A 260,916-nucleotide genomic window follows, 5' to 3' on the forward strand; every position below is an offset into this window, starting at 1 on the left:
TCTCCAGCTGTGTGATCCTGGGCCTCAGTCTCCTCATCTATACAGTCATATCTCATTGTACTGCACTTTGCAGATACTGCATTTTTTACAACTGAAGGTTTGTGGCAACCCTGTGACAAGCAAGTCTATCAGCGCCATTTTTCCAACAGCATTTGCTCACTTTGTGTCTCTGTGTCACATTTTGGTAATTCTTGCAACATTTCAAGCTTTCTCATTATTATTATATTTGTTACGGCGATCTTTAATTAGAGATCTTTGATGTTACTACTCTCATTGTTTTGGGTGCATGAACTGTACCCATATGAGAAGGTGAATTTAATCGATTGTTAACAAAGGATTTAGAATATTACATAAATCTAGGCATCGAAGCAGCAGCAGGATTTGAGAAGGTTGACGCCAATTTTGAAAGAAGTTCTGCTTGTAGGTAAATGCTCTCAAACAGCATTACATGCTACAGAGAAATTGTTCGTGACAGGAAGAGTCAATCAATGCAGCAAGCTTCATTGTTTGTCTTAATTTAAGAAACGTCCACAGCCACTCCAACCTTTAGCAACCACCACCCTGAAAAGTCAGCAGCCATCAGCATCAAGGCAAGACCCTCCACTAGCAAAAAAGATTATGAATCACTGAAGTTTCAAATGATGGGTACCATTTTTTAGCAATAAAGTATTTTTTAAGATATGTACATCGGTTTCTTAGACATACTGCTATTGCACACTTAATAGACTACAGCATAGTATAAACATAATTTTTACATAGTGGGAAGCCAAAAAATTTGTGTGGCTTGCTTTATTGCAGTCGTCTGGAAGCAAACCCATATCTCTAGGTAAAATGGGGGTATCTACAAAGTGGGGAAGTAAATAATAACTACCTCATGGGGTTGTTTTGAGGATTAAATAATACCTGTAAAATGCTTAGAACAGTGCCTGATGAATAGTCAGTAAATGTAAGATATTTATCTACAATCCCTTCCTCCACAATTCCACCAGTTCCCACACTTACATCCATCACCTCTCAATATCAGTATCAACCATGACCACCTCATCAGCTAGAATTCCCAAACATGTGGACGTCTATCCCTCCCCTCTCTCTGAAGAACCAGCCTGAATATCCAGTTGAGTCCTGGGCCACCCAAACTCAAGGTACCCAAATCTGGACTTTTCTTTCCCACATCTGCTCATTTTCTCAATAGCACCACCTTTCTCTCAACCAGCCAGCTTGGAAACTTTGTCTGTTGTATTGTTCTAGCTGGTATACCCAGAATATAATAGTGCCCAATAAGTATACACTGAATCAGTAGTCTTTCTGCCACCTTCTCCCTTCAGTCATCCCCAGGCCCCAATGCCAAAGTTAGGCTCCTAAGGCATAATTCCTTTCCTACCCATCCATCTACAAAGTATCTGAAATTAATTCAATCTTCTCCTAACTTTCAATTTTATAGCTTTGCACACAAAAACTTTTTAAAAGCCCAGAAGTCAACCAAGTTTGAATTAAACACAATTTCCCAAATAGGTTCCAAGCTTTCCTGCCATCATCCCTTTGTTCATACTGTTCCCTGCTCTTAAATATCTTTCTCCAATGTCAAATTACTGCCCTTGCTTTAAGATGCATCTCAGATGCAGTCTGCCCCATAAAGCCTTCCCTAATTCTACCAGCAGGACATACTCCCTTCTGCCTCCAAACTCCTAAAACCTCTGAACTTCTCCTAACGAACTTCCCATACCCTGCATTCTAGTATGGTCATTTCTCTAAATCTTGAATCTTCCTTGCCAAATTGAGAGGTCACATAGTGTATAGAACGGAGTCAAATCTGCTTCATACTTTGGGAAGTTTTTCAACTTCTTTGAGCACCAATTTCCTCATCTGTGGGATAGGGAGAATAAACCATCATGAAGACATAAAAAAACTGGTATTTACAAATATTATTAATGAGGGATAATATTTTCCCATTATAAGTGGAAAACTACCACAATTGGGTAAAATATATATATGTACTAAGAACACTGAAATGAAATAGGTAAAATGTTAACAGCTCTTATGTTCAAGTGGCGGGGTTGCACATGATTTTAATTTTGTTCTATAATTGTTTATTTTCAATATTTCTACAACTAGCTTGTATTCATTCCTCTTGTAACTGACTTATCAAAGAAACATTTATAAAATGCCTTCAGAAACTACATTATGGCCTGATGAAACAGAAAGATGAAGAAAAATGACAGTTTATAAGAGGAAAACAGTTTTAATTACTTGGGTAATATCATTCATAAAAGGGGGAAAAGTCTTTTATGTCTTCAAAATGCATTAAATTTCAGCCATTATGTGACTGGAAAAAGCTCAAGTAGAATAAAGAACCTTAGAAATCACTTGCCAAAAATATTTGCCATCATAATTGGTTAGGACATTGTCACAGCTCCTGAATTTTGGGTTTTCTGAGCCCTGCATGTGATCTACCATTGGGAGAGAGCAACACAAACACAGAGGCCATTGCATCAAACCTGTGATCAAGAATTTATGTCTGGCTTAAATCAAAGAGTCCACAAGAAAGATCTGAAGCTGTAAAATTCCATGTTATAGTCAGCAGCCTAAGCGATATTTGAAAACTTTTTTCAACTGCAAACTTGACGTGTCCAAATTTAAATTTACTATCTTTTTTTCAAAGCCTGATCCTCTTCCGGGGCTTAAAAGTGTGGTTTTGGAGTCCTATTGGACCACAGATTCAATGTCAACTTCGCCACTTACTGGAAAAGCAACTTTGGAAAGTTTTTTAATTTCTCTGAGCCTCACTTTCCTTATTTGTTTAAAAGAGGATAATTATATTTCCCCTACAAGTTGTTGACAGGGATAAATTTTTTAAAAGATGCATTTAAGTCACCTAGCACAGCACCTGGCACAAATAAGGACTCAAAAATGGTAACAACATTTTTCAGTAAATAATCATCATCTACCCAGCCTCCCAGGCTAAAGGCAAAAAAGACATTACAACCATTCTGTCCCTTGTAGGTATCATAGGCACGAAGTTGTGCCAATTCCACCCCTGAAATATCTCAGGAATCTAACACCTACTACCTCGCCATGTTCAGTGCTACATACATTTCTCACCTCTTGCTCAAATATGCATATACTGAAATCAGTGATAACTCCTGACTCCTGCTCCCACAGTGCCCCATGCTGACACTGAAGTCCTCTTTTCCCAAAGAAAAAATGTGACATCATTCCCCTGCTTAAGATGCCCTGGCCCCCTATTGCACCCAGGATCAAGCCCAAGCTTAATAAGATGGCATGTAACACCCTTTTCACAATCCCTCTGCCTTAGTGTATCTCTCCAGCTTCTCCTTATGCCAGTTTCCCAAGATTCACACATGTTCACCCTGAGCTAGCACCATGCTAATCATTGTCTAAAAATTACCTCTGTCCTCATCACACTCCCAGGGATGGCCTTCCACTTCTCTTCCCTTAACAAACTCATGCTGAGCCTTCAAGAACTTGCTCCAAATATCACCTTTTCTGTGAAGCCTTTCTCTGAGGCAGAGTTAGTTCCTCCCTCCTTTTTACCCTAGCAGCATTTTTTTTATCCCTGTTATTATCCTGCATTTTAATTTTCTGTTTTTCATGTCTGTCTTCTCAACTCAGTGGTGAATTACTTGAAAGCAGGCGCCATATGTATTTATCCCCACGTTTCCAGTGCTTGGCATCTATTGAACGTGCAATATATGTCTTTGGATAGATACATTTTAATTAAAACTGGGAACTGAGGCTTTACTAAAACTGGAAACTGAGGCCTGATAAATGTAACTCAGACTGTTTCACTAGCAAATGTTCCCGACCAAGGTGATCTCAAAATTTTGTGAAACACTCTACTTTCATGTGAAACCACAGTAAATGTTCAAAGTACCATGTCATTAGCAAAAGAAAAAAGTGAAAGAAAAAAGTGAAAGTCTCTATAGAGTTGAATAGACTTTCTCAAGGAAAAAATTCAGGAAAAGAATGGAAGGTCCTTTATTACTACCATATATTAAGTGCTTACTGCATGGAAGTCCCTGTAACACACTAGGTCTTGTTCTGCTAATGGCTCTGCAAAGTTGGTACAATTGTCCTCATCGTGCACATGAGGAAATTGGGCCTCACAGATGAAGTTCCTCCAAGTCCCACAACTTGTAAATGACAGAGCAGAGATTTGAACCCTGGTCTGTGAGAACCCAAAACCTGTACTGTGCTGCTATGTCATGCTGCCCTTCTCATAGGTGACCAAGCCAATGACCCTCACACCATTCCACGCTCTCCCAGCCAACCCCATGGGAAGTTAGGGAGAAAATGGGAGGGGGAAAAACAGAGAGAATGTGAACAAAGGAGAGTGAAGGATGGGAAGAAAAGGAGAGGGATCGCCTCTTAGAAAATGTATTTAGAATATCTATATATTTTTAAAGCTGCAATGAGATTTCTTTCTACTAAATACAATCTAAAATCTATGCAAAAGAAGAAAAATCTATGAAACTTAAAATCAAAATGTTAGTCCTTGTTAAAGAAAAATTAAAACAAACAGGCTTCTTCAAGAAATTCATGGAAAAGACTCTGACAAGTACAGGTTTCTGGTAACTGACTGTACTGCTGAACTGAATGAATAAGCATTTTCAGAACTCTAATGAAAAACTGATGAACTCATAAAAGTGCTAACAAAAGATCAAGATGAAAAAAAAAAATTAATTACATGGGACTGAGTGAACTGATGAGGATGAGTATAATTTTTGTGACTTTCTGTCTGAATTAAAAAAAAAAAAATCCCACAAGGACTCAGAGGCAAAGAATATACAAATCAATTTTCACTGCAAAGTAAAGGAGCTGTTACAGTGGAGGATTACTGGACTGAATGTCAATATTATGACATAGTATGAGTGTGTTTCATGTTTGGTAATTGCAATCATTGTTGCTTTTGTTGTGGTCATCCATGTACAATGCTTGGTGTCAGTCTATTTATCGCTTGTAAAAATAAAATACAGTGTGTGTGTGTGAAAAAAAATAAAAAATAAAAAAAATTAAAAAAAACCAAACAAACAGGCTTATTTTATTAATCCACAAACCTAACAACACTCAACAAAAAGCTTCTGTAAATTTTAATTGCAGCAATCTGGACAATGTTTTATTATGACTCATTGGCTTGAGCCACAATGTTTGCGCAATATATTTTGCCCTGCTTTATGAGACTGCACTTGCAGTGAAATGCTACTATGCATACTCAATGAAAATACACCAGACTTATCAAAATAAAGCATTTGGGGAAATAGCGTGCTCTGTGTTTGTTTACTGTCCTTTATAAATCCTGCACGTCCATGGAATAAAAGCCATAAATTTGTTCTTCTAAGTGAACTGTACAATTCCTTCCCCTTACTTTTACTATTACTATCTGCTCAACACCTCTGGTTTTTCTTTCCTGAAATATGCTTATCAGTGGTTATTTATTCTCTAGTGTTTGAGACAGAGCTCGTTGCTAACATATAGAATGGTTTCTACTAGCTACTCTACAGATATGTCCCCAGAAGAAGAGACAGGAAGTTCTGCCCTGTACTCTGCAAAGGAGAATGTGTCCAATGATGGCCGCTCACTCACCTGAGCTGACCACTTCCTTTCTCCTCTCTCTAGGTTGTGCTTTCGAAGGTACTTCCCTCTCTTTCCTCATCCAACAAGTTCTAACGCTCCTTTTTTCTGTCTTTCTTCTGAAAATTGTTTACGAGATGAATATTCCAAAGTTTGCTGATGTTTATAGGTTCATAATCCCTTTGCCAAAAATGTCAAGGTCACAGATGCTGCAAATGCAGAATTTTGGAGGATTTGAAAAATAGCCTATATTGGGAATGATATCCCATATATTATATAAAACCCCCAGTGGAGTCTGAGGAAGCACCCTGCAATCAAACACATCAACATTTCTGTGGCAAACTGAGCGAATATTAACACGAAACGAGAAAAAGACTATAAACTGATTCATGTCCGTTCAGTTCACATTGTGCCACCAAGTTTGTTTCAGAAACTTTTCCTTTTTCAGAGCTCTTAGGATTTCAGAATTGCAGTTGAGAGACTGTAGATTGAATATACTCTAGCAACGGGCCTTGGGAGAACCATCCCTGCCAATGGGAACCTGTTAGCCTCTCATCATTTTGGAGCAAGGTGTGTAGTCTGTCTGAACCCTGACATTTAAATATGAGCATGTGGACACGATAGATGGTCAAAAATCCTAAAAAAGTGTAGTTCTAAAGAAACCGTTAAAAGATCCACCAAAATGGGCATATGGAAGAGTCTGTCTGGATACTAAGGTGATATTTGGCAGAATTTTTAAAACATGGGAATGAGCAGGAAGATCATTTAAAGTGTTTTACTATTTTTTTTCTCATTAATCTTATTCTTAGTTTGAAAAGAAAACCTCTCCCTGGTTTACATGTGAATTTGATTGGACACATGTTCCCAGGAAGCAGGCTGCATACCAGTAGAATCATGTTCATTATCATACATGAAATAAAACAAGGAGATCAAAATGAGCTAAAGAATTAATAATATCATGTACCACTGTCCTTTCTCTTAGCATGTTGTGAACATGTGGATATATTTAAAGGTTTCCTTTGTGTTGGATAATATCAAAGACAGATCCGATTGATATTATATGATAAGCTATTTCAAAGTAATGAATTAGCTGAACTAATGCTTTCTTGCTAAATAAATAATTCTGAAAGAAAATAGATCTTTATTCTTAAATCCTCCTCCTTTCGCAATTAATTAGACTTTGTTAGTAAAAGGAAGTTAAGAAATTCAGCATAAGCCTGATTATATCATGAATGTAAAATGAGCAGGGCACATAATGGGCTCTATACTCTTTCAAACAAGTTAAATAAGTCCGTAATGGCCCACCAGTTGTGTAAACACTATTTCACTATACTTGTAAAAGAACTATTGACTTACCTGTTAACTTAAATTATCCTGGCATGCTTCAACTAAGCTTATTAGTAATTCATGCGGTGTACACAAATGTTTTTAGTTGTGGACTTTTATCAAAGATTAAAGAATTAGGAAAGCATCCGTTTAGCAAGCCCAGAAACACAAACTAGACTGTACTTTACCAGAACTGATTTTAGGAACTTGCAAAGAGTCTAAGAAGTAAAAAGGGATTTCAATCCTGGCATGAGATATTCCCATTACACACCAGCTCATTAGCAGTCAGATACCTTTCAAAACCATAAATAATATGAACATCTCACCCAGACATAATACCAAATGAATCTACTTTAGCCTACTAACCTTACTATCACATGTAAGGGGTGGAGTTGTTTTGCTCTGACATCTCACCGCTATGTATTCCTGTGGGTAACTGGTTGTCGAAAGAAACTAGAAATATATATACTTAAGGGGGAAAACGTTGAATATATACTTGTCCTTTCTGTCACAGGAAAAAACCACCATTCTCTGCTCCAAATGGTTCCACTGCAGTCCAAAAAGACTACACTTTTTTTTTCTTTACCAAAATATGTGAATTTCTTTCTCAGTAAAACAATAGTAAACCCAAGATACTATCCAGTTTAACTCTCTGTATGTCTAGAATTCCCAAGGGATTTAGGAAAGGGTAAAGAACTTAAAGTCAAAAGACTCAGGTTAGAATTTGGTTGCATCACTGACTTGTTAGTCACCATTAGGAAAATGACTTGCATTTCTCATCCTTAAATTTGGGGTAAGAATAATGCTGACCTCATAAGGTTGGTATGAGGTGAGGACTGAGTGCGAACATGTAAATGTATAAAGAGCTGAGTCAATGCTTATGGTCCTTATCATGCAATTTGATAACTTGATCTTATAAATTAAATGTTATTTGCCATAAAACAGAGAGACCACTACTCAGAGCCCTTAGTAGAGCTTTCTTTCTTTTCTTTTTCTTTGTAGTGCACAAGGAATCTGGTTTGCTGTATTTTCTTATTAGCTAAGATAAAGTAATTAGCATATATGCATTCAGACAATAAAATCACTATTAGAAGAACCATTCTTATTTTCAACCCATATGATTTTCTATGTTTTAAGGTCTACAAGACCTTGAATTTCATCAGGTCTCACTCACGTATTCATGCTTCCTGGACTTGCAGGTTTTTACTGAGCATCCTTGATTGCAAGTGATCACAGATAAATCCTTACTCATTACCTTAAGCAACAGGACAAAACAAAATTGATTGTTCACCCAGTTGGGAAGTGATGGAGTAGAAACAGCTTTAGATCCAGATGTTTAAAAGAGGACCTTAGGATTTTGCTTTTCTCCTCACTAATGCTTATGTTCAGTTCCTGGTGAGCTCTCTCCACAAGGGAGAATGACAGTTCCCTTGAGCTCCAGGTTTCCTTGTCCTTAGAACTCATGAAGCCAGAAAAGAGCCTCTCACCCCAGAGTCCATGACAATCCCCCAGATGGATTCCGATTGCTCTGCTTGGGTCATATACTTACCCCAGGGGCAGGAAAGTGGGGCTACATGATTGACAGCTCTACCAGAGTCACCTAAGGTTTGGGAGGTAGTTTCCCAAAGGAAAAGTGTGGAGTGCTCTTACCAAAAAGAAAGAGGAGAAATGTTGGGCATGTGAAAAAACAAAAAATAAGTAACAGATGTTCATTACACCGGGCTTCATCCAGCATAGCTGTCTTTCTTCCTTGTAATTGAATCAGAAATCCCTCTGCTTTACATGAATTTGTTAACAAGCTTCAATTCCTGAACAGAAGAGGAAAGGCACTAACACAGGTTGAAAATTTACTCTGCTCTAAGCCAAGTTCCAGAGATTTTCACATTTAGAACTACCTAGGTAAATAATAATCCTCCTTTACAGAGACTTAGATAGGCTCATTCTGTGCTTCTGATCAAATGCCTAAAACTGTCAAAACCTAGATTCAAATCCAGTTCTGCCTGATTCATTCCACAACCAAAGTGCTATGCTCTTTTTGGAACCCTGAAATCATAGAAACTGTTGACAAAAGCCCTCAGTAAGATGATGGACACAACCATATTTGGATGCCTGTGTTGATAAATCAGTCAGTCAATAAATATTTGTTAAGTTTCCACTACCATGAGTCCATTGTATGAGTCCTACAGGTAAAGACAAGTGGCTCCAAAAGCTATCACAATAAAGTTGGGAAAACAAAACACATCAGCATTCAAGAAAACTTCAGGGCTCAATTATGTGGTATTTATAACATACACTTTCAGTGAGATTCCTGGGATTCCTGTGCAGAGTCTGTGCTCCTCTTAGATTGCAAGCTCCATGAAGAGAGGTAACTTGCCTCCCTAGGTCACTGCTGTATCATGATTGTAGCTATTCTACAAAGATTTGTTGCCTGATGATTAATTAGACTATAGTTACAGGAGGTTTTACAGAAAGAGTAAGTCTTGAACTGCTTACTTACAAAATAAGTAATCTGGGGATAGGTTTTTTAAAAAGGGAAGGAAAATAGGTAATCAGTAGGCATTCTATAAATGTAGAAGGAATGGCTGGGAGAAGCAAGAATAACGTGAGAATAAGCAAAGGGATGGTAATGGATGTGATGTGCAAAGGGACAAGTGAAGGACCAGGACAGAATTAGGCACTGCACTGATATCCAGAAATCAGGGTTAACTCACAGTTTTCAGCAGCCACTGTCAAATTTTCCAAAATCTCTGGGCTGCAGGATCTTTATTTGCAAAATGAAGAGAATGGAGTATATAAAGCTTAGCCACTTTCTCCTTCCATCCAGTCCAAAGAATCACAAGCTTGCTAATGATGGGATTCTCCATAGAAAGGGACATGTTCAGAATACCGATTTAGGTCCAGGAATCTATATATTTTTTAAAGTTCCACAGGTGGTTAGCCAGCTTTGGGGATCACTTCTTAAATGAAGGAGAGTAAATACACACAAAGAAAAAAATCTTCCCAACTGTAAAATTCAGAAATTTATATGGGAAACTCAGCAGGATGGAAGAAGATTAAGAGAGGCCTTAAAAGCCATAAGGGTTCTCCACCTTCATGAAGCAAGGAGACATTGTGCCTGGAGTGAAAACTGTACATTTTTGTGAGTTGAAGTGGCAGGCTTGGGCCTTAACTTCTTTCAGCCACTCACTCAGGTCTGCAGACGTCGACTTGCTCCTCACCGAGGCCTTTTCTCCAAGAAAGCCCTGAGTCCTTTTCCTCCTTTCTCCTGCGGGTTCCCTGCAGGACACTTTTGAAGAGTGTGAGAACACGCATTTTGCACTGGCAACGGTTCTCACACCTGGGTGGGACTGCACTTACTTAGAAAACCCTGGGACACTTAGGATGAAAAGGCCGCCGAACAAAAGCAAACACCCATCTATCTGTCTGTCCCGCATTGCTTTACTAAAGGTGACTGACTTCCAGAGGATCCTAAATCACTTTAAAAAAACAGTCACTTCGACTTCTTACCCCGTGGATTAGACAGAATTGGAGTGCTTGCTCACGAGCTGTATTTACTTAGCGATTAGCCCAGCGTTTCGATTTTAGGGCAAAAGCGAGCCAGACAGGGCGGCTTGAGGTAAGGATCAAAAAGGCCACCCATCCTTCGCCTGGGGACGCCTGGTTCCTTACCCTGTTAGTGTAACTGTTTTTCTGGATTGAATTGTAGTCTTTTTTTTTTTTTTTCTAAGCACTCCATGTAGTCCCTCCATTATTTGAAGTGTTCTTAGAGGAAGCGTGCCGCATCCCTCGGCCCCTGCGCGTCTGTCTGCGTCCGTCTGAAGCAGGTCCCTTTCGGCTCTCTGACCTGGGTCGCCAGGACGCGGGAGGGAGTGGGGGTGGGGATGGGGTTCCTCTGCCCCTCCTGCGGTGCTGAGCGCCGGAATCTGCGCCCCGGAGGCAAAGCCCGAGCGCTGAGAACTCGCCTGCACCTCGCGCCGCCAGCCGCCTCCAAGCCGCGGAGTCGGGAAAGGAGGGAGGGGGTCGGAGGAGGGAAAGTGGGGCCAGGCGGGGGGTGCCTGGGAAGCCGGGCTGCGCTGACGTCACTGGGCGCGCGATTCGGGCCGGAGCGCTTTAAAAAACGAGCGTGCGAGCGGAGATGCTGCTGCACACCGAGCAGGCCGCCTGCAGCAGCAGCGCGCACGGCCCCCGCAGCGGCTGCAGCCAGGGCCGCTCCCGAGGCCCGCGTGGCGGCAGGGGCACGGCCGGGCCCCGCAGCGCTTCTCCTCGGCGCCCCCGCCGGGGGTCAGGAGCGCGGCGCCCCGCGCTGTAGGCGCCCGCGGAGCCGCAGAAGCCCGCCGAGCTGCGCCTGGCGCGCCACCTTCCGCCGCAAGCCCGACGCTGCCCTCCCGCCGCGCCCCGCTCGCGGCCCCCTGCCCGGGCACCATGGACATCTCCTCGGCCGGCTTGCTCCTGGCCTTGCCCGTCCTGCTCCAGCTGGCGGCCGGGGGCGGCTCGCCGAGGCCGGGCGCGCTGCTGCGGGGGTGCCCCGCGCACTGTCAGTGCGAGCCGGACGGCAGGATGCTGCTCAGGGTGGACTGCTCCGACCTGGGGCTTTCGGAGCTGCCCTCCAACCTCAGTGTCTTCACCTCCTACCTGTAAGTGCGCCTTCACTCCGCTCCGGAAAGGGGGCAGAGGGAGGAAAGGAGGCGGGCCCTAGGCCAGGCTGGGGGCTCCTCGGCTCCCGCCTGCTCTGGAGGGGGCGGGCGAGTTTGCAAAGGGCGTCTTGGCCAGGCGTGTTTGGGCCCCTGGGAAATGCACGTGTCTCGGGGTAGCACGCCCGCACTTTCTGGGCCCGCAGAGAAGCGCCTTCAAGTGCAACCCGGGAAAGCGCTGGTGCGCTGCAGCTTTGCGGTCCAGCTCTAGGCAGGTCGCCGCGCGAATTCCTCCGACTGGAGGCATTTGCCTGCAGTGTGGACATTTGTGCCCCTGAGCCTGGAACCCAAGGGCAGGCTGCCCAGTTGGTCCCTGCCCCAACCTCCCCTCCTTGTCCTGTCGCGTTCCACGAAGAGATGGGCTGTAAAAATTTCCCCAAAGGAGAACTCCAACTCGTCCAGCTCCAAAGGAATTTACTCTGCATCCCTTGCACAGTCGCGTGATGTAACCTTTTTCTTTTCTTTTCTTTCTTCTCTCCCACCCCCCCCCCTTTTTTTTTTTAAATGAAGTGATTATAATGTGGCAACCACAAGCCCGATAAGAGCTGCCAGAACGTTATCTTTACCTTTGGCTGCCCGAGCCGGCCTTTGAAGTGCCCGCGGCCACGGTGTAATCTTTAACCATCTCCTCCTCCGGGGGAGGAAAGGGAAGTGGGCTGAAGGCGGCGGGGCGGGTAAACAGCGGCGCAGACACCCAAGTGGAGACCTGAAGCTCTCTGTCATCCCTCGGGGATCCTCCCAGCCCGTCATCCCCCCACCACAGACTCCAAACCCCAACTGCGGAGACGAGGCAGCGGCTCATTTCATAATCTTGTCTCTGGAAAATCCAGGCCCGGAGGGTAACAGGTGGTTGGGTGGATGAGGTGACCCAGGAGGAACCCGATTCTTGGGAACCAAGTCGACAACTCTCCATCGCCCTGGGGAGAATTTGGGGCTCGCTTCCTTCGCGCAGAGAGACCAGGGGTCGGGACCACTCGGGAAAAGGGGCACTCGTGGCCACAAGGTTACCTGTTTAGGTTTGAACTCGAGGCACTGCGGTGAGCCCACCCCAAACCCTGGCAATCCCAGTTTCGGCTTCTCTGATGTACCTTGGCAGGAGCGAGTTGGGATGTTTGTGAACTCGGTCTTTCCTCTGTTTAGTTGTTTTCTGGAGGGAAGAAACATGAAGAGGCTTGCACAACGCTTTACACTAGATAGTGATTCTTTTTCTAGAGACAGAGTGAGGAAGAAAAAAAATTCTTTTTTACTTGCTTTGATTTTGCGTTGAAAGGGAGGGATTATCCTGCTATATTTTAGTGTTAGTAGATGGCAGTCCCTTCCTCACCTACCATAAAACTATTTTGGCTGCTTTCCCGATCTGAAAAGTTTATAAAATTAATCTATTTCCCCACCAGGTTTCCCTTCAGTGGCACTTAATTGCATGGTGTAGTGATATTTTTACAGTGATGGAAATCTGCTCCCCTAAGTGATCATTCTCTAAGAAGTCACATTTCCTCCTCCTAAACAGCTATCTGTACTACGAAACTGTCTGTACTATTCATCTGCAGTCTCTGGGTTTAACTGCTAAACTCAGTGTTTCAAGAATCACGTATTCTCCTGTATCGTGAATTTCTGAGAGTGGTTGGCAGTTGCACTTAAGAGCCTAGAACTATTCTTCCCCATCACCCTGAAGAAACTGGCCATATACAAGGGAGTTGTGCAATCCCCCCAAACATTTACCTATTTAAATAATACACTTGTTAGAAGACTTGTTTAAGGATACAGAAAATAAATGTCACGACTTTTTTTCTCTCACTCATTTGTTAGGCTTCTGTTACTAAAAGTTGGCATAAAATACTGCTTCAAATCATTTCCCACATACCTCAAATGCAGTTGACTGCATCCTCCATGCGCTGGGGAGATCTGACTGCCACTGTTCCCTATCTATCATTATGGATAACCCCTTGGAGTTAAGATACCATTAGGAAGTTAATTGTCAGCTTTTTCTCGTGCTAGTTGATGACAGCCTGTGTCCTGGCCTAAGGGGAAATTTTCTCATTGTCCTATAAAATATTAAACTCAGAGTGTCTGTGAAAAGCGTCACAGTGAAATGTCAAATACTTGCATCTAATGGTTAACATTTCAGGGAATATGAGTGCTAAATGTAGAAATCAGTCCTGAAGTAAATAACCAAACTGATGTTCTTCGTGATGGGCAATTTCAGAATTGATCTCCTTATAGAGTACAAAATGCCAGAGGCCATCGGATGCCCTGCCTTGGTGGGTTGAAGGGTTTGAGGTTGGGGGGTTTGTTTTGACAACCTCAGGAACTCTGTGCCGACATTAAGGGTAGATGGTGCCCTCTTTTGGTTACACCTAGAATTAAGTGACCATTTCTCCTTCACTTGTGCACTCACAACCTGAAAGAGAAATCTTTATTTACTCATATTTGAATAAATAAGCTTGTGTTTTACTGGTTGTATTATTTTAAGAGATAACTTCTTTTTGCTCTTAAATGGGAACACGAAGTTACAGCCCCGCTCCACTGGGGCCCAGTGGTAATTAAGCTTTGATGAGAAAGTTGCAGTGTGCAAAGACTGATGTGGGTGAAAGACCAGACTACTATCTTTTATTGTTTGTAATAAGTTACCACCACTTCTTTGAGTGAAACTGTTATCTCTTAATCTTCCTCCTCTCCCCAGAAAAGAACAAGCATTTCATTTTCTTCAGATTGATGGTGGCAAGTTCCAGCTGTACACGTTTGGCAAATAGATTTGCCACAATCTGATAACTGGCTAGTCCAACTCGTAGGTAAAGAAAGTTTCTTCAATCTCTTCATAGAAGGTTAGAGCTGCTTATGTACAGCTTTAGAATCTTTCTTCCCCAGAAAAGCTTAGTCTTAAGCCAGTCCAAACATTAATATTAACTCTCTTTTCTTACTGAACTGCATTCTCCAGTGGATCTGTAATTGGACCACTGAACATGCATGGTATAAACACTGGAAATTTTCAATCTTAATCTTTCTCTCTCTCTCTCTCTCTCCCTCTCTCTCTCTGTCTCTCTGTCTCTCTGTTTCTCTCTTCCATTGATTATGGGCTCTGATTTTACAACAGGGGCTGATAAAGCTCACTCAGCAGAAAACAAGGAACACACCAAGGTTAAGACATAAAAGCAGACAATAGTTATTTCCAAAGTTTAGTACATCTCAACCTAGCAGTAGTGATCTGTCAGAAATAAAGTAGTGCTAGCATCTAATCTTATTATAGGTAAGTTATTTTAATGCATCAAATGTGGACATTTTTGCTAATAGGGTCTTAAAAGTAAGCTCCCTATACTACTTTGATGTATCTTTCATCCAGTTAGTGTGGCATCCAAATAGAAAACTAAATCCTAATGAACATCTTAATATAGTAAATATACTTTTCTTTATTGATCTAGAACAGCCATTTTATTTTTAAACGAAAACTGAGTTTTTCCCTGCTCTTGCTTAAAGACATGAACATTTCATCCACAGGCAAATTTATGTCACATAAACTAAAGGAACCAAGAGAAAGATTTTTTTTTTTTAATTTTATGTGGTTTGGTTACTTTTTCATATGTAACTTTGTAACAGAATTTAATTTTACACATAACTGGTAAAACTAGTTTTAATTTAAAAAACCAATCAAAAATCTCAATTATAACTAATTAAGGATGCCCTGGTGTCATACATGTGTTCTAAGCATTTAAGATACGGTTTCAAAATTAAAGAAACTTTTCAGAATCTTCCTTGAAAATTATTTAATATATTTCTACTTCCCTTCAAGCAAAGAAAACTATTTTAAATGAAGGAAAATTTTGTACTTTAGAGATGGTTACAAAAGCCTTAATTGTTACAGCAGTCTTAAAATTCAGGTCAGTTGCAAAATTCATAGTTTGCTCTACAACCTACTTGCAAAATTCGTTAAAAATATAATGATATCAGTGACTTTTCTGCGTTTTAATGAAGTTCTTTCTTTTTCTTCAGGATGCCCGGGTTTTCTTAGTAGTGTTTTTGTTATGGGGCAATTATTGAAACTAATTGACTGAGTTAGTCTGAGTGATTTCTTTTTTAAGTAGTGGCTCTGATTCAAACAATTTTGTGGTGTAGATTTAGAATAAATATTTTACTGAATATGTTCAACATGTGCATGGCAGAGTTTTTGTGACAATAATGAATTTTTACATATAGTAAGCATGATCCTCAATCAGATCTTCGATCTTTTTTCCCTTTACACATTTTCTTCGAAGTAAAGGCGGAGTTCTGATCTGCAGTGAAAGGTGGCAGTCACCAATGAGTTAGAAGATTGGAATAAAAAAATACCCTTTGTAATTAAATAAAATTATATTTTAATAATGAAACCATTCCCACTTGGATGTGCTTTAAAAAGTTCAGAAACACAAAATTAGTCTATAATTTCTCAAAGTCAAGTTTTTAACTGAACTGTTCGTTTTTAATTTCCAAAACATGTAACTGTCAAAAGCATAGACATAATAACCAAGTAAACAATTAACTATCATAAAATTAAAGACATTGCGGAATATTTATAGTTTTACAACTGATACCTAATATCTACTTACCTTAATAAAGCATTTTTTATATTTCTTCTATTGAATGTATACATTTAAGTCATTTTAGCTATAAATTTAAGTATGTTTCCAATTAAACCAAATCATATGCCATAATACAGAAATGAAAAACAGTAGTGAGTGCTGCATTGAGCAATTTTGTGAAGTAATTCTTCTGGTTTTGTTCAGTTATTTATATAAATTTAGAATAATGCTAAATGGCACATTTCCTTGTAAACACTCACAAGTGGATATTTCTGGTAAATTGAATTCTTCATGAGAAGGCAGATTCCTTCCTATGAGCTTCAACCTCCTCACTCCTGGTGCAGTGTTTTCCTTTATACAGTCTCATTTTGTAGTAGAAAAGTGAATCATACTGGCATTAGCGCCACAACTGATATATTACTTACCAAGCTGATAATTTAGTCCTATTGCTATTTTTGATGTATCTTAGGATTTCATTTGTTAAACTACCCATGAGTTCCAACCTACTACAACTCTTTTATTCCCAGATCTGTCAGCTTCGATATACAGTTTTATTCAGTCATTATAGACGCCAACTACATGCTCAGTTTCACCCATGGAACTCCTTAGCTATGGGAAAAGGAGACATTGCATAGGCTGTGTGGTGGAATTTTTTATAAAAATTTTCATAATTCAAAATTAATTTGGTTCTCCATAGGTGACATGGTAGGAAGCAGGCTCATTCTTGAAATCTCTGGTGTTTTCTCCCACCTCTTCAAGTTAATTTTTTTTTTTTTTTACACTGGTTGAGCCCAGTGGAAAGGCCTTATTTGAAAGTGGTAGGTAAAAGAACGTTGATCATTTGATTTCACAATATGGAATAATGTTATCTAGTAGTAATGCTAAAAGACGGTTAACAGGGTGTTCAAATTAGTAGGTTAACTTTTTTTTTCCTTTTTTTAATTAAAAAATCTTTAATTTTAATTGAGATATAATTGATGTATAACATTAGTGTCAGGTGTACACATAAAGATACAATATTTGTATCGAAAATGATAGCCACGATAAGTCTAGTCAACATCCATTAACCACACATTGGGTTAACTATTTTTAAAATGCTTCGTAAGCAGGAGCCCTTCCTCATACCCTCATTCTCAATGTTTAAATCTGGGATTGGAAAAGCTGGAATTTACTTGAAAAGTATGCAAAAGAACCAACCATTGTCCATGAAACCATCTTCCTTAAAATCAGATGGAATAATTCTCCAGGAGGTAATGATGGGCTGTCTTTCCTTCAGGGTTTATCTTCCTCACTAGACTGTGAGCTCCGCCAGGCTAGGAAATTTTCTACTTTATTTCCCAAGTGCCCACACCAGTGCCTGGCACTTAAGAGATGTTCAGTAAATACTTGTAATGTTGAATTGAATAGAATTGGCTGAACCAGCTGCTGAAATCCCAGTGGCTAAAAGAGCCCAGAGAAAGACAGATGAGAACTACTTGTCTGCAAGTAAGAAAACAACACAAGGCTACTGGTATCCCACAATTATGGCTCAGCCCCTTTGGAAATACAATTAAATTGTATTTTGCTTAAATGATGCCATGAGTTGTTTAACAAACACACCAGAATTTACTTGTCTAAATTACTTTATTATTGTAATGACACTAATTATAACAGCTGACGTTTATACTCTTCTTCCTGAGTGCCAGGCATTATGCTACTACTTTACTCAATCCCACATCCCACAACAACCTTTTGACACAGGTACTATTATCATCCCTATCTTGGGGGCCCGTTAGCTTATTGCAAGGCTATTTCCATTGCTCAAAACGTTTGGGGGGCCTCTTTGAAATTATCTTCAGGGTCAGTTTACCAGAAACACAAGAAAACGAGCCTTCTAATGTTTAGCTATGCCTCATAGTAATTGTAATTGGTGCTGAAATACTTCTTCTTAGGAACACAGTTTATGAAGCCCTAATACCACAAATATTTCTTCAAGGAATCCTGGGAAATGCAGTTTTTAGTTTTCAGTAAAATGAGAATAATATTATATAGCTTAGGGCCTATCTTTTAAGATTAGTAGATACCTTTTCATATATCCATTTTCTTACTACCACAAAAACTATTTCTCTTGTTTCGAAGTCGAAGATAAATTGTGGTAGTGCCCAAGTATTATAAAGAGTGATCAGTTGACTAATAACTTCCAAGTTAAAAATGAAACTTCTTTTTTTTTCTATGACCAGATCTATGTGTCAAAGTAGCTGAATTCTTTGGAACTATTTGTCAATTCAAAGAGACATGAACTTTCTTAATAGGCCAATTTTATTTAAGTTTGTATTTACCTTTAAAACTGATGAGATAAGATGAATTGACACATCATTTATTTGATTCAGAATGGAGAATTATTTCAAAGTTTTATCTACTTATCGATCACTCTGTAAGCTCTGCACGGTTTAACAATTAAGCCAGTGATACAGACTTCTGTGTAAATAAGAAATCTGGATAAGTCAGAGAAAAGTCCCTTCCTTCAAACAAAGAAGAACTTTTCCTGAACTATCCATTTAGTTTCTTCAGTCCTTCAGTTCATTTGCTGCTGTAAACCTATGTGTTAATCATTTATTGTATTACAAAGTCGACATGAAAAACCAATAGCTGACCAATTAATTATAAAGCATATTCAATGTAAAGAGCACCTCCTCAAGGAAGAACTGATGTTTAGAAAATTTAGGTTACATTGGGATATAATCTCTAAAAGCTCTTACAACAGTACACTCAACTGTAGTTTTCTGTGAACATTAATAATTTAAAATTATAGCAGATACAAACTATTCAATACTATATACAAAATAGATAAACAACGAGGTCCTACTGTATAACACAGGGAATTATATTCAGTATCTTGTAATAAACCATAATGGAAAAGAATATGAAAAGGAATATATATGTAAAAAAATTATTCAGCAATCCCTAATTTTCAAGTGTCTCATTTTTAACATATGCACATTTTTTCCATGTTCATTTTGCCCTTCTTGGCTTCAGAAGGAGTTTGATTTCATCTTCCAACAAAGACTGTGATGGTCAAGGGGAAAGAAAGCCATCTCATGCACACACTAACACACACACAGCCACACACCGATAAGAAACAGTTTCCTTTGTGCCGCTTGCTCAGTGGAAATGAAACAAAACATTGACATGGCATGGCAGCAGAGAGCCAACCCTTTTAAGGGGAGACACCGAGGAGCTGGCTGTGAAGGCACCTTCAGTTAGCTTCAGAAGCTGAAATGCAGAAGACAATTGTTCTGGCAATGGGAGCCCAACTCCAGCTGGGAACGCGTGCACCGAGCTGACCTTCCTCGTCAGCCTGCCAGCTGAGATTAAGCTTTCCTCAAGTGGTCCCTTGTTAGCCCAGCCTTTTCCCCAGTGTTGCTCATCTTTCACAACTGGAAGCCAAGTGTTTCAAACTGTTACTCAATTTTGCAGCCAAATTCCTTTATTTCCTCCTTCCACCTCCTTTTCTGCCTCTCTCTCTCTGTCTCTGTCTGTCTGTCTCTCCGTCTGTCTGTCTCTCTCTCCCTCTCTCTCTCTCTCTCTCTCACACACACACACACACACACACAGTGATGACTAACCTTACATGCACGCCTTCCTTTCCAAAGTCCACACTAAGAAGAGAATCTAAGAATTTTTATGTTTCGCTACAAAACTAGTAAACGCTCTTGTGCTCCTTTTTCTGCTTGAAACCTTGATTAAGTAGAACAGGGACCTCTGCAAAAGATGTCTCTTTGCAAAAATAACCTTCCTTTGATCAAAAAAGCCACAGAAGTGTACTTCTCGGGAAAGTAGAAAACCACACATGATCTCAAGTGGAAAAAATATAAAGAATTTGCTGAATTTTTAACCTTAGCACGTAACAAAGATATTATTTTAAAGTTGGTTGGTTAATGTGGGCTGTGTTAGAACTTTCATTGTATTGTGTTTGGGTTTACCCAATGTTTTTTTTTTTTTAAACATCTTTATTGAAGTATAATTGCCTTACAATGGTGTGTTAGCTTCTGCTTTATAACAAAGTGAATCAGTTATACATATACAATATGTTCCCATTTCTCTTCCCTCTTGCATCTCCCTCCCTCCCACCCTCCCCATCCCACCCCTCTAGGTGGTCACAAAGCACCGAGCTGATCTCCCTGTGCTATGCGGCTGCTTCCCACTAGTTATCTATTTTACATTTGGTAGTGTATATATGTCCATGACACTTTCTTACCCTGTCACATCTCACCCCACCCCCTCCCCATATCCTCAAGTCCATTCTCTAGTAGGTCTGTGTCTTTATTCCCGTCATGAAGAACCTAGTGGCAAGACGGGAATAAAGACCCAATGTTATTTTAATGAGCTTATTGGTTCGACACACAAAATACCACATGGCGCTGGACGTTTTTAGGTTATAAGTTTTCTTGTGAGGCACTTATTTGAAGGAACTCTGTTACATAATCAATTGGTCTTTAAATCTGTCAGCACAAAAATAACCTTTTACTTTTTGTATACATATACGGTGAAGATTATTTGATTATAAAAATTTCCATGGAAGGAGCTACATTCCTTAATCATCTATTATGTGTATGTATTAAGATGTTCACAGTAAACATTTATTTCACAATGTTCATTGAATGAATCTACAGAATGAGTTTGGAGTCTTCTAGTAAAGACTGAAATAAGAAATCTTCCTCTTTATTTTCTCTTCATACTTCTTGTCCTGAAGGGACCCTTAGCAGACCTGCTTGCATTTAGCCATAGTTGTACTCTATAATTAGTAGTGTTGTCTGCCCAATAGAGTAAAGCCTAGGAAAATATGGCAAGAGAGATGGAAAGGGTGTGTGGAAATCTGCCACCTAAGAAATAGCACAGGCAGAACAGAGAGACGGTGAGACCTCTGCAAGGCATTCAGCCCCGGTTGGTACGTTTCTCCTGTGTCTCTCCTTATCCTTCTCCATCCCTCTCTTCCAGATAGTATCAGAGGAGGACCGGAAGAATGCATTTTCCTTATCTCAGACACTCTACCCCCCAGGGTTTCAATCTACAAGACGAAGGGAAGTTTAGAAAGAAGAGTCTTGGGGATTAAAGTTATCAACTCTTAAGCGCACTGAAATCGGGGTCTTGGATTTTAACGTGGGGAAGCCACCATCCCTGTGGTGGGAGACCTGAACTCACTGAAGCCCCCATCCCCCAGCAGCTGTTATTCTCCGGGGCTCAGTGCAGCGGAGTACAGGAGGAAGTTCAAGATCTTTTTTCATTGAGTCTTCAAGCTCAGCAGCAAAAGGAAATCCTAGTTAAACCAGATTCTCCCAGGGTGTAAGCCTATCTCATTTGAAGATCTCAGAAGTTTTAGCAGCATGATTAACTGGGAGCAAGGGTCCACCTTCCATCTTACAGCTGCTGGCTTGAGCATAAAGTCCACTGCCCCAGGGTCTTGTAATCGTGAGAAGTGTTAGGTGGATATGGTCTGGTCCTGAATGACTATTACAGAGTAATTTGAAGCCCCCTTTGCCTTAGCTGTAGAAACTCCTCAGAACACAATTAATTGTATAATGGGAAGAGAAAGGCTAATTTTGGTAGATTTATGTTAATTACAGTAAAACCAATTCAGAGCTCGCACTAATAGCTAACTACATTTAGAGTAAGCTCTACTGTAAAGAACGAAAAGGATAATCTTTTATCCACAAATTACCAGAATGACTAAGCTGTATACCTGAGGTCACATTACACAGTGCAAAACTGAAATTTAATCATGATTGCTAGAGCATTACCCTAATTGCGCAAATAAGCGGAATTAAAATCACTTAGATGGGTTGCAGAGGTTTTTGATGAGTCAAAAGCTATGTCTACCCACAGGCTTTAGAATAGAAAAGACCTTGGAGATGACCTAATCCAACACCTTCATTTTCACAGATGATGAAATTCATGCTTGTAAGAGGTAAACAACATACCCAAAAATCACATAACTGGCAAGGATGGAATTGGAACCCAAGTCGCCCAAAAACCCCAGTTGAATGCTCCTTCTTTCCACCTTTTTGCTCCAGTGCCAGATACTCAAGTGAATTCTAAAACTCCCAGTTACTTTTCTAGATGTTACCAAGTATCCTGTTGCTTATGCATATTATATGTTCATATCTAGGTATGTGCCTGAATCTCAACCTGGTAAGATTTTGGCCCACTGTAGATACAGATAAAGTGTCTCTGTATCACCTAAAAAATCTGTAAGGCAGAAAGAAGCAATCAGTTTTAGTTTGAGGAATAAATAGTTAACTTCCCAAATTTCAGTTCATAGTCTTTAGACATGTCTTTACTGTAATTTAAATTTCACTTGGGACTTTAATTTGACCAAATTCAGGTAGCCTTCTTGTCTCTTGTCTCTGTTCCCTTTCTCCCCTAGCACTGAAATTGCATTAATTCTGGCTCTCCTCCCTTTTTGCCTGGATAACTGTGGCAGTCTCCTATATTGGTTTGCATAGACCCCCAAGACACACACACTCCCTGCCACCCCACGAGTTTGTCCAAGATGAAATTCTGCTCACGTCTCCCGTACATTCAGTCCTTCAGTGGTTTCCTGTGGCTTTCACGGTAGAGTTTAACTCCTTAGTTTAACCCACAAAATCAACTTGTCTTGCCTCATCCCTCACTCGCAAACCCTGTTGCCAATCCCTCCTCCCCAACCCCCCACGTTCTCTCCTCTCCAGCCATATCAAACCACATCCTGCAGTTTCCATGTCTCAGGCCTCCCCAGGTGTTCACATGTGTTGGTCTCTGCTTGGAATGCCTTTCTTCTTTTTCATCTTTCCAACTTCTGTGAGTTTTTCCATACTCAGTTCAAACATCACCTCCTCCAGAAAGCTTTCTGTGACCCACCATTTTCGAAACCTGTCTGATGCTCCCACATCGTCCTGAGCCCAGACTGTCCCAGCACTCACCACCTGTGATCACCATGTATATGTATGATCAGAGAGTGATGTATAACAGAGAGTGTATAACAGAGAGTGAGATAAGCTGATAGAATATATAACAGAGAGTGAGATAAGCTGATAGACTCTCCGGTATAATCTTATAATGTGGTGACCAAGAGGCCCTTCCCTCTGAACTTGGCAGACGGCATTGTTTGTAAACTCCCCTTGAATTGTAGATTTTCTTGGACCAAAGAAGAAAGGAGTCTCACTGGATTAGAACACAGAATCCCTAGGTATCAGTCATGGTTTTCATTTTCTGTACTTTATGATGCTTTGCTATCTTGGGACCTTGCTTACCCAGGAGGGACTGCCTCGCCCAGGGCTATCCCTGGAGATAGCAATGACTCCCCCTGCAAGTGCGCCTTTCAAGTGCAAACCAAGCAACCCAAAGCCCACACCCCCAACCTCCTTCTTTATCAGGCTCTTGCAGGACTCTTACACGCTAGGTCAATATTTCCTGCCCTAATCACCCCAGGGCCAGGTACCAGATAACTCGGGGCAACACCTACACCCCGAGCCTGATGACATTATTCAAACTAGCCAATTCTAAGTCTGCTTGTCCTGCCCATTCCTTCCCATGGAAACCACAGTAAAGGCTCTTGCCCCTGCTTTCTTCCCTCTCCTTCTTCTACCCACCAAGTGGTCCTGCATGGCTGGATGTGCCCCCCTGCTTTTGGCAACTGTGAATGACAAACCATCTTTTCACTAGCAGTCATCTTGTGCTCTATAGGCAATACTATACCTGAATAACTTTAACACCTACATCTTCAAACACCCTTTGCCCCTGCACGCCTGTGCCTGGGCAACTTCAAAAGCCATTATGGCCGGGGTGCACTTAAGGGACAGTCAACACCATTTTCCCTCTCTAGGGGACACTCCCTGTTCCCCTAAACTCTACGTAAGACTCGCACATCATCCACGCCTAAGATACAAGGTGCCACCAAGTGTATAACAGAGAGTGAGATAAGCTGATAGAATCTCCGGTATAATCTTATAATGTGGTGACCAAGAGGCCCTTCCCTCTGAACTTGGCAGACTGCATTGTTTGTAAACTCCCAAAACAGAAAAAAAAAAAAAAATCAAAACGTGCTTTTTAACACTTTTACCCCTAATTTCTCATTTGAGTCTCATAAAATAGTTATGAGTAGCCCTACTTTAGAAATGAGAACATCTTTTGACAAAGCTCACAGCCCTGTCTTGAATAACCTTAGCAAGTTACACCGCATCTCAGTTTTCTCATCAGTAAAATGGCAATAATAATGACATTTACCTCACTGGATTGTTGTGAAGATTGGTAAGATAACGTATGTAAAGAACTTTGCATAGTACCTCATATGTGGAGCATGCATGAAATGTTAAATGTTATTGGTTTTGTCGGCCATGGTGTTACAGTTGTTATAACACTAAACCCATGTTTTTCAAATACACAGTGTTGCCTCCTGTTGTTATCCCCCCAAAACAGTTAAATCAATTGCCCTAAAATTTTACAAGTGTAAATGCAATTTTCGTTAAACAAGATTTTTTAATGTTAAAAATGAGGGGAGAACAAGATGCCTACTAGGTACAAGAGTAGGGGAAGGAAGAAGGGGAAGTTTGAAGTGAGTAAGGCATCACCCAGTACCTGTTCAAGTAAAAAAAAATTTAGCCTTCATCTCTGATCCTCAGTACCAAACAGATAAAAGATTCTGTGTATTGAATGAAGTACCACATTCTCACGTGTGTGTATAGCGTTGTGTAGACGCTGCACACATCTCCAGGGTAGCTGACACTGAGTGAAGGCTTTGTCACAGATTGTGGGCTGGTGGCCCAATGCTAGGGGTACACTCCTCGGACATGATTTCATGAATGGCCCACCATTTGTGGTCCTGGGCTTGAATTGTTTTTATCCTCTCATTTTTCATCTTACCCGTCCCCACAATTTTTCCTGAGTATGTGGCGAAAATTCAGTTTGGTAACTTCTTGGGCTCTTAGAAGCTTCCGTCTCAGCAGTTGACTTGCTATAGCAGCAGGCGAGAAATGATGGATTTAGGGGGACTAAGAGGGAGATAGGGAACCCAACCTTTCCTCAGAGCCAAAGATGCACTCAGGGAAAGGAACACAATTTCAACAAAATAAAAATGTGGTGTTTTTTTAATATTAACCACTGAAAAAATAATTATACTCTAAGGAAAAAAAACTGATTTAAGGAATAGGCTATGTCTATCTGAAAATACATTCAAAAGAGTTGAACTTTCATGAGGAATTTCAGTAGCTGTTTTCAGTACATAAGCAGTTGGTTCTACGCAATTACAGGAAGGATGTTTGTAGTTAGTGATGACAACGAGGCTAAAATTATTTCCTGGGGAATCGTAGATACCAGCGACTTGAATCTGGGAGTGGGGGAGGGATTCAAAGTTAAATAGGAGGTCAGAGTACCACCCGGCTTATATTTAAGCAGGAGGCCTCTGGAATTAGGTCCAGTGGATCCCCAGCAGAGAGGGGAGATGGGTGGGTGGTTATTGGACTGGACAGTCTTTTAACTCTGCTGGATAAGCCCGTGTCACCATCTCTACAGATTCTCGGCACCCCTCTGCAGAAGAAGCAAGCTGCTTTACCCATGACCAACAAAATCAAGAGAGCGGGTCTGAAAAGGACAAGGGAAATCTCCCCCATAGGAACACTTTTCTCTCTTACTAAATGTGAAAAGATGATTCTGGAATTCTCAAGTGCCTACTGAATTACTAAAGTAGGAAGCTGATCTATTTTGCAACCCTAAAGCCAGAATTAAAGAAACTTTCAGACAGACATTATGTGTTATCCAGCAGCACAGACTGGTGAAATGGGATCTATCAGCCTGGCTTTAGAAAGCAGTCTAAATAATCACTAAACCAAGGGGGATCGAAGGCAGCAAAAGTTGAACAACTTCAGATGAAGAGTCAGAAGGGTCTGTCTCTCAGGCAAAGCAAAGTTCTTTAGGTGGAAGGGGAGTAAGAGGAAAGTGACTGTCCCGAGGAGACTGTGACGCATAAGGAAGGGATTTCAAAAGTGTCAAGAGAGACTCAAAGGTGAGGTGAACTGAAGGATCGAAAGAAGAGTAAGGCTAGAGGACAAGCTGTCAAGTGTGACACAGACCCTGGCTACTGTCTCTGCTGTGGGGTTGGCTCACCCAAAGGATACAGTTCAGTCCTTCAAAGATCTACACACACACACACACACACACACACACACACACACAGGCACATCTCTGCATTTACACAATGGAAACTCCTTTCGGAAACAACCTCAAAATCCCGAAATACATGTATCTACTCTATCTACAAGGCAACTGGCACACTGCTAGGAGCTGGGAAATCATTACTATTATGGTGCAGCAAAACCAAAGACAACCAATACATGCAAAGGAGCAGTGCCCTAGGTTAGAAGTCTAGATCCACGGTTGTCAAGCTTGTCAGCATCTCAGCTCCATTTGAGACCTAATGTGAACCATCTCCAGGCCCAGATCACACACCAAACCAACTAAATCAGAAACTCTGGGGGAAGAAGCTAGGCATCAGAATGATTTTTCACTCCCCAGGGCAAATGCAGTGTGCAGTCAAGTTTTGAGAACCCCTGAACTAGGTCTAGCTACCCCCACTAATATCAGCCGTAGACTCTCCATAAGATGCAGAGCCTCCCTGCCTCAATTTCACATCTGTAAAGTAAGAGAGGTGAGCACATGCTCTGAGATAGCTCCTAAATCGTTCATTCTATGAATCCATCAGCTTGACATGTGTGGGTATTGTCCTAGGGCAGGTGTGGCAGGATTGTAGAAAATGGGAGGTTTCCACACACCCACAGTCAAACCCATTTTGTGCAGCAATTCTGGGAGCATTGTTTACCCTCCTGCAGTGAGCGTTACTTAAAATGACTTTATTTGTTTTACAGTTTAGAGGGCCTCTGTAGGTAGCCTCAGGAGCCCATTCATTTCATTAACATTAAGTCAACAAGCAGACCTTCTTTCTGCCTCTCTCAAGCAGGATTAATGGATTTTGGCATGATTTGTGCATCTAGCAGCAAAACCTCGTGCTGAGAAAGCTAGCAGGCTTGACTAATTCCCAGCAGTGCTAACTTCATAAACTTACTTTAAGCTTTTAACTTTGACTGAAGATTAAAGGTAATGACTTCACGCTGTTACATTTGAGTGCATGATACTCAAGACGCATTCAAGAAACTATACAAAATGACAAACTATTTGATAAATTAACATTATATATGTTTGCATGTGTGTGTATATGTATAAATATATGGTTTATATGCTTATGAAAATGCTCAATTTTGTGATGTAAAAAATGGGTCCTGTAAAACACTGAGATTCGCCTAATAAGTAATCATTACACTAAATATGGTATTGGCAGATGCATATGTAAAGTGTAAGCATGAGAACCTATAGTCTGAATATTGTAAATACGCTAATAGGAGGCCCAGTGTTGTGTGAAGCTGTAACATGATGGACTGTTGAATATGAATAATTTTCTAAGAAGCAAAATGATTCTACTCTCTGAGACCAGTTAACACCTATAAAGAATCCTCCATGCGACCATGCTTACCCTTTTTTCTTCCAGACAGTCTTAAATTAGATTCAAAATTCAGAGAAGTCTGCATGAAGAAGAGAGAGAAAAGGGAAAAATACAATATTTCCAGCCCATCTGACAAGACTACATAAAAAGCTTTTGATCAAAGGGTCTTAAGTACACTTTACTGGTGTGACAAACAACATTTTTATCCCTTTATTAGATTTATTTTCTTCTGAAAACTGCAGTGACCAGGGTATGGTTTGTGAAAGAAAGCTGGCAGGGTTGTGTTCTTTGATTCCTAATTAACACCTTCAGTCTCAAAAGAGAACCAACAGAAATACCATAAAATGTTGCAGCTGCATTGTGATTCCGCTTGGTTGGTTTGCTAAAAGTCGGCTGGGCATTGGCAGCTGCAATAAAGAGAAAGCTCAATGGATGTTTTGTATTGTGCCCACTGAAGTGAAAGAAGGCAACCATTTTAATTTTCAAATGGGCAGCTGCAGAGGGAGGTTTAAATGGAGCTAAATACAAGATTTACTGTTAATTTATAGTAAATAAACAAAGAAAATAAAACCTAACTTTCAAGTTTTTATGGTCACATAGAAATTTTAGTGAGAAATTATGAAGGACAATAATTTGGGAGCCTTTTAGCTACTGATTGGAGGAATTTGGCAGCAAGGAATCACATTCATTATTAAAATCAAAATAGGCTTTTGGAAAGAGCTGAGTAAGCCAAAGCTTTAGAAATTGACATTTCCACTTTGAGAGGTAAAGGTCTATCTTTCCTGTCTTTGGTAATATAACTCCCTCATCCCACTTTATTGAAACCCTAAAATTCATTCAGATCAGAATTGAGTAAGATTCCCTACACACACAGCCCCACCTCACTTTTTTTAAGAGCATGGAATTGAATTTTGCCTTGAGTAGGGGAATAAAGAAGGCATTTAACTCTGGTCAGATAAATCTCACTCACATTCAAAAATGCAATTAAGGAAATATGTAAATCTAGATGTTTCATCAAATGCTAGCTAAGGGGTGACTAGTTCTTTTCGAACACAATGACTGAACTAAAGAACTTTAGTGTGTGTGTAAGAACCATTGTCCAAGCTGCAGTCCCTGTTGGAAACAGAGTCCGGCCTGGCCGTGGGAAATACCTACATATTTGACACAGGCCTTATTTCTGAGAGAAAGGGGATGGGAGAGAAAGTATGGCGATTTTACTGTTGCATTCTAATCAGCCATGATCTGCCTAATTTGCTTTGATCAGGAAGATAAACTAATTTTTCTATGGGCTGGATAAAAGTAATTAGCAAGCCAGAGCTTTCATGTTATTTCAAAAGAGCTAAAGTAAAGAGGATCAGAAATTGTAATGGTGGGAGCTAAATACATCTTTTCGGCTCATCTGAGAGCATTGTTAGTTCAAAACAGAATACTGACACAGAAGAGGAGCTCCAGCTAAAGATAGTTTCCTGGGCTGCACAGCCATTGTAAATCCTGGGACCTACAATGCTATGTAACTAAACAGAATTACAAAGGGTGACTTATAATTGGTATCTGTCATATAGCCCTGTCCTTTTGTGAGGAGACCTTTACCTTCGTGTGAAAAGGTACGATTATTGCCTCGTCCTAAAAACACTGTTGGTTTTTCCAAAAGCTCTGCATTTAAGTTGTTTAAGTGGTTGGAGTAGTTGGATGTGTTCTTTTGAATCCTAAAGCACTACTCCTCTAAAGCACACAGGCACAGCCAGCTTGGGATTCTACAATCTTAGATATACTAGAGTGAGATCTGAGATCAAACTGAAAAAGCTAATCAGGAACCTGACTCCCCAGATGCTTAAATTTCACAGGCTGGTTCACCGGTTTGTGTGCCAGTTACCAACTTCACTAATGCCACGTCCTCCTCTCCTGTTTTTTTCCTAAACACCCAAACACATGTAGTTATTAGATGAGAAGGAAAGATTTTGGAATATAGGATTTTGTTTCTTTAAAAAAATCCACTATTTAGTGTACCTTTTTTTCTTGTTGATATGACCTTTGCATTACTACCTTTTCCAAGCTGTTGTACTAGATATGGTATCTGTAACCCTACTGTAAACTTAATTGCTTTTTTGACTACTAATCTCTTTTGCTAGGGTTCTTAGTTACCAAAGTGTGCATTTCATGTCAGACTCATTGTGTCTTATAAAATAAGTAGATCTTTTAAAAGGATCTCTCCGTGAGGTTGGAGCTCACCAAGTTTCAAAGTTATATAGAAACTATTGTTGCAGAATACGGTAATTCCAAAGGAAACTAGAAAATAAGAGCGCTATTCTACCTTGTTTTTAAAATTACTCAAAATCATTTGATTTACTTTTTCTCATATCTTCCCCTTAGTTTGGACAACTACAGTCAACAAACATTTTAACTCTTAGAAGCTCTTAGTAATAGAAGTGTTTAAAAATGCAAATAAGTCTGTTTTCACTTTGTGGCTAAGTATCATAAGGTCTAGAAAAGATGCCAACTATAAGGACCAAGAAGTCAATCTATGGCTGTGGAGGAGATCTTAATAGTGTTCAACTTCAGGTTCTCCACATTCATTCATCCATTCACAAAATTTATGTTCATCGATTGCCTATTTTGTGCTAGATGATAAGAGTATTGCAGTGCCCAAGATGGACACAATCCCTGCCTTTGCAGAGGAAACAGACATTAAGAAAATGCTTATTTAAATGTATATTATTAAGATTATGAAATAGCTCTGATGGAGAATGCGAGTGCGTGAAAAGAGAACCTGCCGGTCTTGGTGGTCAGAGAAGATTTCCATTAGAAAGTGACATTTAATCTGAGACTTGGAGGACGAGTTGGAGTTGGCCAGAAGAAAGAGACGGAAAGACCATTCTAGACAGACTTTCCTGTTTAAGTCTGAGCACTGGCTGAGTTCTTCTCTATGCCTTCTGCAACTGTAACATAAAGTATGATGCCAAGGACCAGTAAGTACCTTGTACTTCGGGAGGTCTTAACAGAGTTACTCCTAGGGGGCAGGATCCTCCTGTGAGATCTGACCTATCATTACTAGGAACCCTCTCCTAGGAATATATTACAAGGAGCTGTATGGCAAGGGGCTCTACAGATGTACTCTGGTTTCATAAGTATACTTTCTGCTTTACTAGCGTTTAGTTTACTGGGCGTACAAATTCATTTTCAGTCCTGCTGAAACACAATTATGCACTCATTTATTTGCACCCCTAATAATAACCTGAAGAGAGGAGGTGGTAACATGTTGAATGTTACCAATATATGTGTTGTATACAGGTGGTAAACTGTATGTTTTTCCTGGATTCAATGGGAAGCCAAGAAGTAGAAGGCAAGATTTGCCCTCTGTCCTTCTCTCATTTGCAGTAAACTCTTCCAATTGTTGTTCACAAGGGGGAACTGGTCAGACCTAAGCGTGCACATTTATTCGTTCTTTCAATTATCCATCTAACATTTACTGGGCACTTACTGTCAGGCAGTTCTAGACTAAGCCTAAGAAACAGAGATGAATTAGGGAGCAGCCTCCGCTCGCTGGAGTTTACAATTTGCTTGAGGAAGACAGACGGTAAACCAAAGCAGTAGAGTAGTTAAGAGCCTCATTCTGGGGTCAGGGGCTCTTTGTTGGAATCCTGGCACTGCCGCTTATGACCTTGAGCAAATCATTCAACTCGTGCGGCTTCAGTTTCCTCATCTGTGAAACAGAACATTTCTCCTAGGGTTGTTCATGAGGGTTATTATTTGCAGAGCACTTAGAACAGTGCCTGGCAGGTAGTAAATACAAGGTAAGGTTAGTTATCAATAAATATTACAGAAGTCAGTATAAAGTCCCATGGAAACAGAGAGAAGGAAACCACTCATTCCACCCGGAGTTGAAAATACTTCCCAGAGAGGGTCATGTTTGCCCTGCCCTTAAGGGATGGGGAGGATTTTACCACAAGGATGGGGCACGTCCTTCAGAATGTGGGAACCCCATCAGCAGAGGCACAGGAGTGGGAAAGCCCACGGAAGGAAATTTTCCGGTTTGCTGGACGTGAGGCAACAGCAGCTGGGAGTGAGAAGAGCTTTGAAGAGAGAGAGAGTACAGAAAGTATCTGAGTGGCCCCAAGAAGTCGCAAGAAGGGACTGCGTTTAGCATAGAGAAACTTGGTAAAGTACAGTTCTAATCATGACTGATGTCTGCCAAATAAAGTCTTGGGTCTACACATGCCTGGGCCCTCCACAGGAGACCAACCCTCTAAGGCCTGGGGTTGTGATCTTGCCCTACAATTGATTAATCATATGACTGAGGGCTACCCTTTACCCTTTCTGATCTGTGTGTCATCTGCTAAATGAGAAAATCCATCCAGTGTCCATTTGAGTGCAAATATTACCCTGGCTTAACTTTATGTATAGCCCGGAATGCTTGACTTGCAAATTAATGCCCCCATCCATGCACAGGCATTGCAAGTCCACAGCCCCGTGGAAAAGTAGAAGTGAAATAAGACTGGGACTTTCTCCACACCAGCTTCTTTTCTCAGGAGTCATCCTCCTCCCTTACACAGTGGCTTTCATTCCAAGCTGCCTTAGACTCCACTTCATTTCCAAAAGAAGGTTAATTTTCTTCCTTCTCCACATCTTTTCCCACCCTCTGAAATAAGAATAGAGGAATGAATGATTTCTGGATGGCGCTCTCAACTCTGCTGTATCTTGAAACTCAATCCCACCCACTCCTGAGGCCATTGTTGCCTCTGCTGAAAACAGGATGATGACAGATCTGCCCCAGGAACTGCTCCTTATCAATTCTCATTTGGGGGCTGTAATCTCAACTCATGCAGCTTTTCTGGCCGTGAGCACTGCAGCTGGAATCCACAGTTTAGCTTTATCTAGACCTCCAGGCTTCTGGTGACCTATGAGTCCTCTGCACCCCACCTCCCTCTCCCTCATGTCTCAGAAGGCACATGTCCTGTCTCTTTTCCAAAGCTACCCCCAACTTGGATTTCCCTCTTATCTCCTGGGACCCATGGGTTATTTATTGAGCAGACATTTATTGAGAGTGTGCCATGCAAGGTGCTTTGGAAGGACACAAAGATAAAGACGATATCAGGTCATTTTCTTCTGGAAGCTTGAAATCGAAAAGGTTGGTCTTATTCCATACTATATTAAATTTGGTAACCTGGCATGTTACCCCATAGGATTTCCACTGAAAGGTAGTTATTATGATGGCATCCTCTATTGCTCCCTACATAGGCTATTTATCGTCATGTTCCGCACAGCCTAGCACAGTGCCTGGCACCTATACGTGTTATATAAATATTTTCTATGGGTGGAATGAGGGGTTCCTCCCTCTGCTCTGCTATTTCCTCAAATTATTTTCCCTTCTTTCTGCTTCCTCTCACTGCCAGAATTCTTGAATGAGGAGGCTATATTCACTGCCACCATTTCATTACCACCCACTCACCCTTTCATTCCTTTTGAAATCAGCCTGCTACCCCCACCATTCAACTGAAATCACCCTCTTAGACACCACCACAGACCTCCTACTGCCAGATCCAAATGGTCTTTTCTCAGCCCTCCATCTTCCCAACCACCCTGCTGGAGTCGACTCTGCCAACCATCCCCTCCTCCCTCCCTCAGCGGGGTAAGTCCTCCACAGTTCCAGCCTCCGAATGCGCACACATTTTGGAATCCGCCAGGCCTGGGTTTGGCCACAGTCCAAAGCTCAGTTTCCTTATCTGTGAAACGGGGCTAATAAAGCCTATTATCTATGTCTGGCCCACACACGGACAGCCTCTTAATTGTTCTCCTTACTTCCTCTCATCTCACACATGCACTGCTGCCAAATTCATCTTCCTAAACTTCCCCGTTCAGAAAGCTCCAGCCACACCCAGAGACTGGAAAGCTCCAATTCCATCGCCCCACACACAAGGTCTCCACGACCAGCTCAAATCATGCCCAGCTGTGCTCCAACAACAGCAGGGACCCTGCAGGACCAAGCAGCTGGAGAGGGTTCCCTGGTGTCAGATTGGCCTCCTTCTAGTTGTCATTTAATTTAATATTTCTTTGTCGCTGGTGTCTTCATTAGCAAATTGAGACATTAGATTAATTTAAAGCTAAAGCTCCTCTTAGCTCTATAATTCTATGATTTTAACTTTTCGGCCTTAATTTTCCACACTTTCCCATCATTTCCAGGCAAATTGGACCAGACCCCGTTTTCCTAACTTGCTCCTTTGCTTTCCTGCCTCTGTACCTCTGTTCATACCACTCTCTCTGGCTGGACTGGCTGTTTTTCCATCTCCATGTGTGAAAATCCTTCCTTCAGGTTCTTCTTAAGCGCCATGTCCAGTTCCACGGCCAGGAGTAATTGTCCCGCACTATGGATGCCAGTCATTCTCTTTTATGATGCATTCATGTTAAGTCCCGTTTGGACCGCTGCAGTTTTCTCCTCACACTTTCCCCTGCCCCACCGGCTCACCTTTGCACTTTGGCTAATCCTCTTCCTCTTGCCAGCTTTGGCTGTGCCACGCCTTACTTTAAAGATCCACCTTGCCTTAACATTGTCCAGTGCCTCAAACCCAACATCTTTAGCCAAGGCTTCAAAACACTTCACTAAAATGTCCCAGATAACTTTAATTCTCTCATCTGTCAACCACTCTTCAGGGCAAACTTAAGCCAATGTAGCTGAGGTCGTATGTGGAGGCCAACGTGCTGTAAGGGGCTTGAATTTTTAATATTAATTGTGTCATGGACTAGGATTATGCATTTACAAATTAGTATAAAATCAGCAAATAAACAAAATTGTACTTAAAAAGACATCAACTGTGGTGATATTTTATTAAAAATCCGGTCACAGTATTATGGTGGTAGCGCACTTAATTTAGCCAGTTTACAACAGATGAGATAAAATTCCATAAATATTTGAATGCGTTTATACTCTAGTTCAATAGTTCATAACTGGGGCAAAAATTAGAATCACTCATGGAGATTTTTTTAAGTCCACATTCCTGGTACCACCCCAGAGACTGTGATTTGGTAGATCTGGAAATGAACCTGGGCATCTTTTTTGAACAGTGCCACAGGTGATCAAAATCACTGGATCAGACAACTCCAGGAATTGTGCAGTGCACAGCTGCACAGCGCTAGGCAGCAACCTAGAGTAGTTTTTTTTTTTTTTCCTTTTAAAAATTGTTTCACGTAGGAGGATCTGCCATTACATTTTGTGTGTGTGTGTGTGTGGCTGTGTTGGGTCTTCGCCTCTGTGCAAGGGCTCTCTCTAATTGCGGCGAGCGGGGGCCACTCCTCATCGCGGTGCGCGGGCCCCTCACTGTTGCGGCCTCTCCCGTTGCAGAGCACAAGCTCCAGATGCGCAGGCTCAGTAGCTATGGCTCACAGGCCTAGTTGCTCCGAGGCATGTGGGATCTTCCCAGACCAGGGCTCGAACCCGTGTCCCCTGCATTGGCAGGCAGATTCTTAACCACTGCGCCACCAGGGAAGGGAAGCCCCTACCTAGCGTAGTTCTGACTGCATATTCTCTTAGCCTCAGTCAAGAGTTTTATCCGGACTTTAACATCAAAAACATTTAGGTTAAGGGGCTTCCCTGGTGGCGCAGTGGTTAGGAATCCGCCTGCCAATGCAGGGGACACGGGTTCGTGCCCTGGGCCGGGAAGATCCCACATGCCGCGCAGCGGCTAGGCCCGTGAGCCACAACTACTGAGCCTGCGCGTCTGGAGCCTGTGCTCCGCAACGGGAGAGGCCGCGACAGTGAGAGGCCCGCGCACCGCGACGAAGAGTGGCCCCCGCTTGCCACAACTAGAGAAAGCCCTCGCACAGAAACGAAGACCCAACACAGCCAAAAATAAATAAATAAATAAATAAATTTATAAAAAATATATATATATTAAAAAAAAAAAATTTAGGTTAGGGATAAATTAGGAGTTTGGGATTAACAGATACACACTACTATATATAAAATAGATAAACAACGAGGACCTACTGTATAGCACAGGAAACCGTATTCAATATCTCGTAATAACCTATAATGGAAAAGAATATGAAAAAGAATATACATATATATTGCACACACACACACACCATTGTAAATCAACTATACTTCAACTAAAAGAAATAGAGAAAAAAATTTCGGTTAGGATCTTAGCTTTGTCACTTAGATGTGTGCCTGAGCAAATTACTTTATCTCAAAACCTCAGTTTCTACATCTGTATACAATGCTGGTAGTCACTCTAGAGGAAGATAAAAATAGACTGAGTCAACAAAGCACTCAGTCCAGCACCTAACTTATGGAAAGCAGTCAATAAATGTCAACTGTGATGATGACAATGATGATTTTTATGTCTCTCTCTTCAAATCTCTAATTGGCTGAGTAGCTTCAAGACTAATTCACATAGTACTCAAGGAACTATTAACACAAGTTAATTGATTACTCAACTTGAAAAGATTACTATCTTTCTTACATTATTATTTCTCTTAGGTTATTAGAATACATTTTAGCATATATGAATTGTATTTTGTGTATGTAATATACGCGCGTGTGTGTGTGCATGTATATGTGTGTGTGTATGTGTGTAATCTCCAGTATATCATGTAACCATATAAAATTTTGGGCCTTGTCTGGCTTTTAAGCCAAAAGCGTTTGGAGGCCTTTGCTGGCATAGGTAAAAACAAAGCACTGTGTCAGAGGTTACTTGATGGCCCTTTGATGTGTGAATCTTTGGCCAAAGTGATATAGAAGACTCTGCCAGAATATATTACTATATAGAGGACTTAAATACTAGTTTTAAAAAGATTATTCATATCATGGTTTTGTGTCAAAATATCTTATTTTGCTTCACATTTACAATTGTAATTAAATATTATTTGCATTATGATTAGTTTAATGTCTGTTTCCATGACAAATATCTCAGTGTCAGACTCTAGAAAGACAGGAACTATGTCTGCGTTGTTTACTGTAGAATCCTGTGAGCCTAGCACAGTACCTGCCACATAGAAAGTGCCAGTACGGACTTGTTGAGTGAGAGGAAGAAAGGAAGATGGGAGAAAGGGAGAGGTGAATCTATATACTCCCGCATAGAGTGGTTATTACAGAACCAGGAGCAGTGCACAGAATAAACTTTGAACTGCTTGTGAAGTACAAAAAAGACTAAGACAACCTCAACCCACCAAAGTTTACAGTCTAGCTAGGGGCATCTGACATATTCAGAAATATGTAACATCCAGTACTCTTAATAAATGTTTTAGGAAGAAGATGATGAATGTCCAGAAGGGTTAACATAAATAGAGGAGAGATAGGACTCCAGAGTGAAAGAGACAGAAAAACGAACAACCAAATTAAGAAAAATCAGAATTACATCACATAAGCTACAATTATAGCCGTCAAGTAGACGGGCAGGAAATTGTCCTAAGTCCTATTAAAGTGAGTTTCAACAGGCTAGACAGCGTAAGGATATGTATGTTGTTTAAGTACATTCAATATCATAATTGTTTTGATTTATTCTAGTAGTGATATTTAATTTGAAATTCTCTGAGCATGAAAAATTGGCATGAGTTTTGGTTTCTGTATTTTTTGGCTGCACTGTGTCTTCTTTACTGCGTGCGGGCTTTCTCTAGTTGTGGCGAGCGAGGGCTACTCTTCATTGTGGTATGCGGGTTTCTCATTGCAATGGCTTCTCTTGTTGCAGAGCACAGGCTCTAAGGGCGTGGGCTTCAGTAGATGTGGCACTCGGGCTTCAGTAGTGTGGCTCATGGGCTTCAGTAGTTGTGGCTCACGGGCTTCAGTAGTTGTGGCTCGTGGGCTCTAGAGCGCAGGCTCAGTAGTTGTGGCGCACAGGCTTAGTTGCTCCGCAGCATGCGGGATCTTCCCAGACCAGGGCTCGAACCCGTGTCCCCCGCATTGGCAGGCGGATTCTTAACCACTGCGCCACCAGGGAAGCCCGGCATGAGACTTTTATGTTCAGAAAACAGGAGTGTAGGATAGAAAAGAAAAGACTTCCTGGGAAGCAGGCTCAGAGTTGGAGATTTGAGTACAGAAGGTTTCCTGGGGCATGCCCTCGGGATCACACCTGTAGGGAGAGAGGGAAGTGAAGGAGGCAGGATTGGGCAGAGGAAGAAGCTGAACTGGGATGAGGTTGCAGCAAAGTCCTCAGCCAAGCCTCCAGGGAACTCTACCATTGGGGTGGCCCTTCTGAAGTGTCCCTTCTTGCCTCACACTGACCAGTTATCAGATGTAGGTTTCTCCCTTCCACACCCTCCCCGCCCCCCCATCCCCCCACCCAGACTGTGACCTTGAGCAAGGAGGCTCACTTTAATTGCTCAGCAGGGCGACTCCGCTGGAGCTCTAGCTGGCTGGAGGAGCAACTCAGTCCTGAAGGGGGGCATCTGAGAGGCATACCATAACATCCCCTACAACTGGTCCAGAAAGATTTAGTCTGGAAGAGGGAGGGAACCAGCCAGAGTGCCATGCTTCTTAGGAAAGTAATCAGAGTTGACTTGCCACAGTGGGGCAGTGCCACTCTGAGAGTGACCAGACCTCAACAGGATCTTGGAAATTATTTCAGACTTTAATTCTCCTCCTCCTTCTCCATTTTCTTTCTCTTCTCTTCCACAGATTCCTTTAACTTTCTAGCGAGTTCCTTTCCTGTCTTAATCACATGTATTTATGTTTGTGCGTTTCTCCTGTCCCAAAGAATGTTTATGCTCTTTGGCTTTTCTCCACCTGTCTTTTAAACAAAACTCTGTCTCCTAGGATTCCTCGGAGAGTTACAAAAGAGTCTCAAAATACTACCAGACTCGCCCAACTTCATCTCCCAACCAGCTGCATAAACTTCCTCTCTTCCTACATTTATATTCTCCTGGTCCATTGGGTAAGCCTCCCGCCACTTAACACCTGACAAAAGTATGTTTCTCAGTTCCTCTATTAGAAACTTACCTCGGAAACCCCTTTTCAGGTAACGTAAACTGATTAACTGAAAATGAGAAAACAAGCAGTCTCTGATAATCCACAGCACAGAGGTTATCAAATGGCCACTTCCTAACCTCTCAGAAAAATCTAAATAAAAATAATTCAGTGAAACAACAGCAGCAAAGATGTTTTGTTGGTCTTCAACTCTGAACTCTTGAAAGGCAGTAATTACACCTGTTCCGTGGTCCTTTTCATCGCACAATGTCTAGCACACTGTTAGAACTCAATAGAATGAGATAATTTTTTATCCAACACTGCACCTGGGAACACTGGCAGGCTGCCACCAACTAGATGGCTAGTGTACTTGAGTCATTCCTGCGCCTTTATGTAGAAGTAGAAAGTCATGAATTACAGCACCTAGACAGGCTGCTAAGGATTATCCATTGAACAGAACAGTTTTTTGTTTGTATTTTTTTAATGAGAACAAAATATACTGGTATAATCCTTCTGTATGAATCAAGAGGAGAATTGAAGGAACAAGGAGGATTATGAAATTATGTTACTTCTGTATCATCAACCCTGAAAGGGCTTAACATTCGTTTATTTCATTTTAACAATGTTTTTCTTTTATGAAATAGAGTTTTAAAAAGTTTAAGTGTTCTTACTAAGCTTGCAGTAACTCAGGGCTTCTTGATCGGTAAAATATTAGATGGTGTGGAATTGAGGGTATCATGCAAAGAAAAATCATCTTGCACTGACACCTTTAAAGTAAAAGGGAAGATGTAGAACCTGCTGTATAAAAAAATAAATAAAATTAAATTAAAACAAAAATGAAAAAATAAAGTAAAAAGGGAAGATGATGAAGAAATGGAAAGTAAATGTAGCAGATTAAAATTTTAAATCATCCATTTGTTTGGGGGATAAAAAGAAAGTAATACAAAAGATGTTCTGCATCTATGATTCTTCATCATGATACTATTTTGCATTTGGGTTACCTGCCAAGGAAAAACAAAATAGATTCTACATATGATTAATAGTTTCCTCTCTCTGCCCTGACCTTTTATGGGTAATATCTGAGGAAGATCTGGCAAATTATAAGGAATTGAAAAATTAAAAGACTTTCTTGGGTATCTAAGATCTGGTTGTCATTTTCAGATTTTCCAAATTTAAGGAAACTGAGGAGATAGGAACATAACTATGGCTCTTTGGGGAGCTATTATTTAGTGAAATTGGAAATACGTCCTCCTTGGAATTAAGGAGAATGCAACTGAGTTTAACATTGCAGTGAATCTTGAGTGATAATGAGAGTTACCAAAATAGTTATTTGAGGCAGGGTCTGAATACTTGGAGGATGAGGAAAGAGAAAAGGAAAATAATGTAGGCCAGATATTTTTTTAACCAAAATAGCCACCATTTATGATGTGCCAGACTGCCCATATGTTATCTTAATTACTCTTGATATTAAACCAGTGAGATTTGTTATTTCTGTTCCATAAGTAAAGAAATCAAAATAGTTAAAGAATTTTCTGAGGTCACAAGCCTAATAAATAGTGGAGAGAGGGAACTTGAAAAGAGGCCTGTATGATTCCAAAGCCTATGCTTTCCCCAGGACTCCAAGAAGAATTTCCAAATATGAATTTTGCCTTAGTAAGATCATCTGTGATGAAGATTTTAACTTGCTTTCAGAAGGCTGAAGTTTTAATTAACAAAAGTTGCTTTAAAAGGTGGTGAAGGTAATTGAATATTTGAGAGGGAATTGTTCAAGGTTTCACTGGTGTGGCAGTACCTTTGGAGTGAATTTGGCCTGAAGAAATGGTGGCACAATAAATGCCAGGGGACTCAGTACGGAAGAATCTGTACACTGCCCATTTGCTGTCATTTTTAACATCTGCATCAGGAATGGCTAGTTGTCATTTCAACTGTGTCTCCAATTATCGTGATCTTTCCTGAGGTAATCAAAGTGGTTTTGTTTGTTTGTTTGCCAGTTAATGGTGCTGTTTCCTAAGGAGAGTGTTATCTGCATGTAACTTCAGTGTAATTAGTAATATCAAAAAATATTTGGAATGACGATAGAGATCAAAGCTGATATTTTCTGTTGGACCTGAAAGAATAGACCTGCCACTAATTTGGCAGGTTGCGTGAAAATGATGTGGACAGAAATTTTAGTTGCCATAATTCTGAATATTGTGCCTCTAAACTACTTATTCTGTTCATGCCATTTCCACGACAATGCTGTAAGTTCTAGAGATGAACCTCAGGTGAAATCCCTAATTAGGTGTACTTTAACCTCATGAAAATCCAAAGAAGTATTTTATTGTTTAAACTTGTATAGCACCACTGCATCCAAAGATCTCCCAGAGCCTTATCTGAATTCTTATTAATTCTCACAGTATTCCTATAAAACTGAGATACTTGTAAAAATATTATATAGACTAAGGGACATTATGTAATAGTAATGTGTGATAAGCAGATTAATTTTCACTAACATTATTAGTTTTTTAAAATGATAATCAAATATTGTTCATGCTTTAGCCTTCATCTATTTTAATTTGTTTCTATGTTTGCTTGCCAGAAGCTGTGCTATAAATGATGAACTGGTAAGTAAGGCAGTACTGAGACAGGTACATGAAGTTTGAGCAGGACCACGGGTGCACGTGGAAAAAAGAACAAAACGTTGTCTGTTTTAAATAGTAACAATTGTAAAGTTGTCAGTCTAAGGCTCCTATTTGAACTGATTGCACTTGATAAAAAATAACAAGCTGTGATAAACAGAAGGGCAAGATTTCAGTAATTCACTAAAGAATGTCTCTACTCAAAGCTTTGTGGCAAAAACGTCTTGTTTGGGGCACAATTGCAGAGTTGCAATAACAACGCATGAATACCCCGGAGAAATGACTATGTACCCAAGGTGAATGCTGAAGCCTTCCGTCCTGAATGAGCCTTTTAATCAAGGCATTATCTAGGCTCTGAAAAAGTCTTCAGTGGTCCCACCTAAAGATTAATGGGAAAAGCCGAAACTGAGTTGGCCTATTTGCAGAAACAATTTTAAAGATTTACTGATGGTTGACAAATGCCATTTAAGCTTTCAAAGCCAGCCATATGCTTTTGAAAAGGATTTAAAGGAAATCCTCCCACTATAGAAGACGACTTTGAAGGATCTCTGTGGTAGCCTCTGGTTTTTAGGTGTGTGGACATGCCGTTGAGTTTTCTCTTTCCTGCCTTTTTTTTTCTACATCTTTGCTGAATTCCTACATGTGGCCCAGAAAAAGAAGACAGTAAGCCTTCCTCTAATATATTCCTGTGTTCAGAAGATACCTATATATATATATTTTTGCCAGTGAGCATTAGACAAACTCTTACCAGGCAATTGTTCATATAGAGTCTCTTTCTCAATTACCTTTCTACTAATATAGGGCTGCGAATAGCACCCCAGTATTGAAAGTTTAGTGCAACATCGTTCAAATACACAATTAAAGGTTTTGAAAGGTGTTTAGATTTTTTTTTTTTTTAGTTTTTATGTCAATATATAGATTACTTTAGACTTCTAGAATGTCACAGACACATACATATTACAAATCAGATTTTAACGAATATGGGCATCATTGTTTTTCCACCTTCATTCTTCTGTGCATCTTGTCATCGGTTTTATGGCCCAGGTAAAATTTATTCAGCCGAAAGAGTAACCCATTGCCAAGGAGATTATATTCAAAACGTTTCTCTATAGGGTACATAGTCATTTCTCCAGGGTATTCATGCGTAAAAACCTGCGTGCAATTTTAAAGTATTAGCCAGTCACAGTGTGGATGAGAACTGGCCCCACTTTATACTTTGTCCTCCTTCTTGTACTCACTTCAGTGAGATTTTGAGGCGATTTCACAGGCAGGAAGGCTCCTCCTATCTTTTGACGGATCCCCGGAGAGCTGGATGAGTCACTTTAGGGCGGGGTGCGGCCTGGCAGACTCCGGTCGGTCGCTCTGGTGCTGCCCGGGGCGCCAGCGGGTTCAGGAGCAACACGCTCTGGCCTTGTTTGCCCATTTCCCCAGGTCGCTGACAGTGATCTGACAGAAGGCGACACTGACACAAAGAAGCTGAGAGGAGCAGGAGATGGGGGTGAGGTCAAAGCGGAGAAACAGAAACTCCAGTGAAGTAGAAGCTGAAAGGATAAACACATGAAGGCTTAGAGCCGGTTTGTTGGCTCACTTCAGTGGGCCACACCCGCCCCCAGCCCAGGGAGAAATGCTGCCACTTGACTGCCTTGGCAACAATTAAAGGCCGGGTGCCGTGAAGGATGGGTTTGGACACAGGAGCCTCCAACCCCTCCCTGCAATAGCTAGAAAACCTAGTAGTCTGCATCCTGCTCTTTCTTTTAGAAGCTGGAACCTAATAAAGGCTCACCCATAACCAAGGTAGCATCGCAGGACACACATGCCAGCTTTTCTTCCCTGGACTCTTGGAATGGCCCCCTCTGAGCTGACCGTCCTCCAGTTCATTCTGTAGGCCACCACCAGAGCAATCTTTCCAGAAATGTCATCTTAATGCCGTAAGTGTTTCTGCCAAAAATCCTCCAGTGACTTCCCAGGGGCATCCATACCACCAGCAGCACCTGAGTAGTGGTACTTGGTCTCATCATATAGTGGGAGAGTTACTCCCTTTTCATTCCCTTTCAGCCCTTCTGGCTTCATCAACAAGAAAGTCTCAATGAGGGCTAGTTTGTCTTCAACTCCTCTCTTACACCCACTAAACTCCCTTCTTATCACAGGGAAGACAGGCTTCAGGCTTAGCTTGACTTGGCAAATCTAACTAAGAATCTATCTAGGATTTAATAACATCATTTGGTTTTCACTGTGTATACTTTAACAATGTCCTTTTTATTAAATTTACCTAGGTAATCTGAGTCAATATCTATACATCTATAGGTACATCTCTATATACATATATATATATACACAATATATAGATATATAAAAGAGTATTCGAAAAAATAAAATAATAGTTCAGTTACTGCCCTTATATGGCAAAATAATGCCTGCGTAGTTCGGGAGAAACACAGAGTTAGTTATGAAATAAAGCCCAAACTCCTTGTATGACCTATAAGTCCTACTACAGTCTTACTCCCACCCCTATTTCCAGGCGGGCTTAGCTCCCTCCGCAGCCTTATGTGCGCCTAGTAACAAACCATAATAAGCATGTGTAGTATACATACGCTGGGCTTCCTGTAGAGCGTGTGCTGTCCCTGTTGCCTAGATGGTCTTCCACGCTCTTCTCCACCTAGATAATCGCTACTCACCCCTCAAGACTCAGCACTAGGCCACCCTCCAGGAAGGCTTCCTGCACCATGATCTCACCCACCCTGCCTGTACTCCCCTTGGCTGAACAGGTCCCTTCCACTGAGTCCCACAGCATCTTGGTTACATCTTCATTAAAACACTTACCACTTCTGTAACTCTTTAATTATTTATCTCTCCTCCTATTCTATAAACCCCATGAGGACAGCAATTTTGTTTCAGTCCCTGACATACCCATCTGGAATAAAATATTTGTTTAATAAATGTTTTATGAATTAACAAATTCTTTTTACCTGGAAGGCAAACAAGCAGAATATCTAATAACCAAAACTTTAATAATAGTACAGTAAACAATTTCTAAATAATGGAGCCTACCTTAACTGGTAAGAATGTGGGCTTTACCAAAAATTAGGAACAACCCAAATGTCCATCAACTGATGGATGGGTAAATACAATGTGGTATATCCATACAATGGAACATTATTCAACAATAAACAGGAATGAAGTAGTGATAAATGATATAGCATGAATAAACCTTGCGTATGATTCCATTTATAGGAAATGTCCAGAATAGGCAAGTCTATAGAGACAGAAAGTAGAATGGTTATTGACTGCTAGTGGATATAGAATTTCTTTTCTAGGTGAGGAAAATGTTCTAAAATTAGATTTTGGTGATGATTGCACAACTCTCTGGATATAATAAAACTCACTGAATTGTGTATTTTAGATGGGAGAATTGTATGGTATTATATCTCAACGCAGTTGTGGGTGTTTTTAAGTGAGATCTCTAAATCAGATTGCCTAGCTTTGAATCCTTCACAATTTACCAGCTAGTGATCACGGGCAAGGTATTTAGTTTCTCTGTAACCCAGTCTCTTTTCTATCAACAGTGCGTACCACAAAAGATCATTGTGAAGACTGCATATGCCTAGCTCAGTGTCTGTGAAATAGTAGCACTCAATAAATATTAGCTACCATTATTTTTTTAAAGGAAATTTATGTATTTATTTATTTATTTTTTGGCCACGCCACACGCGGGATCTTAGTTCCCTGATCAGGGATTGAACCCGTGCCCCCTGCAGTGGAAGCGCAGAGTCTTAACTACTGGACCACCAGGGAAGTCCATAGCTACCATTATTGCTAAAGGATTACATAGTGGATTCTGAATCAGGGGGGAAAATATGACATATGTTAACGTACTTGTAATATTAACTGTCTTAGTTCTTTCACAAATGGTGATATGCCTATAACATATATAATATTCTTGGTTGATAAGCCATCCTATGTATATTATGAACAATTCATAATAAAATGCATGCATATACACACATTATGTTGCAGTTTAATCCACAGAACAACCCTATGAGATAACTGTCATTATTCCCATTTTATAGACAAAGAAAGGGATACAGAGAGAGGGTAAGTTGCTTTTTTTTAAAATTTTTATTAGAGTATAGTTGATTTACAATGTTTTGTTGGTCTCAGGTGTACAGCAAAGTGAATCAGTTATACATATACATATATCCACTCTTTCTTCGATTCTTTTCCCATATAGGACATTACAGAGTATTGAGTAGAGTTCCCTGTGCTATACAGTAGGTCCTTATTAGTTATCTATTTTATATATAGTAGTGTGTATATGTCAATCCCAATCTTCCAATTTGCCTCTCCCCCCTTACCCCCTGGTAGCCATAAGTTTGTTTTCTACATCTGTGACTCTCTGTTTTGTAGATAAGTTCATTTGTACCCTTTTTGTAGATTCCACTTATAAGCGATATCATATGATATTTGTCTTTCTCTGTCTGACTTACTTCGCTCAGTATGACAATCTCTAGGTCCATCCATGTTGCTGCAAATGGCATTATTTTGTTCTTTTTTATGGCTGAGGGTAACTTGCTTATAAGTGGCAGAATGGAAGGCATCTGACCCCCAGGTCAGTGCCCTTTCTGGTACGCCAGGTTCTCCTGCAAGTGTGCCCACATATACATACCCCACAAGTAGGGTAATGGGCCATAGACAGAACTGCCTGAATGGATATGACAGGCTCCACAATGCTTTCCTTATTTAAACACATCTCCCACATCAAACTGCCACAACAAGCCCTCCTGTCTTGTCTGAGATTTTACAATAAGAAATATTCTTTTGAAATGGAAAATAGGCAGAGCTTTTGTCTCAAGAATGCTGCTAAACAAATATAACCTGAGAAAGGATAGGCCTGGGGGGTCTGTACCACACAGGCGAGATCCTTGTCTCTCAACACCAGCATTATGACACTATTAAGAATACTGGCTAAACGAGTGCTTATAACATCTGACTTCAATCATTGTAGTCAGTAGCAAAAAATGTGTTACACATGGCATATGCATACCGCAGCATGAGTTGATTGTATGAAGCACATCCTATGATCAAAAAGGACAATGCAAAACTAATCTTAAGTGGATAGCAGAATTCACTTGGAACATCTGGGAGCAAACTTTATGACTTCGGGTTAAATTCTCTCTCTCACTGAGTATTCAATGAATCCATTGGTCGAGGCTTCAGCCCAAATATACTATATTATAAATAATTCATATGTGAGCATAATCATATTTTAGTATTTAATTCTCACTAAATCGCTGCTTTCAAAGAGATTAACAATCCAGGTGGGAAAATTTTAACAGTGTCCATGTCTTACTGCATTCCCAGCACTCTTCATGGGCCTGGCACATGAAAGGTTCTCAGTAAATGTTGGTTGAGTCAATAAATGAATGCATGAGTGAATGAATTATGACTTGCGGGGAAATTACATAATGTGTTTATAAATTAACATTTATTCAACACTTTTTAAAAATGTTCATTATTAATTTGTTGAATGATAAATGAATGAACTTTAAATGAATTAATATGACAAGCTGAGACCGAAAAGTCAATAAGGTTTCCGTTAATTTCCACTGTCCTGTCTAATTCACTTTTAAATGTTTTTAAGATATGATTAAAAAGAAGAGTAAATTTAGGATAATAACCTAAGTCACCCTTAGTTTTCAGAGTATGATGATTATTCACTTTATCAGATTACTGGTGTTATTGTATGCAACAAATGAATTATAAAATAGTTATGTATGTCTTCAGACCCCAAAGTGATACACTTTGTGTTCATCTGCACCCATTAAAGAATCAGAGTCATACCAGCCAGATGAATAAGGCCTCCCTTTCCCAGAGGTCAGCCTTCTAGCAACTTCAGCCTCTTAAAACAGAGCCAAGAAATGTAATTGGACTCTGAGTGTCAAATATTACTGTATAAATCCCATACACTAAAGCCTCTTTTAAAAAGGAGCCTTTGACTCTCTTTCATATCCTGTTTGTTTTCTTTTACATATAATCTTGATAAGCTTGATTATTTAGCTTCTGAATGCATGCTGAGTATAAATTACAATTACATAAAAGCTAAACACCAAGACATTTTCCGCTTTTCACTGGTAACTGCAAGATTTATCAACTGATAATCCAATCAATAGCAGAAAGTAGACCCCCAAATTGGCCCAAATTAGACCCCCAAAATAAAACCAACCTATCTGCCATCATTTGGTATCCAGACAAGGAATCCTACAGACCTCACTCAATAGTCAAAAGATATTCCAGCGCAGGTACTGCCATTAAGATGGCAACCATGAATATCAAGAAAAATTTTAATTCTTCTTAAGAAGGCATTACAGAATTTTAAAAATTTAAGATTTATATGTGAAATTTTAACATTTAAAAAAGTTAGGCATTTTAAAGGGTATGATTCAATTTAGGTGGGAAACTCACATCTATGAAATATATATTCTAAAACACATCCAGTAAGTGGGGAGAAATTGCTCGTTTTTGCATTGAAGGCTTATAAATGAGTGGTTTACTTCCAAGATCTTTTAAAGTAGTGAATTAATAAAAATATTACAAAGCAACATATGTTAATACACTCTAGATTATGTCCTTGACTATGCTCAGTTCTACATGACAATGTGTGGAAAAATCAATTTACTTAACTTTAAGCTTTTCTTTTAGATGATGTTAAAACTATAAACAATGTGGCAACTGACCATCTACAAGAATAAGGCTGATAAAGAGTGAATTATATAATACTTGAACTTGGAAAAGGAGGAAAAATACATCATAGCATAGAATTACTTTAAAGCTTTAATGTTGGCCAAGGGAGATTAAATTGCCTTTGGGGTGTGCAGATGCAGAAGATTCCGTTGGTGTGATTTTCAAAGCAAAGACAGATGATATTAGGAAATAAAGCATGAGGGCTTCTGCTTTAATCTGTCCACATTAATGTTTTGATCTATGACTAATTGGAATTGCAATTAAGGTTCAGGAAGATTCTTACAGCCTGTCTGAGGCTAGCAGACATGTAAGGCTTTTAAAAATACATCTAGGAAGATTTCTTGACCACAAAAGAAAGAAAGTGTGAAGAATTGTTCTAATTGAAGCCTGTTAGTGTGTCTAATTCAAAATTAATATGGAATATGCACAAAAAAATGACAAAATATTCAATGCTCGCTCTCAAGAAATAGAGAAAATATACTACACCATCTGCGAAAACAAAACATCACTCCCCTTTTAAAGTCTTTAAATAAAAGAAAAAGAACTACCACCCAAGAGAACTACTAAATCCAAAGATGATGTCATTTCTCTGCTTAAAATCCTGCAGTGGCTCTCAGAGTCTCCAGGATACTCTGAGCTTCTCAACATGACATAGGCGGCCAGCTTGGTCTGGTTCTGGCCCTTGACGCTTTTCAGGTCTTATGTTGAGTCATGTTGCAACACAAGCACTTCCACTCAACTATGCCAGCCTATTTGTAATTTCTGGAGAGCAGCCCGCTGTCTTATGCCCTGGTGCTTGCGTGCATGCTGTCCTCCCTGAGAACGCTCTTCCCTCTCACACCTCCCCTTATCCCAGCCAATACATCTCTCTAAGACTCAGTGTAAGTGTAGGATACCTCTTAGGACTGTGATAGTAGAAACGTAATTACCTGTTTAATGTAAGCAAAAAGAAAGTTCTTTGAGAGTTTGGTGAAGGAAGAGATTAATTCCCAACCAGTTAGGATCTGGGAGGGATTTTATGGGGAGATTGGTCTTAGATTCATAGGACTATGAAACTTTTATTACCATTTTTATTTTACTTAAAAAAAAAAGGCTTTTATTCTATACATCTCATGTCCCCCTTGGTCATTTTACTCCTACCTTGGGACTTTGAGAGTTAGCTTGAAGATGCTTATAGGATAGAAGAAGATCACCAATATGTTGATGATTGAAACATAGGATTCCTCTATTGAGGAAGGTTGTTTTCTTTGAGCAGTCAGATGGGACTCACATGTTAATGAGGGAAGAATAGGACACTGTCCAGCCACCCAGATCAGTAGGTGGACAGCAAAGTTACACAAACCCACCCATTGGAACTCCAACCACTCCCTCTGAACACCCACCTTACCTTACTATTCTTCTAACACTAAAAGAAGCTACTGAAACCTCATCTCCTTCAAGAAGCCCTCCCAACTAATGGAAAGTGTGTTGACAGCTTTCTGGACAGGCAGTAATTAAAGACATGTTCTTTAGAGGCATACAGGCTTTTAAGTGGGATCACTCTGGGAAGGTTACTTCACTTGGGCTCAAGCTGTATCTACCCTGGGATTCAAGAATAACTGAGGAGGGGTTTATTTACATGCAGGACCCAAGACCCTTGTAGGAAGGATGTAAAAGGAGCTGTGCCCACCTGCAAAAGTCAAGAGCAGTGGCATCAGCAGTGGTGGTGGCATTGGTGATGATGGTACCCATAGCGCCCTGGATACTTTTTAGTCTCAGGTAGAAAATGCCTGGGTTGAGCATCTGGAGCCCAGCTGACTGATCATGGACAGCATTTTCACACATCACCATAGCAAGTCAGGGCAGAAGAAGGGGTAAACATAGATACCACGCTGTGGTCAAAAGAACTAGTTCTTGTCATCGCAGCCAAGACTGGAACTTCCAGAATGATTTGGGAAGAAAATGTGTTGGGGACTAAAGTTCCTTAGTATGACTAGGAGAAAAGCCATGTATATCATGACTATTTTTAATCAGGCTGTTATGGATTGGAAAAGTAAAACATTATACCTAAAACAAGTAATATTTGAATAATTGGTATGTGGTTTCAGCTTAAGAAAAATGTCAGAAACACAAAGCAGATTAAACAGACGTTTATCTCAGTGCCAGAAAAGTAATTTAAAAAGCATAAACCTACAAAAACGAAGAGAACAGGAGAGAAAATTATAATAGGCAGGATGTGTTAACAAATTCGTGAAATGACTTAGCAGAGAAATGGCATGGACTAAGTCAAGAAGCAAGCCAATTCTTGTGTAAAATCCTAGAAAAGGGTTCTTTTGAAGGTCAAGGATTATTGAAAATAGGGAGATTCATTGAAAAGTTTAATAATAAGCAGCTAAACATCTCCTTAGCTCACACAGTCAGACAACTGTCTCCTCACCATCCAAACTCCCACCACAAACAATAACCCTGATAGAAGACTGGAAAGTTACAGCCTGAAGAGTGTGACCCTTGAGACATTCTGGACTATGAGATGCAAATGGTTGCCTCTGAGAAGTGGGAATCAGGGATGGAAAGGGCCACAGGGGCCTGGTGAATTTGTGTTTGTGTTTGTTTTTTCATTATAAGGCTTGTAGTTGTTTTATATATATATATGTATGTAGGTAGGTACAAATGTGTGTGTGTGTGTGTATAATCACTTTGACCTAAAATAAAATTTAAATTTAATTATAATTTAAAGAAGTAAAATAAAAGAATAAAAAGTTTCATATTCATGAAAACACATTTAAAACTACACACTATTGTATTAATTCTTAAAATCCTTATCTTGTTACTGATCATTTATTCCACAGGCAGCCCTGGGGATTTTTCTTTTTAATCATGGCCTCCTTTCATGACACTGAACTGCCAGGGACCTAGTAAGTAGGCCTGCCACACACAGTCACACAAGCTGTGTATGCCCCAACTCCAGGGCAACTGGAGTTGGCAGTGTGACAACTAATGGTAAGTTTCCATGAGTGTTAGAACTCTACTTCTTACTGTTTAATTTGCAGTGAGATTTGTAAACTCACTCGCTCGTGGTTCGTACAATTCCTTACCTGTGTTGCTCTTTTAGCTTCATCATCAATACGCAATCATTGAGTTCCCACATCTGACTCAGTTCCCTTAACAAGATTCATTGTAAAAATACAAGCACAGATTTTACCTTTTTAAGGTTTCCCTGTTTTTTTCTCTTCCATTTTTTTCTCAGTTAATAACTGTACATTTGATATAGCTTACACTGACATTTTGAATTTCTGATTGTATATGTAGTCAGACTTGGTCTAAAAGGCTCTAAATGTTACACTTACTTTTACATTTTCTCAAGCTTTGCAACTCATTAACCAATAACAATGAATGATTACACCTTTGGTTGTTTTCAAAAGTTCATCAGTGACTTATTGGCTCTTGAGGCACTTAGAAGCATATAAATGAATGTTCCATGGCAGTAGTTAAGGAAAGGCAGACAATGGCTTTTTATGACAGCAATACTTTGGAAGGTAGATAGATAAGCCAAGTTATTGGTAGCTAAAATTAAGTCTTATGTATTTCTCAAATTAATTCAGCCCTTGATCTTTTCCTTGTTGAGTGTCTGAACTTTGAAAGTCTCTCTTCTCTAATTGTTGACTCTGCTCCCTCTACTGGAATCTTGGTTAAATTAAATGGAAAAACAGTTTATCTGAAAGTGAATAGTGTCTCTTTAGAGTTGGTCTATCAGCCCCAGATTGAAATGAAGACAAACATTAAGCTAGGATATTATTCCCATAGCGTAATTGAAAAGTTCCACTGCAACACGGAGAAACTTTTGTCTCTCATCTTTCTAATGCAAGTCAGTGTTTAGGAACACCTTAGTAAAGGAATGTTTAAATCAAACTCTTGGTTAGTTTAATTTAATTCAAATATTGTAGCATTCTGGCTTTTTGGGGAATTACATTTCTGTTTTTACTAATTTGTTTTGAGTTTTAAATGCCTTAACGCATTGCAAAAATAACAAGAGTTCATTAAGTATATGGTAGGCACTTCAAAGGATCTCAGAATACGTTTTATAAACATTGAATTCACATTCGCCATACCGCTGAGGTAAGAACAGTAAAGACTGTTCCGTTTAATGGGAGAAAAAAATTCATTTTAGAGAAAAGTGTATGTGTCTATGCAGGCTCATAAACTGTTCAAAAGCAAAATAGGTATAGAATGTATGCCCTCTCTATTTGATTTTGAAATACAATCATGTTTCTACATCTTTCATATTCAACCAGAAACTAACTCAAAAATTAGTGAGATTTATTGGGTTTCTTTTTCTTTTTTTAATCTATTTTTCATCAATACCTTTTTGATAAATAGATTAGCACTTATAGTAGAGTTATTTTTTTAAAGTACACTTTAGCCAGCTGTCTAAAGGAAAAACAAGGTAGAGTATTCTTTAATCTGCATGCTATGCTATCCTCTTGAGACTCAAAACATCCTTAGTAAAAATAATCCTCCTAGAAATAAAAAAGGAAGGGAATAATGCCAGAGAATGTGACAGGCATTCAGCTCATCAGTCACTCAACAAGCGTGTTTATTGATTGTCAACCATGTGCCAGACACTGCGCTAAAAGCTGGTGATTTAGCAGCCCCCTGCCCTCATGGCATTCAAGAAAGGAGGACAGGAAAGTAAATACACTACCAAATGTAAAATAGATAGCTAGTGGGAAGCAGCCACATAGCTCAGGGAGATCAGCTCGGTGCTTTGTGACCACCTAGAAGGGTGGGATAGGGAGGGTGGGAGGGAGACGCAAGAGGGAGGAGATATGGGGATATATGTGTATGTATAGCTGATTCACTTTGTTATAAAGTAGAAACTAACACATCATTGTAAAGCAATTATACTCCAATAAAGATGTTTAAAAAAATAAAAATAAAAAATAAAGATGTGACCAAAAACTATTCGTAAGGGAAAAGAATGATGGTGGGAGGTGGTGGGGTGGGTGGGAGGGGAGTAGAGGGAGGCAGGAAGAAGAGCAAGGCGATACGGGAAAGGACCTATTCCAGATTAGAAGGTCAAGAAGACTTATCTGAAAAAGCCATATTTAAGAACAAAGAAGAACAGCCTTTGGAAGGGAGGATGAGGTGCAGATGAGTGTCATGGGCCTGGGTCAACACATGGAGAAGACCTGAGAAGGGAAAGCACTCGGGGTCTAGGAGGAACCACCCAGTGGCAGGTATAACCTGAGTTGGTGAGTGAGGGGACGGTGAGTCGGGATGAGGATGAGGAGACCTTCTTAAGAAAGTGAATATCCAGAGATTCCTGCCCAGTTTAATACTGTTGATGGTGTAAGGGAGTAGTCAAACTATTCTCAGAAGACACTTCATAACCAGTTCTGATAATTTGGAACTGGCTGTCTTAGAGCCAACCAGCCAGGGCACTTTGAACGAGACCTTTCTTAAAGTGGGTCTTTTTTTTTTTTTTAAACGGGACCTTTCTGACCAAGTGGTTCACAGACTAGACCTTTCTTGTCCTCCTGGTAGATTTTTTGACTCAAGACTGTAGGGCTCAGACAATGAGCCCGTGCATCAGATCCTTCAGTACTTTGGTGAAAGTCTCCCGGGCTAGTAGGTTTTCTGTCTGAAAGAGTGGAATCCTGTTTCCAGTGAGACAGTTTAATGACCTCATCCTTTTTTAATTTCTCATCTGCCAGTTGTGTGTTGTGGTTGGCTTTCAGACGCAGATGGCCGGACACAGCTTCTGCTCTTACTGACTCAGAACTTTATCCATTTGTATCAGAGCTTGGATGCTAGTGCTAGTGGTGATGTCACCACTACCTGCTTAGGAGACAATGAAACCAATCTTGGATGCTGTTTCTACTAGGTGTGCTGTCTGAGAGAGGAGAAATAGCCTGGGTCTTGGGTCTAAGGTCTTGGCTTCAAAGATAAGCAGCTTATGGTAGGCAGGTTCTCAAATTTCACATCCAGCTATACTGTTGTCCTTTTAAGTATCATCTGCACCCAGCTGGGATTCACAGCAGACCATCTGGGCTACCTCAGGGTCCCCACTCATGCACTGGGCTCAGTTGAGTTTGATGGAATGTCCTCTGCTGGCCTCACATCCACAGTATGTTGGCATGGAACTTAAGCTCTGCTTGTTCTGAGGTTTCACTTCCATTTGTTTCATTGGCACAGAATGGACCTCTTAGCTGGCCCCCAAAAGGTAATATCTTTACTGGTATTTTGGGTCACTCTAGAACCTTTCTTCACATTGTTTTTTACAGGACCCATGACTGATTAGCCTCTGTCTTCTACTGTAGAAGGAGTTAGGGGTAAAAAGATCTTTGTGGTAAATAAAAATGTCAAGGTGAACTTGAAACCAAAGATACTGTTACTTACAGAAAAAGGCGCACTCAGTAAACTCAAATATAAAATAATTTTTTATTAACGGTTATGGTAAATTTATATTGTACACAAATAGACTGTTTTGAATGGTTCTTAAAAATTATAAGGGAAATGCACATACAGTACAAAAATTTTATAATTGCCATACTTCTGTTTGGGGACTGGGAAATGTATTTTTACATTGTTTATAGCCAATCATTTTTGTATTTAATAATTTTAAATCCTGTGGGTCTTTTATATCTCTCTCACTGTCCAATTCTGTAGTCTTCTTTTTAAATAAACCCACTTTATTGTTCACACACACACCAAAAATGCCATGCTAAGGCATTTGGATTTAACCTAAGAGCAAACAGGAATCCACTGGGGGAATTTCAGGCCATGCCAGGGAATTAGCTAGTTCTGTTTAGAAGGGCTACGTTTGGCTGCCATGTGGAGCGTCTGCAGAGGATCCAGGAGTAGAAGCAGGAAGAGAAAGAGCACTTAGGAATGAAGACTGAGTGGGACACAGGCGGGCAGATGTGACTACGAGGAGATGACAGCTGCTTCCTCAGGATGGAGCCTTGTGCCAGGCACTTGACATGCAGTTTCTCTAGTCTGTGTGACTCCAACAAAGCCTGGGCACAGAAAGCCACAGGATAAGATGCTCCAAATCCCTTCCCTTGAACACAAGGTTCACAGGAAATATATCTTGTGTCCATCTAAAGGGTAAAACCTCAGGACACCTTGGGAGAATAAAAGGCAATCTGGTGTGACTGGAATATAGACTGTTTGGAAGAGTTTAGAGGGAGGTAAACCTAATCCAGTGGATCCGGACTGGACCATGGAGACTTCAGCCAACAACCAGTAAAGCCCTTTCAAGTGCCAGATGCTGAGCTAAGGGCATGCACCTACATTATCTCATTTAATCCTCAGCATGGCAGCATGAAATAGGTGTTACAGTACCTACTAGGAAGTTAAGACCAGAAAAGCATAAAACTGACAATAAGCAAGTTGGTAGCAGAACCATCTTTTGAGACCCCGACCTCTTTTTCAAAACTGTAACCCATTTTGCTATCCTCATACCACAGCTAGAGTACAACATGGGATCCATTTTGCAGATGATGGGCAACAAGTAAAGGCCTTTTGAACCCATGGGATGAGGTAGGATGATGGGTCAGATCTGCCTTTTTTAATAATAACTCAGAGCCTTTGTGTGTGCTTCAGGATATTAGAAGGAATGTGGATGGGAGAGAAAGATTTCGTCCTGTTGGCATGGAAGGGTCCCAGGGTCACACCATGTTAACTGCAAGATATTTCAGTGTCTTACTTATTGCACAGGGCAGGGAAAACAATGGGCATTTCTGACTGGGTGAAATAAAATAGATCTAGCTCCTTTCATGAAAGCTTTTGGAAGATTTTCTTTGAAATATTGCCTTGGGGGTCTTTTCTGGGTAATTATTATGGAAACATTCGGTGCAGCCACAGCTCCAGAATTGTTTAAAAGACTCAATGACACAGCCTCAGAGTCACTCCTTGGGTTATACATGAACCATATCTTATAGTCTTTGGCTCTGCTCTTTGTTTTATATTTTCGTTGTTCAATAATAAAGTAACGAAATTTTCTGCTGTAAGGAATTTATGATGTGAAAGAGGAGTAGGGAGGGAAGGTTTTTCTAAATTCCCTCTTTCAAAGAAAAAAGGTCATTGGAAACTTACTTTTCCTGTCATCACAAAAGGCAAAATTAATAGCTTTTTCTTGTGTGTAATTCATGTGTACTGGTTAACTGATTCTCAACCAGGGGCAATTTGACCTTAGGGGACATTTCTTTGGCAGTGTCTGTGCATTCGTTTCCTAGGGCTGCCGTAACAAAGTACCACAGGCTGTGGCTCAAAAAACAGCAATTTATTTTCTCATGGTTCTGGAGGCTGGAAGTCCCAAGACCCAGGTGTCGGCATGGTTGGTTTCTTCTGAGGCCTCTCTCCTTGGCTTGTTGATGGCCATCTTCTCCCTGTGTCTTCACATGGTCTTCCCTCTGTATCTGTCTATGTCCAAATTTCCTCTTCTGATAGTAACACCAGTCATATCAGAATAGGGTCCACCCTAATGACCTCCTTTTAACTCAGTTACCTCTTTAAAATCCCTATTTCCAAATGCAATCGCATTCTGAGTTACTGAGGGTTAGGACTTCAACATAAAAATTTGGGGGGAGGGGAGAATATAATTTAGCCCATAACAGTCAAGTTCTTGGTTGTCACCACTGGGGGAGGGGTGCTCCTGGTATCTAGCGGGTAGAGCCAGGGATGCTACTACGTCCCCCTACTACAAAGTATTATCCAGCCCCAAATGTCAGTAGAGTCAAGACTGAGAAACCCTGTTCTAGTTCCAAAGCCAGTTGCTTGATTTTGTTTTCAAGCATAAAGAAAATCAATATATTCCTCAAGTGAACATTAGTATTGTGAATTATAGTACAGTCTTAGTTTGGGCTCTGCAAGTATTCATGTTGCAATACCTCATACCAAGACAAATTTGTGGGCATGAAAGAGCTTTGTCAACTGTACAGTTCTAGACAAATACATGGAGTTATTGTTGAAAGAAAAATGAGACACAATATAAAATATTAGCTCCTTTATCCTTCAGGAAAAAAATGAAGATAATTCCAGGTGGACTGGGAAGGAGGGAAGAATGAAGGTAGAGAGGACCATTAAGGTCCCATTGAAATTGCTTGACCTCCCCCCACCAGATGAGTGTGAAACCCAGAGTTATGACTGGAATTCTGAGATCTGGGGATGGAAGAGAGATGGACCAGGGGCTACAGACCAGGAAGCCAAGAAGGACCCAAAAGATGGTGTCCAAAGGCTAAGTGGAAGCAGAGTCGGTAGTACAGAGAGGTCTGAATGGTCACTCCAAAAGTGCTGGCCAAGAGGTAAAAGCAGCCAGAAATGCCACCAACCTGTGACCAGGTTCAGAAAAGTGAGGAGCAAACTTTCCCTGAGCTATCTCCTTACATGCGTGGTAATTCTTAAGAGTGAGAAAGGTGATACAAGTATTAGGACCAGAACTTAAGCTATGGCAGCCAAAAATGGAAATGAGAACTTGGATTCTAGTATATAGTGTAGCTGAAAAGGGCTGATCCCAAAAGCTTTGGAGTCAGACAGATCAGGTTCAGACGCTGGCTCTGCCACTTACTGCCAGTGTCATCTTGGGAAAGCTAAAGTTCTGTGTGTCCCTGTTTCTTCATCTATAAAATGGGTTGTTATCTGAAGATTCATTGGACTGTGTGTGTGTATGTGTCAGATAAATGTTAGTTATTATTCCAGAAACATTTCAGCAATATAATCAATAGGATTAATGACCATTTGGTCGATGAATGATAGGATGACGTAAAAAAAAACAATAAACCTGAGGTTTCCAGCTTGGTTGCTTAAGAGAACAGTGATGCATTACTCAAGATGAGGAAACACAAGGAGAAAAGCTGGTCTGGGAAAAAGAGAGAAAACAATGAGTCCAATTTGAAATGTGTTGGGCTGTAGGTGACTGGTCAGTTAACCACATGGAGAAGTCCAAATATAAAGCTGTTAGAAATAAAGAAAGATCTGTAGTGCAGGTGCAAGTTCAAGTCTAGAAATTGTTCACAGAGAATAGAGAGAAGTAGAAAAGATAGAACCTTAGTGTATTCTTAGATTCTTAAACTTTTCCGATGATTTTTGATGATTATTCCATCCTTTAGAACATACAAAGCTCTACACTATCTTGTGGGAGGTGCAGGGAAATTGGTTCCAAATTGGGTGGGAAGCTTTTGGAATATCTAGAACTATTACACTAGATGAATAAAGATCTATGTGTTTGATGATAATGATGATTTTAGTTCTTAAATCTGCTTTCCCACATCATTGCCAGCTTTGTTGAGTCTGCCTCCCATGAGTAATTTGCTACCATGGATTTCAAAACCAAACCAAACAAACAACAAGATTGCCCAAATAAAGAATACTTCCTTTCTGATTGGGACCTCTTCCTCTGAGAAAAGTACATAAACGTTCACGACTGTCTCTGTGGGCTTCTTATTCTGACTGTTCAAAAAAGGTTTGGTTTGCTATTGCTCTTTTTTCCTTTGTTCATTTGTTTTGTTTTATTTTGTTGTCTGCTTGCTTATTTTTCTATTTTGGGGTGTGTTCTGAGTACATGAGGTTTTTAGATAAGTGATCTCCTCACAAAAACTGTATCCATCTCTTCTCTTGTTATTGACAGAGCTTTGAGGCTCTGTCTTTTCAAAGCTTCCATTAAAAATTAATATTAATAAAGCAAAGGGACCAGTAGAACATAAGCCTACTGTCTCTAAACATTTTAAAAATTATCCTGTAACTTTTTTTTCAGGATAACCATAAATGTCAGTAAGCTAACATTTCTCTGCTCTTCATACATCTGTATAGGTAAGAGTTTTAATTTGTCAAAACATAAAAGAGATTCTATTTTATAATAATAATGATAGCAAATATGTAGTGCTTATAACGTGCCAGATACTGTTTTAAGTACTTTACATATATTAACTCAATTATTTCTCACAACAGTTCTATAAAGCAGATACTATTATTAAGTCCATTTCACAGATTAGGTAACTGAGGCACAGAGATACTAAATAACTTGCTCAAGGTTACTCAGTTCAGAAATAGCAAAGCCAGGACTTGAACTAAGGCAAAATAGCTCCAGAATACATGCTCCTAACTATTACACCTCAACTATCTCAAAGAACAACTTTGAAACCTCAGAAAGAATAATACTATTAGAAGAGACGTAAGGAGATTATTAGCTTTTTCTTTACATATCAATGTATAGCTTCACTTTTTACAACAAGTAAGTTTTAATTTGAAGGTCATCAAATAAAATATTCTTCTGGCACTTCACGAAAAAGGGTATCCTGCTGGTCAAAGTCATATGAAAAGGCACTCAACTCTCTTAGACATGAGGGGAATGCAAATTAAAACCATAGTGAGATACCATTGTGCATACATTTAGCCAAAACAACTAAGATTTCAAGAAAAATAATACGAATTTTGGCTATAACAAATGGAAACCAGTGGAATTCTAACACACTACCGGTGGGAGTATGAATCAATATAGCCACTTTAGCAAACTATTTGGCAGGATTTATTAAAGCTGAACATACAATACGTATATACCTAGACCCAGCCATTCCACTCCTAGATATATACCCAACAGACATGCACTTATATATACATTCAACGAAAGGCATATTTAAGAATGTTGATAGCAGCATCATTCATAATAGCCCCAAACTGAAAAGAACTCAAATGTTCAATAGTTCAGCAGATAAATAAATTGTAGTATAACAACAAAATGAGACACATATTGCATTGAGAAGGAATTAACTATTGCTATGTGCAACACATGGATAAATCTCATAAATGAGGGAAAGAAGCTAGAAAAAGACAAAAAGCTATTCTCTGTACTACTAAGTGAAAGAAGCCAATCTGAAAAGGCTACATACTGTATGAGTCTAACTATATGACATTCTGGAAAATGCAAAACTATGGAGACAGTAAAAAGATCAGTGATTGCGCGGGCCAGGGGTGGAGGGAGGAACAGACGGAGCGCAGAGGATTTTTAGGGCTGTGAAAATACTCTCTATGATACTATAATGGTGGATATATGTCATTATACATTTGTCCAAACCTATAGAATGTACAACACCAAGAATGAACCCTAATGTAAACTACAGACCTTGGGTGATTATGGTGTATCAGTAGGTTCATCAGTTATAACAAATGTACCACTCTGGTGGGGAATGATGATAAGGCGGGAGACTATACATGTGGGGAGGGGGAAGGGGTATATAGGGAATATCTGTACTTTCCTCTCAATTTTGCTGTGAACCTAAAAATGCTCTTAAAAATAGTCTTAAAAACTGCTCTTTATGATTCCATTTATAGAAAGATCAAAATCAAGCAAAATTAATATAAATGTTAGAAGTCAGCAGACTGGTTCCTTTTGGGGGTAGGAGTGAGTTAAGGAGCTTCTGAGATGGTAGCAGTGATTTGTGCTGGTTTACAAGGGTGAGTTCACATTGTGAAAATTCAGTGGGTTGGACAGTTAGTATTTATTCCTTTTCCCATATATGTTATACTGCAGTAAAAAGTATTTTTCAAAGATACATTGTTTTGGAGTTAAAAGCAATAACATGAGAAAAGTATCCGGACATACATTATTCATACTGTCATAAAATGCTACTCAAGCCTGCACCTTTCCTTTTGAAGTTCACAGGAGGGCTTATCTCTTGAAATGTATTTAAAAAGTGATCAATTAAAAAGTGCTGGAATGTCTCCATCCTGGCTCCATTGTTAACAAAGGTGTCTGGGAAAAAGCTAAATGCTATTGGATCTCCCAAGACAAATTTAACATGATTGTACTTGGAAGAAATAGGAATTGCATGGTGCTGCTAAAGAAGAAAATATTTGTCTTCAACTGTGGCGGAGATTAAAGAACCTTTGTTGTTGTTGCTTTCTTTGTTTAATAATCACACTATAAAGAATGGCCTCTCTGTTCACTGATTCACGTATCAAGTCTCAAATAGAGACAGTATGGCCGGATTTTAAGATGGTGGACTAAATACTTACTGCAGTCATGCCTCTCCCACAAGAAATCCATAGAAATGATAAGAAAGGTAGATATTTTTGCAGGAGAGTAGGAGAAAAGGAAAAGTAGAAGGAAAGAAGAAGAGGGAAAATTGGGAGCTTGGGACTGACATATACACACTACTATATATAAAATAGATAACTAATAAGGCCCTACTGTATAGCACAGGGAACTCTACTCAATACTCTGTAATGACCTATATGGGAAAAGAATCTTAAAAAGAGTGGATATATTTATATGTATAACTGGTTCACTTTGCTGTACACCTGAAACTAACACAACACTGTAAATCAACTACACTCCAGTAAAAATGTTTTAAAAAAGAAGAAGAAGGGGGAAGGAGGAAGAGGAATAAAAAGAAGGAGGAAGAACAGGAGGGGGGATAGGGAGGAGCGGAAGGGTAGAAGGAGTGGGGGAGGGGAGGGAGGAGAAGCATCAGCATGAATGCACTTGACCATGGGGGTAGAAGGGGACTTTCAATGGAGGAGAATCTCTAAGGAATCCCTAGGGCAGAAAACAAATAGGATTGACTGAAAAGAGAAACCACAACCCTAATTGTGAGCAAAAGTCATTGTGGAAGGTGGGCACAACACAAAGTGTGTTTTGTTCCCAAAAGTGTTTTATACCAGAAGGATTACATGCCTCACAGTTAGGATTATGTAGCCATTTGATGAGAAACCTGATTTTTTTAAATGGATTGGGTAAGATCATCTGCTCACTCATAGGACAGAGGCAGTAGAAGAGGGTTCAATTCAACATTCACTGAGTATCTTCTATATGCAAACATGCGGCTAGACACTAGGAGTACTATGATGAAAAAGTGGCCCCTGGTCATGAGGAATACAGCCTACTGCAGGAGACAGACACATGAACACATCATTTCAATATGATGTCATTAAATGTACGGGGTGATACAGGAGGACAGAGAGCACATCACTTATGCAAATGTGATAAGGCTTCCTGGAGGAGATGTCACCCACCCAACCTGAGTCTTGAAGGATGAATTAGAATCAATATGCCAGAGTGACAAAGGGTTGGTGTGCTACCCAGTGGAGCTTGTATGCAATACTTACAAATGGGGATTTCATCTGGAAGGTGATAGGAATTGAAAAGTTTTAAGTAGGGTGGCTAATTCTGCATTTTTGGATAGATCACTCTAGTTGCCATTCAGAGGGTGGGCCTCAAAGGATAAGAAGCAGGAAGCTTCTGGAAGCAGGCAGCCACAGAGTTGGGAGGCAGTTTCAGATGACTGGGTCAGAGATAGTGAGGGCAGAGTTAGGAGAGAGAAAAAGGGATAGACAGAGAGGATAAAAAAAAAAAATAGGAAGACTTGAATAGTATCTAAGATATGGGCTTTTTGACAGGAAGATGGTGGTGACATTAACTAGAAACTGGCCCCACAGAAAAAGAAACGAGTTCGGAATAAAAAATAATTATTTCCATTTTAGACACAGTGCATTCCTGCAAGATTGGTAAATGGACATATCCAGAAGGAAATAAGATAAATGATTCTGAAGGAGAAACATTAAGACTAGGAATATGGCTTTGGGGGGTAATGGGCATCTAAGTGATACTTAAACCCATGAGAGTAAGTAACAGTCACCAAGAAGAAAGGGCAGAGATTGCAGAGCACTAGGCCAAGGGTAGAGCTCCAGAGAATACTGCCATATAAGGGGTAGATAGAAGACGATCCCACAAAGAGTCTATAGAAAGTTGGGAAAGAATCCTGAGAGAATGATGCCTTGGAAACTATAAAGTATAGAGCTTCCAGAAAGAGAGAGTCTGGTGTAGGAGAGAGGTCCAGTAAGTCATGTGTTCATTAGATTTGACAACATGGAGGTCATTGTTTCTATGGCAAGAGCAGTTTCATTGGAGTGTAGGGATGGAAGCCTGTGTGTTGTGGGTTGAGAAGGGAATAGGAGGTGGAGACTACAACTGGAGACTAGAATCAACCCCAAAGGGAATGAGAAAGATTAGGTAGCAGGTAGAGGAAGACATGAGATCGAAAGATCTGGTTTTTTGTTTGTTTTACTCTTGGAAAAGACTTGATTACATTTATACATTGAAAGGGAAGAGAAAGAAATAGAAGATGCAGGAAATAGAAGGAATTGTTCATGAAATCATGTGCTGTAGCATCCTGGGGGTGTGGAGATGGGACCCACGAGCAAGAGGAAACTGTGGGTATCTTAAGCAAGGGACAAAAGAGAACAAAAATTTGGCCTATGTCGTGTTTGATCTAAAGAATCCCAGTTAGTTATTCCCACGAAGTCAGAGGGAAGGTGCCCATGATGGGAGTGGCTGTCCATTGAGAGGTCTGAGGCAAGCGGTGAAGGTTGGCAGCAGTCCCTGCAGGAGTAAACTGAGCCATAACAAATAACAGGACTGTGCAGCAGTGTAGAGAGCCCACAAAGACCATGAATTTATAGTAACTAATCTGCACATTTGTGAGTTTTTCTTTTCTAGTGGCACTCAGTCCACTGAGATAGTAAAAGAGAAGACGAATTACGGTTTTCTCCCAGAGCTGGGGTTTTGCCAGTAGAGGGAAACAAAAGACAGTTCAGGGTGATGGTGAGATAGTGATCCAGGAGATCATTGTATGATCTTAGGCTAAGACAAGGCTTTGATCCTGGAAATATCCAAGGACTAGAGGTGGAAATAGAGAACAACTAAGCTGGAAAGAGAAGAGTTTGTGTCTGAAACACGGGGGTCTGTTAAGCACCGGAGTAGTCATTTGGAAATAGAGAGGATAATGCATTCTAGGGAAAGAGAATCACATGGGTAAAGACAGATGCAAAGAGGAACAGAAAGAATTTCAGTGTAACTGGAACACATGTTGCAGAGAGGAAGGTGGCGTAAGATCAAGGTGGAAACATGCTTTAGGCCAGGTTGTGAAGAGCCTACGAAGGTAGGGACATTGGTTCCTCTAAGAGCCCTGAAGTCCGCCCAAGTTCTCAGACAGGGGAGTCCAAGCTGGGTATGGTTGTGCAGGCTGTGCCTGGCACCGGAGCGCTCCATGGGGGGCTGAACTCCAAGCCAAGCTCTCTTTGCCAACCCACTCACTCTGCTCCCTGGCTGCTTCTGCAGAAGGCAAATGACCTTTTCTTTAATTTACCACCCTCCCCTCCCAGAGGGGAAGCGCTTCTCCAAGTCATCCGAGGGGATGCCTTTCTTATTGGCTAGCAATGTCTCTGAGTGGAGTGACATGATCGGATGGACTTTTCAGGGTGACCTCTCTGGCCATGGTGTAGAAGATGACCTAGAATGAGGAGGCACAGTAAACAGGAGAGTAGAACAGTTATCAACAGAGCAGGGACCTGACCAAAAGTAGCAGCCAAGAAGGAAGAAGTGAGGCCAGATCCAGAAGCAAGCTTTGCAGCAGAATTAACACTGGGTGCCTTAGGGACATAGGGACAGCAGGAAAGGGAAAAGTTGAAGATGACTCAGATTTCTTCTCCACTGTGTTCCTAGACCTGACCACAATTAATGCTCAATTAATATTTTGTCATATGAAGAAAAAAAATAAGAGAGTTGCAAGCAACAAAGACACTTTCAAGAGAATGATACTATCTGCTTGGGTGGAACTCTCTACCCAGAGGAAACAATATCTTTAGTTAGCTTCCTAAATTTTGAGTGAGTTGTAGAACTCAGAGCACCCATCTAGAAATTTAGAAAGAGTTATTCCTAAGCGCTGTTCACAGCCTTGGGTGAACATCCAAATAACCTGAGAAGTTTTTTAAAATCCCAGTGCCTATACTGGACCAACTGACTCAGAAACTCTGGGGATGGGACCCAGGCATCTATATTTTTTAAAGCTCCTGCAATGATTCCAATAGATAGTCAGCTGCTCCCATGGAACTTTGCAAATCCTATTCCAGATTTCTAGATGTGGTCATTAACACAGTGTAGACAAGAGCTGGGTCAGAGACAGGGAAGAATGGTTTAACATATTTGACCATCTTGTCACAATGAATCCTCCATTTCTGATGAAATCCTTTTACCTAGTGACCAGTTCTTCAAAATTACTTTCAACATCTTGGCAAAAGATGAAAAAAATTAAAGAAATGCATTACATTGCTTCACTGATTTTAGGAAACTGAACCATGGGCCAAATGTGGTGCAAAATAGGGACTTTTTTTAAATGATAGTTTAAAAAGTAAGTAATGCACAGATTTGGAAACTATTTTAAGATCCCTTCATTCTGCTAAGGTTGTATGTGTTCCAGGGGTCAGAAAGACCAAATGCTATAGAAGAAAAAATTGAAAAGTTTAAAAAATAATTTAAGAGTGAGAATGAGGATGTTTTTGTACAGAGTGGAAAATTTGTTGGAAAAAAGGAAAAGCCAAAAACCTAGGGCAAGTAGGGCTCTAGGCTCCAGCCCAGGGGCTTTCCTGCTGAATTCTGCACTGTGACTTGGAGACCTCTCACCTCCGTGAACCTCATTTTCTTCCGTCTTAAGTGGGCGTCCTCGCCCTGCTGAGGGCCAGTCCTCTCTAGCAGCCAAGCATTCTCATTCTATCATGTTTTACTCAAAGTTGAACTGGCTAAAACTAATTTTAAGTCTTGCCCTTCTTGACACGAAGGCAAGAACAGCATTGCTCAGCAAAAGGCATGGTCTGAGGACCCCTCCCAGGCCAGGGTTATTTTTCACTAATCCACAACAGATAAGGATTTGAGAGTAAAAGGATTTGAGAGTAAAGGTTTAGAAACTTTCACAGAAATTGAACAATCTGTCAAGTCACGTAACAAAATATTGAGGCTTGTATTTTGTATATCGTTGTGTTATTTCACTTTTCTATTAATTAATTTTATAAAAATATAAGTCCACGGCAAAGTAGAACTTTTTTTTTCATTGGTCTTTTACCATGGACAGCTTGGGAAGCACTGAGCTAGACCCGTGTTACATTTGAACGTCAATGCAAAAGGTGCACACAGAAGAGGAAAGGTGAATGCGACTAATTTTTACCTTACCCACTTCGGATTCATGTTTTAAAAGTCTATTTCATTTTACTTTAGATTGTTATTATTAAGTTATTTTGTGCCATAGGTTTATCTGCATTGTTAGCAGCTCTTTAAAAGAAAACCGCCTTCACAACACTGTAAATTAACAATACTTCAATTAAAAAAAAAAAAAAGAAAAAGAAAGTAAACAGTCTATATTAGAAAACAAGTCGTAAAGGGTCGGTTTAGCAATACAGCCGTCCCTCGGTGTGACTGGGGGATTGGTCCCAGGAGCCCCCGCGGATACCAAAGGCTGAGGATGCTCAAGTCCCTTATATAAAATGGTGTCGTTCAATGAATACAGTCAGCTTTCTGAATCTGGGACGCGAAACCCACGGTTATGGAAGGCCGAATGTACGAGCTCATTTTCTGGGAGGAACCACAATGTCAGGCAACAGGGAGAAGTGATTAATTTCCTGTTGGGAAAGGGAGGTACTCTCCTTTTCAAGAAGCAAATTAAGGCTCTCCCTCCTGACTGGAAACAGCTATCATAGGGTATGAAACTATTAATGTAGGAGCACCCTTGTTTAAATACGAGGAAGCCTGAACAGGGAGGTTCACTTTCCCAAGATCGTGCAGCTAGTACCTGGGGAGGCCAGGATTCAAACCCAAGACACTGTACACTAACAATGCCTGCACCCTTTCTGCTGCTCCAGCATAAAAATGCTCCAGGGGGAACCCTGAGAGTGAATGCTGATGTAAGCTTCACTTCTGAAATAGGGTAATAAATAGTAAAATAATGCGCAGTGCTTATGAATCTCCTTAAACGTAAATTTCCTTGTTCTATTTAGAGCTTTCTGCAATAGACAAGATCGGTGTTTGTCCCAGACTGATCTGCATATCACACAGGGAAATACGAGAGGAGAGGAATGTCAGTGCTATCCACACCAGCTGTCTTGAGACTGGTTTGATCTAAGTTACTAATAAACATGCTCCAGAAGCAAACCACCCGGTCCTTTTAGGAAATAAGTGAGATATCAGTTAAAAGTAAGTGAATATGCCTTATAAATGTCAAGTCTTTGCAGAGATTATATAGTCACTGTAAGGAATCCAGAGACTGTATTGTGTAGTTTAATATATGCCTGTTCAGTGAACTAAACAACCTTGCTGCTTCAGAGAAATATCTGCGCAGGGAACTAAAATTGGGAATCAATTATCTGGCTCTCGTAGCTAAACAGTGCCAGGAAAAAAAAATCAGGTTTTGAATATATGGACAATACAAATTTTTTTAGTCTATATTTTTAGCATTGTTTAGTTTTAGCTTGAGAATATAGCATTTTACTCAGCTACATCATTGTCTACCAACAATGATATTTAAATTAATAATTAAAATTAATAAATACTAAAATTAATAACTCTGGGGGGTTTGCCATACTCTAAAACATTTAGCAAAATATTTTATCTTCCCTGTACATGCTCGTGACTTTTTAAAGGCACAGAGTGAATGATCCCTTAGTTCTTGGCACCACTGATTAAAAGTTAATATTTGATAAAGGTATCAAGCTATCAATACTGAAATCTGCTGGTTAGGTGCAATGGTTGTGGCCACTTCAATAACAAGAATAATCCAGATTTCTTTAAAAGCTCCTGGGTGACACTACTTGGCATATACACTGAGAAAACCATAATTCAAAAAGAGTCATGTACCACAAGTTTCATCGCAGCTCTATTTACAATAGCCAGGACGTGGAAGCAACCTAAGTGTCCATCGACAGATAAATGGATAAAGAAGATGTGGCACATATATACAATGGAATATTACTCAGTCATAAAAAGAAATGAAATTGAGCTATGTGTAGAGGTGGACGGACCTAGAGTCTGTCATACAGAGTGAAGTAAGTCAGAAAGAGAAAAACAAATACCGTATGATAACACATATATATGGAATCTAAAAAAAAAAAAGTTCTGAAGAACCTAGGGGCAGGACAGGAATAAAGACGCAGACATAGAGAATGGACTTGAGGACATGGGAAGGGGAAGGGTAAGCTGGGACTGACTAAGTGAGAGAGTGGCATGGACATATATACACTACCAAATGTAAAATAGATAGCTAGTGGGAAGCAGCTGCATAGCACAGGGAGATCAGCTCGGTGCTTTGTGACCACCTAGAGCGGTGGGATAGGGAGGGTGGGAGGGAGACGCAAGAGGGAGGGGATATGGGGATATATGTATATGTATAGCTGATTCACTTTGTTATACAGCGGAAACTAACACAAGAATGTAAAGCAATTATACTCCAATAAAGATGTTAAAAAAATAAAATAAAAGCTCCTGGGTGAAATTGGCATAGGTGGTCAAAAGACACAAATTTCCAGTTATGCGAGAAATAAGTCCTGGGGATGCAATGTACAGCATAGTGACTGCAGTTATAATACAATATTGTATATTTGAAAGTTGCTAAAGAGAGTAAATATTAAAAATTCTCATCACAAGAAAACAAATTTTGTAACTCTGTGGTGATGAATGTCAACTAAACTTACTGTGGTAATCATTTCACAATATATACATATATCATTATGTTGTACAGCTAAAGCTAATGCCATGTTATATGTCAAGTGAATCATTTTTTAAAAATAATAAATAAAAATAAGCTCCTTATCTTATCTCAACATAAATTTTAAGTATGCAGACCCGCTCTGAGATTATAATGGCATTAGTTCTGAGTCTTCGCGTTTGAGCACATCATTTTTTAAGTCAACCTTCAGCTGACTGTTATGTGGTCTTAGTTGGTCTTGAGTAGACTCTGCCTATCAGTTGGTCTTTTGGCCTCTGAGATGCAGACAGCATATACCAGTGATGCTGTAGGATTATGTGGGAGACAGTAAAGAAATAGAAAAGTAAAAACAATAAAATCTAATTACACGGAGTTTCGCTTAAAACAAAAATTGATTGAGTTGTGCCCAAAGTGGCTTGTTGTTTCCTGTGCCAGGAACTACTGTGCAGGCCCAGCAGGAAGTGTGCTACAGAGCAGGATCGCATTACACCCTTGTTTTATGGTTCATTTCACTTATTTAATGCAATCCGAGAACCTGCAAAAGGAACATGTTCGAAGGAGGGAATAGGCTTTTTGTCTTGTTTTGTTTTGTTTTTTTAAGTTTCTTTGAATCAAAACATTTGTTTTTACAAGGTGCTTATAGTCCCAGAGAAACAGGACTTCCAGAGTTGCATGGTGAAGACATTTCTCTTTGCCACAAAATTTAAAGCAGGACCCGACGTTGAGTTATGTCTAGGGTGGTTGAGTTATGTCTGTTCCCTTTGCTGGTCTACTCTGGTCATTTTAAACATGAAGAATTACAACTGTGCCCATGAATGGTCTAGATCATTTTGAATTCCATATCAGCTCCTCCTAGGGTCTCTGATTTGATTGAGAGCCCATGATGTTGAGGGGGGGGCATGGGAGGAAAGGAATATATTTAACGTGCAAAAGAGCGATTCATTTGTCAAGCAACAGAACGAGTTCCTTTGGCTGTATTGCTTGCAAATGTGTGAACTGAACAGCTGGACTGCCTTGTGGTGGCAGACGCCGCTCCTCACACACTGCCTCTCTTCCTCTCCAGAGACCTGAGTATGAACAACATCAGTCAGCTTCCCCCGAATCCTCTGCACGGTCTCCGCTTCCTGGAGGAGCTGTAAGTATCAGCGGAGTCGTGCCGCATCCAGTCAACGCTGGACACGTTCTTGTATTTGTCTCTCGTCCTTACTGTGGGAACAAGATAAAACAAGGCAGGAAAGCTGTCAGCACCAACGATTTGGGCACATGAGGAAACACTTAGCTGGGAGGGGAAAAGCAAGAATCGGTTAGGATTCTGGAAATCAACTTATAAAAGGGTTTACCATGAAGCTACAACTTTCTAAGGTGCGGCTGAGCCAAACAAATTAAAAGTTTAAAACAAAAGCTGTTTAAAAGAGCTGGATAGCTCTTTGGAAATAGTTAAGCAGCAGGATATTAGAAGTTTGAATACTGGTTCATGTTTATTAAAATTGCAAGTAAAGCCATAATCAAAACCAAAAATTGCCTCTTGGTTTGGCTTATGACAGGGAGAATTGAGTCCTCATTTCATAGCACCAAAACCTCTTGTCTTAATCACTTTTAATTACTGTTTTCCTACTTTTAAATTGAGCTTCCATGAAGGCTTGAACCGAAAACCATGAAATCCACAGAGGACTTAAAACTGGTCTCTCCCAAACTCACTGTAAAAAACTAAAATTCAATTTTTTTAAAAAGGAGGAAGCTAAAATTAGCTAATGATACACAGAGGAATCCTGATTAAGTCTGGTAATCACTTTCCAGAAGATGAAAAAGAACTCTATAAACCAAAATCTGCATTTAAAAATTCATTTGATCCTCTTAACTCTTTCGAGGGACGGGGACTTAGGGGAGGGATGCACCGTCGTCATAGTCTTCATGAAGAAGGTTTGGCACCATCAGCTAAATCAATCCTCTGACTGTTGGTTAAAGGAATTGTTTAGACAATGACCTCTTTTGAAAGTACCCCTTTATAATTCCTAGAGTCAGGGTCCAATCTGGGGAGTAATTTAAATTGTTGATGCACTGCACGATCCACCTTGGGAGGTGAAAAGAACCATCCATCACAACCAAATTACACTACGTTGATCATTTTTTTTCAAGAGGATAATATTCTCAACTTTCTCCCCTTTAGAGTTGGATCTATATTTATTTTTGATGGCGTTAGCTTTCTCACAAATGTTCTTATTTTACTACTGAAATCAGCTGAACATGCCCAGATTGTTATCATGGAGTATGGTAAAAAAAAGCTTAGATTACTAGATTACACAGCAAGTTTTTATTATTCAAAAAATGGATTTTCACTTTGGGTTGTCCAGGCTCCTCTTTTTCCTCTTCTCTTTTCTCTCTGGCCATTTCTCTTGCTAAAAAATTAACCCTCATCAGGACTGGGACCATGTCTGTCCTAGTCTTGGCTGGTATGTAATGAATAATCAATACATTTTTGATGAATGAATGAATCAACTAATGAGAAAGCAAAACATGTAAAAGGAGCTTCTTATACTTGTTCACCACCTTAGAAAAAAGTAACAGATTTAGTTGACATTAGCCAATATGTTTAGATTATTTTTAGTAAATTTCAAACATCAGCATTTTTTTCTTGTTTACATTCTTCTCATCTGCCCTCTCTCACCATAATTAATATACAATACTTAGTCCTGTTTACCCCCATATTTCTAAAATATGCATTCCCAGTGCTTTTCTCTTTAATTTCCTTATAATATGCAATGGCAAAAGGCTTCCATTCTCCTTCAACATACACCTCAGCTTTAGACCACAAACCAAATCAATAAATAATTCACTTCCCCAAGGATTTTGTTTAATAGAGTTCCTCCCTTGGTGACCCAATTCATTCAGAATAACTCCTCTTTCTTCATGAGGTGAATGTTAATTTTCATCCAAGACCAGTTCTTCAAAAGATAATCGAGAGAAAAAACAGAGGAAAGAAGGGGAGGGAACTACCATTTGAAAAGCCTATTTTTACAAATTACCTTATTTTTATGCCTCTGGACACTCCATCAAGTATCTTGACCATGGAATCATAGAATTTCAGAAGTAGATGGGACCCTTTAAAGACTATTCGTTCCATTTTCTCCTTCTGTTCTGAAATTCCCTCTGCTGAGCTGGCCAACTTGCTGAATTTAAAAGCAAGACCACTTTCCCATATATAATTCTGTGCTGCATCTAACTGATGTTTTGAAGGCATCATTATTCATTTAGTGGCAAAAGGGGATAATATTTATAGAACCTGGAAAAATGATCAACTCTGCTTGGTCTGTTCCTTTCTTCCCAAGGCTAAATTTAGGGTGTTGTGGGTTTAAACACACACACCCATTTAGCAGAGCATTTTGATCATGCCTTTGTTATGTGCTGATTGTTTCCATTAGACTCAGCTATGTTTAAGTCTGTATTCTCTTCTGGAGTATAAGATCTTTGAAATAATAATATAATTATAATGACAACAGTAATAGCTTACTCTGTGACAGGCACTGTTCAAAATGTTTTGCACACATTATCCCACTGAATCCTCTTAACAACCCCATAAAAGTAGATATTATTATTATTCTCACTTCAAGATTATAAAAAAAATTAAAAGTACAGAGAAAACAAGGAACTTACCCAAGATAATGGAGTACATAAGTGTCAGAACTAAGATTCAAATTCACTTTCAAAGCCATACTCAGAAAGCAGAAGGAGGCTTTGGAATTGTACTTCATTCATCTGTGCTTTTCTTTTCCCCGATAGTACCTAGTATAGTGGTTTGCACAGCTGAACACTTTAAACTCTTGTTAAACTGAGCTTTGTAATGATAGGTGTGTTCATCTGTCTGTGTCTGGGAATATGTGAGGGAGTGAAAAAGAGAGAGTGAGACAGAAAGCAAGAAAGAGCTGTCTACCCAGCAGGGAGAGATTGGATATTCAGGTTATTCATTCACTACCCTCATATATATTGGCTCTGAGAAAAGTATCATCATAATTTTCAGGTGCAGAATTTCACCAATTTCACATTACTCAACAGGAACAAAACCTTAGTTATCATTTTTACATATGCATAAATATACTTAAGTAGCATGTTTTATATAGTATTCTATTGGGTTGGCCAAAAAGTTCATCCGGGTTTTTCCATAAGATATTATAATAAATAAATAACCTAATAATAAATAAATGAACTAATAGATGACCATTCATACAGCTAGAAACAGACATTTAGATATCTGTTATTGTGTGTATTACATCTGTTATTGTATCTGTTGCTGTTGTGTGTGTATCTTTTGTTATGACAAACTGTTAAAATGTTAAACTGTTCTGAAAGTATTCTTTTGTTCAGTTTACTCAGCTCATCTCTATGCTTTATTCTTTATCCATTCATTCAGAACCTGCTACTGATATTCTCAATGATATTAATAAAATTCCCACCACAAAACTCAATTTTTAAAAAACACTATTAATGAAGCCAAGTTACCACTCTTCCCCTTAGCTCTAATTGCCCAATTATCATCTCCCTAGTTTAAACCATCTATGTCATAAGCTGTGCAGACAGTCATGATTCATCTCTCATCCATCACTGGTGCCGTATTTCAAAATCCTCTAAGAATCAATAAAGCCCTAGAGGTATCACTAATGTATTTTTTAAATATATTGTAACCCTGGAGAAAGTGACTATGTGAAGCAAATATTTAAGAAGAATTAAAGCCATCACGATTAATGGTCTTCTTCTCTTCCTCCTGACATTCTGGAACACTTACTACCTGTGTCACATGTCTTGGTACGTTCAGGTCTTGTGTGTTATTTGTTATTTATGTTTTATGACTCCGCAAGGTGACCAGGCATGCACAGGCCAAACGCCCTGCTGGTGCAACGTGATAGCACAAGGAAGAGAGAGAGCCTTTTTCCTAAAAAAAAAAAAAAAAAATCTGAGTGTGGTTAGGCTGTGTGCTGTGTAGAGAGGAGAACACAGTACCTAGAAGCAGAAGCAGAAGCAAGCCCAGGACTCCTGTCCTGACTCTGCCACTTACTAGCTGATAATCCACTTGACCTCCCTGGGCCTCAGGGCATGATGGTGAAAGCCGCCCTTGCCTGTTTTGAGATTCTGAGGATCAAATGAAATGATGATGAAAGAACTTTGGTAAACTATAATTTACATATTGAGTTGTGTTAGCGAAATGAAAACACTTTCAAGAGGATTCTCACTTCCTTCTTTCCTGTTTCATGAGCTTGATTTTGGAGTAATCCCAGGGATCCAGGATTTGTGAAGGAAAAACTGTTTCCAGCCATGAGGTTGAACGGATATAGGCAACCAGTGCAGGTAGTTTTTACCAAGTTTGAACATCCTGAGCAATAATTGCATTTCTCGCCAACAATCTCTCTCCCAGTTCTGTTTCTCAGTTCTACTAAGGACTTCATGTTGATGTTTGCTATTTGGACAAATAATAAATCCTACATTTGGTCCATCAGAGTGTGGTTCAGATGTTAGGAACTAAAAGATCGTGCCTAATGCTGACATGTACAAGTTCCTTTAAACTTAGATTGGTAGCTTGATTAAACCAGAGGGAAAAATGAATTGTTACCATTTTAAACAGTCTAAGTTAAAGGCCTTTGTTTCCCAGTACTATCTTAAAATCTTCCCAGATTCTAATGCTATTGGAATCAAATACTCGATTTACGAAGGAAACCTGAGATGCTCTAGGGAGGTTTGTTTTTAAGTTACTATTGTTCCCTGGAACTGTTTGCTCATATTATGGTTGGCCTTAAAGAATCTCTATATAAATAGTAGATATCTATTATTTCAGATGAAATTAGTAATGAGAAATACCACCAAACTTCCTGAAAGTACAGTCTATGCTTGTTACTTCTACTTCCTCACCATGTTGCTAAAAACAGTGAGAGCTGTCCTGCCTGTCTTTTGAGATTTTTGTCTGAGGATCAAATGAATTGATGATGAAAGAACTTTGGTAAACTCTAATTCACCTATTGGATTGTGTTAGTGAAATGAAAACACCTTCTTGCCCATAAATAATCTCCCTGACCCTTGGCCTTGTCAGAGTGCTCTGTCTCTCCTTTTCATAGATCTGGTAATTGATTATAAATGCTGCCTCTTTACCTTTAAAATCTGTATTAAAATTTTTTAAAGAATTAATTTAAAGTATAAGAAAAGAAAAAATGCTGCCTCTTTGAAACTTTTTTTTCTCTAGTGTTATTTTATGTTCTCTTCCAAATGTCTATTCATACAGCTGGATATAGAGATTTAGATATCTGTCCTTGTGTATGTATGTGTATCTACATATATGTGTGTATGTATATATATGTGTGTGTATCTACATATATGTGTGTGTATATATATATGTATATGTATATATGTGTGTGTATGTGCATGTGTTTGTGTGTGCATGTGTGTATATATTATATATATATATATATATATACACACACACACACACATATAATATATACAATTGTAATGGCGATTAGGGCACTGTTCTTAAAGTGCCCTACCTCTCTGCCTCCTCTTCTTTTTCTCCTTAGCCTTCTTTTCTCCTCTACCGCTAACTCCTGTAACGTATAGACATTCCCTAGATTGCCTCCTTTCTCAGTTCTCTTCAGTTATTCATTCAACGTGTATTTATTTAGCCAGTGGGGACATAAGAATGAAAATGACTTGCTACGTTTCATTCATTCAGTCAACAAGTCCCCACTCCAGGGGAACTTACAATCTAGAGGGGGAGACAGATGATAAGCAAGGAAACAAACACAGATGATATTTGCTGATTATGACAAGGGTGATAAAGAACACAAACATGGTTAAGTAGAGAATAAATAACAAGGGATGACAAGGAGGGAAAGTGTCTCAAAGAAGCTGACATCTGAACTGAGATCAGGAGGATGAGGGGCAGTTGGGGGTCTGCAGAGCTAGGGTAGAGTGTATCTGGTAGGGGAATAGTGTGAGCAGAGGCCCTTAGGTAGGAAAGAAAGTGATATGTTTGTGGATCTGAAAGAAGATCAGGGTGGCCAGAGCAGAGTGAGAGGGAGGGGAGGTGACAGGGGATGGGGCTGCAGAGAAAGGCAGAGGCCAGATCATGCAGGAACCATCAGGCTATGTATAGAATTCAAATAAGAGCAATGGGAAGCCGTGGAGGATTGTATGCAGCTAGTGCAATAAATAGGGCTTATGATTTATAAAGATTTCTCTGATTTTTGTATGCAAAATAGATTGGGGTATTACGGAAGCAGAGAGACCTGTTAGGAGGCTACAAACTCATTAGGAGACAACTACCGTTGTCTGGGAAAGAAAGTCAAGATTTGAACTACCTCTGTTGTGTAGATGACCCCCAAATCCATATTTCTAGTTGAGATCTCTTTTGTCTTTGACTGCTAGACCAGTGGTTCTCAAAGTGTGGTCCCTGAACCAGCAGCACTGGCAACACACATGAGCTTGTGAGAAATGCAAACCCCAACCCATGTGCCCCACCCCAACCTAATGAATCAGAAACTCTGAGCTCAGGACACTCCTTTAACAAGCTCTCCTGGTGATTCTGATGCATGATGAAGTTTAAGGGCTGCTACTCCAGGCCAGTTGTTCTCGAATTTTAGTGACATCAGAATCGCCTACAGTGCTTGTGAAACCTCCCATTGCTGGACCCCGCCACAGAGTTTCTTCAGCAGGTTGAAGGTGGAAGGGGAGGATGTCAAGAATTTGCATTTATAACAAATTCTCTGGTGATACCAATACTGCAAATCTAGGGACCACACTGAGAATCCTCCACCTACCCCACCAATACTTTAAAACTCAGCAAGTGCAGAACCAGATTCATTCATGAACACACACACCATCCTCCACAACAAGATTTTTCTCCTGCCTTTGCTTCTCACCATCAACATTCTTATTATCCAAACTTATGATCACTGTGTCTGTCACTGCTTTTGCATCTGTCATTCTTTCTCACCTCCTGTATCAGCCAGTTTCCAAGTCTTAAAGCTCATAATTCCGCATTGTCTTTCCCATTTGTTCACTCTGTTTCATCACCACCTAGTTCAGGTTCTTACTGTCTCCTCTGGATAACTGTTCAAATTTGTTGACTAATCACCTCTCCTGATTCTCCCAATAATTAACAATTGAATCATTGTCTCCAGGGATGGAGACCATGAAGGTCTCTAGGTGATCTTATCAGTATGAAACCGTGAGGACTATTTCAGAGTTTCCCACCTTGCATAGGCATTAGAATCACCCAGAAAATTTTTAAAACTACTAATTACCTCAGCCTATTTCCAGAGATTCTGATTTAATGGGTCTCAGTGGAGACCCAGACATCATTCTTTTAAAGCTCTACTGGGGGCTGAGACCCACTGGGATATATGGAAGCTTTACAGCAGAGGAAGAGAGTCAGGCACTCATCGCTGACTGGATCTAGGGACTGAAAGGAAGTCTGAAGGTGCAAGATGACTCTGAGTAAGGTTATAACATTAGGTGCTAGGAGACAGGTGAGGCACTGTCAATAGAAACAGGGAATTCAAGGGGAATAACTGATATTTTGGAGGCAAGAGGATGTCTGGTTCTGGGTTTACTAAGTGCAAGGTGCCAGCAGGACATCCAAATGGGAATGTCACTAACAAAGTTGGAATGTGAGTCTGGAGTGTGATGATTCTGTTCTAGAGATAATGATTGGAAAGTTGTTTACAAAGAGGTGATTGCGGAAGGTGCTGGAGCAGATGAGGACTTTGAGAGAGGGTAGAGGCTCTGTTTCCCAGTATGGGTCTCTACCCATATTAAAATCACCTGGGCCGCTTATTAAAATGCAGACTCCTGAGTCGTTTCCCCCAGAAACTCTAAGTCACTAAACCTGAGTTGGGGCCTGCCTGGGGATCTGAATTTTTGATGACTCCTAAGGCAATGGCAATGCACACTAAACTTTGAGTGCCACTAGATAAAGGAAAAAACGACAGGTGTGAGGACAGAAACTTGAAGAACATCTGTGTTTGGAGGATGAGCATTAAAAGAGGGGCGAACACAGAGAAAGACAAATATCATATAGTATCACTTATATGTGGAACCTTAAAAAACGATACAAACGAACTTATATACAAAACAGAAATAGACTCACAGACATAGAAAACAAACTTGTGGTTACCACAGGGGAAAGGGGGGAGAGGGATAAATTAGGAGTTTGGGATTAACAGATACACACTACTATATATAAAATAGATAACCAATAAGGACCTACTGTATAGCACAGGGAACTATAGTCAATATTTTGTAATAACCTATAAGGGAAAAGAACCTGAAAAGAATGTATATGTGATATATATGCATGTATACGTATAACTGAATCACTTTGCTATACATCTGAAACTAACACAATATTGTAAATCAACTATACTCCAAAAAAAAAAGAGGGGCTAGAAAGAAGAGAGGGAAACAACCAGCCATAGTCATGAGAGCAGAAAGATTGTACAGGATCCAGAAGGCAATGGGAGGATTTTGAATAAGAGGCAGTGAGCAGGGCTTCCATGATGGCACAGTGGTTAAGGATCCACCTGCCAATGCAGGGGACACGGGTTCAAGCCCTGGTCTGGGAAGATCCCACATGCCGTGGAGCAACTAAGCCCGTGCACTGCAACTACTGAGCCTGCGCTCTAGGGCCCGCAAACCACACTACTGAGCCCACGTGCCACAACTACTGAAGCCTGCGCGCCTAGAGCCTGCACACCGCAACGAAGAGTAGCCCCCGCTCGCCGCAACTAGAGAAAGCCCACGTGCAGCAACAAAGACCCAATGCAGCCAAAAATAAAAATAAATAAATAAATAAAAATTTAAAAATAAAAAGTAGATTGTAAAATAATATTAAAAAAAAAAAAAAAAAAAGAGGCAGTGAGCAACGGTTTTCTTATGGCCGGTACCTCAAGTGATGCAGACATTTGCGTCCTTGGGTTTTTCCTGTTTCAGATTGGTTGCTCCTGATCAACCCAAGCTCCAAACCAACCTACTTTTGACCAAAGTTATGTTTAAAACCTCAAATATTGGAGCCCAAATGCTATGGTTGAACCAAATTCTCTTGTGTAAACTTTTCTACGTAAGCATGAGCAAATAGGCCCAGTTTCCTTGTAGAAGGGGAATGAATAATCATGTCACTTGTTTAATGTGATTTTTAAAATAACTAGATAACACAATGTATATAAAGTACTTCACATTGTGCCTAGAACTTGTAAGTTGTTTTACAAAAAGTACATACTATTTTTGTGACCCAAAGGACTGTACATGGCATATTGAAAGTGCTCAAATAAATTGCTGAGTTTAAATTTGATGCATAATGAAGAAGAAATATTCTTCAGCTGTTTCTGACCTGTTTATGTATTGGCTAGCCAGCGATCTTGCAATAGTTAAGCCAGACCTGAAGCAACTCTAGCACTATGGCCAACTGTCTTTGGAAACAAGATCAAATGATCCATCAATACATATTAATTCAGCTCCCTGCTCTAGGCAGGCAATAAGATTCTTGACCGTAGGAGCCTATAATCAAATCAAGTAGACTACATATAAAATGGTAGAAAATGAACCTTTATAGACAGCATTGTATAGAATATAACCTAGAGGAAAGTTGACTGTGGACTGAGGTAATTAGGAGTACTTCACAAAGGAGTTGAAAATTGAACTTCATTAGTCTGTGGTTGAAGAAACCATAGGGCCGTATAACCACTAAAGGATCTCCCTGTTGACGTGAAGAGTTCACTTATTCAGGCCAGTGGTCTTAGCCCTTAAACATTGAAATCTGATGTTTTTGATCTTATGTAATAACGAAAACAAAATGGGCAGTTCATAAATACACAGTTTAAGAAGGAATGATTTGGGGCTGGATTTGACCAATTAGATATGCTTAACTTATTGGGGGAGAAAGGGTGTTTTAAAATCGCAATTTCTTGCTTATTAAGAAAGACACTTTTTTCTACACTGAAAAGATCTGTGGATTGTCATAATCCTTGTATTCAAGCCTGCTGAATAGGCTTCAGCAAACCTTACCAAAGATGAATGTCACAGGGTTAAACGCTAAGTATCTGGGCCCTTCCAACTAGCACAGGCATCTTATGAAAGAAAACCTACCATGGTGAACTTAGTCAGTTACAGTGATGATGCATTACTGCCAGTAGAGGCAAGATTAAGAGGTTACATTAGACTATGAGTTTCAACCTATTTGTGTCTAACACTTCAGTGACCCAGACTCTTGGCTCCCGTATGCAGGAACCCAGAGCCAAGCTTTAGTCAATTGAATTGAATTATGAATAGTCAATCTGAATGGACTAGTATATTTGCTCTCATCACTTTGTCTTTTGAAAGTCACTAATTACAATATTAGTGTGGTTTATGCTAACTTTATTTTAGGAGAATTTTTCTTCAAGTGGGAACATTTTGACGTTTCAGAAATTTGATGTTTAAGTGATAGTTTAACTACAATTATTCAGGTAATTATAAATCAGAAGAGTGAAAAGAAATTCAGAAATAGGAACAGAGCCACTGAAATTAATATTGGAAACCACGAGACAGAAAATAGTACCAGAAAACTGGAAACAGGCAGATCTTAAGAATGGGAAAAAGGGGAAAACTACTACCGTTAAGCCTGATGTTAGCCCTTACCAAATTTCTGGTACAGATTAATTTAACATGTATAGAATGCGTGCCCTCTAGATCTCATGTACTTTGTAAAAGTTGGAAAGTAAAGCGGTAATTACTAGAAGCCAGCATGAAATTGCTTAGTAGTCTGAAATGTCTTCTTTTAAATCATAGGGACTGTCATATTCAAGTTCATTTTGCTCTGATTATTTAAGTAGCACCGCGGTTAGATAGCTTCCATGCTCCATAAGGAAGGGCTAGATTACACTTACATGAAATCAGGAAAGAGATGATGTTTCTCATTTTACATAAAGCTTTTCTGAACTTTGGTGTCTGTATCTTCAAAATATGGGCATACTAACCTCTGATCTACCTCCTGATATAAAGTATGAGAAAGTGATTTTAAAATGGTGGTGACATGTAAAAAAGAAATCTTAATAAACAAGAAGAAAAAGATGGGTGGAGGGAGGATAAGGGAGAAAAGAATGAAGGTAAGGAGGAAATGCACGTGTAACGAAAACAATTGTAGGGCAGAAAAAGACTTTAGTGGAAGAACCCTATCATTTTTTAAAAGTAAGTGAAATAAGGGAATTCCCTGGCAGTCCAGAGTTAGGACTCAGCACCTTCACTGTGGTGGCCCGGGTTCAATCCCTGGTTGGGGAACTAAGATCCCGCAAGCCGCACAGCATGGCCAAAAATAATAATAATAAGTGAAATAAGGTCCAGAGAAGTTAAATGACTTGTGTGAAGTCTTGCAAGTTAATAGTGAGAAAAAAGTAAGCCAAAAAGGGAAAGGAAAAAAAAAACTAAGAGTTAAAAGACAAATGGGTTCTTGGAAGACATGACCTGGAAAGCCTATTAAAACTCACCAGGCCCTTTCACTTACCTCTGAAAATACTACTCACCCAAGGGGAGCGATGTTGGACCGTGGTTCCCTGCACAGTAATCTTCCCGAGGGTCCCAATCAGAGAACAGGGTCGAGTACCTCTTCCACTCTCAGTGCTCATCCCATTTTGTTCACTCACCTCTTTCCCTCCAGACCAATGTCCAGAGAGGAGAAATCAGGGCCCACACCTGAGTGCTTTGCTCTCATCCTGCCATTTTACAAAACGAAGCTACCAAAAACAAACAAAAAATACCTTGGATTCCTTTAGAGATTCAAATTACTGTAGAGATTCAAAGAAACATACATTCTCAAAAATATTTCAGTTGGTTGTTACAACACCCAAACCTCTGCTTATTTGATTTATCTGAAGAGGAATGTGTCTACTGTAACTTACTGATTTTTTTTTTTTTTTTTTTTTTACTTTTTATGGCAGTTAAGTCAGTAAAACTAGCAATGATAGGACAATTTGAGTCTTCTATATGAAGAAGTATCTTTAAGGATAAAAAAAATTTTATATGATATAAAAAGATATAAAAGTTTTTCCTATTAAGTTGTATCTTATTATAGAAATGAAGATGATGAAAGAGACATTTCTGTGAAATAATTTTAGAAACAGAGAGAAAAACAAAAAACAAAACCTTCCAGCCAAATGGTATGTGGGTCTCAAGGGTTGGAACATAGTTGCCCAGAGATTTGTTAGTTCAAATCTTCACAGGAAAGATTTGTGTGCAGTTCTCACTATTTGTGTACTCATTTATATAAAAGTCATTTTTCCCTATGGTTTATATGTATTTAATTTTTTAACTGCTAAAACCATCCCACATGGTAAAGAAATGAGGGGAAGGATGCAATAATTTCCTTAAATTGTGGTTTTGGACAATGAGATATATCTTCCACCAGCACAACAAATAACTAATAGCCCATCATAAATTCCTTTGTTTTAAGACAAATTCCCCTGGTAACACAGGTCAGTGGTTATACAGATTAGTTCTGAATATAGTCTGCGGCTCTGAAAGTCCTTGACCAGAAAAGAAAAACAATTCATGTGAAGTGAGCTATGATTCAGGAAATGTGACAGAAAGGTATTTACTCTAACAATAATTTAAACTAATAAAATAAATAAATAGAACGTTTTTACTTTCTCCTTTTCATTTCCAAAGTCAATAACTCAGAAACCATCAAGCTACTCGATCACATAGCAGCAGTAAGAGTCGGTAAGCCTGCATTTTCAGGCTAGGTTCTAGAACTCAAAAAATGTACTGTTGAAGTCATGACTATGAACAGGATAGTTAAGGACATTTTGGCTGAAATAACAGTTCCTGGTCAGTTTAGTCTGATCAGTTAAGCCACCTGTGATCGTCAACCAAGTCTGAGTCTGTCTTAATTCAATAAGCAACTGTTTTATAGCACGGTCCTATGCAAACCATGTCCTTCAGTTTACGTATAGTACTTTGGATAACTAATCAAATGCACGTGGGTTATATAGAATATAACCATAAATATGAAATGTTGGCTACCTACGTTTCACCTTGACACAAATGGTTTGCCAGGTGGGATTTTTCTTTCTTCTCCACCATATTCCACCACTTACCTTCTCCACCACAACTGTGTTACACCAGCGGCTCCTGTTTGAACTGCTCCAGTCACCTCCTGTGCTTCCACTTTTGCCCCCAAAGTCTATTCCCCCTTTAAAAGGGTCCTGTCAGGGACTTCCCTGGTGGCACAGTGGTTAAGAATCCGCCTGCCAACTCAGGGGACACAGGTTTGAGCCCTGGTCCGGGAAGATCCCACATGCCGCAGAGCACCGAAGCTTGTGCGCCACAACTACTGAGCCCACGAGCCACAACTACTGAAGCCAGCATGCCTAGACCCCGTGCTCCACAACAAGAGAAGCCACTGCAATGAGAAGCCCACGCACCACAACGAAGAGTAGCCCCTGCTCACCGCAACTAAAGAAAGCCCACGCACAGCAATGAAGACGCAACGCAGCCAAAAATAAATAAATGAATAGATAAATAAATAAATTTTTTTGAAAAACAAAAGGGTCCTGTCAGAAGGACCCTTTTAAAACACAGAACTGATCACATCACTCCCCTGCTCAAAGTCCCTACTGTGGTCTCCAGAGCCCTGTGTGGAGTGACTCTGGACACTGCTCCAAGCTCACCTGCTGTCACTCTCCCCTTGGTCATTCCACTCCAGCCATGTTGGTCTTCTTGCAGTTTCTGGACCACGCCAGGCACACTCCCCCCTCAGGACTTTTGTACCACTGTTCCTTTCACATAGGTCCCTGCATGGCTCAGTCCTCTGCTGAAATGCCCTCTCAGCAGAGAGGTTTCCCCCACCATCAACCGTCGTACCTGTAAATAATAGCCCATTGCCCTCACAACCACCGCCCATGGCTCCCTCTCTATTCCCTTGCCTACTTTTTGTATAAAAAAAAATTTTTAAAGGACAGTTTTATTTTTTTAATTTTTTAAAATATTGGAGTATAGCTGATTTACAATGTTGTGTTAGTTTCAGGTGTACAGCAAAATGATTCAGTTATACATATACGTATATCCATTCTCTTTCAGATTCTTTTCCCCTATAGGTTATTACAGAATATTGAGTAGAGTTCCCTGTGCTATACAGTAGATCCGTGTTGGTTATCTATTTTATATATAGTAGTGTGTATGTGTTAATCCCAAATTCCTCATTTATCCCTCCCCCCCCACCTTTCCCCTTTGGTAACCATAAGTCTGTTTTCTATGTCTGTGAGTCTGTTTCTGTTTTGAACAGTATGGAGTTTCCTTAAAAAACTAAAAATAGAACTACCATATGATCCAGCAATTCTACTCCTTGGCATATATCCGGAGAAAACCATAATTCGAAAAGATACATGCACCCCAGTGTTCATTGCAGCACTATATACAGTAGCCAAGACATGAAAACAACCTAAATGTCCATCAACAGATGAACGGATAGAGAGTTTTATATACATAGTGTAAGCTATTAAGTGATTTATTGTAAAATAGGTAATTTATTATATTTCTTCTTAGGCCCTTCTTTTGCCAGCTTTTTGATTAGAGATTTAAAGAAATTTTTTGCAAAATATAACAAAACAAGGTTCTTTAGAGTTGCTTTTGGCATTCGTGGTCTGCACATAATTGTATTGCATTTTTAACAACTAAATGAATTCCACATGAAGAGAGCTATGCTTACTCTCTCTCCTCTCCCTTGAAACCCGCAGACGTCTTGCCGGAAACGCTTTGACATACATTCCCAAGGGAGCATTTGCTGGCCTTTACAGTCTTAAAGTTCTGTAAGTAAACCGGGTATTGTTTGTTATAATTCTGATTTTAGTGTCAAGTGGATGCTAATTAACTTGTAAAGATTGAGTTCCTCCAATAAACTATTTAGAGTCATGGGATAATTCATCTAAATTCCAGTCTGCCTTCCTTGATACCATAGAAACATGTGATACCTGGCTGGATTTGTGGGTGAAAAAACTTCATCTCTCCTTTTCTAACCTTAATGTCAAAACTTTGTTTGCCCCTAAATAACCAACTTATCAACTCAAACTTGTGAAAGCATATTTCCCTTTCCTTTTGTGCTATGAAGTTGGGGGGAGTTTTCTGAGTCATTTTGATTCAAGTGAATAAATCACTATTATGCTGACATAATGAGATCACAGCCTCAAACCATTTGCAGAATTTGTTTCCTTGTGATGCACTGAATAAGGATCAGGTAAAAAAAAAAAATCAAGTTTATGTTCCACTTGTGAATAGATGTAGAAAAGCCTAGTGCATAGTAGATACAATGAGTAGTTGTTTAATTGAGAAATGTTAATTCATTGAGACTTGTAAAAAATGGGCTTTCTTACTATTTAATGTCCAACTTCCTAATTTTCTATCAGAAAACTCATTATTACTGATACCTCCTTCTTCTAGTACCCATTGTTTAATTTTCTTTCAGTTTATTCTTTGTAGAAAAGAAAGGGACCTTGGTAGAGAAAATAGATAACACAAGTTGAAATTCATACCAGGAAAGTTTTATCTCAGGGAGAACAACCTGATTTTATCTCCTTTGAGATAAAAGTTATAAACTCTAAAAAGGCATTTGATGTATTTCTGCTTAATAGAAATTGCATTTCATTGACCTGAGGGATACATAGGCTATTTTAAAAAGCAATTTTATTTAAATTTAATGTTTTGTTAAAAGGTAAATTCAAAAGCAGAACTGTTATTTGGTCTTGGTCTACTTAGGTGATTGGGTTTGATCTCCCTACCCTTGAGTTATTTTTACTATTAGGTAGCAATATTTTTAAGTTGTCATACTTCCAAATCCTAATGTTAATCCATTATGTGGTGAAATTCTAGGCGGTAGCACCAGTTCTAATGTGCCTATATTTCCACGAATCCAGCAAAATATTTGGAACCATTCAAAATGCATCACGTAAATCAAGTTTAGATGAGACACCTAAGATGTTTTCCCTGTGTCGAGATAGGTACCACTGAGTATTTTGGAAACTTGTTAAATAAATTATATTGGAATGAATTATTTTAATTCACTGGACAAAATGTATATTGGATATACTGAACTAGACTGTGTGTGTGTGTGTGTGCACGTGCACATGTATGCACACACACCACTCAAAGTGGCATTGAACAAATTATTGCTGGAAAGACAAAGATCAATAAGTATGGCCATGCCCTAGAAGAGCTTATAATCTAGTGGTAGATTGTGGGATCAAGAGAATGTGACCAAGACAGATGAACAGATCACTCTGATTCTGTGGAACTACAGAGGTTGGGAAGAACTTTGTCCAGTCTGATGGTTCAAATTCGACTTCCTAGGAGAGATGTTTCTCCAAAGAGTTGACCTAGAAGCCAAACCTTGAACCAACCATCCACATAAGGTAGCCGACTGAGGGGACACTATACATAGAGACACAGAGGCAGGAGGAACCTGGGATGAACAGACAGCCCTACGCAGGTGGTACTTGAGCGTGCAGGAGAAGGTGGAGATTATCTGGAGAAGAGCCTGGAGAGAGAGAAAAGGTCCTGGTCACCGGGATCCTGTATGTCATGTCAAAAAAGCATAGACATTATTATGTCCTAAGCATGATGAGAAGCCAAGAAAAAGGTGTAAGCAACAAAACGACACTTTCAGACTGCACTTCAGCTGGATCATTATCAATGTGAGGGGGATTAAAAAGGAGCAAGAGCCCTGCCAGGAGTAGTATTCACTCTTCTCTTTATTTTCCTGACTTAAAGACTAGTATTCAAAGAGCAAATCCAATTGTCAAATATTTGGAAAGTATTTAGTGTTAGAGCAATGCTTCTCAACCATGGTCATCACACCTGCCACAGAATGTTCTGGAAATTTGTGGAGGCATCTTTGGTTTTCCAGGTGATTGGCATGTAGTAACTTGTCCTGTGATAAGCTGCTCAGCCCAGCATAAAGAATCCCCCTGCATCCCTCTTGACTTCTGACTGTCCCTCCACACCAAACTTCAATCAATAATACTTTCATACATAATCATACTGAAAGGTTTTACATGAAGTTCTGCATAAGCCTAATAATCTGTACAGGAAAAATTAAATGGTATAAATATAGTCTCTCAAAATCACTGACTAGTTAACGCAGATTGTGCATCCTGTGATTTCTACCCACATATTTATTTGAAAATGATATTAGTGCAGTAGAAGAATTCCCTCAGAAACCACAAAACAAATTAAAGCTATGTAACTGTGAAGTTGTAAAATGTCTTCTTAAAAATAACTATCATTAAATTAGCAGAGAAACATGAAACACAGGGCTCTCATTGAATCTCATTAACAAAGTCTGCTTTATAAATATTTCGTATATGGTCTTTTAAAATGTTGGGAGCACAATCATACAAAATCTGTGCTGAGATAACTATATAATGATTTATTTATTTGGGGGTAGCCTGTTGCATTTTTAATATTACTCTTCCACTATCCGGCAGGGTCTACCACCCAACTTCTATGCATGTGGTATCATGACTATTTCTTTTTCCAGTTTAGCCTCAATTCCCTGTTACCTATGGCAGGATGTGCTCCCGAGGGCCTCTTGAAGTACTGGAGAACAGATGATCACCTCAGCATGCAATGGAACTTTAAGATAGGATGGATGTTCTCTGTGGTATTTCAGTCCTATCTCGTAAAAGAGAGAGAATTATTTTGACATCACTCTTATCTATAAGGAACACTCATTTGTGAGAATGTAACACTTTCTTATTTTCTCCACTGCAACATCTATAATATGTCTTGGTATGTTATCTTCGTTTTAATAAAAGTTATTTCCTTCTTTCCCATAAAACATTACATAAAATAAGTATAATCTGTTATATGTCTTAACTGTAGATCTTATTCTAGTATCCATTTAGACCTCTACTCTCATTTCCCTGTTCTTGCACAGAATAACTTCTGATAATGTTACTTTTCTCATTATTCATGAAAAGTGGAGGCAAACGTCTGACTCTTTCATAGAAATACCTCCTAGGATAGTCATATCTGAGCATCACATATATAATAATGCATATATCCCTTTATTATAAATTACTTTTATTTCTCCTTTGTCATACAGTTAGGGCAGTACACTATGTTGATTTTTTTTCTTTAAAATGGTGTGTGTAAATGGCTACATTTTTATGAATTTTATCTTAATATAATGGATGAAGCATTACAAAATATTTGGTATTAAAGGGAGAATTGGGTCCAATAGGGTTGAGAACCACAGTGCTAGAGGTAAAATGCTGAACAAGACAGGCCTGGTCCTACCATTGTGGAAAGTGACTCAAATGTTTTATAAAGTGCAAAAGTCATTGGAAGAAAGAAATAACTGACTATCCTGTAGCATGGTGAGAAAGATAATATACAAGTAATATTCATCTGGGACCCTGATCATATAAGGAGGGTAAGAAAGGCATCTGGTAAAAGAAGAGAAAGATAAGAGTAATCCAGTCCTAGAAGATGGGAAATGAAGACAGCAACAGCCCTCCTTGGTGAGGACGGTTTTATATCAGAAATCTTGTTACTGTGAGCTCTGGAAGATCACTAAAATTTAAGATGATTATCCCTGTAAATACTGGCCTTCATAAAAATTAGTTACTGGCTTAGTGTTGCAAAATACCCAGTCCCATGGAATTCTGAACCAGGCTATCCTCAACTAAGGTTCATTTTCTTGTGTAGGCCATTCAGTCGAGGAATGGCTTATCCTCTTGCCACCAACACCAGAACCAAAGCCACATGGAGGTGTTGGATTAAACTAACCATAGGAAAGTCACAACTAAAATTCTCTCCTTCCCAGAAAAGAGCCTGGATAGCTACTTGATATCTAAACACAGGACAAGTAGGCAGAGGAAATACCTAAGGATCAAGCCATTGTTACAGAGTCCTCTTTCAATGTATAATTTCCTCTCACCTGCTTCACTGTACCTGTACTTGACCTTATTTAGTCCTGTTGGCCAAAAAAAAAAAAGACAACCAAAAAAATGTATTGTTAAAGTAGCTTGGGGACACTGTATGTAATTGTGAATATTTTACAGTTTTAAAGCTCCTCAGGGAAAGAAATTAAGAAAATATGAAGTCATCCTTTGCCTCTAGAGATAGTGTTTCATTTTCTTTTCTCACCCATATGTGAATGATAAAAATGAAGTTGTAAGTGCCTAACCCATATCCAGTTCGTGGTACACTCTGCTTGTATTTGCTGCATTGAATAAAGGATTATTTATAAAAGAAATCTGCAACCATGTTGTGAATGCTCGGTTTTAATTGCACTCCATAGTGCTATAAATCCTTTCATTGTTTTGTTTCCTACTGGAATATCTTAAACAAAAACAGAATTTTCTAATTAGCTCACTGGAGACCTATAAGGTTATAATGGAGATAATTTGCTCTTGTTTTGTCACTTGAAAGTAATTAAAAGTTCTTTATTTAAGGAGAGATCAGGACTTAAGTGATTTTCTTTAATTATATTTTTGGTATTTAACTGGTAGAAGTGGTTGAAAATTAAATTGCTGGGAGGTAGCTCAGGGGTAGCTTTAAAAGGTATCATTAGTAAAGCTTGTTTAAGTTCCATTTTCTGAAGGTAGATATATAGAACTACTGAGAAACTTTGCAACTATTCAATGAAGAAAAGCCATTTAAATATGTCTTATCCTCTACTCCAGTTTTCCAATATTCTAGAAAGACCACGTTATAAGAGTTTCACTGTCTGGTTAGCAAAGCATAGGAGGACAATTCGATACACACTTTGAGCCAGTAATAATATTACCTACAAAGTTTACACATCAATTAAGTCTATTATCTGTATCTTATCATTTAAATTTATCACACAATTAGTGAGTGACTGAAAACATTTCTGTCAAGTTAAAATTATATCGTATATTAAAACTGCTTGGAAAGGTATAAAATAACATATAAACGTAAACTCTTAATATTTAGGTAAATTATGCAAAATACGGCATTCAAGCTACAATTTTCCCAATTACCTAACCAGTAATTGAAGTGTGAAGTCTCTCTAAATCTTGACTTCGTTCATAAGGAACTAATATATTTTGAGACGTTTGATTTATGAAATGTTAATTGAATCCAAGTTTAAAATAATGAAATTACTTGTTTAAAACTGTTGGATTACAAGTGACAGAATTATGATCCTTAGAAAACAGAATCTCAGCCATGGTGGGAAGAGCATAAATTTTATGATCTCCAAATATTTTTCACGTCTTATCTGATATGAGCTCATATTTGCATCTATGAAAGTATAATAAATGCCCTCATATTGTAATCTGCAAACAACTTATCAATCAGATGATATTATTCTATTCCCATCACACAGATAAAAGACCAACGGTCAGGAAGGGTAAATGGTTTGCTTGCCGAGACTCAAAACTTAGACCTTATCTCCAATCTCAATGTAGCCTCAAGTTCAGGTGAAAATATTCTTAGAAATACTTAGCAGAGCATAGGGTGGTTCTCAGTGTGTGGTGCCTTCCCCAGCACACCAAGATCACCTGAGAGTTTGTTAAAAATGCAAATTCTCTGGCCCCTACCCAGATCTACTGAACCAGGAACTTTGAGGGTGGAACCCAGCAAACAGTGTTCTAACAAGCCTTCAGTGAATTCTGATGACCCCTAAAGTTTGAGAACCACTGGCATAGAGATTTTTTTTTTTTTTTTTTTTTTTAACTCTGGGGGTGGCGTCCAGAAGTCTGTATTTTACAATCTTTTTTTTTTTTTTTAATTAATTTATTTATTTATTTATGGCTATGTTGGGTCTTTGTTTCTGCGCGAGGGCCTTCTCCAGTTGCGGCGAGCGGGGGGCCACTCCTCATCGCCGTGCGCGGGCCTCTCACTGTCGCGGCCTCTCCCGCTGCGGAGCACAGGCTCCAGACGCGCAGGCTCAGCAGTTGTGGCTCACGGGCCCAGTCGCTCCGCGGCATGTGGGATCCTCCCAGACCAGGGCCCGAACCCGCGTCCCCCGCACCGGCAGGCAGACTCCCAACCACTGCGCCACCAGGGAAGCCCCGAGATTTTTTTTTTTTTGGCCGATTTTATTCTCTCATTAATTAAAATGTCACTATATCATTAGTTTTGAGAAGAAGACTTATCAATTTATACAGAAAGGGCCAACCTTTATTGAATGCTTACCAGGCAGCAGGTATTGTTCTATGTACTTTCGCTCATTAGATCATCACAATAAGCCCTGGGGGTGGATATTATTACTGATCACTGAGATGTGGAGAGATTGAATGATTTCCCTGAGGCCACGGGGCTACTGGCAGGGAAGAGGTAGTCAGATCCGAGAACCCATGCTCTTAATCATACTGTGAAAGGCGTACAACCTGAGAATTTGTCCGATTATTCCTCAAGAGAATGCTGCAAGGGGCAGTGGAAAGTACATCAAGCTTTGGAGTCAGACATACCTGGCGTTGAATCCCAGGTAGTCATCTAATGAAAAGAGACTTCAATTGTGGAGATGAGAAAACCAGGCAAATTGTTTCTGAAAATCCAAGTATAAATTTGTGACCTAATAAGTAGAAATATTTCTTTAAAATGTCTTTTAAAAATGCTTTCCTAAAATAGTTTCCTGCCTCTGGCTTACATAGACCATGAAATACTGGCTGGGGGTTGGGGGGAGTGGCTGTGAAATTATTGCGCTATAAACATTTATGAATGAGGTAGCAAAATATAAGAAATCTAGTGGGAATTTTTCCATATTATTTCCCACTAACAATGATATATTTTATTTCACTGTTGCCAGGTGTCTCCATTCTATAGTCCCCATGTTCTGATCAGAACTGTTGAACCTAGGTGGGCAAAAGTGCAATTGTTCACAAGAAGCATTAATTTATATCAAAATATGATCATGCACAAGAAGGGAGAAGATCTTTAATATCCTCCTACTCTTATCCTTATTTCCATTTTGTCTAATCTAATTGTCATCACAGTGATCCTTTTAAAACATAAATAAGATCACATCATTCCCCCCCACTTAAACCCTTCAACAAGAGTTTATCACCACATTTAAAATAAAGCCTGCAAGTCCTTCATGAGATGTCCTTAGGTTGTCTCCCAATCTCTTGCTCTCAGTTACTCCTCCTCAGTCACAGTGACCCTTTGCTCCTCCTTTAACAAGTCAAGCAAGCTCCGGCCTCAGGGCCTTTGCACTTGCTCTTCCCTCTTCCTCAGTAACTTTCCAGATGTTCCCATGTTTTGTTCCATGACGCCATTCTGGTCTCTACTCAAATATCACCTCCTAAGAGAGATCTTCTCTGACCACCTTCAGAATAAAATTCGCACCCCTTGTTACCATCTATCCCAAATCCATGTTTTGTTTTCTGGTCATAGTACCTATCACTTGTCTCAAGTTACATACTCATTTGTTAATTTTAAATTATCTGTCACTCCTCACAGGCCAAGGTTGTGCCTGATGCTCAGCTGTTTCCCTGACACCTAGAGCAGTGCCTGACACTGCTATGCCAGTTATTGTTAATTATTGCTGTCTTTAACAGTTTTTTTTCATTTGTTTCAATGCGCAGTATGCTGCAGAATAATCACCTAAGACAGGTACCCACAGAAGCTCTACAGAATTTGCGAAGCCTTCAATCACTGTAAGTATAGTTGAAATTCCAACATGTTCTCAGGATCAGTTTGGGAAGGAGCATTGAAATGTCCAAATGACCATTTTAGTAAGTTCCTTGGCTGGGGACCGTACCTAAATAAGTTGCCAGTGAGAGTTTCCATTAGAGCAACTATTCTTTGCATCCTCATTAAACAATATGTATGAGAGAGACCAGTGTTGGGGTTTGAGGTTTCAGGGCAGAGACTTAATCAGAAAACATGCAATGAAAAGCCCCTTGTATATGTTGGTATCACAGGACAAAAATCCAGGATCTTGTCCTATACCCCCCTATACAGTATTTTAGCTCCTGAATTCAAATCAGGAATAATACTTTCTCCTTTTATCTAGAAAAATGAGAGTCAAAATCTAGACCTCTTGGCATCTTCAGTTTCTTCTGTTTTTAGATTATCTGAGCTGCCCTGTAATGCAATTTTGCTGAGTCAAATAAAGGCTTAATTTTTTGAGTTCTGTATGCACACCAGGGGTCCTCAATTCAGGAAGCTAAGATCTAATGGCATCTCTTAAAGTCATACTGGGCAGGTCTACTAACCAGGAGTTCCTCACCGCCACACACAGACGTACAAACATATTCACAAACAGTCCCACAGATATACACACACATACCTCAGATTCACACACCACACACAGCAGTGGTGTTGGTGTTCCTTACTCTGAATCCACAACTTTTCCATCAGGAGTTTCCACCCTCCTCTGATTTAAAACCTCTGAATGAATAAAAATTAGTTATTCCTCACACAAAGAACTTTCTTACCAGCTAGATGTTTTGGAGCTTGGGTTGTAAACAGTGGTTCACAGTGAGTATTTGGCAACACTATGCCATGAGTTCTTGATCAGTATCTGCATCTCATCAGAATGTATGTGTATTGGAAATGTTGCATGATTTCCAATATCCACATGTGTGATATATGTTTTCATCTTACTTACACTGGAGGTCCTCATCTGTCAAACAAAATACTGGTTTCTGGTCTAGAATGATGAGGGAGATAAATGCATAAAAAAGGCAAATAAATATTGCAGACTCGAGTTGAACATCATTGTAAAGAATACATCGGTTAACAATTACACACAGTTTGCTTAATGTCTTTTACTGAGGTGATACAAGAGAAGGAGGAACGTGAGATCTGGAGATGCTACTTTCTTCCTTTGATCTTTTTTCTTCTTTTTAATGAAAGCAAATCTGTGCTTGAGACCATTTTAAGCTTTTTATTCCAGTCGAACAAAGTGACTTCCTAGGTTCTCACCAGCCTAGAGATAAACAAGCCCACAAGAGCCCCTTTGTGGCAGGGGACGGGTCTGCTGCATTTTCAGGAGCTCCGTAATGACATCACAGTATCAGTCCCCCTTTGTGGCACAAGCCTTTTCCTGAAGGAAAGAACCAGCCAGAGCAGCAAAACACTCTGGAGTTGGGTTGTCTGTGTCAGGGCACGGGGTCTAATGGCTGAATTGAAAAACGAGATAATAGCAGTGGCCAATAGGATCTTTAAACAGCTGTGAGGCAGGCGGAAGATAGAAGGATAAGAGTTTGTAACCAAAAGCCACTATCAGCTGAAAGAAGATCACAAACAGAACACCCACAGAAGTGAACCCTTTGAGAAAGTGAAAACCATGAATCTTTTGTTCGCTCGAACTGGGTGGTGCCTCTCTGATCAAGGTGTTCAGATTTAGTTTCTTACCGTCTAGATATTTACTGTTCACCAGGTGTCTCTTGCATTTGGTGTCTGATTCACAAAAACAATGACTTTTGAAACCTTATAAATATGTGTTCCCTGTGAAAAAGCCAAGGGTTAACTTTCTAGCAGGATGCTTATCGCATCCAAACTGAGGCATCGAGATAGATCTTCAGCCCCCAGTGCACACTGGATTGTATCGGCCAGTTATGTAATGTTTGTCCAGGGTCCCTTTGCCCAGAGCACGGCAGACCATGTGAGGTGCTGAGTGTTGGCAGTGTGTGCAGCTATGACACTTTGTCTCACTTACATTTTTTGTGCTACTTTGATACAAGCATTAAGATATGACTCAAAAAAGCATACACTTAACCACCAACCACACAGAAACTGTATTGTACCAACCAAAGGAGTCCCCTACCCACTTTGGAGGTTTGGGCTACTGTGAGCCCTTTTAAAGTTTTACTGTTGTCCCAGATGCAAAGTGTTTAATAGTATTTCTCCCGCTTCCTTCAAGCAGTTCCAAAAATAAAAACAGTTTTGAGTCTAATGGTCATTGCAAACGTGCATTCCTTATCCATTCATTTTGCATGCGTACTTCAGCCTCCGTGCTGCTTTCATATCAATACAAATAACAAAGAGGGTGAAACCTGTCTCATCCATGACACCTGGGAGGCTTCCGTTCAGCTACCTATCCAGCTCTTCTTGGACTACAGTCAACCCTTAGACCTCCACTTAGCCCTTTTTCTAATGGTTCCTCTTTTCTCTTTCTTGAATTCACTCTATTTTTCTCCACTTTATTCTTTTCCTTGTATTATTCATTCACTCTCTAAGAAGCACTCTGCATTCCCCAGGGGCTGGGAGCGCATCACCCATGTGCATGCCTGGCTTTGCAACTTCTAAAGCAGGGCTTCTCAATTCCGGCTGCAAAGAAGAATCATCTGGAGAGTCCGGAAGCCTAGGCTGCACCCCAGACCAATGAAAATCAGAACCTCTGAGTAGGAGACCCAAACATCAGTGTTTTCTAACTGGTTTAATGATATAGATAAGCGCTTCTTAAATGAAGATTGGGAAAATGAGTGTCCTAAGATGATTTGCAAATATCCTCCTGAACTCTTTTCAAACTTGAAATAATAACAAAGTCCATATTTTGCATTCCAGTACAAAATAATATGAAATGAAAGTAATGGGCCTTTTATTCCCATTTGTCATTCCCAACAAAAAGTTGCCTTGTTTGTGCTTAATTGAAATAGCTCACATCTACCTATTAGTTCTCCTGACCATCTGGGGCAGATAAAGTTAGGAGGCCGCATGCTGTATTATCCTGCTATTCGCATGTGTCCATGGACCGACAACATGAGCACCTCCCGAGACCTGCAGAACCTTGGGCCCCATCTCTGTGTAGCTTGATCAAAAGCTTCATTTTAACAAAATCCTCAGGGGATTTATATACATGGTGCATTTGAGAATTAAAATTTTTAGTGTCTATGACATGAACAAAGCAGTCTACAAACCAAAAATGGTCGAGAACTACTGAAATAGATCATGGGTATACTTTGCCCCACCCATACAGACTTGGCTTCATTGAATAAACTTTAAGAAACTTGATTTATATTGAAATTGGTAACCTTGCTCTGAGGAAGAAACAAATTGTACTTATATTTCAAGGGACGTAATTTTCATTGATTCCATGTAAACAGCAAATATTTTGCTTTGTTCATAATGAAAACGCATAGGTACATTTGTGTTCTTTGAACTCTCTGCTGATGCTTACAAACTGCTCAGCTAAAGAATAAGAGGGCTTGTCCGCGTGCCAGAGCCCAGTAGCCCGGAGCCTGCCCCTGTACAATATGTACGTTAGGTTTCTGACAAGGCAATGACAGCCCAGACACCAGTTGGCCTTTTGTAATGTAATCAAATATAACTTAATTTCCTTTCTGTTTTTTGGAAAGGAATGGGAAATGTAATCAGAATTCACAGTGAATTGGATTTCACCAAAAAACTTTTGGCATTATAGTCATTTGAGGACTAGGATCAGATTACAGTGATTTGATGGAAACTCAAAACTTAACCCGCCCATAACCTCACACCTTTGTATTAATAGTTAAGAAATCGATCTATGAAAAAACATCGTTGCTTCACTTGTTGATTGTCATTAATGATGTTCAAGCACCTCACTGTCATTAGTGGAAGTTCAAGGTGATCAAAGAGAACGACACATTCATGTTTGTCCAGTTAACCAGGATATGACTTAATACATGTTGATTTTCATGCCAAGTCTGCACTAGCGAAACTAATTGTGGAAAATGCACAATCACAAAAATAATGAGTTGGTAAATAGAAAATGAAGGGAGAATTAGACATGTCTTTAGCATTCTCTCTATTCTCCAATTAGCTAATAATCTTCTTTAGAGTACAAGACATTATTTTAAAAGCCGAGAAGAATATATAACTCCTGCCTGGAACAAGATCTGCCTGAGCATCTTATTGTGACATCAGCTTAAGAGCTACAGACATACCCCCTCCTTGGACCCTGTGAAATGTCAATAACTTCACCTCAACTCTTCATAGTAGGGTTTTGCTACTAATAATCCAAAAAGAGAATAAGCAGGAGGAGGAGGTGGGGAGGAAGAGGCAGTGCCGAGCAGAAAGTAAGGCAAGCCTGGAACCAGCAGCAGTTCTCCACTATTAATGTCCAGGAGCCTATTGGGTTTCAGACCCAGGATAAAGAGTGGGAAGGAAGTAACAGAAGACAAGGAGCAGAAGAAAAGAAAGCAAAGGGAGGTAACCGAGAGGATAAGATTAAAAGATCAAAAGGGCTAAAAAAAACAAGGCAATGGTTTTAGTATGAGTGACATAATTCCTTCCACTAAAATAGTGTCCAGAAAGAGAAATTTTAAGTTTATATAACAAAAATACACCATGGTCTTGGTGTATTTTTTTTTTTCACAGAAGTGCCATCATATTAGGTACGTCTAGGGGTAGAGGCGCACTGAGAAGTTCTAGAGGCCAAAGCTTTTGTCTGTTGCACTCTTCGGAGTTCATTTCACACACCATGTGCAAACCAGCACTCAGTGAATTGTTCTGAGGAGGAGTTTTGCCTTGTCCCCCTCCCCCCATTTAAACATTAGGAGAAAGTTATTTTCAAAGGCGAAAAAGCCCTTTTTCCACAAGAAGAGAGAACTCAAATTGGAGCACAGTCTTCAGAATCCGATGAAAAAGAAATGTGAATACTTTAAGCAAGACCCAGGCGTGAAATATTGTGACATCAGGTTATCTGCCCGTGCTATGATAAATCACAGACATGACAGTCATATCAGATAGATAACCCAAAGAGAACATGGATGGTATGGAATGAGAAGTAAAATGAACTTTTTTTAGTCTTGTAGTGTGAAATAAAGGTTAACTTTGGAAAGTAGGTTGAACTCGGGAGAAGCTAAAAGAATGACGGCTATGGGAAGGCACATTGTGAACGGGGCAAAGTGTTTCCCCCTCTTCAGGATAGATGGGGTCTCGATGACTTGTGAAAAGGCACATAAAGAAACAGTAAAGAGGCTTCCCCGGTGGCGCAGTGGTTGAGAATCCGCCTGCCAATGCAGGGGACACGGGTTCGATCCCTGGTCCGGGAAGATCCCACATGCTGCGGAGCCGCTAAGCCCGCGAGCCACAACTACTGAAGCCCGCACACCTAGAGCCCCTGCTCCGCAACTAGAGAAAGCCTGCGCGCAGCAACAAAGACCCAACACAGCCAAAAATAAATAAATAAATAAATTTATTTTTTTTAAAAAAAGCAGCAAAGTATAGGAACAAGACAAGGACAAAATCAAAAACACCCACGGTTATAAAAGCAGGAGCCGTCGATATTTATTGAAACTCTTACCTGCATCACCTCACTTCACCCTCGAAGAAACCTCATGAGGTGGGAGCCAAGATTTTCCCTTCCTTAGTGATGAGGAAGGAGAAAACTCAGGTTAATTGACCTTCTCAAGGTCATTTGGCTTTAATAGAGTCAGGCTAGAGGTAAGTCTGGGATAAAAATTCTGGTCTTTCTGGCTCCAAAATCTGCCAATTTTACCACTACACTATCGTGCTTCCCTGAGCGAATCCACTACAGAGAATGGGCATGCAACAGAATGCGCTAATGTGAGGGGTAGGAGCCTGACAGAAACAAAAGTGCCTCTAGGTATATGATTATGGAGGTTTACAAAAAGGAGGAAAAGCAGTAATGCTTCAGGACAGAAATAAAGAAATTGAGGAAGGGAAGAGAACAATATTTATTCATGTGTGGACCAGTCAGACTTTTTTAGTGTTTCCCTATGCATTTGGTTGTCTATTCCCTCATTACCTGGGAGATGGAACTTGTCTCCACTTTCCTGATGAGGAAACTATAGGTGAGAAAAGGGTATCTTGTTCATATTGCAAAGGTAAGAGTTGATTAGACAAAGAGAAGAGAGAAGAACTTTCCAGACAAAGGGAACTACATGTGCAAAACCTTGTAGTGATGGTGGGGGGAGAGGGGAGCTGGTACATCAAGGATCAGAAGCAAGATCAGTGTGGCCAAAGCAGGAAGCATGAGGCGGGAAAAGTGCAAGAAGAGCCTAGTGAGGCAGGTGGGGTCCAGACCCCTTGAAAGTTCTTTGGGACATGTCACGAATTTTAGTCTTTATTGTAAAAGCAGTGAGAATCCACTGGAAGATTTTGAATAGGAAAGGGCATGATTGGATCTGTGTTACTGAAATGGTCTAGGAGAGAAAGGAGAACTTTGTCAGGATGGGGGCAGCGGAGATGGAGAAAGGGAAATGGATTTGAGAAATTTTTAGATGAAATTAGCAGTATTTGGTAATGAATTGGCTACAAAGAATGAAGGAGAAAGAGGTGTGGAGGATGATTGTAAGTTCCTGGTTTATATAATCACATATTTACTGAAGCCCATCACTGAGATAAGAAACGCTGGTAGAGCATGACATTTGGGGAGATAATGAGTTTGGTCTTGAACATTTTCAAAACCAAATGTCTTGTTTAAGGAAGAACAACTCAGTAGAGATGTCACATAGGCAGCCTGAAATCCAGATCTAGATCTCAAAGAAAAGTGAAACTTAGGTTAGGTCCTTCTACCATGCATTTCCTGTTACCTAACACTTCATTGTAATGATTTGACTGACTCCCCTTTAGAAAACATGCTCTATAAACCATGTCTGCCTGGTTTACTGCTAGATCTCCAGCACCAGGTACTGTACCTGCAAAGAAAGCACCCAAGAAATACTTGTTGAACTGAACCAAAGCATCAAACTCTAAATGATGTTCTAAACAGCTGCTCAAGATCAGCTAATCTCCCCCGCTTTGATTGTAGCCTGCATTCACTGATCTCCCTGGCTCCCAACTCTTATCTCTGTACCCTGGTTTTTCCTCCCTGCCCTCCCTGATCTGAGAGTTGGGTCCCAGTGTTTCCTTGAGGGATTTTGAAGTTGATCTGTCTACAAGATTTAGCTTTCCCATTGGCTTAGCTGAGGACTCCCCACTTCAAGAATAGGGTTGAGAGAGGAGCCATAATATTGTCTCAGGCTGATGAGGTTCAGATTAGGCAGGAGTGAGAGGATGTTCCTGAACACAAGGCTCAGAGGTACTGTGGGAAGAAGCTACAAAAGGGACTTGACTGGGACACAGAAATAAGAGAAAAGTTTAGCTAGATAAGGTGGATGAGCTTTGAATATAAGAATGGAAAATTTGGATTTGAAAGGAATGGTAACGTGGGAGAACTGTGGATTCCCAACGGGCACGACATAGAGCCCAGTTGTAGGGAGACTCGTCTGGCAGCAGCCTGCAGGATTAATTGAAGAGATAAGAGATCAAAAGCAGTGATGTTGCAGTGATGCAGGTGTGAAGCAGGTGTGAAGACATAAGAGACTTAATAGGCAGTGGAAGTCGACACTCTTGGAGATGAAGATAAATGGAGAGACCTTGGTGAATGTTAGTCTGGACAGCAATGGAAGATGCAAAAATGACTCCCGGATTTCAAACCCTGGTGGTAGCTGGGAGACTAACGGTGCTCCTGACAAAAAGGAGGTCTTTGTTTTCTATGGAGAAAAATGAAGCTAAAGAAGTCAAGGCTCAGGCTTCCCTGGTGGCGCAGTGGTTAAGAATCCGCCTGCCAATGCAGGGGACACGGGTTCGAGCCCTGGTCCAGGAAGATCCCACATGCCGCGGAGCAACTAAGCCTGTGTGCCACAACTACTGAGCCTGTACTCTAGAGCCCGTGAGCCACAACTACTGAGCCCATGTGCCACAACTACTGAAGCCCGGGCGCCTAGAGCCCGTGCTACACAACAAGACAAGCCACTGCAATGAGAAGCCCGAACACCGCAACGAAGAGTAGCCCCGCTCGCCGCAACTAGAGAAAGCCCGCACGCAGCAACAAAGACCCAGTGCAGCCAAAAATAAATAAATAAATAAATAAAATTTTAAAAAAAAGAAGTCAATGCTCATGTTACTTTGGCTGTAGATCATCTCCCTGTTAAAAAATTCACAGCCATGGTGACCTCTGAGAAACCGAGCAACTCCATGTAAATTGACTTTAAAATATATTTCTCATTGGAGTCTTGTACTTCCCAGTGATGCCAGAGATGCAGAGGTTTGGTTCTATTAGACACTTCATCCGGCTACTAGTCGAGCCAGCTGACTAGTCTCTAAATTTTTTTTTTTTTTGTAGCTAAATATATTTTTTAATCCTGAAAAAACTCCTGGTAATCATCCGAGAGAAAGAATAAATGATATGACTATTAGTTCTGACAGGAGCATATCTGACCCTTCCCAAGAAAAGTTATAATTAGAACTCCAGGGTTTGTTTTTTGGTGAAAGAAATTGACCTCAATCACCATTAGTGGATTTGTCCATCTGTAGGTAATTACAGAAACTGGAGTTGGGACTAGTCTCTAAGTTCCTACACTTCAATGAACCTATAGAGTTTCTCTCTCCCCAAGCTGCAAAGATGGAAAAAACTTTTTTACCTTTTCAGAGATAAGTCTAAAGCAATAATTTTTCTTCCTGGTTTACATTAAGTTTACCAGTAAATAAGATGGAGAATAGAAAGATGGAAGAAGAAATTCCCATATAAGCAATCATGGTGTTTATATGAATTCATATGCTTAGTATCTTCCTAGGTTATAGATGGGAAATTTCATTAGAAGGTGGAATCCCACATTGTCATGATTTCATAAATATTATAAAACAATACTAACAATAAAAATGACTCATATTATTAGAAGAATTCATATAAATCAACACGAATTCAATCTGTAAGAGTTCATACAGATAAAATTCTATCCCGATAGTATTATTATAATGATCTGACAAATTCAATTCCAATGATCCACTGGTTTCAGTGCAATAAAGTTCAGTAAAATTTCACCATAACAAAGACTTTAGGGAATTGGTCAAATTGTGTTATATACAGGCTTGGAACTACATGCTTTTCATTTCATAGTAAAAGTTAGATAATAATGGAAACTGCTTTCATTTCTTAAAATTTTATAAATGAACTAAATCACTGTGCTCGTTTGACTCTTCAGGAATTGTTCAAAATGGTCTCATAAAATGTACAAATGTGTGTAGAAGAGAGTTGATCATTTGTTTAAAACTTATGAAGAAAAATGCTCACCCAAATATAAAATAGCTGTGTCAAATGCTGTGCTTCATAGTTCTGTTTATTGTAAGAGTCCCCATAAGCTGTATTACACCTGCAGCTGCAGCATTCTTCACACCTTTGCCTTTTTTTTTTCTCGAGTCATCCATGTTAATAATTGACAATATTACAGTCATCTCAGATGGGAATTAGCCAATATCAATGGGTTATCTTTTGACTAACGCTTTCTTCCTTGTAGTTAATGGCTCATCAAAGACATTCTCAAACAAAGATACAAGTTTGTGTGATACATCGGCAAGGTAGCATATACAAGATATATGTAAAGGGCTATTTTCTGGAGAAACAATAGCAAGAATGACCTCGCAGATTCTCTAATCCCTACCATAATGCCATCTATAAAGCAAAAATTCCTTTCAGGAGTGTGGAGCAGATTGGCAAAATGTTTCTTTGAAGAGAGAAAATTTGTAAAATTAAGCTTTTGTGCATGAAAATATTCGGGAAAAACTTCAGAGAGAGAAGTTAAGAAAATAAGCACTTTTTTTTTGCCATTGCCTGACATAAAAAATTGATTTTTTTTTTTTTTTTTTTTTGCCTGTTACGTTCCAGCTTTTCCTCACGTAAGATACACTGATATTACAGAACTGTATTCACAGTGAACATGCAGTTCTGTTTTATCTTTATTTTGTATACTACTGGGTAACGTTCATCCCTGCATGGTTCCCTCCACCCAGTTGCCCAGAACACTGAGCCACCATAGCTTCTTTGTCTTCCCTTCTGGTCACATCTAGCAAATCACCATGTTTGGTCAGACCCACTTATTTAACATCCTTCATACCAGGCCTTCCTCCACATTCCCATACTTCTTTAAAGCACTCCTCCTTTCTCACCCTGATGACTGCAACTGCCTCGATCACTTCCTGCCCCCCCCAGCCCCTCTTGCACACAGCTATCAGAGTGACCTTTCCACAGCACATCCATTATTAGGATGTTCACTCTGGAGACAACACGACACCCCCCCATCCCAGAGAAATAGTTTTATGCAGATCTTGAAGATCACTTGGGGGAAGGTGAGACGTTTCTCCTAGGTTTAGTAATCCAGAAGCTTTCTGGGAGTGAAGTTATTCAGACTCCACAAACGCTTACCTTGGATACGCAAGGTTGTTGAGGCCTGTCAGGGTGAAGTGGATTGTCCTGACCAGGTGCCAGTGGTGAGGAGAGACAACCCAGAGTCCCTGAGAAACAGCCCCCTTGGCCCAGCAGGTTGTGAGGTAGAATCCCTTTTGGCAATGGTAGAGCCCTCCGACCTCCAGGCTTCCCGCCAGAGAAGGAGTTTCAACATATGCCCAAAAGGCATGACGAATCCATTTCTCATCCCTTGTGGTCCTCTAAGGGACACTGCAGAGGCTCATAGTTAATAAAAATTCTGTTCTTGCACTAGATGATATCATATTTTTCCTCAGCCATTTTTGCCTTTGGGGACTTTTTTTTTTTTTTTTTTTTTTAATTTATTTATGGCTGTGTTGGGTCTTCGTTTCTGTGCGAGGGCTTTCTGCAGTTGCGGCAAGCGGGGGCCACTCTTCATCGCGATGCGCGGGCCTCTCACTGTCGCGGCCTCTCTTGTTGCGGAGCACAGGCTCCAGATGCGCAAGCTCAGTAATTGTGGCTCACGGGCCCAGCTGCTCCGCGGCATGTGGGATCTTCCCAGACCAGGGCTCGAACCCGTGTCCCCTGCATTAGCAGGCAGATTCTCAACCACTGTGCCACCAGGGAAGCCCCTTTGGGGACTTTTTGGACCTTTGCTGGAGAAACACAAAAGATGTGTGCATCTCCTTTTCTCTGTGAAGGAAGCCTTCCTATAACACCAGTCAAAACCTGCAGTGCTGGACATATGTTTGTTTGTTTGTATTAATTTTTTTTGGCTGTGTTGGGTCTTCGTTTCTGTGCGAGGGCTTTCTCTAGTTGTGGCAAGCAGGGGCCACTCTTCATCACGATGCGCGGGCCTCTCACTATCGCGGCCTCTCTTGTTGCGGAGCACAGGCTCCAGATGCGCAGGCTCAGTAGTTGTGGCTCATGGGCCCAGTTGCTCCGCAGCATATGGGATCTTCCCAGACCAGGGCTCGAACCCCTGTCCCCTGCATTGGCAGGCAGATTCTCAATCACTGCGCCACCAGGGAAGCCCCGGACATATGTATTAAGGATGTACAGTGAGTACAAAATCAGCCATCCTGTCAGTCCATATGACCAAAAAAAAAAAAAAAATGGCAATCTCCGATAGAGAGATTTGAAATTACAAAGGATTAAGATGCTTCAGAGCAAACAAAAGAAACTTCAGGGCAGGGGGAATGATACTACTTCCTAAATGTGAAGATTTTTCTCCAGTAATAAGCCTATCATTTGTAGAGTGCTTTACTGTTTGCAAAACCCTTCTGCACATATTTTTCTCATTTAATTCCCATAGCAATTGTGTGACATGTTGTGATTCTGCTTTACAGATATGAAAATTGACCCTCAGAGAAATTAATCAGAATGCCCCTAATCTCAGAATTTAATAAGTGACAGAGTCTTGACTTAAATTTGTGTCTTAATTCTCCTAACTCAGTGCACTTTCCAGTTTACCATATGCTCATTATGTAGGTGGTTGCATGTGACATAGGAAGTAGGGTAACATTTTATTTTATCTATCATTTTCTGTAAGTTATAAGTAACATACAGAGCATAAAATGGGTGCTATTTCCCATATAGTGATTACTTTTCAGATTGCATTTCAAGATCATAATTAAGAGGTTTGTTTGTCCAGAAGAAGGTGAGGCCACTCCCTTTGTTAAAGTGTTCCATTTTGCTACACCTAACTGCACCGCAGGCTTTATGCTGCCTCTGCCCCATTATTGATGGATACTTAAATGCCAAGATCACTGCTAGGAACTTTCTCTGAGAATGTGCCATCTATCACATGTCACCACTTCTTCTTTGCCTTCAGAGTGAAGATGTACTCTTCAGTAATGTATCAGGAACACAACTATTTGCCCTTTGTGATACTGAGATATAGATAGACAGATAGGTATAGATATAGATACATACACACACACACGTACGTGTAATGATAATACTGAAGGCTGAAAAGTAAGGGTGTCTAATCGCAGACACCTCTTCATCATTTCTGTTATGAGGGATGAAAGAAGTAGTCTGCATGTCTCAGAAGTGAAATTCACTGACAAGCTGGCACTCATTTTAACCAACTTTTGACTAAGGGAAAATTTTAATTGACTTCTTTTTTTCTGACTGGTTTCTATGGTCAAAAGACAAAAATGCAAACTGTTAACCCACTTCAAGCAGTAATAATTTAAAAATCATTAAGGTGCTTTATAGTTTACAAAGTCTTGTTGTATTATTTTCTTTAGTAAGATAGAGTTACCCCCAATTTACAGATGTGAAAGCTGAAGTCTGTTGACTTGGCCATGGTCATACAGCTGCTCTCTGACTTGGACCCAAAATTTCTCATCCCAAACCTCTGCACTGATTCACAGATTCTGAGCTGACTGCTCACACACACACACAAACACACACCTTTGTGACTTGCAGGAAATAGAAATGAAAACCAAAAAACCCTTAAAAAGTGGAGCCATATAATGTAGTTATACTTGTTGCACCTGATAATATTATAGAACCACATTTCTACGTGTGTTTTCATGTACTGTGTTCTCGTGTTTTACTTACACTTCAGTGCTTAACGATTGCATTTTCAAGCATATGAATAGAAAACGCCCAGCTGCCCCACCAGACCAGGCTGACATAACATGAGCTTTCTGTTTACTCACTGAATAGGCACAACTCGTGCCCTGCCAGCTGCTTTGTCCACAGTCTTAACCTTGCTCTGTAAGAACCACCTGTATGAGTGGCTGGATGATGAATTCTATACTCTGGTTTGCCTTGGGATCTTCTGTTAAGATTGACTCAGATAATATCTCTGAGCGTGAACAATATACCACTTTCTGAAATAGGTTTGGACCACTGCAGCCAGGTGGACACGGATTTCAAAACACCTCATTGAGAAGGAATATCATTTGTGGGGAGCTTCTTGGATGAAGAAACTGTTGAGAAAGAGAAACGTTTAATGCTGCACTCAGGATACCTGAGTACTGGGTCAGGGTGTATTAGTATTTGGAGTATTAGGACTGTGAAGAATTGCCCTGTCCTACTCATTTTAGATAGCAAATTGCTCTAAGATCACGGCGTAGAAGCCAGATTGCATCCTTTTTACTGGAGGTGGGAGATGATTCATAAAAGACATCTATCCAGAGAAATGGACTTTTTAACATTGGAAACTGATACCAGGGTCACTTCAAGATCCAGCAGAAACTTTGGTAGTAACTTAAACAGCGAAGAAGACAAGCCTGCGACTCAATGCAGAGAAAGCCTTTTCTGTACATGTAACCTGATGGCTACACTGAACCTGAATGTCAGTCCTTTTCAGGACTTAGAAGCACTTGTAGTTTCAGTGCATAAGCAACTAGCAGTCATCAGTATGTCAACTAAAACTCAGAAATTCATATTATTTAAATAAAATCTTCATGCTTTAATCAGTGCAGTCATTAAGGAGAGTTTACATATGTGCTTTACTCTTAGTCAAACAAAAACAAGCACCACCTCATGCCCCGATGACATTATACCTTATTTGAACATGGGCCGAGCATGTTGTTGCTGGAATACGGGGAAGAGACGGTGTTGAGTTCGTCTAAACCTTTGCAGTTCCATTTGTAGACAGAACCTTGAGATATTTGGAAGCTGCGTTTCTGCTGCCTGCAATGATAGTTGTTCTACTGGAAATTTAATTGTGAGTGGGCTGTGACACCGGACTTGTTTGTTCCAAGTGACCTTATCTCAGTATCAAAACCTGGCCCAGGGCCTTGAGGGCATCCCTCCCCATTCAGTCAGGAGAAGCAGGAGCCAGAGCATGAGTGGAGTGACACGTGTAACCAAAAGTGAGGAAGCCGCTTTCCATTGAGATTAGCTCCCTACCACAGAGAACTCCCTCTATTTCTAAACTGTTTAAATTTGGTCTGCAGGGGATTATTTTGTGATCCTGGTGTGTTTCCTGCATCTGTTTAGTCTTAAGAGCTTCCTAAAACATTTTTCAAAATCCACTCGTGATTTTCTAATCCTTCCTAATACATGTGCTGCTTAAAATGCAGCTCTTCTCTTTCTTTAATCCTAGCTTTGAAAATGCAAACAAATGTGTGAGCCTTGAGAACAGACTGGAAAAAATGAATGAGGGCTGTTGGATGCATAGCTGAATGTCGATGGTTCTGTTTTTCATGCACCTTACAGGAAATTTCAATTTGTGTCTGTCTGGTCCCTTCAATACGAAAAGTTAAGGCATTGTCATTACAGGCATTGTTTATGTTGGATTAGGGTGAAATAAATGTATTGCACTCCCTCTGCTGGCTCTGAAGCTGCAACAGCTTATTAACTAGACCTATTTTTAGATGTATTTCCCCATTTTTAAAAAAAATGATGTGTAGAAAAAGCAAGCAAAAACTGGGAAAGCTGTTAATGTTATTATTCATTTAAAATGTCAAGAAAAACAAACATCTGCTCAATGCCTTTGGTTCGGATGAGCAAGAAAGCCTGCAGGTTTAGGCTTTTCAGCACAATAGTAAGAAAAAGGGGGGGGCACCTCCCTTCTCCCTGAGGCATGCCTCTGACAGCCTTGTAAAAATTACTTCGTCCCTTTCAAATACTGAAATAATCTTTTCCCAGAGCTAGTCAATAAGTATGTTTTGTATGTTCGAAAGAGTCCAGGAAAGTAACAGCATTTGTTTGTCTTGGGGTGGGAAGGAGGAGAGAAGGTGTCTTTCTCCTGGTGTCAGAAAGGGAAGCTAAAAGATCACGCTGAAACGTTATACCCCAGGGGAGGCCACTTCCTTGCTGGAAAGCATGTTACCCACAAGGCTGGAAGAGAATCACGGCACCGTGGAATTTTACAGCAGTGGTTCTACTCATGAGTGAGAAGAGGCTACCGGGAGAGCAGAATGCTCCAGATGTCAGGGGGTCCTGAGGGCCCCGAGCCCTGTCTCACTCCTATTAATCAGCATATTGAGGTTTTCCTGCAAGGCGCATCTTGTGCCTGGGCTTCTCTCTCTTCTTCTGTTCTTGCTTGCTCTCTTCCCCAGGCGTCTGGATGCCAACCACATCAGCTCCGTGCCCCCCAGCTGTTTCAGTGGCCTGTATTCTCTGAGGCACCTGTGGCTGGATGACAACGCTCTGACAGAAATCCCTGTCCAGGCTTTGAGGAGTTTATCAGCACTGCAGGCCATGACCTTGGCCCTGAACAAAATACACCACATACCAGACTACGCCTTTAGAAACCTCTCCAGCTTGGTGGTTCTGTAAGTTTTATTGATTTTTTTCCTCTCTCTTTTAACAGTTTCTAAATTCACTGTAACACCTTGTAATTCACTGTAAGACCTTGACCTTAAACAGATAGCCCTTCAGACTTTGAATAGGGACATTTTAAGGGAGGGAAAACCCCCCAAAATGACTCATAAATGTTCTAATGGTGTAAAAGAACTAAACAGCATTTATCGAGCACCTGCCAAGGGCCAAGCACTGCTAGGCATTCAAAGATAACAAAATATGACCTCTGTCTTAGGGAAGCCATTGTGTATTGTACAGGTAATCACCACACTGTATGGTTAGTCCTGTGACCGAAGTTAATAAAAAAATCCCTTATTTCTGATAATAATTTATAATGCAGGTCAAATTGAAATATGCCCTTCTTATTATTTAATAAGAACTTCTTGAACCCCTTCCAAGGGAACAGAAGCAAGGAATGAACCCTTGACAGCCAGCTATGCATTTGTATGGCTTTTTTCCTTTGAGGTCCAGATTTCACTATTTCAAGTAAATCAAAAAGATTCTCAAGTAATAGTTTGAAAAATAATCAGTTCAAGAGTGTAGAAGGATGCCCCACGTGTATAACATAATAGTCAATCAATCCTGATATAGGACAACAGTAGCTGCCTGACAGCCTCTAAGAGCAGTTCGCATGGTGACTTCGTGGAAGGCGTCTTCTGCACTATTTCTGGCTTTGCTCCATGCCCCCCACCAGCCCTTCACTGTCTTCAATCATTCCACTTTTCCTGATGACACGTCAGTCTCTTGCCCTGCAGTATATACGCCTTTGAGGGCTGGCCAGCATCTCATCCATCTTTTTAGGCTCCCCTCAACCCTCTTTCCTCATGTGTTGCATGTAAAAGATCCTCAATAAATGTCACAAAGATCTCACATGAAACCAACATATATTTATTAGAATGAAAACCTTAGTCTGAAAGGATAGGACATGTGGGGTGATAGTAACAAATTTCTATACTGAATTTCACATACAAAGGTGATGCTTCTATCCCACCAGAAGCTGGGTAGGTGCTTCAATTTTTCCCTCCACTAGAGGGAATGGATTTACAGAGATCCAGCTATTCTTTTTCCCCCTGTCCTTAAGCCCATTTTCCAAAAACCCCTTTGGGACTTGGTCCGGTTTTCAGTTATGCACACAGCTGTTCTCACTGGCCCTGACCTAACCGACTTAACCATTGAGCCAAAGATGATAATTAGAGCCATTTATACTATGTCAAGATAACTACTCTCCTTGGGCAGCCAAAAAATCTGATCCCCATTGTCTGTGGCTGAGATTGTTGTTTCCTCTTAACCTGTAGCCCCACCCTGGGAATGTAGCCATGATAAGCTATCAGCTTTAATGGAAAATGTGCTTAGTACACCTAGGACCTTCCTTCCATCCTCCATTTGTCAGTGTTGGTCAGAATCTCTATTTAGTATCCTACATCCCAAAGCCATACTGAACAACCTGAATTTACTTTTATCAGTCTCGTTGCTCACTCCGTGATTATTATACACTCCATGCTATCTCAAACCCAAAAGGTAAAACTGTGACTGCCTATTAAATTCTGGGGTATGGGATCATCTGTGGTAAGAGTGAATGGGGCAGATAGCCTTTAAAACAAACAAAAACGTTAAACAAAGCATTTCTTATATATAATCAGTGCATTATTTAGCATAAGTTTCTTTGGATTTCAGCAATCAAAATGTTGTGCCTAAGTTTCCATGTGCAGTGTGCCTTCATGACTGTCAGTAATGTTCTCCTGCAGGCATCTCCATAACAATAGAATCCACTCCCTGGGAAAGAAATGCTTTGATGGGCTCCACAGCCTGGAGACTTTGTGAGTTGACCTTTTATTTGTTTCCCTTTTTTCAGTGTTTTCATGACTATTCTGAAGGAATCAAAATAGCCTTAAAGTCAGACTTGCTATTTGGTTTGGTTAATTGCCTGAGCTTTAAACAGATATTTACAGTGGCTTCATCTTACCCACACGCACACACCCTACAGAGCTGAACAATAAAACTGAGATTTTATTTTAATCTATCAAGAGTGATAAATTAGTTAGAATCATTATAAGCTAAATGAGATGTCCTCTACTGAGCAGTGACTGTTTGCTTAGGAATGTGTACTCTGTCAAGGATCAGTTCCGTATTGTCACTCGGGCTCACTATTCATGAGTCTGGTCCAACCCCCCGAATGAGAGGATGCAGAGTAGCACACGCCAAACTCTGTCCAATCCAAAAGGAACAGGCTTCTCATTAGCAAATGGTGAAGGTTCCTGCTGAAGCAACTCAAAAGTCTAAAAAGTAGTAACAGTAGTACATTTATTGAGTGTATCTCTAACCAATACTGTACTGAGCGCTCAGCATATGTTGTTTCAGTCACTCCTACAAGCATCCCATGAGAGCAGGTGCTACCATACCATTCTAGGCTCCAGTAAGGTTAAGTTACTTTATCAACATGACATAGCCAGTCAACAGCATAACTGGGATTTGCTTCCTTCTCTAGTTTGACTCCAAAATCCATGCTTACCACTATACCCTACTTCCAAAGAGTGGGTCAAAACCTCAGCTCTGAGTTGCTATCTGTAATAAAAATACATAGAGTCCAGCCAGCTGACCACCCGGAGCCACGGCGAGAACAGTTCTTACGGGCCTCCCCAGGGCTGAGCTGCTTCCTAGGGGAGGGGCCGCTCTTCATCGCCCTGTTGAGTAAGAGGCCTAACGAGGGTGCCGTGACAGGCAGTGGGGACACTGTGTGTGCTGGGAGAGGAAGTGGTTCCAGCTGCGCCCTCCTCACCTCCATGTTTTTAACACTCAAGTGTCATAAGCCACACAGCGCCGCTGAATCTACAACCCTGGCTCTGACCAGGACTGCAGAAGGACGTGACCAAAGACCACACCTCCTATGGCTTTGGAGCCCTTGTTCATTTGCATACAGAGCTTAGCACTTTGTACCTGGTCAATTTAGCTTCTAACCAGATGTGGGTCCACTCATTTCCTGCGGGACCTAACAGCTGTCCTTCCAGGGTTACTTAAGTCACTCTGTGCTTCCTCTTAGAAAGGAGGAATCAGCCTCATAAGGAGATGCCAAAGGTGAACTTGTCCAGGCAGGACTTTGAGGTCAACTTAAAGGCACAGGCAAGCTGTTCCCATCAGCGGCTTGGAAAAATTAGAACGTCTCCCTTATTTACACCAAGGCTGGGCTGGGGAATATTAGCAATGGATAGCACCTTCCAGTCCTTTTCAACACAATGGGAACAAAAAAACAAGATGGGCTTTGATAGGTATTTCCATAAATAGTCTTCCCCACCCCCCCTACCCCAGAGCTTGAGGTAAGGACCCAGGATTGCAAATTCATGCAATACATGCATTCAGGGCAAATTCATGTGAGTCTCAATGTCCCCTCTTCCCTCGCCTTGCCCAGGGCTACAGAGGCTCAGTAGATTGGTTATCCCCAACCTCTTCCTTTCCCTCACTAGAAATCTAAGTAATTTATAACGACCCAATCCTCGTTTAATCAAAACAGAGCATCTGGAGAGATTTACAAACAGGAAGAAAATTTATGTCCACAAAAGACACAAGTTTCCTGCCTGCTGTATAGCTTAAGGATGGTTTGTGCCAGACAAGTAGGAATCTTGATTCATGTTTAACTTGGTCAAATTATCTCTCTCTTAAAATTAAATAGCAATTCTTCCCCACAGAGGAAGATCTAACCACATCTGATTGCCTGACCAAAAGGTTTTTCTGCGTCATCTGGGAAATCTGCCGTTCCCAGAGACAAGGAGGCAATTACTTTTTCATATGGAGATGTAGATAAATGGTGGAGTTAAGTCTATAAAGCGCTTGTGAGTAATGGAACTGAAAAGCCATTTGTGTCATAACAGATAGAGAAACGAATGATTTGAGATTGTTCGGCCATTCCTTCTCTATGCTGGAAGGATGATAGAGAGCTTTGCCTCACAGACCAAGGAAAACGTCACCCTTCGGATCTGAATCTTTATTTGTGACCGTGTGGAAATTCTAGACCTGAGGTCCTTCCTGAGAGTGCCCTGTACCACATAAGCCCCTCCAAAAGCAGGCTATCATCCTGGACCTCAGGCTGGGAGAAAGACAGGAACTGTACCGGAGTCAGGAACAAAGCCACTCTCCTAGATGTCCTCTCAGGAGAGACTCTGAAAAGCAGTGGGACAAAGTCAGAGAATGGAGGACGGGACCGGAAAGTGGGTGTGGTTCAGGAGCCCCGAGGAGGGCACAGACTAGCTGGCAGCTTGGTCAGCCGGGTTCGGGTGAAGAGCTACAGTGGCCAGCCGCCAACACCTGGCCAAGTGTCCCTCCCGCTTGGACATTCACACTGCTGTATGTCCCCTCCCTTCTTTTAATGCCCAGTGCCATTGAGCCGTGACTCTTTGAAATTTCTCATGACCGGTCTAAGGACCATTTTAATGCAGATTCTTGTGGAATGATGGTGGTCAGCCAACCAACAAAATCTCTCTTCATCAAGAAAAGGAATGAGAATTGTTATCAATGATACTGGTCCATGGGAAAAACATGTTAACGTTCCTTGTAAATGTAATTTATATGAATTTTAAGTGAAAAACTGAACATATTATTTACTTATTTTCAGAGATCTAAATTATAATAATCTTGATGAATTCCCCACTGCAATCAGGACACTGTCCAACCTTAAAGAACTGTAAGTAGGACAAATTTAGTGGGAGAACTATTCTTTGTGAATTTATATTAGAATATGTTTGACTATTGCACCTAATACGACTTACTAGAAAAATTTAAAAGGTCATGTAAATAATGATTAACTACATCCAAAATATATTTTAATTTGCTTCTATCACCAACAAGCGGCAGATAATCTTTTCTTAATTTATAATGGATTTCTCTAATATATATATATTCGAAAAAAAGGATACATATTTCTTTAAGCCATACTCTTTTCCTAAGCCACATTTTCCCAACATTTATATACGTTATAGGTTTGTAGAGAACTCTATCGGAATTCAGTTATTTGCTGAGCATTTCGAAAGACAAACTTTCCTAGGTTGCATAGGACTGGATGAACACAATATATGTGCCTAGTATAGTGCTAGATGCCTTCATATACATTATTTCATATTTTTTAATGTTTCATAAATCTTATTTAATTTTTAAAGAAACCCACTATTTTACTACAGTAAAGCGAACTCTCAGCTATTAGGTTGCATATATTGTCTTTTATATATTATAATTTAATTACTTTTCTTTGTACCTAAAATATGAATAACCTATGTAATGTTCTAACACTTGGAAAGGAAAATAAACACAGAGCCTATTCTCTTGGCAAAGAGAAATAAGACACACAGCTAAAGGAGGTAGACAGCAGGGCTTGTTTATAAGAAAAAGCCTCTATGTGGTTCTGCCTCAGGAAGCCCCACACGGGGCTTAGCTGGGAAGTCATCATTGTCCGGGTCAGGCAGCCCCAGGACTGCCGTTCACCTCATTCAGCCACAGACCCACATAGACCAAAGACCATTGACTCTGCCCCTCTGCCAGTCAGACAACATTAGCACCGACAGAAGAGAATCAATTTGTTATTACAGACTCACTGGGCTGGGACACCTTTCTTCAGCTCAGGAAATTTTGTCCTCATAAGGAGATTACTTAAATCTCTACTTGACTGCAGCTTAAGTCAATTTTCTCTTCTCCTGGCTTCAAATGGGGTGAGGAGGAGTGATCATAATCCTCTCTCCAAAGATGGTTTCCTCGGTCTCAAGTTGTTATACCATGATGCTCTATTGGATATTAACAGATGGATTTTCTTCTTATAGCATTAGGTTGTAAGTTTCCATAAAGCACAGTTATTATTTTCAGATTCTTTATTCCTCTTTCAAGATGACAGCTTGTGATATCTTTTTCTCCTAGAGAGTAAGTGAGGGCACAAACATTTCAAAATGCATAGAGGAATTTAACCTTATCCTCTAGTTACTAAAATTGCTGATTATTGCCACAGGTTTGGTGAGGGGACTATTAAATGATTTTACCCCACAGGTTATTTTCTATAAATTATCTTTTCCTCTCTTTCTAGAGGATTTCATAGCAACAATATCAAGTCGATACCTGAGAAAGCCTTTGTAGGCAACCCTTCTCTTATTACAATGTAAGTAGCCATAGTTCTTTTCGATTTTTCTATCCTGCAATAGAGCATGCATTGCACTTTTAAACATAATACAATAAATGTTCTATATTTGCCCAAGTTTTGTCTCGGTCACTGTAGTGTATATGGAGATGTTTTGCTAAGTTTTAGCCAAATGCTGAAGCAATATTAGAGATTCTTTTTCTTAGGACCTACAATGTGCATTGCCTTATGCTTGGTATCTTCAAATGCCTTGTCTCACTTCACAATAATCTTACGAAATGCTTTTTTGCTTATCTCTATTTTCTAAGGAATAAAACTGATTTTTAGAGCATCAATGTCAAGGTCACCTAGTCATTCAGAACTTGAACCCAAGTATACTAAAAACATAAATTATTATGTTAAATGTTCTCACCCCCAAAAAGATAATATGTGATAAATAGTAAATTATCTAGGTTGGGGGAATCCATTCACAGTGTATACGTATATCAAATCACCACACTGTAAGCTTTAAATGTATGATTTTGTATGTCAGTTATACCTCAATAAAGCTGAAATATAAATACATACATACATACATTATTATATATGATAGAGGTCCTTTACTGCAAGGAGGGGGAGATGAAGAGACTACTCTTTTATGCTAAGTCTCTATACCCATTCATTTTCGAGTCCAAACACTGAGTTACATTTATACAAACTAGGATGCAATTCTAGAAAGGTTCATATGTTCTAGAAAGGTGTATATGAGGATTTATATGCCATAATGGCATAAGATAGAGTTACAACTTCAAAGTAGGATTAATTCTATGTCTATGTTTCATGTTCAGCACAAACAGAAAATTGATCCTGTGTAGGTACATATAGGAAGGTGAAAATATGCAAGTAATAGGCTGGCTCTTAATTAAAAGACAACTGGCAGGTTTGGGACATAGTATTGGACTAAGGTCATGGGTGAGGGGTCTGAAATATGGAGGAGGAGAGTAAGGACGACTTCTGAAAAGGACTCTAGGGCACTTCTTGGCAGATTTTCGGCATCCTGTGCCAACTTGATTGAGAGGCTTTCTGGAGCCGTGTAGCATTTGTCACAAATGAGCTGGAATCCCAATTAGCCCTGACAACTGAGAAAAAAAAATACCATTCATCATTTCTGAAACGTTCTGACAGTATGTTGGCAAACTAAGGGGGTTAAAGTTTGTTGCCAGTAAACATTAGCTCTCATTAGAGAGAATTTACATACTGAGAAGTTGGCAGATTGCATTGCCTTTCTTTGCCCCTTTTTTCCTTGAAGCCACAGGACTGGTTTTCTTAATCACCCTTTTGATATGTTAATACCCCTTGAAGAGGACTAACAGCCCCCAATATTTATTAGCACTTCTCTCCACTCTTTGCTGGCCTTGACTGTTTTCTCCCGGAAGCTCTTCTCTCCTTGCTTCTGCCTCCATGTCTATCTCTGTCACTACCACCCCGGCCCATACTCCCCCTGACTCAGATTTCTTTGCTTTCCTTGTCCATTGGCTACCCAGGCCTCATTTCTACCTCTGTAGTCCCCATCCTATCCATAACTTCTTTCCATCCCCTCTGCCACCAGTCCCCTCTGCTAGCCATTGCCTCTAGATTTCTACCAGTCTAAGGCTCACCCCCCTGCCTCTGCCACTAGCAGAGCGCTCGCCCTGGAAGCACAGCGTCCATGTTGTCATTCTCGTGCTGTGAGACATACAGTCAGGCTTGTCTGTGTACATTAAACGCCAACTCCTTTCCCTGACAGTCTCAGCTTTCCACATGGCCCAAGCCAACCCTCCTGAGCCATTCCTCAATTACCCTACGCCATAACCCAGACCAACTGAGCTACATTCATAGAGCAAATCCCTTCCTTTATTTCCTTTGCTCCTATGATTCCATCCCCTCACTATGCTTGTCGAAATTCTGTTTTCCAGCGTCTATTTCAAATGGCATTTTCATGAAGTTTTTCTTGACCTCATGAGAGAACTCCCTCCTGAGAACCGTATAGCTCTGCCTTTGTGTTTGTGATACTTATGCCTTATGTACATAAGCATGTGTATTCATAGCTACCCATTGTACTTACATGCATGCAGGTATATGAGCATAATTACATACAAACAAGCATATAGTGTAGATAAGGGATAATGTAATATTCTGAGGACAACTCCATTTTTAAATCGTAAGATGTATAGTCCTCCTATAATGGAAGAGAATGTAAAAAAAGAATATATGTGTATATATATATGCCTGAACCACTTTGCTGTACACCTGAAACTAACACGACATTGTAAATCAACTATATTTCAATAAAAATATTCTAGAAAAAGATTTATAATAAAAAGATGTACAAGACAAGACAAACAAAAAAGACCTATAGTCCAGCTCTAGCCCTTTCTCTTACCAGTTGTCTAATCGAAGGGAAAAGAAGAAGTCAGAGGGTGGAAGTGCGGAAGGGGATTTGGGCATGTTGAGTGACAGCTATATCCCAGGTCCTGTGCCAGATGTTACAGGTGCATTAGCTCTTTTAATGTGTACACAAACCCTACTACTAAGTATTATTACATTAGTTTAACAGATTAGAAAGTTGAAGCTCTGGGAGATAATGAACTTACCAAAGTACCTGAGCCTCAGCTTCTTCTTCCAAAAATGAGGGAAGTAGTACCTAAGTGTCTATGCCATGGATCTTATAAAGTTGGCAGGTGGATTAATTGAGCTCTAGATGTGAAAATGCTTTGTCAACCAGAGAGTCATATCCCCTTATTTATTTGTTTTATCCCAACTGATTCCAAGCTTCTTTAGGGCAGGGACACCTTATCATTCTTATTCACATCCCCAGCATCTAGCATAATGCCAGGCACATAGTAGATAGCCAATGACAGCCTCCTTAATAAATCAGTCTTTAAATGCAAGCAGTACCTACCCTCATGCTTTGAGCATAAGAGACACCAATAAATATTTGTTGAATTTAATTGAACTGGAAGGATGTCTCAGCTAAGAACTGTTTGTGGGACTCCATTGACCAGGCAGTTCAAATACCATTACATTGAAAACATCTGTAAAACAAAATATTTTTGAAGTTCTAATAATGTCTTACCTTTTAGAGCAATCATTGATTTTTTAAAATCTAATGTTACAAAAACCCAGAGTAGCAAATTTCCTCTCAAATAATTTGAAGGATCCTTTGTGTGTGTGTCATAAGATTTGACCGAGGATATGACCCTCATGTAACTATATAGAACTTCATCTTTCTTTAGCTAATGATATAACTGCCAGCACCTTGAACTATCTTTTGCCACTCAATGGATAGTCCACAGATACTGGAGGCAGAGGAAGAGCTTTAAGTATAACTATAGTCAGTTCACTTGCTTTTCTCCATAGGAACTGACATTCATATCTGCCTTGCTGTCAGAAATTTTCAATTTTATGTAGTATGGATTTCTCACCAAATGTCTCATAATATGAATGAAAATACTTTTGAGGTTTACCTGAAACCAAGTAATCAAAATTACATAAGTACATTGAAGGCATTTGTTGAAATTCTGAACAGGTATTCATTTGTCATTCAAGTTTTATACTAAGACGTTGGTCTTTGGATTTTTTCAGACATTTCTATGACAACCCTATCCAGGTTGTTGGGAGATCTGCTTTTCAACATTTACCTGAACTAAGAACACTGTAAGTGTTTATTTCTCTTACAGATCATTTTCCCTTTGCAAGGTTGCTGTGAAGACCAAATGAACATTTCAAGTGCTTTGAAATGGCCATAAAAATGACCCCTTCCTAGAATCCTCTCCCAGTAATACTCATGTACTCCTCCTTCTAGGACTTTGAATGGCGCCTCACAAATAACTGAATTTCCTGATTTAACTGGTACCGCGAGCCTGGAGAGTCTGTAAGTACTTGAGTAGGCTCCTGACTTTGCCCAGAACTTGCACTACCCTTCAAGCCTGACCAGTCTTAACATCAGTGAATCAAAATATGTCACTGTGTGATGCTTAAATACAAGAATGATATCTGGTTTGTGTTTCAACAGGACTTTAACTGGAGCACAGATCTCATCTCTTCCTCAAACTGTCTGCGATCAGTTACCGAATCTCCAAGCGCTGTGCGTGTCAGTAAAGCAATAATGTTGTGTATACGGGGGTGAAATGACATACATTATTTCAATAATCCTTTAAAAGAGGAGAAAGTTCTTTCCTTGCAGATTTTCAGGAGGTCAGGCCTCCTTTGCCTGCTTGGGGCCAGGGAAGTGGCTCTTGGATGTGACCCTGGTAATAAATGGCAACGTACCCCTTGTTTCCAAGTCTCAAACAGTCTCCCATTAGAGTTTCAACTAGCACACATTTCCCTTCAGAAAATGGATATGAACAAGCCAAAATAACTTCATTGCCCTCAGCCCCAAATCCTCTGCAGAGCAAGAAAAAAAAAGAAAATCGTGGATCAAAAACCCAATATGGATGCCAAAATAAAATTATCAGACCCACACAGACCTTGATAAAGGCAACCAAACATTCTTCCGGTATAGTTTCAGGTGCCATGTTCTAATGTTTCGTCTAATGGCTAAACAGCTTGCATATGTTATTTCTGTTGACTTGGGGCTTTTTTCCTCTGCCCTTCCCACATTTTACAAAAAGTAGTTTGTAGGAATTGGAAGAGCCTTGTTCTGACCATCCATGTTCAACCTCCCCCCTCAACGCCCTGTGATCATCTTCTCAAGCACTGCTGGGATGTAGTGAAAGCACCCTTAGTCTCTCGCACGGCTCTGTTCTCACGTGGCAGACTTCTGCGGCAGTCGAACACCTGTGATTCCACCACAAGCTTTCCGGCGTAGCATAACTACAAGCAGCTCTACAAATGTTAAGTGGAAGAATGGGAACGTTTTTCAGTGATTCTGCCTTCCCCTATCCCCAGCCCACTACGTCACTTTCAGGCCGCAGTTGCTCAGTGATAGGAGTTGCAATAAACCCCATAACAGCCTTAAAGTCAGTCATTCACGTATAAAGGAAGGGGATCAAGAGCAAGTCTCCTCTTCTTCACCTCATATCTCCCTAGAAGGTATAGATACAGGTGAGGAAAGAGAGAATTAGGGAAGTAAAGTACATCTGTCAAAATCACACTGCAAGAAAGTAGCAGAGTTCGAATTCAAATGCAGATGGTTTGATTGAATAAGTGGGAGAACAAGCATGGACACCAGGTGGTGGAAATCGCAGGAGCCATCTTTGAACTCTGCCCACCACACCCAGAATAAGTATAACCATCCTCATTTCTTCAGGAAGCTGGCCCAGTAACATGACCAGGATTTCACATACTGTAACTAATAAGTAGGGAGCCAGTATTTAAATCGCATCTGTCTCCAGTATGTCACACAGCGAATGGTAAACCACCCGGGTCTAAAGCTGCATACACGGAAGCTGACTGGCAAACTGATTAAGAGCAAAAGCTCTGGGGTCTATTTTTCTGGTTCAAATCCGGCCTCTATGCTATCACAGTATCTTGAGCGAGTTATTTATCCCTTCCGGGGCTCCATTTCCCAACCTATAAAATAAGAGATGTAGCCACTTCCTTCAGGGGATCGTCATGAGGATTCAGTAAGTTACTACACGTCAAACACTTATACCAGCACCTGGAGCACTGTAAACTCTTGGACCATGTTAGCTCTTATCATTGTCTTTCCCGCTTCCTTTACACCATTATTCTTTCCTGGAGTAGAAACCTAGAAAGGCCTGAAAGATGGCAACTACATTAATGGCAGTATCCGGCCATTTTCAAAGCACGTCAACCTGTAGTGTTGATTTGTTCTTCACAACAACCCTGCAAGATCAGCAAAGCAAGTATCTTCTCATTTAAGAAGAGAATTGAAAAAGACATCAATGCTTCGTCCAGCATATCAACGAAGTAGAATTAAAGTTGAGAGTAGAACCCCGGGTCGTGACCTTTACTCCACTCTGCTTTATGTTCTGGAAGTACAGGTCTGAGTGCTCTCTTCCTTTGGCTGCGTCATCCACTGAGTAGCTGTTACATGAGGCGATGTCACTGTACATGAGTGATTTTGCCTCCAAGTTGCTTCTTCTCCATGGGAATGACTTGACTGTGTGTGGCTTTCCCCACTTACTAGCTGGTGATCTTAGTCTTTGCTTTGTATGGGAATCAACACAAATGTCTCCTTCATAAGGTGACCACAAGGATTAAATGAAATAATTCAGGTCAAGCTGTAAACATAGTGTCTATATAAAAGAAGTGCTTGATCAATGTTAGCCATGAAAATCATTAGGTAATAGGTAGGAAGGTGGTGACACTGTGTCTTTATGTAGAAGAAGGTTTCATGTACCCTCTACTAAGAACTACACAGGAAGAATTGTTCCCCTTGCTGTCTGTGGAAATGAGTGAACCAAATTATCAGCTTTGATAATATGTGTGTCCATTTGATCACATTCACTACTTTCCAAAAATACACACCATATTGTTAATCAGCTGTATTTGTGCATAGGTGTGGGGCATTTTTGTTTTGTTTTGGTTTGGTTTGGTTTGGTCTTTCAAATCTCTAGGGTAAACTACAAATTTGTGTTTGCACACAGCTTTATCTGAATTATTCATGTGTAGTAAATTGAACTGTATTTCTACTTAAGTTCTATTTATTCAATAAATGTAAGATAAAGTGATCAATTTCAAAAATAAAGTAATTTAAAATCCTCTCAGAAAACAATATGAATTTTTCAGTTGCATAGTGGTGATCTGGTTTTAAGAATTAGAATCAGGCATGAAAGTGAGTTAGTTGATTAGCTGATAACTTTTAAAACATGAGGCAAAATTTTATATATATCTGTCACTTTATCTACCAGCTTTCTTTTTTTAAGCTTTCTGCAAATTACCATGGCTTGTTTTAGATTAGTTATATTATACTATAAATATGCCCAGATGTTTTTGTTATTCTGTAATTTGTTGAGTTTTGGCTGAAGACTTTCTTAGATTCTTTTTTCCCCCCTTGTAATGATTGATTTCAAAGTTAGTGCTATGTTTTGAATTGTTGTTGGGATTCTTTTTCCGTTGATTAGAAAAGAACCAACAGTGATTCTCTTAGCTGCAGAGATATAGCAGCTCTTAGAAACAGAGGCACAATTACTTAATTTAATTTGTACTCATTTCTGTAAGATAATAGCTAGAACATTGTAGATCATCACTAACAAAACATAAATAAATTCATTAAGTAAATTATTTAAATCAATTAAAGAAGTATAACAGTTACATTTCAGTTGACATCTGAATCTACTGCTTAATCTAATAATGCCTATGACTACCTGCTGCACATCAGGGCTGGGGAAAAGTTCATAGTCTGCCTTTGGGAGCTAGATCACCGTGGAGGGGAAAAGAGAGCAAAGCATGTTTCCTTACAATTAATATGTAACAGATTTTCCCTTTTGTACCTTCTGTTTTTCAGAGATCTATCTTATAACCTGCTAGAAGATTTACCCAGTTTTTCAGTCTGCCAAAAGCTTCAGAAAATGTATGTCTGTAAGAGTCTCTAAGTCACCTAGCGAAAACCAAGAGCCAAAACTCACATTTCCAGGGGTCATTGGTTTGCTTACCCTGTGGTTCACTGGGGAGACATGTGATGCTTTCCCTTCTTACACACAGGAGCTGTGACTGTATAGGATGTCTGTAAAGTTGGGAGACATAGACGATATTATTTTACCATGCATTATACTATAAGTAAAGCATTTATTATGTTTTGGTTTTTTTTCCCTAACCTGGTATAGTAATGAACTGGGTTTATTTGAGCTTTGGAATGCTTTTTAACTTACACATCCAATGAGTGGCATTATTTTTGTTTTGTTTTGTTTTTTTCCTGAACACAAGTGAAGCTCATTTGCATGGCATTATGTTTTAATATGGGGGTACTTGAGTTTGTTGGTATGTTTGCTTCACAATAGTAACCTTCACGGGAATTCCCTGGTGGTCCAGTGGTTAGGACTTGGCACTTTCACTGCGGGGGCCCAGGTTTGATCCCTCGTCTGGGAACTAAGATCCGGCAAGCCGTGCGTGTGGCCAAAAAAAAAAAAAAATTTCTATTCTAAACCACAATAGTAACCTTCAGAAGAGGTCCATATTAGTCATATTTCAGGTGCCATTGATGCTACTTATGTATGAAACATTTTAGAATTCCTCTCTTAAAATTGCCTTCTCCATAAAACATCAGCCTTGTTGGTTTATAGTCATGCTTTGGTTTTGGTCAAAACAATATTAACCATCTATCCTTTTCCGCTTAATTTTTCTCCGAATGCCTTTGGGCAAGGAAGGGAGGAGGAAAAAATCCACTTTGAAAGGTAAAGACTTGACACTCCTGAAGACCCTCCAGGAATATAAGAAAGGCTCAGAAGGCAGAGAGAGGCATCCTCAAGGTGTATGATGTTGGCATTTGGAATATAGCTTCAGATTCACCCAAAGGGAATAGCTGCTTTGAAAGAGAGGCAATACTTGTTTATGTGGATAAATTGCAAGTGTTCTTTTTTATTTTTTTATTTATTTTTTTTTTTTTAGTCTTTTTTTTTTTTTTTAGTTTTTATTTATTTATTTATGGCTGTGGTGGGTCTTCGTTTCTGTGCGAGGGCTTTCTCTAGTTGTGGCAAGTGGGGGCCACCCTTCATCACGGTGCGCGGGCCTCTCATTACCGCGGCCTCCCTTGTTGCGGAGCACAGGCTCCAGACGCGCAGGCTCAGTAATTGTGGCTCACGGGCCTAGTTGCTCCGCGGCATGTGGGATCTTCCCAGACCAGGGCTCAAACCCGTGTCCCCTGCATTGGCAGGCAGATTCTCAACCACTGCGCCACCAGGGAAGCCCAGTGTTCTTTTTTAAACAAAGAGAAATTTTTCTCAATGTCACTGGGTAGCCGTAGTTCATGTGTTCCTGTGACTGAGGGCAGGTAACCCCTCTGTAAAAGTTCTCTGAAGACTAATCTTTGAAACCGGTGGCTCCGAAATGAATCTTTGGAACCTGTCATTTCAGAGACCTGCGACATAATGAAATGTGTGAGATTCGAGCCAACACCTTCCAGCAGTTGTTTAGCCTCCGCTCTCTGTGAGTACTGTCTCTCAGCAGCTTCCCCAACGTCGAGCACTTTTTATCTCTTTCGGGTCTTCCCCTAATATCTTCTTTTCACTGTATACTTGTATTGTTGGGCCTTTGTGCACGTATGTGCTAGGAGAAGGCAAATATTTTGCTCATGATCATTTCCAGGAACAGGTTCAAAAGCAGTAAACTTGCCATCTGCTCTCTGCCAGTCAGCAGACATGAAACTCTGATAAAGAGGAAGGAGGCCAAGCTATTGAACAGCCTACAAAATGTGTTTCTGTTCCTAGCCGGGAATCGGCAGAGATTGTTCTGCCTGCAAAACTGGGGCGACCACACAGTTCTTCCTGCCTGGTTTTCTTTCCTGGTTAAACAGTTTTTCAATGTGAGTCTCTCTAAGTGCTTAAGAATCACCTGGAGGTGACTGTAAAAAATGCAGAGTCCAGGTCTCACATGCCTCATGAGTTAGACCCTCTGGAGTAGGGCCTGAGAATCGGTATTTTAACAAGTACACTAAGGTTTAAGCACAACTGTCCCGGAAAATGCTTCTGTTGTTCAGACGACTAAGATTTGGAAATATTAAATTCCATTTTATGATTGCAAATACCATATATTTGAAATATATTATATATATTAATATATTATATATAAATGTATAATATATTAATATATACTATAATAGATTATTATATATATTAATACATATTGAAAATACCATAAATACTGCTCCACTCTGGTGTGCTTTGCACATTCTCTGCTACAGGACTCAACACTCAGCACTGCCATCAGGTAGACCACACACTACCTGAAAATACCATATATTAACCATAAGTTTAAAAAAACCGGTAACAGATTTTTTGTGCGTGACAGATTTTTTTCCATCCCGAAACTGGATTTCAGTGTAATTTTGGTGAACGATGACAATAGGTAATGTTTAAACTGCAGGATGTTGTTAAAAACCCTTTCTTTCCTAAAGTTTTTCTTAACATTTAAGAGACTATACCTTCATAAAATAATACTATTCCTCAAAACATTTTAAATTCACCTTGGAGAATCACTTTCTCCCAAAAATTCACTGTGAAAACCATCTTGCTCTGAATTTAATTGTGTTGCCCTTTCCTTACGTTTGGTCTAAAATCGGCTTGTGAAGTTCCTTAACTTTTTTAAATAAATGTGAAACAAAGATATTGTACATTACCTACTTTTATTACCTGCCTTATTCACCAGGTTGGAGTTCTGGCTGTTTCCAAAAGTTAGTTCTTTTTCAAATATATCAAAGGTTGATATATTTGATAACACTGTGTTGTACAATTGAAATTTGCTAAGAGAGTAGAACTGAAATATTCTTCACCAAAGACCCATGGAATCACTCTCCTAGATCACTGTCATCACCCTCTTTACCGGACTTTCCACCATCAGTCTTTACCCATTCATCTCATTCTCCAAAGAGAATCTTTCTTAAGTAGAAATTGAATCATGTTACTTCCCTGCTTCAAAAATCTTCTGTTATTCCCCTATTGTCTTCAATACCAAAACCAAACTTCCAAACACCATGCTTCAGAATCTGATTCCAACCCCCTGGAACACCTTCATCTCTCACCCACCAGTTCCCAGTCCCTTGACACATGGACCATTGTTTCTCCTGGTCCTGTCGCCCACTGGATTCCTCCCCACTCTTAACTTGCCCCTGTCCATCCCATAAGAACAAGATCTCCTGTCTCTGAGCCCTCTCCACTCTGATGTGCTTTGCACTTTCTCTGCTACAGGACTCAACACTCAGCACCGCCAACAGGTACACCACGCCCTACCTGAAAATGACGAGACTTTTTTCATCTTCTTATCCCCAGCATCTAGTGCAGATGGCAGGGCTTGCAACCCTCACTGGACATGTATTTGATGAGCAGCTCAACAGAAGACAGTCTCCTACTCAATTCCCATTTGTGGCTTTCCCACTCCTTCCATGCCATTCCTTCCCCTTGTTAGCTGGAATTTTCTTTTGTTCTGCGATCGATGAAAGGAGCAAACTAAAAAGCCTTCCAGTTTCCCCCAGTTCGGGGCCTTTCAAATGAGAATGTAAATGTTCTGTGAATACCATTTATCCTAGGTAACTCAGGGGGCCCAACACCATGAATAAATTACTTACCTGTGCTAGAGAAAAGTTGACGGGGATCACTTTCAGTTTCCTCAAATGTCTACACTTTAGTTCCCTTATGAGTTATGCATTTTAAAAATACAAATTTTAAGTTCATTGCTCTTTTTTTAAAATGTGGAAGTTCTTATTCCTGTAAAATTATCTACATTTCATTACATATATGTCTGTGGAGGGAAGGGGTGAGTGAATTTTATTTCTCAATAAATTGTAGATTTTGTTATCAAAGGCTTTTGTTTCCAACATATGCTAGCCCCTCTCTTCTTCATTTTCCAGTTAAGAATTAAATGTCCATTCTCTTTACTGGGAATTTTTTTGACAGTATCTCTGTGTTTCTCTTAAGGCCTGACACACATGGACAATGTACACAAATTTTTGTTGAGTTTCATTACATATCCGGGGGCATTTTACAACTTAAAATTTACTTGCCTGTCAGAGGAAGAGCCTCAGAAGTTCCTGTCTCTTCCAACTCCCTGACCCCCACTCATCTTAGAAATGCCCTAATAAAATTTTACAACCATGTTAAAGTCAACTTTTTAGCAAGAAGAGAGTAAAGTCTAAAATATCCACCTGAAGGATTTTCCTGGATTGATTTAAACAAGGTTGCTTCAAAATTCTCTCTTTCATCATTTTATACTATTAATATCTGCATCTGAAAGATGATTTGATGAGTTAATTGCTCCTGTCCTGAATGGAAATTACATTTTGTTAGAAGAATGAATATATACGGTAAAACTTCACGAAGTCTTCTTTTATATAATCCTCTCACTTGCCTTTTTTTTTTTTTTTTTTTTAATAGGAATTTAGCTTGGAACAAAATTGCCAGTATTCACCCCAATGCATTTTCCACTTTGCCATCTCTAAGAAAGCTGTGAGTATTTCATGACTTGTTTATGGCATGTCTTTTAATAATTGGGCCCCATCTGATTAATCAAAAATGTTGCTTTTGCTGAAAAAGCCTGCAGTGCACAGAATGCCCAGCCCTCAGTGTCTCCTGCACTGGAGCTGGATCACACCAGAAAGAAGCACCCCACTTCCCACCCCCGCCCCTCCAAGGCCATGTGCGTCCTTACGTGCATAAATGATGATCTGGGTGACAGCTGGTTCTGGTTACTGAGGTGAACTTTTCCATTTTTGCTGAGCCATCAGGTGGAATGGACTAAGACATCAGTTCAGTTCTAAAGGTCTTTCGTTTTCCAGTCTGCCATCTTGACTAACAGAAGATCTTCCTGTCCATTTTTTCCCTCCCTTTCCACCTCTTGCTCCTTCCTCTCCCCCTCTCCCGTGTCTCAGAGAGAAAGAAGGAATTGGTCAGACAGAAGTTATGGTGAGAAGGAAGAAAATAATCCCCCAACAATGTTTTCCCCCTCACCCCTAACTTGATCTAGTCAGCACTACTTTTCAAACTACATGTAGCACCCTCCACTTGATTTTCGATGTCCCCATCTGGCAAAATTAAGCTGAATGTAGAAATTACAATTTGGGTGTGATTAAAACATTTTTCCTCCTGCAATTCTGATTGTAAATAGAAGAGTTGTCAGGAGCTGAAACCAAAATGGTTCCTTTTACCATTAAGAGGAAGGACCCTGCTTAGAAGTTTTTATGGAACAGTTTAATCATCTTTAGGTTGCTTTCTTAACATAATCGTTTTATGCTAACACAGACTACAAGCCAATTGTTGTTTGATGTTTTGCAGGGACCTATCATCCAACCGCCTGTCGTCTTTTCCCGTAACTGGGTTACATGGTTTAACTCACTTAAAATTAACAGGAAATCATGCCTTACAGAGCTTGATATCATCTGAAAACTTTCCAGAACTCAAGTGAGTTTGTCATGAAAACTAATAAGATACATTTGTGGTCATGTGAAACAATAGACGTGTTATAGTGGTTTTCAAAATGTATGGGACTCTTTTGAATTGCATTTCATGCCTTCAAGTCCCCCACCCCTGGGGCATTGTTAGGACAAGCCCTGGAGTGGGAGAGAGTGTCTTCCTGACCGCACTTCCTTCCTTCTTCAAAGATGCCTCCTGGAACCACAGAGTTCATGGGAAGAGTTTGAAAACCAGGGATCCATGAGATACAAACTAGGACATGTAATTAAATAACATCATAACATAATTGTACTCCTGTTGACATGTTTAAATTCGTCTTGCTTATGTATATGTTCTAATAAAATGTACTAAATTAATATTTGTTTGAGGAAGTAATGCTCTTTAAAACCTGTTACACTTATTAGCGATAAAGTCCCTTGAAAGATTTTATATATATATATGTATAGACACGTATATATTTTCTATATATATATTAAACCACAGTACTTTTTACATACTTTAAAACCATAACCCCAAAAGAGAGTTTAGAAAATAAAAGAGAGGAAAAAATGTCTACAAATACCCTTAAACAAAGTTTTATGTTATTTCCTTCCAGATTTTGTTTCCAATGTATTTTTAATTGTTAGAATCACAGTACGTATACAAACTTACATCAAGTTTTTGTCACTTTACGTTATGTCATACCATAAGCACTTTTTAATGGTGTTACAATTTTCCTAACAGTCATTTTTTAATGTTTTTATTATGGAAATTTTCAAACACAAAAGTAGAGAAAATAATATATCCATCACTCAACCTCAGCAACTGTCAACATTTCATGGCAATAATTTTTAATAACTCCATTGTTATGAATAGCACTGTAATCAACATCTTTATGCACATAGTTAATATTTTAGATTATTAATTAAGGCTAAAATCCACAGGCAGAATTATTGAGTGAAAGATAAGCACTGTATTTAACAATCTATTTCTTTAAGTGTGTGTTTTTGTTTGGTTTTGTTCATTCAAAGGGTTATAGAGATGCCTTATGCATATCAGTGCTGTGCATTTGGAGTATGTGAGAATGTCTATAAAATTTCTAATCAATGGACTAAAGGCGACAACAGCAGTGCAGATGACCTTCATAAGAAAGATGCTGGAATGTTTCAAGTTCAAGGTAAGAGCTGCTATGTCACTGTGATGAAATTGTGTCTGAACGGGGCTTGAAAAGTCATCGAGCAGATCATCTGAACTCCAAACAGTCCCTAGGTAATCACCCCAGCAAGTTGAGAATCAATCCCACTTTTTAAAGATTCTTAGAGAAAGAGAAAACTCCTTTAGGATTCATTCTAAAAAGTCATCTTTTCTCTAAGGGATTTCTTAATACTTATATTTACAATTAGATCCCTTTTAGCACATATTGTCCTCAGGGGTAAATATTAAAATTGATTATCAATATTTTCATAAACTTTTATGAGGGCCTTATCCCTGTGGATAACTTTTTCAAACATGCTTCTGCACTTTTTTCTCCAGAAAATACAATCTATTTTTATTCTTAAACCCCAGTGGGGAGTGGAGGATATAGACATTTTAGATGCCTCCATATTTCAGCAGAAGGGCTTAGGAATCCAACTTCTTATCCAACTAATCCTAAAACATTCTCCCCACCTACCCCCCACAAGGCTAGCTGTCAGGAAAGTGAAATGAGATAATGTCTGTAAAGCACTTGGCTTTCCTTGAAGCAAGACCTGACTTAAATAGACAACAATGTACCTCAAACCACACCTGTGGTAACGAGGCAGCGCTCTGGGCAGTCCCCAATTTCCTTTCCCTGCCAACCTTGCAAGTTTGCACAGAGTCTAAATAGACTGGCTTTTCTTCCTTTGGGTCTTAATGAGTTGGTGATTCCCAAGCAAGTATGAGTCAGTCTGTCTGCACATTATCTTAACTTTTCTTCCTGCACACAGATCTGATTAAGGAGCCGATATTATAGCCTTTGGCTTTTTTATTTTAGGCTGCAGCATATGTCTTGCTCTTGTTCTTGCTTTCATTTTTGCTTTTTCTGCCTCACCCACCCTAATTTCTACTATATTTATTCACACCCCCCCCCAAAAAAAATAAACAATTAGAGTGTCTACTGTGTGCCAGGCACTGTGTTCTGTGCCCTAGAGGCACACAATGAACAAGAGAGACAAGGTTCTTCGTGGAGTTTATTTTCAAGGACAATGATTCGCAACCCTGGTCCATATATTGTAATCACACAGAAGCTTTTAAAAAACACTGGTGCCCAAACCTCACACCAGACCAATTAAATCAGTAAGTGTGTTAGATCACAAAACTCCTGTTTCATGGATAGCTAGTCCAAGCACCAAGCAGTTACCTGATTTGTCCTCTGTTAAGCAGAATTCCCCAGAAAGATAGAAACTTACTAATTCTCCCTCTTGTACTCAGAGAACACAGCTCAGAACATTTGCACTATAGCCATCTAAGTGTTAGAAAATTGGATAAAGTGGTTCTTCCACTGAATGGAGAGGCCCACGCTCTCTCTCTAATTTAGGTCAGTGCAATTTGGGGCCATTGTGAGCTCCAGGGAACAAGAACAGAATGAGAGAGCTTCGACATATGACAGGGAGTCCAGGGTTACTATCCCTTGCCCCCAGTTCTGCTGAAATAGTGTCATATAGTAGCTTGAGTAGAACATCCCAAAGCAATTTTATAATAGACTTGCAAGAAAGCCCAGGGAAAAGTGGGATGTCTGACTCTCAGTTCCCTTTGTGACATTTCACGTCTCCAGGGCAATCCAGGACTCTCCTCCCTGGAAGTTGGTCCCTGAAAAGAGAGACAGAACTAATCATTCCAGAACTTCTCATTCCTGCAGATGAGCGTGATCTTGAAGATTTCCTGCTTGATTTTGAGGAAGACCTGAAAGCCCTTCATTCGGTGCACTGCTCACCTTCCCCAGGTGAGAAAGGCATCAGAACTGCTCAGCAGCAGTACTCACCCTTAACTCTGAGGCCATCAGGGACATTTGGCTACACTTCAAGGCAAAATCTGTGCCACCTTTGCATCTCATCAATATCCCACCCCATGGGGACCTTTAAAATACAAATGTTCATTCCCTGGAGTTGGTCTCCATTCTTAAATAGGATTTTTGTAGGAGACTTTTGATTCAGATTAATGGAAATTAAAGAACCAATCTTATAGTTAGAAGTATATGTAATTTTTAAAATAATATTAGCAATTTAGTCTGGTATGCAACAGTCTTGCTTCATGTAATCACTGATTTTTGACCGTGATTTCTTGTAAGTCTTCTCTAAATAGCTATTTGGTTAAAGCAAATGATAGTTTTAGAGATAAGTAAACACTATATGTATTATTCACTTAATTGTTTGTCCCATTCCCTGAAATAGGATAGACCAGTTGAAAAAAAAAAGACAGCTGGGGAAGGTTGATATTTTATTTTCAACAATTTGATGGTTCCTTGCTCCTAAACGTCAAATGTCAATCTAAACCTAAGACAACATTCTCATGAAATGCACCTTCATACTTCCTCTTCTAACATCACTATTTCCCTAGGATTCTCCTTCCCTGTTTACAGAACCTTTTTTGAAGCATTCTGGACAAATATCGTAAAAAGCCCAGGAGGGACTTCCCTGGTGGTCCAGTGGTTAAGACCTCACCTTCCAATGCAGGGGGGTGCGGGTTCAATCCCTGGTCGGGGAGAAAAGATCCCACATGCCTCCAGACCAAAAAAACAAAACATAAAAAAAACAGAAGCAATATTGTAACAAATTCAATAAAGACTTTAAATATGGTCCACATCAAAAAAAAAAAAAACTTTATTTAAAAAAAACAAAAAACAAAACAGAGATCTGACTTGTTACCTGGCCCTCACACTGCTGTATTTGGGCGACCTGAATCCAGTGATTTAAACTCCCTGGCTCCATTTCTCTGGGCATAGCTTGAAAATCTGGGCACCCGGTATACTAACCTTTACATTAAATAGTGGTTTAATAAAGTGGAGTGTGCCATAAGGGAACTGTGTGTTACCATGGCTGTTACTGGTCTCTATCTCTTGGTGTCCTAATACGAGAAACAAAGAGGTAATTTGGCAAAAGTTGTGAACCCTAATTTGATACCCAGCCTTTTTCTTCCTTGGACTTCTAGGCCCTTTCAAACTCTGCGAATACCTGTTCGGTAGCTGGCTGATCCGCATTGGAGTGTGGACCATAGCAGTTTTGGCACTGACGTGTAATGCCCTGGTGACATCAACCGTGTTCAGAGCCCCTCTGTACATTTCCTCCGTAAAACTGTTAATTGGGTTAATAGCCGTGGTGAACATGCTCACGGGGGTCTCCAGTGCTGTGCTGGCTGGCGTGGATGCCTTTACTTTCGGCAGCTTTGCGCAGCACGGTGCGTGGTGGGAGCAGGGGGTCGGCTGCCAGGTCGTCGGGTTTTTGTCCATTTTTGCTTCGGAATCCTCGGTTTTCCTGCTTACCCTGGCAGCCCTGGAGCGTGGGTTCTCTGTGAAATGCTCTGCGAAATTCGAAACGAAAACTCCTTTTTCCAGTCTGAAAGCAATCGTTGTGCTCTGCGCCGTGCTGGCCGTGACCATCGCCGCGGTTCCCCTGCTGGGCGGCAGCGAGTACAGCGCCTCCCCGCTCTGCCTGCCGCTGCCCTTTGGGGAGCCCAGCACCACAGGCTACATGGTGGCCCTCGTCTTGCTCAATTCCCTTTGCTTCCTCGTGATGACCATTGCCTACACCAAGCTCTACTGCACTTTAGAAAAGGGAGACCTGGAGAATATTTGGGACTGTTCTATGGTGAAGCACATTGCTTTGTTGCTCTTCACCAACTGTATCCTTTACTGCCCGGTGGCTTTCTTGTCTTTCTCCTCTTTACTGAACCTCACATTCATCAGCCCTGAAGTAATTAAGTTTATCCTTCTGGTGATTGTCCCCCTTCCTGCATGTCTCAATCCCCTCCTCTACATCCTCTTCAATCCCCATTTTAAGGAGGATCTGGGGAGCCTGGGAAAGCAAACCCACTTCTGGACAAGAGCAAAACACACAAGCCTGATGTCTATTAACTCTGATGATGTCGAGAAACAGTCCTGTGACTCAACCCAGGCCTTGGTAACCTTCACCAGTGCCAGCAGAGCCTATGACCTGCCTTCCAATTCTGGGTCACCACCAGCTTATCCGATGACCGAAAGCTGTCATCTTTCATCTGTGGCATTTGTCCCATGTCTCTAGTTAAAATGTGAGAGAAAGTTTTCAAAAATTGAAAACCCAAAAATGTGAGGTTGAGTATATCAGAGCAGTAACTAAAAAGAGCTGAGTTGAAACTTGATTTAGAAAAAAAAAATAACCTCTCAGTGTCAAAAAGCTGATAATTATTGATACAAGAGAGTGAAAAATAAGTCTAAATGCTGCTTATATAACTCGTTCAGCTATATAACTCAGTCACACTATTCAGGTAAGCCTAAAATATATATAAATATTTTAAAAACAGATTGAAATGTTCAAAAAATTCTCCATGATTTCAACTGAATTCTTTTTCAACTCACTTGCTTGCGAAAGGGGTTTTAAACCAGAAAACCCCTTCATGTGTGGTCGGAGGTATTAGGAAAATACGAGTTTTTAAATGGCCTACATTACTAAATAATGGTTGTGACCAATAGGATTTCATTTTAATGACCATGTGGAGATGTTTTAGTACTGCTTCACCTTTCCTCAGAAAGGATCCTTCCAGGTCACCAATACCCCTGTGAATGGATAACATAAGGCACTATTAATTCATTCATAGTCACATCATTTTTAGAGATGCTAGATTTTATGTATCAGCACTAGATGGTTCCACCCTCAGTGGAATAAAACTGCTTACAAATATTTTGAAAGGAAAATGAACTTAAATTCATAAATTGCCATGAAGGCAATGACGTACAGATGAGGTTCTCTTGTCTAATTCATTTTTAACTCCTTGGTGTCCAGAGGTTCGAAGAAAACTCCATTGCCGGCAATGGACATACGCAGAAAAGACGGTAAGCAACCTGGGATTATTTTCCCCCTGGGTGAGTGCACGTTTTTCACAGGAGGTTTTATCACTTGATTCAAACTGATGTGCATCATAAGGTAACAATCAAATGGAGACACAGCATAAACTAAATCCACTGGCATAACTTCTTACATGTATCTCTAGTAGCTTTAGCAACGATGTCTGAAACCGCTTTTGACTCAACAGAAAGTTGGTAATATATTATCCTGTTTATTTAGCTTGGTTTTAGCTATGTTGTCTTTGGATCAACCCACCTGATGTCAAGAACATGACTTCTCTGCTTATTCCATATTTAATACATGTGTTAGGTATTGTACAAGGCAAAATTATTAAATACTAAAGGTCAAAGGATTAATTCATAATTTCTATTATACTACATTAGCTTCAATACATTCAAACCAAAAGACTGTTAGGTAGATTTATTTTTATATAAGCATGTTTATTTTGATCAGATGTTTTAACTTGGAATTGAGAAAAATACATTTATGAGATGTTTTATAAGATGTGTAAATATAGAACTGTATTTATTACTACAGTAAAGATTCAGTAATACTAAGGACCATGATAATAAACCATGTACAGTGGCATATTCTTCCATATATATTGTGTTTCTCTGCCCATTTTCTTTAAATTCATTAACTGTATGTAATATATGTAAATGTATATAGTACTTGTAAATAGACTCCAAACTTGCTTTTCTATTAGGTACAAAATAAAAGAAATTTGTAATAAAATGTGTGACTATAAAACAAAATATTTTCAAGTGTTTTATTGAGCCCATAGGCAAATACATGGTCACCTAAATGTTTTTGAGTTTTGAGGTTTAAATACATCTGCTATCTAAGTATTTGCACTTCAGTATTTTAAGTATTTTGGACTTGTCTTAAGAAGTAAATCTTTCACAAGAACAAATCAAAATATCTTTACCAACTCCTAGATTGTTTTAACTATGACTGATAAGCCATTTTTGTCATGACAAATGACTTGGTGAAGTTCATTTTCCCCAGTGATAGTTTGGACTTCATAGCCAGAATCTACTTCTTTTGCAATGTAAAAAGAAAAAAACACAATTAGAAAGAAATGTATAAATAACAAATCAACCCTAAAATCATTCAACATGAACATGAGTTTTCCATAAATTTTTCCTTTAAAGAAAACATATTTTATGACCATGTCAAGGCCAAAAGATAAATACATGTGATTCTCGGGGCACAAAGAAATACACTATTCCCCTTTAGTTCTCATCCCCCAAAACATAAGAAATGAAATGATTTTTCTAAACACCTAGTGCCAGACCCTCCCAGCTTCGATGATGATTCCTGCTCTGCCCATACAAATTGTAAAATGAAACCATCAGGTAGTAGTTGGAGCCTCAGCATTATTGCTAAGACGAACCCATATCGACTGAGCACCTCCAGGGTACCTGGCACTGAGCTTCCCACCCATCTATCAGATATCATCACATGCTTCAACCTAACCTACTTAACAGGCATCCAGTGGGATCCTACTATGCAGTCTACACTTTGTTTGTCTCCAGCTGAAACAAGGGCCATGCATGACATAATCTCACTGCTCTTAACCTCATACCTCTTAGCACAGGCAGCTGATACGGAAGTTGCCTCAGAAGCGGTGGATCTCAGTCTCTCTTCTCCACATACTTGCTCTTGGGTGCCCAAAGTTAGGAACGTCCCGGAAGCCCACCCTTCCCTTTCTCTCCCACTCAAGAAAATGCAAGTCAGTGGTGTGACTTTTTTAAAGGAACAAAACCCCCACTCTGACTTATTTCTTTAAAAATCCACGAACTCTATTACTTTATTAGCAAAACCTAGTTATAATACACCTCACACCAAACACTGCTCTGTGAAGTATCTGATAAATGCTCTCCGCTATAATACACTAAATCAGAATGACTGGAATCACATCCAAATAAATAAATCCACAGTGGACGGAGAAGATATAATAAACTGTTGACAGGCTGAACAACAGCGAAAACAAAAACAAAACAAAAGAACACAAACTGGTGGGCTAGCCTAGAGTAAATGGTTAACAACTTTATGATTTCAAAACGGATTCATTCATTCAGCAGGTATCATGTGCTTACTATATGCAGTGTTCTATGCACGGGGATAATAAAATATGGTCTGGAGTTTACATTTCAGTAGAGCAGAGATAGACAATGAGCAAATATAAACAAGGAAATATATGACAGGAACATGAATGAAGGAAATGAAGCTGAACAGCATGACAGGAGTGACTGGCAAGTTACTTTAGATGCAGAGCCCAAGGAAACTCTGTCTGGAAAGATACATCTTAAAGATCTTGGGCTTCCCTGGTAGCGCAGTGGTTAAGAATCCGCCTGCCAGTGCAGGGGACATGGGTTCAAGCACTGGTCCGGGAAGATCCCACATGCCACGTAGCAACTAAGCCCGTGCGCCACAACTACTGAGCCTGCGCTCTAGAGCCCGTGAGCCACGACTACTGAAGCCCATGCACCAGAGCCCGTGCTCCGCAACAATAGAAGCCACCGCAATGAGACGCCTGTGCACCGCAACAAAGAGTAGCCCCTGCTCGCTGCAACTAGAGAAAGCCCGCGCACAGCAACGAAAACCCAATGCAGCCAAAAATAAAATAAATAAATTAAAAAAAAACAAAACGGAACAAAAAAACTTAAAGATCTTACTCAAAAGAGGAGCTACCTTTGCTTTAGCGTTCAACAATTTACATCAATAAAACTCATTATTTTCAGCTCCTCTATTCATATGGCATCTACTACAAACTGTTTTGAATGACACTTTAATATAAAAATATATTAGGTGGTTGTTATTGCACATAACTTTTTCTCACAACTGCTACTGGAGAAAATCATTCTTACATGAAATAGAAAACATCTTTTCATTTTGTTTTGGCCAAAAGTAGAAAGGCCAGGTAGTAAAAGGTAGTAAAATTCACAACACCTTTTTCATTTTGAACCAGAAAACTCTAACATTTGAAAAAATAACAATGTCTTGCTTTCCTTATTAATCTTATCATTGCATTTAGTTCAGGGGCCCATTGGTCAACAAGAGAATAAGCCCTAGATAAATAAATGGGGCTCCTTGTGATGACATAAGCTCCATTCTTGCTCTTCAGCATTTGGAAATTTTATTTTACAGTTTAACTATGTAGTTAAGAGGGTCTATGTTCTTCCAATTCACTGAACACTGACAACTTTCTCTCTCAGGACAGAGGCCCTAAAATACACTAAGGTTATGGGAGGTTTTCCTTGCAAGTGAAGCGGTCAGGGGCTCTGTCACGACACCCCCATTTCAGTATCCTCCTTACGGACATTTCTTAAGATGTTGAACTCAGATTCTACACTGATTCATTCATTTCAGACACAAGTCCCAGCATGTTTGACCCTTGCAGCCTATTGAGGAGGATGATAACAAAGCTTTAGCCTGTCTGGGTTCAGGAACAGGTAGAACACACATGTTATGAGCTGGAGAAGCATTGTGGAATGTTGTTCCTAACTCTAGCCACATTAGGACATCACTTCCCATTCTAGTTAGGATATATTAAGTGGGAACCTTAAAAACATGCTACTCCATGAGGACAGTGAATCTAATGATATGGGCTGGGGAAATGATAGTTCTTCAAGGAATAACTGAAAAAAATGAGAATGTTTCACCCAGAGAAAAAGCTAAAGGAAGTCATTTGAAATATTTGAATAATTGAAATTTATGAAGTGCTTTCTTTCATAGCAGGCCAAAGAGTAAAATGATTAAGTCCAGGAATTTGCTACCAGACAGAACTGTGTTCAAATTCTAGTCCTATGACTCTGTAGTAGTTGGGCAAGTTATTTAATTTTTCCCAGTCTCAACTTTCTCTTCAGTAAAATGGGAATAATACCACCAGCCTCATAGGATTACGAGTATTAATAACTCAGTGTATAAAGTTCTCATTAGTACCTAGAACATAGTAAATATTTAATAAATGGTTACTGTTACTTTCCCAACAACCCTATGACACGAACAAAGTAAGACTTGCCATTTTGCAGTTGAAGAAACAGTGAGTCAGAGTATTTAAGTCACTCCCTAAGGTCAAAGATGAGGACCTAGTATTAAAACTTGCATTTTTAGTTAATAGCACTTGAAAGGCAGTCATAGAGTAAGCTGAACTACTCTTTCAGAGAACAAGAACCAATTGGTGAATAATTCAGGGAGACAGAGTTGGGTTTAATCTAAGTAAGATTCATTTGTCAGATGTCTTGGATACCAAAGAAAATCAATTATATTGAAGGAGAAATTAAATCAAATAATGGCTAACTTTTCAATTCTCAATGTTTTAGCTGAATTCTTGTGTTAGTCTTCTTAGAAGGTGTGATATTGTGATTTATAATAAGAAATATATAGTCGGTCTTGTTCCCCATTCCTGGCACAGAGCTCCTAAAACTCTTGGAATTTCCTAAGCGAGAAGAGCCCTGAAGGTGTCTTTTGTTATGTTAATGAGGTGGCTTTGGGGAAGTCCCTACTAATCTAACGGTGGGGGCCAGTTGCTGTGGGAACCAACCCTGTGATTAGAGGGTTGGAACTTTCAGTCCCACCCCCACCCCACCCCCAGTCACCCCCTTACCCTGTCCCCAACCTCCTGGGAAGGGAGAGAGGCTAGAGACTGAGTTCAATCACCAATGGCCAGTGATTTAATCAATCAGCCTGTGTAATGAAGCGTCCATAAAAATCCAAAAGGGTAGGGTTCAGAGAGCTTCCAGGTTGGTGAACATGTGGAGATCTGGCGAGAGGGTCTGGAGAGGGCATGCAAGCTCAGAGCCCTTTCCACATACCTTGCCCTATGCATCTCTTCCACCTGGCTGTTTCTGAGTTATATCCTTTTATAAGAAACCAGTCATCTAGTAAGTAAAATGTTTCTCTGGGTTCTGTTAGTCACTCTAGCAAATGTATTGAACTCCAGGAGAGGGTCTTTGGAACATTCCACCCACAGCCAATTTGTCAGAAGCACAGGTAACAACCTGCATATGTACCACATCTTCTTTATCCATTCATTTGTTGATGGGCTCTTAGATTGTCTCCATATCTTGGCTATTGTAATTAATGCTACAGTGAACATAAGGGTGTATATATCTTTTCAAATCAGTGGTTTTGTTTTCTTTGAATAAATACCCAGAAGTGGAACTGCTGGATTATATAGTAGTTCTATTTTTAATATTTTGAGGAACTTTCACAGTGGCTGCACCAATTTACATTCCCACTAACAGCGCATGAGGGTTCCCTTTTGTCCACATCCTCGCCAACACTTATTTCTTGTTTATTCTAAAGGTGTGAGGTGATATCTCATTGTGGTTTTAATTTGCGTCTCCCTGATGATTAGTGATGTTGATGATCAGTGATGTATTCAGAGTTTTTCCTCTGAATACCTCTGTAACGAAGAAGAAAAATTAAAAAAAAATTTTTTTTTTTTTTTTGGCTATGCCGCACGGTATGCAGGATCTTAGATCCTTGGTCGAACCCGCACCCCTTGCAGGGGAAACACAAAGTCTTAACCACTGGACTGCCAGGGAAGTCCCTAAATATTTTTTATATAGGAACTGGAGGTATCTATCCCAGCCAAAATTCCATGGACATGGGCAACAATAGCTCTTCTATACAATTTTTTTCAGTTTTAATAGTTTATATAGACAATGGGATGTAAAGTGGGCTGGGTTCATCATATGCCTGGTTCCGTGTGAGAGGTTGCATAAAGAAAGATGCACAGAGCTGATCAAGAAGCATATGGCATCACCTGAAGCAGAATCTGCAGGCCTGTTGATAAGAGGAGTTGCAAAATTTTCCCAACATCTGGTTATATTCATCATTCATTGTGGCCAAACTTTGATGTAGGAAGGTTAGTATGCGGGCAAGTATGGCCTGTTTAGAGGAGTCGGTTTGACTATTTTCAAGTAAAACATCCCTTCCCCACTTTTGATGCAATTATGAATGAAAGAACTGCTGAGTGTTCTGCATCCAATTTTTTGGAATATAAAGGCAATCTCAAGTGAATAGGTGTTCTTTGCTTCCATATTCCCCTCTTTTCCCCACCAATTAGGACTAAAATCCATTTCTGCTTGGATCAGTAGCTCTTGAAGTTTAAATATGGGTATGAGATCTGCAAGCCATCCATTGTTTCAGTACCCTCCTCTCCATAGAGACTGAAGACACTCCCAGCTATACAAGCTGCACCTGGAGTGCCAGGCTCCAAGATGGCCTATCAATGACCTCCACCTGCTGATATTCACACCCTTGTGTAATCCCCTACCATATTGTACCAAGGTTGGTCTGTGAGACCAACACATGGCAAAAGTGATGGTGTGTCATTTCCATTGTTAGATTATAAAAGGCTGCAACTTCCATTTTTAGTGCCCCCTCTCTCTTTCCGCCTGTCTCTGTCTCTCTCCCCTGGCGCACTCGCTCTGGGAAAGCCAGCTGCCATCCCATGAAGCCACTCATGCAGTCTATGGAGACATACATGTGGTGAGAAACTGAGGCCTGCAAACAACTATGTGAGCAAGCTTGAAAGTAGATCCTTCAGCCCTAGTTAAGCCTCAGATGACTGACTGCAGCCCCTGTCAATAGCTTGATACAGCTTCATAAGAAATTCTGAGCCAAACCACCCAGCTAAGCCACTCCTGGATTCCTGACCCACAGAGACAGTGATAGAAGAGTTTGTTGCTTTAGGCTGCTTAGTTTTGGGGTAATGTGTTATACAGCAATACATAACTAATCCAACTCTCCTTTATTCACAATAAACAAGGAGCTACCATTCACTAAAATTTCAAGACCACTTAAAGATTTAAAACTTGGGGAGCCAGAATTACTCCTTAGCATCAGTTTTAGTGGAAAGAACACTGATAGGATGTAGATCAATGGTTAGTGCTACGTTTCTGTGCCTGGTAGGCACACACCTCAAATGAGACAGAGCCTGAAGAAAATTATGCGACGTGCAGCCACTGTATTCCCAACATTTAGATGTTCCAGTGATTTGGGACCACATTCCTGCATTCTTTTGTATTTCAAACAATGAAATCCATGCATTTTTCTCTAGCCTTGACCAGTGCTTCCCAAATTTTAATGTGCGTAAAATCATACAGGGATCTTATCAAAACGTAGACCCCAGTTCAGTAGGTCTGGAGTGGGGCCTGAGATTCTGCATGTCTATCAAGCTTCCAGATGTTCCTGATGCTGTAGATCTAGAATCACACTGAGGAGAAAAGGCCTAGATCATTGTAATCTCTTTAGTACACTTCCCACAGTAGGGAATTTCCAACTTTTTAAAAAGCCATAGTTTCCTTTCATCTCTTTGCTAGTGCTATCCCCATCTGTCGGCACCATTTTGTTTCCAAACCTTCAGTGGAACTTTATTTGCCAAATACAGGTCCAAACTAGCTTGATATTTTTATATATATATCTCATAACTTACTTGATTACTCCACTTTCATCCCAACTTGTTCTTCAGGTCTTAATTACTCTCGGGAATTGAAAGTAATTAGACCCCCCGACCACAAGCCTTCTCTAGTTATACTGAAATGCTGCCCTAACCCACATTTCTGAGGCTTCTTCCCTCAAACTGCTTCTATAATCTCACATCTGCTATGGAAGGCTAACGCTATTGAGTATTTAGTGTTCCAGACACTGGCCTAAGCCCTTAACCTGTATGATCATATTATCCTCACAACCCCAAATAAGATATATAAATGCTAGTTTTAACCTCCTCTTACACAAGAAATGTTGGCTTAGAGGGGTGAACTTTCCCAAGTATGTAGCCAGGCGTTGAACGCAAATTAAAGAGACCTTACGCATTATTGCGATAGTTGTCTCTGAATTTTCAGTCTTCTCCTCTCAGCTCCACCCCCTACATATCTAAATATGCAACTTTCTCGCTTTCCATTCTTCCATACCTCTCGACAAGTTACTACTTAAGTTGCTTAATTCGTGTAGCTCTAATAACATACTCCATCTTCTGCCTTTAGTGTCTTAATCAGTGATGCAACTTAATGATCTTCAGACATAGGTCCACAAATGTTACCTGATTTTGGTTAACTGACTGTGTTGTCAGAAGACAACTCTACCGAATCTCAGAAGCTCAATTTTAAAAAAAAGGTATGTGGGGCAGGTGGAGGTAGTGATGAGCATAAAAAATTTTAAATACCTGAAAAATCTAGGGGTATCTGATTTCAGACACAGTGAATCCTGCTAGCACCAGAATATCTCTTTCTCCATCTCAGTTCCGCGTTCCTCCTGGACCTCATTCCCAATGGGCTTTCACATTGCTTCTGAAGTAGTTCCAGGCTTACGTTCTACTAGTTTAGTAACAACAACAACAACAACAGAGAGCCTCCTTCTCAATAATTCCCCCAAAGGCCCCAGGATTGCTTCTCAGTGAACCAACTTAAGTCACTTTAGAGGTTGTAGGTTTCCAACTAAGGGCATGCACTCAGAAGTCACCTTCCCAGGTTTGTCATTTACTGTGTCTCAGTTGAGTTACTTAACCTCTTGTGACTCAGTTTATCATCTATCAAATGGGGATTTTAACAATATCTCATTGGGCTGACATAAGAATTTAAGTAAGTTAATCAACCTCAAGACTTAGAACAGTGTCTGATATAGACTAAGGCCTCAACTAAGTGTTAGTTATTAAATGCCCATCCCTGAACCTACTTTAATCATCTAAGTCTGGGAAATGTGCTTTCTGTTTTCTTATTCCACAAACTAAAGATTTATAGAGTAGGATTATAAAACTGGAAGGGATTTTAGTGGTTCACCATTAGTTTTATTTAGAGATCAGAACTAGGTTCAAGCCACTAACCTCATTCTATAGTCTGTTTACTCTAATTTGATGGTATGGGAGAGATGTTTAGCTGTCCCCAAATATGTATTCTATGCTTCATCCTTGAATTTTTGCTGTCCGCATAGCCACCTAAATAAAGACTACATTCCCGAGCCCCCCTTGCAGTGGCCAAATGTCTGAAGAACGGGACAAAAGTAGATATGGTTATATTTAACTTCTATGAAGTACTCTTAAGAGAGGAGGTTTGTCTTTCTCCTTCTTTTTCCTTCCTGCTAAACGGAATGTGAACAAAAGGCCTGGGACCGGAAAAGCCTTCTTGAACCATCAGGACCACCACACTGCTGTGTGCAATTCAGAGAAAGGCCCACCCTCCCCACAGAACTTGGGGTCCAGGTGGTCCCTTTTTGTGAATTATTAGAAAAAGACCCTCCTTCCTCCAGACCGACTCAACCAGTGCCCTAGGATGCTTGATAAGCTAGCTGATCATGGGCTTTGACCATGTGCAGGACATGACAAGCAGAACCATATGTGGCAGCTCTCTTGGGAATGGTGATCACACAAGACAGCAACAAGACAGAAGGTGCCTAGGCCCTCTGTCACCAAGGAGTGCCACATTGCCTGGATTTTTACTTAAGAAACTTTTCTTCCTTCCTTCCTTCCTCCCTCTCTCCCTTCTTGCCACATCGCCTGGATTTTTACTTGAGAAATTTTCTTCCTTCCTTCCTTTTCTCTTCCTTCCTCCCTTCCTTTCTTTCCTCATTTCTTTCTTCCTTCCTCTTTATCTTTTTTCTTTCTTTTTTGTATTTATAGCCAATTTAAAATTTTATTTTTATTTTTTTGCATAATTTTATTATTTTTTTAATAGTTGATTTACAATGCTGTGTTAGTTTCAGGTGTACAGCACAGTGATTCAGTTAAATATCTATACATATACATATTCTTTTTCAGATTCTTTTCCCTTATAGGTTATTAACAAAATACTGAGTACAGTTCCCTATATTATACAGTAGGTCCTTGTTGGTTATCTAAGCCACTGCTATTTTCATTCGCCAGTCCTAACACAGGAGGCTCATTTACAATATACTGGAAGCCCTGGATTTTACTCTTTTACTCTTGGCTATTTCTACTCAGACTCTCCTCTCCCACCCCCCGCTAGATCACATTGCTTTTATTCCGTACTGCATTAATCAGTCACCAAAAGTCAATGCTGCCAATTACCTCCTGCTTTACGTTCTGTGATTTTTATCTCTTTCCACCACTGGGACCAGAGCTCCCACCAGATTTGGCCTCATTACAATAAAAAGTAAAATCATAGTTAAAAATAAGGCAATTCTCTACTCTTAAGATTATGTTCCTGGAGGGCTGTCTTCCAGCTTGGGGATCATGCAAACTTTATGCAATTTCTCTTGCCTGATTAGGTCATTTTATTACTTCTGCCTGGAAGCATAAGTAAGCTTAAACTGGTCAATACTGCCATGCCCTTCATAAGCAATTCCAATAAAAAGTATGGAAGGTGGCTTGGATTACTGGCTACTCTTTGCACTTACAGAACAATGAATGCTCTTTGTAGACCCATCAGCAAGCGAACACTGAGTCCCGAATTGAGGAGTGGTCTTTACCCTCCATTACACCAGAAAAAGAGCCCACTCAACATGCTGCGAATCCTCAGAATTGAAAAATAGAGTCTTCATATTGACCCCTCTGACTTAAAGTTAAGACCATCTGCTAATGGTTGTCTTACCTGTTATTTTAGGCAATAACACCAGGAATGAACCACTGAATTTAGATGGCAGTGATCTCTGTTGTGTTTTTTAATTAGACAGCAATTAACTCATGCTTGACTATTGGTAGAGTCATATGGTCCAACTGATGGCAATGAAGTTATGTCCAAAAAAAGCAAATTGTTATTTTATAGCATCTCTTTGACCTCAAAATTTTGGAAAATGATCCCAAACTCAAAATATTATTTTTTTTAAAGATAATTTCTATTATATGATCTCTCAACACCCCTGAGGTAAGTACTCATATTTCCATATTTTGTATATGTAGAAACAGACAAGAAGCAATGAAATGTCCTGTCATGATTACACAGCTAATGGGAGCTAAATCTAGTATCCAGATCTTTTAGATATGCTTTTTTCATTACTCACAATGGTTCACACTCCTCTCTTTCTTTGTAGCTCCATTTCAACCAGCATAAAGTGCCAAATATATCCACAGGCAGTCTCATCATTTCGACTGTAGGATGTGCCAAGCTGAGTGTCTGTTTTGGCCTTGGCAGATGTCCTGATTACCTCCATTAATGCAAACAGCTCACCAACTCTCTATCACCCTTCCTAATTGGTTCAGCTCCCTCAGGCTGCTGGCTGTTATCCTCTTTCATAAGTCTTGCATCACTAGGTAAGAACATTTGCAAGATTTAATTTGCTTGACAGACCAAACAACATTGTAAACCCACCTTTTGATTTTGGCTGAATTGATATTCAATCTTGAAGCTTTAAAATGACCAAGTAAAGGACAAATGCAGTATATTCTCTTTTAGAACAGCTGTGCAAATAGCTTTCATGTTTGGATTCAGGCTTTTACTTAATTCATTGAAGATGCCCTTGAAGAATCATATTTGGTTCTGTTTTGGGTGGGCTCCAAAACTTACTAAAAAGCTTTGCATAAAAGCAAAATATTCATAATTCTATGTGGTAGCTGTGATACAACAGACTCATATTCTTAACAGTCTATTCACTGTCTTCTATGCAGTTGTGTCTTTAAACTGGAGGAAAAAATTCAGACCCACCAGCACTCGCCATAAAGTCACATCACTTAAGACCAATCAAATTGGCCTTGAATATTTCAGATCTTCTGCTTTCTTGTTGAAAACAGGAAGCATATATTCTTTCTAAGTTCATGCAAAACTTTTTGCTCCCCAAGTGAATTATTTTATTCCTGGCGTTACTGAGTTCCACGTCAATTGAAACATTTTTGGAATTGCGCTAAAATATGTCATTTGGAAAAATCAGTTTAAAGTACTGAAGACTGGGCCATCTCCACGTAGTTCTTCTATATAAATAGAAAAATAACCATGATTCCTAACAGAGTCACAGAATATACCTTATAGCCTTGGCTGGGAATGAAACAGGGCTCTGCAAGTTGCAGCAGATACCAGTAAATGTTCAAAGTAGCATTTTATTCATATATTACCCAAAGTTAGGGAAAAAAGAAAGGAAAAAACTAGCAGCAGCAGTTGTAACTCCAATTTGACTTTCTATGTCAAGGCTTTTTAAATTGGGCCTGATAAGATTGACTCCTACTCAATCATGCTCATATGGATTTAGAAGCACAATATGCCTCAAGAGGTCTCTCTTCTGGACCCATGTGGCTGCTATGGAGTTTCACATGTCTTACATGTCATCATGTCTAACAAATTGTCAGTTGTGCATGAATTAGCACAAAGCCAGAGAAGCTTTTTAGAAGGTTTTTAGGAGAGGAGCTTCAAGATGGCGGAAGGGTAAGATGTCAAGATCACCCTCCTCCCCACAAATACATTAGAAGGTTCTTAAAAATCCACAGGTTTTTAAACAGTGCAAACCATCCTACAACATTTAGGTGTTAAGTACCACATAATTTTTGAAAATAGTATTACCTGCCTCAAGTTTTCATCCTTCTATTTTATGACTTAGCCAATAATCCACTTCTATCCGGGAAGACTTTCCCAACCTCCAACCCCAAATTTGGAGCCCCCTTGGAAATGCTTCCTTGGCATATACTCTGCTGTTCTGTTAGACAAAGGGACCTCTATTCATCCTTGTGTTGAGAGTGTCTTAGCACAGTGCTCAAATTCCTTCTGGAATGAAAAAATGCCCGACTCTCCATTGTGGGGCCTCTGAAAACATGTTGTTGGGTCCCTCTTGTCAAGATCACTGAATGAAAAGTGGAGACAAATTCAATAGCCGTTTCACCATCTACGAAAGACAGACACAGCTTTCTATTATCTACCTCAAAGATGTCAGAGAGAAAATAATGAAAAGCTCTTTGCACATTTAATGCAGATATCTCAATCAAGTAGTACTCAAAAAGTATCACCTAACGATTACTGAGGAAGGCTATGTGAGTGGTGGTGGAAGATGGGAATGAGAGTAGGGTGGGGCCACACACCCTTAGGTGGCTGTTCACTGGCCCCTGAAACAGTGAGCACACAACTGAAGAACACCTGCAGAAAGTGAGGGCATTTTTTGGTGGTATATGGAATAGAGCCCTAAAAGAATTTCTTTTAATTAAAAAAAAAAAACCTCTTTTTCAGCTCAGCTCTATGACCTACATTAAAAAGTACCATGACTTGGAAAGAGAGAGACCCAATTGTGAAATTGTGAAGGACAAAAAAGAATATAAAAAATGCTCCTTAGAAGCCTACCTTTTCTTGAAAAGCTCTTGTTCCAAAATGCTCTGTATGATGACTGTTAATTTGTACTGAGGGGCAATGATACATTTGCAGGCATAATCCCCAAACCTGCAAGGCCACTAAAATCGTATTTCCCCATTCTTCCCTCGCACTAATGTTAACAGAGAGATATGAAAGCAGACTTAAGGAAATTATGACCTATCTGTGAAAACATGACAGCTTTAAGCAAGAATATTGGTCCTGCTTTGTATTATAGCCACATGTTCCTACTTTTTCAACAACCTTGAAAAATAAATATTTAAACTCCGATCTTCAATAAAGTCCCTCTACTTTTGTTGTCAGCTTTTGCTTGTCTGCTTAGTGCCTTTAGTTCTTAGATGTTGCACCTGGAGATTCTTGCTTGCTTTATGATGTAGGTTTATATGCCCTTTAATTGAAAGCAAACCGCCTTAGATAAGCCAGTGACAACAATGTTACAAGGTCCACTTTCCGTTAAAAGGCAAATAGAAATATTAGGCTGTTCTCTAAAATGAAGAAAAACACATAAAAATACACCGCAATCTGCCACACCACTTCCTTTATTGGAGATAAAACCCCATAGCCTAAAATGCCTCTTTTGTGTTTTTCCCCCCCTGACAGGAGTGGGAGAGTGTAAGGAACTGCAGTTCTCAATGACTAACCTTTTCTCACTGTATAACATTTCTTTGCCCAAAGAAAGACTTTAGTCATAATGTTAAGTATTATATTCATGTTACTACAATAACTATCAACTTTCACCCCAAGTTTTGTTTAATCTTCTAATTATTACTTGTTCAAAGCACTTCATTAAAAAGAAAGTAAAAGTGAATATGGAAGGATGACAGGAACATATACCTCACTCGTAAGCAGTGTTTGCTATTCTTTTGTGGAGGTTAAAGTGAGTCTGTAAAATGACAGGAAGAAAAAGTGACATTATCTTTAAGGCAATATAATTTCTATAAGATAGCTTCATGATTTTAAGTAGCAATACGACAACTGATCAAAAAGGAAACAGCTGGTTAACATATGCTAAGGCCTCTGCCTGCATGACTGTGAGCGTGTGAACTGGGACCTCTAGAGTTGTTACAATGTACAGCCTGCATGGCTGGATCTTGCAGTTGCATTCTTTTTTTTAAAAAGAGACAAATGTTACTGCTGATGGAACTGTTACTGCAACAAATGGTAGGTTTTAGAATTTACAGAAGTTCAAAATTCAGCAGTCTCCAAAAAACTACTGAGACATTTCAATTAATACCAAAAATATTACACTATGGGGAGACAGACTGGAAATATTTTTCCAAGCACCTAACAGTGGTTTTCAAATAATCAGGGAAGGAAAAGCTTTCAAGGTTGAATAGTTAAATGCATACAATGGAGGAATACCCCTCTGGGATTACTATCTTCCACCCAAGTTTCTTTGGTTTTAGATAAAAACCATACAGCCTCTTTTTGGTTTAATGAAAGACCCTAGACAAATGGGTTCTGTTCCTGACCTCACCAAACAGCACTTACTAGCCAAATATGCAGTGTCTGGTAGGCACATTAGTAGAGTATCAAAACATGGCTTTATTTTAACTAAGCATTATAAAAATGTACAGATGTACAAATTTGCCTAGTATTTCATGGGGCTGTTGCTCTGCCTTCAACAATTAGATTGCATTGTAGCTGTTAAGACCAGATTTGTGGCAGTGTGTGTGTCATTAACAATTTTTCTACCAAGCGCAAATAACCCACTACAGACTGAAAACAAAACAAAACAAAGCAAAACAAAAACAAAGTCACCTTTACATTTGGTCATATTGATATTCAACGTAAGACCACATGTCACTAAGCAAATCCTTCAAACTACAGTTGGGAGATACTTTCTAAACACCGTGGTCTTAAGAACAAGGAATTTAATGGTAGTGCAAGCCTATCTGTTCATCGTCCTCAAAATAGAACAGGACCCATCTTCTCGTGAATTTTAAAAGACACTGGAATGTTTTTATGGGAAAGCAGGTTCAAAATAAGAAGTACTGATAAAGTTATAGTGAATATACATATCTCCTACTTCAACCCTTTCCCACCGGAATGTGAAAAGTGAATAAAGACAGCAACATTTTTCAAAAAGTTAACTTATATTAAAAATATTTTTATAAACAATTTTAATACTACAAAGTAGTATTGCAATACAAAGCAGTTCAAATATTAACTGTTCTTTAAACTGTTAAACTTTATTATAAATTAAAATTTCTTTACAAAAAAAATTGCACATAATATTTGACCACTCTTAGGTTCTGATGCACTGGCATTTGCAATAGTTTCTTTAATCTTCAAGTTAAACAGTCTCGGCAAGGAGTCCAGAACGTAGAAAGGGCAATAAACAACCCTGTTAGAGCATTCAAGTGCAACTAGCAGACTTGTGGCCATGGCAGTTACACTTTCCTTAAGATGGACTGCTTAAGTTTTAAATCCTGAAATGAAGAATCTCAAAAGGTTTAAAGAGGAAAAACTAAAAGGGACTGCCGGCTTTTTACTGTAAACACAGCCCTGGAAATTAAATCCCAAACAAGAATCTCTCAGGCATCAGAGAGTGTCAAGTGAATCAGGAATAGCACAACATAAAGGAAGGGGGAAAAGTAAAAAATAAAAACAAAAACAAAGCAAAATGAAAATAAATGTCAGTCACTTTGAGGAACTATACTTACGTACATGATGTTATGAGAATCTGGCAGGGCCTAGAAGCAGGCCAAACAGGAAGTTCATTTATCCAAGCGAAGAGGGTCATGTTCATTGCTTCCGGTTTTGAGGATAGGATATTGTAGGGGACTTGATATGATCAGTAATGCTTGTCTGCCTTACACAGACCTTAGCCAGGGATCAGCCTAATCTTGAAGGATCATTCAAATAATATTTGGCAATTATTATAAGGACTTAGAACTGACTGCACCCAGTGTTCAGTGATTCTTGCTTTCTGTTTTGTAACTGTTTAAATTTAAGAGCTCATTTAGGCTGACTCCAATCTCTTGGCACTTGGAAACTAGTTTTCTCAGGTTATCAGTTTTACCTCCTTCTGATGCTTCAAACAAGAGTTGCTGTAAAAGACAGGGAAGCACAGAAGTAAGACTTAGCTAGATTTTGAGCATTACCACATCAATGGATATGGCACATGCAGAAAATTTATAGGAAAACTTCAAGATGAAATAAAAGATAAAAAGCATTACATCTTTCCACAGTGATGCACAAAGAGGTAACTTCTGTAAGGCTCTCTGATATAAACGGTGGACCTATAAGATAGATATATATACAATTCCATCAGGAAATGTGGTGGAAAACACCTTCATAATCCTAACTATTTGAATGGTACTGCATAATATAATAACATTCAAGACAACATGGTTATGCTGGATTTTGGAGTTTCCAAACATTTAGAGTTCTTAGGATGTTAACTTCTACGCTTTAATCCTTTTAAATTGAGAAGTCAACAAAAAGGGCAGAATAGCTATTAAAAAAAAAAAAAAAAGCAACCCATCTGATAGTCAATCATGGCTTACCTCTCTTTGTCCCTTTAGAACAATCTCAGCAGCAATGGCTCTAAGAAAAAAAAAAGGAATATAGAAAAGGGAAAAGAAAAATTTATATATCTTTGAACAAAATGAGATACTACCACTGGCAGAATACTGACTGTGGGAATCTGAGTACAAAACTTCCTGAAAGTAACAGGCTAAATTTCCAAGGAGGGTAACCTATAGTGAAAAGAAAAATTCAACAATTTTTATCAACTTTACAATAATAAAGCAGACCAGTGTTTTGAACATAAATAACGTTCATGAAAAATACTCATAATTACTAGTAAAAAAAAAAAAAATACTTGGCACTAACAGCTTTAAAAGAAAGAAGACATCAGATTATAATAGGGGGAAAACCCCGCATTTCAAAAGAGATAGTCTTAATATGTGTATAGCAGATCTGTTTGTTTGATAACAGTATTGTTATCTATATGTTCTCCTTCAAGGAAGATTAAAACTATCCATTTTGCTTTTAGAGGCAATTGTTAATGAGCACTCCTTCACTCTTGGTATAAAACCTCAGCAAGTGCCAAAAACAAATCTAAATTAGAAGAGAGATCTCTCCGGGGGGAAAAAAATAGATGTCATTTCAGATTTACCTGTCTGGAGCAAACCTTATAAATAAAAGCAATAGCTATAAAAACATGTACATGATTGTTGCATTACATTTTCCAGGTGGCCAGGCATGTTGGGATATTATATGTAAACATCTTGGCTTGAAGTTTCAGAATCTGAACATTGCTTTCTTCCCATTCATGTTGAAGTAGCCTGTAAAGTACATTCAGGAAAATGAACAAAAGCATTGCAAGTATAGGGAACTCCAAATGAGCTCTACGAGCAGAATGTTTGATGAAGCATAATATTTGGTCAGTTAAATTCTATCAAGGCTATTCAGCAAGTATTTGTAGAATGCCTCTTACAAAAATTACCCTGGGAAAGAAACATGCAAACTAGCAAAAGGTCCAGTCAAGACCCATACCATCTTCAACAAACTAAAATAAGGCTGATGTATTCCTATAGGATACTAAAGCATTCTCTCCAAACTACACTCCACATTCTCCCTCCCCGTAAATTTTCTAAAATCATGAATTGATATATTAGTGCAATTTCTTGGTATTTTTCTTTCTTTATTAAACACAGTATACTTAATTGTGAATGTTTCTTGAGCTAAAATGTAATAAGTATGGTGACTAATTATTAAGTTCTCTATTCTGAAAAAAAAAGGACAAGGATGACCTTAAGGAAATAAGAAGTATCAAAAGTGGAACTTTACCAACAAAACCAACAATTAAACTACCTATATTCCAAAATGCCTATCACTATAGAAACTACTCAAAACATCAGCACATTTTCTATTTCACATGTTTTATCAAAGGTGATGTTTTATAATACAAATTTCTATAATTAACTTTGGCAGATTAGCATGCTTACTAAGAATTTTTATTATAAAACACTATGGCGGGCTTCCCTAGTGGCGCAGTGGTTGAGAATCTGCCTGCCAATGCAGGGGACACGGGTTCGAGCCCTGGTCTGGGAAGATCCCACATGCCGCGGAGCAACTAGGCCCGTGAGCCACAATTACTGAGCCTGCGCGTCTGGAGCCTGTGCTCCGCAACAAGAGAGGCCGTGACAGTGAGAGGCCCGCGCACCGCGATGAAGAGTGGCCCCCACTTGCCGCAACTAGAGAAAGCCCTCGCACAGAAACGAAGACCCAACACAGCCAAAATAAATAAATAAATAAATAAAATTTAAAAAAAAAAAACACTATGGCGTTATTTTGTTACTCTTATCAGTCTTAGGCCTTTGTTTTTCAATCTCTTATATCATTTTCCTACAGACATGCTAAGTGGAATGTAAATGCTCTAGAACACAAAGGAATATTTGATAACTATTTTAGGTACCTTATAATCCATAAAACAAGCTTAGAAACATGAGACACAACTGATGCAGTGGAAATGACAGCACAAGTAGAAGCCAAAGCTTTAGTATGCAGTGTACCTTTTTGAATCAAAAAGCACAATTCCTGAGGCTTGAAATGGGTTTTACTCTATCAGAGCAGAAAAACTACAAAAAAATGCTCTAAAAAAATCTTCTAATTGAATGTATGAAATCCCTGGATAAGTGTTTCTCAAATGTGGTTTGAGGGCTCTAGCTCAGGAATCTGCATTTTAAATAACCATCCCATGAGATTCTGATGCATGCTAATATTTGAGAATGACTAAGAAGTCATAGTAGGACTTCCCTGGTGGCGCCTGCCAATGCAGGGGAAACGGGTTCGAGCCCTGGTCCGGGAAGATCCCACATGCCGCGGAGCAACTAAGCCCATGCACCACAGCTACTGAGCCTGCACTCTAGAGTCCGCGAGGCACAACTACTGAGCCCGCGTGCCACAACTACTAAAGCCCGCGCGCCTAGAGCCCATGCTCTGCAACAAGAGAAGCCACCGCAATGAGAAGCCCGCACACCGCAAGGAAGCGTAGCCCCCGATCGCCGCAGCTAGAGAAACCCCACGCACAACAATGACGACCCAATGCAGCCAAGAATAAATAAAAAATAAAATAAGTTAATTAAAAAAAAAAGTCATAGTAACCAAAATATACATGGGTGGCTGCTTATCTCTTTAACACTTAAAAAAAAACCTCTTAAGTAATACTCCCTTGCTGCATAAAACATGCTTTGTGCTTATAATGCATGTACTACGGACAAATGGTTATGTGCTTAGGGGACACAGGTGAACTTTACTTGAATTATATGCCTCCTTATAATCTGCAGTTTTCTGAAGTGACCAGATCTCCACACTGACTTTTACATGAATAGTTACATATTGCTTAACAACTCTGAAATTAAAGTGGAAATGAGGCAATAGCCAAAGAGCAGACTATTAGCAAGTTTTCAAGAATAATTTTATATGAAGAGCCTATACAATTGAGCTGAGAATTTTATTTTTTCTTACCTCAGTGCAAGTCCAGAATTAGACGGCATAATTGAGCAAAACCGTTCCAAGGTTTTGGAATGCTGGATCTTTGGAATACAGCTCAAATAAAAGAAAATAACCTGTGAAGGTTGGGGAGGTGGGGAAAGGAATACAACAAAATGTGAAATCCAGTTACCTATGTGTTTTAATGAGAAAACCAAAATGGTCTTTAAGACATGAATGTATAAATTATAACAATGTATGATGCTGTGAGTTACAGTTCCTACCATTAATTATATTAGTGACTTTCCAAATATGAATTAGGAAATATGGTCTAGTGATGACAGCCATGGACTGAGAACACTGACAAGAAGCCAGGAGTCCGGGTTTTCATTCCTGAGTCTACATTTACTTGCTGTATAGCTGGGCAAGTCATAGGGCTAATAATACCTGCCACATCTTGCTCATGGAATGCCCGTGTGTAAATGACTTAATGTCCATAAAGTGGTTTGAGATCCTGGGATAAAGAATGGCATAGAAGTACAAAGCATAATAATTGGTTATCCCGGTAACAACAAAACCACCCCACCAAAAAAATAAATAAATAAAACACAGAGATGTTTTAGTCTATACTGAGCTTTAGTAGGAGCTTTTAGCTTACACGCACTGAATAAAAGGGGTCTCTGAAAATAAACCAATTTTTTAAAAACCCTTTGCTTCACTGCCTATAAGAAGATGACCTTATAAATATATCAATATCCAGACTCCACTCTTAAAATTCCAAACAGCATCTGATTTCAGCTTTCTTATGTCCTATGTATAGCTATATCTGCTTGACAAAATACTGATAAAAAGAGCAGCTACAACACGTAAGCACATTCTTACTTATTTTGAAGTTATGGAATTTTTCATTCAGTAGAATTTCCAATTACTCAAGCAAAACATTACTGACATTATCACAATTACTTCTTTTGATCTCTCTTCTTTAATACGTATTAAACCTTAACATCTCTTCACTTTTGCTTCAATGTTAAATTTTCTTAAATAGAAGATAATCAATATGCACATTTTATCTTAACTGAACTTTAAAGGGCTCTGTGCCTAGATTTTGAAGAGATAAATAGAAAACATGGTCAAGAACAACAGTAAATGCTAGTAAAGTGGTCCTAGGAAAATCTCTCGATATTAAACAGGAGTTTTGCTATCATTTAAGTCCCCTACTTTTGTATAAATATCTAAAGAAAATAAGCTTTAAATTCTTACCCTATTATGAAATTCATAGTTGGACCAGTAATCAGCACTGCTAAAAGGAATGGGGTATCGGGCAGGGACTGTAACCAAACATCTATTCACTAAATCAGTAAAAAATCTGAATTCCTGGACTTTGTTTCTGGATCCAGCAGCTCTATTATTGGCAAAGACAAGATAACTGCCAAAAGAAAAACATCATAATTTAGAATAATTAAGCCAGTAATTCTCTAACAAGAAAGCTCATCACCCCTTCCCCAACCATACCCCCTTATTTCAAATCCCATTCTTACTAAGAGGAATTAAACTTACTCCATCCAAATCTTCTGCACTATATCAGACTTCATGGCCACCCCTAACGCTGCCTCATATGCCTCCACTGTCTCTTTAATACTTGATTGAAGAGGATGACAAAGGCTGTTTAAAAAAAATGAAGGAAAACATTGTATGTCTACAGCTCAATTCAATCAGGTAAAGGAATGACAAAGTATAAACATTACAGATATTACTACAATAGAATCCTTCTTTTGATCTTTCTTTTTTTAATAACGTATAAACCTTAGCATCCCTTAAATTTTGCTTCAATGACTTTAGCAACAGGTTAATTTTAACACAGTGTAATTCAGTAATAAATAACAAATGCAAGCCTAGTATGCAACATTTCTCTCCACAGTAGATAATGTCTCACCAGTATATCAGCCACAAATAAGGAACTTGGTGGTTAAACATTTCATCATCAAAATTTCCTTTACATAAACGGGCTGGAATATCAAGTGGTCCTGGGATATTTAAGAGATGCCTGAGGAAAAAAATCATGTTTGAAATTATGCCTATGTACACATGGATTACTAATGCTTTTTTTAAAAAAAATCCTGTTTCAACTAAAACTTCCTTGAAATATTTTTATACGGTAATGAGACTTTATTTTCATGTGTATACCACACCACTTTGGTCACATCTCCAGCATCATATATTTATTATCTTATACCTACTTGAATAACTCCTCTTCTAAAATGAATTTTTAAAATTTTATAGCCCAAATTAAACAAACCACCATAATCATCTAATGAAACCTAATTAAAAACAGAGAAGAACAAATGAGACTGCCAAGTATCTAAAATTTTCCCACAAAATCTGTACTTTCTTGAAAAAAAAAAAATTCTTTGAGTTATAAAACTTGATATCTGAAAACAATTTCTCCCTCACATACACACATACACACAAATACCACTCTACATTTAATTTTAGACATGATATAAAAGCATATTCTATAACATATTGGCCCATAAGGCACTTGTCAAAAAGAGGTATATGATCAAGTAAGATTGAGAAATACCGCAAATTAAAGCCCCCTCTTAAAAAGCCACAACACATATTAGGATATTAAAGGCTCTAAGAAGCCAATCAGTAAAAAAATCTATTTTACTTTGGTAATTCAGGTTTCCCCCCAATATATTTGAATCTGTGTGTATAACATTACCAGCATCTTCAGGAACAATGTTTTTAAAGGAAATACGTTGATTTCGACAATGACAACCTAGCATAACTGTTCACAGTGAATTTAGCAATTATTTCAAGGAACTAAGTTTTAATGGATTAGAGAGGCTGTATGGCGGCTGGGGTGGGGGAGGTCGTGTGCTGGGGGCCGTAAGAAAGGGAAGAAATGGTACTTCTAGAAGTCAGATTATCATCCCGACTTGGCCGTAACTAGCTGTATTACCATGAGTTAGTCACTTAACTTCTAAGAATATTGACTTTTCTCAACTGAAAACTGCAGTAAGTAAGAAGAGATAACTTAAAATCTAATCTATGTAAGACTATCCCTACGCCAACTTCAGTAAGGTGAATGAAATCCCCAAGTTAACTTTTATGGTTATCTACTAATCTTCAAATTGATTTGAAACACAGGAAAATTACCCCATCTAGATCTTTCTGTCTGTCTTTATACTAAATTTTACACATAAAATTTTCCAGTATAAAATTTATACTAAATGTTATATAGAAAGACAAATGACAGACTCTAATTCTAAATAAAGATTACAGTTCTACATACTTTGTTTTACAATTTCTACTCATGAAATAAAAAAGTATTTTGAACTTATTAAGAGCACTGACTTCTATTAATAAGCTTCGGCTCTTTTATAAATTTAAAAAATTTCTATCAATACCAAGTAAGTATGGCAATGCTGAAAACTCTCTCACTTACTGCCATTCTCTTAATATTTGACTCAAAAGATTTCCTAAGTTAATAGAAATGCACACTCTGTAAATAAGGACTTCAAACTGTCTAAATAAACTAAGCACAGGATACCTTTTCCTCATAATTCTTGGTGAATTATGAATTACAACTTTACACAAAAAAATTAATAAAGCAAGATGACTTAGCAAATAATCAGAAGATTATTTGGAGGTAGCCCACTTTCACATTTTTATTGCCACTTATTTATTCTGCTTCATTAAGCTGACATCAAGAAGATCTGAAGATCTTTGACCATGGCACAAACTGGCAGCATCTTCTTCAAAGCTAAAACAATTACCTCCATGCTGAAGGGAAGATCAGAACCAGCAAGTCTTTAAAAGTCTGGTTCAGCCTTGAATTTATCCTGTGCTTAAGGCTGAGATGCTAAAGCAATCTAATTTAAACAGGGAGAAAGTCAGCATGGGGAAGCTAAACAATCTCTAAATTTCTCACACAATAGTTAAATTTTTCTCTATTAATTTGCATTTCAAATTATTCTTTTGGAATTAATTATAAGATGTTAATCTATATGTAGCAAAACAGAAAGACTTTCAGGAAGAGTACTAAAATCACTATGTCAATAAACTGGCTACCTACCATAAGAGGACAGATGTAAAGACTCAAGTCTGGTAAAGAATGGTGACCCCAAATTTTTTGCCAAAACTCAAATAAAACTGCATGGTCACAAAATATTCTAGGGTGGATAGACCACTGACTTAACAAAATGTGGGTTATTTTTGAAAATATTTTTTTATATAACACTGCTATACTGTGGGTGGGTGCAGGGAGGGAGCACCTAAGAAAAGAAAAATATATGCAAGCATTAGACTTGCATATATAAATCCAAGACTCTATCTTCACTTAGTATTTTCCACAAGAATATTTTTTTAGGAGATATCCAGCTTAGACCTTTCTTCTCTCAGTTCTTCCTAACATACAATAAAAAAGTATGTCATGACAAATATTTTCCTTTTGATGCTGTTTTACTTAGGATCAGCAAACTACACCTATCTTCATAAATAAACTTTTATTGGAACACAGCCATGCCTATTCATTTATATATTGTCTATGGCTGCTTTCTTGCTACAAAAGCAAGGTTGACTAGTAATGACAGGCCATATGGCTTGCAAGCCTAAAATATTTACTATCTGGCCCTTAAGGAAAAATGTTCGCTGATCCCTACAGAGAGATGAGGAGGAAGAAGGAAAGAGAACTTTAAAAGCCTCCAAAAAAACCCCACTCTTTACGATCTTCTGTGGCCTCTTATTGTTGTTAGAACAAGAACTCACAGGGAAGCAAATAAAGGTAGTAAATACAGAACTCTATATAAGCTACTGAGAAAGTGATGGTTGAGAAAAGAATTCTCCAAAGTTTCTTAACAACCTTTCAGAAGTTAAAGCGGTTCTCTTTAGAATTTTTTTTTTAAAAAGGCATATTATTTACATCCACTTTAAAATCACCAATCCAATAAATTAAAACTCATTTTTTTGAAAATCACTGAGATTGTCTCAGGATAATTTGTTGCTACAGTATTAATTGCTAAAATTAGCAATGACAGTAATTAAAAGCATGGATCACCATGGTGTTAACATAAATTTAGTGTTCTTAATCCAAAGAATGCAAAACATTTTACATCTTGTGTCCATTTTTATTAAATTCTACTGCCCTTATATCAGTTCTGTAAGAGGGTATTCCAGTGTCTTAAAAAAAAAAAAAATCAGTCTAAAATATAATCAATCCACCAAGAAATTGGTAATCTTTCCACTGAGCTACACTATTTCTCATTCCTCTACAAATCAAGAGTTCTACAAACTTACCGAAACAGATCCAAGTTACTATACTTCTCAAACCCAGGTTTAAAGAAGGATGCGATAAATTTCCGCAAAAATGGAAGAAGATTATCTCCTCGATTCTATTTTTAAAAGAGAGAGGAGGGATACACATTAGGCTTACAATGTTTAATTAAAACCTTTCAAGGGAGGAAAAGCCCCCCTGCCCCCCCAACCACTGGTTAGATTAGGTTTTTTTGAGTAGGTGGAGGTAGAGATGACTTTTGTATTCTGATCTCCAAATTGAACTAAACATTAAACAGTTTAACACCCAATATACCACAAGCTCAACTTTCACTCACCAATTTCACCAATTAGCCATTAAGCTCTATTTACATGTTTGGCACTGTGCTAGGTGTTGGGAGTAGGGGAGCTCTAAATCAGAATAAGACATGGTCCCTGCCCTCTAGGAGTTCTTAGAATAGTATATAAAGTAGCTGTAAGCAAAATTACAATGTAATGTAATTAAGTGCAACGGTAGAACTATGCATGAGGTATTATGGCAGAAAGAGAAGGAATACCTAACAGTATTGCAAAGGGCAAAAGGATCAGTAAAAGCATCCTGGAGAGGCTGATGCCTGAAACATCTTAAAGGATGAATAAACGTGAAACATAAAAATATCATATTTAAGAATTATGAAAAAAAAAAGAATTGAGTCTTTTTTTTTACCTGCGAGATGAAGAATTTGCACGTATGATAAAAAACCTCTGCATTCTGAAGATTTTTTTCAAATGCAGTAAGCCACACTGCCCTAGCTTTGTCATGCTGATTTGTTTCCAAATATAAAGCAACGAGGGATTCCAACAACTGGCAGTTCATGGGACATGATTCCAATAAATATTTACAAAGCTTCACTGCAGCCTCATACCTTCACAAGAAAAACACACATTTAAACACATGAAAAAATCAATTTTTAACATGAGGTTAACTGCTTGTCAATTAAGTTTTACCTCCCAAGAAGCTGGTGCAGAACAATCATGTTTGTGTAAAGTGGAACACAAGCCTCTACTCTTTCCTCAACAGTAAGGCTCTCATCTGTGCAAGCTTTCACCGCATCTATCCAAAAACACCACAATAACATGAATCAAACATAAAATGAATTATGTGACTGTGTTATTTAAACTCTAAGGTAGCCTATTCTTTTGTTTGACTATATCTTATTCACTTTTACTAAACTCCTGGTTTTCACCCAGAGCAGGTATTTCAGATATCTCCAAACTCCTAAAATTGAATCTTTCACCCTCACTTTCCTGTTAAGAATAAAACACCCAATATGAGCTCTTGCATCTTTGCATTTATACTAAATTCCTGAAAAATTATGTCAAAGAAATTAAAGAATGAATTATCTTTTCATCTTTCTCCGACCCACTTCAAGAGGCCTTGCTCTGCTGATCTACAGCCATTTAAACGTCTCCTCCTAAACTAGATCTTTTCCTTACTCCTTCAAAACACTTTTCCCTTTGTAAAGAGTCCTTTAATCGATGTTGCTACTTCTTAGAGAAAAGTCCTCCACTGTTTCACTTCGCACAACTGTCACCATTTCTTCCTTGCCCAAGGTGGTACGACTTCCCAGAACTGCTGAGTTTAAAAATGAATGCCATTCTGAAACAGCACTTTTGAAGTTCACTTATAAGGAGCCTATCTAAATAAATATATCTCTACATTCATTTTATCTGATTAGCAATTGATAATGTTCTTCCTCTTCTTTTTAATTTCTTCTTGCCTCTGCTTCCAAGAGATTGTTTATATTTTCTCTTGGTCTCATTCACTGACTCAATTCTCCCTTTTACCCCTTACTGCTATACTTTAAAATCTCCATTTCCTCAAAGAAAGTATCTCATAGCTTCAGCTGGTGAATAACTTACTGGGAGTGCACATTAAAAACTGTAAAGCACTAATACAATAATTTCTATGTTGATAACTTTCAAATCCATTTCTCTATCCATAACTGTCCATTTAAGGTGCACTTCCTTATTTCCTTCTGCCAACAAGCATTTCCACTTGGGTGACCAATTATCATTCACAAATACCACTCCTACTACCAAAATCAGTCTTTCCAATTCACCAGTTTTCTATTAGTACCCTTTCCTTTTCCTGGTCTCAAAACCCTGATATCACCTTTGACTACTTTTTCTCTTCTTCCCTGACATTTAATCTGTCCCTAATCTCTATATGGTAACTTAAAATGTCTCCAATAAATACTCTTTCCCAGGTTACTTTTTTTAATGCCTCACTTATGGCTGTCAGCTTCTGGTTGGTTTTCCTACCTTTGGTATCATTTCTCTCCAGCATATTCTTTCTTTCTTAAAGAACCTCTATTGCCATCAAGCCTACCAGACTTAAAAGTTCTTGAAAATCTGGTATCATTTCCACTTATCAAGCTGAATTCCTACTGTTCTCCAGCACAAAAAGTCTCACTTTGATAAGGAGTCTCCCTTCTTCTAATTTCCCTTTAAATCCATTGCACCAACTCCTATCTACTTGTTGCTTTTTGGTTACTTAGCTCCTCTAATAGGAATGTCCTTTTACTTCCTTTCTTCCCTAGTTTATTCAATGAACATTTACTAAGCGCTCAGTACACTGCCAGACATTATAGGCCCTTGAGAAATATAAAAATAAGACAAGAGTCCCATCTTTGAGGAGGAGGCCCACCATGTCAGTCACATTATAGGCAAGCTTCAAAGTCCAGCTCCAAGTCCTAATTCATCTATGAAGACATACTTGATCATGCCAACCTGCAATAATCTCTTCCCTTCAGGTTTATGGCCTGTACCATGTAATTCTCTAAATCACAGATCCCAGTCTCTTCTCTAAGCACAGAATTTAGACTATATACTAATAGACAGTTATGCGGCCTCATATGTTCATTAATTATGTCAGATGTATAGATTTTATCTTCTGACTAGGCTATATACTTCTTATTAGAAGGGAACAGGCTTTATATCTTATATATGTTCCAAAGCAGATACCTCGGTTAGTACATAGAGGAATCAAACTCACTGATTGATGGAGAAAATATTAATTACTTGAAAAAATAAGATATTATCTTTTAACTTTCATCTTGATAGATTGCTTTACAAAAATATACCTGGTTCTATGATTCAATCAACTCATTAAACCTATGTAAATACGCTATACTATGTACATATTTAGCTGATATCCTTTGCCATAATCAGAAAAACGTGGCTTTCATAGATGCCAATGCCCATCTTATCTGATTCAATCCTTAATTTTTTAAGCATTTACATAATAAAGTGTAAAACCACAACTTGCAATACATAAATTTGTTTCATTTAATTTCAAAGAATCATAATAAGCAATAAGTTGATGTTCTAAATAATTTATAAACATTTATACTTACCTTCAAATACTGCTAACAACATCTCAGGATTAGTCTTTATATCTTGAACTGCTTGCCACGGCATTACAAATGGTTCTATATTAACAATTCTTGAAGGATTGGCATTAGACGGATCATAAAATTTTGAAGGGAGAACGTTGAATTCAATAAGATGTATGTAGGCCAGCCATGCCAAACATCGATCACTTGCTTTAAGGTATTCAGCTACTATTCCATCATTAGCCAATTTCAATGCATTCTAGGTAAAATGGAAAAATAATCTGAAGGTGTTTTTAAAAATATTCCTAATAAGATTCAACTGTGAAGGCAAAGAAGATTAAAAGTGTTTTGTTTCTTTGGCATGGTTCTTAAATACCTAAGTCAAAATTCTGATACTCACCAATTTTTTTAATGGAAAAACTCTTTAGAGATATCAATACCAGATTAACATAATTTTTACTATGCTAAGGTTTATGACATAATTAATGAAAAGGTTAAATTTATTTGTACATTTTAAGTATCTTGATATACAAAATCTAGTAAGATAAAGAGAAAAGAGTAAAATAAACAAAAAACCTCACCACACCCATATAGAAGATTTTCACTATGGACTAATTTTTTCCCCTTTTGGTCTGAATATTGAAGTTTATTCTGGTGGGTACTCAGCAAATATTATTTTCATTTAAACCTCATAAACACTCTAAATAAGGTATTATCCCTACTAAATAAGCAAAGGAGGAAACAGCTGTAAACTTACCCAAATTCACACAACTTACCAGTAAGTGGCAAACAAAAGATTCAAATCTAAAGCCTGTGTCCTTATCTTTCAACAATGCTACCTGTACTGTTTTAAACCTTTAAAAAATTCTCTACAGAATGTCATTAAATGCTATAATAAATGTTTACCTGTAAAACTGCAAGTGCACTTTGGCATCTTCCAGTAAATATGTGTAGCTGAACTCTAAACAAAAGAGCCTCTAAAAGCTGAAAGGACAGAATATCTGATGGTTCCCGCTTGGCTGCTCCCATCAGGAACTCCACCATTCTCTCACATACGTAATCCTTTTCTTCAAAGGTGCTTTCTAGGTGCAGAAACTGCCCAAAGGGATTTCATATGATTACTCCTGCTTCATAAAACTACAGATTTTTCACATTTCATTAAGAAACTATCACATATTAAAAATTCAATTTCTATAAAAAGGATAATTGCAAATATGTATAAACCCATCGTACAGTACTATAACCTAGATTTCCCCTTCTACCACAAGTTGGAAAGTGGAATCAGATGAAAACTAAAACAATACAGATATACTCTCAGAATTATCACTAAAGCAATTTCACATCTCCTTTCCTTGAATCAATAAATGGCAGCAAGACCATGATGGATCTCCAAAAGCTCACATGTTTATGATCACATACAATCTGAATTGCTCAGGTGTGTGACTGTATAAAAATTTTGAGAATAGCATTCATATAAGAAATATGTGACAAAATAATTAAAAGATTTAATCTTTTAAAGAAATTAAGAGGTCCTTTAAAGAAAAAACAACTTAAGGAAAAACATTACACCCTATAATTTGTGGTGATCAATAGCATTAACTTTGGTACAAGGCTGCAGGTTAAAAGTCAAGCATTTTTCATTATCTAAATCTACTCAGTGAATTAGGAGAGTAAGAAAGTGGCAAGTTCATTCATTAAGAGATACCATGTTATCCAAATCTATCTGTTTTGAATTTCAGTTAGCAAGTAAATGACAGATCTGGTAGTAACAGTTTATATGAAAGTTTATCTGAATCTAATAATTCCTGAGTTCAGCTGGTAAAAGTTCACATATTAATGAATATTTATTTTATAAGTGAATTAATCATAATTTTAAGTTTAAGCCTGGGTAAGAAACACCCCATTTTCTCAGAGAATGAGGAAAAAACCCACTTTTTCACCAAATCTTTTAAACTTAGCAAGGTTTGATATTAGTATGATTTACAGATAAAGTTTTCTCCGTAAGTAACGAGGGCATATAATAAAAAGACCAAATTATTTCCTGGCTTTCATGAAAATGTTATATAAGCATAAAAAAATTTTTTTTAAATTATTTTCAGGTGCTTAGCAAAAAATTCATTTAACTTTGCCCAAACCAAAACTGCTTAAGAATAGGTTAGTGTAAAATGTTTTAAAATGTTTATGTTTCCTCACTACCAATAAAGTAAACAACAACAACAAAAATCACCTCTTCACTAAATACTGTCTTGTTTAGTCTAAATTAATCCTGACCCAGAGAAGTGGTTTTGAGGTTACTGGACAGTGAAAGTAAGGTTATTATTATATCTGTATGCAGACAAAACATATGATCTATTAACCTACACATCAATATTTAAGATGGCCTAAAGAATTATTGATAACACACACAAACACACACACAACTTTATCTTTTCTACTCACAGTCCAAAAACTTTGATAATCAGGAGCATATTCAACAGCTGTTTCACACATTTCCTGCACCTCCTCCTTGGTTCCTCTTTTTGAGAACAATCTGAGGTAATGACACCAAATTTCTGGATTGTCTTTGTTGCTTTCCAAAGCTCGAGCCAGAACATTTAAAGCGGAATCCAAGGACTCAGAACATAGCCTACATGTTTGAAAGAAAAAGCAGGACCATTTCTTTTAACACTTGAAAATACTTTTTAAATCAGTCTAGTTCTAATAAGTCAACTTTTTAATTCCATTTTCTATTAGAACCTACCAAGAAGCTAGAATCACCAATGACAAAGGGAGGTAGATTAAGATTTTAAATCACATCCATCCAGAACAGGTCCCGATTTCCCACTGACCCAACAATTCCCTTTTAAGTGGACGTTCAGTGCGCATTTACCAGATAAAAACACAGTGTTATAAAACCACTAGATTATCAACTTCAAGTGTGCTTTATGTCCATATTCAGCAATACCTTTTATGATTTACACTGGTCTGGGAATGGGAAAAGTTAAACAATTCTCCCTCAAGGCCAGCTACTACCAGCACAAAATAATCAAAGCTTTCAATATAATAGTTCTTTTCAACAGTCAAGGGCTTGCTATCTCTTGGAGAAGAAAACTTGTCTCTCATGATCCTATTCATAAAATAATGTACAGTTTTTTGGCTTTCACTCAGTAAATGAGTCAGAAGAGAAAACACTGTAACTTATCCTATTAACATGAAAATGACACACAAGGCAAGTTAAATAAGCACCATATTCAGGTATGTGTGATGTATTAGCATTCTGCAGTGCTACCTTAAAAAAGTTTTTATACCAAGTTTTAAGACAGAGCAGCCTGTTTAAAAAAAAGAAAACCTTACTATTGTAATTCTAAAATTACAGTAATAAATATTACTCCTGGTAATACGAGATTATTCCTGGCAATCCTATCAACAAGTAGGAGTCAAAAAACACAATTATGTAATAGGAGCTGTCATTTTTGAGGTAAATCACTATTTATCTTATTTGAATACACGTAATATAACACCACACACAGAAAAAAGTCAATTCACCAGAATTCAGAGGTTCTTAGACAAGCTTTAAATCTCCAAATTAAAATTAACATAAAATTTAACCTATTCCACTGTGACTTTATCACAATTTTATTGAGACCATGACTATCTGACTTTTTAAAAAACCCAATGATTAATTCTTGGACGTTTGGTAGTGTATATATGTCCATGCCACTCTCTTACCCTGTCACATCTCACCCCACCCCCTCCCCATATCCTCAAGTCCATTCTCTAGTAGGTCTGTGTCTTTATTCCCGTCTTACCCCTAGGTTCTTCATGACCTTTTTTTTTTTTTCTTCTTAGATTCCATATATATGTGTTAGCATACGGTATTTGTTTTTCTCTTTCTGACTGACTTCACTCTGTATGACAGACTCTAGGTCCATCCACCTCACTACTTCTAATAGCTTTTAAACAATTAAGTGCTTTTGGCTTTGTCAAAAAACAAAGACTCCATTGATAGTAGCAAGGAAACCTGATTACCAGAGATAATTTTTTTACTTCAAACATAAAAATATAAATGTGCAACAGTTTACACAAAGATAGAAGGGGACGTACCCCTCATTTTGATTCAAGTACTTGTATGCAAGCTTGAGCCAAAGTTGTACATGAGAAGGATTTTCAAGTACACTTGCTTCTAAATTAGCAATGTCATCAGTCTCATTTGTAAAGTATCTGACATCATCTGGAGTGACAACTGTATCCAAAGCTGGAACATTTATTCGGTTCTCTGGCTGGAAGGCTATAAGAAAAAGCACTATTAGCTTCACAATTTCTCTAAATCCACAAACCCAAGAAAAAATGATTGGCCTTATCTTTAAAATAATCTAAAAATCTAAAGCTCATAGCTTTAAGGTAGAGCAATCATATAGTTTATTGTCCAAACCAGGACACTTCTAAGAGTAAAAAGGGATGTTAATAAAAATTACACCAGGATGACAGGTATAAACTGACTTATTCCATATTCCACTACATCTAAATTAGAGAAAAAGTATTAATGTAAATAAGTACAGGAGAGCATATTTGCTAATCCACAAAGAGTAGGCAATTAAATTATGCAAACTTGAGAATATAATGTAAGATGTACTCGACAATAAGGCACTCATTTATACATTACTTTGTTCACTCATTTAATTCATTCATTCTGTGCGCCTACTGCATGTCAGAAAACACAGACTCAAAGATACAACAAAATAGAACTCCTGCTCTCGAGAAGGACACAGGCCAGGCAGTAGTTCTCAAATGGGAGCAGCACTGCTCCCCTCTCCCCACTCAAGTAATATTTAAAGCTGTCACATTTACTAAAGGGTGATCCATGCATTTACTGGGCAGGGGTCATGAAAACAAAACATCCTGCAATATAAGGCACAGTCTTGCCCAAGGAAGAACTAATTGCCTTAAATGCCAAGCAGCATCACTTTTTTAAAAACAGAAACTTTTAAAAGGCTAGTAGATTACACCAAAAGATTAGCAAAGTGTTAGCAAAGTGTAACACCACAATTTAACGATTCTGGATCTTAAATTACTTCTTACCATACTTAATAGGTCCTGTAGACTGTTCCTCATCACTACTGAAATTATTCTCTGAAATAGGTTTTCTCCAAAACTTTGGCTTCCACTTTCTTTTATCTTTGTAGGTTGTAAATGGAGGTGCTAAAGTAGACAGGAGAAGACTGCTGGTTAACAGAACTAGTCTTTTATAGTTTTGAAGGATACCCAAGTAGTACTCAAAAAGAGCTAAATTTATTCTATCATGTTATGCAGACATGATATATATATATTTTTACATAATGCCAAAAAATTTGTTCTCATAAACTCTAAGGTCCTTTTGTGCGAGAGAAAGATACATATACTCACTATGGCCTTTACTTTCATTGATATTGCTCACAAGGAGAACAGCCATCTGGTCCATTGACATTCGATCTTTGTTTACTCCAAAAAGTTTCTCAACATATTTTTCTGAAATTAGAGCAATGATATCTTCATAAGAAGTATAAAAAACATGGATTACAGAGATGAGGCTAATTAAAGAGTATGAAGTAAAGAATAGTTTAAAAATTAAAGGTACTAGTCAAAAACACCTATGGCCTTCTAAAGGGCAGGGTCTACATTATCTTAACTACTACAGCAAATCCTACCATATCATGCACCCCAATTTGGACTGAAAAAAAGTATTTCCTAAAACAACCTAAGCAAGTGAAAATTAAAGTCCCTAATTAGGAATGACTAAATAGATTCAGTGATGTTACAATCACTCTGAGTTGTGATAATACTGAATTTAACAAACACTAATTCCCCTACTTCGAAAAGACTGGTAGGTTAAGGTTTAATATTTGGCACTAAATCTGGGGAAAAGCTTAACAACATTTATTCACAATGTCTGGCAGTAATCTATGCTTTCTACAGTGTCAAAGTGTATAAAGTCCTTTTTTATTTCATTGTAGAATCTGAAACTATAGTCACCTCAACTTCTAATCCCCCTCTATTTTTGAAAATAGTAAATAAAAATAGGGTCTATTTTTAAATCATTGGTAATATTTCTATACTATGTTAACATATTCTTCTAAATAAAGTGAAATATTTAGATGAGCTCCGTCAAAAGAACTGTCTGCAATAATGGAAATGTCTTACACCTGCACTGTCTTACTGGTAAGCACTTACCAATACTGAGCTCAATAGTGCCTACTGAGCACCTGAAATGTGGCTAGTGTGACTGAGGAAGCAAATTTTTACTTTAATTAACTTAGATTTAAATAGCAACACATGGCTAGTGACTACTGTACTGGACAGAGCAGATCTAGATAAAGTGTCATAGATGAATGTATTGAATTATTATGGCTATTTAAAGATGTCAACAACGGAATATAAAACTTTTAAATTGCCTAAATTCAATTTTCACTTGGGAAACAAGAGGTCTTTAAAACCTGCTGCAGCAGCAATTTCTTCATCAGTGCTTGTCTCTGAACAACCAATCAAAGACAGATTATATGACAGAATGTCCTGGAATAGCTGTTTTCGGCTAAGCGTACAGTCTTGTGTATGCTGCCTAAAATAAAATAACAACACAGAAAAGATAATCATGTATATATCAAAGCTACATAACCAAGACTGCCTTTTAAATTATAAAATGTTAACAAATAAAACCTACTCACCATTGACAATCATCATCATTACATGTTCCTGTTAAATCAAAACGGCAGAAACACTGATCTGGTTCGATCATATTACTATACGATACTGAGCTTAGGGGAAGTTTTTCCTTGGTTCGATAGTATGGACTGAATCTAAGAAGAGAGGTAGAGAGGCACATTACAATGCTCCATAAACATTCCTCAGAAATTTTTAAATTTTTTCATTTTTTCTTTCTCAATTAAAGTTTCTATACCTTGAGCTTACTATTTATCTAATTACTTAATACCAAAATTAACTCTAGAAAACAACCAGAATATCAAGTCATAGGGACAAACTACTTTTATACCCAGACATAAAATATCTCAAATAGAAAACAAAGAACAAAAATATCCTGTATTCTAAACGTAGTGTTTTCCTACCACATAATAAAATGCTGTATAACGCTGGTACTTCTTCCACACATCACCAGCCAACCAAAAACCTAGAGAAAAAGTCTATACTACCTAGTAGGTGTTTTACGATTTTATGATTAAATCATACCAATTTAATAGTCTCACAGCTTCTGAAGAGTCTTTAAAAAAAAAAAGAGACAACCTCCCAAAGTTAATCATCTGAAAATGTCAAATCAATTTTATGAAAGCTAGCCAATGCATTCCTTAGAGTTAACAATAAAATTAAAAAGCAAAAATTTTAAATTCTCATAAGACTCCAGTTATTTTTCCTAAAATTCTTAACAGATATAGTAATTCAGAATTCTCCACAATTTCACCAGTAGCCAGAAATTAGGATTTGATAAGAATCAGTAAACCTAAGTGTGAGTTAAATCTTACTTCCTGTTTGGTTCAAGTATGACAACAAGGCACTTAAATTTTTATATTCCCTAAAAGGACAAGTTCATTTCTGAGCAGCCATGATTCAATTTTTTTTCATGGTCATCACACATTCAAGATTAAGATATCACTAAGAACGAGGAGCAATCCTGAACCTCAAGTTTACTGAATCTTTCTTCTATACCTGTAAGACTTAAAAACTAGAAGGGGACTATGGTAGGGTCTAAACGGACATGGCTTCACTTCTGTTGTTTTACTCTGTCCTGTCACGAAATCCACATCCACAGAAATCTCCTGCAAAAGAAAAGAGAAATTTCATAAGGTAATAAAGGCTAGGGTGAATTCTAGATTTTATAAAGAATATGAAATGTTCAGTTACCTGACCATGCAAAACCTTGTCTGTAATGCCTGTGGTAGTTTTTAAAATCAGTTGTTTTAAGCTATCAGCTTTTGAATATAATTTCTGCAATTCACCAATTTTTAACCCTAGAAAAAGTTCTGGTTTTTCTACTGTATTCTTAGTAGGTTTGTTTATACATTCTTTGTTAGGTGTATCAGTGTGCTTAAGGTTAGGTTTAGTAAAAGAATTGGATTCTAAGAAGGATCTTCTTCTTTCTCTGTTTGACCCAGACAAAATCTCATCATCAACATCATTTTCCTCAGTGTCCAGACTTAATTTATCTTGAGTCAGATCGTGAAGTGAGGGTTGAGGCAAAGAAAATTCAGGTTCCTCTTCCACAAGTGGACCAATATTTTGCTGTTCCTTTGCTTTAAGGGCCCTGGCTTCTTTTAGTTTCTGAATTTTCAGGGCATATTCATATTCTAGCTTTTGCAATCGTCTTTTTTCCATAGCAATTAGTTCTGCTGAATGCTTTCTTGGACTTGATATTGGAGAATTGTCCAGTCTCATCATTTTGTTAGGCTGGGGGGAAAAATGATATCAATATTTTATACTGCTATGACTTTATAAACAATTTTTGGTAAGATTAATTGTGCTATCCCTACAATACAATGCCAACATTATAAAACTAAGTCAATAACGAGAATAAAACAGTTTTACAAAGGCCTCCAACAGATTTGCTAGTTAATCTATGAGGTACAAAAAACAAACAAAAAAAGTCAAAATAAATTAAAAAATGAGTTTCCAAATATGTGGGTGCCATTTAAAAACAAAACTTTAATCTTATTCTCTTTGAATCTGCAGGGAAAAGCTTGAACTTTTTATGCATCTCTTACCCTCAAAAGAATAATTAAAACCTTCTCCTTTTCAAACATTAAATATTTCTACAAACAACTTACTCCAAGGCGATCTTGTTCCAGTTTACGTTTTCCTATTTCTTTACTAGCCACTGCTTTTGCACGAGCAAGTTCTTCTCCATACTTCAGAGTCAAAGCTTTCTTAACTGTAACACGTTGTTGAACTTTGTGAATCTGAAATATAGGGTAATTCTGAAAATGTAAATCTTAGGAGAGGAAATACCTTCTTAAACATAATTTCTTTAGGGTATTCAACTGAAAATTTAAAATATGCTAATATTACGTCTCAATGGAGAACAATGTATAGGTTACACATTTTGATGGCTTTGGTTTATGGTTTTATTAAAAATTTGGCCCATAAAAATGTGTAGTAAACATGGGACTACAATATTTGAATTTAAGAAAAGAACATTACTTGTTCCTGAAGCTTCTTCAAAAACATTCTGTTGACACTGAGAATTTTCTCTGTTGCCTGAAGCTGCTCTGTAAGTTTTGTAATTTTTGTTTCAGCATTTCGAACAGATTCTTTCTTCTTAGCTTCTTGCTGTACTAGATTCTTTAAAACAGATTCATCTTTCATCAAGAGAATCCTAATTGGGAAATAACAAAAGTCTTATGAACATTTTTCTAAACTAGCGGACTGACACCATCAGAAGAAAAAACTTACAAAGTAATAGCTCATTTTTAAAAATATGTTTATGCTACACAGAGGTGAATATTTAGAAGAATAAAATAAGTATTCAGATAGACACTGTTAAATTTTATGAAAGCAAATATGGGTTGGTCGTTTTTTTTTTTGGCGGCACCATGCAGCTTGTGGGATCTTAGTTCCCCGACCAGATACTGAATCCAGGCCCTCAGCAATGAAAGCGCAGAGTCCTAACGACTGGACCACCAGAGAATTCCCTGGGCCTGATCTTTAAAAAAAAAACAAAAAACATGCGTCTGAGTAATGTGAATTACAGTTGAAAAGCTGTTAATAGTAAACTTCAATGTAGCCCTAAATAACTCCTGAAAAATGAGGACTTAAGAGGGCTTCCCAGGTGGCACAGTAGTTAAGAATCCGCCTGCCAATGCAGGGGTCACAGGTTCAAGCTCTGGTCTGGGAAGATCCCAAAGGCCATGGAGCAACCAAGCCCGTGCACCACAACTACTGAGCCTGCGCTATAGAGCCCACGAGCCACAACTACTGAAGCCCGTGCGCCACAACTACTGAAGCCCACACGCCACAACTACTGAAGCCCACATGCCACAATGAAGAGTAGCCCCGCTCACCACAACTAAAGAAAGCCCACGTGCAGCAACGAAGACCCAACACCCAAAAAAAAAAAAATTAAAAACATAAAAAATAAAAAAAACCCTCAAATAAAAAAAGAAAAATGAGGACTTAAGACAGAAAATCGCTATGTTTAGTTTCATTTATAATGCTCCTAATAAACACACAAATAAACATCTAATAAACATAATCAAGCACATTTAATTAATTTACAAACCTCTAACTCATTTTATCTAAAGCAAAGCAAAGGAGAGAAAAAGAAGTCTAATTTTTAAACAATAGACAGATGTAAAGTCTGGAACTGAGAAGTAAAAATCAGGACAAAAAGACAAATTTACAGATACAGATTTTCATCTTTTCAACTACTGAATATTATGATTAAAAAAAAAATGAAGCATCTTTCCCAGAAAGATACCATATTTCAAACAGTCACAACACATGACATCTAGAATGAATCATAAAAACAGAGAATATGTGATAAAGAGAATGGGGAATATAAAGACAAAGAATTTTTAAAAATCTTTTCATTTGTTATAAAAGTTATTAAAGAAATGGAATCTATACGAATTTATTTTACTTTCTTTTAAAACATACACAGTACCATTTCTTGTTGATAATTTTGGAGATTTATGGTCATGACAATATTTCATCTGTGAGTAACATTTTTCAGATTTCTAATATCAGGGTACATCTTAATGTTACTGCATATCATAGTTTTTGTAATAACACAATATTTGACCATGTGTCTTACTGAACAGACTAAGTAATGACTATTTCCAACAATCAAGTCTACCAATTTTAACAATAAAATATGCTTCCAATAAAGGTCTTTAAAAAACATGCCAGAGGTTTTAAGCAGTACATAAATCTGAAGGGGAAAACTTTCTTTTGAAGTCTTGATATTTTTATTTAAGCATTAATACTATTACTTCACGTAGATGTACAATTCAACAAAATGATAGCCTTCTCTAGGCTTATCAAGTATGAAAGAATTAGTAATCACACAGTATACTTATTATTGACGTACACCACAAAAATACATCCCTCTAATATAGGAACACTTAGATACATGCAGTATTTAATCAGATAATGAGACTCACCTATGTTTTTTAAGTTTTGCTTCTGCATCTGTAACCTGCTTAGTAACCACTGCTATCCTGCCAATCCCATCAATTTCTACATCAGAGTTTGCTGGGGATGATGAACTTGTCTTCAGCTGATCTGATTTAATCAAACGCTGTTTCTCACGACTAAAATAATCAATAAAGATTAATAAATTACACCAAAAAATAAACTGAAATTAGTTTTTAAAAATGTATTCTATTTCATAAAATACAAATATTAACTAAGTGACTAACATATTGACTAATAACAATGATGACCAACATGCATGACCCAAGTTGGCATTCAAAGCTGATAGTGTAGTTCTCCTTTGTAACAGCTTTTATCTGTTTCTAAGCTGTTTATACCTCGGTGCATCACTGCCTTCAAGTTTATAGATGAACATCTGGCTCCCCCTCCTGTGCAAGTTCTAAAAATATTAACTCTTCATCTTGGATAAAAATCAACATCTTCATTTCCCAATGCCAATAAACTGTATACAGATTAAGCACCGAAAACAGCACACACCTTTAAAGCTAATTACATAAAATGCCACTTACTTGGCAATCTCTTCCTTTAACAATCTATATTCAATCTTCTTTTCTTCAGGCAAAGCTTCAGGTGTTCGCATGGGATCATTTTCTTTTTCAGATTTTGGAGGTACTTTCGGTTTTGAAGCTTGCTAGAAAACATTTGAAGTCAACCAGATCAAAAGCTTTTATAATCCTACACTAAGATCTGTATTTTACATTATCCAGTGCACATTTATATATTTAGAAATAAATAAATATCTTCATCATTATTTTCTATTCCATTTAAAAAAACACAATGCTGGTCGTTAACCACCAAATTAATTGTACAATCCCAGTAAGCAGTCAAGACTTATGGTTTGAAAATAATTGAACTATTTCATATCTAAGCAACTGTTGCAATTAGGAATAGGGATAAAAGTTGTATTTAGGTGATACACTTTAATAAAAAAAACTATTTTCTGGTAATATAACAAAATTCCAAAACAATAAATTTCCTTAGTACAGAGGACAATTACCCACACAATTTTACTATTTTGAAAAAAGGGACAGTCAACTGGAAACAAAAATAAAAGGGTTTTTTTAATAGTTAAATCTCTCTAAATTTATACACGCTTCATTATATAAACTCCTAATAATACAAATACTTAAAATATTTCTGTAATTCGATATATTAAAAATCTAAACCTCTAAGGTCTAATTTCCAGGAAAAACAAACAAACTTTAATGATTGTCAATAAATCTTCTTTTCATCTTTCATTACTGCACTTACCTCGGCAGTTCGTCTTGCTTCTTTAATCATGGACTCCAATCCACCGAAAACACTATTGGTTGACTTGGATGCCTCTCCCTCAGATTCACTATCATCGGAATCATTTAGGGTTACAACCACTGATTTATGCTTTGGAAGCTGCAAAGACAATATATTTGTTATTCCTGATAACAAAAGTATCTCTATCCTTTTCTTGGCTCTACCACAATTAGCTTCATGACCTTGAACAAGTCACTTTATCTGCATGAATTTAAATTCATAAAAATAATGGGTTCCAAGCAGACAGTCTATGGTTCCTCCTGTTTATATTGTATTAATTGACTTACTTTGTCCCACTCCACAGATACTGGTTATATCCAAAAACATAAAAATATTCTATTGATTATATTCTCAGTCTCTCTAGATACTACTATCATCATTTTCTTCATTAAGTCTTATTTTCTCCAACTTTCTATAAAGAACCATAATGCAGTCTAAATTAAGCTTTTAAAGCCAAAGAAAAAATTAATAATTCTACATTATTATTAACAAAACTTTTTGGCTTTTGTGCTTATATATGGAGGATAAGTTTACCGAACAGAGGCAAGATTTCAACTTGGCTTTGCTCCTTTTATTTTACTTTAAAGCCATTAGAAAACAAGGTAGAAATAAATTGTCATTTCAATCTCCTTAATAAACATTGAAAAACATCGTAAGTTCTTCCATTATAGTATAGTCATTAATTGAAAAATTATGAGCAAAGATGGGAGAAACAAAAAATAGATATAATTTGCTAAAACTGACTAGACAGAAAATCTAAATGGACCAACTTATATGGAACAAAAACTGAGGAAATGGCAAAAAATACCACTCTGAGGAAAATAATGCTTCCCCAAAAATATTATCATGAACTCTACCAGTTTTCAAGTGAAGAAGCTGCTCCCATTTCACTATTAATAAACAAAAAATAATACATACATGTTTGTATATAATAAACTAGGAGTTAGGGAATAGGACAGCAAAACTGCAGACAAATTTCTCACAAGCTGTTTAAATAACAATAAGAGTAATTATTTTGTTTGTTTTTACCGAGATCACAGTTCGTGGAAGACGAGGTCCTCTGTGAAACTTTGGGTTCTGTATCCTAGGCTGAGATACTGTATTAATACTGACTATGGATAGATTGCTTCTTGGCACAGGCTGTGAACTGTTCAGAACTGGAGGTGAAGGCGGGTCACTATTACTGGATGTTTCCTAAAGAAGAAAGAGACAGATATGAAGCAATTTTAAATGAAAAGAAATTTCTGTCACCTTTAAAGGTCTTGAGCAAAGTAGTATCAGACTTATCCCCACTTTACTGAAAAGCCCAATGAATCCCAAACTAGCAGAGAAAAGTAGGGCTACCTAAAACTAAGCTCAATAGCACCACCTAGAGGTTCAGGTACCTAAATTACCTCTGGCTTGAAAGCTCTTTTATTCGCTAGAGATTTAAGTAGCTCTTCTCGAAGCAGCATTTCTTCCTCTTCTTCCTCATCTGCAAAAGGTGGTTTTGGAGGCTGTTCTGGATCTTCAGGTGGAAGAGGTGGTAAAGGTGGTAGAGGAGGTAGAGGTTCAAGAGAAACACACAAGCCTTCCACATAAGGCTGGCTCAAAGGTGGTATTGACTAGTTGTTTTTAAAAAAGAATAAATAATAATTACTATGCAAATTTTACCCATTCCAAGTGTTTATCTTTAGAGTAACATTAAATTAGACAAAGGTAAACAGGTTATTACTGTAAGCATAAGTGAACTAAGAATACTGGAAATCTCAAAACTAACCAAATCCAATATTCAGCCATGAAAAAGTATGATTTTTACAAAAAAATAAAAATCAACAATATTTGAAACATTTAATTTATAAACTTCAAGATAGAGAAATCAAACTTTGCAGTGTCTATCTCCCTAGATGACTACCTGAAACAAACAGATAACAAAAAATCAGATACATACGACACTAAAGTACAAATCAAAACTTAGGAACCAAAGGGATTCTGGGTGGGAGTAGTCTAGAGTATCTCAAGAATTAATTGTAAAGAAGAGTCACCACTACCCTCATAAAATCCTTGTGAAATGGCTTCTTAGAGATTATCTATAAAGACAATTTTACCCAAATCCCAGAATTTGCACATATTTTTGCTTCAAAGACCTTCCAGTATTTCCCTTGGCATATAAAACAATTCAAGGAAGAAAGAAAAAATGTTTCTCTCTCACTCTCTGCTCTAATATTCCCCTCATCTTCAACTTCCTAGCAGGACACCATATGTCTACCTAGGAACCGTGAAATGGCAAGGTCCCCACTAACCTATTAAGAGAGATCCAGTGTGACCTCTACCACTAACCTATTAAGAGAGATCCAGTGTGACCTCTACCACTAACCTATTAAGAGAGATCCAGTGTGACCTCTAGGTTCTCTCATCTGAAATAACTTCGGAAATTTTACTTTGTGATCCCCCACTTCCTTTTTTTTTTTCTTTCTTTTTTTTAACAGGGGACTGACAGTTCTTTCAAAAGGTAGGGAAAAGAAATTAAGTTGCATAGACAATGCTTTTCTTTTACTGAATTTTCAAATTAAAAGTAACTATTTAATCAAAAGAGGAGAAAGGAAAAAAGTTTCTAGAAGCACCTTAATGCACTTAAATCCCAATTCCCCCTAAAAAAATCCAAAACAATAGATAATTCTTACTCTGCTTTGGAATACATTTTCTGAGGAACAAAGAGAAGAAAGAAGGAAACATACTAAGTACTGAAAGAAAGTCAACATGAGATTAAAAATTAGCTACGAAAAAATCTACCAAATGGATAGCCTGCCAATAACTAATCAACTGTTTATTCCATAGATTTCATAGCTATTAATTCTGATAAGCAATTTTGCTTTTATGCTCTCTTCAAACTTAACTATTAATTAATTACATGCCAGCTTTTCAAAACAAATTAGAAAAGACATAAGGCTACAAAATTTTCGTAGAAATCATATCAATTCTCACTTACAGAAACCTGAGGTGGTGGAGGCAAAGAAACAGATGGTGCCGGAGAAAAATACCCCAATGAACATTCCGAGAAGAATGGTGGTTGCACTGGTGAAGGAGCTGTAAAAAAAAATTTTTACAAGAGTTTAATAATAGATATATTTCAACAGGAATAAATTAAATTTATGATATTTTTGAAGAAATACAATTGCATCTAAGTAAAGTACAAGTGAGATTTCATTAATCTCCAATAAAATATTTAACCTCCATGAGACCACCTCCATCTATTTAAAATTGTCCTTATATCATTACAAAATCAGCCATCCACTTAAGCTGATATTTAGTCCCTCAAAACTCTCTACTTTGTTCTACTTTTCACCTAGTGGTGGTAACAGGGAATAGAGCAGGAAAGGCTAGAAACACTTTTTTTGGGGGGGGAAATAAACATACTTTTTAAGAAATAATAAAACAAAAAATTCCCCTGAATCTGCCAAAGTGTCCTAACCAAAGGAAAACAGTGATGTGGTGACTCCATTCCTCCCTTCATGTGGAGAAAAGTTAAGAAATGGACTATTTAAATTGGATAGAAAGCAAACAGGACTAGGAATGGAAAGAATTACCCATTGTATTTAATTATTAAAGTGTACACTTTTTCACATTTTAATAATTCTGGGGACTTCCCTGGTGGTCAGGCAGCTAAGACTCCCAATGCAGGGGGCCCGGGTTTGATCCCTGGTCAGGGAACTAGATCCCACATGCCACAACGAAGAGTTTGCATGCCGCAACTAGAAGATCCCACATGCCGCAACTAAGACCCGACGCAGCCAAATAAATAAATAAATAAATATTAATAATTCTGAAATAGTTACTGATGCATCTCGGTTAAATTGTTAGCATTTCTTCCTTGGCAGCAGCTAAAAATATTGATAATTGCACATTTTACTGTCAGTCGTTTCTTTAGACTCACTGAAATCTGGCAGATTCAAAGACTACTCTTGCTACTCAATAACCATACAACCTTAGGGAAAACTAACATTTCTTTGTCCCCGTTGTCTCTCAAGTCAATATGGATATTAGCCACATGCCTTATACGGGGCTGACTTGTGGCCCAAATGATGCCATTTGACTATACACTGACTTTAGAACACTTTACTTCTTAAAAACATAAATATTTGTAATGAATATGGCAAAAAGTTAAAATTTACAAAACTGAGTAGAGTACATTCTCTGTATAATAATTTCTTATAAAATTCTTTTAAGAGGGTAGATCATAAAATTATTTTATAGAAAGAGTAATAATAATATTGTCAATACTTGGAAACTACAATGAATCATCTCCAAGAACCTGGAAATATGAAAATTAAAGATTGACCAAAGAGAATTAAACTATGAAATCAAAATATAAGATTATTAAATATGAACCAAAACATAGTAACCTGAAAATGAGCACTTTTATTAACATTACCAAATCATACAGATTTTGCCTTCTCTCTAGGCACACTAAAGTAGAATTCTAGTTTAATTTGGTCTCACAATATGACCACTGGAAGAAAAACACTGATCATGTGGCCTTGCAGGTAAGTATTCTAGTTCCTAGAACACCAACTGCATTTGGTTGTCTGCCTCAGTTTTACGTGTGTTAATTAGTAAGAGAACAGGTCTCTCACAGCTGATCACCACTGAATATCAACTAAAGCAAGCCTCTAGCCCCCAAGGATGGTCATACCCTAAAATGTGCAATCTAACTGAGGTACAGCCCTAACGGTTCTAACCAGCTGACCCTAAGACACCACTAGTATAGTATCACTTTCCATCTCCTTATTCCTACAGAGTATCATCAGTGGAAGGAGGAAGGAAGTCTAAAATCAAGAAAGATGCCCCCCCCTTTTTTTTAACTAAAGCGAAGAATGCCTTAGATACAAAGATACTTAAGAAAGCAAAGGTTTGTTTATTTGTTTTTTAAACAGTGTTCTCACCTTTCCCACAATCTTCACTTTTTAGATCACATAGTTAACAGTAGAACACTGCCTTCTTATTAAAATGCTATATAGAAAGAAATACTTAGAAATATAGGTTAATATTACACATTTGAGGTTTGCTCTTGAAGTATTTATAACACCAAATAATGTCTATGGTTGTACAACCCACCAGCAAATCTCACTTTCATTACACATTTCTTTCAAGGTTTTGGGTAGCTTTGTGACCATTTTCTACTTAATAATTGTGAATATGCAAATGTTTTAAGGTTTAGCTCATACCTGGAGAATTGGTTTCACTATCTGTATCCATAGCAACTTCTTCATAGTTATCATATTGATAAATGCCTCCTCCACTATCAGTAGGTTGCTTATCTAAGGATCGTCTCAGGTCAGGATCTGAAGACTAATTACACAAGATTTTTTTTTAGTTTCACAACATTTTCTGTCTTAAGCTTTTCTTAGGCTAGAAATTACAAAACAATTAATAGTTATCTTTTATGTAGAACAGTATCAAAAATCATGATTATCCAGTTAGAACTGCCTATCACATCTGATTGGGGAAATTCAACATACATGACAGGTACACTGTGGTTGACATTTTACAACTGTCAGAAAATGAAACTAGCAAGTACTATATATACAGATGAAATCTCCCAGAGTGAGCTGAGCCACTAAATAATCAGCTATTCCTCTAGAAAATAAGATGACCCCAAGCTCATAAATACTATTGGCCTCTCTCTGTAAGCTAAGAAACAGATAAATGAATTCAAGTTTTATGTAATCAAAACTATATTTAGAATATTGCCCAAATAATCCATTAACATTTTAGTTATGAATAAACTAATGATAACTGAAAACTAAAAACTCTTGGTCATATGCTCGTATGTTTTCTTTTCTTTTCTTTTCTTTTTTTTTTTTTTTACTTCTTACAATGTTCCACTTGGAGACAGTTTATAACAAATTGAAAACTAGCAAAAACTATCCAGATGGATATTAAGAGTAACATACAACTATCAATACAATACTTCTCTAAAAAAAGATTCTATCAAAGTGCTTTCTGGAAGTTCAAAGTATGAATACTTATATATTCCTTACTTAAGCAAACCTAACTCTTGACTTCCTACAATTAAAGAGCTCTTATTCTTTAATATCCCTCTATTCTTTAATAATACACTCACGAGTGTATGAGACTACTCATGAGTGTATTATTAAAGCTCAGAATTCTGAAATTTGTCACTGCTAATAGCCCTAGATCAGTATTAAATCTCCAGTTTACTTCCTAACACCATCCATAAAAGACAATGACTCAGTCATTATCAATGACTTATACATAATAAAGGCTCACAAATACTTGATAACTAAAGTCACAAGCACTAACACTATTACTATATGATGATTTAACTTTCTTTAAAATAGTCCATATCAATTAATCATGACACATTTCTAATTCTACATTACTAAAAAATGGAAAACTAATAGGGAACAGTCATTTTAAGAATAAGTCCTCATTACAACTCAGTAATGTTACTTTCTTCTAAACAGAAAATGACAAAAAAAGTCAAAAGGAAGCTTTTCTAACCATAATATTATATTAGTCTTTCATTTCTTCTATTTCTAATATCTATAACTATAAAAACGACTCATTCTCAATTATAACCTACCTTCCCTTCTTCCCAAGAGTTATTTATATAATGAGCTCTATCAAACAAAAGGACTTAATACTTTTTCTTAGTTGACTGAATTTATGAAATAAGACTATAAGGACAGTTAAATTTGAGTAATATTTTGATTTTGTATTTTTGAACTCCTTACTTTACTCCTTGATCTCCTCTTTCCACCAACCAATTTCATGAATCGATTGTATTGCTCTTCCTGATTTGAGAGATCTCGAATTTTTCTGATTTCTTCTTCTCTTTTCCTTCTCTCTTCTTCTTCAGCTTGTTTCCGTTGATCCTCTTCTTTCTGTCTTTCCTGTTCTTTTTGTTGTTGTAGTTTCTTCCATGCCTTTGTTTGCTGCTTCCTCAATGCTTGTTTAGCTTTAAATAAAAAATACAGAAACATCAGTATCTATTAGAGTTAGAATTTTCTAGAAGATACAAGAAAATAAGAGCTTTAACAATTTTTTTTTCATTATTAAGTCATATATACAGCTGCTCCTCTATGTTCATTTATATAGGATTATCCTTTAGTCAGGATATAATTCTCAGCTCAAAACTTTCTGAATTAAAATCTAAAAACCATACTGATATAGGAAATCAATTAAAAGAATTTAACAGAAATGATCACCTGTAGTGCTAACTTTTTTGGCCGAATGTGTTTTTGTACTGGTTTTAACTTTTTGCTGTACAGTTTTCATCTTAGTCAGCTTTTCTTTGCTTTCTTTCATCACCTGCTGTTCTTTTTGTTGCCATTTTTTACTGGCGGACTGAAGAGCCAAAAGACGAAGCTGCAATTCAGATAGCTCCTCTTCATCTTCACCAAGCTTCTTTAAAAAAGAAACAGTTGCCATTTAAAAATTCCATTATTTGACTTTAAACATATTACCAAGTCAAATCTTTTATAAGATCAGTTAGTTAGTTTTAAGGCAAATACTTAAATGGTAAATATTAATACAAATAAAATAAGGAAACTGAATAACTTACCATAGCCCTATACTCTAATTCAGTCCCTGTAATACAAACAGAAGATCAATCTGTAGAGGGTGCATGTGTATATGTAAGTGTGAAGGGTTAGAAGGGGAGGGTACAACTGATGATGAAAAAAAAAAGTTAAGGGTTAGAGATGGCACTTAACTGCCTCCCAAACAGGAGTAGCAATCTCATGGCAGTGAATGCAAGAAGAAATCAACCCAGGGGAGGTAAGGAATGAAGAACGAAGTGGTTCCATAATCATGTGAGGTTACTAGCCTTACAAGTACTACACAGAACAGGCACAGTGAATGTCAAGATTCAAATTTGCAAACTTTTAAAAATATATATTTTATAAATCTTTAAATCAGTTTTAAAGGAAGAAATATGTAAAGATTTGCTTATATTTGAGCATTCCATGTTCTAAAGCTACAGATATTTATCTGAATATTGAAAATATTTTGAACACCCAAGACTTCTTCAGGGCAGCTAAAACAGGAAAACAGGTTAGGAACAAATGTTTGAGAACTTTTTTCCAATTGAAGTAACTTCTTAATTTTTTCACTCTACTTTTTTTGAGTTAATTTTAAAAATTATTCTATTATGTACATTTTAGCTAAAATATAACTGAAAATGTCAGGCAACCTAAGCAGAGGTTCTAAATTGGAGTCCATGAGACTTTAGTGGGAGGGAAATAAGGGGTCCTTTGGCATCCCCACTCCTTGAAGTTAAACACAAAGCTGTATATGTTTTTCCTTTATGTGTGTATATGGAAAAGGAGGGGCGACTCAAAAGATGCTAAGACTCAAAAAGGTTAAGGCTCGCTTATCCAGTAACTTTCCCTTATCGGTGAATTGTAATTACATTTTTTAAATCCAATAAATTATTTAATTCTCAAACATTAAAAAAAAAAAAACCAGTGGATCCTACCTAGTAGTTTAACCTTATATAGACTATTATAAATCTCTAATTAAACTACCAACACATATTTCAGTACTTCAGTTTACCCAAGCCAGGATATAGTTTAGTTACCCTTTCCTTTTTTTGGGAAATATATGTAACAAATGAACTTAAAAATTATCATGAGTCTTTTTTACTCTAAGTCACTTAAACATATCAAATTCTACTGCTTGGTACTGAAGACCTACAGCCATGCTATCCAAAAATGGGACCAACAAGCCATGTATGGCTATTTAAATTTAACTAAAATTGAATAACAACTTTATTTCCTCAGCCACACTAGTCACATTCCAAGTGCTTAATAGCCACATGTGGCTACTAATAGCTACCATATTGGAGAGTGCAGGTATAGAACATTTCCATTATTGTAGAAAATTCTATTGGACAGTGCTGATCCAGAGCTTAAGTAAAATAAAGCTATCATTACTGTTCCACTGTGACTTAAAAGTCTTTGATTATCTTTTGCTACTAACCCTTTTGGAATGAAAGAGACCACTGATTCTGTCATTCAACTATATGCTACTTAAAGCAGCTACTTGATCAGCAAGAGCACTGAGCCTCATTCAAACTCCTTGTTCTGATGCCTAAGTCCTATGTAACTTTAGGCAAATCACTTAATCTATGCACATGAATCTTAGTTCATCTGTAAGAGAGATGTCAACCTACCTACGGAGTTATGGTTATGATATTCAAAACCATACACATATAAACGCACACACGTGTGTGCACATGCGTGTGTATCTATTATATTATCATCCTTAAATTCAGGACCCTCTCTTTCCTAAAGCTTCTAGGCTCTTTGCATCATTTCGGTTTACCCATAAAAAGCAACTGAAATCTTAACAGAAGAAACTGCAGATATTTCAGATCTCTAATTCAACAAACAAAAGGCTTGGGCCAGTGAGTACCTATTACACGTCGAACACAGTGCTTGATGCTCTTGTACTTTATCCTGCTGAACCTCACAACAACCCAGAGAACAGATGACATTAAACTCATTTTGTAGAAAAGAAAACAGAGGCAAGCAAAGGCTAAACAGCTTACACAAGGATCACTCAGCTAATAAGAGGAGCTAGAATTGGATACCACGTCAAGGTTTGTCTAACTCTAAAGCTTTCTCACACAGCATAATCCCCCAAAATTAGGAAAAGAAAATCTGTGGAGGAAAACTAGAAGTTTCAAAAACCAAAAAAGCAAAAACATTATCTATAGATACATATAACATTTCAATTAAATGTAATCTAATTGAACCCAGTGGAGATACTCCAAGATGTCTCTCCAGATTTTCTTATCTTTAAGGCTTATATCCAAATGAAGGTATAGCAATGATGAAAAAAAAAAAAAATGAGTGAAAACCAAGACAGAATTTCCCTTCCAAAAGAACAGAGTAAAGCAGTGCAAGAATCAGTCTTACAGAGATATCCAATCTCACAAAGCAATATCTTACCTTTTCAGATAGAATATCTGAGGCACTAATTCTTCTCGTTAAATTTTGTTCCTTATCTTCTAATCCTTTAAAATAAAACAGCATACTTTGAATGCTTTAAAAGATGGCCACAATCAATTTAAAATAAAATGCTACATGATATTTACTAGTATTTATTTTAAACGGTCTCATTAAAGGGTCTCATTTTCTCAATCTCTCAACCAAAAGGAAAGAATGTTGTTAGAGAGAATGAAAATCTGAACAAACTTTCCACATCAGCCTCATTTCTGAAAGTTACAATGCAAAAACAATTCAAAATATTAAATTATAAATTAAAACTGCACTATGGTAAGAATGACTTCTGAACTAAAAATAATTATTTCAAATAAGAACAGAATTTATAGAGTAGATAGACAAGAAACAAAGCTTCATTACTGAATAGATAATACACAGAAAAGAATATGTGATGATTAATTCAGACCTCAAAAGTTGAAATGAATTCAACATTTAGAGATTGTATTGGATTTATTCATTAAAGAAATGTCTTTGGGACTTGGCCAAAAAGTAGAAAAAAGAAAAAAAAAAGAAATGTCCTCCATTTATTCAGAAAAGCATCAGCAGAAGTAGGTTAAGTATCAACCAAATTAAGTCCTTCCACCCATTTTCCAGAATTCTAGCCTTGGGCCCAGATTTCTAATTAAGCTATTACAAAATCTTATGTATATATTATCTAATCTATGACAGCTCTACAAATTACACAATAAACTTACAGTACATATAAGAGTACTGAGAGAGGCACTTTCATAGCTAAAACAGATTAAGTTAAAAACTAAGAAAATCTTTCCTCAAGATGACACAAGTGAATTTGCAAAGCTAGGATTCAAACTAAGTCTAAACTCCAAGCCTAGTTTTTTTTTTCCATAATACCACTGCCAGTATTCCAAATATCTTAATTTGATTGCTCAAGAAGACCTACTGGTAAAAGAATAGCCAACTTATTCAATACATAGAAAAATTATTATATCTAGTACCCTAGAAAAAGTAAATGCAAGGCAATCACCAAACTTTGAGTTAGGTCAGTTCTGCCATAAGGCTTGTTTTGGAAATATGAATTTGTTGCAACATGATTGATATATTAGAAAATAATCTGAGGACAACACAAACTTCACATTTGCTTACGTACAATTTGCGTCCAAGAAACACTAAAAGAATGCAGAAAGCTGCACCCAGGTGATCCATGTAGGAATATACAAAATCCCACACATGGTGATCAATTTACCAGCTACTTCAGTTCACTGTGTATGCACACCCATCCCCATCTGGTGTTGCAACTTACTGTTCAATTTCAAATAACCTTCCTTGCTCTACTTCACAGTAACTCATAAGCTGCAGATCTACTTCCATAAGCACGTTTTAGGTCTTTTCCAAGGTAAAGTGACATATTTATTGTAGTATTTCAAGCATTTTTACCCATTTAATGTGTAAACCTGCATTACCGTTTTTATTAGATTCCAATCTTTTTTCATGTGCCACTGACAAGATTTTTGAGTGTTGTTTTCCCTAACACCATTTGCCCCTAAGCCCTGTGCTTTTTATTGTGCAATTCTGCAGTGTAGTGATTTCCAGGAATGCATATGTCACCTTATAACAAAACTGACCATACTTCAAAGAATAAGAGAATAGTAATAACTATTAGACAAAAATGAACAAGGAAAAAAAACAAAGATAGACTTTCCACAATAAATGTAGAAAGAACTTTTCTCCTATACTATGAGTCATTAGTCATGAGAGAGACTATTAGTTAATGAGGCTCTCTTTCGTCTATAAAAGGTGGCAGCACCTCCCTTTAAGGGAGCATAGAGGCAACTATCCACTAAGTTGGCAGATACCTAATGAGCACAATGTAACCTGAAAAACAAGCACAAACCGTAAATTTCAGACCATAAATCTAACTTTACACAAAGATTAATAAAAGCAGGTTATGATTTAATTGACCAAACATGTAGTTTGGTCCTTCTGTCCTACCACTGTCATGGATCTCTATAAAAATATTTCTATTTCAATTCTTACTCAGTACTTCCAAAATGAAAATTGGTCTTGTGCAGTCATGCAGTATTTTTAAAATTATTACCTGAAATTCTAAACTGAGCTAGAGACAGGATATAAGTGGTAGCTAAAACCATAATAACTGAGAACACCCAAGGAGAAGAGAACAGTGAGGACATCAACAGTTAAGAAGTTACAAAGGAAAAGTATTTTTTTTTAAAAAAAGGAAAATCAGAAAATTGTAAGAAACTACTGATGTGTACAGTAGCACAGAAATCCCAAAATTTCAGGATTAGTGAGAAAAACATCACTGAATATAACAGATATGTCTACTCCCTACAGGATACTCTCAACAAAGCAGCAGTGATCCTTTGAGAATTTAAAACGAATTATGCCAATCCTTTGCTCAAAACCCTGCAACAGCTCCTATTTCACTCAGAATAAAAACCATCCTACAAAATACTACATGATCTGTCCCAACCCGTTATCTCTGACCTCTTCTCTCCCACTACTCATTCCCCATCACTCTCTCTTCTTTAGTGGCACTGGTTTCCCTGTTATTCCACAAATATGCCAGTACCCTTCTGCCTAAGGGTCATTACTCTAGTTCAGTGATTCTCAAACTTCATCAGGTATCAGAATCAACAAGAGGGCTTCTTAAATACAGATTGCTGGGCCCCATTTCCAGAGTTTCCAATTTAGTAGATCTGGGGTAGGGCCTAAGAATTTGCATTTCTATCAAGTTCCCAGGTAAAGAAGGTCCAAGGACCACAGTCAGAAAATCAATGCTCCAGCTATTTATTCTCTTTGCCTAGAAACCTCTTTCCCCCATTTGGCTATTCCCCCACCATCTTCAAAGCCTTTGTTTAAATCTCACCTTCAAATCCAGGCCTCTCCTGATCACCCATTAATACTGCAGCCTGTACCCACTATCTCCATCCTAACTTACTTACTGCTATGCTTTTTCTCTCTCTACAACTGTTATTTACTCATATTTACTGTCTCCTCTTCTTAAAATGCAAGCCCAAGAAGGCATAAATGACTGTCTATTTTCCACTGATGTACTTCCAAGAGGCTGGAATAAAGTGCTCAACTAAATTTTGAATAAATGGAAGAATGAAATAAAAAATGAATGAAAATGAAAAATGAATTTTACAATTAGGTCAAAGTAACCGTGCCATGAGTAGTTTCAGTATTCTGGTAGGGTCAGAAAAGCAAACTACATTGAGTTAAGAAGGAATGAGAGGTGAAGTGAAAGGAGTCAGCGTAGATTAGCCTTTCTGGAAGTCTGGTTGAAAAGACAGAAGTTGGGCTTCCCTGGTGGCACAGTGGTTAAGAATCCACCTGCCAATGCAGGGGACACGGGTTCAATCCCTGGTCTGGGAAGATCCCACATGCCGCAGAGCAACTAAGCCGGTGCACCACAACTACTGAGCCTGCGTTCTAGAGCCCACAAGCCACAACTACTGAGCCCATGTGCTGCAACTACTGAAGCCCGCGCGCCTAGAGCCCATGTTCTGCAACAAGAGAAGCCACCGCAAGGAGAAGCCCGCGCACTGCAACGAAGAGTAGCCCCCGCTCGCCAACTAGAGAAAGCCGGCGCGCAGCAACGAAGACCCAATGCAGCCCAAAATAAATAAATACTTTTATTTTTAAAAAAATGTTTTATTAAAAAAAAAAGACTGATAGCTGACTTTTCAAAATCAACAATGGAAGCCAGAAAATATCTTCAATATACTGAGAATATAATTAACTAATCTAGAATTCTAAACCTAGGAAAACTGTCTTTAAAATAGGGTAAACAGAAATAAGTTTTTCATATAGCAGACACAAACTAAAGGAAATTCTTAAAAATGTATTTTAAGCATAAGTGATTCTAGACATAGAAGGAAGAGTGAGCCAAGAAAGTGTTAAATACATGGGCAAAGGTAGGCAAATACTGGTCCTTGTATATCGGGAAGAGGGTAAATAACTTGATTAACTTTAAACATTGATAAGAATTCATGTTACAATTCCTAAAGGAATCAATGAGACCAAAAACTTTGTATCTAACTTCCAAATGAGTAAAAGAAAAAAAAAAAGAAAAAAAGGTGTATTTAAAAAAAAAAAGTCAAAAGAGGCAAGACAGAAAAAAAAGAACAAAAGGAAATAAATACAAATATCAGTAATCATGAAAAAATGTGAACAAACTATATGTTCTTGTTAAAAGACAAAGATTGTCAGGTTAAAGTACAAATGAAATCCAGCTCCATACAATGTACAAGTAACATTAGGGACATGAAGATACAGAAAGACTGAAAGGATGGAAAGTGGTATACAAAGCATATATACTTATCAAGAGAAAGATGGTGTGGCTATTAACATGAGACAAAATAGTCTTTTAGGCAAAAACATTACTAGAGATAGAGATCACTACATAATAATGAGAATAATAAGTCAATTCCCCAGCCTCAAAGTATTTAAAGCAAAAACTGAAAACTAGAAATCCACTACCATACTGGCAGATTTTAGCAAGCCTCTCAGCAATTGACAGATCAAGCAGATCAAAAAATGTTCATATCTTAGAAGGAAGATATGAACATAAAAGCTTGATCTAACAATCCAAACATTCCTTTCAAACACACAAAGAACAGTTACAAAAATCAATCACATACTAGACAATAAAGCAAGTCTCTGCAAATATTTCAAAAGATTGCTACCATATAGATCTCATTCTCTGACAATGTGATTGACTTAGAATTCAATGACAAAAAACACACCTAAAAAACCTACGTGTTTTGGAAGTTAAGAAACACACTTCTAAACAGCCTACAGGCCAAAGAATAACAAAAATTAGAAAATACTTAGAACTGAATGAAAAAAATTTACAAATGACAAACTGAGATGCAGCTTAAGTAGAAGTTTCATAGCCCCAAATGATGTTAATAGTAGAGAGGCTAAAAATTAATGAGTTTTAAAAGCTGTGGACTTATTTCTGGGGAAATTTTTAAAAGATGATGGGAGACACAATTAATAACTGCTGCGGATAATAAAAAGGTAAGATTCTTCAGAATAACTTAGTATAAACTGTACAACTTACAGGAAACGAGCACATTACAAGAAAAATTGTTTACCTAAACTGCCTTAACCAGAAATAGAAAACCTAAACAGTCAGTAGTTTAAAACCTTCCCAGAAAAAAAGCCATGCTGGCTGGCCCAGATAATTTTACCAGCAAGATCTACCAAATATCCCAGGAATGATTCCAACCTTAAAACTATCCCAGAGAACAAAGAGGAAACCACTCCCCAACGCATTCTGAGCATCATAACCTTATACTAAAACTTGTAAGGAAGAAGAAGGAACAAAACTACAGACTATGAACCTACGTGAAAAATCCTAAACAAAACATTAGCAAACCTTTATCTATGAAGGTTTTGTAACTGCCCCAAACTGGAAGAACCAAATGTCCCTGAAATGGGAAATGGATAAACAAACTGTAGCATAGTCATACAATGGGACATTCAACAATAAAACAGAATGAACTACTGACATATGCAACCACATGGATCAATCTCAAATACACTATGCTAAGGGAAAGAAGCTAGGGTTAAAAGGCAATGTTCTACAAGACTCCATTTATATGACATTCTGGACAAGGCAAAATTATAGGGTCAGAAAACAGACCAGTGGTTACCAAGTAGGGTTGGTGGCATGAGGAAATCGGTGGGAGTTAATGAAACTGTTCTATAATAGTGATGGCTGGCAATGGTTACCCAACTGCTTGCATATGCCAAAACTCAAAGAACTATACAGTTAAATGGGTAAATTTTTACTGTATATAAATCATACGTTCATAAAAAAGAGGAAAAGAAAAAATTAACAAACCAAATCCATGATGTATAAAAATGATATATTATGAACTAACTGGATTTATCCCAATCATACAAGGGTGGTTTAACACTACAAAAATCAATTAATATAATCCATTACACTAACAAATTAAAGGAGAAAAATTAGATGCTCTTCTCCATAAATGAAGAAAAAAGATTTGACAAACTTCAACATCCATTCATGCTGAAAATTTCAAACAAGGAACGGGGGTTGGGGTGGGGGTGAACACCTCCTTTACCCAATAAAGGACTCTTACAAAAAACTTAGCCAACATCATATCTAAAAGTAAATGGCAAAAGTATCCCCCGTAAGTTAGGGAACAAAGGTGCCCACTACCACTTATGTTAAAAACTGTATTATTAGTCCTGACCAGCACTTAAGGCCAAAAGTGGTGAAAGATCAGAATGAAACAAAACTTGTCGTCACCCAACAATACGACTATCTACGTAGAAAGTGCAAAAAGAATTCACAGATAAAACACCATAATCATTTCAATGAAGTACACTACCAAAATAACTAGTTACCCCTTTAGAGGAAAAAGAATATCATCACTAATTGAAATTTTAAATTCCATTACCTTGACTAGATTCAGTAGTGTCAGATTTCAGGGAAAGCTGTTTTGTTCCATCTTTAACTTTTTTCAACCGGTTCTTATCTCCTGGTAAAGTCAATTTTTGCCTGAGTGGTTTTAATTCAAATGCCTGAAAAGTTTTGACCTGTGTTTTCTCCTCAGGAGCTACTTCTTTACTTGAGTCCTTTATAATACTGACATTATCAGTGCTTGTTTGGTCCTCAAAGTTCAGTGTTTTAGGATCTTCTTGCACATTCTCCTCTTTGCTACTCAAAGCTAGTTTTTCATCCTTATTGATGCACTCTAGTTCCAACTGTATTTGCTTATACTTCAAAAGTAAATCTTCAAAAGTTTCTTCCCCACAGTTTTCACTTTTTGATGAATAATTCTGTTTTCTTGATGGAGATCTTCCAAAACTTTTAGCTGAACAGCATATTAAGGAAACCAGTTTCCAAAAATTTTCCGGTTAATTTAACAAAAACACATTAGGCTATAGATGAATTGTCTCCCTTTTTCATGTTTTTCAAGGAAGATGAATTGATATTTTAAAATTACTAAATGCCATTTAACATATGTGCTGCTAATGCCCACTTTCATTATGTGCCCATACTTCAAAATTAACAAGTATGCATATAAATAGTCCACTTACAAAATCACTAGTGTCACTTATTACCTGTTGTATCCACAGGTATTACACCTAGTTAGGTTATAGCATCCTTCCTTCTGCAGGTTATCAGGAAAGCCCATAATGAGCTGGATGTTAGAGAGTCCTTTCTGAAGGAAGAGAGGAGAAACTGAAAGGTTTGTCACAGATGTGGATAATTTACACTTCAGATAATCAGAAGAAAATGTTTCTTCTTTTTAATTAGTTTCTTGTCATGTCTCAAATTTTTAAAAAGAGATAAAAAATGAACACTGACAATTAATAGTTAAGACTAAGTTATGAATAAGAAACACTGTATTAAAAACCTAACAGATAACAATTGTAGAGCTCACCAAGTATACTAACATCCAACATATATACAACTAAGACAATGAAGGCAGTTAAATAATAAAAAAAAAACTTAAGTTGTATTCAAAATGTATCTTCTAAACTAATTTTCCCCTGAAGAAAAGGATATCTAAAACCAATTACTTTTGTTTTTTTTTCTTCTCTATCATAGTAATACATAAAACTTAACTTCTTGGTTGGAAATGGCTACAAAGTTCCAAACTACAATTTTTATTCAAATTAATTCATACATATGAGAACTGTTCCACCTCACTTCTCCAGCCTAGACATTAACAAAAGACAAGTACTTTACCCTGGTTTTAATACAATATGTCATTTATAGATCATTAAATTGGCTACGATATAACATTACAGTTCCCTAAATAGTTTCTTCTCTGTGTAACAACTTAGGGGACAAGCAATCTAGAAAGATTTTTAAACTTCCCTAATGACCAATTTAAGAATGGGAATTACCACCAAATATTTTAGAAACTAAATGAGCACTACAACTGAAAATCTTTAACAGTTCTGCAGCAAAACTGTTCTAGTAAATCTGGTTTTCTGATCTCCTCTTCAGAGCCCAGTTTCTTGAAACAATACTAGTTTCTCATTACCTGTCTTACTCCTCCACCAAATGGAATCTGGCTTCTGCTGGCTGAGTTTATCCACCCTGACTTCTCTGCAGCATTAAACACTGTAAACTACTTCTCTCTTGGCTTCCATAACTCTACTCTCCCCTTGTTTCCTTTTTTTTTTTTTTTTTTTTTGCCTGTAAGTCTTCATGACTCCTTTCTCTTCCAACTCCTGCAAAAATGGTGCTCGCCAGTGAGCTCTACTTAGTCTCTCTCTTTCAATTTTGAGCGTTCTAATGCACTCCCACAGTTTTGGCTGGTGATAGCCATCTAGGGTTCTATCTCCCACAAGCCATCCTCCATCCTATTGGTAGACTAATCTTTCTAGAACACAAATCTGATCAGATCTCATTCCTTGTTTTAATCTAAGAATAGAGTCCAAAATCCTTATAATGGCATATAATGCTTTCATGATTCCTTTCCAATCTCAACTCTTCCATGTTTATCACAATTTATGCATAGCTTTGTGTCTAGGTTCTTCTGTTCTTCAAATTGACCCCAATTAAAATGCCACCCACTATGTGAAGTCGGGTAATTACTTGCTCCCCCACCCCACCATTACATACTCTCTGTACATAAACTATGTAACTATCTGCATTTACATCTCACTTTTCCAATGTAGCTACAGTAACTTAAAAAAAAATATGACTAGAGTCCTTGGAAACATTCATAAAGGGAAAAGATTCAATATACTAACAAAAAAATAAAATAACTAAAGGACAGAAAAATGAGAAGCAACTGAGTTATGACTAATTAACCTCCTTCAAGGCTAAATGAAATCTCCTACTTCTGTCTATACAGAACAGCTAGGATGAAACCAGCACTTAAAAGATTTAATTTGAAATTGGTCAAGATGCAATTTCTAACTGAAACCTGGTTTAAAAAAAGAACTGCCAACCTTTACAACTGCAGGTGAAAATGGAATGACTTTCTACTGATGAGACACTGGTCTCATTATGTTAGCTCTGATCAGATTTGAAAGTTTAAAACAGCAGCCATCCAAAGGAGACATATGCTAAGATTGATTGACAAAGTGTCTCTAAGGAAAATTAAAAATGAATGAGAGAAAAAAAAAATGAAATAGAAGAAAAAAAAAAGAAAAAAAAATGAATGAGAATGAAAATAACTACTGCAATAGAATCTATTTGGTTTATTAGATTCTGATAGAATCTAATATCCTAATAGAATATGAATCTAAATAGAATAGAATCTAAATAGAATCATGGTTTATTCTATTTCTTTAAAGCTGCATCTAGCATACCTTAATTATTACAGAAAAAAAAAAAGTTTTAAAAAACAAAAACCCACCTGCACTCATGCTACTTCACTTCTAGATTATGGAAGTGAGTCACAGAATAACCCTTATTCTTTCTTAATGCAATATTTGTAAAATGTCATTATTACAATCATACAGTGGAAATATGAATTAAACTTAGTACAATCATGGTATTAAAGGAATTTGAATCAACAAAATTTTGTATTACAAATTTTGTTTGCTCACATTACACAAAAGTGGCTGGGAGCTATGTTTTCCTTCACAAATTCTTATAAAGAATACCACCTCTAGGATGGATTAGTGATACTTCACAAGGAAAACAATGAGCAGAAGATCAAAACAATCATCCTTAAGTGCAGCATCTGTGAAAAGAAAAACAGCAAGAAAGTTCATTTCTGATAAGTTACTACAGAAATCAGACTGGATATTTTCCCATACTTGTTTCACAACATCATGTGCCTGCTCATTAATACGAACATATAAGATTAACAATTAATGAAGGTATGTGGTAGAGGTACTGAATGAATGGACAGAAAGAAGGCAAAGGCAGGAGGTAGGCAAGTCCACGTACCACTTCCTTCTCTAATATAAAATAAACTAAGAAGAAACTTTAAGCTCCCATAGTACTTTTTACGTACCTCAATTTGAACTTTTTACACTGAACTATAATTATTTACATTTGCCTCTCCAACACAAATTAGAAGTTACACCTTCGTGTTCTTAAAAAATTTACATTATTTGTACTTGAATAGCCTTTCTGTTTTTAGGCTCAGAATTGACAACTAACAAATCCTTGGTTAAAAAAATTATCTTGGGCAGAGGTTTTCTAACTTTATTGAAAGAGCATCCCTCTTTTCAAAAATTAAATACCTACGTGATTTTTTTCTGAAACAATCCTGGAGTGCTCCTAACCCAACTTTTGATTGTAGAAGTTTTTTCAGAGCACTAGCACCAGAAGCTCCTACTTCTTACCTAAACCTACATTTCTGGTCCCCTTCCTATCCTGACATCTGATTTTACACTGCCTGAGATTCCACTAGTTTGGCCCCCATCCATAACACGCTCATGTTAAAAAGCAATACACCCAATAAAGCACTTTTAAGAAATAACGCTACAGTCTGACACATGGGTGGGGATTACCAAAGAACCGCCTACGTTAAGTATATTGACACAGTGAAAATAAGCGGTTCTGACGGTTCCGAAAAGTTACTCATCTCACAGACCTGATAAGACGCTAAAGGGAACTTCAGTGACACACCCAGGGCAGACCGCCACGTTAAGGATACAACTCTTACGAGGTGGAGAGGGCTCTCGCCAGCTCTGACTGCCGCCGAATCCGGATCCCGCTCCTCCTCCCAGAGGAGGTCTGCCCCCCGGCTTGCCTCCTCGCTCACCCCCTCCTCGCCCCCGACTCCAGCGACTCCCACCCCGGTAAGGCCTGCCTCGAAAACGGAAACGGTCCAAGGCGATGTGGCTCCGTTCCCAAAAGGACGGCCGGGGGCTGCTTTCGGACAGTGAGCTCGAAGGCATCCGCACGGAGGGCGGATGAGACCGGAACGGCTCTTTGGGTCGGTAGCTGCTGTGTCCCCTGAGGTGGCCCCGCTCCGACACGTGCCGCGAGCGTGAAAAATTCCTCAGCTGCTGCTGAGAAGAGGACGATGACGAGGAGGAGCCACCGCCTCCGCCGGATCCACCTCCCCGGGCCGGGTGAGGAGGCCTTCGCCGCGGGTACGGTAACAGCCCGCCGCCACTGCTGCTGCTGCTGCTCCGGCTCCGTACCTGGCTGTTGTTATCGTCGTCGCTGATCTCCCCATCTTCGAGCTCCCCTTCTTCCTTGGGCGAGAGGCCACTGGGGGCCGGGGCCGGAGTATCTGCGGTCGCCATCCCGGGAGCAGCGCCTTCCACACAACCTTAGCGCTCTGTCCGGGGATCCGCCCGTCAACTGCCTGCCTGCTCAGTTTCCTTCTTTCTCAACGGACCCGGTCGGTGCGGCCTTACCCTACTTGCTCACCTAGCGGGCTCTGCTCCCCAACTTCCCCGCACCCCAGCTCTTTCTCGCCGGACCGTCGCAACCCACTTCCGTGGCCTAGCGCCCCCTTGCTCCTCCGCGATCGGGACTCTTCCGCCTCGCGAGAAAAGAGCCCTGGAAGTGACTCTGCTTGGGACGTCACTTCCTACGGCACACAGGAAACAAGGCTACCAGTTCACGCGATAATAATTAGGACAACGCGATTCTCACTGGGAGTTGTAGTCTTTTTTTTTTTTTTTTTTTTTTTTTGCCTCTCGCTTAGGGTTTGTCCTTCCAGTCTGAGGCCCATCCCCACTCCAGAGGCTGCTTTGGGGTTTCTGGTGCGTGGCGGGGTAGGCGGGCCCGTTCTTAATCTCGGCCGCGAGAGTTTCAGAGTAATGGGGGGATGGGAGGGACACACGTCTTTTTTTTAATTGCTCGGAGGACAGCTGCTGAAGAGAAGCAGTCGTCCCACTCCCTTTTGGGAGGCAGGGAGAGGACGGGGTGCGTCCGCCATGTTGGTGAAGGCAAACGAAGGGGATTGGAGCTCCAGGACTGTCGGCTCCTGTGGCTCAAGTCCGCCATATTAATAAAGAGAAAGGGAAGGCTGACACCCCCCTCCCCGCACAGAAGCGTACACCATTTCTTCCCACCTAGCTCCCGCAGCTTAGCTGGGTGGGCCCTTCCCCAGCCTCGCTTGCCCACTCTCTTCCCGAAGGAAGCGTAGCAGCCCGCGCCTCAGATTAGGCTTAAGACAGCGCCGAATGAGGGCGAAAGGGAAATGCCGACCAATTGCGCCGCGGCGGGTTGTGCTACTACCTACAACAAGCACATTAACATCAGCTTCCACAGGTAACCTGGGCAGGGAGTGGGGGGTGACGGAAACGGGAGTTCCTAGACTGGGTATCGCTTGTGTGGAAAGAACAGGATTCTACTAATTCTAATAACTTCGCTAGCTAGCTAGCTAGTAGCAGGGACGCATCATTTTTGCCCTTTGTGTGTGTTTCTCAAATCTGTCCAATTTTTCGCTCCCTTCGGGGAAGGTTTACTCACTTTGTAAAAGAGGGCCAAGTTTCTACTCTTTTACTCCCTGTGTATTAGACCAGGTTTTGATATTAGTGACGCCATAACAGGAAGCGAGATCTGCCTTTTCGAGTCAGCAATCACCTAAAAAGCCTGCTGTGTTCGTTCCCGTATAATGAGTCAATTCTCACTAGCTGGGTTGACATGGGAAGCATTTAAATTTCAAATAGTCACGCACAGTAACTCTGCGGAGGAATTGAGTCATCATCATTAGTAGCCGTGGAATTAAGCGATGTTAATGAAAGTGGAAAAGATAAGCTTTCTAGTCTCACTAGAACAGAGTAGTATAAAAAGAACCCAGGTTATGTTTTGCCTTCGTTTGTTGGAAGAGCAATCAAAATTCTTTATTTCTGTCAAATCAGAACTCTGGAAAGCGCTTTGAACCCTACATGAAACATAATAAGTACTTGGTAAATGTTTACCTTCTCTGCAAGTGCCTGCCATATGCCTGAAGAAAAGAAGCATTCAAAAAGTTAAGTACAAACAGTTCTGATTTTATATACCTCACAACTTAATAAGATCTTAGAATGTAGAAAATGATATCCTTGACCTTTATCCCTACTTCATTCTGACAAAATGTACCCACTTATTAAAAGTTACCACTTAAAAAAAAAATACTTGTGGTGTTTCTGTTTTTCGTCTACTTCATGCAAATGTAGTGCTTTATTCATTCATCCATCAAATGTGTACCAAGCTCTTATTTGCCCGACATGGTGCTAGGGATCCAGAAAAGTCTTAACCTTCCTGGAGTTGGAATGAGAAAGACCAACATAAATAATTGTGGTCAAGGGCCAAAGAAGAGACCTTCAGGGTCTCTAACTTAGCCTTGGAAAGTCAAAGAACACTTCTCAAAGGATGTGAAATTTCAGATGAGACCAGAAGATGACATAGATTTGGTCCTGTACGATACTTTAAGGATTTTCTGTTTTATCCAATGAGTACTTGAGAAGCCATGGAGGGCTTAAAAAGAATGGCGTGAATTGATTTGTATATTAAAAAGCCCTCAGGCTGCAGTGCAAAGAATTACAGTGTTACTTAAAGTGCTGGTCAAGCATCAGCAAGAGATGAATTTGACAGGAGCTTATTACAGAATGTTAATGCACCTACTATTTCACAGGGATATCCTGCTACAGCGTCAACTGAACTAAATGTACTTCTGTTGCTGGCACAATCAGCACTAGATTAGAAGAGGTGAGCGTTGATAGAGAAAAAAGTTAGGAACCTGTAGTAAAGCAACGGAGAATCCACCCAGTGGCCTAGACTACAGTGATACTGACAGTAGAGATGGAAAGAAGTGGACAGACTTGAGAAATGTTTGAGGAGAAACTACCATATATGGTCATTTGATTTGGAAGATAGGGGGAGGGAGGATTCAAGGTACCAATAATGAATGTTTAGGAGATGCACGGTGGTACACTAATGTACATACCTCCTTTCCGTGTTTGACTGTTTGTTTGCTATGAAATTAACATTTTCATGTGTAACCCCAGAAGTTTAGGTCTTAAAATAACATTATAATAAAATTAATCCCTATTTCATAATTAACACTATTCACTCCTTTCCTAGGACATTGGTAGACTTCTTTTCCCCCATGTACAGCTTATATTGCCTAAACTTACTGTCACCATTTTTCTTATCTCTTAGCCCATTCCAGTCTAAGTGTCGCCAATAATAATCTTTTGAAACTGTTCTTGCTAACATAAGTTGTCACTCCAACGTCCTTTTTTCACGGCATGTGATCATTTCCTCCTTGAAATACTCTCTACTTTGAATTATTTGACACTAATTTTGTGATTTTCATCTTACTTTTTTGGCCTAACTTCAGTCTCCTCTGCCACTCCACCCCCTAACCAAGGTCTTCCCACTCTTATCAAAAGGATTGCAACCGTTCCTGTGGTCTTGGTTAACATTTACCTGTTAATGCCTCCCAAATCAGTACCTCTGGTCCAACTCTCTCTAATGAGTTTTAGACCTATCGGTAAAGTGTCTCAGTTATTTCGCTGGTCTCTTCAGTTCCTCACATTCAGCATACTAAAACTGTACTACTGAACTTGCCCTTCCCCCAAACCTACACCACTTCCCATTTTCCCTTTCTCAGTAAATGGAAACACCATCCACCCAGAAACTGGGAGGTCATCCTCTCTTGACTTCTCACCATTCCCTCTCAGTTGGATTATTACAACAACCTTTTAACTGGTTCACTGCTTCCATTCATGCACTCCTAACTGCTCTTCTATAATCAATAGTGTGTTGCTAAATTTTTAACAACAGGATTTCCAGGAGAGGGGGAAAGCCCTGATTTGTAGTGTTTGTCCAATTTCCATGATATAAATACTCCCACCATAACTGGTTATAAGCTACCAATATGACATCACTGATCATGGAGTTGGGAAGAAATGTGCAATACTACCCTATTCTATAGCATTTATTCCATACAGGTGTAACAGACATAAGTAACCTGAAGAGTATAGACAACAGTAAAATAATTAGGAAGTGATGGGTTTTTAGTACTTATTACCTTTGTTTTTAATTTATTTAAATGCAAACTTACATAATTTAATTTTTAATAATGGCTGTGTTTAACAACCAGTTAAAACATTTTCTGTTCACAGCTCTAAATTAGGCCTCTTAATGGCTTACCAATGCCATTTTGGATAAAGTTAAAAATTACTCTTTAACTTGGAAAGTCCTCCATCTTCGTTTCTTGTCATAACACTCTTCCTGTCCCCAAGATACTCTTTAACACTCTTCACTACTACCATTCTAATTTCCCTAGCTAATTCGTACTGTCTTAAGGCCTCTTGACGAGATTAGCTCTTCCTGTTTTATGGTTCCATGCAATCCTGTACTTACCCTTTTATAAACTCATGACACTTGTAATTACTTTTATAATAATAATAAACAGCATTTATTTAGTATTTACCACGTACTATGCATTGGGCTAAGCATTTACTCACAATGTCTCATTTAATCCCTAGAACCACACTAGGTACCGTTATTACTCCACTTTATGGATGATAAAGGTTAAACAACATTCTTAAAGTCACCCAGCTATTACGTGAAGGAGCTGGAATTGATACCTGGTTTGATTACAAAGACTATTCTCAGCCACTCTTTTCTACTACATCAAGCTATTTGATTCTCTACCTTCGCCATTACAGTATACCCACATAGAAGGTAGATATCATAAAGGTAGATCAATTTTGTTTACCACTATGTCTTCAGTGCCTAGGACAGTGCTTGGAATGTAAGAGGCATTCAGCTATTAAAGACCCAAGCAAAATAGCATTGTTAAAATACTGAGTGACTTTCCAAAACATCTAATGTCTCTGAAAGCCTGGTTCTGTTATTGTGTAAACAAGAATATATCCATCTATTAACACCACGTTAATTTTTTTTAATTAATATTTGCATGATTTATTATTACTTAAATCCAGCTTATGGGCTGCTTCTTCCACCCTTTGAATTTGCTGAGAAAAATCCAAACAACACGTGCAAAAACATGATTAAGGTTAATACTGTATAAAACATTATCTAAAATCAAATATAAAATTATTGATTATTCTTATTTTATTTCAACGCATATCATCTAAAGATTATTTAGTAATGCCAAAACTAACTCCATTACTTTGTATATTCATTGATTCACTCAAAAAGTTCATTGAATGCTTACTAACAGGAAAAAGTAGTGAAAAAACAGCTCCTAACCAGGAGAAACCTGTGATCTAGTGGTGGAAATAGAAAAGTAAACAATTAGAATACAGTTATATTAGTGCTCTATGATATAGGAACATCTAACCAACTCTTCTGATCATAAAAAAACTTGTTAGGAACGTGGGATTCCTAAACTGAGTCTTAAAAGAAAGAAGTAGAATTTGATCACGTTAAGGTCCAGTTGGAGATGTTGGTTTTATAATTTAGAACATTTTTTTAGTTTAAAAAAGAGCTAAAAGGGGAGGGGGTGAAAGATAATGTTTGAAAGAAAGTCTTCGCATATCTGAAGAGTCTTATACAAATGCTAATACAATAGTACTGATAGTACTTATTTGTTCTTGAGGTCCCAGGAAGAAGAAGTTTGCTCATAAACTAAAGCTTAATTTTTAGCTTAGTCCTCAGGAAACATTTTCAGATCACTAAATATTGGAACAGAGAGCTTTGAGATGAGAATACATTATTATTAAGAGGTGAGAGCCAGGCCAAGTAGATAAAGTCTCCATTAGAGAGACTTGTATTTCTAGTGAAATGCAAAAAAACGTACATATATGAAAACATGTGAACTGCAGAGTGACACACAAATGTTATCCTCAGGTGAGGGTGTGTTTGGGGCAGTGGGGGAGGGGACATGAGATGGCAGGGTGTCTAAGTAAGTCTGGGCCTTCACCTCTGTGGCCCTCCCTGCTGGTAATTTGAGCAAGCCTAGTATATCTGACACAGCCAAAGCTGTTACCTAATGAAGCTTCAGTTGGGGGCTTTTGAGCCACATGATCTTCTAACATAAATTTAATGGTTCTTTTTAGGTACTAGTGAGTTCATAATTAATACTTAAAGGATAAGGTAGTCAAACTAAAGAAGAGTTCAGTTCAAACTTATTACATGTGAATGTTGATTTCTCTATTTGCAAGTCAGTCAACACAGTTACCATTCGAACTTTTAGTCCCTTACAATTTTCTCTTCCTTAACAGGTGTACACTGGGTGCATATCAGTATATTTTATATCTGAAATAAATATAAAAGGAAAAACATTCCTGCTGGGCTTGTCATCAGCATTTTACTTTTTGTAGTAATTAATTATGCCTTCTACTGTACTACATAGCTTAAGAGGTCATTTTTAAAAAATATATGCAGTTTAACTTCATGGAAGTAATATAGTGAATTATAAATTCATATATTCTGTATTTATATTAATTAAGCAAATTTTTGTTGAGTCCCAGCTGTTTGCAAGGCACTACGTAAGTGTTAAAGATAGATAAAAAGATAAAATGATCCATGTCCTCAAGAAACTTGTAATCTTTGATTTCACTGGAAATTTATTAAAATGGAAAATTACAAAGCAATGTAGTAAGTATCATAATGAACACAGAGGAAGGAATACCAGAATCTGTCTTGATAAAATTTAATCTGTAGATGATCTGCTTTGTCTTGACCACGTACATGAGCAGCAGATCAAAGCACTGTGAAATTACTCCTGCTTATAATGGATCTACATAAATTTGATGTAGATCAGTTTAGTCTTGTTTATTTTACTGCCCTTGTTAAGGACTAGTTTGGGAAGAAAGGTCTCTTTTTAAAACCCTGAAAAATTAAACCACTTAAGTTAGTTTTTTATTAACTTTTTTACAACTTACAAAAATGAGCATGAATTGGTTTCTGTTCCAGTATCTGGATACTGGAAATTTTTAAATTTTTATGTAAATGGAAGACATTTTAAATTGTTACCTTTCAAAATTTCTTTTAACCATTTAGGTACAACCAGAAGTGTGATAGTTGGAAGTTGAGTTGCCTTTTTTTTTTTTAAAGGTTTCCTTTGGATCCTAAAAGAAGAAAAGAATGGGTTCGCCTGGTTAGGCGCAAAAATTTTGTGCCAGGAAAACATACTTTTCTTTGTTCAAAGCACTTTGAAGCCTCCTGCTTTGACCTAACAGGACAAACTAGACGACTTAAAATGGATGCTGTTCCAACCATTTTTGATTTTTGTACCCACATAAAGTCCATGGTAAGTAATACTACTTTTACGCCATTTTAACCATTTTTAGAATCCATCCCTTTTTGTTTGTAACATGGAACAATTAAGAATATATTGAAATTCATATATAATGCTGTGCCTCAAGAAAACTGCAAAACTGCGGTGAAGATACAGGCTAGAATTAGTGCTCAGCGCTCCTGACTCCAATATTCTTTCCCCAACCTAAACTGTTTTATTATATTGGAATTTTACGTCATTGTTAACTATTATCAATAATTGACCCATTGGTAAAACTGAGAAATCGTAATGAAACCTCCAGCATCACTCTGCTGTGATTTTAAGATTATATGCAAATAATGTGTGTTAAGTGCTTTCAGGGCAGCACACCCAAAGAATACCAGAGTTACACCAAAGAATATAAGTTCAGAGGGAGGCATAACAGAAAACCTCATAGAGCTCAGGCATTTCGGCTGGGCTTGAGCTTGGAGTTTGGAACGTAGCAGAGGGTTCTTGACTTTGCACAGCGCAGCTGCAATAGCATGATGAGAACAAAAGATAATGAGTTGAGGAGTGAATGGAAAATAAGTGTTAGCAAGTGATATTTAAAAGGAAGGAGAAATTTAAGGTATAGTATGAATGTATTAAAACAATGTTTTATCTAGTTAGGGAAGATCTGATCAGAGGGGAAAAAGCTAGATGAGAAAGACAGGGTCACTGAAAGGTTCAGAAGGGGTGGAATGAACAAAAAGTGTTTAGCTTTGAAAGGAGGATAGACATCTTTTCCTCTCAGAGAGGAAAAATCACTGCTTTTCTTGAGTTATTTTTGACAGTTAAATTTGTAAATCTACATGAGTTACTATCTGAATGGAAGAGAAGGGAGAGGAGATTGTGGTAAACCAATTATCACAGATACTAGAAAAGCTCCAGGAGGGCAAGCATTTCATTTCTGAATCCTCAGAACCTCAAATAGTGCCTGGTATATAGTACACACTCATATATTTATTGAATTTGAAGTATACCTTGTTTTGACATTTTGATCATTTGTTCATTCAACAGATGTTTACTAAACTTTACATTATGTCAAAATCCAAGTTAGATGCTGGGAATATACAGATCAAAAAAGAGTCCCTGCCAGTTCCCCTAGACAGAAGGAATGCCAGTTGTAGGTTTCATGAAGACAGGAACCATATTTATCTTACTTGTTCACTGTTGTGTCCCCAGGAATTCATAAATGAATTCCTGTGTTTCAATAAATGTTTGTTGAATGAATGAAAGACACAAAGCTATGAAATTAATCAAATAATCTGGGAACTATAAGTGGTTTAATATTATTGGAGTAAAAATTAAGATGGTGAATGGCAGCACTTCCCTGGTGGTGCAGTGGTTAAGAACCCGCCTGCCTGCCAATGCAGGGGACACGGGTTCGAGCCTTGGTCTGGGAAGATCCCACATGCTGTGGAGCAACTAAACCCGTGTGCCACAACTACTGAGGCTGTGCTCTAGAGCCCGCATGCCACAATTACTGAAGCCCGCACGCCTAGAGCCTGTGCTCCGCAACAAGAGAAGCCACCGCAATGAGAAGCCCGCGCACTGCAACAAAGAGTAACCCCCGCTCACCGCAACTAGAGAAAGCCCATACACAGCAATGAAGACCCAACGCAGCCAAAAATTAATTTATTAATTAATTAATTTTTTAAAAGATGGTGAATGGCAGAATGGGGTGAGATCCTAAATGGTACAGTATGCCATGTAAAGATAATTTTTTTTCTTTAGATAATAGGGAGGTAAAGAAGAATTTAGCCAGTATTAAATCATCAAATCTGTTAGAAAATTATTCTGTGGCAGAAAATAGACTAGTGAGGATCAAAATGAGCCAGAGATCAATAAAGAAGTTTTTAATATATTCAAGCCAGACATGAATGATATGGGCCTGATATGGGTAGTAGCATTAAGAATGATGGAGAGGAGGGACTTCCCTGGTGGTTCAGTGGTTAAGATGCCGCGATTCCACTGCAGGGGGCGTGGATTTGATCCCTGGTCGGGGAAGATCCCACATGCCGCACAATGTTGCAAAATAAATAAATAAAAATAAAAACCTTTAAAAAAAAAAAAAAGAAATGAAGAGAGTGAAAAAAAAGAATGATGGAGAGGAGAGGATTTGTGATACAGATATTTAGGAGGTAGAATTAATAGGACTTGATGACTAATTGAATGAAAGAGATAAAGGGAAAAAAGGGTCCTCAGGTTTCTGATCTGGGAAGAAAGTTTCTAGCCAGATTTTAAAACCTTGAATGTATCAATAAGATATAACTGTGCATAATTAATAGGTAAATCTATTCAGGAGCTTGATACTTTGGAATATGTTTGTATTAAGTAGGACCACAGGTTTGAAATGTTAATCAAATTGAGAGGATAGTATTTACCTAAAAGAGAGATCAAATCAGTATCACAAATTAACCAAATGTCTAAATGCATTCTATATGGGCCTTAGAATATTGCAAAGAATTTTTTTAAGTCTCTACAGAATCATATTCAATAATTTGGAAGAGACCTAGGAAGTCCATTCTCTATTTCCAGACCAATGCTTTTATCTCTCTGGAGAGAAAAGACAAAAAGAAATAGGTGGCTGTAGTTAATTCAACCAGTTGAGAAACTTGAATCCATGACTACATGAGATGGACTGCTGATGTTTCCTATCAGATTTTTAAAATAAGTTTTTAAAAGAGCAGTTTAAATACTGTTATCCAAAACAAAATTTACTTATTTGTGATATTCCATAATTTATGTTCAACCTTCTAATTTTATTCTGCTCAGAAACTCAAGTCAAGGAATCTTCTGAAGAAAAACAGCAGTTGTACTCCAGACGGACCATCTAATTTAAAATCAAACATTAGTAGTCAGCAAGTACTACTTGAACACAGTTATGCCTTTAGGAATCCTATGGAAGCAAAAAAGAGGATAATTAAACTGGAAAAGGAAATAGCAAGTTTAAGAAGGAAAATGAAAACTTGCCTACAGAAAGAACGCAGAGCAACTCGAAGATGGATCAAAGCCACGTGCTTGGTGAAGAATCTAGAAGCAAATAATATATTACTTAAGGGCACATCAGAACACATTTTACCAACTGCCTTAAACAGTCTTCCTTTGGAAGATTTCAAGATTCTTGAACAAGATCAACAAGGTAAAACGTTACCAATTCTCTAAATCCAAAACAGACTAAAAGAACCTTCAATTAGGATTTGATGCTTGAACTTCATTCTGTTCAAAGGTAAAGATATTTAAGGAAATTATTCCAAAATTGGGTATTTAATAAAGTTTTACCTGAAGTAACAACATTACTGCATAATTTATTTATGAAGATTTGATTACAAAAAAAAATGGAGAACTTCTTATGAAACTTATTTGAATGAGAATGGAAGTGCCTTATGTGAGAATTATGTACTTAAATTTTCTTCTAGGAAATTGTATGTTTATAAAGTGTTTTGTGTTTTTGTCTTTTTAAACTTCTTTTAAAGAACAGTCTATCACAAGTAATGTTTTTAATTTATATTATAAAAAATTTTTTTCCTGTACCAAAGTTGGGATATTACATTCTAAGTAATTTGCCTAGTAGGAGTTAACCAACATGAAATAAAACTTTAAAACTGCAGGATTTTGTATTAATTAAATTATTATTATTGGCACTGTGATTGGGAAAAATTGTAGGAAAAAACTTTAAGTACAGGGCAAGTTCTTTTATTTAAACTTTTCATATCTTTTTATCAGTAAAACTGAGCTAATCATGGCCTCCCTCATAACAAAATTAGCTTTTGCAATAGCTTGTAAAATATTTTGAAAATAGTATTTTCAAATGTGAAGTACCCTTGCATCATCCAAGTAATTCAGACTACTAAAAACAGGTAGCTGATTATATTCACCTTCTAAGAAAATATGTTAGGAAATAACAGAGATTGAGATCTAGCTTTTACTTTAATCAAAATGATAAATGTATACCACATTTATTCTCATAATAAAAATATTACATTTTCGATTTCAAAACTGATACATTAATAGGCAAACATGCTACACAGTTCCATGTTAGGAATACTCCCTCTGTCCCCATGTGTGTTGATACCAAAATTCTTAAGCTTTCTTTTTTTTCCATAAACCCACAATAGAATCGAATTATAGAAAAGTACTTACCATATTATATCTTTACAACTTATAACCTAAAATAAAGTCAATTTATCTTACACATCAGCTTGCTTTTTATCTCCTCTTTTAGTGAGAGTCAAATAGAGCAACCATACTGCATAAGGGAAATGGAATGTAGATCTCTATAAAAATACATGTGTCTCTGATAAAGCTATGCAAGTGCTAATTATTTTACAAAATAGAATATCAGAACTATTCTTATAGCTTCCACTTGAACAATTAAAGGGTTTGCCTTATTTTACCAGATAAATGTTTAATAAGAACGCTTTCCTTCAAACAGCTTTGGTCAAATCATGTAAAAATTTATTAATGTACAATCAGGTTACCCAGGCCTGATTTGAGCTTCTGACACCGCCATATGAAAGTAGCATATACATAATCACATATTACTGTAAATCCTTCCCATAAGGTAATGGCTACTTGGTGATAAAAAAATTTTTTTATAACATGTGCTGAGATCCTAGCAAAAAGTCTTTTTACATTATTACCACCCTTTCTTTTAATAAGGAATGCCTTCCAAGCAACTAGATGCACAAAGGCAAAGGTAGGAAACGTCCCTTTTAGTTATCATCAGGCACTTAAAATAAATATTTATGAAAATTCTTTTGTGTATAATGTAAACCTTGTTAGTCATGTTATCTTTTTTTTTTTTAAGTCATGTTATTTTTAATATTGGATGTAGCTCCTTGGAATTGTCATTACATGTTTTCAACTAACTTTATATGGTTTGAAACATAAACATCAGCAAACAGTTACTGACCATTTCTATTTTATACCTCAAAATAAGTTGGGCAAATAATCATTTAAACATAAACTATGTTTCCCAAGTATAAACTCTCATGTGGTTCACCGCCCCTCCCCAGTACAAAACAAAACACTAATGCAGGCTGATTCCCATCTACAATAATACCCTGATATCTTAATATAACATTTTTTAAATCACAAAAATAAAGCATCATAAAATACAACAAGCTTTTGGCAAAGTTACTTAGACTTCATTTATTAATATTTGAGAGCACTGAATAAACTACCACTCAGTAATTCTAAAGTAAAAATTTTTGCTGTTTTTTTTTCCATATCATTTTCATGTTACTGTTCCAATAACATGCTCCAAACTCTCCCTGCATCAAATTATTTTAACATACATCTGTCTACCTTAAAACTACTTTCATTCATAGAGAAAAACGTAAAAGGAATCTTTTAAAATTCTGTTTTCAGTCTGTTGATAAACTTATCACTTAGCTCGTAGACCATAAAACTAATCAAAATTATAACAGTTCTTTGTCCTCTGCTTTGACACAACACATATCCTCTGTTCTATGCCTGTCATTCATTCTATGTCTACCAGGCACTAACCCCTACAAAGAACCAGCCAAAGGCTAGAATTTGATATAAAGATGAATATGACATGATTTCCTGCCCTTAAGTTGCTCAAAGTCTCTTGCGAGAAACAAATATTATTCATAATACAATATGATAAATGCTATGAAAGAAGTACGTGTGAAGCGCTTTGGTAAATGTTGTTGAATTGGAATTTAATGAGAACGTGTAGACTTTAGACCTTTTTACAATAAACCAGTTTTCTTTTGAAACAAACAGATTTTCTTCTTACAATGACTTACCAAAGGAGATTTTGTAGAAGGACATGGGTGTTGACCTGAATTACATACAGTGTTTATTTAATGAATTGTAAGACTTCTTTTTCCTGTTAAAATGAACACTGAACAAATTTGTTGTTAATGATATCTTGTTAAAAGGAAAACATAAGTAAGTAAAATATTATATCAAAGCCAAGACTGGAGTTTGACATTTGATATTTTTACTAAACAACAAACCCTACTATCACGAATTTTTTAAAATAATTTTAACTCAGAGTCTTAAAGTGAACAAAGCACTATGGCACCAATTAGTTCTCTTACTTGTTCTTCACATATATTCTGTGTGGTAGGTGGTATTATCTCAATTTATAGATGAAGAAATCCTTGTTAATGTAATTTATTTATTCATTCAGACATTTATAATGTGTCAGCTGGCACAAGGGATAGAAATGCAGTAATCTAGGAAATCTAAGGTTACATTATAGCCTTCTGTTCAATATATAAATCATTAAAATAGGACAGGTTATGTGTCTCAAAAAACTAAAATAAAAAATATTGTGTGTATATATACAGTAAAGACAGTCTGTGAAGTCATTGTTGATCTCTTCTAGGTAGACTTTATAATGTTGGGTTTTTCTAATCTCATTTCTCAATGTTAGAATACAGGTAAATTTTAATTTTGGTATAATATAGAAAGTGGTTCCTCTTTATATCAGAATATGGGATTCTTTTAGTATTCAGACAGTTGGAAACTTCATAAAATTAATGATTTTATAATGTATATTAAACAATTGTATATTGTTTTCACAAAAAAATGTATTCTGAGTATGTTGATATTAAAAACTTTTCCAAGGAAATTAGTGTCATGCCTATTATTTCTAAAATATGCACATAAACATTTCTGTGGAAATCCATCCCCTAATTGACCCCCTAAAATACTTCTGTAGAAGTCCGCCTCCTTAAACTGAAGCAAACTGTAAGCAAAATAAAGATATGTAAAGCCTAAAAGAGGAATTATCATTTTCATTTTATGGCTCAAATTATATCTAAACATACATCATAGTTTATTTGCACTGTTTTGTTTTTTTTTTTTAATTATTTATTTATTTATTTATGGCTGTGTTGGATCTTCGTTTCTGTGCGAGGGCTTTCTCTAGTTGCGGCAAGCGGGGGCCACTCTTCATCGCGGTGCGCGGGCCTCTCACTGTCGCGGCCTCTCTTGTTGCGGAGCACAGGCTCCAGACGCGCAGGCTCAGTAGGTGTGGCTCACGGGCCTAGTTGCTCCGCGGCATGTGGGATCTTCCCAGACCAGGGCTCGAACCCGTGTCCCCTGCATTGGCAGGCAGATTCTCAACCACTGAGCCACCAGGGAAGCCCTGCACTGTTTTAAATACTGGTTATACAATCTACACCAGATATATGAAGGGCTATAAAAATGTTCTGTCTACCCTGACAATAATTTGAGGCTCACACAAAGATTTATTTGTAGATATGCTTACCAAAGCATTATTTTAATAGCAAGGAAATAAGATATGATTTTTTCTTATTAATTTTTTCTAAGTATTAAAATATTATTTAGTACTTTAATTTAAAAAACACTTTTAACATTCACTAAGAGACACTGAGCAAACTAGAATGAACCAGATGGAAATGGTTCCTGTCCTCAAGTCTACCAGGAAAAAAAAAATTCCATTTGTTTATTCCTGCCCTCACTGCTCCCTACCGTCTTCCTAATGCCTTTTCAGAATAAGTTGAATCTAAAACAACATACCAGTCTTCAAATTGCTGCCTAGGCTTTTAAAATCTGTGCTCCAAAAGCTTAAAAATATAAGAACTTTGGGTTCAATGCCAAGAAAGCAGATACGTGCCTATCTCTCAGATGAATTTTCTGTTTAATTATTTAGCTAGTATTTCAGACCTTGTTATGTCTAAATCTTCCATTCTCATGAATTTCTATTTTCACTCTCTTAACCACCAAATCTTTACATATTGCCCTTACTTTAGCTTGGTCATTTAGCAATCTCCCTGTCATCTTTTAAGTGTTAGCTCTGATGCTCTCTCTCTTTCTGTGACACTTTTCCTTAACGTACCAAAGTGACATAAGTGCTTCTCTCCTTGAGTCCTGTTTTATACATAACTTGGATAAAGTCATCATCTCATTATAATGTTATTGTCTACACATCTGTCTTCATTTTCTGTGTTCCTTCAAGGCAGTGTGTGTTTGTGTGTATGTTTTTTTCTTTTTGGGACTCAGGGGTCTGACATGTATATATTAGCCATTCTAATATTAGCACATTTCTCTTTAGATTTCACAAAATCTAAATCACTCCTTTGACTTAGATTCAAAGTGACTGTACATAGAACCCACTGATATTTTCCTACCATCAGTAAGTGCTTTTTGCCATTGGGATGATTTGTACAATTGGTATTATGTATCAAATGTCTATCCCAGAAAATGTTTATGTCAAAGAACACTTAAACATAAATAGGTATTTATATTGTGAAATTTAAAGATTATTACTCCAACAATGAACTTTCAGTCTGTTGCTCTGATTACAATAACAATTCTCAAACTGTAATGTTGTCTGAGGGAAAGTAATCTGTGGTAAAACAATTAACTAACTCTGTTGGAAAGATTTAACAAAAGTGTTCAAAGTTTCTTAACTTCTCAGAGCCTTTAGTGCACTCTCACAGTCCTATGAGGAAACAAAATTTCTGAACCTTAAATTTGATCAGAGGTATTTTGGAGGGGAGGTGGTGGTGGAGGGTAGCGTACCTACTAACGTCTTGAGGAATATAGTTTAGAAAATGCTTAACCATAAAATTCTCTGTTGCTAGAAAATGTCTTTTAAAGCAAGTAGAAAAAGACTTTGTTGAAATGTTTTCAGATTAAGTCTCTAAACATTATCAGATTGTAAAATCATTGTTTCTTTTTAAAGAATATTTTAACTACGTTAATTCCCCCAAATTGTTTCAGCCTTAAGCTAGAATAACTTGTTTTATGAAGAACAACAGCAATAATTGGACACTGGGAAAAAATGGAAGAGAAATATTCATTTGAAGAGTCAGTCACCAACACTGTTATTATTTAATATGCAATTTTAGCTACATATTCATGAGAGAGAAAATCATCCCTGACATTCAGGAACTAGCCAGACAAAGCTAGCCTTCATTGTTGTTAGAAGATGGCCTGCACAGGCCATGGTTTCCTATTAGACATAAAAATCTCATAGAACACCAAAATCAGGCAAGATAACCCTGTAACTGTACTAAAGTAAAGGGGGGGAAAAAAGCAATACCAGTTCATAATTTTGTCTAAGCAAAGACAAAAACAAGGTGTCTATGCAAACCACAAAAATATTAGGTTTTATTAATAATAACTATGCCTAATTGTCTAGTATCACTAATATTGGCCAGTCAGCTTTCTAAGGTAATCCAATTATTTGCCTGTGCTGAACAAACCCAGACAAAACTTAAGTGGGCACATAATTTCTGCATAAAGACTACATATGCATATAGTAAGAGAAGTCCACTACTATTTAGTCCTACTTCACAAATTTGGTTCTCAGGTAATTAATCGGATGCCTTACCAAAGGAAAGGGCTTTAAATAGTCTTGGCATATAATACAGTGTGAGTTTTCAAAAAGTAATTACTCTTAGCCAGTTAAAACACATTTGGGTACTATGAAAGTGAGTTGCTTCCTCTTTTTACACTGTCAGCAATTAACTGAAAAAGTTCAGAATATAATATAATTATCAATTAGTTACTGTTAACCCAGCAAACAAAAATTAATTTCAATTAAAACATGAAATCAGCCACAAGATTCAGATGTTTAAGATGACAAGCCGTTCTGCTTTCTAAGTGAATTCACTGAATGCACAGACTTTAAATAGGAGAGGTGCGGAAACAATTTCCACAATGTTCCACATAATAATTACTTGAGAATTCAGCAGTAGGAACTATGTCGAGCTATCTTTACATCTCCAGCGGCTAACAGTGTCCAGCACCTTACAGGTGCTGTTTTTAAGTTATCTTCTCAGTCATAAAATTCCCTTTCTACAGCCCAATATATCCCCCACCCCTAAAAAGTCCATAATATTGTATGCCATGAACTGTTCACAGATGAAAAAGCATTCGAATCTGATGCTTGACATGGTCTACTGGGTCTAAGTTCACTTTGTTTCATTCCTCTATTCTGTTACTGCCTTGGTGGTGGTTTCACTTTTCAGCGTTTGGGTATGTCCTCAAACACAAAACTTTTATAGGTGTTCCAAGGGTGCAGACTCTAAGGAGCATCACAAACGTACAGGGCCCTGCCGACGGCAGTCCTCATTTGGTCCTCTAGCCCTTGGAGCCGCCCTTTAAACGCTCACGTGAGCGAGGCGACGCCCACGGGTGGCCGCGGCGCAGGCGCGCAGGAGGCGAGCCACGGGACGCTGACAAGCGGCGAGGAGCGAGCTGAGCTCTAGGGACCTCGGCCCTGGCCGCCTGGACCCGGACTCTAGGGCTGCGCCGGCAGCCGTCGAGAGTGACCACACTCCGTCACTCGGGGCTCGCCGCCGGGACACTCCAAATTCCGGCCCCGCGCCTCACCTCTCTGCACAGCCGAGCCCCAGCGTCGGCGTGTGGGCGGGCGGTGGGGGCGGAGCTCGCCCTCCCGGGCCGCTGATTGGCTGTCTCCGCTTCCCTTTCACCTTCCCGGCTGCAAAGTTCAGGTGTGAAGGGACCGCGGTCTGCGAGCCCGCTGCTGTCTGAGAGGTTGCGGTTTGCTCTCCCAGGGAGGTCTTAACCTCGCCCAGACTTCTGCGGCAGCGCCCCACCAGCCCAGTTTCCAGAAATAGTTTGGGTTTATATTATTTTCTCGGACGGTGGAAGATGTTGGCATTTATGTTCGCCTCTACACGAATGTTTTGCTGGCAACTTAAATGACTATTTTTCTCAGAAACGCGAGATATTTTCTCCCGCAGGTGTTCATACTGTTATTTTTCATGAGAGATCTTGACCACAATACATACAAAAAATACATAGAGACGATAACTAATATAGTTATATTGAGTCTGATCATTTGCATTTCTTTTGCTTTCTGGATTATGTCTATGACTGCAAGCACCTATTATGGTGAGTATGAATGTTCTAAATTGTCTTTCTATAATCTAATCGGTGAAATTTAGGAGGTACCATTGTGAAAGCCAAAACTCATATCCTCTGAATGGTTATAAACTGTTGTGTTTACTTGATTTCCACGGCCTGATTTGCATTTACTAACATGGAAATATGCAGTGCCTTGAACGTTTTAAAGCTTTTAGTAAATGCTGCTTGTCATAATACTAGTTATACCGGTTCCAAAATATGTCTTATATTTCATGTAATTATTACATCTAGCTTGGTGAAAAATAAGTGAGGTTAAACATAATTTTGCAAAGCAATTGCAGTGATGCTTTTAATAAGAATATTAGTAAGGTAGTTTATCAGTTTCATGTGTCCTGTAAAAAGTAAAAATAAATGATGATACAATGTTTACATTTGGAGATTTGGAAGATTTGTCTGCTGTTTGGTCACTGCAAAAGAACAGACTTGTTTTTTTTTTTTTTTTAATTTTTACACTTCATTTATTTATTTATTTATTTATTTTGGGCTGTGTTGGGTCTTCGTTTCTGTGCGTGGGCTTTCTCAGGTTGCCGCGAGTGGGGGCCACTCCTCATCGCAGTGCGCGGGCCTCTCACCGTCGCGGGCTCTCTTGTTGCGGAGCACAGGCTCCAAACGCACAGGCTCAGTACTTGTGGCTCACGGGCCCAGCCGCTCCACAGCATGTGGGATCCTCCCAGACCAGGGCTTGAACCCGTGTCCCCTGCATTGGCAGGCAGATTCTCAACCACTGCGCCACCAGGGAAGCCCAAACAGACTTGTTTTAAAGGCTGAAGCCAATTTGCATAAATACGAGGTACTCTGAACTCAAATCTTTAAGATTTTGAAACTGCCTTAGAGCATAAGTATGCCTTTGTACAAACTTCCTTGGTACCCCTTTATAAAAACAGAATACCGTTCAGTTCAAAGGAAAAGTGAAAAACAGAGTGAGAAAGTGAACTCTTATAAATGGTTTTATCATAAATGATTACCTTTTTAGACCTTAGTCCTTTTGCAAAGAAACGTGAATTATCGAGTGCATGTTCTCCAAGGTACACGTGCTTTCAGGGCTGTTCAATCATAGTGATTCCCAGTAGGGGATGAGGGCTCGGGGAGGAGAGGTATGTGAGAAGATTTTCCTTAATGCCAGTATTAACTATGACTTGAACTACATAGAATAAATCAGGATTTGTAAATTGCAGAGACCCCTTGGGGCCAGGCACCTGATGCAGATAAGTGAAGCTGTCCAAGGCTTTACTTTGCATATTAAACACATGGGAACAGTTTACACTTCTAGAAATAGGATTTTCCCAATTTTTTTTTTTAACATTTCACCCTCTTTTTTTTTTTAAGTTTAGCTCAATCTTTTTTTTTGTTTGTTTTTTTATACTGCAGGTTCTTACTAGGCATCAATTTTATACACATCAGTGTATACATGTCAATCCCAATCGCCCAATTCAGCACACCACCATCCCCACCCCACCGCAGTTTTACCCCCTTGGTGTCCATATGTCCATTCTCTACATCTGTGTCTCAACTTCTGCCCTGCAAACCGGCTCATCTGTACCATTTTTCTAGGTTCCACATACATGCATTAATATACGATATTTGTTTTTCTCTTTCTGACTTACTTCACTCTGTATGACAGTCTCTAGATCCATCCACTTCTCAACAAATGACTCAATTTCCTTCCTTTTTATGGCTGAGTAATATTCCATTGTATATATGTACCACAACTTCTTTATCCATTCGTCTGTTGATGGGCATTTAGGTTGCTTCCATGACCTGGCTATTGTAAATAGTGCTGCAATGAACATTCGGGTGCATGTGTCTTTTTGAATTACGGTTTTCTCTGGGTATATGCCCAGTAGTGGGATTGCTGGGTCATATGGTAATTCTATTTTTAGTTTTTTAAGGAACCTCCATATTGTTCTCCATAGTGGCTGTATCAATTTACATTCCCACCAACAGTGCAAGAGGGTTCCCTTTTCTCCACACCCTCTCCAGCATTTGTTGTTTGTAGATTTTCTGATGATGCCCATTCTAACAGGAGTGAGGTGATACCTCATTGTAGTTTTGATTTGCATTTCTCTAATAATTAGTGATGTTCAGCATCTTTTCATGTGCTTCATGGCCGTCTGTATGTCTTCTTTGGAGAAATGTCTATTTAGGTCTTCTGCCCATTTTTGGATTGGGGTGTTTGTTTCTTTAATATTGAGCTGAATGAGCTGTTTATATATTTTGGAGATTAATCCTTTGTCCGTGGATTCGTTTACAAATATTTTCTCCCATTCTGAGGGTTGTCTTTTCGTCTTGTTTATGGTTTCCTTTGCTGTGCAAAAGCTTTGAAGTTTCATTAGGTCCCATTTGTTTATTTTTGTTTTTATTTCCATTACTCTAGGAGGTGGATCAAAAAAGATCTTGCTGTGATTTATGTCAAAGAGTGTTCTTCCTATGTTTTCCTCTAAGAGTTTTATAGTGTCCAGTCTTATATTTCGGTCTCTAATCCATTTTGAGTTTATTTTTGTGTATGGTGTTAGGGAGTATCCTACTTTCATTCTTTTACATGTAGCTGTCCAGTTTTCCCAGCACCACTTATTGAAGAGACTGTCTTTTCTCCATTGTATATCTTTGCCTCCTTTGTCATAGATTAGTTGACCGTAGGTGCGTGGGTTAATCTCTGGGCTTTCTATCTTGTTCCATTGATCTATGTTTCTGTTTTTGTGCCAGTACCATATTGTCTTGATTACTGTAGCTTTGTAGTATAGTCTGAAGTCAGGGAGTCTGATTCCTCCAGCTCCATTTTTTTGCCTCAAGACTGCTTTGGCTATTCGGGGTCTTTTGTGTCTCCATACAAATTTTAAGATGATTTGTTCTAGCTCCATAAAAAATGCCATTGGTAATTTGATAGGGATTGCATTGAATCTGTAGATTGCTTTGGGTAGTATACTCATTTTCACAATGTTGATTCTTCCAATCCAAGAACATGGCATATCTCTCCATCTGTTGGTATCATCTTTAATTCCTTTCATCAGTGTCTTACAGTTTTCTGCATACAGGTCTTTTGTCTCCCTAGGTAGGTTTATTCCTAGGTATTTTATTCTTTGTGTTGCAATGGTAAATGGAAGTGTTCCATAATTTCTCTTTCAGATTTTTCATCATTAGTGTATAGGAATGCAAGAGATTTCTGTGCATTAATTTTGTATCCTGCAACTTTACCATATTCATTAATTAGCTCTAGCAGTTTTCTGGTGGCAGTTTTAGGATTCTCTATGTATAGTATCATGTCATCCACAAACAGTGACAGTTTTACTTCCTCTTTTCCAATTTGTATTCCTTTTATTTCTTTTTCTTCTCTGATTGCCGTGGCTAGGACTTCCAGAACTATGTTGAACAATAGTGGTGAGAGTGGACATCCTTGTCTCGTTCCTGATCTTAGAGGAAATGCTTTCAGTTTTTCACCATTAAGAATGATGTTTGCTGTGGGTTTGTCATATATGGCCTTTATTATGTTGAGGTAGGTTCCCTCTACGCCCACTTTCTGGAGAGTTTTTATCATAAATGGGTGTTGAATTTTGTCAAAAGCTTTTTCTGCATCTATTGAGATGATCATATGGTTTTTATTCTTCAGTTTGTTAATATGGTGTATCACATTGATTGATTTGTGTATATTGAAGAATCCTTGCATCCCTGGGATAAATCCCACTTGATCGTGGTGTATGATCCTTTTAATGTGTTGTTGGATTCTGTTTGCTAGTATTTTGTTGAGGATTTTTGCATCTATATTCATCAGTGATATTGGTCTGTAATTTTCTTTTTTTGTAGTGTCTTTGTCTGGTTTTGGTATCAGGGTGATGGTGGCCTCATAGAATGAGTTTGGGAGTGTTCCTTCCTCTGCAATTTTTTGGAAGAGTTTGAGAAGGATAGGTGTTAGCTCTTCTCTAAATGTTTGATAGAATTCACCTGTGAAGCCATCTGGTCCTGGACTTTTGTTTGTTGGAAGATTTTTAATCACAGTTTCAATTTCATTACTTGTGATTGGCCTGTTCATATTTTCTGTTTCTTCCTGGTTCAGTCTTGGAAGGTTATACCTTTCTAAAAATGTGTCCATTTCTTCCAGGTTGTCCATTTTATTGGCATAAAGTTGCTTGTAGTAGTCTCTTAGGATGCTTTGTATTTCTGCGGTGTCTGTTGTAACTTCTCCTTTTTCATTTCTGATTTTATTGATTTGAGTCCTCTCCCTCTTTTTCTTGATGAGTCTGGCTAATGGCTTATCAATTTTGTTTATCTTCTCAAAGAACCAACTTTTAGTTTTATTGATCTTTGCTATTGTTTTCTTTGTTTCTATTTCATTTATTTCTGCTCTGATCTTTATGATTTCTTTCCTTCTGCTAACTTTGGGGTTTGTTTGTTCTTCTTTCTCTAGTTTCTTTAGGTGTAAGGTTAGATTGTTTACTTTAGATTTTTCTTGTTTCTTGAGGTAGGCTTGTATAGCTATAAACTTCCCTCTTAGAACTGCTTTCGCTGTATCCCATGGGTTTTGGGTCGTCGTGTTTTCATTGTCATTTGTCTCTAGGTATTTTTTTATTTCCTCTTTGATTTCTTCAGTGATCTCTTGGTAATTTAGTAACGTATTGTTTAGCCTCCACGTGTTTGTCTTTTTTACGTTTTTTTCCCTGTAATTCATTTCTAATCTCATAGCGTTGTGGTCAGAAAAGATGCTTGATATGATTTCAATTTTCTTAAATTTACTGAGGCTTGATTTGTGACCCAAGATGTGATCTATCCTGGAGAATGTTCCGTGCGCACTTGAGAAGAACGTGTAATCTGCTGTTTTTGGATGGAATGTCCTATATATATCAATTAAATCTATCTGGTCTATTGTGTCATTTAAAGCTTCTGTTTCCTTATTTATTTTCATTTTGGATGATCTGTCCATTGGTGTAAGTGAGGTGTTAAAGTCCCCCACTATGATTGTGTTACTGTCAATTTCCTCTTTTATAGCTGTTAGCAGTTGCCTTATGTATTGAGGTGCTCCTATGTTGGGTGCATATATATTTATAATTGTTATATCTTCTTCTTGTATTGATCCCTTGATCATTATGTAGTGTCCTTCCTTGTCTCTTGTAACATTCTTTATTTTAAAGTCTATTTTATCTGATATGAGTATAGCTACTCCAGCTTTCTTTTGATTTCCATTTGCATGGAATATCTTTTTCCATCCCCTGACTTTCAGTCTGTATGTGTCCCTAGGTCTAAAGTGGGTCTCTTGTAGACAGCATATATATGGGTCTTGTTTTTGTATCCATTCAGCCAGTCCATGTCTTTTGGTTGGGGCATTTAATCCATTCACGTTTAAGGTAATTATCGATATGTATGTTCCTATGACCATTTTCTTAATTGTTTTGGGTTTGTTTTTGTAGGTCCTTTTCTTCTCTTGTGTTTCCCACTTAGAGAAGTTCCTTTAGCATTTGTTGTAGAGCTGGTTTGGTGGTGCTGAATTCTCTTAGCTTTTGCTTGTCTGTAAAGCTTTTGATTTCTCCATCAAATCTAAATGAGATCCTTGCCGGTAGAGTACTCTTGGTTGTAGGTTCTTCCCTTTCATCACTTTAAGTATATCATGCCACTCCCTTCTGGCTTGCAGAGTTTCTGCTGAGAAATCAGCTGTTTACCTTATGGGAGTTCCCTTGTATGTTATTTGTCGTTTTTCCCTTGCTGCTTTCAATAATTTTTCTTTGTCTTTAATTTTTGCCACTTTGATTACTCTGTGTCTCGGCCTGTTTCTCCTTGGGTTTATCCTGTATGGGACTCTGCGCTTCCTGGACTTGGGTGGCTATTTCCTTTCCCATGTTAGGGAAGTTTTCGACTATAACCTCTTCAAATATTTTCTCTGGTCCTTTCTCTCTCTCTTCACCTTCTGGGACCCCTATAATGCGAATGTTGTTGCGTTTAATGTTGTCCCAGAGGTCTCTTAGGCTGTCTTCATTTCTTTTCATTCTTTTTTCTTTAGTCTGTTCCGCAGCAGTGAATTCCACCATTTTGTCTTCCAGGTCACTTATCCGTTCTTCTGCCTCAGTTATTCTGCTATTGATTCCTTCTAGTGTAGTTTTCATTTCAGTTATTGTATTGGTCATCTCTGTTTGTTTGTTCTTTAATTCTTCTAGGTCTTTGTTAATCATTTCTTGCATCTTCTCAATCTTTGCCTCCATTCTTATTCCGAGGTCCTGGATCATCTTCACTATCATTATTCTGAATTCTTTTGCTGGAAGGTTGCCTATCTCCACTTCATTTAGTTGTTTTTCTGGGGTTTTTTCTTGTTCCTTCATCTGGTACATAGCCCTCTGCCTTTTCATCTTGTCTATCTTTCTGTAACTGTGGTTTTTGGTCCACAGGCTACAGGATTGTAGTTTTTCTTGCTTCTGCTGTCTGCCCTCTGGTGGTTGAGGCTATCTAAGAGGCTTGATGGGAGGCTCTGGTGGTGGGTAGAGCTGACTGTTGCTGTGGCGGTCAGAGCTCAGTAAAACTTTAATCCACTTGACTGTTGATGGGTGGGACTGGGTTCCCTCCCTGTTGGTTGTTTTGCCTGAGGCAACCCAACACTGGAGCCTACCTGGGCTCTTTGGTGGGGTTAATGGCAGACTCTGGGAGGGCTCACGCCAAGGAGCACTTCCCAGAACCTCCGCTGCCAGAGTCCTTGTCCCCACAGTGAAACAGAGCCACCCCCCGCCTCTGCAGGAGACCCCCCAACACCAGCAGGTAGGTCTGGTTCAGTCTCCCCCAGGGTCACTGCTCCTTCCCCTGGGTCCCGATGCGCACACTACTTTGTGTGTGCCCTCCAAGAGTGGGGTCTCAGTTTCCCCCAGTCCTGTCGAAGTCCTGCAATCAATTCCCACTAGGCTTCAAAGTCTGATTCTCTAGGAATTCCTCCTCCCGTTGCTGGACCCCCAGGTTGGGAAGCCTGACGTGGGGCTCAGAACCTTCACTCCAGTGGGTGGACTTCTGTGGTATAAGTGTTCGCCAGTCTGTGAGTCACCCACCCAGCAGTTATGGGATTAGATTTTACTCTGATTGCGCCCCTCCTACCGTCTCACTGTGGCTTCTCCTCTGTCCTTGGATGTGGGGTATCCTCCTTGATTAAGTCCAGGGTCTTCCTGTCAATGATTGTCCAGCAGCCAGTTGTGATTCTGGTGCTCTCGCAAGAGGGAGTGAGAGCACGTTTTTCTACTCCGCCATCTTGGTTAATCCTCGCATCAAGTTTTTGAAAACTATTACAGCACCTGCTCCAGTGGGAGGGAGCTGTGAAGGAGGAAAGGTTTCCACACACTAGGAAGGCCCTTCGTGGGCGGAGACTGCGGGTAGCAGAGGGGGGAAGCTTCGGAGCTGCGGAGGAGAGCGCAGCCACAGGGGTGCGGAGGGCAAAGCGGAGAGATTCCCGCACAGAGGAGCGGTGCCGAGCAGCACTCTAGCTCAATCGAATGGAATAGTAGCCTCGGGAAAAAAATGAACAGTGCCGTTTACAGGACTACAGATGAGCCTTGGCTAGTCCCTATCTTTTCCAGGCGCCACTCCCCTTCACCTGCTGGTGGACGCTTTGGCCAGCTGACAATGCAGATATTTTCAAACTTTAAGGTGAATAAAAATCATCTGGAGGGCGTAGACCAGCAGCAGCCATGGGTAGACGGCGGGCTCGGCCACCACGGGCGACTCCAGCCTCAGCTTCTCCCCCACGTTTTCGCGCGCGGTCCCCGCACCAGGCTAGTCTGGCGGTTGGGGGAGGGGCGGGGCGCCGCCGGCGGGGGCGGGACAGGCGGGCGGGCGGGAGGCTGAGGGGAGGGGGCCTGGCCTGGGCCTCAGCCGGCGCCGCCGCCGCCGCCGCCGCCGCCGCCGCCGCCGGCCTGCTCCCGTCCGGCCCCCAGCTCCCTCTTTGTGGTCACAGGCCCGGGGCCTCCAGCGCTGCTGCCAACTGGGGCCGGCGTGAGGCAAGCACAATGAGCCGGGGCCGGGCTGAACCACTCACTCGCGGCGAGCGCCTCCCGCCCCGTCCATTTCACCCTCTTTGTCTTGCATTTTCCAATTTTTGATAGAAACCTGGGCACAAGCAATAGTTCACACTTTTCTTTACTATAATCACTCAGCCTTGGTGTTTAGGAGTCTGTCAGGAATGGTGGGGACTTTAAATGGGAAAGCCATGACCTGTCTAAAGGAGGTGGCTTCTCTTCACCTGTAGTCAATTCTGCCACGTGGGCCTGAACTTCCAGTTTTTAAAACAGAAAACAAGAATCTGGATTTTTATATGAAATTTCCTAATCTTTAAATATTGATTCAAATTGAAAAAAATTATGCTAGCTAAACAAAACATCTGTGAGCTGGTTGCAACCTTTGGAGAAATCAGTTGCTAACCTTTGAGTCCTGAGGTGTGTAGCCTGTGCGAGTGTTACCTCTTTAAAAAAAATCTCTGTGAAAGGTAGAGAGAGGAATAATTGGATCCTGTTAAGAAAGGTGTTTGTTCTATACAGTTCTTGAGAATGAATACATGCCTATGCCTCCTTTCCAAAAAAATAAAGAACCAGAGCTTCATTTCAAATCTCCAAATATGTATCAAATACCCATTATTATAAATAGTTGTAAATGGTTCTCTAAACTTGGACAGGACTTATTTGGTCATTCCGCACTAGGATTGTCTCTCTGAAAATATATAATTCTCAACATAAATATTTTACTTTGGTGGCTTTATCTCAGTTTCTCTACTTACCACAGTATTTTAATCCAGAATGCAGTTATCAAAGCTTGCAGCCAAGGCTAATCTGTGCAGGCTTCGTACAATTTATGCTCTATGTTTATAATTTTTCAGGTAACTTACAGCCTATTTCTCCTTGGCGTTGGCTGTTTTCTGTTGTTGTTCCTGTTTTGATCGTCTCTAATGGCTTTAAAAAGAAAAGTCTAAATCATACTGGGGCTTTAGGAGGTATGTTTTTCTTTTGAATGTTTAACCATATAGTAAGTGCTTGCTTATATAATTTAAACTCATGTTTCTAAATTCTGAATATATGAGCCTATAAATCACAATGTTACATATTTTAGACAATGATAAAGTTATGCATTACTCAACTTTACTATTCTGTCAAAATTTCAGATACTAACATACCCTTTCAGTGTGATGTACAAATTGAACCTTGTAATTGATAACAACTAGATTGGTAGGATAGACTTTTGAGGACCTTGGTTATTCTGCTCCTGAGTTGGATTAAATTTTCTGCTAGCAGTAACATTGGAACATTTTTCCTCGAGGTAAAATAGAGGAGCCATTGAGAAGAATAGCAGGCAGAGTAGTCCCAACTGAGTATTCTTGATTCATTCTTCAGAATTGAGATGGGGACAGGCCATTTATTTATTCTTCTAGCAAATATTTGTTGATCAATTACTGTGTGCCACTCTTCTAGAAACTGGGGATATAGCTGATTTCAGATTTTATGGAACTTTTATTCTTTAGTACAGATAGATAATAAATAAAATACATAAAACTTTTAATATAATGATAAAGTTAATGAGAAAAAAATTAAAGATAATAAAGTGTGTATATTGGGGAATGTGGGGCATTCTTCTGTGGATAGGGTCTAGATTAACCTTTCTTCTAAAGAGGTAGTTTTGAACTAGGACCTGAAGAAGTCAGAAATGAGAAGATCTGAGAGAAGGCTGACAGAACGTGTAGAAAGGCCCTGACATGTTCAAGCCTGGCTTGTTCAGGAGTGAGAATAAGGCTCATTTGACTGGAAAATAGGAAGAAAAGGAAAAGTAGAGTAAGATAAGGTTGAAGAAATAGGTAAGGACCAGATAATACGGGGCTTATCAGGACATAGTAAAGATTTTATCCCAAACTAGAATTCCCCCCTGCCTCGAACCAGGGGATTGATGGGATCTGATCTGACTTTGGGATTTTCATATCCTACCAGTGTTATAAGCCCCAAGACATGAGGCTTTTCCCCCCACCAAATACTTCCTGTAGGCTGAGATCACTACAGGATAAGGCTTATTTAGAACTGGCAGGTCTTGAAGCCGCCTACTCGGCCTTCAAAATGCTGATGATCATTAGCCCGAATGCACCGTAGAGACACCCTGTCCCCTCTGTGTTCACATACAGCAGATGTTTCATAAAGTTTTATAAACTAGAGCAGGCCTTCACGGAGGCAAGATAGCCTGATAGGTAAAAGAACAAGCACTAGAATCAGGCAGGATGAGTTTGAGTAATAGTTCTGGCTTTGGAAAAGTCACGTAACCTCTCTGTACCTCAGTTTTCTCTTCAGAGAAATGGGTTTTTAATATCTAACCTAGAAATTAACGCAACATTGTAAATCAACTATACTTCAATTTTTAAAAACTTCAAAAAATAAATAAATGCTTCCTGTGCATAAAAAAAAAAAATCTAACCTAGAGAAGGACAAACCATGAAAGTAATAAAGCTAAACTTCATGGCATTTCATTTGCAATGGTACCTTTCAGGGTTCTAGGAAGAGCCCTAGCAATGTGCTCTCATGGTCTTCTTGTTTTGTAAATTCTACAGAGGTGAAAGATATTTTTGTGCTTTTTTTTAAAAGAGGGCCCCCAATTTATAAGCTTCAGGACCCACAAAATCTTGATCCACCCCTGATTTCATTCTTAGGATTGCAGTAAGAATAAAATGAGATAATCAATGTAAAGTTTTTATCTCAGAGCCTAGCACATAGCCAACATGTATAGGGTGCTTGTTATTATTAGGCACAGTTCTTCAGAATCATGCTTATTTTCTTTCTTCATAATTGAGATAACACTGTTCAAGTTCTGTTGAGAAATTGAGAAATCTGTTGTTAGCACTTTGAAAGTAATTGCTCATTTATAGCAAATAATTTGAGCAATCTCTGCTTGAATATAATAATACAGAGTTATGCTTTGCTAAAAATGTCCTTTCTCAGGTAGCCTTGCCTTGGTTTTCATCATACTTGACCTGTGGGAAGAAGCGTCAAGTTCTTCTTGAAGTACTGTCTTCCTTTGGCTTCCATGCCGTATATGATCCTGTTTCTCCTCTTACTTTTCTGATCTCCACTTTTTTTCTTTCCTACCTCCATTTCCTTTTCTGCCTCCTAGCCCTTGGGCCTCTACTCCTCTCCTACCTGGCTTGATTTAGAATTAGAAGATATCGGGACTTCCCTGGCGGTCTAGTGGTTAAGACTTCGCCTTCTAGTGCGGGGGGAGCGGGTTGGATCCCTGGTTGGGGAGCTAAGATCCCACATGCCTTGTGGCCAAAAAACCAAAACATAAAACAGAAGCAATATTATAACAAATTCAATAAAGACTTTAAAAAAAAAAAGAATTAAAAGATATATATTTGAATTGTAGCATTGCCACCTGCTATCTTTGTGAACTTGGCCATGTCACGTAACTCCTCAGAGACTCACTTTCTTCATCTCCTGTGAAATAGGTCCTTATGGGCTTATTGGTGAGGCTCAAACAAGATAATGTGTGGGACAACATATCTTTTTAAACTATGAAGTATTATACAATAAGCTCCCCAAAGACACAGAGTGTATCATATGCTTCTGTGTCCCATGCTTTTTTGAATAGTGCTACACACTGTTATAATAGTGCTTAGGAAATATATGTAGATTGATTTTGAAACCACTACCCTTTTCCTAATTGTTGCATTCTGTGGAATTTTGGTATCTTTTTTGTTTGGAGCTTTTTTTTTTTTCCTTAAGGACAAAAAACTGTAATGTTGCTTCAAAGTATATCATAGTACTTGGGAATACTGTCCTGAAGTATGACTGCAAGTCACTTAAACTTTGTGTTATAATTTTCCCACCCATAAAATTAGAGGGAATAATATTATCTATAGCATTGACTTACCATGAGGAGTCATACATGTAAAAATGCTTAGCACAGGACCTGGCACTCATAAAATAATAACATGCATTTTATAAATGTTAGTATTGTTTTCCTTCCACAACTACTATCACAGTCATAGGAATTTTACTAAGGTTTGCCCTATCATGTCTTTAGTGTGCTTGGGATTGAGAAGAGTTTCAGAACTTCCTCAGGATCTGGGTATTGAGAGTCCTTCATGACACAGGAGCATATACCTCAGTGTTGAAGGAAGAGGGGAGGGGTTGAGGCAGTGCTTAGGGTGGACACTGAAGTGGAGGGCTCTTATCTCCTTGAAAGAAAGAATGCTTCTAGAATAAGGAGAGGATCACATGAGGGGTTATGTAAGAATGTACTTGTAAACTGTAAAACACTGTGCAGGTGATTTGCTCCAAGAAAGTGTTGTCTAGTCTAGTTATTCAGTGTGTTCCTTTGAACATGTCTGTGTGGACAGTTTGTCATCAGTCTCTTGGCTTGACAAGTTTAAATTTAATTTCACTTGCCAAGACGCTTAGGCTTAATGGTTTCCCATTTTTTTTTATTCATTCATTCATTCAACAAATATTTAGTAAGGGTCCCCTGTATGCCAGACATTGTTCTGGGCACTTAAGACTTAGTAATGAACAAAACAGATAAAAATCCCACTGTCAGAGGAGACAGATGATAAGTAAGGTGGGTTTGAGACATTTAATCCCCAGAAGGAGATGCCGTAAGCGTAATGGAAGTGCACAGCCAATGAGGTGTTGTCAGGAAGGGCCAGTGGTTTTGCTCTGTGTGGTCTCACAAGGATGGCCTTACCTCTTTGGTTATCATAATTGGGGTCTGGCGTTCAGTCTTTTGAAATAGAAACCTCATTCTATCAGGTACCCAGAGTTGATTAGAGCCAAGAAAACTGGTTTATGTTGGCATTGTTATAAGAGACTAATATATGAGCCAGAATGCTACTTCATTAATCTGATAAAATGTAGAACTACTGGGCCAACTGGAATACAAACATCAGTGTTCAGACATGTCCAATTCTTGCAGTCAGACCACTTGAGAAGTCAGATTGTAATGAGAAGTTTGCTTTGGCGGAGTACAGAGTCTGAGAAACAGTCAGTAATGCAAATCCACAGGTCAAACAGTCCTGTCTCTTGTATAGTATTTAAGTCTGCCAACCTCTGGTTCTCTTGGCCTTCATATTCTGTATTTTGGGCTAACCAGCCTTCTTCTGATTCCCATAGTCTTTCTCTAGGCAAATTACTTATGATATAATTGATTAAGTTTGAGTTTATTAAGTTATAAAATTCCAGTCCTACCTTTCCCTTTCCTGTCTCCCAGATATTATTCCCAGGTCCCCTTGGTTGGAATTTTGGGTAACTCTACTCCCACTGTCAGAGACATTTGTAGACAATGTTGGTTTTACTTCCCTAGATGGCATTGCTAGTTATAGAATTTTCCTGTTTTAAGCTCAGAAGGCAGCTATATTTCTTGAGTCTTCACAGTCTTTGGGAGCATCCTATTGTTATGCAAATTAAGTCCTTAGCACGGACAATTAAAGATGATAGAGGTGGGTTGAAGAGGTGGAAAAGACACCAACTGGAGTTAGCAGTTACTAATCTAAAAGTTGTCATAACTGGGAGATGCAAAAAGTTCTAAGATATTTTTTAGACTACATAAAAGAAATCATTCCTTCAAAGCACATTAACTTCAATTTATTTCCTCATTCTGAACCTGTCATCAACTTGAACACTGATCACTTCGTGTGATATTTTGAGGTGTTTGAAGTAAAAAGGATGTAGATGCCTTTTGGTAGCATATCAGTGTAGGTTTTTTTAGGGCCATCTCACTTTGGGTGTGCTTAAGACTGTGGAACAAATTGTTAACAGTGACGGTCCATGGAGAAGGGATGGGAGTGGCAGTGGTGAGGGAGAGAGGCACTTTGACTTCTGTATGTTTTGGCTTTCCCCTCCAATACCCATGTAGTAATTTTGTAATATATTTTAAAACAGTTGAAAAAACTTAAAGGTTGGGTAACATAATAATATTCATCCTTATTATTATAATAATAACACATAATTGCAATAATAATGATGTTCTTATTGAGGTTTTGCCACTGTAACTGCCATTATTGCCAATGATATTAGTTAACATTTATTACGGGCCCCTTACGTGCTGGGTTTATAATAAGCATATTATAAAAATTATCTCATTTAACTTTTCACATCAAGCCAGTGAGGTGGGAATTATTATTCTTCTTGATACACCAATAAGAAATTGAGGCTTAAAGTTAGGTAACATCTAGTCATGCAGAAGTAAGTGGAAGAGTCAAGATTTTAACTCGAGACTGTTCAACTCCAGAGCTGAAGCACTTTATTTTACTTTATACAGCATTATAGTGATTTCTTGCACTCTCAGTAAAAAAGTACTAAACATAAGTAAAATGCCAATAACTGAGTATCTCTGGATGGATCAATCAGTCAGGATGGAGCTAACCAATAGAATATTTCCTATTGCTACAGAAATAGGAACCTGGTCCCTTGTTCTATTATTTAATACTTATTTATTAAATACATGGTAACTTATTTAATAATTATTCAATATCTATTCTGTTACTTAGTAGAACTTTGCTTACTGTGTTATTTAATAAAAATCTTCATATAGCAAAACTCAATCTATTTATCTTAAGAGTTACAGAGAGCAGAAATTGTCAACCATGAACCCCGTGGTTGCCACTCTTGGGTGCCACTGATCTGAGTACTCAGTGGCAGACTAGCACATTCTCTCCCTGAAAGAAGGAAGATAAAATTGTCAAAAGTGTGCTTGAAAGTTCCAAATCACATATAGAGAATGCTACCTTTTGTGTAAGGAAGACGGAAAAATAAGAAAACATGCATATATCTGCTTATCTTCATAAAAGAAAACACAGGAATGATAAACTGGAGAACAATGGTGTTGAATACATACAAAGAATGGAAAGAGAGCAAAATATAGAGGGAGGAGCAGAAGGGACATGGGAGGAAGTGACACCTCTCTAAATATACCTTTTTGTATAAGTGTGACTTCTAAAAGCATGTTTAAGAATATCAGTGAAGTTGGGAAGGGGGAGATCTAAAACTGAAAGCAAACTAAAACAGATGAACCCAACTGTATTTTAAATGAATACTGTAAGCACACTGAAGGGAGAAAAAGAAAAAGAGTAACTTATGGACCCAGTATTTAATTATATTCTTTATTCCTTCAGTCTGGGGTTACAGGAAGGGGAGGATTACAAAGAAATCTTAAACTATTTTTAGTAGGTTTGTTTTTGTTGTAGTATGGGTGAAGCAATTCTAAAACAGTTTTTTAGATGTAATAGAGGATTGAGTAGATGAGTGAAATTGTCATTGTTGTTTGAGGCCAGAGTTCTAACTAAGGAAAAAGGCGTACAAATATGGAATGGGGAAAAGCAAGAGAGAACCTGTGGAGATAGATTGGAATTGGAGTTACTGGTGTGATCTTGTGATTTCCAAAATATTTACGTGTATGTGTATATACATGTATATGTGCCCATATATAAGCATGCATATATATGCATGTGTGTATATTTGTATGTGTGTGTATTCACTTGCTTTGTCCACAAAAAGCAAATATACCCCAGTAGCAATGAACACACCATGAGCCTAGATTTTGACCTCTACTCTCCATTCCCCACTGTAATGAACCAGAGCTCCTCAGAGAAATGGCTGCTTCCAGGGCTGGGGCAAGGTAGGTCTAAGATGAGCCTCGAGCATTTTGTTATGCCCAAAAGAAAAGAAATGCTAAAAAAAAAAAAAAAGAGGGAGAGAGGGAGATCATGTGACATGAATACTGTATTGAGCTTGTCTATTTTGTCTGGTATTAGTATAGCCACCGCTGCTCTCTTTTGGTCACTTATTTGCATGGATTATCTTTTTCAATCCTTTTACTTTCAAACTATTTGTGTCTTTGGATTTAAAGTGAGTCTCTTGTAGACAGCATATAGTTGGACCACGTATTTTTATCCATTTTGCCAATCTCCGTCTTTTGATTGGATCATTTAACCCATTTACATTTAAAATAATTACTAATAAGGAGAGACTTACTTCTGTCATGTTGGAATTTGTTTTCTATATGCCTCTCTCTCTCAGATTTACTCTTGGTTGCTCTATTTATTGAATTTTCCTTGTAAAGTAGAAAAAAATCCCAGGCTATGCGGGGAAAATGTAAAAAATAGAAACTTGAAAGACCCTATACTGTTTGGTAATATCTTAGTTGGTAAAAATGTAAATGTATGGGAAATGAACATTTCCAGTTATAATATGAAAATAACTGAAAAAAATCATTCTTTTTTTCACAGCATTCATGTATGGACTAAGTGTAATTTTGTGTATATATGTGTTTCTTTCAGGGCTCGTGGTTGGATTTATCCTAACCATTGCAAATTTCAGCTTTTTCACCTCTTTGCTGATGTTTTTTCTTTCTTCCTCAAGACTCACTAAATGGAAGGGAGAAACAAAGAAACGTCTAGATTCAGAATACAAGGAAGGTAGAATGAATTATGTTTAATGTTACTTAAAATAGTAACCTTTATTTCATCTTAACATATCATAAGCTTTTAATCAGAACATGTTTAGACTATTGAAACATAAATTTTATATGAGAATTGCTTTAGTAGTAGCCTGATATAGTTTATTATTACTTTACCACAATAGCAAATAACAGCAGAATTTTAGAACTACTGAAGTCTATCATTAATTATTCTAAAACAATATAGAAGGTGGGCAAAGTTACCATCCCACTTTTAGTCATTTTTGAAATTTTAGTCATTTTTCTTCTCTTAAGTTTTGAAATGTAAGTCCCTATAAATGCATGATTTTCCTCCTGAGGAGAAAACCTTTTTTTGTCCTTTTCATTCCCTTGTTTGTTCCTAGGTGGGCAGAGGAATTGGATTCAGGTATTCTGTAATGGAGCTGTGCCCACAGAGCTGGCCCTGCTATACATGATAGAAAATGGCCCTGGGGAAATCCCAATAGATTTTTGCAAGCAGCACACTGCTTCTTGGATGTGTTTGTCTCTCTTGGCTGCACTGGCCAGCTCTGCTGGAGACACATGGGCTTCAGAAATTGGCACCGTTCTGAGTAAAAGCCCACCGAGGCTGATAACAACCTGGGAGAAAGTTCCAGTAGGTGAGTCTTTATTTAAGTTTCTTTAAAAAACAAAACTGAACAAAAAGCCTCTTGATTTATTGTTTCTTATTTAAAAGCCTTTTAAGAATTTCAGTGTGTCTTCTCAATTGGAAAATCACTATAGGATATTAAATCGGTGATAATAAATAATATTTGCAGGAAGTGTTAGTAATTCCTAGATAAACAATATAGAAACATAGAGATTGGCCCACAGGCTTATCAGTGGGAAAGGAAAAGGATGGAAATGTTACAGTATTTCTTGGGGGCCTGTTATGTGTTTAGTGCTTCAATGTATATCTCATTTCCCCATTACCATTATCAACTACTACTACTACTAGTACTGCTACTAGTACTTTATCATTGTCTCCTCCTTCCTCTCATTTTCCTTCTTTTTTTCCCCTTCATCATTATCGTCATCATCATAACAGTTAACATATTTGAGTACCTACTATGCGCAAAGCAGTGTTCTAACTGCTCTCCATGGATTACTGTTTACTCTTAATAATCATGTGAATTGGTCCTTTTACTGTTTACATCTTACAAATGAGTAAACTAAGGCATAGAGAAGTTAGGTAACTTCACCACAGTAACCAGACTTGGAAATGACAGGACTAAGATTGAAACCGGGCAGTCTAGCTCTGCTAAACTATTCCACATCACTGCTTAGAATGTCAGGAGTTACTGAGGAGAAAAGCCTGTTTTCTAAGTAGGATGGTCTTTGGATTGCATCAAAGTGAACCCTTTCTTTAAATTAGTCTTGATTAGATAGGTACCAAAATATTTTGCTTTTTTTGACTTTATGTGTTTGCTGATTGTTAACCAGATGTTTTTATCCATGTTCTTCTTTAGGGACCAACGGAGGAGTTACGATGGTGGGCCTTGCCTCCAGTCTCCTTGGTGGGACCTTTGTGGGCATTGCATACTTCCTCACGCAGTTGGTTTTTGTTAATGATTTAGACATTTCTGCTCCTCAGTGGCCAATTATTGCATTTGGGGGTCTGGCTGGATTACTAGGATCAATTGTGGATTCGTATTTAGGAGCTACCATGCAATTTAGTGGTAAGAACATTACCTTATTGTTGTAACTTATTGGTGTATTAAAGAAATGGGAACTCAGCCATGCACAGTGGTGGCAGGGCCTAGCTGCTACAAAGAAGATATGTTTTAGACAACACTCATGTTTATGGGCAAAAAATTCGAGGACTCTATTTTTGACTAATTGTATAACAAGTTATTTTAGTTTCTTTTCTGTGGAAAGTGTAGAGCATTACAACAAGGATTTTTAATGTAGGGTTGTTTTTTTCACCCATGCTGTTGATTGTTAAATGCAGTAGTTTGATCATGACACTGAATAAATGTGTCCTTAAAAAAAAAGGGGGGGGACTTCCCTGGTGGTCCAGTGGTAAAGAATCTGCCTTCCAGTGCAGGGGATGCAGGTTCAATCCCTGGTCAGGGAACTAAGATCCCACATGCCGCGGGGCAACTAAGCCCATGTGCCATGACTACTGAGCTCACACGCCTCAACTCGAGAGGCTGCGTGCCACAAACTACAGAGCCCTAGCGCCCTGGAGCCTGCACGCCACAACTAGAGAAGAGAAAACCCGCACGCCGCAGCTAGAGAGAAGCCCGCACACCACAACGAAGAGCCCGCGTGCTGCAACTAAGTCCCTACGCAGCCAAAAATAAATAAATAAATAAATCTTTAAAAAAAGAAAGAAATGGGGAAGAAATATGGAAAAGGAAAAAAAAGAGATGCGATAATAAAAACAATTGCCAAGACACAGGTTGTTGGGGGACCCAGAATGAAAGAGCACAAGTCTCCTCTACCATTTTGAATGTCTCATTCTTTTGTGTTAAATTGATTGAAAGAGAATTTCTCCTACAGAGCAATGAGTAGAAGCTTTGCAGGGAAGATAGGATAGTGCAGGAGACAGATGCTTTTGCTTATGGGACTTTACCTAATCCCACGGAAGCAGAATTTTGGAGTCAGATCATTATAATGCCCCTCCTTCCATTTATTTTCCAAGTCCATTTGAGAAATAATTATTCTAATAATCTGACTATACACATACGATGTACTTTTCTCCTGTGACATCATGTTTGCTATCCTCCCCACTGAGTTTTTAGTCCCACTCAAGATATATGGGAGAGTCAGTTTTCTCCAGAATTTTCTGTGCTTTGCATCTAAGGCTGTCCTGTCATGTCAGTGTACTGACATGTTCTGTTAGGTGTGTATTTGCTCCACCCTCTAACCAACCACGTTTTCTCCTTTGATTCTTACAGTGAAGAGGCTAGCCGTCTGGAGAATGGTCCCCTGAATACAGTGCCCCCAGTTCTGTTCATGTCCCAAGATAATCGACTTGTCCTTCCACCCCCCTTTCCACCATCAGAACATTTGTTCTCTCAGGTTCCTTAGTCTTATCTAGATGCTGAGGAGGAAGCAATCTGATTTTAATTTATACTAAAGGGTTAGTAACCATATATGCACACGTGTGCGCACACACACACACACACACCCATTACACGTTTTTTTAAAGAGCCTAGGTTTTATTCTAAACTGGGCTCTAACTGGGAAGTTTCTGATCATATTGAGTGGGTTGGGGAAAAAAATGCGGGCTGGGGAGCAGATTAGATTCATCTCTGTGTGCCTTCTTTGTGTAAGCACCTTGCTACTCCTGGGTATCCATTGTAGAGGCTCCTATTCTCAGGAGTTTCACAGGTTGGTCTTAGGGGGGAGCCACTGGGAAGGCAAGCCCTTGTCTGCCAGTTTCATGCCATCTCTGCTTTTCAGTTTCTCCCTTCTGCTTTGGAAAGAACTCCAGCATTGTTGAGAGAGCAGTATTGAGGTGTATTGAAACCCATTTATTCAAAGAGACCTTTTGTAGTCATGGGTTCCGTATCACTCACCATATACATTATCCTCTAAAGTCATTTTACGAATGGCTGAGAATCTTTGAAAGATTATCTCCTTTGGAGGAGAAAGCTAATTTTTTTTTTTCAAGTCATTTGGATTTTCCACCTCACTTGCTTCTTTTTCATTCCAGGTTTGGATGAAAGCACTGGCATGGTGGTCAGCAGCCCGGCGAATGAGGTGAAGTACATAGCAGGAAAACCCATTCTCGATAACAATGCCGTGAATCTGTTTTCTTCTGTCCTTGTCGCCCTCTTGCTCCCAACAGCAGCTGCTTGGGGTTTTTGGCCCAGACGGTGAATTTTATTTCATTTACAAAAGTTAAAACTTAGGTAAATTCAGCTAAATTTGCAATTCCAAGTTTCATCCCAAGAAGAGTAATTGTAATGACAAAGCAGAAATGCCAGCTTCTCCTCTGTTCCATTACAGTGGAACTCCACGTTTTTCCTCTCTCTAACTCCATTGTAACAACTAATATGTTTTTGGTGAAAGACAAGGCTCATAGAATTTATGCATATTTTTCTTCTGCTGAATGGAACTTGAGCAATGAAACTATAATGTCCCTATATATTGAACTGAAAGTTCCTGCATGGTAGATATAAATTTTGTTTTGTTTGTTTAAATCAGTAAAAGGACTAAAAGTGATAAAATTTTTAAATGGCTCAGTTGTGGCAGAGAAATGTCACCATGCCAATTATCCAAATGTTGTATCTGTTTTAAGTATTTAAACCGATGTGTGTGGAAGCCTGAATAAGTGTAGTATCCTGGACTTCTCCCCTTACTTGCCATTTATTATTGTAAAAAGTACGGAGTTTGGTTCCTGGTGAGCTGCGAGGTCTACTCCACGTTTGTTCTTCCTTCCTCAGGGTTAGTGATGAAAAAAAAGTAAATATTGTTTTCATGTGACCATTAGAATGCATGAAAAAAATTTATTTTTAGGTAAAGGAAAAGAGATATATCTTATGTCTAAAAAATATGCACCTTACTATATGTTTTAGTTGGTCTCTGAGCAGAAATTATCTTGAATTTAATATTTTTAATGTATCTTCTAGCTTTCTTTGAAATTTGTCTAGGAATCTGATTTACATTGGCATCTTGACCAGTTAAAGAGTCACTGGAAAATTATTGCAATTATTTCATTTGCTGTCCTAGAATTCACTGGAAAATGCTATGATTTCCTATTATGTACCTTCTAAGTTGTGCTCTCCTTTACATAGAGCCTCAACCAAAGTGAATTCTACTTTTCAGTTTTGTTCTTCACTTTGATGTACGTACTAAAGGGGTTTAACATAGTATAGATTATTGTTCTAAAGTATTTTGAAATATTTCACATGTGATTTCCATATCTTTCTTCCCCTTCCCCTTTTGCATTCATAGAAAAATTGAGGAGAGATTCCATGAATAAGCCACTATCAGAGTGGAGAAAGCTTTATTTTCTTTGTCGGTGACCCTGCTACAGTGATTATCTAGAAATGACTTGGTTCAGGAAGAATTTTTTAAAAAACAGTTGACACACTTAAGCCTTAAGCCAAGAAACTCAGTGGGTCTCAGCCCATCTGCTTTGTGTATACATTGGCATCACCTGAGCATCTTTAAAAAAAATACTTGTGTCTGGGCTTCACCCAAAGATTGTGTCTGGTCTGGGTTACAGCCTGGGTACTGGGACTTTTTAAAGCTCTGGCTGCCCGTTAGAGTCATGTAGGGAGTTTTTTCAAACACTGTTGTCAAGGCTCCTTTCTAGACCAAGTAAATCAGAATGTGTGAAAGTGAGACCCATGCATGGGTCATTTTTAGAAAGCTCCCTCCCTGGGATAGTCTAATGTTTAAACAGGTTGAGAACTACTAAATAAGAATATCCTTACAAAAATGTCAAATCATTGTGTTGTACACCTGAAACTAATGTTGTATGTCAATAAAAAAAGATAAAAAAGAAAAGAATATCCTATACCTAAAAGTCTCAAAAGAGTGGGAATTTTCATTTTTATGCAGACAACTATTAGCAGCAGTGCCGTGTGCTGTCTTTACGGATGGATAGCTTCTGGTAATTATACAGTCTTACAGCTACATCACTTACCAAATCATTCCTGTGGCAGTTTTTTGTGCAGCCTGTTTATTCCTACAGCTGTTCTAACATGCCTCTTTTCTCTTTTCCTGGAGATTCATCCTCATGACATACTTCGGGACAAAAATACTCATTGGAGCCATTTGGGGTTTGGTAGAATCACCACATCAGTAACAGTTTGGGGACATACTGCTTCACAATCCTTTGTTTGAAAACCTAGGGCTAGTTGTGTTTTGGAATCAAAATTTTTCAGATTTTAGAAAAGTGATAGGGTACATATAAAATATTTTACTTAAAAATCCCAAAAGAGTCTAGGATGGCACCCATTATCAAATACACTAATATTTCTGTGGTGAGTATATGAATACCACCAATAAGTGTGTTAACTAAAGACTATGAGAGCCTCAGATCAGGTCAGATCAGTTTTTGTCGTAGAATTTAGGAAGAAACTTTCTGTTTTCAGATCATTTTTGGATATGATAATTGTAGATTTTTTTAAATGAAGCACTTTAAAAAAAAAACTTATATGTATCTTACTGAAACAGTAAACAGTTTGTGTAAAAAAACACTTTTCATGGAAAGAGCTCCATGTAGCCGTATGATAAAATAATATGTACTACTGCCTTCCTAGGCAGCTTACAGGCATATATACTACTTCTTGCCATACTGTCACACAGTAGAAAAGAGCAAGGTGTATGTGGCTCAGGGCAGCTCCCGAAGGAGACCTGAAGACTTTAAGGAGGGTTATTTGAAGACTTGTCAAATGGAGCCAACAGAACAGTGAACTGCTACAACAGGTCATTCCATTCCTAGCTTTTCTCGTTCCTTGAGTTATCTATGACTCAGCCTAGGGGCGTATGTCTCTTTCTTATTTCTAGCTGCTTTACATGTAGGATGCTGGCTTCAGAAATGCCAACCTCATCCCAATTAGGTATAGGCCTAGTATAGAGAAAAATCATGTGTGGTGGCATATTGTAGACTTTGCCACATGCCTGCAATATGAACAGCTGCCTCATGTTTGCACAGTGGGTGACCTGGAGCCCCCATCATCTCATGTTCCTGATGCCATCGCAACGAGGAAAGACTGTACTTAGCTACCAAATCCCAGGTGGCTTGCACGTGGTTTAAGCAGGAAAACACAATTATGCAGCTTAACTATGGAGTACTGTTGCTATAACTCCAAGTGGAACATTTGGAAACTGAACTGAACATTTTTAAAATATGTAAGTGTTTAATATATGTTTGTTTGTTAAGTTGTTCGACGCTAATCAGTTCTCCCTTTAAGAATCACTGAAAGTTGATAATCAGGAACATATTTCTGGAAGAAAATTAAAAATGAAAAAAACAGTTTAGCTACCTGAATTTCAGAGGACTGAGATGACGCCAACATTTCTCAATCGTGATGCAGTTTTTTTTTGTTTGTTTGTTTTTAAACTTTTGTGGGGTTTATTTATTTAATTTATTTATTTATTTATGGCTGTGTTGGGTCTTCGTTTCTGTGCGAGGGCTTTCTCCAGCTGTGGCAAGTGGGGGCCGCTCTTCATCGCGGTGCGCGGGCCTCTCATTATCGCGGCCTCTCTTGTTGCGGAGCATAGGCTCCAGACGCGCAGGCTCAGCAGTGATGCAGTTTTAATGGCCTTGGAACTAAGGAGTCAGGAAATGATTGTAGAAGGAGTGAGGGTGAGACCAGGTTAGCAGGGCAAGGCTCCTGAAATTATTTTGCCTGCCAAGACTAGACATGTTAATTCTTTTTCGTTTATCATAACCACCCCCTTCAAAACTTATTTTATACATGTGACAACTCTTTTTTTAATGTTTGGATTTTTTTCTCTTTTTTTTTAATGCGTAGTTAATACCCAGAATCTATCCTTCTTTTTAAAAAATTACAACATTAGAGGTAAAACTAAAATATGCTTTGCCTCCACTCCTCAGCAAACCTACCTTGCTCCCACCTTCCCCAAGATAACTACTGCTAGAAATTTGAGATATTTTCCACATAACATTTGTTTTGAGTGTACTTTAACATATATTCTTCTTAATCAGTGAAATGTTGTTATAATTTGTACTATCATTTTGCTGCTTCAAGTCAGGTACTTACACCCGAGAAAAACCTGTTTAGGAAAAAAGATTAGAAGGATGTATACCAAAACATTAATGTGTTATCTGTTAAGATTACAGATGATTTTTATTTTTGTTAAAATAAATAATTTTAAGTTTATGGTATATGAATTATATCTCAATAAAACTGCTATTAAAATACTTATACAAAAATAATTTTAAATACTTTCCTAAAAAGTCTACAGTCAAATATGTTTCTTCTACAAATCAAAAAATGCTCAAAGTAAACAAAATAACCTCTGGGAATAACCCCTCTTCCCCACTACCCTTCCCCATTGTTATTTTAAATGCTATTCCTTCTCTTTATAAAAGACCCTATTAGCAATGAATTTAAAAGTAAAATGGGGTTTAGCGCAACATAAATCCAGTGCAACATTCTCTTGGTGTCTCTGTGCCTTAGGCACTGCGTCTGAAGCTGGTGAATCACAGATGAATGAGACAAGGACTGTGCCATCCATGTGCGATAAGAGTGGGGAAGACAAGTGTGTGTAACTAGCATGTTGAACAAATATGACATGTGGTCTGTGATTTTTTAAAGTGACTTTATTTTTGTCTTCTACTGGCCCTTTAAACTTCCCATAACCGTATATGAAAACGCCAGCAAGCTGCGAACATTTCTTCTTATTCTTAGAAACAGGTAGGAGAACAGGTGAACTGTGAAAGAGCAGAGAACCGTGTTCCCCTTTCCCACGGCAGGCTTCCAGCTAAAGCAGGTCCAAGGTGAGGGTTGGGATTTGGGTTTTTTTGGCTTTGGGTTTGGGTTTTTTTGGCTTTTTTTTTTTTTTTTTTTTTTTTTTATTTATTTTTGGCTGTGCTGGGTCTTTGTTTCTGTGCGAGGGCTTTCTCCAGCTGCGGCGAGCGGGGGCCACCCTCCACCGCGGTGCGCGGGCCCCTCGGCCCCCCGCCCCCGTTGCGGAGCACAGGCCCCAGACGCGCAGGCTCAGCAGCCGTGGCCCACGGGCCCAGCCGCTCCGCGGCATGCGGGATCCTCCCTGATGAGGGCTCGAACCCGTGTCCCCTGCACCGGCAGGCAGATTCTCAACCACTGCGCCACCAGGGAAGCCCAGGCTTTTGTTTTTTAACCCAGGTTTGGCTATTCTAAATGCTGAGTTGAGACTCTTAATAAACTAAAAGTTTGCTGATGCTGGTTGACTGTTTGCCCCCAAAATTCATATGTTGAAATCCTAACCTCCCAATGTGATGGTGTTAGGAGATGGGGGCCTTTGGGAGGTGATTAGGTCATGAGGTGGAGCCCTCATGAACGGGATCAGTGCTTTATAAAAGAAACCCCAGAGAGCTCTCTTGTCCTCTCCACCATGTGAGGACACTTGAGAAAATGGCCATCTGCAACCCAGAAGAGGGCCCTCACAGAATCTGACCTTGCTAGCACCCTGATCTGGGACTTCTAGCCTCCAGAACTGTGAGAAATAAATTTCTGTTGCTTATAAGTCACCCAGTCTCTGGTATTTTTGTTGTAGCAGTCAGAACAGACTAAGACACTGCTGTAGAAGTGGGAAGGGAGATAGAGGCAGGAAGAAGATAAATCTGTAAGGATACTTTTGCCTGTCCAGGCATGGCAGATGGCAAAAGCTGCTGTTATTGGATGAGTCTGGTAGAGAAGGTTAAAATTGGTATTAGCTTGGGGGGTGCTTTTGTGGGCTATTTGGAGGTTTCCTGCTGAGCCCCTCTTTTACAGTTCTTCTTACACCAGCAGATGCATCTCTAGTTCAAATGGTTGCTTGCATCAGTTATCTATTAACTCAGACCACCCCAAAACTTAGTGGCTTACAGCAAAAACCATTTATTTTCTCACAGTTTGTGGCTGGCTGTTTGGGTTGGGCTCAGCTGGGCAATTCGGTTTTAAGTGATGTCAGCTGGGCTCACTCACCCATGTTTGCAGTCAGTTGACAGGTCAGCTGGGGGGCTAGTTTTGATGGCCTCATTTGTATGACTGGCACCTTGATGTGGACTCTTGGCTGGGCTTACGTGACCTATCTGTCATCCTCCAGTAGGCTTCTTTACTTGATGACACAGGCCTTCCAAGAAAGATAAAGTAGGAGCTGCAAGTTCTCTCAAGGACTAGCCTTAGAAGTCTCATGATATCATTTCTGCTGCAATTATTGGTCCAAAAAGTTAAAAGGCTACTTAGATTCAAGGGGTGGGGAAATGTACTCCACCTCATCATGGAAAGAGTAGTAGAGTCACATTGTAAAGGAGAAAGGTGACAGATGTGATGCATTGGGGGCCATTATTCTAACAAACTACCACTGTTACTTCTCAGATCCTGGGCATCTAGCCTCTTTCCGCTGTGGTGTTCTCACCTCTCAGGTAACCATATTGGATAGGATTCAAGCCAACCTCATGATAAGGTTTCACCAGGTGAACTTCATGTGCTCCATGGGGAAAATCCCTTGCTTTGACAACCCCTGAAAGCGCTAGCCAATCTCAGTGCAATCTCTGGCTTTACCATCAAAGAGGAGTCAGGCACTTTCTTGCCCCCTGGAGTCCCAGGCAGGAGTCAGCCCCCAGGATGAATGTTGGCTTTAACTTCCTCAGGCATGAGTCAGGCACGGGCCATCTCTCTCTCTCTCAACTAAAGGAAACACTCTCCAAAGGTGCACTTGAAGTTTCGTCCCCAGGTTGGGGACTCACAGCCCGGCTACCACTCTCTCTAAAGAAACTGTTCACTACTCTCCTCACAGAAGCTTTCTCTTCTCTGGCCCCATTTTATAACTCTGGTCTGGCTGAGGCGTCTAGGAGTTACGCAACAGATTGTCGGGTTCTCTGTGGAAGGGTGTGTGTGATATCCTCACTTTAGTCTCCTGATGTCAATCATAGTAGCGTCTCCATCGAAGCCAGGCAGTTAGAATCATTTGCATCCTAACACCATGTGTTCACATATGTTATGATGTGTGGCTAGTATATAGCAAGAGTATGACAAAGGCAGTGAGAACCCTGCCACTAGCTGCTTGGGCGATGTGGGAACACCTGGCAGAGAACATTAAGTGGGACATTACAAGACGAGTAAAAGTTTGCCAAGTCAGGATGGTGGGGACTCCCTCCCAGAAGTTATGACAACACATCCAAATACTGAATTGCAAAGGGTGTGACATTTTTGAGGGGAAAAAAAAGTTCACTGTGACTAGAGATTAGGTGGAGGGAAGTTGTATGAAAGGAGACTAGAGAGGTAGTTTGAGATCCATTTGTAGAGGGCCCTAATACTAGCTAGATGACCTTGGGGCAAAACATAGTCTTTCTGTATGGAAAATGGGGTTAATAGGCATACTTCAGTTTCACATATTGTTGATATCAAATCAGTCAATGTGAGTGAAAAGCCTTTGAAGCAACCACGTGTTGTAGGCAGAATAATGTTGTCCCCAGAAGATGTCCATGTCCCAATCTTTGGAGCTTGTGACAACCATACCTGGCAAAGGAGGCTTGCAGACGTGATTAAGCTTAAGAGCCTTGAGGTCGGGAGATTATCCTGGATTATCCAGGTGGATCCAGTCTCCTCACATGCGTCCTCAAAAGTGGAAAACCTTTCCTGGCTGTCATCAGAGAAAGAGATGTGACAACAGAAAGAGGGTCAGAGAGATGCCGCTTTTGAAGATGGATGAAGGGGGCCACAAGCCAAGGAATGTGGGCAGCCTCTAGAAGCTGGAAAAGGCAAGGAAATGTGTTCTTCCCTAGAGCCTCCAGAAAGGAATGTAGCCCTGCTGACGCCTTGATTTTAGGACTTCTGACCTTCGGAACCGTAAGGTAATAAATCTGTGTTGTTTTAAGTCACTAAGTTTGTGATCATTTTTTCAGCAGCCACAGAACTAATAGACCATGTCAGCTTTGAAAGACAGCATAATGCAGCACAGGCTCGGAGCTAGACTGCCTGGGTTCAAATCCTAGCTCTGCCGCTCACTAGCTGCATGACCCTGTTTACTTAACCTCTCTGTGTCTCAGATTCTTCATCCATAAAATGGGGCTACTGTTGCTGTGAGGATCAAATGAGTTCAGTCTTCTGACATACCTGGCACAGCCTCTAGCATATAATATGCGGTCCGTAAATGTTATCATTACTATTTGACACATCTAAAGTGCCATGCAAGTGCAAGTTGCTTCTACTTTTATATTTGGTATTATTGTTATTATTCTATGAAAAAGATAACTCCCAATATTATATGAATGAACTGGGTTCATGTAATTCATTTTGCAAGAGAGAAGAAAAGTATATTTTTTTACATCAAAATATATTAACCAAAACCTCATTCTTAAACTTTTGGGATGATTTTTCTCCTAATGAGATAATGGGTGCCTAATAGTAAGTACAAGTCTCCCTATGCTGTTTAGACTTATGAATGGTTATTCCCCTACTCATGCTTCATGCATCTGGGCCATCTGAACTATTAATAGTCCCAGAATATATCCTATGCTTTTCGATATCTCCATGTTATTCCACACATTCTTACTAGAGGGTTCTTGCTTCTGTTCTGGCAGGAAGTTCACTGGCATCTGTGAGAAGACATATGTACTTCCACATGATAAATTAGATCCTTGAGTGATGGGATTATGGAAAATAACCTCTGTGTCCACTTTCCAAATTCGTTTACTCTTAATTTCCACCTCATATTCCCACCCCCAAATTCCTACCTTTAGAGCCTTTGAGGGAAGAAACAAGAGCTATTACAAAAAGTAGGAGGTGCTGTCTAAATATCCAGATCACCATGGTCCCTGCTGGGCTTCCATCTGGTAGAAGAAGAGAAAAATCAACTGGCTTGAGAGGAAATGTCTTTGAGCCATCTTTGTGTCATACTTGCTGTCCCCGTTTCCCTAAGAACTGGACGGCTCTCACCAATTTTTACATAATGACAGGTTAAAATGTGCCCCTGGAAGATTTTTCTCACTGCCCACCTCCCACCACCAGATTTGTGTGTTCCCAGTTATAATCAGGGTTGCTAAGATGACTTAGTGTGCAATTCATAATGCAGCCTTCACACGACACAAATGCTTTTATAATTAGCACTGTAAAACAAAAGAAGCGATAAACTTTTACACAAAGGAATTGGAAGCTTATTACACGAAACATTTTGGTTTTAGTTTTTCAACTTCTAAGTTTGGGATTTTCAAACACATACAAAGTAAACAGAATAATTTAATGAGCCCTGGTATATCCGTCTCCCAGCTTCAACAATTATTGACATTCTACCATTCTTGTTTCATCTATACTGCCACTCACTCCCAGTCTTCACCTGATTTTTTTCTTATGGTTCTATTGTTTGAAGTAAGTCTTTCTACATTGGAACACAAATATTTTTAACTGTATAACTTTGACAAATGATACACCCATGTGAAGCACACCCTTTCAAGATACAGAACATTTCCATCACCCCAGAAATTCCCTTGTGTCATTTCCTGTCAATTCTTCCTCTTCCCAGGGGTAATAACCATAAAGTAGTTTTGCCTGTTCTAGAACATGACACAAATCACATACAGTGTGTACTCTTGTGTCTGGCTTTTTTTTTTTCATTATAATGTCTGAGGTTTATCTATATGGTTACATGTGTATGTAATTTCTTTTCATTGCTAAAAAGTATTCCATTGTATGATGTCATAAACAACCTCTAAGATGGCCCCTGGTTTAGTCCCCTTTCATATTGAATAGAGTTGGCCTGTATTATCAATAGGATATGGAAGAAATGACAGTATGTGACTTCTGAGGCTAGTTCATAAAAGACATCACAGCTTTTACCTTGCTTTCTTTTGGATCACTCATTTCTGGGGAAAGCCAGCCTTCATGTCACAAAAACACTTAAGCAAGCAGTGGAGAAGCCCACGTGGAGAGAAATTGAGAGCTCTTGTCAACAACCAGCACCATGTGAAGGAAATCCTCCAGTACTCTTCAAGCCTTCAGCCTGGCCAAAATTTTGGCTGCAATTTCATAGGGACTCCACCTAACTAAGATGCTCCTGAATTCCTGACCCACAGAAACTATGTTCTTGAGAGATGTTGGTCTGTAGTTTTCCTTTCTGGTTTGGTATTAGGGTAATGCTACCCTCATCGAGTAAGCTAGGAAGTGTTCCCTCTGCTTCTATTTTTTTGTAACAGATTATAGAGAAGTGGTATCTTTTGTTCCGTAAATGCTTGGTAAAGTTCACCAGTGAAACCATCTGGGCCTGGTGCTTTCTATTTTGGAAGATTATTAATTATTGATTCAATTTCCTAAATAGATGACCTATTCAGATTATTTCTCCTTGTGTGAGTTTTAGTAGATTGTGTCTTGCAAGGAATTGGTCCATTTCATCTAAGTTATCAAATTTGTGGAAATAAGAGTTGTTTATAATATTCCTCTATTATCCTTTTAGTGTCTATGAGATTGGTAGTGATGGCACCTCTTTCCTTTCTGTGATCAGTAAAAGTCTTTCCCTATGTCAAAGGCTAGAGGAGGCTGGAGTTGGGTATTTCCCCATCCCCAGGAGGGTTAGGCTTGGTGAAATCACAGTCACTTAGGCTCTAGTAAAATAGTTTTCCTTGAGGGACAACCTTGGTAAGGAGAACTGAAAGCTCTGGGCATATTTTAAATGGTTACTTTTCTCCTCCCCCTGGAGGGGTTTTCTCTGATCTTTACAGTGAGAATTTGGTATGGTTCTTGGAAGTAAAATTCAGGAAAGTATGGGGTTTCCCTAATCCGGGGCCCCCTAGGAGTTTTTAACTCTCAAGGCAGTCTACACTGAGCTTCCAGCAGTTTGGTAATTACAGTTTAAAGTTTTTCTGTTTACATTGGCTCCGGCTGCTGGCTTTTGCTCCTGGGCTGCTGCTCCCTGTTAGCTGTGATTCTCTGTATCCACCTGTCTGTCCCTCCAGTTTTGGGGGAAGCAGTTTGCCCTGTGACCTTGGTTCTCTGATAAATCAAAGAAGAGTTGTAGGGCTTCCCTGGTGGCGCAGTGGTTGGGAATCTGCCTGCCAATGCAGGGGACACGCGTTCGAGCCCTGGTCTGGGAGGATCCCGCATGCCGCGGAGCAGCTAGGCCCGTGAGCCACAACTGCTGAGCCTGCGTGTCTGGAGCCTGTGCTCCCAACAAGAGAGGCCGCGATAGTGAGAGGCCCACGCACCGCGATGAAGAGTGGCCCCCGCTTGCCGCAACTGGAGGAAGCCCTCGCACAGAAACGAGGACCCAGCACAGCCAAAAATAAATAAATAAATTTAAAAAAAAAAAAAGAAGAGTTGTAGATTCTGTTTGTTCAGCTTTTTCCTTGTTGTCAGATGAGAAACTGGAATCCACCAATGTGGTTTTAACCCTTATGTTAACCATTTACAAACTGTGTGATAAGCCTAATTTTCTTTTTTAATAAACTTATTTATTTATTTTTGGCTGCATTGGGTCTCTGTTGCTGCACGTGGGCTTTCTCTAGTTGCGGTGAGTGGGGGCTACTCTTAGTTGTAGTGCGCGGGCTTCTCATTTTGGTGGCATCTCTTGTTGCAGAGCATGGGCTCTAGGCGCACGGGCTTCAGTAATTGTGGCACGTGGGCTCAGTAGTTGTGGCTTATGGGCTCTAGAGCACAGGCTCAGTTGCTCCACGGCACGTGGGATCTTCCCGGACCAGGGCTCGAACCCGTGTTCCCTGAATTGGCAGGCGGATTCTTAACCACTACGCCACCAGGGAAGCACAAGCCTAATTTTCTTATCTGTGAATAGTAATAGTTACTTTGCAAAGTTGCAAAGAGATTTGGAGTTCATGTATGCAAATCACTTGTAGAGGAATTTAATGACTGGTAACTTTATTATTATTATTAATTTTTTTTAAAGCTTTCCCTTTTTTTTTTATTTTTAATATTCCATTGGCTGGATAGACCACACGTTTCTATTTTTTTTTTTTTAATTTAATTTATTTATTTATTTATGGCTGTGTTGGATCTTCGTTTCTGTGCGAGGGCTTTCTCTAGTTGCGGCGAGCAGGGGCCACTCTTCATCGCGGTGCGCGGGCCTCTCACTGCCGCGGCCTCTCTTGTTGCGGAGCACAGGCTCCAGACGCGCAGGCTCAGTAGTTGTGGCTCACGGGCCTAGTTGCTCCGCGGCATGTGGGATCTTCCCAGACCAGGGCTCGAACCCGTGTCCCCTGCATTGGCAGGCAGACTCTCAACCACTGCGCCACCAGGGAAGCCCTGGTAGCTTTATTATTGATTGATGGTACACTTTTCTGAGGAACTGGGCACGTTCCAAATAGTAATCCAGTCTGAACTAAAGATTAACAAACTTTCAAAACAATTAAATTAAGCCTTTAGTCACTTCTACTTTCACTTGAAAACTGAAACTCAGTTCAGTTTCCAGTATCTTCTAGTACTCACTTTACACTATTGTACAGTAAAAATTGTTTTTCTGAATGATGACTGAATTAAACTTTCATTCATTCCATATATCTAAATTACTTTCTTGATCCTCTTGTTTTACATCTGCAGCAGCGAATCACTTAATGCTAGAAAGTTCACTGGACTGAGAAATGGGAGAAATGAGACCAAATCCTAATTCTAGCACTAATTAGCTGAATGATTTTGGGCAAGTCACTTAAATGCTTGAGTGTCAATTTCTTTATCCAAACCACAACCTATTCGAAATGGACGATCAAAAACTCCTTTCAGGACTAAATTTCATTTATTCATTTATTTATTAAATATTTATTAAATTTATTTAATTTAATAAATTAAATTTATTTAATATTTAATAATTAATAATTAAATTAAATTTATTTAATATTTATTAAATATTTATTCATGAGCTATTGGTTGTACAGATCTTCCTTGACTTATGATGGGGTTACATCCTGATATACCCAATGAATACTGAAAATATCATAAGTTAAAATGCATTTAATACACCTAACCTACCAAACATCATAGCTTAGCCTGGCTTACCTTAAACGTGCTCAGAACACTGACATCAACCTACAGTTGGGCAAAATCATCTAACACAAAGCCTATTTAATAATAAAGTGTTGAATAGCTCATGTAATTTATTGAATACTGTACTGAAAGTGAAAAAACAGAATGGTTATATGGGTACAGAATGGCTGTAAGTGTCGGTTGTCTACCCTCACAGTCGTGTAGCTGACTGGGAGCTTCAGCTCACTGCCACTGCCCAGCAACACAGAAGAGTATCCTACTTCATATCGCTAGCCTGGGAAAAGATCAAAATTCAAGATTCGAAGTATGATTTCTACAGAATGTGTATCACTTTTGCACCATTGTAAAGTAGAAAAATTGTAAGTCGAACCATTGTAAATCAGGGACCGTCTGTATTGTACAGTATTAAGCATAAAGCATTGAGACAAGGAAGTAGGACAAAATAAACATAAAGCTTATAGTCTAGCTAGGAGTTTAGGCATTAAGCCAATAATCCCACCAGTAAATACGTAATTACACATTGTGATAGGTGTTGTGAAGGAAACTATAATGTTGGTGAATGATTACAACAACGGGACCTAGAAGGACTGATTGTATTGGACAGTCAAGAAATATTTTTCTGAAGAAATGCTATTAGGCAATGGCCAGGTTAAACAAAAGGGGGGGGGGGGCAGGGTGGGGAGTAGAGAGCATTCCTGGAACAAGAAACAGCCGGCAGAAAAGAGCTTGGCCTGTTAAAGGAGGACAAAGGTGTCTGGCCAGGCTGGAACATAGTGAACAGTGGGGAGAATGATTCAAGGAGGATGGGTCGAGCCCCCGGCAGACAGGGACTGGACATCCATAGAGCCTTGCCTTGTCAGACTTCGGATTCTATCTCAATGCAATGGAAAATGACTGCAAAGTTTTTCCAAATTTCCATGATTCTGAAATTTAGCCTTACTCTGTAGTCCTCTCTCTAAGATCTGTATTCTGCAGAGCAAAAGAATCTGAGGAAACTCATTTGCAATGACTAATACATGAGGAGATCAATCTACAAACACTGAATTTTCTTTGGTGTAGGAGTTAAGGCAATGTTTTCAGTGTTGGCTGCAGAGTGAAGTCACCTGGGAAGTTTTGAAAACTCCTATTGCCTTGTTTCTCCTATGGAGAGATTTGATCTAACTAGCCTGGGGTACAGCAAGAGAGTTTCTAAAAGATTCTCTGTGATTCAAATGTGCAGCCAAAACTGAGAACAATTGAGAGGGAAAGCTAGAAAGCTCAAAGTTTTAACAGTTTTTGTTCACCACATATGCAGCTATTTTCAGAAGGAATTTTTAAAACAGCCCATATGCTTGCCAGGAACTGTTCTCAGTACTTCACAAAAGTAGACTCATGATTCTCACAATAAACCCATAAGAATACTCATAATTTTCCCCATTGGATAAATAAGGAAATTGAAACATAGAGTGTGAATAATTTGCCCAAGACCACATCACTAGTAAACAGCAGAGCTGGTATTTGAGCTGAGGCAGTCTGGCTTCAAAGTACACATTCTTATCTGCTTTGTTGTAAGACCTCTGTGGAGTAAGAGAGGTGACAACCTGCCTGCTTTCTACACCGCCAGTGTCAACTGAAATAAAAACACACAACTTAAAAGTTGTAGGTTAAGTTTTATTCAGGGCCTAGCTGAGGACTATAGACTGGGAAATAGTCTCTCAGTAGCTCTGAGGAATTACTCCAAAGAGGTAAGGGAGTATATATATATATATATACATACATATACATATATATATATGTGTGTGTGTGTATATGTATATATATATATGAATTTTTTTGGCTGGGAAATATATGTGGTTACACATAATAAGATTACTGCTAATCACAAAAAAACTCTCAAGTTCTAGATAGAGGAAAAGAAACACATTCAAGAGAGCAAAAAGACCTAATTTTGTAAATTAAAAAGGCTCCCAGAATTCCAGGGCAGGCTGAATTGATAGAAAAGACACATGCACAATCTGGTAAAATTCCTGAACTCTAAAGAACAAATATTATTTGCTACCATTTAGAAAGAACAAGCTGCTGAAAAAAGAATCACCTTTGCATTGGACTCCTTATCTGTAACACTAGTAGCTTCAAGGCAGTAGATTAGCATCTTTAGAGAGAGAAAAAGCAAGATTCGTTACCTAGCTATGATACAATTAATCTGTCAAGTGAAAGAACGATCTTTGAGAATGTGCAATAACTCAGAGAGTAGATCATTCCCATGCCTCATCTAGAAAAATATTAAAGAAAAGACAACAAATTAATGTGCACAAATGCTTCAAAATAGTGAGAAACAGAAGAAACAGAGTGAGCAATACACATTGCTATGTATATGCACAGTTACATGTAAATAGATAAGGATAGATTGGGCATGTGTAAAGTAAATTTGTAATAGAAATAGAAAAACTTGAAAGGAAACTCTAAGAATCTAGAAGTAAAAATATGAAACTCTCAAAATCTAAGAAGGTTAGTGGAAGAAGAGAGGAATTAAAAGCTTCTAAGACCTCATGGACAGAGGGAAGAAGGAGGAGAGTGAAATTATTCTTAAGACCTTAACATATTGGTAAAGAGAAGTAGAGGAGAAACAGAGAACCAATTTAGCTCCACTGCTAAGATGGAACCTCTGAGATCTCTACTGAATGACCCATTTATTCAGTGAGGTGTGTTCACTCTGTCTGATGGGCACTAGAACGATCCCAAGTCTTGTGTGAGCTCTAGGAATTTTCTGGCAACACAGCTCCTCTGTAAATATTCCCTCCTCAGCAGTTGTTCTTTGCCCCACCTCATGGAGTTTTACCTTTCGCACACAAGAGTGGAATTTAGTCTGAGAGAATCAAGGAGGGACATCTGTGAAAAAATTCTGGAGTTCTTTTTCTAGTACCTTTCTCTCCTATTCACTGTCCCACAAATTTTAGCTGTCTTGGCATCCCTGAACTTTAATCTCTATCTTCTCATCTTAATGAGACTTTCCTGCCCTGTGATGAAAATTGTCCTTAGGGAGAAAGCCAGGGCATTCCTAGTGCTCACCTACTTCGTTTCCCTTTGCTGAAACATCACAGTCCTGTGCCGCCTGTTATCCAGTTGTTTCATATTTCCCCGCCTACTTTTTTTAATCCCTACTTTTCTAGTTGTTTACAGTTAGGGGAAGGGGAGTCCCAGAGCAGCAGAAAGCTAACCTTGACTTAATAATCAGACTCTTTGTAACAGCCCCTCTGTTCTTAAAACTTAACAGTTACAACATCTGAAAATGGTTGATGAAATTTCCTTTGCTCCTAAATGTGGAAAAAGCACATGAGGATGGAAGCAGTAAAGACGCTATTCATGCTGTCAAGTCCATAGTTTACGGCAAGGTGTTTTCTAATGAAAACCACTCTGGGGGCTATTATAGGTATATATAGGTACATAAAGAAGACAAATCTTGTTTATTTCTTTTTCTACAGAGCATCCTAAGGGATCCCACTGGGGAAGAGAAGAATAGCTTCACCTCCTTCTTAATCAATCATAATAACTAATGTAGCTCATAAAAATCTGTGCCTTTGAGAGTTTTTTGTTTGCCTGTGTAGAGGTGACAACAAATAACATACTCGTTATCAGTAAATGGTTTTCAATTATTCATTGATTTAACAAAATATTTTAAAATGCCTACAGTGTGCCAGGCACTACAGTAGACACTGGGCATACAAAGATAAATAAGAAACCATCTCTGATGTCAGGGGGCTTATGAGATAGTGTGTAGACAAACTCCTGAACATTTAATTATGGTTCATTATATAACCACAAAAATGAGAATGTATACAGGGCATCACAGGGGCACAGAGAAGAGATACCTAATCCAGTGTAGAGGGGAATGGTTAATAAAGTCAAACGCAGCAGAGAAGGCCAGACAGTTAATTGAGAAAAGTCTATGGGATTTTGCAATATGGAGATCATTGTCAATTATACCCAAGGAGTGCTATAGAAGCAGCTGGAGTGGTTTGAGTACTGAAAAAGTGGAGACAATACATGAAGACATCTTACTGAAAATGTGGATTTGAAATAGAAAACTCGTTTAAAGAGAGAAAGGCAATATACTGTGAGATTAATATCTGGAGCCATACTGCTTGCATTTGGAAGCAGGCTCTAATTTTCTTTATATAATCTTGGTCAAGTTACTTAACCTCTCTGTACCTTGGTTTTTCTTCTCTGTACATTGAGTATAATACTAAGAGTAGCCACCTCATAGCATTGTTATTGGGATTAAATTAGTTAATAAGTGTAAATAGAAGTCTGGTACATAGAAAGTACTGAATAATTGTAGCCATTCCCATTATTATTAAGTAGGAGTGTTGGAAGTTGAGGAAGAACATACCCATTGACCTAGTTTTTAGTGATCTAGAAGGCAAAGTCATTTACTGAGAGAACCTGTTGTAGGTTTCATTAGAACCAGTAATGCCAATTAAAAGACAGAGATTGTCAGACTAGATATTTCTTAAAAAGCAAGACTTAACTATTCACTCTATAAGAAACCCATAGACATAGATTAAAAGTAGAAGGATGGAAAAAGATATACCATGCAAACACTAATCAAAAGAATTTTATAAGAGCTATATTAATATCAGACACAGTAGACTTCAAAGCAAGGAATAATATCAAGAATAAAGAGGGATATTACATAATAACAAAGAGGTCAGTTCTTCAAGAAGACATAACAGTCCTAAATGCGTATGCACCTAACAACAGAGCTTCCAAATGCATGAAACAAAAACTGATAGAACTGAAAGGAGAATTAGACAAATCCACAACTGGAGTTGGAGATTTCAACATAGAAGTAGTAGACAGAAAATCAATAAAGATAAAGAAGATCAAAATAACCCTACCAATTCACTTGACCTAGTTGACATTTATTAAAAACTTGACCCAGCAATAGCAGAATACACATTCCTTTCAAATACACATAGAATGTTCACTGTAGACCAGATTCTTGGTCATGAGACAGACAAACAAATTTAAGGAATAAAATCGTACAAAGTATGTTCTCAAACCATAATAGTTAAGTTTATAAATCAATAACAGAAGGATATATGGCAAATCCTCAAATATTTGGAAATTAAATGACATTTATAAATAACTGTATCCATTTTCTATTGCTGCTATAACAAATTATCACAATTTTATTGGCTTAAAACGAGACAAATTCATTATCTTACAGTTCTACAGGTTAAGACATCCAACATGGGTCTCACTGGGCTAAAATCAAGGTGCTGAAAGGGCTCTATCCCTTCTAGAGGATCTAAGGAAGAGTATGCTTCTTTGCTTTTTCTGGCTTCCAGAGGCCACCTGCATTCCCTAGTTCATGATTCCCTTCCTACATCTTCAGAGTTGGTAATGGTGGATCACATCACCCTGACCTTGTTTTTGTCATCACATCCTTTCTGTTTCCTGCTTGCACTTTTAAGGATTGTTGTGGTTACATTGGGCCCCCCTGGATAATCCAGGATAATCTCACTATTTTAAGGTCAGATGATTAGCAACCTTAATTCCATCAGCAACCTTGATTCCCCTTTGTCATGTAACCTAACATAGTCACAGGGTCCTGAAATTAGGATATAGACATTTTGGGGTTGAAGAGAGGGAGAAGAGGGACATAATTGTGCCTTCCACAATGACCCATGGGTCAAAGAAGAAATCCCAAGGGAAACGAAAAAATACATATAGATATATATTTTTTAACAGAATGAAAATGAAAATATTCAGTGTTAAAATTTATGGATGCAGCTATTATAAACACTTAAATAGAAAAGAATAAATATCTCAAACCAGTAATCTAAGCTTCTACCATAAGAAGCTGGAGAAAAATAGAGCACATTAAACCCAAGCCAGCAAAAGGCAGGAAATAACAAAGATAAGAACTCAGTGAAGTTAAGAACTGAAAAATAATTGAGAAAATCAATGAAATCAAAACTGATCCTTAGAAAAATAAATAAATAAAATTGATAAATTTCTTGCCAGACTGACCAAGAAAAAAACACAGAAAATATATAATAACCAATATCAGGGATAAAAGAAGGGAAATCACTATTTATGCACAGAGACTAAAAGGATAATAAGGAGATACTATGAACAATTTAAATTAAGACCAGAAGTAGACTGAGGAAAGTTTGTAATAGTGATAAAAGGGGGTGGGAGGAAGCTGAAGCCAGAAAAGTAAAAGAACTGACAGGTAGCCCAAGAATGAAGTTGATGACTATGATTCTGTATTGATGCACATAATCTAGGTGGCTCAGAATAATTTTCCAGAAGTTTACTTGAAGGTTAGTGTTCTGTGATGATGCAGCAGAAATATAAGGATATAAGAGAATCAAGAATGCTGGTTAGAGAGAGTTTAGATGCTCAGTCAGGAGTCCAAACAGTGATGGAGGAGAGTGTGGTTATGAGGGAGCTAGAAGTAGGGGGGATAGAGAGACCAAGAGAAAGCTGATAGATGAACTGGGAAATGGGGGTGAATTTTCTGCATTACAGCTCCTCTGTAAATGTTCCTTCCTCAGCAGTTGTTCTTTGCCCTGCCTCATGGAGTTCCACCCTTCACACACAAGACTGGAATTTCATCAAAAAGATCCAAGAGAGAGACATCTATGCAAATGGAGGTTGGGAGTTGGTGACAGATGGAGGTTCAAGGAATTGGAGGTTTGTACAAAGGCAGAAAATCCTTACTGAAAATGAAGGCCTAAGAGAGCTGGTATTAGGGAGGTTTGGTCAATTTTTTTGTATCTCCTATGTTCCAGGCATTATTCTGGACACAGGATATAATGGAGAGCAAGGCAGACAGATCTTTACTACCATAGAGTTTACAGCTTTAGTACTGATAAATAAATAGGTAATTGTAATATTCAATGATACATGCTATGAAGTATTTAGAAAGTGGTATAGAAGAGTGGTAAGATTTTAAATGAGACCCTACAAGGCAGGAATGAATAGCCAAGAGAAGAAAACACTCAAGCAAATGGTACTGAGTGCTATAATCCTCAGTATTTATGTGTACTACTTACAAATTTCCCATTAGACCATCCACAGCTATCAAAAAGCTCTCCATTCTCAGCATCACAAATCTCCCATTAGAACCCTCAGCCAAATTATTTCACCAGGGCAAAACAATTTTTCTAAGAGGCTTTTCCGTCTTTACACTAATTTATTTCTCAAGAAGATGGAAAAGGACAGTCATTCAGGCCTACTTTAAGTGGACAAATCTCTTCAGAATTTCCAGTTCCATTTAACTACTGACATCTAGTTTTAAAAAGTGAGACTGACTCAGACTGCTTGCTACCTTTCTGAACGGAACTCTTTAGTAGGGTACTTTGGTACACACTGCTGGTACACAATTCTGTTGCCAAGTATGTCAAATGTACACTTCCATCTGATACAACCTCATGCTCTGGTTATTTCAAAATACACGTACAATTTATAAATAGTAATATAAAATGCACATTACATTTAAACTCTTTGGCTTCTTTGTTTGCCTTCCCTTTTTAACTCTTGAGATTGTATATTTTTAGTATAAATTGGTAAGTTCTGAGAATCTGCAAGTTTGGTTTAAATTCCTTTGACAAGAATATGTAAAGTTTCTTGAGACACTTCTTTTTTTTTTTAAAGTGAGATACATGTTTAATAAAGATTAGGTACAGGGTATTAAAAGACATCTAACAAGTCTTGGGCTGGGAATAGGAGGGAAAGCTCCAGGTTGGTTTCTTTTCTTTTCTTTTTTTTTTTTAAACATCTTTATTGGAGTATAATTGTTTTACAATGGTGTGTTAGTTTCTGCTTTATAACAAAGTGAATCAGCTATACGTAGACATATATCCCCATATCCCCTCCCTCTTGCGTCTCCCTCCCACTCTCCCTATCCCACCCCTCTAGGTGGTCACAGAGCACCAAGCTGATCTCCCTGTGCTATGTGGCTGCTTCCCACTAGCTATCTATTTTACATTTGGTAGTGTATATATGTCCATGCCACTCTTTCACTTCGTCCCAGCTTACCCTTCCCCCTCCTCGTGTCCTCAAGTCCGTTCTCTACATCGTATTTATTCCTGTCTTGAGACACTTTTAGTTAACATTGACGTCTTAAGGATAAATGGCTCCCCTCCCTAGCCTATGTGTCCCTTGGAATATTTTTGTTTTCTACAACTCAGAAGAAAATCTACTTCTGAGTCATAGTCTTGAATGTACTCTGGCCAACCTGGTAAATTTCATCGAGCTGCGTGTGCCCCTTTGTGGCCAGTGCTTACAATTACAGCTCGGTTTTGTTTGCCAGGGAGAAGCATTTGAATTGCTGCTTCACATGCATGAACAGTTGCCTCTAAAAGCTAGAAAGAACCGCAGGAAGATGAGATCAGAACCAACCGGAAGCTAGGGGCACATGGGCTGCACAGGAGAGAGTAGGTGAGCAAGGACCAGATTCTGATTGAAAGGAGAAGGAATTGTGGATGCTGGGATGGCCACTACACCTTATTGTAATCGTTTCTGTGTTGCCTCCCACACTAGAATATGAGCTCCGTGAAGGCAGAAATATCTTGCCTGGCATTCAGCAAAGGTTGCTGAACAACTGAGCAAATAAAGGAACGAATGGGTTTAGTTCACAGAAGTTTCACAGTAGATGATAGCTATTTTTCTTTCTATTGTTAATTATTCTTATTAGATGCTTAAGATGGAAAATGCTTTGATGATTTTATTTAACAAAGCCCCCTATGTCCAAGAGCATTTCTCAAACCTCAGTATTTTATAGGCTTAGCTTTATTTATTCACTTGTTTTTAATTAATAAATATGAATTGAGCACTACATTCCAGGATCTGGAGATACAAAAATGTGACAGACACAGTTCTAGCCCCCAGTGGAAAGTACATCAGACTATTATACTGAAAATCCCTGTCTTGCTGCCAAGCACCAAATTTCAGCTCTTTTGCTCTGGCAGCTGCAGGAATAATATCTTTAGTTTTGTTTCCTCTGTTTCCTTTATCTCTCTTATTGTATCCCTGTTTTTTCCTCCACTTTATCTCCTAATACTCAATATATTCTTTTTCAAATGATTGCATATTATAGTATATTAACCCCAAACTTTTTTTTAAAGTTTTTTTTTTAATAAATTTATTTAATTTATTTATTTTTGGCTGCGTTGGGTCTTCATTGCTGCTCGCGGGCTTTCTCTAGTTGCGGCGAGCGGGGGTTACTCTTCATTGCGGTGCACGGGCTTCTCATTGCGGTGGCCTCTCTTGTAGAGCACGGGCTCTAGGTGCACAGGCTTCAGTAGTTGTGGCACGTGGGCTCAGTAGATGTGGCTCACAGGCTCAGTAGATGTGGCTCACGGGCTCTAGAGCGCAGGCTCAGTAGTTGTGGCACACGGGCTCAGCTGCTCTGTGGCATGTGGGATCCTCCTGGACCAGGGCTCGAACCCATGTCTCCTGCACTGGCAGGCATATTCCCAACCACTGCACCACCAGGGAAGCCCAAACCCAAACTTTTTGTATTTGTAGAAAAGCTGTACAGAAACAGTGCATCTATACTAGAATTTTCTATTGATATAAGTAGTTATAGCGGTATTTTTGAATTCCTTTTTTGTCCCTAAGGAGAAACCTAATTAGAATAAGAATGTATTCCCTGTAACAGTTGCTAAAGGAAGGAACGTTCATGGAGGATTATAAATGCCTTGGGGATACGAGATGTTTCTACATGAAGAAATGGAGCTGAGAAAACACTTAAATGATTGTTTAAAAGATATACATAGATAATAGTGGCAAAGTTGGAAATAGTTTCCTGAGCTCTTGAGTTTCTCATTCTTTTACTACTTGTTCAGCCATGCTTTCTGTTGGCCTCAATAATATAATACACCTAGGGGATTTATAATTATGATGGGCTGCAAAAGTATACATACTTTATTAGGCTAAAGCAGGGTTTCTCAACCTTGGCATTTTGATATTTGGGGCAGGATAATTCTTCGTTGGGGCTGGGAGGGGAGTTGTCCTGTGCGTTATTATAGAATGTTTAGCCTCATTTCTAGCCTCTTCCCACTAAATGCCAGTAGCTAAAATGTCACCAGATGTTGCCAAATGTCCCCTGGAGAGCATAATTACCTCTGGTTGAGAACCACTGAACTAAATCAACTATTTTCAGTTAGTTCCTAAGCATTACAAGTTTAATTCAACCCCTACCTATTAAAACTGTTAAACCAAGATCTCTAATTACTACATTGTAGCTAAACCAGTAGGCACTCACAGGTCCTTATTTAACTTGATTTCTCCAAAGCATTTCATGATTCCTTCTTTTTTAAGACATTCTCTTCTCCTTAACATTGACTTCTCCTAGTTTTCCCTTTACTTCTTTGGGTAGCCCTTGCAGTTCCTCTTTCTTTGCCCATCCCTTAAAAGTCAGTACTTTCAGGGTTCTGTCCTAGGCGCTGGGGCCGCTTACTTTTACACACTTTCTCTGTGTGATCTCATCCACTCCTGTGTAGTCGACTTCCCTGTCTATATTGATGACTCTCTCACACTTGCCTCAAGCCCAGATCTCTCTCCTAAGCTGTCAGCCCATATAGCCAGGTAAAAATACTAGGTATTTCTATTTGGGAATGTCTCAGGGCTTCAAAATAAAAATGCCCCAAACCAAAAGAACAGAACCAATTTTTTTTTTCTTCTACTGTGTTTCTTATTTCAGTGAAAGGCATCACCATTTACCAGTTGCCTAAGCCAGAAATGCAGGGCTCCAATTCCTCTGTCTCTCTCGCTTTACTTAACCATGTCTCCTAAATCAGTGCTTTACAAACTTTAGTGTGAATAAGAATCACAAGGAGGTTTTGTTAAAACTCAGATTCCTGGATCCTGCCCCCATTCCGATTTAAGGGGGAGGGTGAGAGTGGGGACTGAAAATCTGCATTTCTAACAAGCTTCCAGCTGATGCTGGTGGTCTGCAGACCACACTTTGTGTCACACTGTCCTAATGGACTTCTCACTGTTTTTATGATAAAGCCCCAAATTTTTAGCATGACTTTCAAGGTTCTACATGATTTCATTTACTTCCTTATGTTCATTTCTCACCATGCTCATCTCATTCCTGGTGCTTGTTTAATGGCATGCTGTGTCCTGAAATCTGAATGGTTACCTCTTTGCTTGGCTGATTCCTACTCTTCTTCCAATGTTTAGATCATTTATTTATTCTATAGAAGGTACATGATCTTTGTCCACAAACAAGAAATTTAATTTTTCTAAAACTGAACTTATTTGACTTCTACTAGATAATAGAAACTAAATCTCAATGTGGGTAATCTTAGTCAATTCAGAGTGTCCTTCACATCTTGCCCAGGTCGTATCAGTATTTGACCTACTGTTACCGAATCGGTTGACTGTACTCACGCTGGGGTCCTAGCCCGGGCTGAGACCCATTGTCTCGGCTTCTTTTTCTGCTCAGATGTGTACAGCCAATAAAGAAATTGATGCTGAGACTGGAACAGCACAAGCTCTATTCAATAGCCAGAGAATGGAGAAGCAGGAACTTCGTTCGCAAATCAACTTCTCTACCCGATTTGGGCGGAGACACCATATATATAGGAGGGTTGAGGTAAAAGGGAGGGAATTGGAAAGAGAGGGAGAAATATTCATAACTTATCCAAGAACAGGGGTGTGATTTGGACCCGAGACTGACGCAACATTCCTTTTCAGTCCTTGTATGGGCTTTTCCGGTTGCTGTCATGACAATTGTCAACTGCCATGGTGCTGGTGGGTGTGTCATTTAGCATGCTAATGTATTACAGTGAGCGTATAATGAGGCTCAAGGTCTACTGGAAGTCAAATCTTCTGATATCTTAGGCCTACTTGGTTCTAACCAGTTCTTGTTTTTCTCTTTGCAACTTCCTCCTGAAATTTAGATAAGAGTAATTGGTTTCCATTCAAGGGAGGGGCAGGGGTACGATTCTGGGGCAACAAACTTGGTAACACTATGAAATTTGGAGATGCTGGGCATCGGGGTCTCAGTTATCATCATCCAAACATGCTGGCATCTGTCATCTATTGCATTCTCATAGCCACTTGGCCCTCAAGTACTGCTGTGTCCTCCTTGTCTTAGCCACACAATCTCTTCAAGTAGGGTGACCAAGAATTCTGGTTTGTCCAGGAATGAGGGGTTTCCCAGGATGTGGGACTCTCAGTGCTCAAACCAGGACAGTCTTAGGCAAACTGGGATGATAGATCACCCTATCGCCAAGTCCAACTCTATCAGTTTTCCTCTGTAGCTTGTAGAAACATTTGAAGACTCTCTTAATGCTGGCATTGAGGAAGCTCTGTAAGTTTATTTCAGGCTTCCTCTCTAGACACTCGATGCAGCCACCGCTACTCTATAGCTCCATGTCCCTCTTAGATACAGGTGAACTTTACAAAGCTTGTTACCTTCTCGGGCTTTGTTGAGGAAGAGAGAAATTTGTTTCCTTCGGTCATGGATTCCCCAAAACTATCTGGGATGCTATCATTATGAATATATTGGGCTGCAAATAACAGATAATCATACTACAGTGGATTATATAAACTAGGTATTTGTGGATTAGGATGTCTATTCAAGACTATTTCTAACTTACTGCTCTGCCATTTTTAGTACATGATTTTGATCCTCATGGTTGTAATATAACTCATAACTCAAAGACTATTAATTCGAGTGTTTCTCTTCTTATCTCTGTAGTAGAGGAAGACAAGGCAGAAGGGGTTGGAATGTTGGAGAAACATCAGTATCTGCCACAGGAATACTCACCAATGTCTAACTCCCTTGCTTTTCCTCTAATTCTCCTTGACTAATACTTATTAATCAAGCAGTGACTCTGATTGTTTATACATTCTATTTAAAAAAACAACAACAACAACTTTAAATACCAGTGGCCTGGGCTTCTAAAAATCAAAATGTAAAAATTAAAATCTTTGTTGTACTGTGTTCTGCTGTCCCTATCTTTCCTTGGTACATAGGAAGCCTCATGGCTTATGGAAATACTAGGGGGAAATTCCCATAGGTTAAAATATCAAGATATTATCCTACCTCAATCCATGGAACAAATGTTTATTGAGTGACCATTATATGCTGGGCACAGTGCTAGGCCCTGGAGACTCAGTGGTATGCCATTCATCAAGGTATCTGTTCTCATGGAGCTTATAAACATGGAATCAAATAAATGTTAGTAGTATGACAAAAGTATTGAAACTGAGCAGGACCCTGTGGGGCCCTCCTGGGTACAAATCCTTTCCGTGTCCCCTGTTTCTTGTTTGCAGGAAAAAGGCTTCAGTCTCCTACACCTTTCTTGTGTTCCAAAGAGCATATTCAAACAGTTACTAATCAGGGAAGTGAGGGAATGCAGAAGCAAGGGAGGAGCAGTCAAGAAAAAATAGTGCAGGATGGGGCAAGGTCCTGGTTCTTCCTCAAGGGATATATATAACAATATCTTTGAGTTCTTCTGCAGGAACTAAGGCCCCCATCCAGGTGGAGGATGGCAACTTCAGGCTGAGGACAAGATTCCTAGAGCACCACCCTGTTACCTCACCACCAACCAATCAGAAGAAACTCACACACCCTGCAGCCCTCACCCCAAATTTTGCCTATAAAAACTTCCCTGAAATTGGAGAGTTTGGGGTTTTTTGAGCATGAGCCACCCATTCTCCTTGCTTGGCCCTGCAATACACCTTTCTCTGCTCCAAACAAGAGCCGATAGGCAGGTAAGGACTAGGCCTATAAGACGATCAGAATGGAAGCATGTAAGACAGGAGCATAATGATAGGAAGAGAAGATGGTATGAGATGAAGGTGGAAAGTCAGGCAACATCCTGATTATGTAGGGACTTTATAGGTCATGGTAAGGAATTTGAGTTTGTTTGTTTATTTTTAAAATTACTCTGGCAGCTGTTTGAAAAATAGATTGCAGTGGGTAATAGGGCAAAAGTAGAGGCAGGGAGACATGTTAGAAGCCTATTGTAGTAGCCTAAGAAAAAGTTGATTGTGGGTTGGACTAGGGTGGTAGAGATGGAGAACTGATGGATTCAAGATCTGTTTTAGGGCTTCCCTGGTGGCGCAGTGGTTGAGAATCTGCCTGCCAATGCAGGGGACACGGGTTCGAGCCCTGGTCTGGGAAGATCCCACATGCCACGGAGCAACTGGGCCCGTGAGCCACAATTACTGAGCCTGCGCGTCTGGAGCGTGTGCTCCGCAACAAGAGAGGCCGCGACGGTGAGAGGCCCACGCACCGCGATGAAGAGTGGTCTCCACTTGCCGCAACTAGAGAAAGCCCTCGCACAGAAACGAAGACTCAACACAGTCATAAATAAATAAACAAATAAATAAAAAAGAACGTGAATTTCTTTAAAAAAAAAAAAAAGATCTGTTTTAGAGGTACAGTTGACTAGATATGGTAGTGGATTGGATGTGAAGAGTAAGAGAAAACAAAAAGATATCAGCTAGGTTTTAGCTCTAGCAAATAGATGTATAATAGAACTCTTTACCAAGACAGGAAAAACCAGGGGAGGAACAACTTTTGGAGAGAAATTGAGGGATCCATTTTAAACTATCGTGTTTGATATGTCTATTTGACATTTGAGTGATGATGTTAAATGGGAGTTGCCTATACATATCTGGTGCACAGGGGAGTGATCAGGAGTGAAAGACGTACATTTAGGAGTAATGAATATGTAACAGATATTTCACGCCAAAGGACTGGGTGTGATCACTTAGAGAGAGAGTTTTATTGGAGACAACTGAGTCTGGAAGCCCACTAACATTTAGAGGTTGGGAACAGGTGGAGAAGCAAGCAAAGAGATGGAAAAGAAGCAGCCAATAAAGTATGGGAAAACTGGAAGATTGTGATGACCCAGAAGCCAAGGGAGGCACACATGCCACAAAAGAGAGAGTGGCCAGCTGAGTCAAATCTGCCCAAATACTGAGAAAATTGAAGATAAAGGAATGTGTCCATTTGATCTGATTTATCTTGTGGAACAGCTGGGTTAGTTGCTATTCCTATGTGGTTCCATAGCTCCCTGTACCTGCCCTATAGACCTTTTACCATACT

The 260,916-nt window shown here is 38.7% G+C and overlaps 4 protein-coding genes across 8 annotated transcripts; 3 read left to right on the plus strand and 1 right to left on the minus strand.

Moving 5' to 3' along the window:
* Positions 1 to 11,293: 11,293 nt before the first annotated feature.
* LGR5 (leucine rich repeat containing G protein-coupled receptor 5) lies at positions 11,294 to 132,260 on the plus strand. Of its 3 annotated transcripts, none has more exons than XM_068560522.1 (18): positions 11,294 to 11,549; positions 69,480 to 69,551; positions 84,160 to 84,231; positions 91,978 to 92,049; positions 107,555 to 107,770; positions 109,544 to 109,615; positions 112,402 to 112,470; positions 113,854 to 113,925; positions 117,508 to 117,579; positions 117,728 to 117,796; positions 117,938 to 118,009; positions 121,340 to 121,405; positions 122,905 to 122,976; positions 125,916 to 125,987; positions 126,813 to 126,938; positions 127,961 to 128,106; positions 129,808 to 129,891; positions 131,097 to 132,260. In XM_068560522.1, the coding sequence occupies exons 1-18, from the start codon at positions 11,338 to 11,340 to the stop codon at positions 132,182 to 132,184; spliced, it is 2,724 nt and encodes a 907-aa protein (XP_068416623.1). In that variant the 5' UTR covers positions 11,294 to 11,337; the 3' UTR covers positions 132,185 to 132,260. The 3 variants fall into 3 exon arrangements, with proteins under 3 accessions (XP_068416623.1, XP_068416624.1, XP_068416625.1); XM_068560524.1 differs by lacking the exon at positions 11,294 to 11,549 and adding an exon at positions 43,055 to 43,102; XM_068560523.1 differs by lacking the exon at positions 84,160 to 84,231.
* A 16,152-nt stretch (positions 132,261 to 148,412) lies between these two features.
* ZFC3H1 (zinc finger C3H1-type containing) lies at positions 148,413 to 195,266 on the minus strand. Of its 2 annotated transcripts, none has more exons than XM_068560407.1 (35): positions 194,407 to 195,266; positions 190,228 to 190,644; positions 183,755 to 183,819; positions 181,007 to 181,202; positions 180,533 to 180,756; positions 179,000 to 179,123; positions 176,764 to 176,861; positions 175,190 to 175,399; positions 174,825 to 174,989; positions 173,757 to 173,894; positions 173,015 to 173,136; positions 172,454 to 172,603; positions 170,493 to 170,667; positions 170,120 to 170,251; positions 169,200 to 169,742; positions 169,005 to 169,114; positions 168,011 to 168,142; positions 167,783 to 167,904; positions 166,716 to 166,817; positions 166,392 to 166,511; positions 165,417 to 165,600; positions 163,773 to 163,959; positions 162,240 to 162,428; positions 161,355 to 161,592; positions 158,944 to 159,049; positions 158,663 to 158,861; positions 157,981 to 158,075; positions 154,613 to 154,723; positions 154,237 to 154,341; positions 153,940 to 154,105; positions 152,716 to 152,816; positions 150,429 to 150,530; positions 149,748 to 149,787; positions 149,418 to 149,480; positions 148,413 to 149,288 (listed from the first exon to the last, which is right to left on the minus strand). In XM_068560407.1, exons 1-35 carry the CDS (start codon positions 195,002 to 195,004, stop codon positions 149,151 to 149,153), a joined length of 5,967 nt encoding a protein of 1,988 aa, XP_068416508.1. In that variant the 5' UTR covers positions 195,005 to 195,266; the 3' UTR covers positions 148,413 to 149,150. The 2 variants fall into 2 exon arrangements, with proteins under 2 accessions (XP_068416508.1, XP_068416507.1); XM_068560406.1 differs by having other exon boundaries at positions 181,007 to 181,205.
* Positions 195,267 to 195,438: 172 nt separating this feature from the next.
* On the plus strand, positions 195,439 to 205,320 carry THAP2 (THAP domain containing 2). The gene is made up of 3 exons (XM_068559687.1): positions 195,439 to 195,980; positions 201,729 to 201,924; positions 204,709 to 205,320. Exons 1-3 carry the CDS (start codon positions 195,910 to 195,912, stop codon positions 205,096 to 205,098), a joined length of 657 nt encoding a protein of 218 aa, XP_068415788.1. The 5' UTR covers positions 195,439 to 195,909; the 3' UTR covers positions 205,099 to 205,320.
* A 6,788-nt stretch (positions 205,321 to 212,108) lies between these two features.
* Positions 212,109 to 235,249, plus strand: TMEM19 (transmembrane protein 19). 2 transcript variants are annotated; one of them, XM_068559685.1, is made up of 6 exons: positions 212,109 to 212,805; positions 221,663 to 221,776; positions 229,091 to 229,228; positions 229,614 to 229,868; positions 230,718 to 230,927; positions 232,913 to 235,249. In XM_068559685.1, the coding sequence occupies exons 1-6, from the start codon at positions 212,613 to 212,615 to the stop codon at positions 233,077 to 233,079; spliced, it is 1,077 nt and encodes a 358-aa protein (XP_068415786.1). In that variant the 5' UTR covers positions 212,109 to 212,612; the 3' UTR covers positions 233,080 to 235,249. The 2 variants fall into 2 exon arrangements, with proteins under 2 accessions (XP_068415786.1, XP_068415787.1); XM_068559686.1 differs by lacking the exon at positions 221,663 to 221,776.
* The last annotated feature ends 25,667 nt before the right edge of the window (positions 235,250 to 260,916 follow it).

Source organism: Eschrichtius robustus, chromosome 13 (genome assembly GCF_028021215.1).
Source record: "Eschrichtius robustus isolate mEscRob2 chromosome 13, mEscRob2.pri, whole genome shotgun sequence".
NCBI lineage: Eukaryota > Metazoa > Chordata > Mammalia > Artiodactyla > Eschrichtiidae > Eschrichtius > Eschrichtius robustus.

Bases quoted from the DNA above. Each gene is read 5' to 3' on its own strand.
- LGR5 (XM_068560522.1), top strand. From the start codon at position 11,338: ATGGACATCTCCTCGGCCGGCTTGCTCCTGGCCTTGCCCGTCCTGCTC. The intron at 109,616-112,401 runs GTGAGTTGACCT...ACTTATTTTCAG, and splicing joins CTCCACAGCCTGGAGACTTT to AGATCTAAATTATAATAATC. The intron at 117,797-117,937 runs GTAAGTACTTGA...GTGTTTCAACAG, and splicing joins ACCGCGAGCCTGGAGAGTCT to GACTTTAACTGGAGCACAGA.
- TMEM19 (XM_068559685.1), top strand. From the start codon at position 212,613: ATGACTATTTTTCTCAGAAACGCGAGATATTTTCTCCCGCAGGTGTTC. The intron at 229,229-229,613 runs GTAGAATGAATT...GTTTGTTCCTAG, and splicing joins AGATTCAGAATACAAGGAAG to GTGGGCAGAGGAATTGGATT. The intron at 229,869-230,717 runs GTGAGTCTTTAT...GTTCTTCTTTAG, and splicing joins CTGGGAGAAAGTTCCAGTAG to GGACCAACGGAGGAGTTACG.
- ZFC3H1 (XM_068560406.1), bottom strand. From the start codon at position 195,004: ATGGCGACCGCAGATACTCCGGCCCCGGCCCCCAGTGGCCTCTCGCCC. The intron at 163,960-165,416 runs GTACGTCCCCTT...TCAAACATGTAG, and splicing joins TACTTGAATCAAAATGAGGG to GCTATGTTCTGAGTCCTTGG. The intron at 159,050-161,354 runs GTAAGTATAAAT...GTTTTTGGATAG, and splicing joins GTTGTTAGCAGTATTTGAAG to ATGCGGTGAAAGCTTGCACA.
- THAP2 (XM_068559687.1), top strand. From the start codon at position 195,910: ATGCCGACCAATTGCGCCGCGGCGGGTTGTGCTACTACCTACAACAAG. The intron at 195,981-201,728 runs GTAACCTGGGCA...TTTTTTTTAAAG, and splicing joins ATTAACATCAGCTTCCACAG to GTTTCCTTTGGATCCTAAAA. The intron at 201,925-204,708 runs GTAAGTAATACT...TATTCTGCTCAG, and splicing joins GTACCCACATAAAGTCCATG to AAACTCAAGTCAAGGAATCT.